Source organism: Hemiscyllium ocellatum, chromosome 42 (assembly GCF_020745735.1).
Source record: "Hemiscyllium ocellatum isolate sHemOce1 chromosome 42, sHemOce1.pat.X.cur, whole genome shotgun sequence".
Classification (NCBI taxonomy): domain Eukaryota; kingdom Metazoa; phylum Chordata; class Chondrichthyes; order Orectolobiformes; family Hemiscylliidae; genus Hemiscyllium; species Hemiscyllium ocellatum.
In genome coordinates this window covers 28,193,072-28,461,832 of record NC_083442.1, presented here as the reverse complement: position 1 = coordinate 28,461,832, position 268,761 = coordinate 28,193,072, and the positions used below count along the sequence as shown (strand labels likewise).

Below are 268,761 nucleotides of genomic sequence, written 5' to 3'. Positions count from 1 at the left end.
ATGGGATTGCCTCGTTAGTAAGAAATTAAATTTAATCAATAGCAAGAAGTGTTTCAGAGTCGAAAGGTGCAGAACTGGTGTGGGTAGAGTTGAGGAATCGCAAAGGGAAAAGTAGTCTGATGGGAATTATGTACAGCCCTCCTAACAGCAGTAGTCAGGATGTGGGGAAGAAACTAAATTAGGACATAGAAAAGGCAAGTAAGAAAAGCATTACTACAACAATCATAGGGACTTCAATATGAAAGTGGACTGGGAAAATCAGGTTGGTAGCAGATCTCAAGAAAAGGAATCTGTGGAATGTTTATGAAATGGCTTTTTGGAGCAGTTTGCGGTAGAGCCCACGAAGGACCAGGCAATTCTGGGTTTGGTGATGTGTTATGAGCAGACTTGATTAGGGAGCTTAAGGTGACAGATCGTCCAGGGGATAGTGACCTCAATATGACAGAGTGCACCCTGCAGTGTGAGAGAGAGAAGCTGGAATCTGATGTAATAGTATTATAACTGAGTAATAGTAACAACAATGAAGGGGGTGGCCAGTGTTAATTGGAAGGGACACTTAGCAGGGTAGACAGTAGAGCAGTATTGGTAGGAGTTTCTGGGGGTAATTCAGGAGACACAGCAGGAATTCATCTCAAGGAAGAAGAAACACGCTAAGGGGAGGACAAAGTAACCAGGGCTGAGAAGGGAAGTCAGAAACAGCATAAAAGGCAAAGGAAAAAAACATACCATGTGGTAAAGATTAGTGGGAAGCCAGAGGATTGAAAAGCCTTTAAAAACCAGCAGACGATAACTGAAAAAGCAATATGGAGGGAGAAGATGAAATGTGAGAATAAGTTAGCTTGTAATATCAAAGAATATTGCAAGAGTTTGGTTTAGATATCTAAAAGGTAAGCCAGGGGACACTGGACTACTGGAAAATGAGTCCAAAGACGTAGTAACGGGAACAAAGAAATGGCAGAGGAACTGACAGGTATTTTGCATCAGTTTTCACAGTGGAAGATACCAACAGCACACCAGAACTTTAAGAGAGTCGGGAGTAGGTGAGTGTTGTGGCTATCACTAAGGACAAGGTGCTGAGGAAGTTGAAAAGTCTGACAGTGGATAAATCACACAGACCCAATGAACTACATCCCCGAGTTCTGCTGGTGATAGCTGAGGAGATAATCATTGGTAGTGATCTTTCAGGAATCACTGAAGTCAGTGAGTCCCAGAGAATTGGAGAATGGCTATATGTAATACACCTGCTTAAGAAAGGAGGGAGGCAGAAGACAGGACAGTTGGCTTGGCCTTAGTTGTTGGTGGAACTTTAGAGTCTGGATAAGATTACAGAGTACTTGGGAGTGAATAGTAAAACAGCACTGAGTAAGCACAGCTTTGTCTAGGGGAGGTTATGCCTGATAAATCTGTTAGAATTCCTTGAAGAGGTAATAAGCAAGTTAGACAAAGGAGAGCCAGAGGACATGATCTATTTAGATTTCCAGATTTTGATAAGGTACTGTCGAGGAAGCTACTAAATGAGATAAAGCCCATGGTGTTGGGAACAAGTAGCAGGCATGGATCGTGGATTAGCTGACTAGCAGAAGGCAAAGAGTGGGGATAAAGGGGTCTTTTTCAGGATGGCAGATAATGTGTAGTGGAGATCAGCAGGGTTCCATATTACAACTATAACTATCCACGTTACATACGAACAATTTGGATGAAGAAACTGAGGCATTATTACTAAGTTTGCAGATGACACAAAGGTAAGTGGAGGTGCAGGTAATGTTGAGGAAGCGGGGTGGCTGCAGAAAGATTTGGACAGGCTAGGACAGTGGGAAAGGAAACGGCAGATGGAGTAGAATGGTGGGCAAGTGTGAGATTATTCAATTTGGTTGAAAGAATAGAGATGTAGACCACTTTCTAAAAAGGGAAAGGTTTCAGAAATATGAATCACAAAGGGGCTTGGGAGTCCAAGTTCAGGATTCTCTTCAGATTAACATGTAGGTTCAGTTGGCAGGTTCAGGGAGGTAAATGCAATGTCAGCGTTTATTTCAAGACGGCTGGAATGCAAGAACAGAGATGTACTGCTGAGGCTGCATAAAAATCTGGTCTGACTGCATTTGGAATATTATGACCAGTTTTGGGCCTGTTTATAAGGAAGGAGGGGGTCCAGAGAAGCTTTCAAAGAGTGATCCCAGGAATGAAGGGCTTGTCATAGGAGAAGTGAGTTTGGACTTTGGATCTGTACTCAATGGAGTTCAGAAGGATGGGGGAGGATCTGATTGAACTTTATAGAATATTAAGAGGCCTTGGTACAGCAATGTGGAGAAAATTAGGTAGGACCCAATGATACAAACTCAGAGTAAAGGGATGACCTTTTAGAATTGAGTTGAGGAGGAATTTCTTCAGTCATGAAGAAACTATGAAGACCATTGCTGCAGCGGGCTGTGAAGGCCATGTCATTGAGTGCACTCAAAACAGAGGTAAACAGGTTCCTGACTGACAAAGCAGAAGAGAGGAGAATGGGGCTGAGAAGCATATCAGGAGAAAGTGAGGACTGCTGATGCTGGAGATCAGAGTCAAACATTGTGGTGCTGGAAAAACATAGCCGGTCAGGCAGCATCCAAGGAGCAGGAGGATCAACGTTTCAGGCATAAGCCCTTCATCAGGAATGAGGCTTGAGAAGCATTTCAGCCATGATTGAGTGGTGCAGCAGACCTGATGGGCCAAATGGCCTAATTCTGCTCCTATGTCTTAAAGTCTTATAAATGTATTAATCTCAAGAACTTCAGTGAGTTGGAATGATTGTTTGGATTTCTCCTCAAATTCCTATTGGATTTATGAGTCACCATCTTGTCCGTGTACCTCATAGTTTTGGTCTCCTACACAAATGGTCCTTGGAGCTTAACAGTCAACAAGTATGAAGTTCAGGGGTTTTGTGATGTTTGCAGTATGTATTGATAAAATTAAGAGTAAGTGGAAGACAGTACTGCCATAGTTGATTGTGAAAAGTACAAGTGTCAGGTGATTGAGTTGGAGAAAGGAAAAATGATTGGAGATTTGAAGTGAAAACATTGCATTTTTAGATGTCAAATGTTTTCTTGTATCTGATCAGCAATACAAATCATCAATTCTCTCCAGTTACAGTTACGATATCTAATCTTCATTGAATAATGATAGTAGAGTTAAATGGAAATGTCGCTAACCTACTCATTCAAAGGTCCAGGTTAATACTTTGGGTTCAAATTCCACCACAGCAGCTGGTGGAACTTATAATTCAATTAATAAAAATCTGGAATTGAAAATCTCCCAGTAGTGATGAACACAAAACTGTCATTGACTTTTGGAAAAACCTGTTTGATTCCCTGATGTTCTTCAGGGAAGGAAATCTGTCATCTTTACTCAGTCTGGCCTACATGTGATTCCGCGATGTAGTTGACTCTTAATTACCTTCTGAAATGGTTGAGCAAGTCACTCAGTTCAAAGGCAGTTTGGGATGAGTAACAAATATGATGGTTGAAAATGTGTTGCTGGTTAAAGCACAGCAGGTCAGGCAGCATCCAAGGAACAGGAAATTCGACGTTTCGGGCATAAGCCCTTCATCAGGAAATTCCTGATTCCTGATGAAGGGCTTATGCCCGAAACGTTGAATTTCCTATTCCTTGGATGCTGCCTGACCTGCTGTGCTTTAACCAGCAACACATTTTCAACTGTGATCTCCAGCATCTGCAGACCTCATTTTTTACCCTAACAAATATGATGCCCATACTTGATGAAAAAAATAAAACCAGTGATTTTAGTTGTAAAATAACTTACTGCAGAGCGCTGTGAATAACATTGTATTACCTGGCAAGTCAGGCAATGGCATGACAAGGATTGAAGTATTTGTTTTGCTCAAATGAACATAACACAAATTGTCACCACAATCCAGGAATACAGGATAAATACTGGTGCACATTTGGAGCTTGCTAAGATATCAATGCACATTTGGGAGCTCCATGCAAAGACTTGACATACTCCTGAGAACTTCCTGAAAATGCTGACATGTTTTAGGTGTAGCATCCTGGAAATATTGAGACAGTGATCTAGATTAGATTAGATTCCCTACAGTGTGGAAACAGGCCCCTTGGCCCAACCAGTCCACACCGACCCTCTGAAGAGTAACCCACCCAGACCCATTTCCCCTCTGACTAATAATAGTTACCACTACACTATGGGCAATTTAGCACAGCCCATCTCTGGACTGTGGGAGGAAACCCATGCAGACATGGAAGAATGTGTAAAATCCACACAGACAGTTGCCCTAGGCTTGAATTGAACCTGGGACCCTTATGCTATGAGGTAGCAGTGCTAACCACTGAACCACTGTGTGTGCCTAGCAAATGATAAACTCTGATGGAAAAACAGTCTCCGATGTCAAAGGACAATGCCATGATCAGAGTAGTAATTTAACATAATCAGGCAACAAAAATATCATAACAGTACATGATACTATGGTTTTAAGAGGTGTATTTTGTCCTGGTTTTTGTTTTGAAGAGAGGGTTTTAAGTCAGAGGTAATGAGCTGTCCATTGAAACCCCGTAAAGTAAACTGCTTTAGTATTAGTTTTTCAGTAGCAGCTGCTGAGGTCTTGAAGATGGATGTGGAAGCTGTTTTTCCTCCCTCAGTTACAGATAAAAGCTGGGATTCTCTCCCTCCACCTAGAATCACGTGAGACAACCTGAATTTGCCTTTGCCAAGGGTGTGTTTATTGGTTGGAACAGTTACCATTTAATAGTTAAATGATCTATTATTCTGTTTAAGTTTTCCAATAGAGTTAAGTTATTCCAATTTCTTCTTTCTTTTCTTATATCTTAACTATAGTGTATGAATAAACTATGTCTTGCTTCATATTGAGTAGTTTGACCAATTGAATTGTACCTGGTACGCAACTGTTTACACTTAGTTTAAACTAATAAAACATTAGGGTCTAGACTACCTTTTGAATTTATTTTGAGGGGGTTTGGTCTAGTCCATAACACAGTACAGGAAAATTAGGAAGTCCTCAAGATATTGGGTTTGTGTATTGCAGTTCACTGAGAGTACCAGAGCTGCCATGACAACCAATGCCAGAAGTGGAATCTCCCAGCCCTTGAAAAGCCTAGTCAATACGAGAAATGTGAGAAAACGTGGTGAGATTAAGAAATATTAGATTTGAAAGAAGAATTCTGATTCTCTCCATAAGGCTTTAATCAAGATTCTGAATCTCACTCGTAAATGTTGACTACCTTATTTCCTGCATTTCTATCTCACTGTTAGCTAACCGGGCCTCATTTACATGGAGCTCCCAGTTTTCCACTCCTCTCCTGGGAAACAAGGAATGGGTGATTCCTGACTCTCAGGGTTACCTGATGGATGTAGCTGCTGCTTTCTTCTCCAAGCTTCCAGTTTAAAGTCCATTCAATGACCCGCCGTTTTGTGTTCCATGGACAGCACCGGCTTCCACCTTCTTCCACGGAATAAAGCACAAACACCAGCCTCAGCACATCACTGTGGCTGCTTTCAGGCTCACTACAGCAGCTCACCACTGCACTTTGGAGCTGATATTGCAATTACTTAAATATTCAGCTCTAACTTTGCAATGTTTTTGCCTAGTCATTCTGCATGCAGGGAGATACACTTATCTCATGCATCTGCACAGCATGCATTTTGTAGTTCTTAGCTTCCTTTTTCTTAACACGCCCTCACATTGCCATTACTGTGAGGTCACACCTCTGGCTTGCGCTGCCTTTTAACACAGATAGGAAGACAGCCTATCATTGTTGGTGGCACTGAGTGGTCATGAAGGTGGGGATGTTGCTGTATGGCACCAAGCTATATCAAGGTCACACTGACAGCATGTGCCAGTAGCTTCTGTACCAGGCATGGTGGCTCAGTGGTTAGCACTGCTGCTTCATGGGGACAGGGTCCCAGGTTCAATTCCCACCTCGGGTGACTGGCTGTGTGGAGTTTACCCATTCTCCCTGTGTCTATGTGGGTTTCCTCCCATAGTTGAAAGATTTGCAGGTCAGGTGAATTGGCCGTGCTAAACTGCCCATCATGTTAGGTCCATTAGTTGGAAGGAGATGGGTTACTCTTTGGAGAGTCAGTGTGGACTTGTTGGGCCAAAGGGCTTGTTTCCATACTGTAGGGAATCTAATCCTTTTAAAAAAAAACATAATGTACATGCACCAGTCAAATGGCCATGTCTCAAAAAACAAAGGAGACCATTCCTTAGTGCAATTAAGAAGTATTACAGTCAGTCTGGGGGTATCATCACCGTAAGAACATCAGAAATAGGAGCATTATTGTCCTTGTAAGTCAGTCTGGAGGTTGAGTCATGGTCAGGGGGTTGAGCAATAATTCATTCAGGGGACGTATTCGTCACTGGCTGGGCCAACACTTATTGCCCATCACTAATAACTCTTGAGAAGATGACGGTGTGCTGTCTTCTTAAACCACTGCAGTCTATTTGGGGTTGCTATACCCACAAACTCCAAAGGTAGGCGTGGAAATTGAAACAGTGTAGGAGTGCGGTAATGTGGTTGGGGGAGTGTTTGCAAGTCACCAGCTTTCTAACATTAATGGAGGAGAGTAGATGGTTACCATGGATGTGGCAATGCACTAGGCCAATGGATGAAGCAGGGGAGAATGAGGAATATTTACGGTCCAATAAAAGGGTTGGACAGGAAAGTGAGGAGCCTAAATGCTGATGGTATTGACAAGAACAGCAATACAAAATGGAAGATGATGGGTGTGGAGTGGACTCTTGATATTCAGGTTGAACCTGTAGCTTAGTCACAGGAACACAAGCTGCGAATGTGCTATCTTTGATCAAACCAAAACTGCAAAAAGGAAACAAAATAGGTGTCAACACATTCAAAGCAGGTGGAAAAGGTTAATTATTTGTCCAGCAAGGGCAGGGTGCCAATGCTCATGATGGTGAGGCCCTGATAGAGGCAATTGCATTAATCAAGCACTCAATAGGACCACACATCCTCCATCAAACTATGCTTCATGTGTAGCCCAAACATTCGCCAATAATGTCCATTTGAATCATTGCCTCAAGCCATCATGGCCAATCGATTGCTTATGATAATGGAACATTTGTCATTTTTGTGAAGCTGATTGTGATCCCACTCAAACTTAAAGGTGTTATCTGCATTCATTAAATCACAGGCACATTCCACTGGTGCCACTGCCGGACAGTTTCTCTAAGCTGTTTGCCTCACATACTGAACTGTAAATATTTAAGGATGTGATCTGTTCTAATCAATGGTGCATTTCTTGAGTGTGTTTGGGGGAAGGAGAGGGCTGGAGACACAGTGAGGGTATAGTCCTGCCAGATTTATAATCTCCTAATATGATTTAGCAAAATGCCTTACATCACATTCAGCTGCATAGAGTGAAATAACTCAGAGATCCAATGAAGAGGCCTGACATTTCTCACCTTCTGAGAGGTCTCCATTCCAAAATATACATTTACACACACTGAAGCCTTGATTGTGTTTCTTGTGACTGCTCATGAATCACATAATGGAAAATCCATTTTGGCTCTGATATTCCCCACATAACATCAGCTCACTCACCCTGAATGGATTCAACAATGGCTCGTACAATTGTTGCTGCTCTTGTCTCAAGTTGAAGAGGCAGAAAGAGACAGCAATTACAAAGGCATCTGCAGGCCCAGGAACAGCAGCAAGCTTCACCTGCACAGCTTCCAGAGGGAGAAGCAGCACCTGAAGGGACTCTCAGAGATGTGAAGGAGGAAGAAGGGATTTAGAATTTACCATCTTCCCTGGAATTTCCCAGGTGTCCAAATCCTACCTGGTTTGCCAAGTGGGCGGCACGGTGGCACAGTGGTTAGCACTGCTGCCTCACAGTGCCAGAGACCTGGGTTCTATTCCTGTCTCAGGCAACTGTCTGGGTGGAGTTTGCACATTCTCACCGTGTCTGCGTGGGTTTCCTCCGGGTGCTCCAGTTTCCTCCCACAATCCAAAAATGTGCAGATTATGTGAATTGGCCGTGCTAATTTGCCCATAGTACGAGGTATAGGGGAATGGGTCTGGGTGGGTTGCTCTTTGGAGGGGTCGGTGTGGACTTGTTGGGCCGAAGGGCCTGTTTACACACTGTAAGTAATCTAATCTACAGCTCAATGCTACAGTATACGTCAGGCAGCATTTAAACCGATGGAGTCTTCACCTTCAGCATCATTTCCATTCACAACCATCCTCCATGGGGAAGAGTTTGAATGTGAATGCAGCACTGGACATTATTCATTCCTGAATGAGTATCCCCTCCCTCATCAAACAGATAATTAGAAAGTGACATGTGCACTCACGTGATCATGTGGTCATACACATGAGGTTGCAGTGTCTTGACAGTACAGAAGAAGGCAGATGTGTCCTGGCTGTTGGCTGCCAGTGCGTTCCCCATCCACCACCTGTTCTCTATATCACAGGTTTGTTTTTGGACCTCTGCCTTCAGTCGCCTGTACGCTTCCCTTTTCCGAGTACACTTGTTGTTTTACAATAAGCTTTTGGCTTAACAGTTCTTGGATCTTCTGGTCATTCTCATCAAACTAGTCTTGGTGTTTCCTGGTTGACTGGCTGTCTGAGTTGTTTCAGGCATTGTCTACAGCAGACACCTCAAGGTACTGGAGCAGTCCCACCGACACTGCCTGTACAAGATCCTGGGAATCCGCTGGGAAGACAGACGCACCAACACCAGCATCCTCGACCAGGCCAACGTCCCCAGTTTCGTGGTACTGACCACTCCCACCCCTTTTATTGACTGCGATGGGCTGGGCATGTCATCCCCATGACCAACACAAGGCTCCCCAAGCAGGTACTCTACTCCCAGCTCCAAAACAGCAGGCCAGCCCCAGGTGGGACAGAGGAAGTGCCTCAGGGATATCCTCAAGGCCTCACTGGGGAAGTGCAGCATTCCCACAGACACCTGGGAATCACTGGCTCCAGGCCATCCCAAAGTAGGGGAGGAGCATCCGGGAAGGCGTCAAGCTCCGCAAGACCTACCATCAGGAAAAAGCAGAAGCCAGGGAAAACAGCAAAAGGAGTGCACTGCCACACCAATGGCCCAACCACCCCCTTCCCAAGATCACCTTCTGTCCCCAGCGTATCACAGCCTGTGGTAGTTGCATTGGTCTGTGCAGCCACCTACAGACTCACCCTGAGAGTGGAAGAGTCATCCGCTGCTGCAAGGGACCTCCATTGAATGAATGAATGAGTGTAGTGACTGTAGATCACGAGTGGAGGCCAAGTCCAATCACAATGCACTCACATTACCTTTGGCTTCGCTGCTTTCTTAATAAAAATGCAATGCCTTGGCTGCACACATGACCATAAGGGATGAAGAATCCCTAATGTTGACAGTTATCTGGGATGCTTGTCAGAGATGACCACACGTCTACCATTTAATTTCCAGTATCTTTGGGAACTGTGAAGGGACTGCTTTATTCTGACATGTTAGCCACCTTAACACTTCCTGTAGCTAAAATCCCAATCGATCGGACATGTGTCGATTGAAAGTGTCTATATATTATCAAATGTTACAGGGGTTTTACAATTATGAGTCACCCATGCATCATATGTGTTTATGTTCCTTACCTTCCCACAACACATAGGTCCTCTTCTGGGGTCTGTAGGTGGGTTGGAGGGAGCCTGAACTGTAAATTACCCTGTTGGCCTGGAAGATTTGTGCAGGTGACCCCCGGGGCATTATTGTTTTTATTGCTAGGCTATTAATCCAGAAACTCAACCATTGTTCTAGGGAGCTGGGTTCAAGTCCTACCATGGCAGATGGAATTTGAATTCAGTAAAGACTCTGGAATTAAGGGTCTAATGATGACCATGAATCCATTGTCGATTGTTTGAATAATCCATTTGGTTCCCTATGTTCTTTTGGGGAGGAAATCTATCATTTCTACCTGGTCTGGCCTACATATGACTTCAGACCCACAGCAATATGGTTGATTCTTAATTGCCCTCTAGGCCATTAGCCCCAGCCAAAGATGCCCACATTCCATGAGTGAATGAAAATGGAAGGAATGAGTTTGATGGACTTGAGTGCTGGTGATGGAGCAGGAGAGGTTTGATGTGTTCCCAGTGAATAAGTAAAAAGAGCAGAGGGTAGGCAGTCATAGAAGTCCTACACTGTGGAAGCAGATCATTTGGCCCATCCAATCCATACTGACCCTCCAAACACCATTCCACCCAGACCTACCCTTTCCTATAACCCTGCATTTCCCATGGCCAATCCACCTAACTTGCAAATCTTTGGACTGTGGCAGGAAACCGGAGCACCCGGAGGAATCCCACGCAGACACGGGGAGAATGTGCAAACTCCATACATGTGCAAACCCGGGTCCCTGGCGCTGTGAGGCAGCAGTGGGCCACCATTAGTCGTGTGGGCGGGGATGAGGTGGGAGAGAGCTGTTTAGTGGAGATGCTGCATATGGTAGTGAGAATTATAGACCGTTAGTCCTGGTGATCTTAGTGTGTAATGACAGAGTCTGAGTGAGTGCAAGACAGCAGAGAGGTGGTGGTGCTGGGAGCACACTAGTTTAGTATGAGGAATGGCACTGACTCAGGCTGCTGGGTGGGTCTAGGCTGACTGGATCTGATGGCGTTGCTCCCTGCAGGATACAGGCTGGTCCTCCTCTTCACTGGCACCTCAAGTTTCCCATCTGAAAAGTGAGCTGTGAGCTTTCCCTTCTGGGCCTTGTTCTCTGTGGATGTGGTCCGGCTGCACTGTGTGAGAAGCAGCTCCTAGCTTGTAGCATTCAAAAGGGTGTGAGGCAGGAGTTTAAATATGGCACTAGCAGGGAGAACAGCACAAGGTCCAGACAGCTTCAGGCGCTTCAGTGTTTGCTGCCAACACAGGCTCCAGGATTGACAGAATCAATGATGTATTCATCTAATTAAGTAGAAAGTAACACTCATACCTTTTTCACTAAAATGCTCTCCAGGGATAGGAGAGCAATTACTGGTATAAGATTATTAAATAAAACTGAAGGAGTATTTTAGGCAGCCAGTTTCCTACTGCAATAAAACAAAATGATGTAATTTAGATTTTGTTACAGTGGACATTTGGAACTCGGTCAGAGAAGGAGTCATAGAGATGTACACATGGAAACGACCTTTTGGTCCAACTCACCCATGCCAGCCAGATCTCCTGTACTAATCTAGTCCCATTTGTCAGCACTTGGCCCATGTCCCTCTAAGCCCTTCCTAATCATATACCCTTCCAGGTACTTTCTAAATGTTGTGATTGTACCAGCCTCTTCTTGGAGGATAATGGAAATATTTTTGGGGTGTCCCCAAATCACCTCCCAAAGAAATTGAACATCCCTGATGCCCTCACAGGAGACCCTGGCATGTAGCTGATCAAAACAGAGGCACCAGACACACAGAGAGAATTTGCTGCTGCAAATTTGCAGAGGTGTAGGTGAGGTCTTGGAGGCTACATGCAAGCCTCTAAACAACGTGTCAACCTGTAGCCCACTTTCGTACCCCATGCCCTCAGGTGGCAGGGTCTGCAGATTGCATGTTGGATTTATCTCCGAACCCATCAAACCAGAATGGAAGAAAGCGATCTTCAATCCTGATTGCTATTGAGAAAAGACAGACTATGCAATGACGGTTGAAGCTTTGCAATCCGGAACTAGACTTTAGCCAGCCCAGAGAGCTTGCTGGACCATGGGATGTCAAGCTTATTTAATACATGAGCACTTTAAAATGAGTGACTCATTTGACAGGGGAGCCATTCAGCCCATCTAGCTTGCCCAGTCAGTCAATAAGATCAGGACTGACACCTGATAATCCTCAACTCCATTTCACTGTCTTCGTTCCATAATCCTTGCTTTCCTCACTGATTTAAAATCCATCTATCTCAGCTTCAAATATATGTAAAGCCCAGCATTGACAGCTCTCTGCAGTAACAAATTCCATGGATTCATTACCCACTGAGAGAATTTCTTCCTCATCTCTGTTTTACACAGACCTCCCTTTCTGTTAAATTATACCCATGGTCCTAGACTTTCACAAGGGGAAACAATCTGTCTGAGATTGCCCTGTCAGATCCTCAAAAATCTTATGTTTCAATAAGGTCACCTTGATTTCTATTAGTCCTGAGGTTAAATGATTTTCTGGTTGGAAATGACAAACAGGATTGTGGATAATCAACTGGTCAGAGTGCAACAAAAAGTAAAATGGATTTAAAAAATCAATGGAGAATCAGTACAGTGAAAACTAGAAATACTGGTGATGGCGTTGCTCCCTGCAGGATACAGGCTGGTCCTCCTCTTCACTGGCACCTCAAGTTTCCCATCCGAAAAGTGAGCTGTGAGCTTTCCCTTCTGGGCCTAGAAATACTGTGTGTCAGATCACACAAGCTGTTGGCCTCATAGAATTAATATGGTGTGAAAGCAAGCCATTCAGCCCATTGAGTCCACCTCAACTCTACAAAGAGCATCCTGAAGAAGGGCTTATGCCCAAAACGTCAATTCTCCCGCTCCTTGGATGCTGCCTGACCTGCTGCGCTTTTCCAGCAACACAGTTTTCAGAAGAGCATCCCACCCAGACCTACCACCCTAACCTATATTCGTGTAATTCCCATGGCTAACCCACCTAACCTGCACATGCCTGGACACTATGGGCAATTTACTGTGGCCATTCCGTCTAATTTGCACATCTCTGGATTGTGGAAGGAAACTAGAGCACAAGGAGGAAATCCAAACAGACAAAGGGAGAATGTACAAACTCCACACAGACTGTTGCTTCAGGCTGGAATCGAACCCGGGTCCCTAGCACTTTGAGGCAGCAATGCTAACTGCTGAGCCATCGTGCCACCCCCTGTACTTCTTTTAGGTTTCCTCGTTATCCCATTCAGTCATTGGATAATTGCAACCTAATGGCAGGTGTCCCAAAGTATTAATGTTGTTCTGTAGTCCAAACCTCAGTGGAAACATTTGGATAGTTAAGAAAATCTTGTTTCATTCAGGATTTTTCATGACCAGTTGACATCTCAAAGCACTTTTCATCCAATCAACTGTTTTAGGAGTGTAGTCAGTGTTATAATGTAGGAAATTCAGTCTATTTCTGTCTGTTTGGCCCTGTGTTTTTGTCAAGGAACAGCTGTTGGTTCAGATGGCAACACTCAGCACATTCCATCTCCACAACACTTCCACAAGGGGATTGCAACGTTATTGCTGTGGATTTATTGCAAATTAATCTACATCTAATTACTAGAAAAGTTCTATGTGGTACAAAAGCCAAGAAATCAGGGTGTGCAACATGATTGTAGAGACAGGAAAAGTATTCCAATGAAATTATTTCCTCCCGTTCTTAGTGCAAGTGTTAACTCTTAAATCATAAACAAGTTAATGCTTTCATTGTTTTCATCAGGAAATAATTTCTTGTGAAGATGTTAAGCAGTTGTGTGGTAGTATCACGGAACTGTTGTGGAGCAGGAGGGTTCGTCTCTGCGCTGGCACTCTGAGCATTTTTAGCTTCGTGTCAATCTGCTGCCTTTTCTCTTAAACTCTGTACATTGTTTTGATTTAAATAATCATTTGATGCTGTTTTTAATACCTCCATGAAACCTTCCGCCAGTATGCTTTCAAGTACTGAGTTCCAGGCTCTAACTACTCAGTGTGAGAAAACTTTCTCTTACCTCATATTGGCTTTTTTGCTCACAAAAATACTTTAAAACTATTCCTTCACAATAGCTGCAATAAGTATAGAGCACTTATTACAGGATCCTGAGCTACTGGCAACTGTTAAGTGTCTCAATTTGACTTTTTAATGGAAGGGCTTATCTCTTTAAAATAAACAGGATAAGGTAAAATAATGGGCAAAGGGATTCTATACACAATAATATCTGCATAATTCAACAGCTGTACAGTTCCTTAGAGTACTTACATATTAAAAGGCTCCTTCAAACTACGGGCGAAAGTGGGTACTGCAGATGCTGGAGATTAGAGTCAAGATTAGTGTGGTGCTGGAAAATCACAGCAGATCAGGCAGCATCTGAGGGGCCGGAAAATTGACGTTTTGGGCAAAAGCCCTTCATCCTTCAAACTACAGTCCAGCTATATATTGCTCTCACACCTTCTACATTCAGTTGATCCAAAGCTTGAAGGACTGGAACTAGTGAACTGATGAAATTAACGCTTAGGTTTGCTCTTTGAGTCCACTCGGGGAAACAAACTGAAGAAAATGCCTACATAATATTAAAAAATTCAATGAGAAAGCAAAAGGAAAAGGTAAATCTCCACATTCTGCCCAATGTCCACACGGCAATACATAAAATGAAGTTTACATTAATGGTGAAGTAAATGCAACTGTGTTATTGTTCTTTTAAACAAAAAACTTAAAAACTAGAACAAGTACAGCATTTGGTAATTCCTAATTCCCTGTTGGTTGCAAAAATACTCCCTCTAGCCAGGGACACAGGATCCAAACTAACAGTCTGCCAAATATCAGCTCATCCAAACTTTAATTATGCTTGAGAAAATTTTTTGTTGAACTTGTACTGACATATTTTGTCAAAGGGCAATATTCTGTAACCTGAAAAACAATTCACCAGTGCGTTCATAATAATCGTGTTTTATTTCTTAACTCTTGAGTCCCACTCAATAAAATAAGATGAATGGACCTGAATTGTTCTGTTCCATTTGCCAGAAATAGAAGTCTTTGAGCCATCTTTGGAAGTTGTATTTCCTACAATTTGTTTTCAGCCATTTTGCCCATTGATGAACACCATAGATGGTGTCAACCCATGGTTGAATGGATTGATGGGTTGGCAAGTCCAACTCTTGCTGGCAACAATCAGGTCAGCATGAATACACAATGACCCAACCTAAAATATCAAGCTGAGGCTCATAATGGAGTGGAAATCCAACTCAGGAGATTCAGTCATTGGGGGTCAATCATAAGGAAATACACAGCTCAATCCCTATGTTCAGGCAGGGCACTGAAGGAAATCTGTGCCTCCTGGAAGGAACTAGGATTGAATTAATCTAGAAGGAACCAGGTGGTAGATTTTGTCATTGATACATGGGAGTTGCTGGCTGGCCAGCATTTATGGCCTGTCCCGAAGATGCCTCTAAACCAAGTGGCCTGCCAGGCCATTTCAGAGGACAGTTGAGAGTCAACCACGTTACTGTGGGTCTGGTGTCACATGTTAGGGCAGACCAGGTAAGGATATGAGTGAACCAAATGGGTTTTTCCAACAATGGTATCAGGTTCATCACTGGATCCTTAATTCCAGATTATTATTGAATCCAAATTTGACCACCTGCAGGATTTGAACCTAGGTCCCCTGACCTAGCTGAGTTTCAGGATTAATAGTCTAGCAATAATACCACTTGGTTATCAGAATCATAGAATCCCTACAGTGTGGAAAAGGCCATTTGGCCCAACAAGTCCACGCTGACCCTCTGAAAAGTAACCCACACAGACCCATTCCCCTACCCTACTATTCTACATGTTCCCTTGACTAATGCACCTCACCTACAAAATGGGCAAGTTAGCATGGCCAATTCACTTAATGCGCGTATCTTTTTCTTGTGGAAAGAAGCCAAAGCACCCAGAGGAAGCCTGCGCAGACAATGTGAGGTAGTCACCTGAGGTAGGAATCAAACCCGAGTCCCTGGTGCTATAAGGCAGCAGTGCTAACCACCGAACCACCGTGCCACCAGCTCCCCTATAGGGCTAGTGTTTTGAAAGGATGAGAATGAATGGAAACCACAGTCTCATCCAAACCAGTCTTGTGATGCACAAAGGCCTGTCACATAACAGACAGGAAGAGGCTGTGATTCACCCTCTGCAATACAAGTAAGAGATATGTTCCTCAACCCTCAGTTACTGCCAATGCCGCTGGGTCAAAGTCCTTGGAGCTCCCTCCTTAAAGGCCTGTGTGCCTACCTACAGCACCTGGACTACAGCAGTCCAAGAAGGCAGTGCCCCTTCTCAAGAGCAACTAGCATGACCAACAAGTGGTGACCCAGCCAATGATACCCACACCTTGTGAATGAAATAAAAAAGTTTCAAACTGAATCACAGCATTGAAACATTTTTGAACTTAAGGAATTAATAGTTTCCAAAGTGTTTGGAAGCATTGACAAGCAGTTAGAGTCATAGGGTCATACAGCACAGATACAGACCCTTTGGCCCAACGACTCCATGCTGACCATGTTCCCAAACAAAACTCGAGTCAAAAAGTGTGGTGCTGGAAAAGCACAGCGGGTCAGGCAGTATCCGTAGAGCAGGAAAATTGATGCTTTAGGTATAAGCCTTTCATCAGGAATAAGCCTGATGAAGGTCTTAAGCCCAAAACATCTTCTCTCCTGCTACTCGGATGCTGCCTGATCAGCTATGCTTTTCCAGTACCACGCTTAGAGTCATAGGGATGTACAGCATGGAAACAGACCCTTCGGTTCAACCTGTCCATGCCAACCAGATATCCCAACCCAATCTAGTCCCATCTGCCAGCACCTGGCCCATATCCCTCCAAACCCTTCCTATTCATATGCCCACCCAAATGCCTTTTAAATGTTGTAATTGTACCAGCCTCCAGCCCATTTTTGACTCTGACTCTCCAGCATCTGCAGTCCTCACTTTTTCCCAAATTAAACTAGTCGCACTTGCCTGGGCTTGGCCCAAATCCCTCCAAACCTTTCCTATTCATGAACTTATCCAAATGTCTTTCCTAAATACATTTATCTACCTTATTGCATGCATTCCAGTGGACAACCTGGGTTTAAACTTTGTGAGAAACACCAAATTACTGCAATGAACGAAAAATAAAGACTTACATTTCTATTGAATTTCTCATGATTTCCGAATGTCCAAGGCATTCCAAGAAAGGATAATGGAGCAGCTATAGCACAGGAGGAAGCCAACCCACCCATCATGCTTGTGCTGGCCCTTTTCAAGAGTATCTCAGATTGTCCCATTGTAGTATGATGACAGATCAGAACCCTGAGGTCTGATGGATAGTTCTAACTTTTTAATTACAAAGCCTGATTTCTTTTTTAAGAGAAGGACTGCTAACGTTAATAAAAGACTGCAGATGTAAATTCAGTGCTCTCTGGCAATGTCCTGTATGGAAACCATGGTATTTTGTACCTGTGGACTCTCAAGGAATCTTTAGAGAGAGAGAAAGAGTTAACAGGAAGGGGGGGGGGGGGGGGGGGAGAGAGAGAGAGAGTTAACAGGAAGAGATACAAAGGCCTTGATTATCTTCCCCCTCTCAGCAGAAAGCCTCTTTTGGCAGACATATTTTGTGTTTATTCTTTGAAGGAATATACAGAAATGGGGACTTAAAAACTGACAGCAACACCACCCTGTGAATGCTAACGGGAGAAGATGTGTTAATGGAAAACGCTGTGCTCATCAACTGAAACATGAGCACAATAGCCTTGGTTTGTGTGTTAGTGCACTGTGTAGGTTAAAGTGGAAAAGCCACTACCAGTATCATAGAATCTGTAAAGCTTGGAAGCAGGCCATTTGGCCCATTGAGTCCACACCAACCCTCTGCAGAGCATCCTGCCCAGACGCAACCTCCTACCCCGTAACCCTACATTTTCCATGGATAATCCACCTAACTTGCACATCCTTGGATGCTATGGACAATTTAGCATGGCCAATCCACCTAACCTGTACATCTTTGGACTACGGAAGGGAACCCACACTGACATGAGGAGAAAGTGCAAACTCCAGACCGATAGTCGCCCAAGGGTGGAATTGAACCCGGGTCCCTAGCGCTGTGAGGAAGCAGTGCTAACCTGGATTTCAGGCAAAAGGATCTTTTACTATGAGTGCTAGAAGGCAGCTAGCTAACAAGCCAGTTGAAAGTAAACAAGATGATAGAAGGACACTGAATGGTACCAGCCAACCACTGCCAAAGAGAAACATACAAAAGGATTTCAACTAACTTGAAAATGAGGAATCCTGAAATTAACATTTAACTATCAATATCCGACTATCTACACTTCACCCAGAGAAACTGATCGATGTAACTTTAATTTTTTAATCTTTTTTGGTCTAAATTCATATTCCTAATCTGTCTGTAAATTGTGTTACTCATACTAATAAGCTCACCCTGTTATCAACTCAAGAAAGCTTGGTTAAGTTGGCTTCTTGTAAGCCATAAATTCATTTGGTCTGGGAGAAAGATATCCATAGGGGAAGGTTTCTTTTGTTAAATTAACCTTGTAAGTAACCAAGGGCTGGGTGAATAAAGGGGGTGAAGCATTTTATCCCTCCTCACCTGGGGGAATAATAAATTGAAATATCCGTGTGGAATCAAACTGACTTGGGGAACCTCCCCTGGGATCTTGCTTTTATTCAGTTCCCGAAATTTCCTCGTAGTTCTGCAATTAGTTTGCTTCTACTGCCCTGCTGGTAATGTGGGCATACCTTCTCCAGGGATGGGCAATAAATATTGGCTGGGCCACTGATGCCCACATCCCATGAAAGAATAGAAAACTGGGAATTACAGGAAGGTGATCAATACACTGTACATAGAGACATAAAATATGAGTTTAGAGATGGATGAGAAAAAACCAAGGCACAACCGACACAGATTCATAAGCCAATATTTATATAACTACTTCCTATGAAAGAAAGGGAGAGTACTTTCAAAACAAGTGTCTCACTTAAACAATACCAGTCATGAGTGTTTATATTTTGAGAAAATAGATGGTACTGGACGTGGTTAACGTAAATTGAAAAGTTACAGATTGCTTGGGGTTGAGCTACTAGAATCTTTCAGACCTTCCAAGGATTCAGCCAGAATGGCAATAGAGGCTTCCTGAAATGTGTGGAGACTGCTGCCAGGGGTTGGGTTAATTCAGTCATCAGACTAATTACAAAACCCTTTTGCAAAGCTTACCACACCAGCTGCCTGCATGACGACAAAACACAGATGTTAGGTTGAGATACATCTGTGACCAATGCTCTTGGATCACGAGCTGTTGACCTTTTCCAGGATTTCAGGGAAGAAATGCCCCGCCCTTCTTCTTTGGAAAAGTGCTGTGCAATCTTGTACATCCCTCAGAGTAGGTAGACCAGACTCCCTTATATTAGCGAGTTCAAATGCAGACTGGGTGACCACTTGGCATAACGCCTCCCCTCTGTCTGTAGGAGTGACCCTTACCTACCAGGTGCTCGCCATTTCACCTTGCTCCATGTAAAGATTTCCATCCTGGACCTGCTACTGTGTTTCAATTATGCCCAATGTCTCATTTTCAGTTTAGACACTTTACAGCCTCAAGATCAGTGGGCGGCACGGTGGCACAGTGGTTAGCACTACTGCCTCATAGCACCAGAGACCCAGGTTCAATTCCCACCTCAGGCGACTGACTGTGTGGAGTTTGCACGTTCTCCCCATGTCTGCGTGGGTTTCCTCCGGGTGCTCCGGCTTCCTCCCATAGTCCAAAGATGTGCGGGGTCAGGTGAATTGGCCATGCTAAATTGTCTGTAGTGTTAGGGTAAAATGTAGGGGAATGAGTATGGATGGGTTGCGCTTCGGCGGGTCGGTGTGGACTTGTTGGGCCGAAGGGCCTGTTTCCACACTGTAAGTAATCTAATCTAATCAACATTGAGTTCCATAAGTTGGACCTGACTTCTATCCCCCCATTTTGTAATGTACAACCCTCCACACCCTACTGGCCATGTTTTCTGTGTTTGTTGAGTTTGCTGTCAGTAGTACTGACCCGTTTTCTCCTTTTCACACCTATCATTCACACTCATTGCATATCTCTATCACTGCATTAACATCATTAACATGCCCTTTTGTTCTGAACACCCCCATTGCTCCTCCTCCCACTCAGCATCTTTGTCTTGCAGCAGTACCTTTCAGTTCTGCGAAACAGTCATATCAGACTCAAAACATTAACTCTTGTTTCTCTTTCCAGATGCTGCCAGACCTGCTGAATTTTTCCAGCATTTTCCATTTTTATTTCAGATCTCCGACATCTGCAATATTTTGCTTTTATCAGGTGGATAGGGCCTTGAATTAATATCTCATTTGAAGTTTGGCACATCTGACACTACTGTGCTCTATCAATACTGCCCTGGAATTTAATATAGTTTCTTATGCTGAAAGGGGTTATTGAGAGGAATTACAGGGAGGTCGTTACTCCATAGCCACGTGAAGAAGATAGATGATTACTGTCAGGAGTAGGAAAGGGAACCGGCAGGCAGAGCAGGGATCTCCTGTGGTGGTTCCCCTCAACAAGTATACCATCTTGGATATTGTTGGGGGGGACGACAAGTATACCATATTGGATATTGTTGGAGGAGTAAGCAATGGGGCACAGGTCTCTGGTGCAGAGTCTGTCCCTGTTGCTCAGAAGGGAAGGGGGAAGAGGAGCAGAGCTTTCGTCATTGGGGACTTCATAGTTTGGGGGACAGATACGAGGTTTTGCGGGAACGCGAGAGACTCATTATTGGTGTATTAATCAACAGACATATTAAACTTAAAAAGATAAGGCATAAGTATTAAGTTAGCCTGGCGCTTTGTTTTGTCGAGAAATAAGATGATGCTAATTTCTGGGTCTGCAGACTGGAAGAAGCCAAAACGGCCCTTAGTAGAGTGATATGCTCTTCATGTAAGATGTGGGAGTTTAGGGAGAGTTTGCATGTTACTTCTTGGCAGTGTGGATGAACAGAGAGATCTCAGAGTCCTGGTGCATAAATCCCTGAAAATTGCCACCCAGGTTGGTAGGGTTGTTAAGAAGGCATATGGTGTCTAGGCATGTATTGGGAGGGGGATTGAGTTTCTCAGCCACGCGGTCATGCTTCAGCTGTAAAGACACTAGTAAGGCCGCACCTGGATTATTGCGTGCAGTTCTGGTCAGAGGGTTAAATAGGGTGGACAATGAGAGCCTTTTTCCTTGGATGGTGAAGGCTAACACGAGGGGACATAGCTTTAAATTGAGGGATGATAGATTTAGGACAGATATTAGGGGTAGTTTCTTCACTCAGAGAGTAGTAGGGGCTTGGAACAGCCTGCCTGCAACAGTAGTAGACTCACCAACATTAAGCATCCAAGGAACAGGAGATTCGACGTTTCGGGCATTAGTCCTTCTTCAGGAAGGGCTTATGCCCGAAACGTCGAATCTCCTGTTCCTTGGATGCTGCCTGACCTGCTGCACTTTTCCAGCAACACATTTTCAGCTCTGATCTCCAGCATCTGCAGACCTCACTTTCTCTTCACCAACATTAAGGGAATTTAAATGGGCATTGGATAGGCATATGGATAATAATGGAATAGTGTAGGTTAGATGGGCATCAGATTATTTTCACAGGTCGGTGCAACATCAAGAGCCGAAGGGCCTGTAACGCTGTAACGTTCTGTGTTTGTGTTCTGTGTTCAAAGTTGAGGGTGGGGCACCTCTGTATCCAGACATGGGAGTACTGCTGGTGTATGGGAATTGGGTATTACTGGGACAGACTGAAATGCACAGGATCTCTTTTATTTTCTATCTCTACTGAAGAGTTCAAATATTCAGTGTTTCCCAGTGTTCACATAGCCATTTTAAGTAAACCAACACAAGAACGAAATAGGCCGGAGATTTCACAACTAAATAAACTTACAGCCATTCCTTTAGCAAGCCTGATATATATATATAATTCTGACTATGACGCATTACCAGGGAAATAGACTGAAAATAGCAACATTGAACATTGCAATGAAGTTCTTATTTGAATTACACTGAACTTCCTGTTTTAAGTTTATTCTTTGACAGGATGTGGAAATTGTTGGTAATGCCAGTAATTATTGCCCATCCCTAGTTGCCATTGAGTAGGTGGTGGTAAGCTGCCTTCTTGAATTGTTGCAGTCCATGTATTGTAGGTTAAACCTATCACCTTTCATTGCTGACATTTTTGTTTTATTCACTGGTGGGACATGAGTGTTGCTGGCTGGGCCAGTATTTATTCAAATAGAATAGAATCCCTACAGAATGAAAACAGACTCTTCGGCCCAACAAGTCCATACCAATCTCGCAAGAGTAACCCACCCAGACCCATTCCCCTTTATTTACCCCTGACTAATGCACCTAATCTACACATCCCTGAACACTATGGGCAATTTAGCATGGCCAATTCAACTAACCTGCACACCTTTGGACTGTGAAAGGAAACTGGAGCACCTGGAGGAAACCCAAACAGACACAGGGAAAATGCACAAACTCCACATAGAGAGTCACCCAAAACTGGAATTGAACCTGGGTCCTTAGTGCTCTGAGACAGCAGTGCTAACCACTGAGCCACCATGGTCACTGGATAGACATATGGATGAAAATGGAATAGTGTAGGTTAGGTGGGCTTCGGATTGGTTTCACATTTAGCGCAACATCACGGGCCGAAGAGTCTGTACTGCGCTGTAATGTTCTATGTTCTGTAATCCGCATTAAAACTAGAACAACCGGTGACACACTTAAAGAAACAATTATTTTGGAGGAGTCACTTCCTGTAAGCAGTGAGAACTCTTGTGGAAGAGCAGACAGTTAAAGCAGCAAGATGAGTGGCTGAAATGGCTGATGATTATGAGTTGGTCCATCAAATCAAAGTTTGGCTTGCAAAGTTAATTTCAATGCATGATGGATTGAAATTGAAGGAAAGAGAAATCCTCGCATGGAAAGGTCTTAGTGAAGCTCATAAGGATAACTTACCTTAACAGGATTAAAAAGAAACCCTTGAAGGGAACAGAGAAGTGGAACAGAGAAGTTAAAAAGCTTCGGTGTTTTCATTGCAATAAAGTAGACCACATGAAATGACAGTGTTTGGTTAGGAAAAGCAGGTGTAGGAATACAGGATAAGCCAGTGAATTGTGTTGGATTGGTAATGAAAAGCACAGTGGAGGCTAGAAAGCTGCACCAGAACATACAAACTGGTTGGAGGTTGGTTAAGGAGGAAGTCCCAGATCTTCTTAAAACATATACCTGCAAAAGTAAAGTTTACTCGCATAGGCCAGGAGCAGCAGGTAATGAGGTTACAATATTAAGAGATACAGGAACCTCTCAATCTGTGTTGTTGAAAAATGAGGAGATATGTACCTCTGAAGGACTATTATCAGAAAAGCTACTAGTAACAGGAATTCACAGTGAGACAAGAAGGGTTCAATTTGTAAAGTGAGGTTTAGAGTGTCCAGTGAAGAGTGGAGACATCATGGTAGGAGTACCGAACAAACTCTCAGTTCCAGGAATATAATTTGTCCTTGCTAACGATACAGTTGGTTCAATGGTAGGAGTGCTGCCTACTGTGGTCAAAAAGCCAGTGGAAATCCAGGCAACTGAACTATTGCAGGATGCATATCCTAGGAATTTTCCTGACTGTGTGATAATGAGGTCACAAAGTCACCAGTTGAAACAGGAGAGAGGTGTTGTGAGTGGCACATGAACTATTTCTCAGGGATCATTTAGGAGTGAGAAAAACTCAAGTTAAAATAGAAAAACATTTTTATTGGCCTGCACGAGGATGTAATTGAATTTTGCCAGACATGTCAGTTAATTAGAAAACCACAGGCAGTAAGAAAACCCACACCTTTAATATCTATTCCTGCATTTGAGGAACCTTTTACAAGACTCTTAATTGATTGCGTAGGACCCCTATCTAAAAAAAAAGTAGAAATCAGTATTTGTTAACAATTATGGATGTGTTGACTGGATTGCCAAAGGCCATTCCATTATGCAATATCACAGTTAAAAGGATTGTAGACGAATTTCTCACATGTTTCACTAGATATGGATTACTGACAGAGATACAATCAGATCAAGGATCAAACTGCAAGGATCAAAATTATTCAAGGAAGTTATGGAATGCTTAGGAAGAAAATAATTCAAATCTACTGTATACCATCCAGGGTCACAGGGAGCACTAGAAATGTGGCATGTTGAGGGCTTATAGTCAAGACTATCCAGATGATTGGGATAAGGGAATTCTGCTTATACTTTTTGCGATCAGAGATGCACCAAATGAATCGGCCAAATTCAGTCCATTTGAATTAGTTTTTGGACATGAAGTCAAAGAACCACTAACATTGATTCAGGAGAAATTGGTAAGTCAGAATTCAGAGACCACATATTTGGACAATGTGTCAAATTTTCAGCAATGATTAAATAGGGGAATTGACTAGACAACATTTAAAAATAGTACAGCATACAATGAAACAGGAAGCAGACAAGAAATCAAAAACTCGCAATTTTGCTATCGGAGATAACGTGTTAGTGTTACTTCCAGTGATAGGTGAAACTTTAAAAGCAAGGTTTAGTGGACCTTATCAAGTTGAAAGGAAATTAACTGAGGTGAACTATTTGATAATAACTACAGACAGAAAGAAATTTCACAGAGTGCGTCATGTGAATATGCTCAAAAGGTATTTTGATAGGGAAGGAAAGCGAGAGGAGAATGGGTTATTGGTTACAACATAGAGGCAAGAACCAAGGTCAGAGGATTCTCAATTTAAAATGGCCAATGAGGAAGTTGTCAAAAATTGAGATAAATTACTGAGTTAGCTTCCAGAGGAAAATCTGAAAGAGTTATTACTATCACGTGAGGAGAAACATGAAAATAAGCTGGGAAGTATTAACCTAATTATGCATGATGTAGATATAGGAGCTGCTGTTCCAATTAAGCAACATCCTTATGGGAAAAGCCCTCTAACATTGGCACAGGTTCAAAAGGAGATTGAACACATTGAAGTGAGTTACAGTGACCGGAGCTTACCCATAGAAATGGTCCCAAAACAGTTGGCACCCAACGGTTATATGTGGACTATTGCAAAGTCAATGTCATTATGAAGACTGATATATATTTGATTCCACATTTGGAAGACTGTGTTGAAACGGTGGGACAACTGACATATTTCTAAGTTGGACTTGCTCAGGGGATACTTGCAGATACCATTGTCTGAAAGACAGAAGACAATTTCACCTTTTGTAACGTTGAATGGACTGTCGGTTTAAAGTCATGCCATTTGGTATGAAAATACGCTAGCCATATTTCAGAGACTAACCAATACGTTCATTACCGGATTACCCAACTGTGTCACATATATAGATGACCTGGTGATTTTTAGTCAGACATGAAAGGAACATTTGCAACATTTATCAGACTTGCTTGGTTGACTTCGGGAGGCAGGCTTAGTGATAAACCTGGCTAAAAGTGAATTTGCCAAAGCCAAAACTCAATGGAGATGAGGAAGAGGGGAGGAGGATGGAGTGGGGTGGTCGCCAGGTGATGGGTGCCATTTTTCTTACTAGAGCCCTGTTTAAAAGTTTGATCTGAGAACATTTAATTTTACCCTGCACGTTCAGAATTAGATCAACTGAGGGCTCATACAATTGCAGATGCTCAGAACATTAAGGGGGTTCACTCTTGTATCTAATGCCAGCTTGTTGTAATTAGGTAAGTATTCCAGAGGCTGAGCAGTTAGGTGAGAACCTACAGAATGAATGGAAGGGGATACAAATACCGAAGTAGGCTGTTCAAAACTTTGAGCCTGTTCTGCCTTTTAAAGGATCACGGCTGATCTGAATGGGATCTCAGCTTCACTTTTCTGTCTGCACCAATGGATCAAGCAGGGGCAGGTCAGAGTTGCTCAGAAGAGGCATTCTGATGGGCTGAATGGCCACTTTCTCATAAATTGCTTGCTCCCACTTGGACAGTGAGTGGGCGTGATTTGGAGGTGTGACCACACTGACCACATTGTGGAGAAAGGTACAGCAGGTGCTCCAATATTTCAGCTTCCTAGGCAATATCCCTCTCAAGTGATCGGCACCAAATGGGCCACTCCTGGCCATAGCGAAAACCCAGGCATCCTGTTTAAATCAGGAAATGTTCTCTGGCTGGCCCAGGAATTGTGTTGGAAGAGGTTGGTAAAGAGCTGGTGCTAAATCACAATGCTGAGCAAACCTTGAGTTACATAATTATTCCTGGAATAGCTTTGCCAAAGTCCCAACTGACTGGTGACCTCGACCTGACTCCATCTTTCCTCTAGGATGCATCTCATAAAACTCATTGCATCTGGTCAATTACAGAAAATTAGACAATAGAGGAGAGGTAATGAGAGAAATTGGCAGATTGCCAGGTTTTTTTCAGCTTGAGAGATAAATACCAGTTAACTACAGTAGGAACAACAGCCCTTCAACATGATAGCCAGGGATCTCTCCTGTCCATCCAAGAGGACAGGCTGTGCCTCAGTTTGATACTTTATCTGAAAAACAGCAACACTGTTGACATTCTGTCAGTGCAGCACTCTCTCACTCAGTGTAGAAATTGAGGTCACATCAATGGAGTGAGATTCGAACCACAAATTTCTGGACATATTACCCACTGAAACACAACTGAGAATACCAACAAAAATAAGTGTCATGTGTGACAGTATTGCACCCTGATCAAGAACGGTGGAAAATTGAAAATAATGAACGTGCAGTCACTGATAAAAATAGACACTAGAATGAATTTCTTTCAAGTTATTCGAAAGAGGATAAGATATGGTTAATGGTGTGGTGTGATATATATAGAAGCACTCCAGCAGAAAACCAAACCCTACATGAGGGGTCGGGAGTTGGGTTTTCTGTTCCTCTTCACATGTGCATCCATCTCTCATACAACATCATTAACCTCACCACTTCCACCGCGCTACGTGTAAGACAAAACAATGAGTGATCATTAAAGCAAAAAGATGTGGACGCTGCAAATATGAAACACAGAGAATGCTGGAGAAACTCAACAGGTCTGGCAGCATTTGTGGAGAGAGAAACAGCGTCAATGTTTCAAGTCAATTATGATTCTTCTTCAGAACTGAAAGGGATTGGCAAATGGGTTCTTTCGTACTTTGGGTTCTTTTGACAGAGATAGAGTGGGGGGAGGGGAACAAAGGTGAAGGTGAAAAAGATAGAATGGAATGGCATGGAATAGAATAAAAATTTATTGTCGTCTGTACTTTTACATAGTGTCATAGAGAAGTACAGCATGGAAACAGACCCTTCGGTCCAACCCGTCCATGCCGACCAACTACCCCAACCCAATCTAGTGCCACCTGCCAGCACCCGGCCCATATCCCTCCAAACCCTTCCTATTCATATACCCATTCAAATACCTCTTAATTGTTGCAATTGTATCAGCCTCCACCACTTCCTCTGGCAGCTCATTCCATACACATACCACCCTCTGTGTGAAAAAGTTGCCCCTAAGGTCTCTTATATATCTTTCCCCTCTCACCCTAAACCTATGCCCTCTAGTTCTGGACTCCCCAACTCTTAAAAAGGTTTTTTTAAGTCACCTCAAAGCGGCACCTACATCAATGACAGAAATCCATCCATAATAATAAGAAAACTGTAAAATTAAGACAAAGTTCAGTTATAGCCAATTAAGAAATGATGGAATATCCTGAAGATGCAGCCAGAATGAGACTGCTATTCTGAGAAAACTGGGCCGGAAGCCTCCACTGAGGATGACCGTCATGCCAGGCAGAGACCATCTTCCTGGCTACTGGAAGCCAAAGATGAAGAAGACCTCCACATGGGAATGAGACCTCCACACCGGAACAGGACTGCCGCATCGGGAGACGGTCCTCCTGTACCACTGAAGACTGCCACTTCTCATTCTCAGGCACCTAGGCCTAGCTGCAGACCAGGAGCCTCAGCCCGGCCCACAAGTCTGAGGGCTGGGGTGGTGTGGAGTCAGCCCTGGACCTGCTCCTCGGTCAGTGGGGGAGACCCCGGGCTGGGATTGAGCCGGGTCCAGCATGCTCTGGCATTGATTAGATTAGACTTACAGTGTGGAAGTCCACACCGACCCGCCAAAGCGCAACCCACCCATACCCCTACATTTACCCTTACCTAACACTACAGGCAATTTGGACTGTGGGAGGAAACCGGAGCACCCGGAGGAAACCCACGCAGACACGGGGAGAATGTGCAAACTCCTGAGTCGGGAATTGAACCCGGATCTCAGGCGCTGTGAGGCAGCAGTGCTAACCACTGTGCCACCATGCTTCACTCGCCACTCTCCAGGTTTTAACGAAAAGAAAATGAGGAAAGATGATAAAGGAAAGAAAAGCTAAAGAGAAAGAGAAAGAAAGCCGACAGAATCGCACGAGCTCTGGGCGCAGTCCACCAACACTGCCGCCATCTTGGAAAAATAAAGATGTAAAATCAGCACAATTTAAGACGTGAAAGGGAGAGATAAAAAACTAGAAATTGCTGGAAAAGCTCAGCAGGTTTGGCAGCATCTGTGGAGAGAAAGCAGAGCTAATGTTTCAACTTTGAAACTCCACAGTTCTTTGATTTTGTTTGTTTGAAAGAAATAGTATGGATCCTCTCTACTGAAGGCAAAGGAAAAGACAAGACTGTAGGGGGTGCAAGAGTGCAGAATATAACGAAAATGGAGAACAGACATCATGCAGCCAGGCTCCGAAGAGGCATTCCATATTAGGTGTCTGAGCGGAAAATGAGGTGCTGTTCTATGAGATGACACTGTGCTTTGTTAGATCACCGTGGCAAGCCCTGCTCAGAAATGTTAGCACTACAGCAAGGTGAGTGATTGAAGTTACATGTTACTGAAAGGTTGGGGTTATTCCCACAGACAGTTGGAGACATTCCACAGAGCAGTCACACATGTTGTCTCACCAACATGAAGGAGACCACATTGTGAGCAGAAGATATTGCAGGCTAGACTGAAAGATGTCCAATTGAAATGCTGCTTGACCTGGAAGATGTGTTTGGGGCATTGGAGGGTGAAGGGGGGGGGCGGTGGTGAATGGGACAAATGTTACACCTTCTGCGATTCTGCACCCTCCCAAGCTTAACAAAATCCTTCCTATAGAGGGCGACCAGAATTGTACGCAATAATGTAAAAATGGCCCAACCAATGTCCAGTATAGCTGTAAAATGACCTCCCACCTTTTATACTCAATGCACTGACCAAATACCTTCTTCACCATCTTGTATAGCTGTGACTCCACTTTCAAGGAACTATGTATCTGCACTCCTAGCTCTCTTTGTCTGGCAACACTCCCCAGGGTCATACCATTAATTACATAAGTCCTGCCCTGGTTTGCCTTATTAAAATGCAACATCTGAATTAAACTCTATCTGCGACTCCTCAGCCCATTGGCCCAACTGACGTAGTCTGTTGTAGGTCCCGTTGTACCCTGTGATCATCTTTTTCACTGTCCACTACACCACCAATTTTGGTGTCACCTGCAAACTTACTAACCATATTTGGTATATTCGCATCCAAATCATTTCTAGAAATGACAAAAAACAGTGGACCCAGTACCGATCTTTGTGGCACATCTCTGGTCACAGGCCTACACAGCAAAAAGCAAACAGCTACCTCCACTCTCTGTTTCCTACCTCCAAGCCAATTTTCTATCCAGTTGGCTCGCTCCCCCTAGATCCCATGTGATCTAACCTTTTTAACCAGTCTACCATGCTGGGATGGAGTGGAAGGGGTGAGGGCACAATTATGGGAGATGAATTGGATATGGCTGAAGACTTTGCCAACCTGAATGGGGAAGAGGAAAGAGGAGGTCATGTCAAAGGCAGCCCAGTGGCAGGTGATCATCAGAACAAATGTGACGGAGACAGCAGAACTGGAAGAATGGAATGGAGCCAGAAAAACAGCACAGCACCTTGTTGAAAGGGGCCCCTGATGCTGTTCTGTCACTGGGTGGTTTTGTCCATGGGTGGACTTCTGTGGGAATTGGCACATGGCTCTTTCCATGGAGACAGGGAAACCAACTAAGGCCTCAATCTAAAGCCATTTTCCCCCCACCCTGAGATTTCTCAACATTTCACAAGCCCCTCTGCTGTGTTAGCATGTCTGGCACTTAATAGGACAACTGTATTACAAACCAATCTGAAAAGACAAACGAAGGTTCATCGCTACGAATTCTCCTTATAGAGTCGCAGAGTCGGTCCAACCAGTTCATAATCCCAAACGATCACTTCCCCCCCTCACATCATCACTGATGTCACACGCTCAGTGATTTCCGCCCCCCGATAACGTCGTGTTTGCCACCACTTCAACCCCCACCAACGCACTTACCTGCATTCTGCTGACATGCCCCCCACAGGTCCCACTGTCACCATCACGGACTCCCAGAACCCCGAGGGGAACACCACCCCTGCTCATGACTCTACCCCTATTCCCCCCGCCGCCACACCCACTCCAGTTACAGGCTCCGCCCCTACTCCCAGCTCCACACCCACACCAGATCCCAGCTCCCAGCCCTGCCGAGTTTTCACCATCCCTCCAGACCTCCCCCTCACTGAGGACGAAAGATCAGTCCTCAGCAAAGGACTCACCTTCATCCCCCTCCGCCCACGCATCAATGAATTTAATACACACCGTGACGTCGAACACTTCTTCCACCAACTCCGCCTGCGAGCTTACTTTTACAATCAGGACTCCCGCTCACCTTCCGAGGACCCGTTCGCCCACCTCCAACCCACTGCATCCACCTGGACACCCCTCGCTGGCCTATTACCCGCCCTCGATCTCTTCATTTCCAACTAATGCCAAGACATTAACCGCTTCAACCTGTCTACCCCCCTCCCCCACTCCAACCTCTCACCTTCACAATGCGCAGCCCTCCACTCCCTTGGCTCCAATCCCGACCTCACCATCAAGCCAGCAGATAAAGGGGGTGCAGTGGTAGTCTGGCGCCCTGACCTCTACACTGCTGAAGCCAGACGCCAACTCGAGGACACCTCCTCCTACCATCCTTCCACCATGACTCCACCCTCCCCATCATCAAACCGTCATCTCCCAGACCATACAGAACCTTATCACCTCAGGAGTGCTCCCACCCACAGCTTCCAACCTCATAGTCCGGGAACCCAGCACTTCCTGGTTCTACCTCCTTCCCAAGATCCACAAGCCTGACCACCCTGGCCGACCTATTGTCTCAGCATGCTCCTGCCCCACTGAACTCATCTCTACGTACCTCAACACTGTCCTATCCCCCCTAGTCCAGGAAGTCCCCACATACGTTCGAGACACCACCCATGCCCTCCACCTCCTCCAAGACTTCCGTTTCCCCGGTCCCCAACTCCTCATCTTCACCATGGATATCCAATCCCTCTACACCTCCATCCGCCATGACCAGGGCCTCCATTTCTTCCTCTCCCGACGTCCCCAACAGTACCCTTCCACCGACACTCTCATTCGTTTAGCCGAAATTGTCCTCACGCTTAACAATTTCTTCTTTGAATCCTCCCACTTCCTCCAAACTAAAGGGGTAGCCATGGGCACCTCTATGGGTCCTAGCTATGCCTGTCTCTTTGTTGGCTATGTAGAACAGTCCATCTTCCGTAGTTACACTGGCACCACTCCCCACCTCTTCCTCTGCTACATTGATGACTGCATTGGCGCCACCTCATTCTCCCGTGAGGAGGTTGAGCAATTCATCAACTTCACCAACACATTCCACCCTGACCTTAAATTTACCTGGACCATCTGTGACACTTCCCTCCCCTTCCTGGACTTCTCCATCTCCATTAATGACGACCGATTTGACACCGACATTTTTTTCCAAACACACCGACTCCCACAGCTACCTGGATTCTACCTCTTCCCACCCTACCTCCTGCAAAAATGCCATCCCGTATTCCCAAATCTTCCGCGTCCGCGGTATCTGCACCCAGGAGGACCAGTTCCACCATAGAACACACCAGATGGCCTCCTTCTTCAGAAACTGCAATTTCCTTCCCACGTGGTTAAAGATGCCCTCCAACGCATCTCATCCACATCCCACACCTCCGCCCTCAGACCCCACCCCTCCAACCGTAACAAGGACAGAACGCCCCTGGTGCTCACCATCCATCCTATCAACCTTCGCATAAACCAAATCATCCACTGACATTTCTGCCACCTCCAAACGGACCCCAGCACTAGGGATATATTTCCATTCCGACCCCTTTCCGCCTTCCGCAAAGACCGTTCCCTCCGTGACTACCTGGTCAGGTCCGCGCCTCCCAACAACCTCCCACCCTCCCGTCCTGGCACCTTCTCCTGGCACCGCAGAAATTGCAAAACCTGCGCCCACAACTCCTCCCTCATCTCCATCCAAGGCGTCTTCTACATCCGTCAAAGGAGCCTTCTACATCCATCAAAGTTTTATTGTATCCGTTGCTCCCGATGCGGTCTCCTCCACATTGGGAAGACTGGACACCTCCTAGCAGAGCGCTTTAGGGAACACCTCTGGGACACCCGTACCAATCAACCACACCGCCCTGTGACTCAACATTTCAACTCCCCCTCCCACTCTGCCGAGGACATGGAGGTCCTGGGCCTCCTTCACCGCCGCTTCCTAACCACCCGAGGCCTGGAGGAAAAAAGCCTCATCTTCCGCCTTGGAACACTTCAACCCTAGGGCATCAATGTGGACTTCAACAGTTTCCTCATTTCCCCTTCCCCCACCTCACCCCAGTTCCAAACTTCTAGCTCAGTACTGTCCCATGACTGGTCTACCTGCCTATCTTCTTTTCCACCTATCCACTCCACCTTCCCTCCCCACCGACCTGTCACCTTCATCCCACCCCCCCATCCACCCATTGTACTCTTTGCTACCTTCCCCTACTCTCCTCCATGACCTAGCACCTTCATCCCCTCCCCCACTCACCTATTGTACTCTATGCTACTTTCTCCCCACCCCCACCCTCCTCTCATTTATCTCTCCACCCTTCAGGCACTCTGTTTGTATTCCTGACGAAGGGCTTTTGCCCGAAACGTCGAGTTTACTGCTCCTCGGATGCTGCCTGAACTGCTGTGCTTTTCCAGCACCACAAATATAGAAATCTGGTTTCCAGCATCTGCAGTCATTGTTTTTATATAATCCCAAACTAATCTAGTCCCACCTTCCTGCTCCTGGCCCATATCCCTCCAAGGTAAAAACAATGACTGCAGATGCTGGAAACCAGATTTCTGGATTAGTGGTGCTGGAAAAGCAGTTCAGGCAGCATCCGAGGAGCAGGAAAATCAATGTTTCGGGCAAAAGCCCTTCATCAGGATTTTACTGCTCCTCGGATGCTCCCATCTCCCTCCAAATTTTTCCTGTTCATGTACTTATCCAAATGTCTTTTAAACCCATTCATCACTTCCTCAGGAGGTTCATTCCACACCTGAACCACTCTCTGTGTAAAAGATTTGCCACTCGTGTCTTTCTTCAATCTCTCTCCTGCCCTTTAAAAATGTGAACATCTTGAAATCCCCCATCTGAGGGAAAAGGGAACTACCATTAACCCTATCTATACCCGTCATGATTTTATAACGTTATATCAGGTTCGCCTTTGAAACTTCCATGCTCCAGTGAAGACAGACCCAGCCTGTCCAGCCTGAAGGTTATGGGTTGGGGGAATACCAGTGGGGGCTTGACTTCAGCAACAGTGGGACAGAGGGAGCTGCAATTGTCAAGTGGATTACCACAAATCATTTCACCTGTAAAAATGTTAGACTCTTGGAGAAGTTTTCCTGACTCTGGCTGTCAGGGCAGCATGGTGGCACAGTGGTTAGCACTGCTGCCTCACAGCACCAGAGACCCAGGTTCATTTCCCACCTTAGGCGACTGACTGTGTGGAGTTTGCACGTTCTCCCTGTGTCAGCGTGGGTTTCCTCCTGGTGCTCCGGTTTCCTCCCACAGTCCAAAGATGTGTGGGTCAGGTGAATTGGCCATGCTAAATTGCCTGTAGTGTTAGGTAAGAGATAAATGTAGGAGTATGGGTGGGTTGCGCTTCGGCGGGTCGGTGTGGACTTGTTGGGCCGAAGAGCCTGTTTCCACACTGTAAGTAATCTAATCTAATCTACACGAAATGGGATTAGGCTGGTTCAACAATGACAACCTGCATTTATATAGCACCTTTGACAGTGTAAAACATTGCAACATCCCTTTCCTGAAGTATCATCAGACGCTGAGCCACACAAGAACATATCGAGACAGATAGTTAAAAGCTTGATTAAAAACGGGAGAATCTGCGAGGAGTATGTTGAAAGAGGAATGATGGAGAGGTTTGGGAAGGGAATTCCAGAATTTAAGACGGAAGGGGCAAAGAAAATTGGACATACATTAGAAGCTAGATTGGGGTGGACTGCAGAAATCTCTTGCCTTCGTCTAATTGAGATATGCACATCAGATTTGATGGATCAGTTTTGAAACACAGTTGCAGGCACACTGACAATGCCTTGCCTACGCTCTTTAATGGTAAAGTGCAGCAGGTCAGGCAGCATCCAAGGTGCAAGAGAATCGACGTTTCGGGCATGAGCTCTTCTTCAGGAATGGCAGAGGAGATGACCTGGAGTGTGCAGTGAGAGAGGGGCTCACTGAAATCCTTGTAGAGGGAGGAAGAGAGTTTCTTCAAGGGAGGCATCCTTGCAAGAGAATTCGCAGTAGGTTAAAATCTTCTAGGAGAAAGTGAGGACTGCAGATGCTGGAGATCAGAGCTGAAAATGTGTTGCTGGAAAAGCGCAGCAGGTCAGGCAGCATCCAAGGAGCAGGAGAATCGACGTTTCAGGCATTTCCTGAAGAACTCTCCTGCTCCTTGGATGCTGCCTGACCTGCTGCACTTTTCCAGCAACACATTTTCAGCTCTGATCTCCAGCATCTGCAGTCTTCACTTTCTCCTACCCTGTTTAATGCACATGGTAGGTAGTTCTTCTGTGTTCTCTATCATTGCACTGAGGAATCCAATAGTTGCTGCATTTTTTTTGACCAGCAGGAACAGTGTTTCACAGAACTTGAAACTGATGTTGGGTGAATATTTTGTATTTCTTATCTACCCTTATAGGTCTTTGATGCATTCACTTTCAATAGTTTAAGTCTGATTCCTACGATTCAAGGGTCTACAAATAAATTAACAAAAAGTTTCACTCAGTGAATCTTGTACAGGATACTGCAGCACGTTACCAATCCCCAATCTCTGGGTCACAGTGGCACCTGCTGGATATAGATGGCTTTATACGATTATATCTGATTTCCAGCACTCCCACAGTCAGTTGCTGCTAACATTCATTGATCAGACCATAACCATTGATCAGACCATGGTTTACTGGAGCATATGCATTCTAATCAATATGATTCCGCATGCAAGTTTCTCAGAAGTTTTTCACCAATGTAGCCTGATCAGAACATGTTCAGGAATTGCCTAAAGCTACAACCTTAAGGCAGGAAATCGACCCAAGGCAATTATCCAACAAGATTGAACCCCAAGCCACATGAGGGCAAGTGACGAAAAGTTTAACCAAAGAGCATGTTAAAGGAGGAAAGATTGAGAGGTTTAGGGAAAGAATTCCAAAGCTTAAGGTTCAGACAGCTGAGAGCACACTGGAAAATGGAAGAATGATTAAAGTCAAGGATGCACAAGTGGACAGCTTTGAATTTTGAAAACTATTTCCAAATGTATTCAGATGAAGAATTACAATGTGTTTTACTTCAGTCACATTCCTCACAAATTCGGGGGGATTCCGAGCCAATATCTAAGATTATTTTAATTGGCGCAAACAGATTAAATATGTATTTTATCCCTCTCAGAGTCATAGAGCCCTACAGCACAGAGACAGGCCCTTTGACCCAAACTGGTCCATGCAGACCAAAATGTCCGTCATGTGAACCTCATTTCCCTGCACTTGGCCCATACCCTTCCAATCCTTTCCTAATCATGCATGTGTCCAAATGCCTTTTAAATGTTGTTAACGTACCCAGCTCAACCACTTTTGTTGGCAGCTCATTCCACATGCCTACCATCCTCTGTGTTACCCTACAGGTTCCCGTTTATTCTTTCCCTTATAACCTTAAACTGATGCCCTCTAGTCCTCGGTTCTCCAACCCTGGGAAACAAATCTGAGTGCATTCACCCTATCTATGCCCCTTATGATCTTATATGCTTCTATAAGGTTCCCCTTCAGTCTCTTACACTCTGAAGAAAAATGTCCTAGCTTGTCCAATCTTTCCCTAGAACTCAGACCACAGAGTCCAGGCAACATCCTTGTAAATTTCTTTTGCATTCTTTCCAGTTTAATAACATTCTTCCCATAACAAGGTGACCAAAACTGAACACAATACTCTAAATGCGACCTCACCAACTTCCTGTATAACTGCAATATAATTTCCCAACTTCTATACTCAATGCCCTGACTGGTGAAGGCCAGTGTGCCAAAAGCCTTCTTCACTGCCCTGTCTACCTGGGACTCCACTTTCAGAGAACCATGCACCTGAACTCCAAGCTCCTCTGTTTCACTACTCCGTTCACCATGGAACTCCTTCCTTGATTTGACTTTCCAAAATGCAAGACCTCACATGTATCTATATTAAACTCCATTTGCCGTTTCTCGGCCCACTTCCCCAGGTGACCAAGGTCTGTAATTTCTGAGAACCTTCCTCACTGTCTATGATACCGCCTCTTTTACTGTCATCAGCAAACCTACTAAATCATGCCTTGGACATTCTCATCCAAATCATTGATATAGATAACAAACAGCAATGGGCCCAGCACTGACCCCTGAGGCACTCCACTTGTCACAGACCTCTGGTCCGACAAGCATCCATCTACTATTACCCTCTGATTCACACCATCAAGGCAAGAAGGATGGTTCTGTCATTGTTAAAAAAGGAGAGCCATCATCATTAGTTTTTATTGTCCAGAAAGCAGCAGTAACATGACTTGGTGAGGGAAATGCTGCTGCTCACACAGCGTAATGTACTAGCTGCCAGTCATGCCTCGGTGGATAGCAGTCTCTCACCTCTGATCCAAAAGGCTGGTAGTTCAAGCCTCAAATGAAAATCTTCACATAGCATTTCTACACAGTTACTGAGAGAATGCTGCACCTTACACCATTAATCATCCATTTACTGAATTAGGAATCAGTCTGTGTCTTCCACAACACTGTGTGCATTTCATAATTCAGTCCAAACTCCAGTCTAATCTCACCCTCCTGCTAACCAACTCCTGTTACTAGGGAAAAACATCTCTTGATATTTTCAAAATCATACCGTTCAGGGATGTATTACTCACCTCTGGGGCAACAGTGACTCATACCCGGGACTTCTGGGTCAGAGATGGGGACACTACCTCTACAGGAGCCCTGAAAAACATATGCTCCAACGACCGTTTTTGCTTTCCATTATCTCTGGAGCACATCTGTGCTTATTCTTCAAGAGACCATAGAGCACCACTTTATTGAAATGAAATTGCCAAGTTGAACTAACTTCAAGTAATTTCTTGCCGACTTATTGCTGGAGCTTTCCCAATAGGACAGTGTGTATCAATAAAATGACACTTTATGTCAAAGAATTGATGAACCTGATACTGTGGGAAGATGGACAAATGTATTATAGTTGGCAGCATCTTAAAAGCATCCAAGTTAGTGATTATTTCAGCACTTGTGGAAGAATCTGTAATTTATTCCAAAGCGGTTCAACAATGGTGGGGGGGAGAGAGAGAGAGAGAGAGAGAGAGACAGAGAGAGAGAGAGACACAGAGAGAGAGAGAGAGAGAGAGAGAGAGAGACAGAGACAGAGACAGAGAGAGAGAGAGAGAGACAGAGAGACACAGAGAGACAGAGAGAGAGAGACAGAGAGAGAGAGACAGAGAGAGAGACAGAGACAGAGAGAGAGACAGAGAGAGACAGAGAGAGACAGAGAGACAGAGAGAGAGGGATGGAGAGATTTTCACTGTGCCATGTTTCTGGTCTCACTTGTCATTGGGAAAGGTTTTCTTGAAGAAAAGCCCAGCCAAGTAGCCGGGCCCTGAACAGATAAAACACGGAAATCTGTTTCGTGAGTAACGTACAATATATTAATGAGCAAACTCGTTCCTTGTCAATCGTTTCAGGCACTCCAAAACTGCAGCAAATAAATGGGAAATTGGAATAAGATCCGATAATGTTTGATTTATTGAGTCATAGAGTCATACAGCACGAAAACAAACTCTTCGGTCCAACGAGTCCATGCCGACCAAATTTCTGAAACTAAACTAGTCTCACTTGCCTGCATTTGGCCCATATCCCTCCAACCCTTTCCTACCCATGTACCTATCCAAATGTCTTTTAAATGTTGTAACTGTACCTGCTTCCACTGGCAGTTTATTCCACATACGAACCCACCCTCTGTGTTGCACCTCTGGTCCCTTTTAATTGAATAAATCAGGAGGACAGAATGTGACTATCATGGAGTTTTCCTGGAGTAGTAAATGGAGATTTTCCACATGCATTAGAACAAGTAGACTAGGTCTCCGTTTCTTAACCATAGGATAACATCTCCAACAGTGCAGCACTGTTTTGGTATTTTGCTGGAGTCACAGTGTTGATTACAGCACATAAAGAAATCTTGTACTTTTGGGTTTGAGTGTGCTACCATTGACAGATAGAAAACAAAAGGTAATTATTTCTATTTGAGAATGAAATAAGAAGTAATTAGAACAGAACTTTAAAATAATTTATTCTTGAATTGAGAACAATGCAGCATTAATTACATTTCTGTGGCTTAATTAGCTAAATGAAAGCAATCAATATACCAGAAGCTACTTCAGAAATGACAATGTGTTGATGTATAATATTCTTCTCAATGAATTAATTTTGCCATCATTTTTGATTTGTCCTCCTCCTTGTAAATTATTACACCTTATCGAGTTTTGTCATGAAATCCATCGCTATCCATCCAATAAACAAGGGAAAGAGCTGTATGTTTTTACTTCATTTTTTTATTATACTTTTTTTGTGGGATGCTGATCACCTCAATATTTAGTTTCTAACCCTAGTTGCTCATGAGAAGGTGTTAGTAAGCTGCCTGCTTGAACTGCTGCAATATAGATGGTGTAGGGACACTGACAGAGGCATTATGAAGGGAATTGCTGCCAATACACGTTGATAATATAGAATGGCATTGAGAGTTCAAGCTGGTGGCTGAGGTGCTATTCAAGATGAGATACGCTACCCTGAATTGTTGAGTTTCTTGAATGTCACTGGAGCTACACTCAATCAAGAAGAAGAGAATATTCCATCACAGTCCTACCTTGTCCTTGTAGATAGTGGCCAGACATTGGAAACTTGGGAATTGCAATTTAAGAATAGGGATGTCTTGCAACAACTGTACAGGGTGTTGATGAGTCAGCGCCTGGGATACTGTGTACAGCTTTGGTTCCTGTTATGTAAAACAGGATGGATAGCATTACAGGCAATTCACAAGAGATTCACAAGTTTGGTTCTGGCACGGAAGGTTTGATTTATCAAGGCTGCCTAATCAGGTTGGAGCTTTATTTAATGGAATTTTTAAAAATGGAGGTTGTGTGATCTTACTAACACAATATAAGATTCTAAGAGCACATGACAGGGTAGATAGCAAGATGTTTCGACTCAAGGTGGGGTGGGGTTGAATTAAGGTGCACAGTTACAGAATAAGGGAGCACTCATTTAAAACTGAATTGCAAAGGAACTTCTTTTCCCAGAGGTCACTGAATTCTTTTCACTGTACTCATCTGAGTACATGTGACAATGAAGCTAATTCAATTCAATTCAAATGGTCATCTTGTGTTCCTGCTTCTTATGTTCTCATTCAGGAGGTGTGTTACTGAGTGCAGAACTTCCTACTTCTGATCTGCTTTTGTCAACAAAAGAAACACATTAATGCATCTGTTTATTATTATTCTTTCATCGGATGTTGCTGTCACTGCCTAGAACAGCCCCCATGGCCATTCTCCTATTCCTAATTGCCTGTGAGAAAAATTAGTGAGTTACTTCCTTGAACTGCAGCAGTAAATATGGCCTTCAATAACGATTAGGGAGCATTTTCCAGGATTTTGACCAAGCTAAAATGCAAGGTTTGTAATAATGGTATCCAAGTCAAGATGGTGCATGGTATGGAAGGGACCTTGCAGCAAGTAATGCTGTTGGAAAGCGTCAGGCAAGTGAAGATTATTCTAGCACACTCTTAATTTGTAGCTTGCACATTGGGAGATGTGAAGTGTGTCACTCACCATAGAGGTTTCATACTCTGGCACTACAGCAGCATGAGGGGCAGTTTTCAGGCATCTTTATGATGCACATGGATAATTTTATTTTGTGGGCTGTGAGCAATGAATTTGAAAAAAATGTCATAAATAGGCCAAATTTAAAATTGAAAATAAGGCCTCTAGGGTTTCCGAGTATACTGGATTAGAAATCAGACAGAATCTTCTTTGGAAAATGTTATTCTCATTGCTATTCCTCAAAGTAGGGATTTACAAAAGCCATTGCAGACAGTGAAGGATATTTTCTGAGATTACAAAGGGATCTTAATCGAATGGATCAAGGGCTGAAAAATGGTAGGTGGAGTTCAATCTGGATAAATGTGAGGTATTGCATTTTGGTCCAACATAGAGTCATAGAGATGTACAGCATGGAAACAGACCCTTCGGTCCAACCCGTCCATGCCGACCAAATATCCCAACCCAATCTAGTCCCACATGCCAGCACCCGACCCACATCCCTCCAAATCCTTCCTAATCATATACCCATCCAAATGTCTCTTAAGTGTTGCAATTGTACCAGCCTCCACCACTTCCTCTGGCAGCTCATTCCATACACGTACCCATTTCATACTCTGTGTGAAACAGTTGCCCCGTAGGTCTCTTTTATATCTTTCCCCTCTCACGCTACACCTATGCCCTCTAGTTCTGAACTCCCCGACTCCAGGGAAAAGACTGCCTATTTACCCTATCCATGCCCCTCATAATTTTGTAAACCTCTATAAGTTCACTCCTCAGCCTCCGACACTCCAGGGAAAACAGCCCTAGCCTGTTCAGCCTCTCTCTATAGCTCAAACCCTCCAACCCTGGCAACATCCTTGTAAATCTTTTCTGAACCCTTTCAAGTTTCACAACATCTTTCCGATAGGAAGGAGACCAGAATTGCTCGCAATATTCCAACAGTGGCCTAGCCAAGGGCTAAGGCTTATACAATTAATTGAACGGCCTTGGGGTAGAACAGAGGGATCTAGAGTTCAGGTATATAACTCTTTGAGGTTGTGTCATACATAGATAGGGTGGTTAAAAAGACATTTAGCACGTTTGCTTTCATTGCTCAGTCCTTGGAGTTCAGTAGATGGGAAGTCATGTTGAGGTTGTACAAGACATTAATAAGGCATCTTCTGGAGTACTGTGTCCAGTTCCAGCTGTCCAGTTATAGGTAGGATATTATTAAATTGGACAGGACTCAGGAGAGATTTGCCAGGATGTTGCCAGATATGGAAGATTTGAGTTATAGAGAAAGGCTGGATAGCTGGGAGTTTTTTCACTGGAGTGTAGGAGGTTGAGAGCTGAAAATGTGTTGCTGGAAAAGCACAGCAGGTCAGGCAGCATCCAAAGAGCAGGAGAATCGATGTTTCGGGCATGAGCCCTTCTTCAGGAAATGTCGATTCTCCTGCTCTTTGGATGCTGCCTGACCTGCTGCGTTTTTCCAGCAACATATTTTCAGCTCTGATCTCCAGCATCTGCAGTCCTCACTTTCTCCCAGTAGGAGGTTGAGAGGCAATCTCATAGAAGGTTTTCAAATAATGAGAGGTATATTGAAGGTTAATGATAGTTGTTCTTTTTCTAGGTTGGGGGATTTCAAGATGAGCGGGCACATTTATAAGGTGAGAGGAGAGGGACTTAAATAAAGACATGAGGGACAAATTTCTTTGTACACAGAGGGTGGTTTGTATGTGGAATGAACGTCCTGAGGAAGTGGTGGATGCGGTAACATTTTTAAAAGATATTTGGATTAATGCATGAATAGGAAAGGTTTGGGGGGATATGGGGCAGGAGCAGGCAGGTGGGACTAGTTGAGTTTGGGATTACATTCAGCATGGACTGGTTGGACTGAAGGGTTTGTTTCCATGCTGTATAACTCTATGAGCCAATGACACAGTAGTTTCCAAAACTATTATGGAGGAATTGTCTAACTGAATTGGTTGGGCAACCAGGCCAGATGCCAGTTTCGAAAGTATCAGAGTTGAGCACAACTGTCATCCATCCCAAACTGAATGATATTATCCATGTGAAAACTTTGAGAAAATTCTTTCAAAATTTCCATCACTGGGAGTGACAGGAATGTAAAACCTGTTGTTTTTAGTGAAACATCTTACGCAAATCTCTGATGGACTCAAGTGCAGGAAGGTTTATCATTTTTCCTGTGGGAAAGCAAGGTAAATGTTGCCTTTAGCTTGGGAAGGTAAAAAGATCAGAACAGTAATAGAAAGTACCTTAGTGGCAGAGTGTTGTTCTTGGCAAGATGGCAGATATTCTGCTTTTCTAATAAAAGGATTGGAAGTAGTTCTAAATATTCAGTCGCAAAGCACATTGAGTGCTAATTCAATAATAAGTCACTGTGGGATAATGTACACAGCAAAACGTGTGAAAACAGACTGCGGATCAGTATTGCTGCTTGAAAACAGATGGTGGAGAATGGAGTAACCTCCAAACTGAAACAGGAGGATAGCAGGTGTCCGATTGATTTGCATAGCCCAAAACAAGAGCACACCTCTAGCACAGCAAGAGTGGTCCCTCTGGGCCAGAACATCCAGGTTCAAGTCCCACTTGCTCCGTAGGTGTGTCATAATATGTCTGAACAAGGGAGGCATGGTGGCCCAGTGGTGAGCACTGCTGCCTCACAGTGCCAGGGATCTGGGTTCAATTCCATCCTTGGGTGACTGTCTGTGTGGAGTTCGCACATTCTCCCTGTGTCTGTGCGGGTTTCCTCCGGATGTTCTGGTTCCCTCACACAGTTCAAAGATGTGCAGGTTAGGTGGACTGGCCATTAGGTATGTTGCGGGGGGGGGGGGGAGCTCAGTCTGGGTAGGATGCTCTTCAGAGGGTGAGAAAGGACAGAATGGCCTGCTTCCACACTGTAGAGAATCTGTGAAGTTGATTGGAAAGGAGGAAGCTCTGAGAAATCGTTGGATGTTCTGAAGACTCGAATCTCTTAGCAAAGAAACAATTTTTTTATGATTGCATCCAATCATTTATTCAAAAAGAAAAAATGGAATTTGTTATCATCTAACATAGCCTAAAGAGCTGCTTAACAGCAAATGAAAGGAGGGAACAGGTGAAGGATATATTAATGAAATATTGGGTGAAAAAACTGCAGATACTGTCAATCAGAAACAAGGCTTGGCCCATTATTCCTCGAAACATTTCTTATTCAGTACTTATCCAAATGTCTTTTAAAATGTTGTAACTGTACCCATTTCTTCTGGAACTTCATTCCACACACAAACCACTCTGTGTGAAAAAAGTTGCCACTCATGTCTATTTTAAATCTTTTTCCTCTCACCTTAAAAAATACCCCCTAGTCGTGAAATCCCCCACTCTTGGGAAAAGAGACCTGCCATTCACCTTGTCCATATCTCTGATCCTTTTGTAATCCTCTATGTCACCCTTCAACTTCCTACGCTCCAGTGAGTCCCAGCCTATCCAGCTTCTCCCAATACTCAAACCTTCTAATCCTGGCTACATCCTGGTAAATCTCTTTTGAACCCGCTCCAGCTTAATAATATTATCCTTATAACAGGGTCACCAGAACTGGACACAGTACTCTTGAAGAGACCTCACCAGCATCTTGTACAACCTCAACATGACGTCCCAACTTCTAGAATTAAAGGTCGAAGCACTGAAGGCAAGCGTGCCAAATGCCTCCTTAACCACCCTATCTATATGTGACACAAACTTCAAAGAATTATGAAACTGAACCTCTCTATTCTACAACACTGCCCAAGGCCCTACTTTTCATGAACTGACACGTCAAAGTAATAGTTTTCCTTTGCATGTTACAAATTAACATAATTACATCATATCTGGCTTTTATTTGCAGAAGCTGGAACCTGGAACATGTTGCTGGCTTTTTATTTTAATGCTGCAGCGCTCACCCATCATTCACATACTGCCAATTGCAAAGAGTATAGCTACAGGAAGCAACCAACAAACAGAGATGAATTCATGTACCAAGAGTAAAAAGCACTTTTTGAAAGGAGTCCAATAATGAAAGACAATAAAATTGAAAATTCTGAGCAAGAAGTAAATACTGTCAATTTGAAAATACTGAATGGACAGTCAAAAGGTGTGAACTTGTGTTGTAGAGAAATGCAACCTATCATGAAACATCATTCAACTGAAAGATTATGACGACATTGTAAACTGGAAAAGCAAGACTAAGTCATTCATTCAAATGTTGAGCTGAAATGTCAATGCAACCCAACCATTTATGACAGGCACCCACTGAGTCTTAAGGGTCTTGTGTCCAATGCCCACCTCCAGTGCCCATTTCCTATCAGTGTCACTTGGTTCCCCACTTGGTCAGGCACATGTGAGAGATCGCATGGCACCAACTTGAAGAGGAATAGGGAAGTTATTCCTGATACAAGCACGGAAAGTTTTGGAGAAACCCAATAGGTCTGGCAGCATCAGTGGAGAGTGAAAAACAAAGTTAACATTTTGAATATGGATTGATTTCTTCAGAACTTCTTCAGGTTTTGAAGAAGAGTCAAACAAGACTCTAAACATTAACTCTGTTTCTCTTGCTGTTGTTCCAGCAGCAGGAAGTCAAGCAGGAGGCTGTCGGGAAGGTGAGCAAAAAAATGGAAAAACTCACCTCTAATATTGGGGCCCAGAGCAGAGGCAGAGGTGAACACCAGGGGCTGCTGGCAATATATTTGGGCAGTGACTGAACCCGAGACACTACATGTGTAGTGTCTCCCACCCCACTCCTCCAACCAAAGACAAAGGACTCTGCAGTGGGTTGATAACATAAGTTGATTGGTTAAAAAATTACTTTTTTAAATCTTCTATTAATCGGTTAATTGAATAAGTCCAGAGCAGAGAAGCACTAAAAATTATTTAACTCAAATTTGTATGGAGTAATTAATTAGATAGAGATGGCTGGTTAGGTGATGTGCTGTAGCTGTATGATGTGGAAGCCGGCTGATCCTATTGTGAACGTCAGTGACCACATTTGCAGCAAATGTTGGTTGCTGGAAGAACTCCAGATCAGAATTGATGATCTGGAATCTGAGCTTCCATCACCGTGGCACATTGTGGAGGAGGAGAGTTACCTGGACACTTTGTTTCAGGAGGCAGTCACACCAGGTAGATTAAGTAATTCAAATCAGGGACAACAGGGTGGAACTGCAGGTAGGGGGATCCTGAGTTCAGGAGTGGAGGAGCCTCAGACCTTGACCTTGTCCAACAGGTATCAGATTTTTGCTCTTATATGGATGAGGAAAAGGGATGTGGACAGGGTGAACCAGCTGACCACAGCACCATGGTGCAGAAGGCCATTCAAGAGGGGGGGAGCAAAAAGACAAGTGGTAGTTATTGGGGATTCTATAATTAGGGGGACAGATAGTATCCTATGCAAGCCGGGTCGGGAGTCCCACATGGTGCGTTGCCTGCCCGGTTCCAGGGTGCAGGACACCTCCGACCAGCTTGAAAGAATACTGAAATGGGAGGGGGAGGATCCAGTTGTTGTCTACTTTGGGAATGAACAACATAGGCAAGGCTATGATGGAGGACATGTTTGGGGATTATCAAGCACTTGGAATCAAATTAAGGAACAGTCCTCAAAGGTTATAATCTCTGAATTACTGCCCGAGCCACGTGCCAATGGGAATAGGGATAAGAAAATTAGGGAAGTAAACATGTGGTGAAGGGAATGGTTTGGAAAAGAGGCATTCCATTTCATGGGGCATTGCCGTCAGCTTTGGAACCAGGGTGGGGGCAGGGGGCACCACATTTTTCAACTCTGGTCTCCAGCATCTGCAGTCCTCATTTTCTCCCTGGGAATTAAATATCCAGGGGCACCAGACTATTCGGAAGGACAGACAGGAACACAAGGGAGGTGGTATCGCTCTGATATTCAAGGATGATATCAGAGCGGTGCTGAGAGTTGATCTTGGTTCTATGAAATATGAGGTCGAACCCATTTGGGTTGAAATTAGGAATTCCAAGAAGAAAACGTCAATGATAGGTGTAGTCTATAGGCCTGAAAATGTGTTGCTGGTTAAAGCACAGCAGGTTAGGCAGCATCCAAGGAACAGGAAATTCGACGTTTCGGGCCAGAGCCCTTCATCAGGAATACAGGAAATTCGATGTTTCGGGCCAGAGCCCTTCATCAGGCTGCTCAACCTGCTGTGCTTTAACCAGCAACACATTTTCAGCTCTGATCTCCAGCATCTGCAGACCTCACTTTTTACTCGTAGTCTATAGGCCACCAAGTAATAACATCACATTGGGACTGGCAATAAACAAGGAAATAACTAATGCCTGCAAAAATGGTCTGGCTGTTCCCATGGGGGATTTTAATCTGAATATAGATTGGCCAAACCAGATAGGTCAGGGTAGCCTTGAGGAGGACTTCGTTGAGTATATCCGGGTAATAGTTTTCTTGAAGAGTGTGTAATGAAACTGACAAGAGAGCAAGCTATCTGGTCCTGTGTAATAAGACAGGAATAATTAATGACCTCATAGTCAGGTATCCTCTTGGAAGCAGTGATCACAGTGTGGTTGAATTTAAAATACAGATTAGATTAGAATACAGTTGGATAGTGTGAAGAATAAGGGGGACTATGATAGAATGAGGAAGGACCTGGCGAAAGTAGACTGGAAACAGAGACTTTATGGTGCAACAGTTGACGAGCAGTGGAGGACCTTCGAAGAAGTTTACAAAGTACTTAGCAAAAGTATATTCCAGTGAGAAGGAAGGACTGTAAGAGGAGGGGTAATTAGCCCTGGATGTCTAAGGAAATAAGGCAGGCTATCAAAGTGAAGGAGAAGGTATACAAAGTGGCCAAAAACAGGAAACTAGAAGAACTGGGAAAATTTTAAAGGTCAACAGAAAGCCACAAAAAGAGCTATAAAGAAAAGTAAGAAAGAGTATGAGAAAAAGACCAGCTCAGAATATGAAGACAGATCAAAAACGTTTCTATAAACATAAAATGAACAAGAATGGCACAAGTAAATGGTTCTTTACAGGATGAAAAGGTGCAGTTAGTTATGGGATATGATGAAATGGCTGAGGCATCAGTCTTCACAGTGGAGGACACTAATAACATGTCAGTAATTGACAAAGAGACAAAAGTAGGTGAGGAGATGGAAACAATTATTATTACGGAAGAGCTAGTGTGGGGTAAGCTAATGGAGAACAGGATAGACAAGTCTCCTGGTCCTGATGGAATGCATCCCAGGGTACTAAAAGAGATGGCAGGAGAAATAGCGGGTGGACTGGTGGTAATATTCTAAAATTCACTGGACTCTGGGGCAGTCCCAGCAGATTGGAAAATAGCAAATGTGACGCAACTGTTTAAAAAGGGAAGTAGACAAAAGAAGTGGAATTATCGACCAGTGAGCTTAACCTCTGTAGTGTGGAAGATGCTTGAGTCAATTATCAAGGAAAAAATAGCAGCACATCTCAAAAGAAATTGTCCCATTGTACAGAGGCAGCATGGGTTCACGAAGGGCAGGTCATGCTTCACAAAACTTTTGGAATTCTACGAAAACACTTCAAGCAAGGCGGGCAATATGGACAGTAGATGTGGCGTACCTAGATTTTCAAAAGGCCTTTGACAAGGTGCTGCACATGAGGCTGCTACATAAGATAAAGATGCATGGTGTTAGGGGTAGAGTATTAATGTGGATAGAGGATTGGTTGACTAACAGGAAGCTAAGAGTGGGGATAAATGAGTGCTATTCTGGCTGGCAATCAGTGACTAATGGTGTGCCTCAGGGATCCGTGCTGGGACCACAACTATTTACAATTTATATAGATGATTTGGAGTTGGGGACCATGTGTACGGTGTCAAAATTTGGCGATGACACTAAGATGAGTGGCAGAGCAAAGTGTGCAGAGGATTGTGAAACTTTGCAGAGAAACATAGATACATTGAGTGGACAAAGGTTTGGTAGATGGAATACAAAGTGAGTAAATGTGAAATCATATATTTTGGTAGGAGTAACAGCCAAGTAGATTATTACTTGAATGAAAAAAATTGTAGCATGCTGATTTCTGAGGGACCTGGGTGTCCTTGCGCATGAATCTCAGAAGGTTGGTCTGCAGGGACAACAAGTAATTAGGGAGGCAAATGGAACTTTGTCCTTCATTGCTAAAGGGGTTGAGTTTAAAAACAGAGAGAAGTAACGTTATAGCTGTACAAGGTGCTGATGAGGCCACACCTGGAGTAGTGTGTGCAGATTTGGTCTCCTTACTTAAGAAAGGATGTACTGGCACTACAGGGGATGCAGAGAAGGTTCACTCGGTTGATTCCAGAGTTGAGCGGGTTGGATTACAAGGAGAAGCTGAGTAGATTGGGATTATAATCATTGGAATTTAAAAGAATGAGGGGGGATCTTATAGAAACATACAAAATTCTGAAGGGAATAGATAAAATAGAAATAACTAGGATGTTTCCACTCATGGGTGAGACTAGGACAAGAGGGCATGGCCTCAAGATTCGAGGAAGCAGGTTTACAACTGAACTGAGAAGGAACTTCTTCACCCAGAGAGTTTTGAATCTATGGAATTCCTTGCTCAAGGAAGTAGTTTACGCTACTTCAGTAATTGCTTTTAAAGATAAGGTAGAGACTTTTATTGAAAAATAAAGGAATTAAGAGTTATGGTGAAAATACTGGTAAGTGGAGTTTACAAAAGAGTCCACAAAAAGATTGGCCATGATCTTATTGAGTGGCAGAACAGGCTCAAAGGGCCGAATGGCCTACTCCTGCTCGATGTTCTTTCCACAGATACCGTCAGATCTGCTGAGTTTCTGTGTTTGTTTCAGATTTCCAGCATCCAAGCATTTCGCTTTTACTAGAATTATCCCTTGTGTCCTGACTTATATTTATCCCTCAACCAACATCACTCAAAGAGATTCTCAGGTCATTATGATGTTGTTGTTTGTGGGAACTTGCAGTGGAAATATTGACTGTGGTTTTGCCCAAATTACAACAGTGACAATATTTGAAAAAGCATTGAATTGGCCATGAAACACTTTTGAGGCACTCTAGTGGCTGTGAAAAGTATTTTGTAAATACATGCCTTTTCTTTTTTAACTGATATGGATGCTGGGTTACGTGCAGTTGATATTTTCAATCACTCCATAACTTTTCTCCATTACTGTGTTAAAAGGCCTTGCTTTTAGAATAAATAGGAGTTGGAGTAGGTCACTCTGCCTGCTTTGCCATTCACACAGATCCTGGCTGATTATTTACCTCTGCATTATTTTCCTCCATATCCCTTGATATCATTAGTATCCAGAAATCTATTCATTTCTGATATGAACCCGCTGGATCATTGAGCTTTCATGTTCTCCAGGAACTCCAAAGAATCACCGACTTCTAAAATGAAGAAACACCTCCTGATCCCAGTCTCAAATGAGCTGGCCCTTATTCAGAGACGCTATCTCCAGCTTTTAGACAAACCAACATCCTTTCCATCTTTACCCTGTACACTTTGTAAGAAATTTGTCAGTATTAACGAGCTTCAGAAAGCACTTTCTACTATGTGAAACTTACAACATTTTTGACAAGCCCTCGAAGACATCCCAGTGCACTTTATAAGCAACATTTATGATTACTTTGTCAGCACTTCCGACAGTCAACTTGCATTTGCAAGGTCCCACAAATAACAACCTGGTTTTGGTGAAAGAACATTGGATTAAAGACAAGGATGATGTTAATTTTCTTCATTGAATAGAACTATAGCACCGCTAACTAGCCCCTGAACTGACAGACACTTTCATTTTAATATCTCAATTGAAAGGCTGTAACTCCATTGATATAGCACTCATTCAGCTCTGCGCTAGCTAGAATAACTTTAACTGTAAGGCTAGAATAAGTGCTCAAATTCAATGACCACCATGAATCCATAAAGTTCTGACTCAAAGCACTCCCCATCTGCTTCTTAGGATGTCCCTCAGGGTTGAAGATGACTTACTTCCACTTGATGCTTTGTGAGATGTCTGAAGTCCAATATGCGATCTGCTGGTTCTGCCACAAATGGGGCAATATCTATGTGTGTTGCCCATAATCATGTTACAATTGATAATATTTCTGTGAAGCTCCATTGAATGCTTTGCCATGTTGACGGCGCTATATAAATGCACATTGCCATTGCTGAATTCAACCTCTCCAACAGTGACCTTGCTGACAAAGATTGCTGTTGATAATGAGTTACCCAGCTGCCTAGTCTGGGTGGGCCTTGATTCCACTTGGCGTGCATGTGTGTGTGGTCTGCTGTCAAACCAACATATTCCTCACTACGTTTCATTGGGAAAGTCTCCTGCAGTTTTATCCCACAGTTGCCTTCGTTTCGAGACTTTTCAAGAGTGAAAGATTCTGTTACAGGTATTAATAGGTTTTTCTCTCTGCAGAAGGGCTTGCTGAGATTACACGATAAAACTTATCAGGCCCTTGAACCGGAGATCACCATCAACAATATCCTGTTATTTCCCTCTGACAGGTTTTCAATGCCAATTTTGCCAAACTTTACAAATTGGGATTTGCACTGCCTATCTTCAAAGGGTCACGAAAATCTCCAATATATTTTCCCCCACATGCCATTATAGTTCCCACAGATGCAATCTCAGCCCTTGGCACCTAATGAAATTCCTAGGAATCCAGCATTTGTGAAATGTGCACAGAGCTCCAGTCATGGATGGCAAGCTGTAATTATTTCTGAGGTGATCCACTTTTGAAATGGTCTAGCAGTGTTGCAGAAACTTATAAAGTGATCAGAGCATTCTATGGAGCTGTCCCCTTCACCCCCCGCTCCCCTCCCTTCTGCGTAGGTTTCAAGTCCAGCTTCGCATTTCAACGGATGTTAACTTCAAGCAGAGTCAAGACTTTCTCCCACAGAGGCTCCTTGCAATCCTGTTCCCAGATTGATCCATACTTGAGCTCTGAATGTAATTTTAACCAAATCTACAAAGGTGTAAATGGTTTCGGATCAGGATCTTTAAGCACCCAAATCGACTGTGCTTTTTACTCAATTTTTAGGGGCTGGATTTTACCAGGCAGTTTGGTCCCTGCAGTCCACCCCCACCCCACCCAGCTGAAAAGTCAAGGTTCAGCCTGCCAATGACTGAAGATTGTCCAGCAGCAATTTAATGCTGGCAATTGCATCAATAGGTTTATGATGAGACAAGATTTGACCCCAAGACCCCATTACATTACCTGGGTCTCCGGATTAACAGTCCAGCAATAATACCATTAGGAATCCTGCCACAGCTGATGGTCAAATTTGAAACCAATAAATTAAAATCTGGAATCAACAGTCTAATGATGCCCAGGAATGAATCCACTGTTGATTGTCAGAAAAAACCCATCTGGTTCACTAATGTCCTTTAGGGAAGGAAACGGCCATTCTTACCCGGTGTGGCCTACATGTGGCTCCAGCCCCACAGCAATGTGGTTGACTCTTAACTGCCCTCTGGGCAACTAGGGATGGGCAATAAATGCTGGCCTGGCCAACGATGCCCTTGTGACTGAATAATTTTAAAAATCCAGTCCTATCTGAGGGACATGTCCCATTTTATGAGAGCCAATTGGATGGCCGGCAACTGTGGTCTCACTAGCGCCAGTCAAGTGCGTTGGCTAGTTTCTGGCACGACAAGATGGGGCTGAATGGCCTACTCCTGTTTCTATTATCTGTGGATACATGGCTGTTTGCGCAGCTTGCTGCCCATAAATTGGTTCCACCCCTCCCGCCCAAATACATTTCAAACGGACTCTGTTCGCTTTGGGGCATGAGGGGGGGCAGTGTGGTTGAAAGGTGCTATGTAAACGCAAGTCTTCGTTTTGAGTCCATTGCTCTTGGCTGCCTTTCTCCCGGTTGTATTCAGCGCGGGGTACAAGGGGAGACTTAAAACCGGCGAGATAAGATGCCTTCCAGGTTGTTGTAGCTGGAGGGATTGGCGATCACTCGGTTGTTGCTGCAAATGAAGGTGGAAGGGAGCTGATCCCCTGGAGATGAGGGACTGGAAATATTCGAGGTCATTCTATCTCCCGCTGGCGAACCCCTCTCTCCCGCTGCAAGTCTTCCCCGGGAGGGAAACCAGTTTTAATGTTGCAACTGTTTACAATCTCCGGGCATTTCACTCAACCGGTTTCCTGAGTTGTGCTGGACTCCTGTGGATCAGCGTGTGACAACTTTCACTGCTGTCTCTCAATCCGTCCCGAAGATTGCTTTCGCCCGAGTTTAATGAGTCAGTCCGGTGGATGACAGTCCAAGGAGTCTGAGGCTTTGCTTTCAGGGGGCAGGAGGAGGTGGTGGTGGAAGAAACTTTCTCAACTCCCCCACCCGAGGACTCTCCGCGTATTTCGCTTCCTGAGCCCCGGAGACTGGAGTTCCTGGTCAATTCTTCCTGTTCCCCCCTCTGTCACTCAGTCAGTCTTTACTTGTCTTACGAAGAGTGGGGACACAGAGAGAGAGAGAGATTAAAGAGTGAGACTTGGACGAGCTCAAGAAAGCCAGATTCCAACAATCCTCGCACCTCCTCTCAGTGGGGAGGAGGAGGGGGAATCGACCCAATTCGCTAACAAAACCGCCCAGCGAACACCTCCGGACCAATTCACGAGAATCCGAGGCTACAACATTTGACATTTTCCGGCGGCGGCGCTTTGGTGCAGTCTTTCTGAAAAACAAATGTCCAACCCCATGAATTGTGGAGAATACTTTCCGATCATTCTGGCCTTAGCCCTGCTGTCACCGATGTGCCCCTCGCCTGTCTGGGATCCTGAACTGGAAAGGTAAGGGTTAACTAACTACCTCCAAACCGGGGAGGGGGCGCTTTATGTAGGTGAAAATTGTTTTAGTTACAGATCACATATCAGATGAGAGACCAGCAGGTTTATCTGGAAGCACTAGCTTTCTGAGCGCTGCTCCTTTGTCAGGCAGCTAGTGGGGTTTTAGACCATTACAACATCTGCCCAATAAGTTTCTCGCGATTGAGGTTTTAACTGCTCCGGAGATGTTCCAAAACTGATTGGTGATTCGATTAGATTCTCGTCAGGCCCTTCGGCCCCACAAACTCTCCGAAGAGCAACTTACCCAGACCCATTCCCCCACACTTACCTCATGAAGGGCTCTGGCCCGAAACGTCGAATTTCCTGTTCCTTGGATGCTGCCTGACCTGCTGTGCTTTAACCAGCAACACATTTTCAGCCCCCACACTTACACCCAACTAACACTGTGGGCAATTTAGCGTGGCCAATTCACCTGACCTGCACATCTTTGATGTGCTGTGGGAGGAAACCCATGCAAACACGGGGAGAATGTGCAAACTCCAAGACAGGAATTGAACCCGGGTCCCTGGTGCTGTGAGGCAGCTGTGCTAACCCCTGAGCCCCCAATCTCTGATGAAGGCATCCCTGGATCGCTTGGAGACCGTGGGGCTCTGTCAGGATCTGCACATTGAGAATGAGGCCTCAGTGGGTCAGGTGTGGGGAGAGACCCCCATTTTCTCTCTCTCTCTCTGGGATTGTTCAGCATTATAAAGTTATAGGGAATGCCTGAACTCCAAACTCACAAGCCGCCCCCTCCCGTTTCTGAAAGATGGACAGAGGGCAGCAGGAGGCTGTCAGATGCAGCTCTGGGAGCTGTGACGACCCTGGAGGGGAGTGGGCTCCTGAAAGTTTCCTGCATACAGTGGGAAATGTGGGTATTCTCGCAAACTGGTGTTGGTGTGTGTGAGAGAGAGTGAAAGATTGCACTCTCCCGGCACCGAACAGAGGAATCAATTCCTGACAAGTGTCCCCACAACAACAACTCTGCATTTGCAAAACGCCTGCGCGGCACTCAATTGAATAAAACGCGTCGCGGGTACTGAGTAAGGGGTTGAGGTCAGCCGAAGTGCGTGCGAGGGCTGGATGTGACTCGCTGTTGACCGTCCACTGTCTAATGTTCTCATCTTGTTTTAATTAGAGAAGCGTGTCCTGACAATCATGTGATCACCCTGCAGTATCAGTGCAGGAAGACTACTGGCGAAATGTCCACGTGCTTACGGTAAAGACAACTTGGCATTAGCAATGTTTATTTTGGGGGAAGGGGTGAAAATTTAATTGAGGACCCCTGGCAGTTGTCCAATTCCATCTGGATGACAGATGAAAAGAATTCAGCATCAGACTTTAAAATAAAGTGTGGGAGAAACTCAGCAGGTCTGGTAGCATCCACGGAGACAGAGTTAATTTTTCGAGTTTTCTTCAGAAGGAAAGAATAATTTCTTGACGAGTCTTCCCAACAACAGCTCTGCATTTACAAAGCGCCTCTCTGGCGCTGAATAAAACAACTTTATCAGAAAGTCCCACCAGGTTATTTGGCTTTGGAATGAGAGAAAATTCATGACTGGAATCGTTGAAGGGTCATTGGATTTGAAATGTTAACTCTGTTTCTCTCTCTCTCTGCTGCCAGATTTGCTGAGTTTCTCCAGTACTGTTCAGTTGTTTCTAATTTCAGACCTCCACCACCCAGAGTCATGTGCTTTCATAATAATATGAGATCAGCTGATTGTGTAAAAAAAAAACAACAGGGTTTGGAAACAGTGACTGAATATAGTGTTATAAGAACCTGTGGGTGCAGGAAATCCAAAATACTGGAGACTAGAGAGAGAACTGGAGTTCAGGCTAATGACATCTGCTAAGAACGTTCTCTCTCTCTCACACACACACAGAGGCACTGTCCCAGTTACTTGGCATTTTCAGTTTTTTTTCCTTTATTTTGAGGTTTGATACCTTTTGTTATATTCAAATAGAAACCTATCGATTTTGGGATGGCGGGCTAGCTCAGTTGGCTGGTTTACAATGTAGAATAATGTCAACAATATGGTTTCAATTCCGGCACTGGCTGAGGTCACCATGAAAGATTCTCCTTCTCAAACTCTCCCTCACTTGAGGCACAGTGACCTTTAGGTTCAACCATCACCAGTTGCTTCTCTGATGAGGAAGCAGCTCCATTGTCTGGTAGGACAATAACATTTTTAAAAATTATTAATAACCCTGTTCTGAGGAAGGGTCATGCAACCAGCAACTCTGATATCCCTTTCCAGATGCTGAGCTTTTCTGTGTGTGTGGCTTTCTTTAAAAATTAATGGATTAGATTAGATTTCCTACAGCGTGGAAACAGGCCCTTCGGCCCAACCAATCCTCCAAAGAGTAACCCACCCAGACTCATTTCCCTCTGACTAATGCTAAATTACCCAGAATGTTAATCGCATGGCCAATTCACCTGACTTGCACATCTTTGGACTGTGGGAAGAAACCTAGCAGACACAGGGAGAATATGCAAACTCCACGCAGACAGTTGCCTGAGGCTGGAATTGAACCTGGGGCCCTGGTGCTGTGAGGCAGCAGTGCTAACCACTGAGCCACCATGCCACCCTAAATGGACCACAATAATTCTCTGGAAATGATCTCAGATGCAGCTTGGCAGCAATTGATTTTTCACCCATGTACAGACCAAGATTAGTGAATCTTCTCCTGTGTGCGAGTACTACCACAACGCCAGGATAGAAACACTGACACTTTAGACATTCCAAAATATAGACATGATCGACGATGCCCTCCACCGCATCTCCTCCACTTCCGGCTCGTCTGCCCTTGAGCCCCGCCCCTCCAACCACCACCAGGATAGAACCCCACTGGTTCTCACCTACCACCCCACCAATCTCCATATACAGCGTATCATCCGCCACCATTTCCGCCACCTCCAAACGGACGCCACCACCAGGGATATATTTCCCTCCCCTCCCCTATCAGCGTTCCGAAAAGACCACTCCCTCCGTGACTCCCTCGTCAGGTCCACAACCCCCACCAACCCAGCCTCCACTCCCGGCACCTTCCCCTGCAACCGCAAGAAATGCAAAACTTGCGCCCACACCTCCTCCCTTACTTCTCTCCAAGGCCCCAAGGGATCCTTCCATATCCGCCACAAATTCACCTGCACCTCCACACACATCATCTGTTGCACCCGATGTGGCCTCCTCTATATTGGGGAGACAGGCCGCCTACTTGCGGAATGTTTCAGAGAACACCTCTGGGACACCCGGACCAACCAACCCAACCACCCTGTGGGTCAACACTTTAACTCCCCCTCCCACTCCATCAAGGGCATGCAGGTCCTTGGACTCCTCCATCGCCAGACCATAACAATACGATGGTTGTAGGAAGAGCGCCTCATCTTCCGCCTAGGAACCCTCCAACCACAAGTGATGAACTCAGATTTCTCCAGTTTCCTCATTTCCCCTCCCCCTACCTTGTCTCAGTCAAATCCCTCGAACTCAGCACTGCCTTCCTAACCTGCAATCTTCTCTCCGCCCACACCCCATTCCGGCCTATCACCCTCACCTTGACCTCCTTCCACCTATCGCATCTCCATTGCCCCTCCCCCAAGTCCCTCCTCCCTACCTTTTATCTTAGCCTGCCTGGCACACTCTCCTCATTCCTGATGAAGGGCTCTGGCCCGAAACGTCGAATTTCCTGTTCCTTGGATGCTGCCTGACCTGCTGTGCTTTAACCAGCAACACATTTTCAGCTCTGATCTCCAGCATCTGCAGACCTCACTTTCTCCTCTCTAACTAACTATCTCTCTCTCTCTCTCGCTTTCTCTCTCTCTCTCTCTCTCTCCATTCCCAAAAAGTTCTGCAGCCAATGAAACAACTTTTAAAGTGAAGTCACTGTTGAAATGCAACAGACACTCACCATCCTGACTTGGGATCACACTGTCATTCATTCATTGTTGCTGAGTCAAAATTCTGGGACTCCCTCCCTGACAGCACTGTGGGTGCCCCTAGATGTCAAGAACTGCAATGGTTCAAGAAGGTAGCTCATCTCTACCTGCTCCAGAGGAATTAGACATGGGCAATAAATTTTGGCCTGTTGAGCCCACATTCCTCAACAAATTTGTGAAATATCACATGCAGCAAGCTCAGCCGCTGAATTTGGCTAGCAATATGATCACTGTAGATACTGGAGCAGGAGGCTAGGAATCATGTAATGAGTAACTCGCCCCCTGACTCCCCGAAGCCTGTTCACCACCTATAAGGCACAAGTCAGAAATGTGATGGAATACTCCTTACTTGGCTGAATAAGTACAGCTTGATATCATCTAGGACCAAACAAACCACTTGACTGTCACCACATCCACAAAGATCTAGCCCCTCCACCACCGTGCTCAGTACCAGCAGTGTACTATCTACAAGATGCACTGTAGCAATTCACCAAAGATCCTTAGACAGCACCTTACAAATCCACATCTACCATCTGTAAGGATAGAGCATTAGATACTGGGGATTGCTACCATCTGCAAGTTCCCTTCCATGCTGCACATCATCACAACTTGGAAATATATCTCCATTCCTTCAGCATTGCTGGGCAAAATCCTGATACTCTTCCCAGTCATGTTGCGTGTCTGCCTATGGTCCAAGAGACAATTCATCACCACCTTTGCAAGGGCAACTAAGGATGGGCAATAAATACTGGCCCAGCCATCAATGCTCACGTCCCATGAGTGAATTTAAAACAAGCTCCTTCAGATATCAACGTGATAAATGAGCAGGTGAAAATGAATTGTGTTTTTTAAAAATTGGGGATTAATATTGCCCAGGGCACTGGGGACAACTCTGAAATAATGGCATGGAATTTTTACATTCATTTGAGATGAAACCTTGGTTTAATATTTCAGCTGAAAGACCGCACCGCTGACAGTGCAGCTGTCCTTTGTTGCTGCACTGGAGCATAGAGTAACAGGAGGCTGGAAGAACATAATAAGACAGGCAGCATCAGGAGGTGGCGAAGTTGACTTTTCAGGTCAAGATCCTTCATCAAGATTGTTTAAACCAGCTGATTAAGTGTCAGGGGTGGGACTTGAATCCAAACTTCTGCCAGAAAGATGGGAGTTCTACTTGTGCCGCAGACATAGCTAAGGGGCTTGCAATAGTGTACTTGTTACAGGGTAAATGCGACATGGAAGCCAGGATGTATGATTTGGATCTGCCGCCACCCTCCACAAGTATACTAAAAACCAAAGTGCTGGAGAAACTTAGCAGGTCTGGCAGCATCTGTGAAAAGAGAAACAGTTGGTGTTTTGAGTATGATGTGACTCTTCTTGAGAACTGGACAGCTTTGCCAATTGGCTGATTTTTTGCCCTTTACTATAACTTCTCTGACCTGTGATAATGATTGCGACACAAATTTAGAGAGAATAGCAATTCGACAACATACTTCTGAGCATATAGCTATTCTACATTCATAAACTACATTCTGTCCATAACTTATCCTGTTGATGTAGCTACAATACTATTGTTAATTCACTTCACTTAAATTGTGTAATTACATTGTTAATGCCAGTCAATCACCAATGGTGTTGCACAGGACTGTGCATCGCCAGTGCAGGGTTCAGCTTAATTGTTTAGAAGACTCAATATCTCTGCCTTACATTCTGAATTGCTGGGAAATTCTAGGCAAAGCAGTGACAGCCTCTGGCAGGAGGGTGTAATCAGTATGATGAGTTTATATTAGCACTTTTTATTGTAAATATGTAGGTCTACATATCATGTATAACAATTACATTAAAAGTGTGCAAAGGTATACAATATATGAACCACTCAATATAATAGATACTCCTAAATATCCAGTTATGGGCCAATGTTTGCCTTGAGATAAAGGTTTTTGCATATAGGTTTGAATTTACTTTACAAATCTCTCCTCTTTGGCCCATTTTAATGAATTGAGAATTGATTAACAGGATGAACATATTAATCTTTAATGCTAGTTTGTATTAATTAATTGTTTAATCAAGTGTGAGCAATCTTCTATTTAACTTCTCAAATTTTCTAACAAATTACTATCACAGGGCTATGTGTTTTAACTCTGACTTCTGATAGTAATGCTTGTATGGAAAGGAAATGTAGAGGTGTTGGCAATTCAGGGGCAGCACGGTGGTTCAGTGATAAGCACTGCTGCCTCACAGCGCCAGGGACCTGGGTTCGATTCCAGCCTCTGGCAACTGTCTGTGTGGAGTTTGCACATTCTCCCTGTGTCTATGTGTGTTTCCTCTGGGTGCGGTGGTTTCCTCCCACAGTCCAGAGATGTGCAGGTTAGGTGAATTTGACCATGCTAAATTACGCACAGTTCTCAGGGTAGGTGCATCAGTTAGGAGAAAATGTACAGCAACAGGTTTGGGGAATGGTCTAGGTGAGTTACTCTTCGGAGGGTTGGTGTGGACTTGTTGGGCCGAAGGGCCTGTTCCCACACTGTAGGGATTCTTAAAAAAGAATTCAACAGGCTACCTGTGGGCATGTTGCCATCAGACAGACTGGAGTGTTTATGAAAATAATCTAGAACATTTAGTAAAGCGAGATGTGTCTGAAAGCCTTGAGGCAGCACATATATGGCAATTTTTCATGGTACTGTGAAGCAAGACTTGAATGGATATTGCAATTTGTTGCCAAATGGCTTCTGTATAAGACCGTAAGATTAGCTACGTATATCTATGTGCTTGCATTGATATTTAGTTTGCAACATGCCTGTACCTAGAATAGCCTTTGTGTTGATTGCAAATTCCTGCTACTGTTTGAGAAGAAAACCAAACAATTTAGTTTTGAGGCTTTGAGCAGAACTGGTGAATTTGTTAACAATTTGGGAGGCATTTGCTGACAAGAGTACACAGTTGTTACCTTCTCTTCCAACACTGTCCCTGTGTTAGCTTCTCAGGGTGATACTGCTTGGAGTGTGATGGGGTGTCTCCTGGGTCTGCGAGGAGAAAGTGAGGTCTGTAGATGCTGAAGATCAGAGCTGAAAATGTGTTGGTGGAAAAGCGCAGCAGGTCAGGCAGCATCCAAGGAAGAGGAGATTCGACGTTTCGGGCATAAGCCCTTCCTGAAGAAGGGCTTATGCCCAAAACGTCGAATCTCCTGTTCCTTGGATGCTGCCTGACCTGCTGCGCTTTTCCACCAACACATTTTCAGCTCTGTCTCCTGAGTCTACCAAGCACTGAGCTTCCAACAGGAGTGCAGTGGTAGTGGTGCAGATTATCAGAGATACTGACATGAGGGAACCGGGGAATCTCCTTGTCAGTGTCATTTCCAAACACGAAGAATTGATTCCCTTGAAAGAAAAAGTAGTGACCATAAAGTATATCTTATTCCCGTTACAAAGATTGGTGATCTTACATATTCGATGATGATCTAATATTAATAAGTATTTAACTTATTTAAGAAATTTAGGACATGAAAAGTTTTGATTTGCTTCAACTAGATAGAATCATGGAATAATAACTGCAGGGAGGGGGTTATCAATCATCACCCTGTGACAATTCCTTTGAACAAAGTAAACTAATCCCACTCTCCTGTTGTTGCCACCTACCCATTCACTGATTTAATTTTGTTCCAGACACAAGCTAGCCCACTGCTGTCACAGTGTGTCATGTCCTACCCCAAGGCACATTGCTAGGAAATTGTAAATAATGCTGATTTATGGCATGAGCTGCCTGGTGCCTGTCCATTATTACAAGGATGATTCTGTGTCATGGGCTTGCAAATTTGCACTAAACTTTGATCTGCAAGTCTTCAATAATCTGAATGAGAGATAAGGCTCCTTTAGCTATCTCTTTATCCATAGGTGGCCAGGCTATCAGTCTGCTCCAGGCACTTTCCAAATGTAATAGTTATCTGCTGCAACACTGGAAGATAACTAGACTGAAAAACTAGGGATGTTACTACTGTTCTGAAAGGCAATTTAACAGCTCAAAGGCTTTGGGACTCAGATGATTGTTTTAATAGCCTTCTTTCTGAATTTCAGTCCTTAAAACATTTAAGATAATCAATGAAAGAATTAGATGAGGTGAACACTTTGATGGTTCCATTCTTTGGAAAGCTTCACTATCATAGTATAACTGAGTGGAGTAAATCAGGTACTGTTTTGTTCTGAGGAAAATAGCCTCCTCCTGAGTTTGTGAAGTATGCTATGTTTGTCATTTAAAAATTAAAATTATCCAGAGATTACAATTCTAGTCTATTTGATTTATCATGGGTAGCATGGAGCGTACTATTGGGGAATGTTGAGAAATTTAAACATTGGAATTTGAGAAGCTGCTCCCAGAACTGAAGTTTGTTCAATTGAAGTTAGATATGAAGAAAGATTTACAGTTCAGTCTTTTTTTTTGTGAGCTGGAGACTTCCTAAAACACTTTATAGCCAATGAAGTACTTTTCTTTTTATAGAGTAGCCAATGTTGATTAGATTAGATTACTTACAGTGTAGAAACAGGCCCTTCGGCCCAACAAGTCCACACTGACCCTCCGAAAAGCAACCCACCCAGACCCATTCCCTTATATTTACTCCTTCACCTAACATTACAGGCAAGTTAGCATGGCCAATTCACCCTAACCTGCACATCTTTGGACTTTGGAAGGAAACTGCAGCATCTGGAGAAAACCCATGCAGACACTGGGAGAATGTGCAAACTCCACACACAATTGCCTGAGGCAGGAATTGAACCGGGGTCTCTGGCACTGTGAGGCAGCAGTGCTAACTACTGTGCTGCCCTAATGTTGGAAATACAGCAGCAAAGTAAGAGCCTTATGTAGTAGTGTGATAAAGGTCAGAAGATCTGTTCTATTCATGTTGGTTGGGAGATGAGTATAGGACAAAGACATGATGCATTTTCTTTGAAATAGTGTTTTTTTACCCCCAGCTGAGAGAGCCATTGTTTAACATATCATCATAAAGACAGCATTTCAGACTAAACAACATTCCCTCGCTACTGCACTGGGCTCTTTAGATTACCTACTCAAGCCTCTTATGTGGGGCTTGAATCACTCACTTTCTGAATCAGAGGCAAGTGTGCTATCCATTGAGCTAAAACTGATATGAAGGATCAGGACGGAACTACTCTGGGTTTTGAAGCTATGAAAATAAATAGAGAGTGATTTCTCACTATTTGGGGGCTACCATTTCTTATAATTTATGCAATAGAATTCTGGGGCGTCTTTGGTTATCTTAATGGTTTAGCAAGATTGTCAACAACAGACTAAGCATTCGTGGCATTTATCAAGAATATCAAGGCTGTATGTCTACTTGTAACCAATACATGGGACAGCATGGTGGCTCAGTGGTTAGCACTGTTGCCTCACAGTGCCAGGGACCCGGGTTTAATTCCTGCCTTGGGCGACTGTCTGACTGTGTGGAGTTTGCACATTCTCCCTGTGTCTGCGGGGGTTTCCTCCGGGTGCTCTGGTTTCCTCCCACAGTCCAAAGATGTGCAGGTCAGGTGAATTGGCCATGATAAATTGCCCATAGTTTTAGGTGCATTAGTCAGGGGTAAATATAGGGTAGGGAAATGGGTCTGGATGGGTTACTCTTCAGAGGGATGGTGTGGATCTGTTGGGCCGAAGGGCATGTTTCCATATTGTAGGGAATCTAATCAATAATGACTGTTCCTACCCCTGGATCCAGCAAACCAATGCAAGTTGCTAACTGCTGGAGCCCTCCCAATTGGAATCAAATAATTCACTGACAGCTATTGTTGTCCTTGCCATTCAGGGTGAAGGGTCAATGCTCACAGAGCATGATGTCACAAAGTTAAAGTCATCGAGGTAAATCAGAAGCCGTGTACAGTGTGTTGTACGCTAAAAAGATTTGAGGAAGTTAAGTGGCTCCATAGTTTATATGGAGAAAGTGAGGGCTGCAGATGCTGGAGATCAGAGTCGAGAGTGTGGTGCTGGAAAAGCACAGCAGGTCAGGCAGCATCCGAGAAGCAGGGGAATTGATGTTTTGGGCATAAACATAATTCCCGATGAAGGGTTTATGCCCGAAATGTAGATTCTCCTGCTTCTCGGATACTGCCTGACCTGCTGCACTTTTCCAGCATCACACGCTCCACTCCATAATTTAAATGTCCAGGACGAAGAGTTAGTGTAAGAGATCATGTCACAGAGTCTTGACTTTATCACTGGAATGACTTAGAGAGCAGAATGTGTCTGTTTTGCCAGTATATTCGTTAGGATTAGCTAGAGGGAAATCAGTTTGAATTTGTACATTCCTTGTGCAGAATACAGAAGGAAGAGATGCTTAAATGAATACATTTATACAATTTTGTATGGGCTATTTCTAATTCATCATCTTGCAATTCTACCAATACAAGTGACAAATTGTGCCTCATCTGAGGACTATGTTCAAAATTATTTTTCCAGACACAATAACAAGAATATGGTTGAAATCAATTTTCCAATAAGAATTCCAAAATCAACCTCTCTGAAACTCGTGTGTGAGCCCTACAGTGCAGCTGCAAGAACCTTCCAAAAACCTGTTTCTAGGTTTGGGGGAAATCCTAGTAACGATACTGAACAGTATCTGATAATCCCAGAACAAAGAATTGGAGTGCAGGCTACACTCTACTGTAACAAAATCATTTTGCAAACAATCCACTGTCTTATATGTGCAACTCTGAACAACTAACTGGTGGTTAATTTAAATTAGTATTTATCTTGGCATTCAGATGAGAATTATAAGATACTTGGGCTTGCTTTCTGACAAATCATATAATTGGATTTATGAGTAGAATTAGTGTCCTGTAATTTACTTATATTCATTACACTCCAAGTAATATAATCTCTGGCATTTCTTAATCTAACTACATAGTGTCAACCAATTATAATGAACTGTTTTGAACATGAGTTTAAATCCATTATCAGTACCTTTTACGGTTTAGATTAGATTAGATTAGATTAGATTCCTGACAGCGTGGAAACAGGCCCTTCGGCCCAACAAATCCACACCAGCCCTCCAAAGAGTAACCCACCCAGATCCATTTCCCTCTGAATGATGCACCTAACACTATTAGCAATTCAGCATGGCCAATTCACCTGACCTGTGCATCTTTGGACTGTGGGAGGAAAGCCGAGGTATTGTGAGAAGCACTGAGATTAGTTCTGGGAGTAGTGGGATCAGTCAAAGTACCAACTAGTCGTCACTGTAGACTCTATCCCACTCTGAGTGAGTCTGTAAGTGGCTGTGCAAACTGATGTGGCTACTGCAGGCTCTGTTACACTGGGGGCAGAAGGTAGTTGTGGGAAGGGGGTGGGTGGGGCGTTGGTGTGAAGCGCACTCCTTTCGCTGTTTTCCTCCAGCTATTGCTTTTTTCCCGAAGGCAAAATGCTCAATGCCCTCCTGGATGCTCCTCCCCCACTTTGGGACAGTCTGGGGCCAGTGATTCCCAGGTGTCTGTGGCAATGTCACACTTCCCCAGTGAGGGCCTGAGGATATCCCTAAGGCACTTCCTCTGTCTCACCTGGGGCTGGCCTGCTGTTTCAGAGCTGGGAGTAGAGCACCTGCTCAGGGAGTCTCACGTCAGTCTTGCCGGTGACGTGTCCAGCCTGTCGCAGCTGATCAATGGTAGCTATTTAGTGTAGCCTGCCAACAGAACATTGGCATAATAGCATGATGGGGAAGTTTAAACTGCTCATGTCAATAAATTTTGCAAGTTCAACTTCAGACTTTTAAGATAGCCATTGTCTGAAATATTTAGACGATCCCATCGATGAAAATTAAAAATTGTTAAATGCCCCTGCAGCATCCACATGATGCAATGTGACATTCCAACCCAAACTGAAAGGAAGGTTTGGCTGAACCTTGATACCTGAACTGTGAACAGAAAACGCTGCAAGTACCCAGCATCCCTGGCAGCATCGGTGGAGAGAGGAATGGAACTGATGGACTGTTGGTCAGATGCAAGGCATGTTGGTCTGGTTACTGAGTGCTCCTCATACCACTGACTCAAAAAGCTGTGAGCTAGGGTTCCACTCAGGAGACGTGAAAGCAGAATTCAGGCTGACGCTGAGGGAGTGCTGCAAAGTCAGAAGTGCTGTCTTTCAATTGAGATGTGGAAATTGATGTTATGTCTGTTCTCACAGATTAATATAAAAAGTTCTATGGTACTGCTGTGAAGAAGACCAGAGGAGTTTGGCCTCTGTCCTGGTTAACATTCAGCAGCGAGGAAATATTATCTGGCCATTATCTCCGTGCTGTATATGGGGGTTTGTTGTGTGTAAATTGACTGTGATGTTTACAAGATTACAACAGTGCCCATGCCTTAAATGTACTTTCTTGGCTGTAACATGAAACATTCGGAGAACACAAAGGGTACTGTTGAAATGAAAGTTATCTTTCCTTTGTCCTGGGAGTCACAAATGGACTTTCTGACACCTTCCTTTTGCTCACGTGGATTGAGTTGTTCATTCACAGATACTCCGCAGAGTTGCTGCTCTTCCAACCTCGTCTTTCATTTTAAAAAAAAACATAAATTGCAGTGGTAGAACTTTTTAAGGCATGATAACCTGTGTAGCAAATTGCAACTTAATTATGTGCTTGTCAGAAATAATCTAATGGTTTGTGCAGTGTGGATTACACAGAGGGCAATTACACCTTTTCTGATGATAAGTACAATTGCTTTTACTGCTGGAAGATCAAACAGCTGATGAGAGCAGAAACCAACTTCAAACAAGTCAGACAATTGGCAGAGAACTTATTTTACAGAGAAGATTGGAAATGAAATACCTAACGGTTCATTTATTACTCAGATCTCTTGCAAAGCATGCTACGTGCATACATGAAAGTATAAAATATAAGACTCTGCTGTGTGCACTAATGCCTGAAGAAAGATTGGCTAAAATAAAATGGGAGAACTGTTCAGTGGAGCAGAAATACCTGCATGGACAACTTGAGTTGATGAGACTGTACGCTATGCTCAGTGTCATTCCATGCCACAGAAAAATGCTGATCTAAAACTGGAATAAAAACAAAAAGTGCTGGATAAACTGAACAGGTCTGGCAGCATCAGTGGAGACAAAATCCATTATTGTTTCAAGTCTGATACGACTGTTCTTCTGCACTTGCAGTAGTGTAAAACTGGCTTTTGTTTATTCTGGAATGGGTGGACTAATGCCAATTAATGAAGCCATACCTTTGTTTCTTTTGCTTTCTGTCTCATTCATTCTATGGGGCTGCAGTTCATTAGTTACACTGCCTTGTGTAGCAGTGGTTTTCAACCATTCTGCACTGGGACTCACTGTTAAGTTCCCAGGGAATCTCTTCCATGATATTAATACTGCTCCTGGGGACCCTGCAGTGTGAGTTCCAGATGACAGTGAATCATACTGAAGTTTTTTTATATTGGGCAATAGGGACAGTGTGTTGGTAAGCTTAAAATAAAATTTAGCAACTTGTGTTTTTTTTAACCGTTGGAATTGTCCTGTGGACTACATCCCGGTTTGAAATCCTATAATCTACACAGGTCTTCAGGACATACAAACATAAGAACTAGGGGCAGGAGTCGGCTGTCTGACCTCTTGAGCCTGCTTCGTCATTCAGTAAGACCATGGCTGATCTTTTCATGGACTCAGCTCCACTCTCCACTCACCCGCCCTCTCACCATAACCCTTAATTCATTTACTGTTCAAAATCTATCTATCTTTGTCTCACAAACCCTCAATGAGGTAGCCCCAACTGATTGGCTGGGCAGGGAATTCCACAGATTCACAACCCTCTGGTTAAAGAAGTTCCTTCTCAACTCAGTCCTAAATCTGCTCCTCCTCACGTGGATTGAGTTGTTCATTCACAGATACTCCGCAGAGTTGCTGCTCTTCCAACCTCGTCTTTCTCCTAATTCAAGTGTACAACTATGCAATTGATATTGTCATGCTAAGTGACATACACTAACGTTTTGTAGATTTATCAGTGGTCACATTGCTGTTTATGGGATTTTACTGTGTGCTACCTGGCTGCCATACTTCCTGCAATACATTGCAATTTAAAATCAGTTGTACAACACTTTTGGAGCTTCCTGAGGCAGTGAGAAACAGCGTGGCAATTTATTTTTTTTAGATTAGATTACTTAGTGTGGAAACAGGCCCTTCGGCCCAACAAGTCCATACCGACCCTCTGAAGAGCAACCCACCCATTCCCTCACATTTACCCCTTTCCCTACCACTACGGGCAATTTAGCACAGCCAATTCACCTAACCTGCACATTTTTGGACTGTGGGAGGAAACCCACACAGACACAGGGAGAAGGTGCAAACTCCACACAGACAGCTGCCTGAGGCGGGAATTGAACCCGGGTCTCTGGCGCTGTGAGGTAACAGTGCTAACCATTGTGCTGCCATGCCACCCACTTTCTTTATCATCGATTCTAACTTCTTAATTCTTGCACCTCAAATGAAAATGTAACCTTTTAAATATCCTTCCACCATTAGATGAAGCACAAGAATGGCTCCTTTTCCATCGGTATTTGCATTGGATAATTTTGGTGCTGGTCAAGGTGAGGGAATGTCATTTGGTGCTCAAGAATTTTCTCCTGCTGATATTAGGAAGAGTCTTGAGAAATGTCCTACTCAGAATGGTCGATGTTGGAAGTGGGCAGTGGGGCTTTGGGAGCCAGTACACTCACTGACCATGTGCCTTAATCCTGCAGACTACTCTGACTTCTGTTCCCAATTTACTGATGTAGGAATGGTGTATCAAACTCCATGCAGGAAATCTTCATTCCCTTAAGATCTAATACAGCGTTGTGGCGAAGGTGCAGAGGAGATCTACCACAGACCAGGTGATTTTGGCAGATTTCCTTCTCTCTAGGACATCAGTGAACGTATGTGTTTTTCAACAATGATCGTACAGTTTCACTGTCGCACAGCTAATTTTAAAACAAAACTGAGTTTCTGAACAAAGAGGTTTATTAAACGATTCCACCTGTTGAGGTGGGACTTGATACTGTGTCTCAGAGTATTGATCTGGGTTCCCTGGATTACAAGTCCAGTAGCATAACCACAATGCTACTCTGCCTCTGTTTTGGTTTGGCATTGTGCCCAACAGATGTCCCTGTTGATGAGCAATATCCTCACATTAATGCACCACAGTGTCAGCCTTGGGTTTGAGCTCAACGTCTGAAGAAGGGTTTGGAACCACAAGCTTCTGACTCAGGGATACTGATGAAGCAATTTGCGTGGCAAGGACAATTAGCGTAAATCCTATCATGATGCAGTGCACTGAAATACCATTTAAACCTTCCCCCCCCCCCACATCCCCTTTATCCACTGTGGTAACTGTTACTGGCTACAGATCCACTATTAATCATTAAGACCAGACACTGACTGGTAGCATCCAATTGAACTATAGGTGTCTTCCATTAGACATTTTCCATTAAAGGTTGATGGATTCCAATTGAAATTAGTAACATTCGCTTTTTTTTCCTCTTCTGAGCCTAGGTACTAAAGCAAAATGGGCTTCCCATATGGGAGATGGACTGGTCCAGAGGCCTGGTCTAATAGGTTGTGGATGTGTTCAAATCCTACCATGTCAACTTGTGGAATTTAAATGGAACCAATTAATTAAAACATAAAGGAATTAAAGCTAGTCTCAGTAATAGTGATGATTTATTATTGTAAAATAATGGTTTACTTTAGGGAAGGAAATCTGCCACTCCTATCCTCTCTGGTTTGCCTGTGATTCCAGATCCAACAGCAATGTGGTTATACTTAATTGCCCTCTTGAAAATGCCTACAAAGCACCGGTTCAAGGGCAATTAGGGCTGGACAAGAAATGTTGGCCTTGCTAGCAACACCTGCATCCTATGAAAGAATAATTCAAAAAAGGCTCATACCACCTCTAGCGTGAGGCCACCGCCAGACAGATCTATCCCTCCCCTTCCTTCCTTTGTCAGCATTTCACAGGAACTGTTCCTTCCAGGACACCCTGGTCCACTCTTCCTCCATTCCCAACAGCTAACTATACCCCCAAGGCACCTTCCTGTGCATCGTAGAAGGTATAACCCCTGCCAGTTTAGCTCCCCCTTTTACTATTCAAGGCCCCAGACACACCTTCCAGGTGAAGCAGAGATTTATCTGCACTTCACTCAATCTAGTCTACTGTATTCGCTGCTCACAATGTGGTCTCCTGTACACTGAGTGACTGCTTTACAGAACATCCACATTCTGTCCATAAAAATGACCCTGAGCTTCCTGTTTGCCTGTCACCATGTTCCCTGACCAATATCTCTGTTTCAGGCCAGCTACAGTGCTTTACCCAGTCTCGCGCCCCAGGTCCTGTCACGATGTAGGCTGCTTTCAGCCCAGGCGAAAGTGGGTACTGCATATGCTGGAGATTAGAGTCAAGATTAGAGCTGGAAAAGCACAGCAGGTCAGGCAGCATCCGGGGACCAGGAAGGGTTTTTGCCTGAAACGTTGATTTTCCTGCTCCTTGGATGCTGCCTGGCCTGCTGTGCTTTTCCAGCACTGCTCTAATCTTGACTGCTTTCAGCACATCCAGCCCATTTCTACCTTCTCTTCATCCCAATCCTCAGGCTTACTATCAACCATCCCTCCTCTCCACCTATCTGCTTTATCTTCACCTTCCCCCTGCCATTTCCCTGTCAACAGCATAAATACCTACCTTTTCCTAGCAACTATCAGTTCTGAAGAAGGGTCACTGGACTCGAAACATTAACTCTGTTTCTCTCTCCACAGATGCTGCCTGACCTGCTGAGTTTCTCCAGTGTTCTCTTTGTTAGCCTTAGATCTGCAATTCTTTTGTTTTATTACATGATTAATGAAAGGATGTCTTTAATAGAAGGTGATCAGGAAATACCAGAATAAACATAGGACTGATATTGTGCATTTGTGTAAATCAGACTGTTTCATGTTTAACTAGTTGTCCATTGAAGGAGCTGCAGGAGTTGGTTAACAAGAAAACTATTGGAACACACTTTTTATCAATACAGGAAGGTTGGATCTGAAAAGTCCCCAGTTACTCCGAAAAAAAAACAGGGAGCTGATACCTCCAATTAAATTTTCAATTCTGCTAATATTATCCTTAGAATCCATCAATGAAAACACAACCTCCTAATCTCCTCCCCAGCATCCTTAATCCCCAGCCTGAGAGTTAAGGTTGACATATGTAATCATTCAGGATTATAATCAGTTGATTCAGGGAAAATGTACCAGCATCAGGCGGCCAGTTGGCAAAGATCAGACGAATTTGTTTCAATAGGATCGAGAGGTCAAGTCTTCACATTAGCATTAGCAAAGAGGATTAAGATTGAGTCCTTTTGTTTCCGAGTTACAGGAATGCAGTGGAATTGACCTGAGGTAATCCAGGGGCTCACAGGCTGAATGTCGTGGGGACACAATTTGAAATCCCTCCATCTCCTCATCTTGGCAATCTTCTCACACTGTCCACAAATGCTGCTCCCCCTCCTCTCCCCAACCAGGGGGCATTCCCAATTTTCTCCACTAGCCCTTTGGTCAGCCATGTCTTCAGCTGCGTACGTTCCGGTATTCCCTCCCTAACCCTCTCCTCCTCCACAATTCACCTCATTTAAGATGGTCCTTTTGAAGGCTAAATCATTAACTGAGCTTTTGGATACCTGTCTCAAAATTTCCTTCCGTGTTATTGTATGACAGTGCTGCTGTTGCATCTTCTGATACTTTAACAGAGGGAGGGCTGCAGGAGTGTGGCACTTGAAGGTCAGGCAGGCCTGGTGTTCATAGAATCCCAACGGTAGGAAAGTAGGCCATTCAGCCTATTAAGTCCACACTGACCCACTAACGAACATACCATCCAGACCCACCTCATCCCTGTATCCCACATCTCCCACGGACAATCCACCTAGCCTGCACATCCCTGAAAACTATGGGCTATTTAGCACAGCCAATCCACCTAACTTGCATACCTTTCACTTGTGGGAGGAGACAAAAGCACCTGGCGGAAACACATGCAGAACGGAGAATATGTGCAAACTCCACACAGACAGTCAGCTGAGGGTGGAATCAAACTTGGGTTCCCTGTGTTGTGAGGTGCTAACCACTGTGCCACCATGCTGCCCATAAGCTATGTCCCCAGCCATTACGTGTCATTCCCTAGATGCTCAATGCAACTGAAAATGGCTCAGACAACACAGGGCAGAGCAGTCAATGTCATTTGCTGGTGAAATCGCTGGATCCACATCTGCTGGGCACCAGGACATCATGGGTTTATAAAGTCCAGCTATGTTTCAGTTGCAAACCTTTCTTTGCACATACATAATGCATGCAAAATGAACATACAGCTGTATCAAACATTGGTCAATGGCCATTGATGCTAGCGCAATGTTGTCATCTCAGTGATGCAGACATTAGCAGCAATAACTGACTTCGAGTCATAGAGATGTACAGCATGGAAACAGGTCCTTCGGTCCAACTTGTCCACTCCGACCAGATATTCCAACCCAATCTAGTCCTGCCTGCCAGCAACCAGCCCATATCCCTCCAAACCTTTCCTATTCATATACCCATCCAGATGCCTTTGAGGAATGCTGGTTCAAAAGCCCCCATCACTTGGTCAACTTCCTAGGGAAACATCACTACATCATGTAAACTTGAGGATAGGCTCGAATAAGTGCAGCGCCAAGGGGAATGGTTTATGTGGCTGTGGGGTGGTTAGACAAAGCCCAGCAGGCACTCCCTTTTCAATGAAGTGTGTTGGTCACTCACCAAGTGACCAGGGTCATGGTGGAGCAGGTGGTGGGACTGCTGTACTTCTGGTTCTGTAACCTGGACCAGTCTAGGTGATGCCCTGCAGTCTGGTCCAGACAGATTCTGCTGCACCATCTTGGAGCACTGTTCTTAGATTAGATTAGATTACTTACAATGTGGAAACAGGCCCTTCGGGCCAACAAGTCCACACCGACCCTCCAAAGAGCAACCCACCCAGACCCATTCCCCTACGTTTACCCCTTCACCTAACATTACCGGCAATTTAGCACAGCTAATTCACCTAACCTGCTTATTTTTGGACTGTGGGAGGAAACCAGAGCAGACACGTGGAGAATGTGCAAACTCCACACAGACAGTTGCCTGAGGTAGGAATTGAACCCGAGTCTCCGGTGCTGTGAGGTAGCAGTGCTAACCACTGTGCCACCGTGCCGCCCACTGTGCTCCCACAATTGGAGTAGACATCAAGACAAGGTGATTGAATCTGAGGAGCCAGGTGAAAGGGAGTAATCTTCCCAGGTGAAGGCTGTGGACAGTGACCGGAGGAGGTACTCCTCGCGGATGACAGCTCAGCTGATCAGCTGATGTTACAAGGTAGACAGGACCTGGCCCGACTAACAACCAGATGGAAGCTGGATGCAGAGGACCATCATGGACTGTCTGGGTCAAGATGCCAGTGTTTGGTTGGCATTGTGAGAGCAAACTGCAACCTGTATCCATTTCCTTTGTGTTCGCTTTTGCTGGCTGTCAACAGAAGCTCATGTTTGGACTTGTTTGATTGCTCTCCTAATGTGATGTATCCTACTGGACAAGAGACAGGATGTATCTAAGGAGATAGACTGTGCCGTCTGGTGGTTAAACAACAACTAGGGTGAGGCTACATGTGCAGGACAGAAGCTAGAAATCCTGCAGCAAATAACTCATCCCCGACTCCCTGAAGCTTGTCCACCATCTCCAAGGCTCAAGTCTGGGGTGTGACAGAACACGCTCCACTTGCCTGGATGAGTGTAGCACCAACAACAATCAAGAAGCTTAACATCATTCGGACAAAAGCAATCCAGCAGGCTGACACCACACCCACACCCTCCACCACCGACACTCAGTAGCAGCAGTGTGCACTATCTACAGGATGCACTGCAGATTCGCCAAAGATCCTTAGACAGCACCTTCCAAACTTATGACCACTTCCATCTAAAAGGACAAGGGCAGCGATACATGGGATCACCACCACCTGCAAGTTTCCGTGCAAGCCACTCGCCATCCTGACTTGGAAATACATTGACTTCCTTCAGTGTTGCTAAGTCAGAATCCTGGAATTCTCTCTCAAACAGCACTGTGGGCCAACAGTTCAAAAGGACAGCCCAACACCATCGTCTCAAGGGCAATTAGGGATGGACAATAATTGATCACCCACCAGTGATGCCCACATCCCACAGGTGAATGAAGAAACACTGGAGTTGTACGTGTGAGGGAGTACCAGTTTTGCGGTGATGTGATGTGGGCAGCATAGCTTTGTGGCTGGAATGTCATTATGCTGCCAGTGATTGCCAACTCTAATCTGGGTCAACAGAGACCCTTCAAAGATGGCGCAGGTACAAGGGAGGCTGATCTTCTGGTGGATATCTGGTGAGTGGCAAGTTGTTCTGGGAACAGTGCATGGTAAGATGGAGCTAGAATTGGACATGAGGGTTGCTGTGGGCAGGACAGGTAGTGACACTGAGAAATTCCATTCGGCCTTGTGAAAATCTTTCCAGAAAACTGGACGCAACTCGCGCTTTGAAAAAAAACTATATTAGATTCCGCCCTCTATTCTAATGGTCACGAAAGAGTGTTGGAGAGTATTTGTTGAAGCTTTTATCTTGCATATATGGATTGGTATATGAATAGGAAGGGTTGAGAGGGGTATGGGTCAAGTGCTGGCAAATGGGACTATATCAGGGTAGGATACCTGGTCAGCATGGATGAGTTGGACTGAAGGGTCTTTTTCCATGCTGTACATTTCTGTGACATTCAGAAGAATACCCATGGAGAGGGGAATGTTTTATTTAAAAATTTTTTTTTTCTTTACTGCCTAACTGCAGTAGTGCTTATTTTTCCCCCAGCACCCATGTTGTGTGTGTGCAGGTGTGGGACACAGTGAAAGACACAAGGTGTACAAATCTTTATTCAATTCCCACCAGGAAGAAAGGAAACACCCAAGTGACCAGTGACAAGCAGTGCCCTTCACATCAAAGGACAATGCTGTGTGATCAAACAGTGAAGGGGAGGGCAGGAGTTAAATCAAAATAAAATTGGACAGGGAAATAATGCACTCCACTTCCCGCGGCACCCAGCTCTCCCTGAATAGCTCAAGGGTGTTGGTGGACACTGCGTGCTCCTTCTCCAGAGACACCCGGGCTCGGGGGAATGTTTTATACTGTGTGAAAAGAGAATGCCAATTGGTTAGAAAGTGGGCTCTGATTAGTAGACAATTCAAGGGAGAATGTACATTTTAGATGATGGCTGACAGTTCACTGCCAAGGTTTGTTTAAATTTAAACCAGGAATATACTACAGAATTGTTGTCACCTATTTTGTTATGTTGAAACAGGTACAAAGTGTGTATATGTTTTTTTCTGTCTGTGAATACTGTCATTACAAATATTTGAGTGAAGCTTGAAAACCTTTGACCAAAGGTGTCTTTTTTCAGCAGGTGTCCAATTTTGTTCCTAGTAAATGACTCACGGTGGCGATAAGAGTTGGAAGAGGGACTTCAAAAACCTGCCCCATAGTGCCACCTAATGTCCAGAACCTACAGCTAGTCTGTGCTGGTGCTCAAAGTGAAACTGTATGGGAAATGTTGACATAGGAATGGTAAATGTTGACTTAAAAGACACAGCAAGTGAGCAGAAATTGGCTGTCTTGTCACAGTTTTTAATAGTACACAGATGTTTAAAAGGTTGACATTTTCAGTGTCTGATGACCCGCAAAACTGTCAGGGCAAAATACCCCATTAGAGTTGGTTGAGAACAATTTTGTTAACAGTGGGAGATGATCTTTATCAATTTGCAGTGGAGAATTTTTTTTTACCATCTGCTCTTTAATAGCATGTATTATCTGGTCGTTGCCGATATATCACAGCTTTCGTATTTGTGGCATATGACATCCACATTGACACAAGAACTACAGTATAAAAAACAGAAGGGCATGATTAGAGACCAGTGCAGAGTCATTAATATACTAGAGCATTGAAAACGGTATATCTTTAAAAATAGACATAAAGAAAAGAGGTGCAGAAGTAGGACATTCGGCCCTTTAAGCCTGTTCCACCATGGCTGATCATGTAATTTTAGATTCCACTCCTGCTTTCTCTCCATATCCCTTGATCCCTTTAGCCACAAGAGCCACATCCAATTCCCTCTTGAATATATCGAACGAACTGGGCCCAACAGCTTCCTGTGGGAGAGAATTCCCCACGTTCTCTGAGTAAAGAAATTCTTCCACCTCTCAGTCCTGAATGGTTTACCCTTCAACAAGCCCTCATTCCTATAGTGTAACAACTCTATTACTTAGAAAAAGACTTGCATTTATCTTGTACATTTCACGACCTCAGGATGTACAAAAATACCTCATTGATTGTAAAGGGTTTTCAGCTAACCGTCTCACCCCAAGGATAAAGGATAGATGTAATATTTACTGCAGAACCCCCCCATAGCACCAAAATGTTTCAAACATAACACCCATTGTACATTGTTACTTCTCCAGTGTAGAAATCAGATGTAACTGTTTACAGAAAATGTTATCCATTTTAACACTCCATCCTATTAAAGTACTGTATTATAGTTGCAGTGATACAAAGCAACTAACAACCCACCTGTCAATGAGGGGCAGGACTAGGGGTTAAATCATGTACCAGCAGGCAAGAGCCAATTCTTCAGTTTGGACACCTTTGGGGTTAGTTTGCATGAAAAGTCTTACTTGGTTAACACCTTTCAAATTCAGATGTGCAATTCCTTTCTCCCTGTGGCTGTGAAACATTTCCTCTCATCTCTTTGTAGCAGTGGTTTTTCAATTATATCTATCTGGCGGAACCTCTCACGAAGATTGCCACAGACAAAATAAACCAGAACTTGCAAAAGACAATGCCTTTTTGTTTATTAATTCATGGGATGTGGGCATTTGATGTCTATCTTTAGTTCCCTTTCAGAAGTTTATGGTGAGATGCCTTTTTGAATCACTGCGGTCCTTGTTCTATAGATACAACCATAGTGCTGTCAGAGAGGATATCCCAGGATTTTGACCCAGCAACGGCGAAGGAATGGTGTTATATTTCCAAATCAGAGTGGTCAGCAGCTTGGAGGGGAATTTGTAGGTGGTGGCGTTCCTATATGTCTGTTACCCTTGCACTCTGAGATGATGAGGGTCTTGGATTTGGTAGGCACTATTGAACAAGTCTTGATGAGCTTTTCCAGTGCATCTTGTAGATGAAACACAGTGTTGCCACTGAGAATTGATGGTGGGAGGATTGAATATTGAAGGTGAATACTGATGTGATGTCAAACAAGTGGGTTGCTTTGTCTTTGATGGTGTTGAGCTTCTTGAGTGTTTTCTAAGCTGCATCCATTCAGGCAAGTGAAGTGCACTCCATCACACTCCCTACCTGCATTTTAGATGATGGATAGACACTGAGGAGTCACGTGGTAAGAAATCCACCACAGAATTCCCCTTCTCTGATCTAATCTTATAGCCACAGTATTTATATAAAGACAGCAATGTTATATTCCTAACAAACTTATTCACAGAGGTATCCCGAAACTGAATTCAGCTATCGTGGCTAGACTACAATATCCACACTTTAAAGGTTAGAACCCTGGAGTGTGGTTGTACACAGATAAGCGTTTATTTATGAAGTCACACATTGCATATCATTCACCTTCATCCAATGCCCCCTGTTTCAGTCTACTCTAATATGCATGAATATGAATAAATCCCCAGTTATGACCTAGCAGGTGAATACAGTTAGAATTCTAATCACTGATCGAAAAGAAACCTGGAAATCTGGTGGTGAACTGAATTGTGTTGTGGCATCTTTAGCTTCAGGTGTGCATGTAGTTTGAAAACCTACACTTTTATAGCTAAGGGTCATCTTCAGTTTAGAATTTCCATAATGTTGTATCGGGGGGTTTCTAATGAAACAAATAACACATATTGATGTGTATGTCCCATACAGAAGCAGACTTCCTCATCTCTGATCTAATCTTGTAGCCACAGTGTTTCCATAAGGACAGCAAGGTTATACTGTATATTCTTGCCTGTGGGAATGATGAATAGGCAAAATGATGGGTATCCATCAATTGACAGACTCTCTCTCTCTCAATTCACAGACTCTCTCTCTCTCTCTCTCTCTCTCTCTTTCTCTCACTCACTCACTCACAAATATGCAATGCTGTTCTTTTATATAAAAACAGATGCTTATTCAGCAGTTGAACAGTTGACCTAGCTTGGTGAAATGGGAATGGATTGGAGCCAAATACATTATTACAGCTAATGGTTACTTTCACCAGTCCAATGAAAACAAAGATTTTAATGTTGTACCTTGATGTCTAAATGTGATCTCAGACAAGAATGTCCATACAGGCAACTTCTGTCATACATGAAAACATGTTAACCCTTGAGAAACACCAAATAAAGCTTGTACTGACTAGACGTTAACAACACTGGGTGCCTGCTATAGCTGGTAGCTGTTTTGTGGGACAGTTAGTGACTGAGAATTCTCATAACATTTCTTCTGATATAGTGAACTACTTCACCTTGCTACCACTTTGCTGACCTCCCAATTCAATCTTTTAAATGTGTCCTTAAACTCTCTTGCAATTCACCTCTGGTAATTTCTCTCTGGTTTACTGTTTTAATGCCCTCTACTGTAAGGCACTGTGAGAAGTTCTATATATGTGGGATGGCTACGTTCATCCCACTGAAGGTATTAAATGTATGGGTCTAGATTAGAGTGGTGCTGGAAAAGCACAGCAGTTCAGGCAGCATCCGAGCAGTAAAATAGACGTTTCGGGCAAAAGCCCTTCATCGGGAATACAGGCAGAGAGCCTGAAGGGTGGGGAGATAAGTGAGAGGAGAGTGGGGGTGGGGAGAAAGTAGCATAGAGTACAATAGGTGAGTGGGGGAGGGGATGAAGGTGTTAGGTCAGGGGGGAGGGTGGCACCAATCAACCACACCGCCCTGTGGCCCAACATTTCAACTCCCCCTCACACTCTGCTGAGGACATGGAGGTCCTGGGCCTCCTTCACTGTCGCTCCCTCACCACCAGACGCCTGGAGGAAGAACGCCTCATCTTCCGCCTCGGAACACTTCAACCCCAGGGCATCAATGTGGACTTCAACAGTTTCCTCATTTCCCCTTCCCCCACCTCACCTCAGTTCCAAACTTCCAGCTCAGCACTGTCCCCATGACTTGTCCTACCTGCCTATCTTCCTTCCCACCTATCCACTCCACCCTCTTCCTTGACCTATCACCTTCATCCCCTCCTCCACTCACCTACTGTACTTTATGCTACTTTCTCCCCACCCCCACCCTTATCTCACTTATCTCTCCACCCTTCAGGCTCTCTGCTTGTATTCCTGATGAAGGGCTTTTGCCCGAAATGTCGATTTTACTGCTCCTCGGATGCTGCCTGAACTGCTGTGCTTTTCCAGCACCACTCTAATCTAAACTCTGGTTTCCAGCATCTGCAGTCATTGTTTTTACCGTATTAAGCCAGTCAATACCCAGTGGATTTACTATCTCAGTAATCTTTTCCCAAGTGTTAGGAAGCCCTGGAGTAGCATACTGGAAATTCAGACCCACTATTCCCGGAGATGTCACAAACATTAAAGATCTGAGAAATTACCGGGAGCTTCCCATTCTGCCTGATTTCAGGCCCAGGTTGATAGAGAACATGGACCAGGTATTTGTAGTGAAGAAGAAGCACCAATTATTACAAGACTCTAGCTACAAGTCAATAATCATGAAGTGTCAGCATATAGCATTACTAATTTGTTATGGACCACACCAAACCCGCTCAAAATATTCAGAAGATAGTCTATACGTTAATTATTTTTCTTATTTTAAAGGTAAATCTAAGGTGTTGGGTTCCAATTCGATTGGTCAAACTACTGAATTTACAGCAAAACATACCTTTATTTATCCACTATAGTTAAAATGCCTCAAAAAAGGAATTAGAATAACTCCGCTCTATTGGAAAACTTAGAATAATAGATAAGTAACTATTACTAACTATCTGTTCCAATATATTAATATCGCATAAACACACCCCTTGGCAAAAAACAATTCAGAACACCGACTGCCTCATATGTAAATCCTATTGCAGACAGAGAACCCCCAGCTTTTGGCTGTGACCAAGGGGGGGTGGGGGGAAACTTCCTCTTCTTCAAGACCCCAACAGCAAATACTAAAAGCTAAGCTAAAGTTCCTGGTTCTGTGGGGGTTTGACCACACCCAGTCAGGCTGCTTCTACTGTTCTATTTTTGTGAAGAAGGACTTATGCCCGAAACGTCGAATCTCCTGTTCCTTGGATGCTGCCTGACCTGCTGCGCTTTTCCAGCAACCCACATTTTCAGCTCTGATCTCCAGCATCTGCAGACCTCACTTTCTCCTCCTAAAAAAAAACCAAGGCCTTACAAGCTGTTTACTCCGGTGATTCTAGTAGGCTGCTCATCACTTCTGCCTTAAACCTCTCTTCAAAAGAAAAAAAAATCAAAATAACCTCTTAAAGCCACTGCATTGTTGTGAATTTCATCTCAAATTCTCTTATAAAGACCCCCTTATACACACACACGTACATACAGATATGGTAAAATAGATGATAGGCAGAGAGAGGGAGAAAGTGGAAAGACAGTTCATAATCTTTGTTGCCAGGTTCTGTTGTTGAGATGATCTTTATGATTTTTGTCTTTGTCAACACATTTATTTAATCATCTTTCTCCGGATGGTTGGTAATAGACACAAAGCAGCTGGTTCACTGATTAAAAAGTCCCTGATTTATCACTTAAAAGACACAGTACACAGCAACTTTTGGTTTAAAGATAAACTATTTTTCCTCAGGTTTACAATGCATTTTGACTGCAGAGAATCGGGAGACCACTCCCAAACTGGGAAGTTCTGAACGCTTCTCTGTCTCTGTAACTTGTTCCCAGTTTAAAACTGTTCATTTACCTGAGAACCAATCACATAGCTGTTAGCAGGCAAAAATGTCTCTGTGATTCATAACTGGTCACTAGTCTTGTTGCCAACAAAGGCTGCATCCCCTCTGCTCCAATTCTTCAATTACTTCCAGCCAAACACCGGTTTTAAAACAGTTCTTTTTTTTTAATTTCAGTCCAAAGTTTTATAAAAGAAAACCCAAAAATAAAAAGACACAGTCCTTACACAAGGAAAAGGACAGAAACCTCCCTCCTCATCACCTCAAACTGATGTTGGCTTGTCCCTATTCAGATAGTTGCTCAGTCCTAAAGCAAAATGTAATCAAGAGCCTTTAAAGATTGAGTTAATCTCGCCTCCAATTCAGCACCTATGCTCCAGACTCTAACTAGGAGCCACACCATCGAGGATCAGCTAGTTAATGTAAACCAAAGTTAAGGCGTATCTGGTAAAGCTTGTGTTCCTTGCGTGTAAGTCCTGGTGGGCACTGCTTGTAACTCGTGTCACAAGTTAAAACAAGTGATGATTTATTAAATAAAGAATGGGCTGGTTTTCTCCAAATCCATTTTAGTTTATTCCTTCCTTCCCTCCCTCCCCCTTGTACCCACCCTTACGTTTGTTGTTGGTTATGCTCTGGTTGTAACCTGTTCTTTTAATTGGTGAAAATTATTTTAACTGTCTTTGATGGTGGGCATCCCAAAACAAAAATCATCTTTTCATACCTTTGTGCGCAGTTTCCTACATCTGATTTATTGTACTTCAGAACCTCCTAACTTTAAGCCGTATATTAAGATGGTGCTCAAAGCAATTTACGTGAGTGCATTAAACAGGACGGGCTTCTGGGGAATATTATACCCTCGAGATTTTACCATGACATGTTTGTTCTGGGGAGTTCCTAAATTACACACTTGGGCTTTTATTTTAAAATTTGGTCATTAGCTGTAATTAGTTCCAGACTGAAACAAATGTGCAATCCATTCTGTTACTGCATATTAGGAAATGGACTGTTGACATCAAACTGACAGACTTAAAGACTAAATTAACAGTCTTCAAATGAAAGTATGAATTCAAAAATGTGTAAGTTCCTGGAAATGCATAATTCCCATTATTGGTGTTGGAATGTCATCAACAATGTGTCTTTCAGGAAATGGGTCATCCCTGATCAGTCTGGGATAGGTTTTCGATGCTCTCCAGTGCAACAAAGAATGGGCAAAAAATATGCTTTTGCCAGCATCATTAACATCCCAACAACAATTAAACAATAATATGCAGAAGCAAAAGCAGATGTTGCTGAACAAGTCAGCAGGTCAGGCAGCATCTGTGAAGAGAAGCCAGAGTTAACGTTTCTGGTCCGAAACATTAACTCTGATTTCTCTTCACAGATGCTGCCAGACCTGCTCAGCTTATCCAGCAACTTCTGTTTTTGTTTCTGATTTACAGCATCTTTTGGTTTTATACAAGTTAGTGCAGGTTTGATTAATCTCAAAAACAGACACGAATGAATCATTTCTGCCTCACGTAGTAAAGAATAATTTGTACAGCTCCCAGATTACATGTTCTGCTCTGTACTGAGAGTACTAAATGGTGGCAAAAGTGAGGATGCTGGAGATTAGAGTCGAGAGTGTGGTGCTGGAAAAGCACAGCAAGTCAGGTAGTATCCGAGGAGCAGGAGAATTGATGTTTTGGACAAAAGCCCTTCATCAGGTATGGCTTTTGCCTGAAACATTGATTCTCCTGCTCCTCGGATACTACCTGACCTGCTGTGCTTTTCCAGCACCACACATTCATACTAAATGGTGGTTTTGAGGTAGTGCTCCAGAGTATGTATTCTTGCCCATTATGTGGGTGAGGAGCTTGGCTATATTTGGGGAAAGTTCTGTTAGATTCTGGGCAGTCACATACTACTCAATAACACTGAGTTTCTGAGGCTATGCAAGGGACAGTTAGCAGAACAGAACAGGGCTGAGGAACTTTCCTCGCAGTAAATACTTGTATATTGGACAACTGGGTTCAGACTTCAGGACAGAAATATTCTGCCAAACAGTAAAATCTGCCAATGCTGTACCTGATACTGCATTTGATCGCAAAGGTAAAGGGTATCCTTTCTGCTCAAGGCTATGTGAAGTTAGGTGACAGATCAGCCAGGATCTCATTGAATGTGGAAACAGACTCAAAGGGCTGAATGGCCTACTCCTTGTTCTAAGTCACATTCCGTGCACAATGGAGTCAATGAAGGAAATTTAATTCCAGATTCTGAAGTTGCTAACAGAAGAGGTTGGTGATGTTATGATTTAGGGTCTAGCCACTAATGAAACTGTAAAAACAGTCTTTCCCAAATGACCAAATTGACCAATTTCAACTTAGACTACCATGAGCTTTAATGGTAAGAGAGGCTGAATTACCTAAGCTTGGAAAGCAAGATTGCCAGGAACTTGGGCCAATACTTGGAACACATTTGAACAATCGGTCGATCCGAGAAGCAGTGCAAACATTCCAGGTGTTATTCTTTTGCCACGTTTAACTTGAGCACATAATCCAGGCTGATACCCCACAGTGCAGCACCGAGGGACAGCTGCAATGTCACAATGCAGTCTTTCTCCACCAAGCTACCTTCTGTCCCGAAATGGACGCAATCGATCTCATGGTGTTATTCTGAAGAGCAAGAGCATTTAGCCTGGTGATCTGGCCCGTAATCTCCCTTCCAACCAACATCACTGAAAGACATTTGCCTGCTCAAGTTATCATGGAGGTTGCTGTGTACAAATTGGTTGCTATGTTTCTTTCATACCTTTAGTAAGTAATTCTAAAATATCACTTTATTGGATGCTAATTGCTTTGGAGTTGAGAGAAATGCCACAGACAAAAAAGCTTCTCTTTCTCTGAATTAAGGTAACTTAATTAAAATTCCACGGCATATTGCACTACTCAGTGCACTGTTCTCTCCATTTGTAGCACAGGTAGTAAGCCCTTCACTTTAACTGACCCGCAAGTAACTATAAGACCTTAAGATATAGGAGAGGAATTAGGCCATTCGGCCCATCGAATTTGCTCTGCCATTGATATGTTTCTCAACCCCATTCTTGATCCTTTTTACCAATTGAGAACCTATGTTTTAAATATACTTGATGATCTGGCCTCCACAACCCTCTGCAGCAATGAGTTCCACAGATTCACCACCCTCTGGCTGAAAAACATTCCTCCTCATCTCCATTCTAAAGGGTTGTCCCTACATTCTGAACCTGTGCCCGAGGATCCTAGTCTCTCTTGCTCGTGGAAAAATCTTCTCCACCCCCACTTTATCTTGCCCTCTCAGTATTCAACCAATTCCAATAAAATCCCCCTTCTCATCTTTCAGAACTCCGAGTACAGACCCAGATTCCTTAACCATTCCTTTATAACGACAAGGCCTTCATCCCCGGGATCACTGCTGTGAACCTCCTTGGAGTCCCTCCAAAACCAGCACGTCCTTCCTCAGATGCATGGCCCAAAACTGCTTGCAATGTTCCAAAGGTAGTCTGACCACAGCATTATACGGCCTCAGCAATACTTCACTGTTCCAGTTTTCTAGCCTTCCTGAAATCAAGTGGGTGGCACAGTGGCACAGTGGTTAGTACTGCTGCCTCACAGCGCCTGAGACCCGGGTTCAATTCCTGACTCAGGCGACTGACTGTGTGGAGTTTGCACGTTCTCCCCGTGTCTGTGTGGGTTTCCTCCAGGTGCTCTGGTTTCCTCCCACAGTCCAAAGATGTGCGGATCAGGTGAATTGCCCATGCTAAATTGCCCGTAGTGTTAGGTAAGGGGTAAATGTAGGGGTATGGGTGGGTTGCGCTTCGGTGGGTCGGTGTGGACTTGTTGGGCCGAAGGGCCTGTTTCCACACTGTAAGTAATCTAATCTAAAAAAATACTGACATCACGTTGTCCTTCCTAATAGCCAACTGAGCCTGCACATTAACCTTCAGATTTCTGAAGCCCTTCTCCATGTTAAAAAATAGTCCACGTCCCTGTTCTAACGACATTATGAGAAGTGTGCAGTCAATTGTGAATCTGATTCAAGTGTATAACCAGAGACGGATTTATGAAAGAATGCTCCTGATTGCACCACTCCCACTGGCACTTGCTCCCAACTGCGCAACTTAAATTTGGTCTGGATTGAATTATTCTTGAATGAAAAAAAAACAACAGGGCATGCTTTGTATATACACGCATTGTAAAGCAGCACTTCTGGGAAAGGATCTGATTATTGAGGTAAAACTGTAAATGGATCTTAAAAATCTCTTCTTGCTTGTTTTTCCTGTCTTTGCTTCCACATCGCCACTACCCATTACCCCTCGCCACCCCCTTTGCTCATGGCCGTAGCCCTCCCTATCTCTGCAAACTCTACCAATCCTACAACCAGTCTAGGGTGTGACTGTCTGTGTGGAGTTTGCACAGTCTCCCTGTGTCTGTGTGGGTTTCCCCTGGGTGCTCCCGTTTCCTCCCAGAATCCAGAGATGGGCAGGTTAGGTGGATTGCCCAGTGTTCAGGGGTAAATGTAGAGTAGTAGGACAAGGGGGAATAGGTCTGGGTGGGTTACTGTTTGGAAAGTCGGTGTGGAGTTGTTGGGCCAAATGGCCTGTTTCCACACTGTAAGGATTCTACGAATGATCTCTGCACTCCTTTCTCTCTGGCATCTTGCTGCTTCCTGATCTCAATCACTTCAAGGTAAGTAGCTGTGGCTTTGCTGCTTGGATCCTAAAATCTGCAGGTCCTTTGTTTGGCCTCTCAGCCCCACTACATCTCCTTGTTTGTTGAAAACTTTCCTCAAAATATGTATGTGGTCAAGCATTTGGGCTCCCATCTTAAGTTCCCCTTGTGTGACTCTTAGTCAAATCTTGTCTGATTATGCCCTCGAGAAATGATTTGGGGCATTTCACTACATGAAATAAATACATTGAGTTTTTCCTTCCATTTGCTTTTCCCCCTCCTCTCCTGATGGGACTGAATCATTCAATCCCTACAGTGTGGAAGAAGCCGTTCAGATCATCGAGTCCACATTGACCCTCTGAAGAGCATCCTAACCAGACTGAGCCCCCTAGCCTGTCGCCATAACCCTGTATTTCCCTAGGCCAATCCAGCTAACCTTCCACATCTTTGGACTGTGGGAGGAAACCAGAGCCCCTGCAGGAAACCACACAGACACGGGGAGAATGCACAAATGTCACCCAGACAGTCACCCAAAGGTGGAATTGAACCTGAGTCCCTGGTGCGGTGATGCAGCAGTGCTAACTACGGAGCCACTGTGATTTATTGTCAGATATGATTTCACAGGCATTAATGTGGGTAGCCCTGTTTCAAATGCAGATGGCATCATGTGTTGGTGGAAATGCCACAGGTCAAACCTATTCTCAACACTCACACCCAGATTGGGAATATTTGGAATTCTCTATTCCATGCTTATAGATGCACTTTTTTCCAATTCATGTAAAGCTGAGACAGGTAGAATGTTAGTCTCATGGGGAATCAACGGAAGGTGAGAGTGGTGGAAGTGTGGAACTGAAGCCCAAGATTATCCATTATCTCAGTCAAGAGCAGGTTTGATGGGCCGAATGGTCTAATCCTATTCATCATTCTTGTGTTTGCTTCATAATTTCTCACATTCAGGTTTGATGGGCTGAATGGTCTACTCCTGCTACTGTTTCTTGGGTTCTTTTATCTCACTGATGCCATGGACCAGGCCGGATCCCCTCAAAATATTTCAAAAAGATACACCAGACCCTAACTTTTCTAGTTACTTTAAGTAGGTATAAAGTGGATATTCCAGGAGGGATGCAGCTGGCCCAACCACTTAGTGTATAAATAGTTAAAACTAACAGAAGAAAACTAAATTTAGAACAACATAACTATTTGAAAACCTAATCAACTCTATCGCAACTTGATGAACTTCAATCGGAACTATAGAACAAGCCCCCAGTCTGTTATGGATCAGGCCAGACCTCTTCATTACATTTCAAGAACGTAGCCTGGACCCTAACTTTGCAAGTTGTTTCAAGCAGGTGTAGAATGGATATTCTAGGAGAGATGCAGTTGGTCCAACCACTTAGTTTTAAGCAAAACAGAATTTATTTGCAAGGTTACCGAATGAATAACAAACAAAAGAGAAAAGAATATAAAATTACTTAACCGATCTGAAAACCCAACAGGTTATCCCCAACTTAATGAGGCTGTTCCAAATACTTGCAACAATTCCCATAAACACCCTTTGACACAAAGGGTAAAATCAAACACAAAGTCTTACAGGAGAGAAGTCAAAGAGATTCAGCATGGGACACATTCTTCCATGTAACTGTTTCTTTGACCAGCAGCCTCAAAACTGACTGACTGCTAAAACCAGAGAAAATCTGAGCTGGGAGAACTGGCCACTCCCATTTTCTTTATACAAGTGTTTTTTTTTAAACTTGAAAGCCTTTCAAGCAGAGCAACTCTGCCTCATAGAACACTTGAATAAAACAAAGGACAACACGACCTTGTTAAAGGAGCAGCATCATCACCACTGAATAGATATCTGGGCAGCAACCACAGCTCACCTTTTATTCTCCACCCCAGGGCTGAGAGCTCAATTTGTGATACTTTGCTGATTTGTTACATCTGAGATTAGCCAGACTGAGAAGGGGTAACCTGGCATTTTCTCACCTGTGTGGCATTGGCTTCCTCCTGCCTGATTTCATCTCAGCCACTCTGTGGACACGACTCTCAGTAGAACCTGCAATAGCTGGTTTTGTGTGGCAGTGCCACTACTGCCATTTGTGGAGCCCACCTTGGTCACCACTTGACATCCTGAGCAGTTCCAGTGAGAGCCCAACCAAGGCATTTCAGAGGGCAGATGAGATCCAGGCACCTTTTCAGGGGCAATTAAGGATGGGCAAGAAATTCTGGCTTTGCCAGCAGAACCCACTTGGCAAGAGCAACTTTTTGGGGAAAATAAAATTGCAGAGTTTCCATAACTTGGATCGAATGAGATTCAGTGTCTGCTTCAAGCCGGAGCAGGAGTGTGCAGTGTAGAGAAAGTGCTCCTTCAACAGGAATCCTACAGAGAAAAGGGGGAAAAAGGCAGTCCGCCTTCCCATTTGTCTGACCTAATCATAGCGCCTTGATCTGATGGCAATCGCATTGAGTGGGTGAAGCAAAGATTGTGCTTTGTTCATGCTGTCGTTTTAGGGACTATGTATTATTACCAAAAGAGAAAGAAGGCAAAGTGCAAACTTTAATCAAACTGCAGAATCGGCTTCTATGGAATAGCCAATAGAAAAACAATATCTACCATTAATCTATTTGAACTATAGCTGTCATAGTGTGCAGACACAGTAAGGTTTTAATGATGTACAGTACCCAACCTCTTGCTCAATGAGGAAAATTGTAACCATTTTCATCAAATATTTCTCCAAACTCTCACTTTAACTACATCTTTAACTGTGCCAAATGACCCAAGACTTCTGGCACTGCACAAGATGATGTGTTATCAAAACATCCTGTACACGAGGGCATGCCAAATTTCAGGCTTACACATTGCACAGTTGCCATCCTGTTATATTCCTGGAAGTGTCATTGCGTGGTCTTCTACCTCCATTCCCCTCCTCCCACATAACATTTACTGGTTTCCCAACATGTTCATTCTTCCAACAGCCCCCTACAGTGACTGGAAAATGAACAGACTCATTCTAGCTCCACTGTTAATTCCTAAATGTCCCAGTGACCTTTCTCCTGGATGATGTGTACAGCACTGTATTCTTCAACTCATGGGAGACTCTGGGACAATCCTTGGAGGGGGAGCGATTTGGTAACCCTGAACCTTGTGAAGTAATTGAAGCAGTCAAAGGTGGTTAAGCTCAGGATAATACACTGAGAAACTGGGGAATCTTGTGGCACAGGGGTAGTGTCCCTAACTCTGAATCAGGAGGCTTGAGCTCAAGTCCCAACTGATCTAGAAGTTTGCAATAGCATCTCTGAATGTGTTGATTAGAAAAATATCTATTACAAGAAGCTCCTGCAGAAATGTCCTGGAGTTGAGATATTTCCCAACCATAACCATCTGTGTGAAAGTGAGGACTGCAGATGCTGGAGACTCAGAGTTGAAAAGTGTGGCACTGGAGAAACACAACAGGTCAGGCAGCATCCGAGGAGCAGGAAAGTGAACATTTTTCCTGATGAAAGGCTTATAACCATCTGTGTGCCAGTTATGACTCTAACCAGGGGAGAGCTGTTCCCAGTTCCCAATCACTACAGTTTTGACACAAGATTCAGTTGTTTGGGGAGTTGATGTCATGGGCAGTCACTGTCACCTCTCCTCTGGAATTCAGCTCTTTTTGTCCATGTTTGAACCAAGCGTCTAATAAGGCCAAGAGCTGAGTGGCCCTGGAGAGGCTGAATTAAATATCAGCAAGCAGCTTATTTCTCTGCCATTAGACAATGAATGGGACTGAGATCCTTGACAATGACTTGCATTTATATAGCATTGCGGTGTTGCAGAATGTCCAAAGGCATGTTGCAGGAATGTGGTGAGACGAATATTGACACTAAGACATAGAAGGGGCACCGAAAAGTTTGGTTAATTAAGTAGTTTTGAAGAGAGAGAGGCAGGGACTAAATTCAGGAGGTTAGGGTTTTGAAAACTGAATGAAGGCGAATGTGAGGACTGCAGATGCTGGAGATCAGAGTCAAGATTAGAGTGGTGCTGGAAAAGCACAGCAGGTCAGGCAGCATCCGAAGAGCAGGAAAATCGATGTTTTGGGCAACAGCTCCTTCATCAGGAATGAGGAAGGGCTTTTGCCTGAAATGTCAATTTTCCTGCTCGTCAGATGCTGCCTGACTTGCTGTGCTTTTCCAGCACCACTCTAATCTTGACTCTTGAAAAAATGAAGGCATGGCTGACGAAAACAAAGTGAGGGGGATGGGGAAAAGTGAATTTTGCTCCTTTCTTCCAGAGCCTGCTCTTACCCAACAGCGCACAGTAAGGATCCACAAGACATTGTGTGAACATTGAAGGGTTTTGGACTTTGTCTATTGGCAGTTGAATGGACTCAGTGACGGGCAGCCATTTCCTTGCTTGTTGATTTGGATGGTGGGAGGTCCCACCCACAGATGCTGCTAATAATGCAGTTGGAATGACTCTGGGGAACTGTAATGTTAATTGACAGAATGGTGATTGGTTTTGGTTGAAAGAATTAAATGTATGGGTAAAGCACACTTCGCTCAGCTCACACTGTGTTTGAGCTCAGAGAATCAGTACAGCCTTATGTTCTGAGTACTTTAAAGGCTAACTGTTGTAAAATAAGAAGTGGCTTGAATTGTAGACACTAAACCTGTCCTCTTATAAACATTGAGAGTGCTGTTGTTATCAGCCATATATCCTTACATCTTAATTCAACTGGCAACAGAAAAGAGCCTGTTTCACCTAACCTTCATCAGATTTATAGCATTGGATTTCTGTACAGCATATAAAGTAGTTTTATTTCAACTGGATATGAATACTTTCTGGTCCACAGCGAACCTGGAAATCAAAACACAATTATGGATGGATGCATTTTCGTGAGGCACGGCAGGAGATGTTTTACCAGTCTGCCCTGCACACCATAGGAAGAGTGTTTATTGACAACACTGAGTTAGCCAAGGAGTTGAATGAGGCAGTGCAGGATCTAACGACCGGAGTCACAGTTTGTAACCCGTTCCTCAGCAATCAAGCCCATTTTCTCAGAAGACTGGGACTAAATTTCAGTTCAAGATAGAAGTACATATAAGGAAAACAAAGGCACAACCTGTACTTATACAATATCCTTCAGGCTTCCAAGACACCCAAAGTGCTTTTCAGGGAATGAAGTACTTTGTCCTTGCTTCAGTGAATGAAAAGCAGCAGGTGATGTGTGCATGGTATGATCCCACAACCCCGATGAATTCATTTTGTTTTTTTTACTGGTAAATATTGACCAGAACTGTCTGCCTCGTTGTGTGAATGGTGCTCCGGACAACCATGGAGTGCAGGTAGGACTTTAGATTAATGTCTTATCCAATCTGACCTCCAGCAGGGCAGCACTCCCTCAGTAATGCATGGAATGTCAGCCTGCTGTAACTGTGCTGGTGTCCTTTTGGAGAAATATTGTTTCTTATTCAGCTGGATAAGAACAAACCCAAATGCCAGTTATTCTTCCCCTATTTTTTTCTTCAATAGTCTATTGAGTGTTGATAGACTGCGGTTTACAATTAGCCGGAACACTCCAATACAAATGGGGCAAGGAAATCTGCTGCTGGAGCACTCTGAAATAACTCCACAGGGGCCAATATCCTATCACCAAGTTACCCTTTATTTACACGCGGAGAGTCCTTGACATTGATCCAGCTCCCTCAGAGCCCATTCTCAGAGTGAGCAGAACCTCAGACACTCCTGTTTATCTCTGTTAGCCAGGGCTCCCTGATTGGGCCAGGGTAACAGCTCCAGTGGGGGATCTCATACTCTATGAGGTCCACCCGGCTGACCTTGTTCCAAGCACAACTCTATATACACGTGGCTCAGGAATGAAGGAGACATCATTTGGAAGAAGTATGAACAATTGCAATTTTGACTGGGCGAGCTGAGCTGTAATCCCGTTGCTAGGTAATGTCATTTGTGCTGTTGGCTTATAAAGTATCTGGGACCACAGGACTCTGGGTTCCGAGCTGCTGGAGTATTTGCAACAGTTGGATTTGCGTCCTTGGTGGGTGGGGGTGTGGTGATGGTCAGCCCCCTATTGTTATTCCTTCTGCTGGCGTGTAGTTAATGGGTTGTGCTGAATGTGGGTGTTGCTGTGATTCCTACTGTGGTCAAATAGCAATTTGGGAAGGTACTGGAGGGGTGCCAACCTAAGGCCTAGCTGCAAATGGATTTTCTGGAAGACAGTACTTAAAAGTTCTCTCAGAGAATGTATGCGTGTGTCGCTGGGCAATCTAGAAATTGTGGCCCATCCCTAACTGCTGTTGTGATGAGCTGTGTTCAACTTGTTTGTAACCCTTTGCCAGCTGAAGTATTGTGGATTAGAGGGACGTTTTGCATTTCCTGTTGCTCTGTGCCATATGCAGTAAATACCATGTAGGAGCAGGAGTAGACTATTCAGCCCATCTGATCTGTTTTCCCATTCAATGAAATCATGGCTGATTGGATGATCCTCAACTCCCCTTTCCTGCCTGTTCCCCATACTCCATGCCATCCTTCACTTTGACACTAGACTAAGCACCTCTGAGTGCATTATTTTGCGATTTTTCTGATTTGTCAGGATACACTGAGGACTTTATTTCTGCAAGAACTCTGGTCACCTCAGCCACTGACACTTTTGCCCTTCTTCCCTATTCCAAGGCTGCATTCCCTTAGGTCTGAATGTATAGTAGTCAGTGGGTCACCCTTTGAAAGATGAATGTTGTGGGTGAAAGATAGGCCTGGCCAGTATCTCCAAGAGAAATAGGAGACTTCTGGATTTCTTGACTCAAAGTCCATCTCTCAATCAACATCACTAAAATACATGATGTAATTCGCTGCTTTTGAGATCCTACTGTGCACGCTGCAGCAGTGATTACATTTCAGAAGTACGTTGTCAGCTGTTCAGTGTTTTGGCATGACCTGAGGTTATGAGAGGTGCTAGCAAAATGCAGACCCTTTCCGCTAACTTCTGCTGACTGGCACTAGGGGAATAAAGAGACAAACTTAGACAGAGAAACTAGCCAAGTGACATATGGAATGAACATTCACTGATGTGCCCCATTGACTCTATAGCAAGACTTGTGTACAGATGAGGCTTTAAATAGAGTGTAAACTGCAAGAAAACTGCTTTTCCATGACCATTGTTCTGTTGACTCATTGCATATTTGCTTAAATATGTTACACAAAAATGTTATTTTTAAGTACATCTGTTTTGAAATCTGGTGTCTCATCGGATTTTTGTGTTCTTAATGCTTTCTAATAAGGGCACATTTTCCCATCTCTCTGCCTGCCTTAATATTCAGTCCTATTAAGGCAATCAACATATCACCTTCAAAATGCAACAGGAACAGTATCAAGCAGAGGTTACACACACTCAGCTTTGAACACTTCAGAGTTCCGAGGGGTCATGAGTTTAAATTCCACTGTGGCTCATGCTGCAATTGATTTAAAGACATTTGCTAATTTGTGGGAAGTCAGTGACCACAGAAGTTGCTGGTTTGTCCAGGTTTGAGTGTGCAAATGACTCCTACGTGACTCCCTGACAGTGAAAGGGGAGGGACACAAGAAGAGGCTATTAGGCCCATTTGGGATCATTGCTGATCACCTCCTTAGTGGCATGAAATGTCCTTAGTCTCCAGAAACCTATCAGACCCTCAATGATTGACTTTCCACAGTCCTTTGTGGTAGATAATTCCAAGGATTCACCACCCTCTGAGTGAATAAATTCTCCCTCATTTTAGTTTGAGATGACTTACCCCTTCTCTTAAGATAGCCCCGAGTGGTAAGTTTGCCAGCCAGTGAAAAACAGCCTACCTAGCATGTCCCTGTGACACCCATGAGAACGTTATAAGTTTCATGGGAGAATACAGAGCCCATTTTTTCAATCTGTCCTAAAACATTTCTGCCACCCCAGGGATTAATATAGAGAATCTCTGCTGAACTCCCTCTATGCCAATTAGATAAGGAGACCAAAACAGTCCATGATATTTCAGGCAAGGTCTCACCAAGGCTCTGTGCACTCACAGCAAGACATTTTTACCCCTCTACTCAAATCCCCTTGAAATCAACATCATCGTACCAAATAAAAACCACTGCGGATGCTGTAAATCTGAGACATACATAGAAACTGCTGGAAAAGCTCAGCAGGTCTGGAAGTATCTTAGAATCCCTACAGTGTGGAAACAGGCCCTTCAGCCCAAAAACTCCACACCAACCCTCCAAAGAGTATCCCACCCAAACCTATTTCCCTACCCTATTACCCTACATTTACCCCTGACTAATGCACCTAACCTACACATCCCTGGACACTATGGGCAATTTAGCATGGCCAATTCACCCTAACCTGCACATCTTTGGTCTGTGGGAGGAAACCGGAGCACCCAGAGGAAATCCACGCAGACACGGGGAGAATTTGCAAACTCCACACAGACAGTCGCCAGATGCTGGAATCAAAACTGGGTCCCTGGCACTGTGAGGCAGTAGCGCTAACCACTGAGACGCCGCGCCAACTTGTGGGAAGAAATCAAGAGTTTGCATTTCTGATCGAGTGACCCTTCCTCAGAATCATCTCCCTTCTTTAATTTCTTGTTTCACTCATTTTCAGTCACTCATGAACAAGGATACCCAGTTCACTTTGGACACCCTCACTTCTCAACCTCTCAACATTTAAGGGAGATTTTGCTTTTTCTAACAACAGCTTCACATTTATTCGAATTTAGATTGTGTTTGTCATGTTCCAGCCATTCACTGAACCTGCCAGTCTTCTTGAAGCCTCAGGTTCTGTTCCCAGCAAATTTGGAAATATTGCAATTGGTCATCACCACCAAATTAATTTTATAAATTATGAACATTGACTCTGGTATAGCCTGTCATGCTGAGAATGATCCAATTATTTGTACTCTCAGTCTATTAACGAATTCTCAATCTATAACTGATATATTTTCCCTCACCCCCTAATTCCATGCATTATAATATCTTTTCATTAATCTCCTAGATTTTCCTACCTCTGCCCTCTAACCCTTGGATACTCTTGTGAATCAGAGGATTGACTATATTTTCAGGAAGCAAAATGTTGGAGGTACTCAGCAGGTCAACTGGCATTCGTAGAGAGAGAAATCAAGTTAATGGTTTGACTTATTATTATTATTATGATTATTATTATTATTCAGAACTTTTATTAAAGATCTGTTGAGCTCAGTCTTGAACGTATTCAATGATCCTTTCTGGGGAAGAGAATTCCAAAGATTAATGACCCTGCAAAACAAGAAATTTCTCTTCATCTCTGGTTCAAATGGGGGATGCCTCATGTTTAAACCGTCCCCTGTCCTAGTTCTCAAATCTCTCACAAAGGGAAATGTCCTCTCCGAGTGCCTGTCCTACCAAACCTCCTCAGCCTATATTTATGATTCAATAAATTCTCCTCACTCTTAATTCCAAATGAGTAAAGACCCAGCATATTTAAGCTTTCTTCATAAAGCAGCCTGACCTGTTTGCATATTCTACATAATCCTATATTGCACGGTCTGCGGTCCAGGATCCTGCACTACAAAATATAAGGCACTTTCTTGTTTTTGGTTCTTTACCATGCATTTCCAATTGGCAACCTGCTGATAACATGGCCCAAGGTACAATGAACATTGCCAATTAAAGCATTCCAGCATTTCAGCACAATCTGATGTTTATTACATAGTAGGATAAGAGGTCCCAGTATTCACAGAACCCAGGCTGAATAAAGAACAGGAATCCCAAAACAAAACCTTCTAAGATACCTGAACCATTGGAGTCAGCATCTGTGTTACAGCAGGAAGTGATGCTCCATTTCATTCCTCTCTCAGATTTATTTGTTCAATTGTCATAGTATGTTTGTATCAGTGAGCGAGCTGCATGTTTAAGGGGTTTAGGGAGAGTGTGAGAGCATGGCATTGAGATAAACGATCCATCACGATCATGATAAATGTCAGAATGGACTCAGTGGGCTGAATAACTCACTGCTGCCCCAATTTTCTCTGTTTCCATGTTATCCATGACACCTGGTTATAGTCCAACAGGTTTATTTGAAATCTCAAGCTTTTGGAGCGTTGTTCCTATACCAGGGGAAGTGACTGATGAAGGAGCGGCGCTCCGAAAGCTTGTGATTTCAAATAAACCTGTTGGACTATAACCTGGTGTTGTCTGACTTCTGACCTTGTCTATCCCAGTCCATCACCAGTACCTCCACATCATGTTAACCATATCAGATATCTAGGGGATAAATGTTGAACAAACTTCAGGGTTTCCAGTGTGGATGCAGAGCTGTAATCAGTCTGTATTGTCAGATAAATATTCACAGTTCTCCATCCACTCAATTTTATAAGATGTTTGTCTTTTTAACTTTGCATCTTGTTTTTCTGACCTATGGTTTTACTGTGTATAACTTTTTTTCTTCAATTCTCTATTCTGTAATTAAGTATTGTACATAGGTATTGTGTGCCTAAGTTGGTGCCATGTGTTGGCGATATTGTTACACTAGCTAATCTGTAACTGCAGAAGCTGCACCTAAATACCATTGTATCGAAGATAGTGCTGTAAGTGGCGACTTTAAACTTTTCACTGTACTCATTTGAGTCCATATGACAACAAAGCTAATGCGAATCAATTTAAAAAAATCAAGGAGAGCATATACCTGAATTCCGACATGATGATAGGAGATATTTTCTGCCTTCCTGAGAGGAGGAGACAGGGCCTCAAATCTGAAAGATTATACCTCAGACAAAGTGGCACTCTGTGATGGTGTTGTACTGGGAGGGCCAACCCTAGATTTAGACTCTGCCTTTAACCCAGAGCCTTCTAGCTCCAAGGGAAGCAGATTCCCAGTAGTGAAGGGTGAAAAGAGGCAAGTGATTAGAAAGAGGCAAATGGGAGAGGTTCTCAACTTTGGAAGACATAAAACCAGTATAATTCCATGTCAACTGCATCAGCATTCTGATTGCCAGTCCATCTGACTGCAGTGAATGGGGGCCAATGAACAGCTGGAAGATATTAGAGGTATTTGAATGCATGAGGAGTATATTAATTAATGAAACAAAAGCAAGGCCAAGCTTGTGCCAAGCTCGCTTTAACAACACTTCCTAGCCCTGCGGCCTCAGCCTCTGAGGAGAAGAATAGCAGTATTTGTTAAACACTTGAATTCTCCACACCCTCACCCCACTGCAGTTCTCCACAAACCCCATGCTCCTCCATTGCTGCTGCATCAATTCCTTGGCATCCCCAGTGAAAATCTAGCCATCGATCCTACAAGGAGTAGCTGAGGAGAATAACACAGGGTTTATTAAGGGGTGAGTTAAATGAACACATGAAAGGCATTGAAATTAATGGTAATGGGCTTGGATGAAGAGAAGTAAATGGATGCTTGTGTGGAGCATTAAGACTGGTATGGATGTTTTGGACTGAATGGCCTGTTTCAGTACTATACAGACAATCTGTAAATACCATGCCAAATGCACAACATTCACTGTACCTCAAGGAAAGCCAACGGTGTCATGGTTCCAAAAGCCCCCCCTCTGTCAACTGCCTAAGCACCAATGATCCGCCATTGCTGGGGATCTTCACAATGATCCTGTATCCAACTTTTCAGTCAAGACAGCTGCCAGAGAAGGTGATGAAATCATTTACACTGTGGACAAACTCAAAATAGTGAGGCTCTTCTCCAAAATACTGTTCAGTGCCATGAGAAACCCGAGTGATGGCTCCATCACCAGAAAGCAGAAAACACCACAACACCTTCAGCTCATGATGGGTAATAAATGAGGTTGTGCCAATTACATCCACATCTCAATTGAAAATAGAGAGAGAAAGTGGATGTCTCCATAATAATATATAAGTGTTCAGAATTGAATTTGATCCACGGGATCCTCAAACATTCAAATGTGTGATAATCTCTTAGATTCTTTAATGAAGAGATTGACCAGATTTGGCCATGGATGTTGGCTTTTTGAATTAAATCTTGTGTTGAAGCGGTGAGCTTTCTCTGTCACCAATGGCTTGATTGTTAAGTAAGACAGAAAGTGCTAGAGAAACTTCACTGGGCTGGCAGCATCTGTGGAATGAGAGAAACAGAGTTAACAGCAAAGCAATTAATGTTTTGACTCTTCTTCATTCTAAGTGCTGGCCTAGCCAAAGACGCCCACATCCCATAAACAAATAACAAAAGAAAAGTTGAAGTTCTAAAAAGTCAACAAGATGGAGTATTGTATTTTGGATACTCTTGCCATTTATTTATCCAGTTGTGACTCTGAACGCTTCTGGTGTATTCAATTAAAGGTGACCTGGTCAACTCCATCAAATCAAGATTCTAGGATTTCACTTTCCTTCATTAATTTTGGTGTCACCCCAGCATTGATAAAATGACTGTACAGCAATAGCACTGTAAGAATGATTTGTTCATTAATCAATTGGATTTGTTCCAGAAAGCAGAATTACTTCCTGTTATTTTGTGGTAGACGAGTTTGTGTGCCATGGATTAATTCATTAAACTTCCTGTCAGAGACCAAAAAATGCTGACTGCTTTGGAAACTGCAAAATATCAGATAGTTGGTCAAGCCAAATTCTTTTCATTACCTCAGGTCAGATTCCTTATGAATTAATCGTGATATCCTTAATCATAAGAAGGTTTCCGCTTCAATTCGTAGTGACAAATTTCTTATGTTCGAGTCCCACGGGAGGATTTAAGAGATGATGCATTCATACTTCAGTCAAACAGGTTGAATGCCAACCTGCAAGTCTTTCCAACCAGCAGAAGAGATTCCTGGTCAGCCATGTGTTGGAAAGAGAGTTAGATTTTCTACCATCACTGTCCATAGCTCCATACTACACGATGCATATAGAAGTGCTGTTGCAAACTGGTTAGTTCATAACTGCATGTTCAGTATGTAGTAGATTGGTGCCAAATACTAGTCCATGTTCCAGCTGGGGGGATTCAGAATCTGCCATTTTGTTCAACCTGTAGTCCTGCGCATCAGAGCTGTCTCCAGAAAGTGAACTCAACAAGATCCACATTCACATATTTAGCAACTTTACCGGCCATTCAGCCCCTTGAACTCATAGATTAATACAGCACGGAAACAGACCTTTCCGTCCAACCAGTCTATGCCAACCATAATTCCAAACTAAACTAGTCCCACCTGCCTGCACTTGACCCATATCTCTCCAAACATTTCTGATTCATGTTCTTATCTAAATGTCTTTTAAACATTGTAACTGTAGCTATATCCACCATTTTCTCAGGAAGTTCATTCATTCATTCGTTCATTCATTCATTCATTCATTCTACCAATTAGTTAGGCCATATCCAAGCCCCATCAACTGCTTTTGATTTTGTATTCTGTAACCACACTTGGTTGTGAAGGTTTTTCTAAATAACTTTTTCAACTCAGAACCAGGTGGGAGAGAGTGGAGTGAAGTTGAAATCCCTATTGGATCAGCTATAACCCAAATAGATAGGAGGTGGGCTTGCAGGGCCGATGGCCTAATTCCTTGGTCCTAACTCCTCTGTCCTTAAGTCCATATTTTGACCACCTTTTGTGTGTATATTACAAGAGGTAATATATCCGAAATACTCCAAATGGTTGTGAAATAGTTTGGGAAGTCCAGCAGTTGTGAAAGGCGGTACATTAATGCAATTTTATCTCTCAGGTCGCCATGAAAGCATACATCAACGCAGTTCCAAGATTGGACTGGGGTTAGGCTTGTTTTAGGGGTAGCTGGGGGCAATGTAAAGTGGATACATTAGGTTCTGAAAACAGGGCTATTGCTGATGAACAGGTGCAGCGATAGGCAATGGAGTGCTGCCTTAAATCTGGGAATTGGCTGACTAAAGAGAACATTTTACCAGTGTTTTATGATGGTCTGTGCTGGATTGCTGAGGATTTTTAAAAAGCAGTCTAATTGACAAAAGTATTAGTGTGAGGCTTAAAATCATAGAATCCCTACATGTGGAAGCAGGCCATTTGGCCCATCAGGTCCATCCAGACCTATTCCCTTACCCTATCCCTGTAACCCTGCATCTCCCACGATTAATCCACCTATCATTGAAGATAGTTTTACAATAAAATAGCTGCGATGGTCTTGAAAGACTGTATTTGTTCCTATTGTGGAAATTATTTAGAATGTATATTAATGACTTAGATGAGGGAATTGAATCGTCACATTTGCAGATGATACAAAGATAGGTGGGATGGCAAGTGGTGTGGATGACAATTTTACCTCTCGGACAATTTTATCCCACAAAGAGACTGCAAGCGAATCTAGACAAGGTAAACTGGAGGATAGAATATGGCAGATGGAATGTAATGCGGGAAACTGTGAGATTGTGCATTTTGGCAGGAGGAATATGGAAGCTGAATATTATTTAAATGGAAAACGATTGCAGAAAGCTACAGCACAGAGGGGAACTGATGGACCTCAAGTTTCAATCATAAAAGTCAGCATCCGAGTTCATTGGGTAATACGTTAGGTTAATAGAATGTTGGCCTTTACGTTAAAGGTAGCAGAATGTAAAAGTAAGGAAGTCTTGGAATTTGGGGACAGGAGATGTCAGGGACAGAGTTGTTCAGATGACATTGCAATTCCATGCTCCTGTTGAAGAGTCTTTCTTCCTGGTCGTGTGGATTTGGAATTCTATCAAGTGAGGGGACCTCACTGGTAGAGAAAAGTTGGAAAATCCTGTCAAAAATCTTGTGGCTGTTTATGGGTTGCATGGAATATATAAACACTTCTCCAAATTATTTCCTTAAACCACAAGATGTTCACTTTTAGTTTTCCTTGTGATGTGTATTGTTTCGTGACAAAGGGCAGGGTCTGCTGCTGTCTGCCAACGATTGTGTCACTGTGCTGCTCACACAGTCTGCTTTGACTCATTTCTCCCAAGAAATCTCTCTTGATCTGAAATGAGCCAACATGGCAAGAGCCAAATGATGAAGTTCAAAAGGTTGGCTTAGGTGGAGCAGACAGTAGAGCTGTTGAAGATGCAGTTCCACTGCTTGGACTGGTCTTGGGGGGAGAGGTGGGGGGAGGGGTGCCTCTAGTAGAGTCCAATCAGAGAGTGCCACATCATCCTGGCGTATCATGATCCGCACAATGATTGCTCAATGCTGAGGAACTGAGAGAACAGAAGTCTTCCGAGGAGGTGGAGATGGAAGACATTGGTGAGGAGGAATCTGTCCTTGTACATGATAGAGCTCAGCTGCATTGGGCACCACAATGCAGACAGGACCAGATGGATACTGGGTTCCAGTAGAAACCAGCTGGGTGTACAGTTAGTCATCAAAGCAGTATTTGACTTCCATCGCAAGGGCAAACTGCACCTTCTGTTTGTGGTCAATGAGAAGATGTTTCGGAGTGAACGTTGGAGATAGAGGGTGATGACCGAGAATGGGTGTAGCGATGGAGAGGTAAACTGTGGGGTTTGGTGCTTAAGCAGTGACTAGGGTGAGAGAATGGGGTTTTGTGTGTGTAATGGAGCATCGCTCATTGCCATGCCAGCAATGTGCATGAGAAATGTGGCTTTGGGGGCCGCTGTGCAGTAAGGAGCATTGCTGGATTACAAACACTTGTCTGGGTGCAGAGTCACATCTTAAAGATGGCTTGGGCGCCAGGAATTCTGATCTTTCATCGAATATAGAATCATGGAATTTCCTGTAGTGCAGACAAAGGCCATTCAACTCATCAGGTCTGCACTGACCCTCTAAAGGACGTCCCACCCAGCCCCCTAACCCTGCATTTCCCATGATTTATCCAACTCGCCTGCGCATCCCTGGATGCTATGGGCAATTTAGCCAATCCATCTAACTTAAACATCTTTGCACTGTGGGACGAAACCAGCTTACCCAGAGGAAATCCACACAGACACAAAGAGAATGTGCAGACTCCACAGAGTCAGATGCCTGAGGATAGAATCGAACCTGGGTCCATGGTGATGTGAGGCAGCCGTGCTAACCACTGAGCCATTGTGCCATCCATACCTGGTGAGTGGTGACTTTGGTGGGATCGATACATGGTCAGATGGGTTGAGACCTGGGCAAGAGGGTTGCTGTGGGGTGAAGTAGGTAGTGAACAAAGTGAGTTTGGTATGATGTGGCAAGAGACCGTGCTAGACCCCATGGTGGACAACCCTCAAACGACTTGACAAAACTGACACATAGCCAAAATGTAAGATTCAGGAGTTTGCACATTCTCCCGTGTCTGTGTGGATCTCCTCCAGGTGCTCTGGTTTCCTCCCACAATCCAAAGATGTGCAGGTTTAGTGATTTGGCTGTGCTAAATTGCCCAGAGTGTTCAGGGATGTGCAAGTTAGATGTATTAGTCACAGGTAAGTATAGCATAATAGATTGGGGAATGGGTGTGGATGGATTACTCTTCAGAGGGTCGGTATGGACTTGTAGGGCTGAAGGGCCTGTTTCCACATTGTAGGGATTCTGTGATTCTATGATTCAGCCCATAGTGTGATATCAAACCACATGGGAGAAGAATGACTACCAATTTGCTTTAATGATGTTGATCAAGGGGAAATTATGGGCTGGAACTCTCAACAGAACCCTCCTTGCTCTTCGAAATATTGGCCATGGGAATTGAAGGTAGGAGATAGAGTGAGGTGGTGGAAGGTTGCTTGTCAGACCAGAGAACTGTGACAGCAGTATGCTTCAAGAAACGGTGCTGGTCTACTGCTTCTGTAATTTATATAAATGATGTGGATGTGAACATAGGAGGTATGGTGGTACATTTGCAGATGACACCAAAATTGGTGTCGAGGGCAGAGAAAAAGGTTACCTCAGAGTACAACAGGACCTTGATCAGATGGGCCTATTGGCCAAGGAGTGACAGATGGAGTTTAATTTTGATACATGTGAAGTGCTGCATTTTGTAAAGGCCAATCAAGGCAGGACTTATACACTTAATAGTAAGGTCCTGTGGAGTGTTGCTGAACAAAGAGACCATGGGGTGCAGGTTGAAATTGTTTCCCTGGAGCATTAGAGGCTGAGGGATGACCTTATAGAAGTTAATAAAATCATGAGGGCCATGAAAAGGGTGAATAGCCAAGCTCTTTTCTCAGCACAGGGGAATCCAAAAGGTTTAAGGTGAGAGGGGAAAGATTTAAAAGGGACTGAAGGAGCAACATGTACATGGTGGTACATGTATGGAATCAGCTGCCAGAGGAAGTGGTGGAGGCTGGTACAATTACAACATTTAGAAGGCATCTGGATGGGTATGTGAATAGAAAGAGTTTAGAGGGATATGGGCCAAATGCGGGCAAATGGGACTAGATTAATTCAGAATATCTGGTCAGCATGAATGAGTTGGACTGTAAGGTCTATTACGGTGCTGTATAGCCCTATGACTCTATTTGAGATGACCAAGGGTGCTTGGTTTAAGTGCATCTGACAGTGCGGCATTCCCTCAGTCCTGCAATGCAGCATCAACCTTGAATAATATGTCCTGAAATCTCTAGGGACAGACTCTGAAGTAGGGAAATGCTGCACTGACTGAGCTTCAGTGGACTCGTTATTTTCCTTTGAAATAGTTTTGAGGATGTGGAAGAACATAATTGAAAAGAAAAGACCTGAATGATTTGGCAGCACAAGGGCAGACCATAAAAAGTATATGGAGCAGGAAGCATTCAATTCGTCCTTGCAATAACTGTAAACTTGAACTGTCTCCCCTCAGGAGGGCAGACCTTTGAGAAAGAACTGTTTAAACAGTTTAATAGTTAGTATAAATATTTGCACATGATATAGTTTCTCTGGAGTGCAGCCAGGATTTGAACAGCTTGTAAAACCGTAACACCAGCTCTCAGGTTGGTCTCTCAGAGCGATGGAAAGCTGGGACTAATCCAAGCACTGATTAAAGAAGAAGTAAGGGTAGCAAGGTGGTTCAGTGGTTAGCACTACTGCCTCACAATGCTAGGATCCTGGGTTCAATTCAATCCTCAGGTGACTGTCTGTGTGGGGTTTGCATATTTGCCCTATGTCTGCGTGGGTTGCTCCAGTTTCCTCTCTCAGTGTAAAGATCTGCAGGTTAGGGTGTATTGGCCATGCTCAATTGCCCATAGTGTCCAGGAAGGTGCAGGTTAGGTGGATTAGCCCTGGGAAATGCAGGGTTATAGGGAGGTAACCATGCTGCCTATAAGGAGCGGATGTTTATTACTCAGCCTGTTGGCAATTTCCACCTTAGACCTGTTGTCAAGCACCCAATGCAGGATTACTCTTGGTGTTTGGTTAATTCCAGGTCACTGTACCAATGGATTGTTTAAAGATCTGTTTTTGGGGTATGAGGCCAGCTCTTATTGCTCCCCTTTGTAGCTGCCCTACAGCATATAGTGATGAGGCACCTCCAGGTGAGTTGTTAGTTGGGTGAATGGAGGGCAGTGAACTGTGAACCCAGAACTGGCCATGAAACATCGGTGCACAGTAAACAGAGGGCCTGCCACTGTGCTGAGCATCAAAGAGTGAGGAGGTGGCCATATGTGGATTTGGAGTCACATAGGCTGGACCAGGTAAAGACAATAGGTTGCCTTCACTCAAGGGTAATAGTAATATCAGAGGCCTGTAAATTTAATGAGGATCTAGACTTTCTGGTGGTGCAGCAGCATGGTGGCTCAGTGGTTAGCACTGCTGCCTCGTGGCACCAAGGATCCCGGTTCAATTCCACTCTTGGGCAGCTGTCCATGCGGAGTTTGCACATTCTCCCTGTATCTGCATGGGTTTCCTCCCACAATCAAGATGTGCAGGTTAGGTAGATTGGCCATGCTAAATTGCCCATAGTGAGCAGATTAGATGGATTGGCCATGCTAAATTGCTCATAGTGTGCAGATTAGATGGACTGGTGATGAGAAATGCAAGGTTATATGTACGGGGAGTGGTTATGGGTGGGATCGCCTTTGTGGGGAAAGGTGTGGATTCAATGGGCTGAATGGCTTGTTCCCACACTGTAGGGATTCTGTGACTATGACCTTCTGATAGAAGGAAGGTTATTGATGAAACAGTTAGAGATAGCTAGGCCTAGGACATTGCTACAGTAATTTCTAAGTGAAATATTCTGGAACTGAGATCGTTGGTCTCTAAACATCACAGCCATGTTTCTTTGTGCTCAGTATGATTTCAGCCAGTGCAAAGTATTTTACCCTGATTCAAATTGACATCATTTCTGCGAGGGTTCCTTGATGCCACACTCAGTCAAAAGCTACTTTGACATCAGAGGCAGTCATTGAGTCATAGAGATGTACAGCACAGAAACAGATCCTTCGGTCCAATTCATCTCTGCCAACCAGATATCTCAACCCAATCTAGTCCCACCTGCTAGCACCCGGCCCATATCCCGTCGCTTCCCTCTCATTTCTGAAACTCAACTCTCCTGCTCTGTACAGACTTTGGAGAAAGCATTAATGAGATCTGGAACTGACTGGTCCTGGAGAAATCCAACAGAACATCAGTGAGCAAATTATTCATGAGTACTGCTCATTGAACACGTTGACAACACCTTCCATCACTTACCTAGTGAATGGGGACCATTGAATTGAATGAGCTTCACTGTCACATGAGTGCAGTGAAAACTTACAAGTTCTCACTTACATCTTAGGTGTAAGGTACCTAGGTACAGATCTTCAATACAACTTCTTAGGGTAAAAAAGAACAGAAAAATAAATAAGTAAGGATTGGGGATTGTACGAACCAGCACTGGGGATTGTAGGAATAAATTAGAAAATGAGAAATTCAATTCAGAACAACAGTTCTTCCAACCGAGTCCAGGCCCGCACCTACCCACCAGTCTGCGCTGGGCCTTGATTCCAGATGGTCCTGGGCTTCACCTTGAGGCTCCAGATGCTAGGAGACCAATCTGGAAGCACTTGGAAAGTGTACACTGGGCCGAAGGACTACCATGGACCACCGGCAGAGCACCATGCCACATGGGGAGACCGCCATACTGGGTCTGCGCTAAGGCTAGGAGTCGAAGTCTGCACTAAGGCTTGCGATTCAGGCCGTCACCAAGAAGAAGAGGGGAAAAAAACCATGAGAGAAAAACAGAGGGAAAATAAGAAAAAGAAGCTGACTGAGTGGATGAGCTCCAGCCTACTCTGCCAACTGATGGGGAGTTGGCAAGAATGGATTTGTCTTGCTCCTTAAAACCTTTTTTAAAATTTGCACGAAGAGTTGTTTTCATCATCCAAATAAAAGTTATATTCCATTATCATGACTTTGAATGAGCCAACTGGAGAAGATGTAAAGAGCTTTCACTTATTGGAAGTGACACTTTCACTGGACTTTATTGTGGAAAACACCCTTACTGTACTATCGAGTACTGAAGTATTTGTTCAAACATTTAACCATTTGCTAATTTTGTGCAACTGAAAAACAATTCTCCGATTCTTGAACTGGCTCACTGTTTTTGTAGAATAGAATTACACATTTGCATAGCTAAACCACAAGCCTCTCTTTATCCTGTTCCAACCTCTCCCCAAGTCTGTTAGTTATTAACAGATGCACTACACCATGACTGTCTTCCAAAATCTTTTTGGTTGTTACATGACTTCATTGGCCTACAATAGCCTGTTTTAATCTTGTTTTCAGTTCTCCAAATGAAGAGACAGCAAGACAGATAAAATGGATAGCTGAGGTTTTGGGAAACTGGCAATCTGTTGTCCTTCAATTCTGGCATCTCTGATGTAAGTTGTTCCTCCGTTAGGAGCTGCTCTTTCAGCTGCTAAAGCCTTCGGTCCCTTCTTATACTTCACTGGTCTCGCTTCCTTTAAGATGCTCCTTAAACCTATCTTGTTAACCAAGCTTTTGTGGTTCCTGTCCTAATACTCTCTCTGGGCCGTATCACTGGCCGACATCTCTGCCTCCGGCTTACTGCAGTGCTCCAGCAAAGCACAACGCAACTGGGAGAACAACACCTCATTTGCCATTTGGGAACCCTGCTACCTTCTGGACTCAATATTGGGTTCAACAACTTTAGGGCTTCACCACCTTCTCCCATATCTTTAGCCCAATCCCCACACACCAGACTTTGTTGTCATCTAGCCTGCTATTACACACAACCCATTGTTAGCACCTAACGTCCCCATTAATAGCCATTCACCCTCCCAGCTTACTCGTTATCCATTCCTTTGTCTGTCTTTTTCTTTCTCATTGGGCTCTACCCTGCCCATCATTTAATTCTTACCCTCTCCCTCCAGCCAAACTTCTGCCGAGAAAAAGATATTTTTCTTGCGACCATCAGTTCTGAGGAAGGGTCACTGGACCTGAAACATTAACTCTGATTTCTCTGCACAGATGCTACTAGACCCGCTGAGTTTTTCCAGCAATTTCTGTTTTTGAATCACTCACTGGGGTTTAAAGTCGGATTGTATCTGATAGCATTCTGGTGAAGTGCCTTAGTATATTTCATGTTGTTAAAGGTGTTATATAAATGCAATCGATTGTTATTGTTGATTTCATGTTGCCCTGCAACTGTTGGCCATCCTTGGTACTGGGTCGCTGACAGCATTTGGTCAGATAATTGCCGAACATGAGTTTTTCTATTCATCTTGGCTTTTAGCATTATCCACCAAGTGTAGCCTCAGCACTGCATCAGAAGCAATCTCTCCTTCCCGTGCATCTGAGCCACTGTGCCACCCAAGTAGGGGTGTGCTTGGTGAGAATTGCAGTGTTCAGCCACATTCGCAATTCTCCTTGCAGCTTTGGGAAAGATGAACAAATGCTGGCCCTGCCAGCTTTGCCCACATCCTAAGAATGAATTTAGGAAAAACATCAGTCAAAAATCAGAGTTTTTGGCCTGCTTTTACTGGATTTATGATCTTGTAGGAAGCAGATAAATCGTGGGGCTGATATTTTGCATCTGGCAAAGTTAGCATGCTCTGCAAATTGTGGAGCAGCCTGAATATAAAAGCTGTCTTCAGCTGACAAGCTTTTGTTGGAATTGACTGGATGCCAGATCCAAACATTCTTGTATGTTTATTCACCCTGCTGTGGTGAGACCACAGTGTGCAGAATGAACATCTCCCTGTTGTGATGCAATATTTCTTCAATGCACAAATACGCGCATGTGTGCACGCATACATGTGAGTGTGTCATCACTTGAATCTTCTGACTTCGCCCGTTTTGAACATTTACAAGTTTTCTGGAAGATTTGTCCCTCTCTTGCCAAGACTTTGAAATGCCTGAGAAAGGACTTATGAAAACTATTAGGGAGAGAAACACTATTAAAATCATGAGGATTAAGTCCGCATTAGTTATAGCTTTTAGGTCTGCTGATTCTGAACATTTGCCAGATCTGTGAGATCACATTCAGTTCATTCGTCCATCCCCCATTTATTTGCCCTAGCCTCATCTCGTACAGGTCACTGTGTAGAGCTTAAAAAAATAAATAACCCCAGGTCAGCAGTATTACACAACTCGCAAAGTAGGTTGCACAGTTACACAATGTGGAATGGGTTTGGCCTTGCTTTGGTGCACGCTGTGCAGTGTCATTTTAGTGTGCAGTCTCCTCAGGTTTGCATTAGGTAAGTGTAGGACAACCCTCCAGGATCATCCTAGTGTCTCCAGAAATGATAGATTAACCTTCAGGATGAGCTGGCAGTGAGCAGGGAGATGAAAGAAGGAAACTGACTTGGTTTGTGATCCTCCCAGGTCAAAGTTCCTTTCTCACTGTCGACCAAGGGGATTACGTTTTCCAGTATGAAAGAAGTAAGCCTCCTCTGTAATGTCAGGACTCTGACATACAGTTGAGAAAGAAGCTAGCGTGAAATTGGCTCCCACATCCTGACAGGAGTACATGTCCTCAGAAAACAAAGAAAACTGATGACACGGCCAAAAGGAAGATAAGAAAGCAACATTCTGCAAACGCTGGGAATCTGAAGTGAAGACAGAAAGTGCTGGAGAAAGTGGGCAGCATCTGTGGAGATAACGAAACCGAGTTAATGTTCCAAATCCAAAGAGGAACAGTTTTGGGCTGGAAATGTTAACTCTGTTTCTCTCTTGCACAGATGCTGTCTGACCTGCTGAATTTCTTCAGCACTTTATGCTTTGATCACAAAATAAAGATATTACTTATCAGAAGTAAAGGTGTTCTTTGACTAATAAAGCATACTTCATAACTTTAGAAGCAAAGAAATTAGCACAAAAGGAGACAATTCTGCATTCAGTATCATATCCGCATTGGCATGTTGCCTGGGCCATCCAAAATCAATCCCAGTGCCTGCTCTCTCCATATTCCTGTATCTTTCTCTGCTTCCATCAATTGTTGACTTTCTTTTCCTTTAAATTCTCTGTGTATATCAGTTCCTCCTGCAAACATTTACACGTATTTGACACCCCTCTGTACAAAGCAGAGCAGCACAGTGGTTAGCGCTGCTGCCTGACAGCATCAGGGGAGACAGGCAGGAGGCTGGAAGTGCATAGCAAACCAGGCAGCATCAAGAGGCGGAGACATCGATGTCTCGGGTGTAACCTTTCTTCAGGACTGGTGGTGGGTGTGGGGGGAGCTGACAAGCAGGAGGCTGGAAGAATGAGCTTAAGACATTATTTTAATAGATCACTGCACTGCAGAAAGAGGCCATTTGGATCGTCAAGATTGCATTCACCCTCCAGAGAGCATCCCACCCAGATACATCCCCCTATAATGCCACATTTACCAGCCAGACAGCATCAGAAAGGCAGGCAGGAGTCTGAGTTGACTTCTCCACCTCCTGATGCTGCCTGGCTCGCTGTGTTCCTCCAGCCTCCTGCCTGTCTACTTTGGATTCCAGCATCTGCGTTTTTTTTTTGTCTCACAGCACCAGGGACCTAGGTTCGATTCCACTCTTGAGCAACTGTCTGTATGGAGTTTGCACATTCTCCCCGTGTCTGCATGGGTTTCCTCTGGGTGCTTTGGTTTCCTGCCACAGTCCAAAGGTGGACTGGCCATACTAAATTGCTCTTCAGTGTCTGGGGATGTGCTGGATGGTGGGGTTAGCCATGGTAATTGTGACATTATTGGGGGGGGGGGAATGGTGTCTGGGTGGGATGCTGTTTGGAGGGTGAGTGCAATCGTGATGGCCAAATGGCCTCTTTCTGCATTGTCGTGATCTATGAAAACAATGCCTTAAGCTAGTTCTTTTGTATCTTTTGTCCTGAATTTGAACTGATGACCCAAACACCAGAGAAGTCATGATGTGGAGATGCCGGTGTTGGACTGGGGTGTACAAAGTTAAAAATCACACAACACCAGGTTATAGACCAACAGGTTTAATTGGAAGTACTAGTTTTTGGTGCTTCTGTCATTCCGCACAATCACCTGATGAAGGAGCAGCGCTGCGAAAGCTAGTGCTTCCAAGTAAACCTGTTGGACTATAACCTGGTGTTGTGTGGTTTTTAACTCCAGACAGAGAAAATAGTCTTTCCTTTCACAATTTGAAACAAAATCTTATTAAATCACCTCTCAGCTTTCTTTACTTTGGGAAACAGTCCCAACTAGTTCAAGCCTTTCTTTCCAAGTATCTCTGCTATCATGCTGGTGAATTCATGCTCTGAGTTCCCAATAGCTTTTGTGCTCTTTCCATATTACGGTACACCTAAAAAACTGCTGAATGCAAATTCTTTACTCTTCTGCTGTTTGCCCCATTTCTGAATCCCAGACCACCAACCATTGCAAGGCATGGAAGCTAATTCTCAAAGGCATTCAAATATTAAACCACATGGACTGCAATATTTCAAGAAGGCAGCAAGTCATCATCTTCTCAAGGATGGTTAGGAATCAACAATAAATGCTGACCTTGACGGCAAAGTCAACATCCTGTGAAAGAATAAATTATAAAAATTTGAAAAGACACTATCAACACCATTGGATATGCAGCAAATGTTTCTTATTTATGGCTTATACTTGCATTTCAGTTGGAATCATGTGGAGATGTGCTGAGAAAATTGTGTTCCAGTGGCTTTGCTGGTTATTTGGAATCATTTTGATTTTGGTTCCCTAGTGATAAGTTTCAGGACCACTTCCTTCAACTCACTGCTCTGGTTATGAATAACGTAACATGAGAAATTGGAGCAGGAGTAGACCATTCGGTCCATCAATCCTGCTGTGCCATTGAACATGATCATAGCTGATCTTGGCTTCAACTGCTTGCTTGCTCCCAGTATCCCTTCACTTATTAAAGGATCTGACTATCCCAGCCTTAACTGCATTCAATAATGGAGACTGCTTAACTCTGTGGGGCAGAGAATGAGGCTGCATCATTTGCAGTGAAGTGTCTTAAATCATATTGGCACACTATCTCTTCTATTCTTTTGTGGGATCTGGACATCACTGCTAACGTCCATTCTGAATTACCCTTGAATTGAACACGGCTTGCTAGGCTATTTCAGAGACCACTTAAGAGTCACGGTGTGCGTCTGGGATCGCGTATAGACAGGGTTAGGTAGGATGGAATAATTATAAATGTTTTGGAGTACATTGTTAAAAGGAAAGTAGAGGCCAAAGCTTTTCATTTTACATCATCAGGACTAACAGGCATGAAACAGACTTGAGTATCAGAGACAGTCGCTCTCGTTGTATCTACATGCCAGTGATAGCCCAACGAATCAGCACCCTCTCCTCATGTTGTGTAAAATAGTGTCTCTTTTCTTCCACATTTGTTTCTGGCTTCCTCATTCTGATTCACGTAAGATGGAAAAGATCAATTTCGAGTCTCCTTTAAGCGATGGCATATTTTCTTCCTAAAAGGACATGACTGAACCAGGTGGATTTTTACAACAATCTATGGTGATTTCATGAGGGTAGTGCTGGAACAGCACAGTAGGTCAGGCAGGAATCCTAATGAAGGGCTTATGCCCGAAACATCGATTCTTCTGCTCCTCGGATGCTACCTGACCTGCTGTGCTTTTCCAGCACCTCACTCTCAATTCTGATCTGCAGCCCCCACATTCTCCTATGCTAATTTCATGGCATATTACCGAGATTAATATTCTATGACAGATTCTTAATTTTAGAAAATTGAATAACTTAAAATTCAATTAATTAAGTGCTAGGATTCAAACCCTTCTCCCCAGTTCACTGGTCTGGGTACAGAGATTATAAGTCCACAAACAGCACCAGTATGCTGCCATACTGGTGAAGGTGGGACCAGTACAAGGAGGACGGGTTGCACCTGAACGGGATGGGTACCAGTATCCTCGGGGGGAGGTTTGCTGCAGCTCTCTGGGAGGGTTTAAACTAGTTTGGCGGGGGGATGGGAAGCGCAGCTACAGATCAGAGGATGGGGTAGCAGTGAACAGGCAGATACAGTCTGCAGAAAGTCTGTCAGGAAGGATAGACAGTTGATAGGGCAAAGTTGCAGTCAGTGTGACAGGTTGAATTGTGTCTATTTTAATGCAAGTCATGTCAGGAGTAAGGGTGATAAACTTAGAGTATGGATCAGTACTTGGAGCTACGATGTTGTGGCCATTTCTGAGACTTGGACATCACAGGGGCAGGAATGGTTGTTGGATGTTCCGGGGTTTAGATGTTGCAAAAGGAATAGGGAGATAGGTAAAGAGATGGGCAAGTGGAATTACTAATCAGGGAGAGTACCTCAGATGCAGAAAGGGCGGTTGTCGAGGAGGGTTTGTCTATGAGTCAGTATGGGTGGAAGTCAGAAACAGGAAAGGAGCAATCGCTTTACTGGGAGTTTTCTATAGACCCCTCAATAGCAACAGAGACATGGAGGAGCAGACTGGGAGACAGATTTTGTAAAGGTGCAGAAGTAACAGGGTTGCTGTCATGGGTGACTTCAATTTTCCAAATATTGATTGGAACTCCTTAGTTCAAGTAGTTTGGATGGAGCAGTTTTGTCAGGTGTGACCAGGAAGAGTTCCTGATTCAAAATGTAGATAGGCCGACTAGAGGGGAGGCCATATTGGAGTTGGTGCTTGGCAGATCTTTCGGTGAGAGAGCACTTCGGCGATAGTGATCACAACTCCCTGACCTTTACTATAGTCATGGGAAGGGATAAGTGCAGACGGTATGTGAAAGTATTTAATTTGGGGAAGGGGAATTACAATGATATTAGGCAGGAACCGGGGTGCCTAAATTGGGAACAGATGTTCTCAGGGAAATGCATGACAGAAATGTGGAGGTTGTTTAGGGAGCACTTGCTGATGGTGCTGGACAGGTTTGTCCCACTGAGGCAAGGAAGGGATGGTAAATGAAAGAACCTTGGGTTACAATGGATGGGGAACATCTGCTCAAGAGGAAGAAGGAAGCTTACTTAAGGTTGAGGAGGCAAGGATCTGACAGGACTTTAGATGGTTACAAAGTAGCCAGGAAGGAACCAAGGAATGGAATTAGGAGAGCGAGAAGGGGGCATAAAAAAGCTTTAGCGGGTTGCATTAAGGAAAACCATAAGGCATTTTGCATTTATGTGAGGAACAAGAGAATGGCCAGAGTGGGGTGGGCTGGTTGGGGATAGTGGAGGGAGCTTGTGCCTAGAGTTGGAGGAGGTAGGGGAGGTCCTCAATGAATACTTTGTTTGAGTATGTACTAACCCTAACCCTAACCCTAAACATTTCTGAGGACAACATGAAACAGACTGATATGCTCGAACGGGTTTATGTTAAGAAGGAGGAAAATTTTAACAAAATATGAGGATAGATAAATCTCCTGGGCTAGGTGGGATATACCCTAGGTTATTACAGGAAGTGAGGGAAGAGATTGCTGCACCTTTGGTGATAATCTTCAAATTCTTCAAAGTCCTCATTGTCTATTGGAGTAGTGCCAGATGATTGGAGGGAGGCAAATGTTGTTCCCTTGTTCAAAATAGGAAATTAGGGATAATTCTGGGAATTTCAGATGAGTCAGTCTTAGTCTGTGGCGGGCAAAGTATTGGAGAGGATTCTGAAGACAGGATTTATGATTACTTTGAAAACCATAGTTTGATTAGAGATTAGCTGCATGTTATGTTGGCGAGACTGAATAGAGGGTACAGCAACGGATGAATGGACACCGTACAACAAGCAATAGTAGGAGTTTTCCCTCCCAGTTGGAGAACACTTCAGCAGTCCAGGACATTCATCTTCGGACCTTCAGGTGACCATCCTCCAAGGTGGACTTCAGGACAGGCAACAGCGCAAAGTGGCCGAGCAGAGGTTGATAGCCAAGTTCCGTACCCATGAGGATGGCCTCAATCGGGACCTTGGGTTCACGTCACACTACCGGTGACCCCACTGTACTACACACGCACACGTGCATGCACACTCACAGACATTCCTAAACACACACACTCCTACAGACCCGTACACTCACACAGATCCTCTCTCATACACTCCCATGCACGCAGGTACCCTCTCACAGACTTATACCCCTTTACAACTCACACTCGCACACATACGTTCTCTCACAGACACTCATAACCACCCCCATGCGCACACACACCCACATGCATACACACCCACATATAGGTTTGTGGCATGAATTTGTACTTTCAGAATTACATTTTGTTTTGCTCAAAAACTACATGAATCCATGTAAGATTATGTAAATCCAACTTCTAGATTACAATCAGCCTGAACATTAATGGCACAGACAGTCTCACACAGGGCACCTCACACCTTAAATGCATTAGCTGGGCCAACATGACACCAATTGTTAAAGTTCACTTGAGAATGTAACTTTAAAAAAGTTCTGCAATTTACATATGAAAGAACTAAAACCAACATGTTCATTCTAAAAGATGAGAGATTTAACAAACAATCCAGGTCTTTTTCAATATATAATTTCAGTTACATCACACTGTAAACTTTTGCGATAAATTCTGTGTCTTACAATCTTATACTCCATAACCACTTGATGAAGGAGCAGCGCTCCGAAAGCTAATGCTTCTAAACAAACCTGTTGGACTATAACTTGATGTTGTGTAATTTTTAACTTTGTACACCCCAGTCCAATACCGGCACCTCCAAATCTTGATTAGAGATAGTCAGCATGGCTTTGTGAGAGGCAGGTCATGTCTCCCAAATCGTAATGAATTATTTGAGGATGTGGCAAAGCACATTAATGAAGGTAGAGCAGTAGATGTGGTGTACGTGGATTTTAGCAAGGTGCTTGATAAGGTTTCCCATGGTAGGCTCATTCAGAAATTAAGGAGGCATGGGATACACGGAAATCTGGCTGTCTGGAAACAGAATTTGCTGGCCCATAGAAGACAGAGGATGGCAGTAGATGGAAAGTGTATCGCCTGGAGCTTGGTGACCAGTGGTGCACCATCGGGATCGGTTCTGGGACCTCTGCTGTTTGTAATTTTTATAAATGACTTGGCTGAGGAAGTGGAAAGAGTGGGTTAGTAAATTTGCCGATGACACGAAGGTTGATGAAATTGTGGATAGCGTGGAGAGAAGTTATAAGTTGCAACGGGATATTGACAGAACTCGGCTGAGAAGTGGCAGAGTTCAACCTGGAAAAGTGTGAAGTGGATTCACTTTGGAAAGTTGAATTTGAATGCAGAACACAGCGTTAAAGGCAGGATTCTTGGCAATATGGAGGAGCAGAGATATCTTGGGGTCCACGTCCATAGATCCCCCAAAGTTGCCACCAAAGTTGACAGAGTTGTTAAGAAGGCATATGATGTGTTGGCTTTCATTAGCGGGGGATTGAGTTTGAGCCATGAGGTTATGCTGCAGCTCTATAGAGCCCTGGTTAGACCACATTTTGGAATATTGTGTTCAGTTCTGGTCACCTCATTATTGGAAGCATGTGGAAGCTTTAGAAAGGTGTAGAGGGAATTTACCAGGATGCTGCCTGGACTGGAGGACATGTCTTATGAAGAAAGGATGAGAGACCTAGGGTTTTTCTCACTGGAACTAGGAATGATGAGAAGTGACTTTATAGAGGTGTACAAGATAATGAACAGCGTAGACAGAGTGGATAGCCAGAGACATTTTCCCAGGGCAGAAATGGCTATGACAAGGGGGCCATAATTTTAAGGTGATTGGAGGAAGGTTTAGGGGAGATGTCAGAGGTAGGTTCTTTACACAGAGAGTGGTGGGTGTGTGGAATGCACTGCCAGCAGTGGTAGTAGAGTCAGATACATTAGGGACATTTAAGCGCCTCCTGGATAGGCGGATGGATGATAGTAAAATGAAGGGTATGTAGGTTAGTTTGATCTTAGAGTAGGATAAATGTAGGATAAGCACAACATTGAGGGCCGATGCTGTACTGTGCTGTACTGTTTTATGTTCTACATAATCCCCTAGCTCAGCTAATGCTGCATAAAATCAGGTATACCATCTTCCTCCAAAACTCAGTGGATGCACGTGTGCGAAATGGCAGGAGTGACAGAAAACACAATTTGAGAGATTATTCTACATTAAAATATATCCATTCTATTCTGGACATGTGGGTAACAATGAATAAAGTAACTAGTATAGTAGTAGCATGCTTGAGATTGCTAATTAATCCTATAGAATGTTCTACAAATTATTATTGTTGTGTGGTGTCAAGCTGCTCTAGGCACGTGATTAGTAAGCAAAGTTTCACAAACAATGAAGAAGCAACTCAATATTTTAATATCACTTGCATGTCACCCAAGTGTTAGCAAAGTGTGCTCTATTGTTAGTGCATGTCTATGATTAGTTCCTGCATTGAGTCAATACCTAAGGGAGTTTAAATCTGTTTCACCTATTTATTTGGGTCAAATCCCTTTGCAGTGAACTGATGACCCATTAAAGAGTCTGTTTTCTCTACAACATGTGGATCTTCCCCCTGGGCTGTTTTCATGTTCAGAGGGTTGTGAGAAACCCCAGGCTAGAAAGTCTGCATTTCCTTGTGGCTGAACATCTGCCAGTGTGGCCGATATATTTGTACACAGGAATCAATGCCTAAAGTTACTATCCTTCTGGAATGTAAACTTCCAGCACTGTGGATGAAGTTGGATTTAAAGGGAAACTAGACAAATACCCGAGGGAGAAAGAAGGTGTTGAGAGGTTGGGAAGGGATTCAAACCCAGCAGGAGAAAGACAAGAAGTAGTATGTTAGACTGAATGGCCTGTTTTGATACTGTATATTCTATGTAATGTGACTTAAAACAAGTTGGAGTGCCTCAGGTACAGTTCTTATGATGTTCACAGCTGGAGCTATCTGCTGTAAATGATCCGAAAAGGTAAACTAATAAGGGAACTGATTACTATGTGTAACTTCAGTTTTCCATTTATACTGCATGTAATTATATATTAGAAATCTCTTATTCCTATAATTATCATGCACGTAAAAACAAATGAACTTATAATTGAGGAACAACAGTAGGCCACTTGGCCCTTTCATTCTGTTCCATCACTCAATAAGATCACGGCTGATCTGATTTTAACCTCTATTCTACATTTCTGTATATCCCTGAGAATCTTTCATCCCTTTGGAATCGATGATCCAGCTATCTCTGTCTTAAATATATTTAAAGATTCTGTATTCATGATCTTTTGAGAAAGCGAATTCGAAAGGCTCTCAAATCTTGGAGTGAAACAAATGTTTTGAATGGGCGACCCCTTACTTTTGAACTATGACCCTTAGTTCTAGATTCTCACCACAAGAAGAAGCATCTTTTCAAAAAGCTTTGTCCCGTAGTCCTTAAATGGTCTAGCCCTAATCAGCTAATGGGAAAAGCTATTTGTTGTCTACCTTGTCTAAACCTGTCATTATCATCTACATCTCCATCAAATCTTTCCACAACCTCTTTTCCACAAGCTTCTTCAACCCAAACTTGAAGCTAAAATCCCTCTGACCCGGAACCATTCTGGTAAATCTGTGTAAAGATATGGAAGTGTCGCATGATTTGGAAGAAAGAAGTGACTTTGACCCTCTGGTTTGATTTGATTTATTATTGTCACACGTACCTAGATACAGTGAAAAGTTTTGTTTTGTGTGCAGTACAGGCAGATCATACCATACAAAGTGCATAAGGGTCATAGAACAGAGGGAGGAATACAATGTTACACCGCAGAGAAGGTGCACAGAGAGTGAGATCAACATTTAAATTTAAAATTTGAGAATGCCATTCAAAAGTTTAATAACAGCGGGGAAGAAGCTGTTCTTGAATCTGTTGGTGTGTGTGTCTAAGCTTTTCTATCTTTTGTCCAATGGAAGAGATTATAACCGGGGTGGGAGGGGATCTTTGATGATGGCTGCCTTCACGAGGGAGAAGTATAGATGGAATCAATGGATTTGCAGGATGAACCAGGCTGTGTTCACAACTCTCTGTAGTTTCTTATGGTCCTGGACAGAGAAGTTGCCATGATGCATCTGGATAGAATGCTTTCTGTGGTGCATCTATAGAAGTTGGTAAGTTGTAGTTCCAAGTCACTCCATTATCACAGATCAACATTTTGATGTAAAAAATTAGCATCAGGCTGTCACATCACTGAACCCCCGATGCTGATGATTACCCGGCATGTGCTACCTGACCTTCCAACCCCAGGTGAGGTGTATGCAGGGTATACTTCACAGTGTCTTGTCCACGTTCCTTATTGTACCTAATATGTAAACCCAGATACTGTTGGCCATCTTTATGCCATACACCATGAGGCTTTTCCTCGCACCATATCTGCACCCAGTCTAGACTCATTCGAAATGGTAATTATATTCTCGACAAATGTGCCCCAATCAAATGGAGCTCTGATTTATCCAGCCTGTCCTTTCAGGTGGGACAGTGTTCAAATCTACAACACAGATAGAGAGAGAAAAACTGGAAAACAAGATGAAAGAGCAATGAAGCAAAGAAGAATTGTGGGCACAAAGAGTAGATAGTCTGCACAGATCACAACTTAAAAACTTTTCATTGGAATGATTGTTTATTACTTTTTTTTATTTACAGCGTTGTCAGTGTTTGCAGGACAGATATAAAGCCAGTGTCTTGTCAAATCAGGAATCTGTTATTATCCAGTGATAGCTGCTGATTTTATAGCCCTTGGGATCAAATCACAAGACATGAGGCATGTGTAAAAAGACAAGACTTTTCTTGTGATGTTTGTATTGTACAGAATGACATTTCCTAGCTTTAAGAATCATAGAATCCCTACAGTGTGGAAGCAGGCAATTCAACCCATCGAGTCCACACCAACCCTCTGAAAAGCATCCCACCTGGACACACCTGCTACCCCATCCCTGTAACCTTATATTTCCAATTTCTAATCCACCCAGTCTGCACACCCCTGGACAATCTGGGCAATTTAGCATGGCCAAAACACCTAACCTGCACACCTTTGGTCTGTGGGAGGAAACCAGAGCACCCAGAGGAAACCCATGCAGACACCTGCTAACTGATTTTTGTTCTTGTGGGACATGATTCCAAACTACATATTTACAGGAATCGTAATCCATTAAATGTTTTGTATTTTCAAGGAAGACCAGCTGTGATTTTGAATTAGAAGGTTGTGAGCGAGAGACCCAAACCCTAAATCTAGGCTAAATCTTCACTGTACTACTGAGGGAATGCTTTCATGTTTAAATCGAGCCAGTAATTGGTTTGGAGGTCTTGGGTAATGGGAATATGGTACTCACTTCTTCAAATAGTTGCTGAGATTAGATTCCCTACAGTGTGGAAACAGGCCCTTCGGCCCAACCAGTCCACACCAACCCTCCGAAGAGTAACCCATTCAGACCCATTTCCCTCTGACTCAGTATGTGGATGTACCTACGAGAGAAGGTGCAAAACTTGACCTACTCTTGGGAAATAAGGCAGGGCAGGTGACTGAGGTGTCAGTGGGGGAGCACTTTGGAGCCAGCGACCATAAATCTATTCGATTTAAAATAGTGATGGAAAAGGATAGACTAGATCTAAAAGTTGGAAGTTCTAAATTGGAGAAAGGCCAATTTTGACGGTTTTAGGCAAGAACTTTCAAAAGGAGAAAGTGAGGACTGCAGATGCTGGAGATCAGAGCTGAAAAATGTGTTGCTGGAAAAGTGCAGCAGGTCAGGCAGCATCCAAGGAACAGGAGAATCGACGTTTCGGGCATGAGCACTTTAGATTAGATTAGATTACTTACAGTGTGGAAACAGGCCCTTCGGCCCAATAAGTCCACACCGACCCGCCAAAGTGTAACCCACCCATACCCCTACATTTACCCCCTACCTAAAGCTACGGACAATTTAGCATGGCCAATTCACCTGACCCGCACATCTTTGGAATGTGGGAGGAAACCGGAGCACCCGGAGGAAACCCACGCAGACACGGGGAGAACGTGCAAACTCCACACAGTCAGTCGCCTGAGGCAGGAATTGAACCCGGGTCTCTGGCGCTGTGAGGCAGCAGTGCTAACCACTGTGCCACCGTGCCACTTCTTCAGGAACCCGAACGTCGATTCGCCTGCTCTTTGGATGCTGCCTGATCTGCTGTGCTTTTTCAAGAACTTTCAAAAGCTGATTGGAGGCAGATGTTCAGAGGTAAAGGGATGACTGGAAAATGGGAAGCCTTCAGAAATGAGGTAACAAGAATCCAGAGAAAATATATTCCTGTCAGGGTGAAAGAGAAGGCTGGTAGGTATAGGGAATGCTGGATGACTAAAGAAATTGAGGGTTTGGTTAAGAAAAAGAAGGAAGCATATGTCAGGTGTAGACAGGATAGATCGAGTGAATCCTGAGAAGAGTATAAAGAAAGTAGGAGTATACTTAAGAGGGAAATCAGGAGGGAAAAAAGGGGACATAAGATAGCTTTGGCAAATAGAATTAAGGAGAATCCAAAGGGTTTTTACAAATATATTAAGGACAAAAGGGTAACTATGGAGAGAATAGGGCCCCTCAAAGATCAGCAAGGCAGCCTTTGTGTGGAGCCTCAGAAAATGGGGGAGATACTAAATGAATGTTTTGCATCAGTATTTACTGTGGAAAAGGATATGGAAGACATAGACTGCAAGGAAATAGATGGTCTCATCTTGCAAAATGTCCAGATTATAGAGGAGGAAGTGCTGGATGTCTTGAAATGGTTAAAGGTGGATAAATCCCCAGCACCTGATCAGGTGTACCCGAGAACTCTGTGGGAAGCTAAAGAAGTGATAACTGGGTCTCTTGCTGAGATATTTGTATCATCGCTAGTCACAGGTGAGGTGCCGGAAGACTGCAGGTTAGCAAACGTGGTGCCACTGTTTAAGAAGGGTGGTAAAGACAAGCCAGGGAACTATAGACCGGTGAGCCTGACCTCAGTGGTGGGCAAGTTGTTGAAGGGAATCCTGAGGGACAGGATGTACATGTATTTGGAAAGGCAAGGACTGATTCGGCTTTGTGGCTTTGTGGGAAATCATGTCTCACAAACTTGATTGAGTTTTTTGAACAAGTAACAAAGAAGATTGATGAGGGCAGAGCAGTAGATGTGATCTATATGGACTTCAGTAAGACGTTTGACAAGGTTCCTCATGGGAGACTGATTAGCAAGTTTAGGTCTCATGGAATACAGGGAGAACTAGCCATTTGGATACAGAACTGGCTCAAAGGTAGAAGACAGAGGGTGGTGGTGGAGGTTGTTTTTCAGACTGGAGGCCTGTGACCAGTGGAGTGCCACAAGGATTGGTGCTGGGCCCTCTACTTATTGTCATTTACATAAATGATTTGGATGCAAGCATAAGAGGTACAGTTAGTAAGTTTGCAGATGACACCAAAATTGGAGGTGTAGTAGACAGTGAAGAGGGTTACCTCAGATTACAACAGGATCTGGATCAGATGGGCCAATGGGCTGAGAAGTGGCAGATGGAGTTTAATTCAGATAAATGTGAGGTGCTGCATTTTGGGAAAGCAAATCTTAGCAGGACTTATACACTTGATGGTAAGGTCCTAGGGAGTGTTGCTGAACAAAGAGACCTTGGAGTGCAGATTCATAGCTCCTTGAAAGTGGAGTCGCAGGTAGATAGGATAGTGAAGGTGGCGTTTGGTATGCTTTCCTTTATTGGTCAGAGTATTGAGTACAGGAGTTGGGAGGTCATGTTACAGCTGTACAGGACATTGGTTAGGCCACTGTTGGAATATTGCGTGCAATTCTGGTCTCCTTCCTATCAGAAAGATGTTGTGAAACTTGAAAGGGTTCAGAAAAGATTTACAAGGATGTTGCCGGGGTTGGTGGATCTGAGCTACAGGGAGAGGCTGAACAGGCTGGAGCTGTTTTCCCTGGAGCGTCAGAGGCTGAGAGGTGACCTTATATAGGTTTACAAAATTATGAGGGGCATGGATAGGATAAATAGACAAAGTCTTTTCCCTGAGGGTCGGGTGTCCAGAACTAGAGTGCATAGGGTTAGGGTGAGAGGGCAAAGGTATAAAAGAGACCTCAGGGGCAACTGTTTCACGCAGAGGGTGGTACATGTATGGTCTGAGCTCCCAGAGGATGTGGTGGAGACTGGTACAACTGCAACATTTAAGAGGCATTTGGATGGGCAAATGAATAGGAAGGGTTTGGAGGGATATGGGCAGGGTGCTGGCAGGTGGGACTAGATTAGGTTGGGATATCTGGTCGGCATGGACGGGTTGGACCAAAGGGTCTGTTTCCATGCTGTACATCTCTATGACTCTAATGTACCTAGCACTGTGGGCAATTTAGCATGGTCAATTCACCTGACCTGCACATCTTTGTCACTGTGGGAGGAAACCGGACCAAACCCACGCAGACACAGGGAGAACATGCAAACCCCACACAGACAGCCACCCGAGGCTGGAATCAATCCTGGGACCCTGGTGCTGTGAGGCGGCAGTGCTAACCACTGAGCCACCTGAGGCTTGAGTTCAATGGACAAAAATACAGGAAGCAGTAAAGGGAGCATTTTTATTTAATGAGTTGCAAATATTGAAGAGATTCTTCTGAGAACTAAATAAAGGTATTTTTAATTATAATTCTTTGCAAGTTAATGTTCCATAGATGGCTTCCTTTTGAAATCTTATGAATAAGTAACATATGTAAATTACAAGGAACTTTTTTTCCCCGGGAGACCAGGAGTGCATTTTTCCATTATTGGTGATTGGCTTCAGAAATATGACTTACTTTTCAACGTTTTATTAAGAATGCTTGTCAATTCTAGCTCCACAAATCCTAATTTCCTGAATTACTTGTAGGTTCGAACGGATTTTTAAAGATGCAGAAAATGGAAGACAGAGTGAAGCAAGGGTGGGGCCGATTGTAAATACTTGCAAATGTGATGGCAATATCTCAGAATTTTACTGCCAGTTGAGATGCTCAAAGATGAAAGGTCAAGGCAAATGTCTGGAATATGTTCAACAATAGTGGTAGCGTGGGCCATTTTCTTTCATTTAAAGAGCATCCTCCCAGTTTGAGACATCTAAGCATTGGAATAGCTTAGCCAAAGATATAACTAGTGCCAGGAATCTCAGTCTTCTCAATATCACGGCACTAATTTTGTAGTTAATGATGAATAAATTTATCCAGACTTCCTACAATGGCTTTTCTTTTACTTTTTTCACAAGATGTTGGCATCAATGGCTTGGTGACATTTGTTATCCTTCCCTAATTGCCCTGGAGAAGACGGTAATGATTTGCTTTCTTGAACTGCTGCTGTCCATCAGATGTAGGACCAACAACATACAATTCAATTCAGTTCAATTAGGAAAGGATTTAAGGATTCTGATCCAGTGACAGTGAAGGAACGATAATATAGCTCCCATATCCAGGGTGGTGTGTGCTTGGATAAGGACATGCAGGTGATGGTGCTCCCATGCACCTTGTCCTTTTAGGTGGTAGAGGTTGCAAGTTTGGAGTATGTTAATGAAGGAAGCTTGCTGAGTTCCAGCAGCGTAGCTTGTAAATGGTACACACTGCAGTGTGCATTAAGAAGCGGAAAGAGTGAATGTTTAAGATGATGGATGGCCACCAATAAAGCAAGCCACTTTGTTTCAGATGATGTTGAGTTATTTGATGTTGGAGCTGCACTCATTCAGGTAAATGGAGAGTATTCCACAAACTCCTGACCTGCATCTGGAAGATGGTGGTCAGATTTTACAAAGTGAGGGAGTGAGTCATTCATCGAGTTACTTTGAGCTATCTTTTACAATGTCAGGTGCAGTGCTTTGAAATCTAGAATACCGTGCAAGGTATTGCATAGAGTCATACAACAAGATAACCAACCGTGCAAATTAATTGGATTGAAGATTCTTTCCTGGGACATGCCAAGTTTAAACCAGGAGTTAGAAATTAGAATATTTAATGCAAGGCCAATTGTGCACATTACCATGCAGCCAGCAGGATGCTAGACGGAGCTGAGTCTTTGCTCGCTGAAATTACTGTACAGAGGCCAGTATCCCATCACCAAGCCATCCTTTATTTACTTGTGTACAGTCCATCGGCTGTGCCCAGCCAGTTCAGAGTCAGTCCCCTGATCTGGGGAGATTCTCAGGCCTCTCTGGTTAGCCTAGGTTAAAAACCCCAATCAATGACCTTATAGTCAACAAGGTCCACATGGTTTCAATCACTGCACTCACCAAATGGTTCCTATTATACTTGCTGAGATTTTGGAGTTCCTCTTCAAGTTTCTGTCCATTAACAAGTCAGGCATTTGGTTTGGTGATCAAACAAATCATATTCCGAGACGGAACAGAATCGTGAGAATACACGTAAATTTCCTGAAATTACATTCCATGACTTAATCCATATTTTTCATCAAAACCTTGGCAGTCGAAAAAGATTGGCATTTATATGGCACCTTTCTTGACTTTGGGGCATCCCAAGCACTTTAAAATCTGCTCATTAACTTAGCAGGGTGGCCACTGCTGTTGTGTAGGAAAATTAATGGCAATTTGTGAACAGCAGGATCCCAACAAACAGGAAAGCAACTGTTGGGATTTTTGTTTTGTTGTGTGTTTGGTCAAGGGCTTAATTTTGATTGGGACAGGGAGAACGGGAGAGCTCCCCTGTTCCTCTCAGAAATGTCATCATGGGATCTTTTACGTTGATCTAAGAAAGCAGACAGGGCCTTAAGTTTATCATTACCAAAATAACCTCCCTCAGTGGGGCAACAGGTCAGCTTGGATTATGTCCTCAAGTCTCTGGAGTAAGTCTTGAATATCTAGGACCTTGTGCCAATGATTGTCATTAGTAGTGAAAGATCCAATAGTACCCGAAACGTCGAATTTCCTGTTCCTTGGATGCTGTCTGACCTGCTGTGCTTTAACCAGCAACACATTTTCAGCAAAGATCCAATAGCCTAATACAACAAACCAATCTAGTAATTTCATCAGAATACCATGAAATCCAATATTATTCCAAATGAGTGGAAAATTTTCATGACTTGTTATTTATTGATTGTTCCTTTGCCGTCGAGCCAGTGAATAATACAATATGCTTAAAAGTAATTATATACCATTATAAAATGCCATTGCTGATATAATAATTACTTGCAGGGGTGAAAACCTTCAGGCTGAATGTCAAATATATTTCTCTAACATCAATTCCTCTGGAGTCATTATATCTTATAAATCCTAGCCCTTTTTACAGCCTTATCAGGATCAGCACCTTTCCCTTTCGCCTGCACCTTTTCAGTTTTGTCTTATACTTGTTTAATACACATGTCTCTTCCTGTGCTGGGAACAACAAAGGAACTATTCTCCTCTCTGTTAACTGTCTGCTTCCCTCCAGTTCTTCAATTCTTGCCTCTTTTTCCATTCAATGTGTTCTTCCTCTTTCAAACTTTACGTATGAATTTATCAAGTCTCATATCCTTGACCCATAACCTTATTTTCCTTTCTCTGTGTGTCTATTTTAGATACTTTGCATTTCTCCCATTCTTTTGCTATCCTCATTGTACAATGGACAATGTATGATTGCTGATGAAGAAGGGTCATAGAGTCGTAGAGATACACAGCATGAAAACAGATACAAGAGCTAAAAGGCGACCTGTCAAATACTCTCATGCAGCTTTTACTGAAAGGCTCATGAGCCTATCAATGGTATCTGTTCAAAAGGAATGGTCTCTTCAGATTTTCTCATTTCCATAATTGTATCATAGAAACATAGAAATATTGAAGGTAGGAGCAGGAGTAGGCCATGTGGCCCACGTCAAATCTGTCATTCAATATAAATGTGGCTGATCATCAAGCTCAGTAGCCTAATCCCACCCTCCCCCTCATATCTGTTGCTCCATTGAGCCACAAGAGCTATATCTACCTCTTTCTTGAAAATATATAATGTTTTGGCCTTGACCGCTTTCTGTGGGAGTGAATTCCAGAGGCTCACACACTTCCTGGGAGAAGGAATTTCTCCTCATCTCATTCCTAAAAGATTTACCCTTTATCCTCACGCAGTGACTCACAGTTGAAGTGTGAGCTGAATTAGACACCAAGTTGAAAAAGCACCGTATGTCATCTGAATGACGGAATTGTTATGATGTAGAAGGAGGCCATTTGACCCATCATGCCTGCGCTGGTTTGTTCGGATAATATAATTGTTCATGCCGCTGAATTAGAGACTCAAGTCTTACTCCAGAAACTTGACCCTTCACTGCAGCACTGCACTGCCAGAGATTTGCATTTACATAGCACCTTTCTTATTGCCAGAGATGCTGACTCTCAGCTGAGATGTTAAACTGAGACCCTGTCTGTGTTCAAGAAGTACAGGAGAGTTTTCCTGATGTTCTGACTAACATTTACCCTTCAACTAACATAATAGGTGATCTGACCTTTATTTCTCTGCTATGTGTAGGAAGGTATTGACTGCCTTGCTATCCACATCAGCACAAATCAGTGACACAACAAAGCATTTTGGAACACCAAGTTCTTTACAGGTTGTAGATAAGGCTCCCATCACCCAGCAACCAGTAGATTAACATCAGGTTCCTACAACAGGAATATAGTGTCCATCTGTGGTATGTGCCATGCCCAATTCATAATGGAAGCAGCGATACTCATTTACGATGGCATCCCAAGAATTTGTTGAACGTTTGCTTCTCAAAAGCACTGGGTGGCAGATTTGTAGATGGATATTGTGTGTGCAGAGAATCAAGACAAAATTCACAATTGATTTCTCTAAACAGTTCAGAAATAGCTGTTGACAATATGAGCAAATGTTTAGCACGCTCTTGTGACATGCTTCTCAATGCCATTAACAGCTGCCTTCACTAATATTGCCAAGTGAAGAGGTCTGTATAAATTCACAAGGCAATCATCCACTAACATCATCCACGGAAATCTCGAGGCTTGTGTATGTTCCTCTTTTAGCCTTTATGCTTTGGATTTTTATGTCCTATTCTGTCCTGTGTTTTGCTGCTCTTGAGAGTGGATGGTGCCAACTTGACAGACCTCAATAGTTCAGGCTGGAATTGATGTAAATCAGGTGAGAGATTAAAAGTAAATGATCCAGAGCACCTTGTTGCTGAGGGATAATCCTCTGGAACGACGTGAAAGTGTGGCTCTGAAGTTCATGTGTTAAATACTCCGCTTAAATTCATCACTTGTCCTAATGAGTGAAAGCTGGTCTCGTAGAATCAGAATCCCTACAGTGTGGAAGTAGGCTATTGAGTCCATCGAGTCCACACCAAACCACCCAGACCCACCGCCCCTACACAATCCCTATAACTCCATATTTCCCATGGCTAATTCACCGAACCTGCACAATCCTGGACACTATGGGCAATTTAGCATGGCAATCCACCTAACTTGCACATCTTTGGATAGTGGGAGGAAACCGGAGACATCGGATGAAACCCACACGGACGCAGGGAGAATGTGCAAACTCCACACAGTCAGTTGCCCAGGACCCTGGCAATCTGAGGCAGCAGCACTGACCACTGTGCCATCTTTGGGGGAAGCATCAGAGGATTTGGAAGGGATATGGGCCAAACGCAGACAAATGGGACTAGTATCATTTGGGAACATGGTCGGCATGGACTATTTGGACAGAAGGGTCTGTTTCCATGTTGTTTCACTCTAAGGCTCTATGGATGATCTCTTAAATGAGACATTGGCTGAAGCCCATAAGTCCAATCCCTGGTACAAATCAGCAGGAAAACTAGAGAACAAACAACATTCCATAATACACTCAATTCTTTCATCATTCAGGTTTTAACAGGACACAAGCCTCCTTAGAGTTTGACAAAATTCCCCAGTGAGTTCGGGTAATAATCAAGAATTAAGATTCATTCATTCCAAACCTAGAACAGTCTTGCCTATGTTTTCTGCTGTGGAATGGATTAAAAATTCTCTACAATTTTGGCCAAACAGTTTATCCTCAACATTTGTTCTTTGTGAAGGTCTTGTGGGCCACATTAAACTCATTCAAACAACAGCAGCTGCAGTGATCCCTCAATACCATCTGTTATCCATCTCCTTGGGTAGTTTTGACAGCCGTTGCTCTTGGTTGGGTGGTCCTGGGCTTTTGCTGAACTGAAGGAAACTGTATCCTTGAACGCATTTCATCCTGTGCTCTTCAATTTGCTTCCGTTCTTCTGGATGAAGAAGTGGGAATGATCAACCGAGTTCCCATTCTTAGACCTGTAAATGCTGCACTGTTGTAGGTGACATCTCTCAGATCAGATGTTGAACTGAGGCCCCCTCAGTTTTCATGTTGTTAATTTTGATTTTAAACCTGAGATTGATAAATTATTGGTAAGCAAGAGATATTGGCCATTGGCAGATACATGGAGTTAGGCCACAGATTGGCTATGATCTCATTGAATGGTGGAACAGGTTCGAGGGGCTGAATGGCCTACTGCTGTTCCTGTGTTTTCAGATGGGTGCAAAATATCACAATAGCATCATTTCAAAGAGGAGCAGGGGAATTCTCCCTCTTGTGTAGGTCAATGTCTATCCCTTAAACATCACTAAAAATGGGCGGTCTAGTTATTCTTGTTGTATGTTGGGGCACCAACCCCTTGGTGGCTTGTGATTAAGGTTGAGTGCCACAACCAATCTTCCTTTTTTAGGAACTTTTAATCAACCTGTTTGGGTATGGAGTTTGCACGTTTTCCTCGTGTTTGTGCAGATTACCTCTGGGTGCTCTGGTTTCCTCCCACAACCCAAACTTGTGCAGTTTAGCATGGCCTATCCACCTAAATTGCCCATTTTATCCAAGGATGTGCAGGCCTAGGTGGGTTAGCCATGGGAAATGCAAGGTTACAGAGGTGGGATGCTCTTCATAGGGTCGGTGCAGACTCGATGGGCCGATTGACCTCTTTCTGCACTGTAGGGAGTTCTGTGATGCTAGATGTAGAACAGGTGGGACTTGAACTTGGGTCTTTTGCATCAAAGGTAGGGACATTGTCACTGCACATAAGGGCACATCAATCCTTTCTGGATTTTGTTTTTAATCGACTCGCTCAGACATGGCACACCTCTGGAACAGATTAGATTTGAACCTCCTGACTTAGAGGTAGGATCGCTACCACTTTTATGTTATCTGATGACCTATTTAATTAACAGTGATAGGCCACTCATGAGTCTTTACATAACATGTAACATATGATAAACATAGATACCTGTTACTCTGACTAAGTATAAGCTCTAACAAGCCAGAAAGATCTGTCTGTTTCCATCATGATACCCTACGGGGCTCCTCCTTGACTGGGCTGCTCAATTCCCCACCCTGGACTGTGAGACATCAGAGCAAGTGGCACTTAATGCAGCTTCAACATTAACCCCTCTTTCAGAACCTTGACTGTTTGCAATAATTACCACATCGTTATTTGTGGGAGTTTAGATCAGATACTGCACCGCACGAAATCTTACATTAACTATTATATGCTTTAGATGAACTCTCCTGACATCGCAGTGAACAGCTGGCTGTCAAATATCTGTCCAATGTATTTCCTGTGAAATAGCTTGAGCTCTTTCATTCGGTGAAAGTCATAGGTACAGGTCATTCAGCCCCTCAGGCCTGCTACCTATCTCAGATTTGAAGTCCTGCATCCACTGCTGTTTGTGGAAGAGAGTTCCAAACATCTACCACCCTTTGTATGTAGAAGAGCTTCCGAATATGTCTCCTGAATGGTCTGGCCCTCATTCTTAAACTATGCCCCTAGTTCTTGAAGCTCGAACCAATGGAAATAGCTTTTCTTTATGTGAAGATTTACTGAACCCACAATGTTAACTCTGCTTTCTCTACACAGATGCTGCTGGCTCTACTGAGTTTTTCCAGTAATTTCTGTTTTTGTAACTTTATCTACACTGTCTTTTCCTGTTACTATCTTGAAGATGTCAATCAGATCACCCCCTTAACCTTGTAATTTCCAGAGAAAACCGGCCTAATTTGTACAATCTCCTCACATCCAGGAATCATTTTGGTCATCCTAATTTGTACTTCCTCCAAAGCCAATATATACTTCCGAAATCATGTTCTAGTTGCTCATACACAGCCCCTTTGTGGGATACAGGCAAACTGGTGGACAAAGGGTTTTTAACACACAGTCCTCTTGTTTCTTTGTCATCAAACATGTCAAAGTTTAACAAAGGGAGCTGCAGTTACTAAACCACTCATAAAGCACTTCATGCCCCCATTGTCTAGAGGAACCATGGAAGTCTTTGTATAGTGATATCAAAACATCAATCAGCAGAGGAACTTGGCATGTTTTCCTTTAGTATGAGAGGCTCAAAAATGAAGAGAAAGGAGATTATATAGTCACAGCCTGGTTTGAGTATTGCACGCCTTCAACGCATCTTTCAGTAGGTCCAATTCCTTTCTATCTCAATTGATTATTGAGATCATCATTAAATGAACATAAGCTGTACAGGGGAAGTGATGGCCTGGTGGTATTATCGCTGGTCTGCTAATCCAAAAACCCAGGTAATGTCCTGGGGAGCCAGGTTCAAATCTCACCATGGCAGATGGTGGAATTTGAATTCGATAAATATCTGGAATTAAGAGTCTAATGATAACCATGACTCCATTGCTGGTGAAAAACCCATCTGATTCACTAAGAAGAGCTTTTGTTGTTGGAGCCTGGATTAGTTGAAATAATACCAGATGAAGAAAGTCCCATGTTCTCAGAACTGAGAGGAGAGGTTGTGGAGAATTGCATGACCAGCCAGGCCCAGGTCAAATGCTAAGAGGAGGATAAGGATGAATGCTGTGCTATTCAGAGTGCTTCCCACATCTCCTCAGATCATGAAAAATGGCACATTGCTCGACCACGTCATATAATCTATTCCAGATTTGAAGAGGGACATAAATGTCCAGATTTTTTAAAAAAGTAATAAGGAAGTACTAAACAACAGTAACAACTTGCATTTATATTGAAAGCTAGTAAGAAGGCCCTTTCGGTTAGATTAGATTCTCTACAGTGTGGAAACAGGCCCTTCGGCCCAACAAGTCCACACCGCCCCTCTGAAGAGTAACCAACCCAAACTCATCCCCTAGCCTATATTTACCCTTGACTATCGCACCTAACACCACGGGCAATATAGCATGGCCAATTCACCTGACTTGCATATCTTTGGCTTGTGGGAGGAAACTGGAGCACCTGGAGGAAACCCACGCAGACACGGGGAGAATGTGCAAACTCCACACAGACAGGTGGGAACTGAACCCAGGTCCCTGGTGCTGTGAGGCAGCAGTGCTAACCACTGAGCCACCGTACCGTCACGCTCTTCACGGTAGTGCGATCAAACAAAATTTAACATTGAGTCAAAATAGGAGATATTAGGACTGGTGACCGAAACCTTGGATGTAGAGATAAAATTTAATAAGAACAGATATTCGTTATGTTTAAGGGAATATTGTTTCCAAAGAAAACCTTCTTAATCTTCTTGCATTTAACACGGTCACCGCCATCTTAAAGCACTTGTAGCCAATGCAGTACTTTTGAAGTGAGATCACTGTTGTTGCAGAGTGAGCTCCCACAAACAGTGATGTGAGGATCTGTGTTTGCGATGGTGATCCAGGGATATATATTGGCCAAGGTATGCGTAAAGATTTCGTAGCTCAGGTGCTGGTTGTGGTAGTTGTAGGTATATTGTGTGTCATGTATTGGCCAGGACACACAGGAGACTACCACCTTTTTCTTCAGAATAGTGCCACGGAATCTTTTACAACCACCTAAACAGTCCAACAGAGCCTCAGTTTAATCTCTCACCTATGGGCAGCATCTCCAACAATATAGCACTCCCTCTCTGCAACTGCACTGGAGCACTGGCCTTGATGTTTGCACTCAAGCCCAGGAGCAGGATTTGAACCTGGAGCCTTGTGACTGAGAGGTGGGAGTGCCACTGGATGAGCCGACAGTTACAATGACAGTTTTCCCAGTTGGCAAGTGCAAGAGAGAGAGAGCGAGAGGCTGATAGAAATGAAATGAATCAAGCTAAACTATTCTAGGTCCATTCAGCAAAAACAAAAGCAGCTCATTCCCGTTACATCAACCAATGTTAGCAAGCATTGCACGAACACCTATTGACACGTTTGCAACCAAGGTGCGTCAGAATGAGCAATCTGTGATGACCACAGGTAGAGCTATTTATGGAATTGGATACAATTCCACTGATGGTGCCAGTCAGCAAAATCTCCCTTCCTGCCAGTTTCCAGGAGGAATCATGTTGAGCATGTTGTGCTAGACTTCAAGTAATGCAAAACACTGATTCACTCACACGGAGTTCAAATCTGGCCCTGTGCTTTCATTGGAACTGGATTTGATTAACATGGGAACGCATTCCTTTTGTAAGTTATTAACTTGCACTTTCTACATGTCCTCATTTGTGTATGTTCCACATTTTAGTCAATCTTACTTGAATAAATGATGGTTAGTGACCATAAAAATGTTTTTTTTTAAAGCTAGGTATTTACATAATTTTAAATGTGTGTGCATATTAGTTGTGATGTGGAAGTGCTGGTGTTGGACTGGGGTGGACAAAATCACAAGCTGAACAGGAAATCACAAGCTTTTGGAGCACTGCTCCTTTGTCAGGCGACGAAGGTATATTCCGAAAGTCTGTGATTCCAAATAAACATTTTGGACTATAACCTGGAGTTGTGTGACTTCTGACTTTGTACATTAGTTGACATACAGCATAACAACTAGGAGCAGGAATAAGCAATTCAGCTTCTTGAGCCTGCGCTGCCATTTAATATGATATGAATCAGGGTCCACCATTCTGCCCTGTCGTTCACATAGTGGGACCCAACCACTCTGACAGCATGGTCTATTACATCGGTCCTGCACTCTGAAGCTAGGGATAGTGATGGTAGAGGCTGCGACTATCCATCTCAGAGCTGAGCAGGAATTTCCCCTTCTCTCCCTGTCTGCCATTATTGTGTGTGTTGGAAGGGTTTACAGGTTAACCCTCAAGCTGTTTAACCTTGGTCCAAGTGCACCATCCTTGGCCATCGAATCCTGGGTTAAGGCTGAAACTTGGAGCTGCTGACTCAGATGGGTTTGGTGTGGCAGGAACAAGTATAAACTTTGGGTCTTCCTGGGCAGTCCTGTGCTGAATTCTGGGAAGAAGGTAGAGCAGGATGTATGGGGTTGGGGCACTATAAGTTGGGAGGCAGATCCCGGAATGAGATGAGTTTAGTGACCATTGGGGATGCAGTGGCGTGATGCTTAATGGTGGGGTCATGGTTCAGGAGGGAATAGGAGGAGGTATCTGAGAGCTACGCTCAGCCTGCACAACATTGAGATCAGTACAGGGGGACTACAACAGCACTACCCTTGTTGGCAGGGTTGGATTGAGGAGTGCAAAGTGCAGTCAGTTCAGAGGGAGATACATTTGAATAGGTAAGGAGGGCAGGGGCAGAGAAATTAGCGTGACCAATGTCACGTTGATAATTGTCAACGAACAAGTCAAGTGCAGGTAAAAGGCCTGGGGAAGGACTCCAGGTTGAGGGAAAGTATTGGAGGTAGATGGAAGACATCCTTGGAATGGGGAAAGGACTCCTGTCCAAAGAAATGTCCAACTGAATATTGAGATGAAGCTGTAGCAGCTCTTGCCATGAGTTACTTAGTTTACAATGTTGTGTGGCCATGACTCTATTTTGGACTGACAGTTGCACCACACTCCAACCCAACTTTGTGGAGGCCAGAATTCTGACTTAGATGAAGTAGATATCATTAAGCCAATAGTCTTCTTGACTTTGGGGGGTTATGGCAGGTCCAGCTGTTTGCTCAGTAGGCTAACAGTGTTCCACTTCCTACATTGTTGTGACTTTCCTAGTTTATAACATTATGTCTCGAGGATGTGTTCCAATCGAGTCTTCATGCTGCGTACGAGGGGCGAAAGGTTGTGTTCAGCGGTAGTACAGCTTTGTGGCTACCGCCAACTTGAATATTATTTTGTATTCCATTTGTTTATGAAGCTATTTCCAAAGAAAGCATTTCCATTTGCTTCGTTCATGACCACAACACATTCCGAAGCTCTGAAGTCATTTTGAGGTGTAGTCATTGCTGTAATGTAGGAGGCTGATAAACCAATCTGTATACAAACAGCTGAGTTTCTCCTGAACTTGCAGTTTGTGTTAGTTTGCCTGCATCTGCAGTTTGCTTTATTGCTCATGTACATCAACAATCAGGTGACAATGATCAGAAATTTGCTTTTATTGATGTTGATTGAGGGTTAAGTATAAGGCACGACTCCAGTAATAATCCTCTACTCATCTCCGAAAGACCTTTTTAGCCTATAATGGCAGACAGGATTTTTAGTCTAATGTCTTATCCAAATGATGACAGCTCTGACAATGCAGCACTCCTCCAGTACCGTGCTGGAGTATTGGATCTGATTTGGCACTCAGGTCTCTGAGGTGGAACCTACAAACTTCTGACTCCAACGTAATTTGAAATATACTTCGAATGCATCTTTAGTTTCCGGGTCTGTTTGTTTCAGGAAGACGTTATTCAATGAACTGAAGTACAGAGCTTACTTTTATGTTCTGGTAGGTATGGAGTTTGATTGCAGGAAATCAGATGGTAATGTTTTAGCCATTACCAATAGGAGTTGGGCAAAATCCCCAAAGCAATGTCATGAATGACCATTTGGACTTTTTTTTTGTTTCCAGCAATGTCCAATGACATTCCAATTGGAAAACCCTCCCATTGAGATTTCAACTCTATATTGATGATCTTCCTCAACCAAGGATTTCCCAGTAACATAACTGACAGGACCCTCAACTGGGTCCCACCATCTCCTGCTCTTCAGCCCTTAGCCCCTCTCTTCCCTCTGACAAGTGATAGGGTCCCCCTATCCTCACCGACCATCCCACCAGCATCCAGAGAATCACTAGCCACCACCTCCATCACAAGAGTCCTGTGATGAGTCATGAGTCCTGAAGAAGGGCTCATGCCTGAAATATCGATTGTCCTGCTCCTTGGATGCTGCCTGACCTGCTGTGCTTTCCCAGTAATTTTCAGCCACCATCTCCATCACTTCCAGAGGGATGCCACCACCAGACACACATTCATCTTCCCTTCCTTTGTCAGCCTTGCACAGGGACTGTTCCCTCTGGGACACCTTGGTCCACTTCTTCTCTCCCAAAACACCTCCTCACCACCCAAACAACACTCCCCTTTCTTCCCCAACCACCACCACCACACCCCACGACACCTTCCCCTGCAATCACAGAAGGTGTAACACTTGTCTGTTTACTTCCTCCCTCCTCAGCATTTAAGGCCACAGGCACACCTTCCAACTGAAACAGCGCTTTACCTGCACTTCCCACAATCTAGTCTACTGCATTTGCTGCTCACAATGTGGTCTCCTCTACGTTGGGGAAACAAAGTGTAGACTGTGCGACCATGTTGCAGAACACCCACTTTCTGCTGGCAAAAAAGACCCTGAGCTTCCATTGCCTGCCACTTCAACACACCACCCTGCTCCCTGGCCAATATCTCAGTCTCAGACTCACTGCAGTGTTCCACTGAAGCTCAACACAAACTGGAAGAACAGCACCTCATCTTCTACTTGGGAAATCTCCAGCCTTCTGGACTCAATATCAAGTTCAACAATATTCGGGCCTGAGACACCTTCGCCCATGTCCTTACCCCAGCCCCACACACCAGGCCTTGTCATCACATAGATTAGAGTGGTGTTGGAAAAGCGCAGCAAGACAGGCAGCAGTGGAAGAGTAGGAAAATTGACGTTTAGGGCAAAAGTCCTTCATTGGGGAATGGCTTCATCATTCCTGATGAAGGGCTTTTGCCCAAAACGTCGATATTCCTGCTCCTCGAATGTTGCCTGACCTGCTGTGCTTTTCCAGCACCACTCTAATCTCCAGCATCTGCAGGACCCACTTTCACCTTGTTATCACATAGTCTGCTACCACACACTATCCTGTTGTCAACCACTAATACTCCCCATTAGCAGCTATTCATTCCCCCAGACTGACCTTTAATCACTCCTTTGTCCAACTGTTCTCTCTCTTTGGGCTCTATTTCCACCCACAGTTTACTCTCTTACCTCCCACCACCCCATCAGCTCTGAGGAAGGGTCACTGCACCCAAAACATGAACTCTGCTTTCTCCCCAGGTCTGGATGCTGCCAGACTTGCTGAGCTTTTCCAGCAATTTCTGTTTTTCTTCCTGCATTGATAACATTTTGTGTTTTCAGAAGGGGGACAGAAGGCCAGGGTGTGGGGATAAGCTGGTGAGAATTCGTTAAGGTGTCACACTTTTCTAGTCAGTATTTGAATGGTTCCCTAAAGCAGGGTTTACTTGATGTCTTCCAAGTGTTGCTTGATTCAAAGTGAGATCAGAGTTGGAGCAAAGGGGGATTAGAGTCTCTGCAATTCCTGATGGCTTGTCTGACAATGATTCAAAGCTTTCAGGGCCAGACTGGTGGAGGAACTAGCCCCACGTCACAGAGTGAATGATAGTGGGTGAGTAGATAGCCACAGCTGATTCCAGCTCATGTCCTCATTTGACATCATTGTAGCTGTGTCAGACATGGAGGGGCCAAATGAATTGGGTGCAGAATTTGGAAGCTGCTCAAGTGGAAATTTCAGGCCGGTCGTCATCTCCAGGAAATAAAAATCGTAAAACTTATTAAGGGATTGCTAAAGTATTATAGATATTTTCCGAGTGTTCCTGCTCAGGTTAAGTCCCATTAAATAGAATCCTTCCCGCCCCAAACAAAACACTGGCTCTCTGTCATTTACAGAAGAAATTATTGGAACTCTTCCATTCATGTCTGCCAAATAAGCCCCATTCCATCCTTCCCAGGCCAAGTGATGTGAAGGAGATATTGTGGAGTATTGTAGTAAATTACCCTTTGAAAGTAAATGGCCAGGACCCGGGAGATGTGGAACAGCTTGATCTCTTGTTTTTGAAGACAGGTGCCAATTGTATGGCCTCACATTCGGTGACCTTTCTACTCCTTAACAATGGACAATGACTTTATTTAACTGTCTATGCACCGATCGTTTGTTGACTTTTATCAAATATATTTCTGTCCCCCAGATTGTTACTTGTGAGTCATTTTGCAAAAAAACAGCTCAATTCTGTTTTGAGAGGAATCGCATCTTTCTATCTCTCCACATCCCACCCATTTTACTTTCTCCCAGAGGCATTGATCATCTCAGCAGGGCTCTCCCTGCTATAGTGGCAGGTGTAGTAGACTCATAGAAGCTTACAACATGGAAACAAGGCCCTTCAGCCCAACATGCCCTTGCCATCCAGTTTTCACAATTAATCTTGTCCCATTTGCCTGGGTTTGGTCATGTCCCTCCATACCCATCCCATCCACAAACCTGTCCAAATGTTTCTTATATGACAAATTTTACTCGCTTCCACCTCTGGCAGCCCATTCCACACACCCTCTCACCCCCTTCTGTGAGAAACAAAAATTGCCCTTCGGACCCTTTTAGTAGCTCTCCCCTCTCAGGTTAAGCCTATGCTGTCTAGTTTTAGACTCCCCTACCCTGGGGAAAAGCTGCTGGCTATCTACCGTATCTATGCCTCTCATGATTTTACAAGCCTCTATAAGGTCACCCCTCAGTTCCTACTCTCCAGGGGAATAGGATCCGATCTCTCCTTCTAACTCAAACCCTCCAATCTTCGGTAACATCCTGGTAAATATTTCAGTAGTAATAGTTCTGAGGTCCAAGCTAACAATCTGGGAAATGGAACCTAAGGTCCAATATAACATAAATATATATTAAATGTATATTTTAAAATACCAGCCTAGTATTGTGTCCATCTCTTCAAAGCAACCCTTCATAGTGGCACTCACATTGACACGATCACTGTTGTAAAACCCTCCATGATGCCATGGGACTTTATAAAGCTAGCCTCAGTAGTGATGACCATGAAACTATCACTGATTGTGTAAACACCCCCATCTGACTCACCGATGTCCTTTAGGGAAGGAAACCTCAGATCCATGTCCCGACCTACATGTGACTCCAGACCCACAGCAATGTGTCTGACTCTCAAGGGTAAGCCCCCGGAATGATGCAGCAGTTCAGTTCAAGCCACTCAGTTCAAGGGACAATTAGGGATGGGCACCAAACGCTGGCCTCCACAACAACACACGTATCCCACGAAGGAGAAAAGACAAACACAAATCGCCAAGCTCCCCCTACTCAGGCTGCTCTGTTGTGAAGCATGTCCTAGCTGCTGAGCTTGATTCTCGCGTACGCAGCCAATTGATGCAACAAAATACTGCAATGTGGTACCACAGCAGCCATCACGTTGGTCAGAGTACTACTGTGTAACAGTGCTGTGAACAGAAGGCCACTGTATAAGGCTGCTACTAAACAATGTGCTTCAACCTTAGATTTTGGAAGCACTGATGGAGGTCCCTTTCACTTTAAGGTTGTGAAAAGTCAGAAGTGACTGTAAGTCTGACAGAAACATAACCCAGCATTTAACTGTGCAGGCAGAGATCCTGATTTCAGATTTCTCCAGTTTCCTCATTTCCCCTCCCCCCACCTTGTCTCAGTCGAATCCCTCGAACTCAGCACCGCCCTCCTAACCTGCAATCTTCTTCCTGATCTCTCCGCCCCCACCCCACTCCGGCCTATCACACTCACCTTGACCTCCTTCCACCTATCACATCTCCGTCGCCCCTCCCCCAAGTCCCTCCTCCCTACCTTTTATTTTAGCCTGCTGGGCACACTTTCCTCATTCCTGAAGAAGGGCTTATGCCCGAAACATCGAATCTCCTGTTCCCTGGATGCTGCCTGACCTGCTGCGCTTTTTCAGCAACACATTTTCAGCTCAGGCAGAGATCCAAGATGATCAACAGAGGCCATTTACTTGTGAAATTACTTTGAAGATGTCGTCACGGTTGTCTGAAGGAAATGCAGCAGTCAATTTACACACAGCAAGCTCCCACATCATGTGTATGTGAAGAGTTGACATGTGAATCAGGTCCTGGAGCTGGAATAGAGTCATAGAGATGTACAGCATGGAAACAGACCCTTTGGTCCAACTCGTCCATGCCGACCAGATATCCCAACCCAACCTAGTCCCACTTGCCAGCACCCAGCTCATATCCCTCCAAACTCGTCCTATTCATATACACAGATTCTGGACTAGTGGTGCTGTAAGAGCACAGCAGTTCAGGTAGCATCCAAAGTGCAGCGAAATCGACGTTTCGGGCAAAAGCCCATTCATATACCCATCCAAATGCCTCTTAAATGTTGCAATTGTACCAGTTTTCACCACTTCCTCTGGCAGCTCATTCCATACATCGAGCATCGTTCTTCCCTCACTCTGCTCTAAAACAGCCACGGCTCAGTGAGTCGATTAATACAGGCAGATGAGGGCAAACCTTTCCCGGGCTGGTTTAAATTAAAATGAATATATAAAGCTCATCCCAGTGACGGTGACCCTGGGACTATCACCAATTGCTGACAATACCCACGTCCAAAGTCCTTTCGGGAAGGAAATCTGGAATCCATCACCAGACGTATCTGTAACTCCACACCCACAGTAACATGGCTGGACTAGGGGTCACAGGGTTAAGGCACCTAGGACTGAGATGAGGAGAAATTTTGTCACCCAAGTGCGATGAGCCTCTGGAACAGACCCTTTGGTCCAACCCGTCCATGCTGACCAGATACCCCAACCCAATCTAGTCACACAAAACGTTGAAAGTTTTCAGGAAAGAGTCTGATGTAGTTCTGAGGGCCAAAGGGATCAAAGAGGGAAAGTGGGACCAGGGGACTGAGTTGGATGATCAGCCATGATCATGTTGAATGGGGGAGCAGAATCAAGGGGGTGAATGCCTTTTCTATGTTTCCAGGTGTCTAACCCCGATACTTCTTGTCCTGTCTCACCTTGTTTCTCAATCTTTCCAAACTGGGAGCAATGCAAAACACTGAGCTTGCAAAAAGAAGACGAGCAGTCACATTGGCTAGCTAGGCAAATCTCAGAGATTGACACAGATCCTAAACTTAGTGCAGAATCACAGAACTTTATATCACAGACTGTGGCCATTCAGCCCATTGTGCCAAAACTTTGCAAGAGCGATCTAATTAGTCCCACTCCCCTGCTCTTTCCCTGTAGCCCTACAAACAATTCAGTGTTAAATATTTAGTTCCCTTTTGAAAAGGTAGTATTGAATCTGCTTGCACTGCCATCCCAGGCTGTGAATTCCAGGCTAGAACAGCTGGGCTGCGTAAATAGGTCTTTGCCTCATATCACCACTAGTTTCTTTGCCAGTAACCTTAACCACGTTGATGAAGGGTTTTTGCCTGAAACGTCGATTTTCATGGTCTTCGGATACTGCCTGAACTGCTGTGCATTTCCAGCACCACTCTGATCTCCCATCTGCAGTCCTCACTTTTGCCTTAACCACATTGTCCTCTGGTTACTGACTCTCCTGCCAACAGTAAACAGTTTTTCAACATTTGCTCTATCCATCCAGTCACTGTGTGTAACATTAACACTTAATATTTACTCTGAAACTGAATAAAGTTGCTGCAAACTTTCTCTGGTAGGGAGCCCCATGCTGGATTATTCCAATGACTGCAGAGCCACTGCTCCACCTTCTGGACAATCCCTACTTCTGCAGCTACTTTCTCAGAGTCTTTGTTGCTTTAGCACCATCTGTTATTGTCTGTAAACTAAGGTAATAGTGCGCTTGCACGTTAATAATTTATATCATAGCAAAAAGCACCTTGGGTCAGCTAGTATGTTTTGCTGCACCCTCTACAGCAGCTCCTGTCACAATAATTTTCAGGGATTTGTGGAGGACTACTTTGAGTTTGACTTGGCAAGAATTGGCATCACCAGTTTGCATGTGACTTTCTTGCAGCACTGCATTCATCTTAATCACTTATGGCTCACTGTCTCCTTGTCCCCATCCAAAACAGAGCCTGATATTATACCAGTGATGAACGAAGATGATTGAGGTTGAACAGCACACTTACATCCCAGCACAATACTGCTATTACACAAAACCCATTGTTAGCCAGTAATAGTCCGCATTGATAGATACTCACCCTCCTAGCCAGATCGTTATCCACTCCTTTATCTGTCCAACTGTTCTCCTCTCTTACTGCGCTCTATCCCCACCTATCATTTACTCCTTACATCCTCCCCCCACCCTATCTTCTGCATATTAACCGACATTTTCCTCGCTCCCATCAGTTCTGAGGATGTAACTCTTGGTTTCTCTCCAACAATGCTGCCAGACCTGCTCAGCTTTTCCAGCAACTTCTGTTTTTGTTTCTGATTTCCAGCATCTGCAGTTCTTTTGGTTTTCACAACACTGCAGTTGTTGGAGATCTGAAATAAAAACATACAATTGCAGCAGGTCAGGCAGAAACGGCAGAGAGGGAGAGAAAAACGGAACTGATGTTCCAGGTCCATAACCTTTGACCAGAACTGAGAGGTCAGAGGTGGTTTTGAGCAAGCGAAAGGGGGAAGGTTCTGGAAGAAGAATAAAGGAGAAGCTCTGTGACATGGTATAGGGCAGAGACACCACATGGTGTAACAGGCTGAAGGGAATGGCAATACAACTGGTTGAAAAAAAGAGATGAGTGATATCTAACGGAGGTGATGGGAGTTATAACAGGTTGCTATGCCTGGGTAACAACCACTAAAAGTAAAAGGTAAAGTCACCATCATCTTACTAGATCACAGGGCTGATCTCTCATCAGACGGAGATGACTGGTGGTGAGTTTAACCTGAGGACCACCATGCCTCAGGCGAGGGGAGGGTTTGAGAAGGAGATCCTTCATTGTTGCCTCAGCCGGTGCGGGAATTGAACCAATGCTGTTGGTGTCACTCTGCATTGCCACCCAGCCATGTCTGAGTAGAGTCCTGCCACCACTCCTCCTTCCAATGCTCGGGGGGGGGGGGGGGCAGTTGGTGAGCTCAGTTCACTGGGTGGCTGGTTTGCAATACAGAGTGACACCAAAAGCATGGGTTCAATTCCTGCACTGACTGAGGTTACCATGAAGGACTCTCTCTCAACCTTTCCCCTTGTCTGAGGCGTGATAACATCCAGGTTAAACCACTACCAAACATCTCACTGTAATGAAAGAGCAGCCCGCGGGGACAATGGCAACTTTACCTGTTTAGGAATCTATGGGGGAGGCTGCAGCATGCATGAGTCTCAACAGAAGGGAATCTTGTATTCCATTACAAGGTGTAGTTTAACACATAACAATAACAGGTTAGGCAACACCTTCAGCAAAGTAACTATTATTAATGAGAGAAGACAATCTGTCTCCATCAGGAGACTGTGCCAGAATCTAACTGATATTCCACCCAGAGATGGATAATCAGACCAGGCAAAACGTTACGTTTTTCGGAACCATTACCTCACGCAACTGCAGGGCTTCACACATTGGCTGAAGATGCAGTGAAAGCCCACTGTTGACTCTTCTAGCGATGGCTGGTTTGCAATTCAGAGAGACACCAAGAGCTTGGGTCCCATTCCCACACCGACTGAGGCTACCATGAAGGATTCTCCTTCTCAAACGTACCCCTTGCCTAAGGTGAGGTGACTCTCCACTGGGTGGAAGTGACCCACCCCAAGGATTGAGGCTCTGCAGTTGGAGGGCTGCCCACTCTTGTCTCTTTGCCGTTTGAGGGTCAACACCTCTCTCTGTGCCCATCACCGCCAAGGAGGTATAGTGGCTGTTGATGGTACTGCACCAGAGAGCCTGATGGCTAGTTGCACATCTCAGGCCAAGGGCTGAATGAAGGTGGAGTGGGATGAGGGGAAGGGGTCACTGGTTAGATGGGAGGGGATGGGGGAGAGATTAGAAGCAAGGGCAAGGTATGGCTTTCAGTGGACATCACTGATTGCTGGAGGAACTTTAATGTAGGGGACAGAATGTCAGGACACAGTTTCACTTCAACCTCTCTAGCAAACCTTCCAGCCCAGCCCAGTGTACCGCTGTCTAACTAAAGCTATTGTCACCTGCTTCTTCAATGAAGTTGCCTGTTTTAGAGCAGTTCTTATCTCGTGAGCCTATAGTGTTCAGAGGCTTTTAAAGTTCATTTTACATTGGTTGTTGCTAACTTGGTTCTGTGGAGTGGGTTCAAGGTCAACAGTGTTAGTTTACATTTTAACATTGTAACATTGTCCACAAAATGATTCCTTGCGTTACCAGTGAGCTACATAATGCATGGAAACTTTAACTGGTGCCTTTCAGAGTCATCATCAACAACAACCATTTGCATTGGTATAGAACCTTTAACAAAATAAAATGTCTCAAGCCACTTCAAAGGGATAAACATTTGACATTGAGCCACTTTAGTCAAGTTAGCACAGGCTTAGTTAGGCAGTGTTTATTAAAGTAGTGTTTTAATGGAGGGGAGAGAGAGAGAGAGAGAGAGAGAGGCAAAAGGGTCGAGGGATTTCTAGAACTGGGGCCTAAGGTAGCTGAAGGCATGGACACCAATGTTCGGCCAAAGGGAAAAAGCCAAAATGTGAAGAATGGGGCTTCCTTGAGTCCTGCAGATGTGACCAACAGGTCCAACTAGCTGAGACATTGGTGAATCACATTAAGTATAGCTAACTTGTCCAACTCATCTTTAGATTCAATTTGTTTCCCAATCTGCTTCTATCAACTCGGTAAGACATGTGCAAAGAGGCATCCAATAACTCAGTCCAGGGCTTTTTAAAATTCATTCATGGCATGAGGGTGTCAATAGCTAGGCAGCATTTATTGCCCATCCCTAACTGTCCAGAGGGTAGCTCAGAGTCAACCACATTGGGTCTGAGTCATATGTAGACCAGACCAGATAACCTTGGCAGATTTCCTTCCCTAAAGGACATTAGTGAACCAGATGGGTTTTTTCCCCAAACAGTTGACAATCATTACTCTCTTAATTTCAGATTTTTATTAGATTCAAATTCCACCATCTACTGCAGTGGGATTTCAACCTGGGTCCCTGGAAGATGGTCTGAGTCTCTGGGTTCACAGCCCAGCAATGATACCACGAGGTCATCACCTCCCCTTAGGTAATGGGTATCAACAGGCATCTCCTCAGTAGACAGTGACATAATGGCATTATCACTGTACGAGTGATCCAAAGACCTAGGCTAAAGTTCTGGGATGTAGGTTCAGAACACACCGTGGTGGCTGGAGGCATTTAAGTTCAATAAATGAAAATATGAATGTAATGGTGACCAAGAAAACTATTCAATGTACAATCCATCTGGTTCACTAATGAGCTTTATGGGTGGCACGGTGGCACAGTGGTTAGCACTGTTGCCTCACAGCGCCAGAGACCTGAGTTCAGTTCCCACCTCAGGCGACTGACTGTGTGGAGTTTGCACATTCTCCCCGTGTCTGCGTGGGTTTCCTCCGGGTGCTCCGGTTTCCTTCCACAGTCTAAAGATGTGCGGGTCAGGTGAATTGGCCCATGCTAAATTGCATGGTGCAGGGGTAAATGTAGGGGAATGGGTCTGGGTGGGTGCGCTTCTGCGGGTCGGTGTGGACTTGTTGGGCCGAAGGGCCTGTTTCCACACTGTAAGTAATCTAATCTTTGTCAAGGAAACCTGCTATCCTTAGTTGTTCTGGACGACGTTGACTCCAGACCCACAGCAATATAGTTAATTCTTTTTGTGAAGAAAAACTGTCTCATTAACCTAATTTTCTAACCAACTCACTCAAAGATGTTGTGACACACCTCTGGAGCAGGTGGGACTTGAACATGGACCTCTTGGTCTGGGTTAGGATGCTACCACTACACCAGGTTAACTCTCAAACTGCCCTGTGAAATGACCAAACACACCATTTGGTTCAGTTAGGAACGAGCAATAAAGTGCACGCCTTGCTAGTGACACACAAGCTCCATAAAAGAGTAGAGGGTTTATGATGAAACTCATACAGTTTGAATTATCCACAAGGAATGTGGATGTGTCCATCACCCTGCCACCCCCCTCTCCAATCTTAGTGTTGAGAGCCTGAGAATTCTGCAGCTTCAACCCAAGTGCAGCAAATTCAACGTGGCAGTTGGTGGGGAGAAAGTTTTTCCACTTGATCTGGGGTATAGTCCTCCAGACAGCCTTCACAGGAAATAGCTGCTTATGATGTTGCTACAATCTTGCTTTCTCCCTGTTTCCTCAGGATGTGGGGAGAGAGAGATCAACTTCAAACAGCAGTGATAAGATGGTATCACTGGCACTCAGTACTTGCTGAATGGTGACTTGGGTCTTTCTGAAACATTTCAATAACCACGAACTGTGTGGAGGCAACGGCTTTGTAGTGTTATCACTCAGCTCTTAATCCCAGAGAGCCAGATAAGGTTTCTGGGGAACCTCCATTTAAATCCAACCATCTCCAGAAAAAAACAAAAGTCCAGAATGAAAAGTCTCATGATGATCATGAAGCCATTGTTGATCTGATTAGATTACTTACAGTGTGGAAACAGGCCCTTCGGCCCAACAAGTCCACACCGACACGCCGAAGCGCAACCCACCCATACCCCTACATTTACCCCTTACCTAACACTATGGGCAACTTAGCATGGCCAATTCACCTGACCTGCACATCTTTGGACTGTGGGAGGAAACCGGAGCACCCGGAGGAAACCCACGCAGACACGGGGAGAATGTGCAAACTCCACACAGTTTGTCGCCTGAGTCAGGAATTGAACCCGGGTCTCAGGTGCTGTGAGGCAGCAGTGCTAACCACTGTGCCACCGTGCCACCCATCTGGTTCGCTAATATCCTTTAGGAAGGAAACTGTCATCCCTACGTGGTCTGCCCTACATGTAACTCGAGACCAACATCAATGTGGGTGATTCTAAGGGATGTGCATTCAATACTGGTCCAGCCAGCAATACAAATCCTATGAATGAATTTAAAAAAAACAAGTTTGACTCTGCTCCAGTGAAGAACCATTTTTATTCATCTTATCCATGCACTGTCTATCTTCATTTTGCAGTACAGTTTCACAGGAGACCCATTTATCAGTCATCCTCATAAATCAGCCTATTACAATGCCAGGGACCCGTGAACGATTCCAGAGTTTGTGCAAACTCCACACAGACAGTCACCAATCTCCCTGTGTCTGCCTGGGCTTTCTCCCACAGTCCAAAGATGAGCAGGTTGGGTGGCCATGCTAAATTGCCCAGAGTGTCCAGGGATGTGTAATCAGAGCATAGGAGCTGGGATGTCTTGTTGCAGCTGTACAAGACATTGGTGAGGCCACATTTGGAGTACTGCATGCAGTTCCTGTCGCCCTACTATAGAAAGGATATTACTAAACTAGAAAGAGCGTAGAAAAGATTTACTCGGACGGTGCCTGGACTGGAGGGTTTGAGTTATAAGGAGAGGCTGGATAGGCTGGATGTTTTGCTCTGGAGCATAGGAGGCTGAGGGGTGACCTTATAGAGGTCTATAAAATCATGAGGGACATGGATAAAGTAGATAGCCAACAGCTTTTCCGCACGGTGAGGAAGTTTAAAACCAAAGGGCATAGGCTTAAGGTGAGGTGGGAGAGATACAAAAGGGTCAATGTTTTCACACAGAGGGTGGAGAGTGCCTGGAATAGACTGTCAGAGGTAGTGGTGGAGGCGAGTACAATTTTGATGTTTAAGAAGCATTTAGACAGGTACATGGATGTGATACAGACCAAACACAGACAAAATGGAACTAATTTAATGGTGAGAACTGGAACAGCATGGGCAAGTTGAGCCTAAGGGCCTGTTGCCATGCTAGAGGTGTCTCTGTCTCTGATAGATGGAGCAGTTTCTTCAAAACAAAGCACTTGTGAAACTTTCCTGAATCCTGCACCCACAGTATCTGGTGTTGTTGCTATGGAAAGCAACCATATCTTTTTTTTTGGACAGTTTTGACATCAATTTTGCACAACAGTGAGATCAAGATTAAATTCCGCACTATTCTGTTTGAGCAAGAAAAATAAAATTTGCATTTGATCCAGTACCTCTCACAGCCACACAATGTCCCAACATCTTTACAAGCAAGAAAGTCATTTTTTGAGATGTAATCATCATTGTAACATAGGAAATGTGGCATCCACCTGCATTAATATTCACTCTCTCTACTCACCCATGCACAGTGGCAGCAGTATGTACCATCTACAAGATGCATTACAGTAATTCTCCAAGGGTCCTCCAAAAGCACCCGCCAAACCTGTAGCCTCTACAGCACAGAAGGACACGGGCAGCAGATACAGGGGAAAACACTACCTTGACGTTTCTTTCTAAGATCCTCACCATCCTGTCTTGGAAATATATCACTGATCAGTGTCACTGTGTCAAAATCCTGGAACTCCCTCCTTTACAGTACTATGTGTCTACCTACAGCATGTGGACTGCAGTGGTTCGAGAAGGCAGCTCACCACACTCCCAAGGGCAGGGAGGGATGGACAATAGATGCTGACCCAGCCAGAGATGCTCACCATTCATGATTGACAAACATGATTGAAAAAGCTATGTGCACAGAAAGGTTCCACAGATATCGTTAACAACCATATCACCTGTTCTCTAGTCACTTTGGTTCAGGAAAAAGAAATTATAGAGAGTTGTGAACACAGCCCAGTTCATCACAGAAACCAGCCCTCCTTCCATTGGCTCCATCTATACTTCCTGCTGCCTCAGGAAAGCAAACAATATAATCAAAGACCCCTCCCAACCCAGGTTATACTCTCTTTCATCCTCTTCCATCAGGCAGAAAATACTAAAGTTTGATAACATGTATCAACTGATTCAAGAAGAGCTTCCTCCCCGCTGTTATCAGAATGGATCTCTCACATATTAGAGTTGATCTTTCTCTGCAACTTCTCTTTAGCTGTAAATTATATTCTCTATTCCATTCTATTACCCTGATGTACTTTGGCAAGATATGATTTGCCAGGATAGCATGCAAAACAATACTTTTCACTGTATCTCAGTACATGTGACAATAATAAATCAAATCAAAATCAAATTAAACTCCCTTCTCTTCGTTCACCTTCATCCAAGAGGCAGAGCCTCATCTTAACCTCTTGTCTAAATGCCAGCATCTCTAGCAGTGCAACACTTCGCTCAGCACTTCATTGTTTTGTACACCTCAACTGCATCACCTCTCAGCCTCCTCTGTTCTATACCCTTCCTGTAATACAGTAACCAGAATTCTCATGCTCTCGTTCTGGGATGGGACATAAACACACCAACGTCCAGCACAAAGGGGAATGCTATCCAATGAGCTAACCTGAAATACTTGCTGATCGTGTGGGGTTATGACAGGTTCCCTAACTCCCTTCAGGATCTAGAGCACTGCAAATGATGGAATCAACATGCAGCATACTAATCTTTGTTTCTCTACTTTCAGGAAGAAATGTTGCAAGGGTTACAGATTTGTCCTTGGTCGATGCATTCCTGAAGGTACGCTCTGCACTATTCACTGAGCTACACTGAAACTCCCTCAGCTGCAACATGACCTGTCAATTTTTATACTGAATGTCCTGACTGATGAAGGCAAGTATGACATACGCCTTCTTGTGGGGGTGCCGGTGTTGGACTGGGGTGGACAAACTTAAAAACCAGACAACTCCAGGTTATCGTCCAACAGGTTTATTTGGAAGTACTAGTTTTTGGAGTGCTGCTCCTTCAACAGGTGGCTACGGAGCAGGATTGTAAGACATAGAATTTATAGCAAAAGATTACAGTGTCATGCAACTGAAACAATATATTGAACAAACTTAGATTGCTGTTAAGTCTTTCATCTTTCAGAATGGGTTGCAGGTTTTGTTTCATTAACATGCAAGTATGTAAAATATGCCTCTTGACCACCTTATCCACTTGTATTGCCACTTACTACTGTATCCACTGGTAATCCTCCTCACTACCTGCAACTCCTTCAACCTTTGGCTCATCCACAAATTTACTAGGGTGGTGATCCACATTCTCCTCCATTTGTTTATATTACAAACAACAGGGGTCCCAGCACTGATCCCTGTGGAAAACCACTGGTCATAGATCTCCAGTCAGAAAAACACCCTTCCACTGCTACGCTCTGTCTTCTGTGACTAATCCAGTTCTGTTCCCATCTTACCAACTCACCAAGATCCCAAGTGACTTTACCTTTCATATCAGCCTGCCATGAGGGATCTTGTCAAAGACATGGCTAAAGTCCATGTAGACAGCATCTACTGCCCTCATCACTCCCCACTGTCAATTCCTCAAAAAAAATTAATCAAATTTGTGTGACACGACCTTCCCAAACAAAGCCATGTCACTTATCCCTGATAAGTCCATGTTTTTCCAACTATGAATATATCCTGTTCCTAAGAATCTTCTCCAATAATTTCCCTACCACTGATGAAGGGGCTCACTGGATGTCATTTCCCAGATTTTCCCTGTTGCCCTAATTAAACAAAGGAACAATGTTGACTATTTTTCAGTTTTCTGGGACCTCTCCTGTGACTAAATAGGATACAAAGATTTCGAACAAGGTCCCAGCAATCTCCTTTCCTGCCTCCCTCAGCATTCTGGGATAGATCCCATCAGGTCCCGGGGACTGATCTACCTTAATGCTTTTTAAATACTCAACACTACCTCCTTAATTATATTGACATCCCCCTCCCGAGATTCGCCATCCACCAGGTCTTTCTCTTTGGTGAATACAGATATAAAGTTTTGTTAAAGAGCTCACCCACTTCCTCCAGCTCCACGCATAAATTCCCTCCTTTTGTCCTTGAGTGGGCCGACCATTTCCCTCACTACCCTCTTGCTCCTTATGTGCGTGTAAAACTCCTTGGGATTTTCCTTCATTCTGTTTGTCAAAGACATGTTAAGACCCCTCTTAGCCCTCCTAATTCCTTGTTTGAGTTCTTTCCTGCTACCTTTGTATTCATCGAGGGCTCTATCTGTCTTCAAAACAACCAATTGAAATTAGGAAGATCTTAAAAGGATGCGGAAATCCAAGAAATTGTACAGAACATTATCTGCATTACAGAGCTGAGGAACAGGACATTTGGCCCAACTGAGTTGTACTAATGTCTATGTTCCCTCGGACCCCCTCACATGCCCCTTCCTCTCACCATATTACCTTGTTCTTCTCTTCCCCTCTCCTTCATATTTATTTGGCTTCCCCTTAGATTAACCTCAGAAGTCATACAACACCAGGTTAAAGACCAACAGGTTTATTTGAAGTCTGTTTTTGAAGTCAGGTGTCATGTGACTTCTGATTTTGTCCACCCTAATCCAACATCGGTGCCTCCACATTTGGGTTAAGCTCACACTGACAATGGCCGCAACCACTCAATGTAAATCATTATTGTGACTTTTAAACCATGTACATGTTCAAGGTTCAAGTACGAGTGATGCAGCAGCAAACACTGGCTGTAAAGGTAATAATTATGTGGAGGATTTTAACAATTGGTGGAAACTTTTCAACCTGCACCACCCTCCTTACTAGTTACTGAAGTCAATAATAAAAGTCATTTCTCCTTACGATGCAGTTTTAAGCATTAAATATCTGAATAATCCTGAGCTTCCACTCACTTGCTACTTTCACCTTCCTTCCAAGCCTGGCCTCCTCATTCTCTGACTGCTACACTGTTCAAATGGAACTGGAGAACATCATCTCATTAATCTGTTCTCTACAAACAAAAAGAATCTGTTCCAGCCTTTTTGGAATTACCTGGGAGATTGGGGCAAACTGTAGTTCCCCATTGCTTTCTCCATGGCAATGTCCCACCCAATCAGGGTTGAGTTGTCAACAAATTTATTTTCTCTTACAGTACAGACTGTGGTGATTGTTTGAAATTTGGTATTCTTGGTGACTGTCCTGATAAGAATCAGGACATAATATCTAGGAGAAGGAGTCAGCCATTCAGCCCCTCTAGCCTGCTCCGTCATTCAATACGATTATGGCTGATCTCATCTCAGACTCAACTCCACTCCCCTGCCCACTCCCCACAGCCCTTCACCCCATTACTCATGGAAAACCTGCCTATCACCTCCTTCTATTTACTGAATGTACCCAGTACCCACTGCACCCTGGGGGAGTGAATTCCACAGGTTCACGACCCTTTGGGAGAAGTAATTTCTCGTCATATCTGTTCTACCCCGTATCCTAAAACTATAACCTCTCATTCCAGATTGCTCGACATGAGAAAACATTCCTTCTGCATCTCCTTTATCAATCCCCATCAGTATCTTATACATTTCAGTCATATTTCTTATTATTCCTCTAAACTCTAGAAAATATTGGTCTAAATTGCTCAATCTCTATCAATAAGACAAACCTCTCATCTTTGGAATCGATCTAGTGACCCTCCCCCAAACTGCCTTTAGTACAACTACATCGTCCTTGAGTGGAGCAGAATTGTACGTAATACTTCAGCTGCGGTCTCACTAAAGCCTAGTATAGTTGCAGCAACATTTTCTTACTTTAATACTGTAATCCTTTAGCAATAAATGCCACAATTCCACTTGCCTCTGTTATTACCTACTGTCCTTGCACACTAGGTTTCTGTGATTCATTAACAAGGATACCCAGATCCCTCTGCATCAAAGCACTCAGAGGTTTCCCTTCATTTCAATTACAAGTTGCCTTTTTATTCCTTTGATCAAATGGATTACCTCCCACTTATCCAAATTAGACATCAATGGTCAAATTTTAGCCATTCACCTGACTTTATTGAGTGCCAGATGAAAAGCTTTGACAATGTGTCTCTCTCTTCAGCAAGGTTCTTTTGTTTTAATTCAAAAACTGTATTTGTCAAAACTTTCTGGTAATTGACAACACATGGATATCTTTTATGAAGAAACTGTTCAATTCTTTTCTCCTTGCAGTGAATTCCAGTTAAAATTGGAAGATTAAATGTTGCTGTACCAGATGTTGAAAACACTGGGCTATTTGTTGTGATATTTATAGTTCACTAAAAGGATCAAGTTTCCTATCGTAGACTTGACTCAAAACTTCTTCAGCTTTTTAATGAGACACTTGTTTTCACATCTGATGATTTCCAGACAATATTTTCACTCTGCATCACTGGCTTCAAAGTTATTTTGAAAGTTGGATAACAATTTTCTCATGCGTTAGAATGATCCTTGTCAGATGCCTTTCGTGACATTGGAAAATCAGATTGATCCAATCCAAATTCTATTGGCCCCTACTCTGAGATGGAACAGTCCCCATGGCTCATTCTGAAAGGCCATGCAGTTTTTTTTCTGTCAGGCCGGAGGTGCATACAGTGGCGACTGTCAGGCAGCAGGTCAGCACTTGACAGGAGTGAAAGTATGGAACACCATTTTCCTAAACAACACACAAGGCTGGAGGTCACTGAAACTATCAAAGTGATTTGTGTGAAATGTTAAGGGATCAAGGTGAAGAAACAGGGTTGAGATACAGAACAACCAAGATTGTATTGGATGGTGCAACAGGCCTTGTACCCCATTGGCTTGTTGACACAGTGGTTTGTTCTGCAGCTCCCATGCTGGTCTCCAATGCAACTAACCAAATCATTGGCCAAGGACATTGACACGTAAACTGAAAGGGAGGAACCTTCCATGAGTTGTTGTCAGTCAAGTGGTACTTAATAAAATCATAAGAGATTAGGGAATGGAATTGGGATGAGGCCATTCAACCCTTTGATCCTGCTCTTTCTTTGAACAGGGTACAGCTGACTTTGGACAGTTCTTTGTCAATTGATGTCGATTGTATCAAAGATCAGAAATCATGCAAAACTTGGCATGAATTTTATTTAAAATATTAGGTGATAATACTTTTCTAAAATGCACCAAGGGATTAACACAATAGGCAAAATTTATCTGTGAAAATTGCAGACATTTCAAAGAATTGTATACTGCTGTGTTTAATACGCCTAAAGGAGGAGACTGCGTAGTTGGAGATCAAATGGCATTGTCCACAGCACTGCCGACTGAGGCATTAGGCTGTGGGTTAATGTCCCACTCCAGAAACCTCAGCACAAATATCATAATGGACCCTCCAGTGGAGTGATGTATTGTTGGATGCATTACCTTTTGGATAACACAGTACATCACAGTTCCATCTGAACTTTTTAAAGGAGAGTGTGACTACGTTTCAAAAGGTAGAACATAGAACATAGAAAAATACAGCGCAGTACAGGCCCTTCAGCCCTTGATGTTGTGCCGATCCAAGCCCACCTAACCTACACTAGCCCACTTTCCTCCATATGCCTATCCAATGCCTGTTTAAATGCCCATAAAGAGGGAGAGTCCACCACTGTTACTGGCAGGGCATTCCATGAACTCACGACTCGCTGAGTAAAGAATCTACCCCTAATGTCTGTCCTATATCTACCACCCCTTAATTTAAAGCTATGCCACCTCGTAATATCTGAGTCCATACGTGGAAAAAGGTTCTCATGGTCAACCCTATCTAAACCCCTAATCATCTTGTACACCTCTATCAAGTCACCCCTAAACCTTCTTTTCTCCAATGAATACAGCCCCAAGTGCCTCAGCCTTTCCTCATACAATCTTCCTACCATACCAGGCAACATCCTGGTAAACCTCCTCTGCACCCGTTCCAGTGCCTCCACATCCTTCCTATAGTATGGCGACCAAAACTGCACACAATACTCCAGATGCGGCCGCACCAGAGTCTTATACAACTGCAACATGACCTCAGGACTCCGGAACTCAATTCCTCTACCAATAAAAGCCAGTACACCATATGCCTTCTTCACAGCACTATTTAGCTGGGTGGCAACTTTCAGAGATCTGTGTACATGGACACCAAGATCCCTCTGCTCATCCACACTACCAAGTAGCCTACCATTAGCCCAGTACTCCATCTTCTTGTTACTCTTACCAAAGTGAATCACTTCACACTTAGTGACATTGAACTCCATTTGCCACCTTTCTGCCCAGCTCTGCAGCTTATCTATATCCCGCTGTAACCTGCCACATCCTTCCTCACTGTCAACAACTCCACCGACTTTCGTATCATCCGCAAACTTGCTCACCCAGCCTTCTAGACCCTCCTCCAGGTCATTTATAAAAATGACAAACAGCAATGGTCCCAAAACAGATCCTTGCAGAACACTGCTGGTAACTGCACTCCAAGATGAACCTTTACCATCAACTACTACCCTCTGTCTTCTTCCAGCCAGCCAATTCCTAATCCAAACCTCTAACGCACCCTCAATGCCATACCTCCGTATTTTTTGCAGTAGCCTACCATGGGGAACCTTATCAAACGCCTTACTAAAATCCATATTCACCACATCTACCGCTTTACCCTCGTCCACCTCCTTAGTCACCTTCTCAAAGAATTCAATAAGGTTTGTGAGGCACGACCGGCCCTTCACAAAACCATACTGACTATCCTTGATCACATTATTCCTATCCAGATGTTCATAAATCCTATTCCTTACAATTCTCTCTAAGACTTTGCCCACAACAGAGTTAAGACTCACCGGCCTATAGTTACTAGGGTTATCCCTACTCTCCTTCTTGAACAAGGAAACCACATTTGCTATCCTCCAGTCTTCTGGCACTATTCCCGTAGACAACGAGGACATAAAAATCAAGGCCAATGGCTCTGCAGTCTCCTCCCTAGCTTCCCAGAGGATCCTAGGATAAATGCCATCAGGCCCAGGGGACATATCTACATTCACCCTTTCCAGAATTTCCAACACCTCTTCCCTACATATCTCAAAGCCATCCATTCTAATTAATTGTGACTCAATATTCACATCGGCCACAATGTCCTGTTCCTGATTGAATACTGACGAAAAGTATTCATTCAGTGTCTCCCCAATTTCTTCAGCCTCCACACACAACTTCCCACTACTATTCCTACCCTAGTCATCCTTTTATTCTTGACATACCTATAGAAAGCCTTTAGGTTTTCCCTAATCCTATCAACCAAGGACTTTTCATGTCCCCTCCTTGCTGCTCTTAGCTCTCTCTTTAGATCCTTCCTGGCTACCTTATAACTCTCAATCGCCCCAATTGAACATTCACGCCTCATCTTTACATAGGCCCCCTCTTCCCTTTAACAAGGGATTCCAATTCCTTATTAAACCATGGCTCCCTCACACGACTCTTTCCTCCCTGCCTGACAGGTACATACTTATCAAGGACATTCAGTAGTTGTTCGTTGAACAAGCTCCACATATCGATTGCACCCTTCCCTTGAAGCCTACTTTTCCAAGCCACGCATCCTAAGTCATGCCTCACAGCATCATAATTTCCCTGACCACAGCTATAACTCTTGCCCTGTAGTGCACACTTATCCTTCTCCATCACTAGAGTAAAAGTCACCGAGTTGTGGTCACTGTCCCCGAAGTGCTCACCTACCTCCAATTCTAAGACCTGGCCTGGTTCGTTACCCAGAACCAAATCCAGTATGGCCTCACTTCTTCTTGGCCTGTCTACATATTGTGTCAGGAAACCCTCCTGCACACATTGGACAAACACCAACCCATCTAACGTACTCGGGCTATAGCTTTCCCAGTCAATATCTGGGAAGTTAAAGTCCCCCATAACAACCACCCTATTACTTTCACTCTTCTCCTGAATCATCCTCGCAATCCTTTCTTCTACATCTCTAGGACTGTTAACGGCCTGTAGAAAACTCCTAACAGGGTGACCTAACCTTTCCTATTTCTAAGCTCAGCCCAAACTACCTCAGATGGCGAGTCTTCATCCATTGTCCTTTCCACTGCTATAATACTATCTTTGACAAGCAATGCCACACCTCCCCCTCTTTTACCCCCACCTCTGACCCTACTAAAACATTTAAACCCTGGAACCTGCAACAACCAATCTTGTCCCTGTTCTACCCACGTCTCTGTAATGGCCACAACATCGAACTCCCAAGTACCAACACACGCTGCAAGTTCACCTACCTTATTTCGTATACTTCTTGCATTCAAGTATACACACTTCAAGCCACCTTCCTGTTTACAGGCACCCTCCTTCGAGATTGATGCCTGGTTCCTAACCTCCCTACACTCCAGGTCCTGCACCCTAAAGCTACAGTCTAGGTTCCCATGCCCCCGCAGAGTTAGTTTAAACCTCCCGAAAGAGCACTAGCAAACCTACCCCTAAGGATACTAGTGCCCCTCAGGTTCAGGTGTAGACCATCATGTTTATAGAGGTCCCACCTTCCCCAGAAAGAACCCCAGTTATCCAGAAACTGGAATCCCTCCCTCCTGCACCATACCTGTAGCCACGCATTTAACTGCTCCCTCTCCCTATTCCTCGACTCTCTATCACGTGGCATGGGTAACAAACCAGAGACAACAACTCTGTTTGTTCTAACTCTGAGCTTCCAACCTAGCTCCCTGAAAGCCTGCCTAACATCCTCACCCCTCTTTCTACCTATGTCGTTGGTGCCAATGTGGACCACGACTTCGGACTGCTCCCCCTCCCCCTTAAGGACCCGGAAAACACGATCAGAGACATCACGTACCCTTGCACCTGGGAGGCAACATACCAAACGTGAGTCTCCCTCGCCCCCACAAAACCGCCTATCTGTGCCCCGAACTATCGAGTCCCCAATAACTATTGCTCTGCTCTTCTCCACCCTTCCCTTCTGAGCAACGGAGACAGGCTCCGTGCCAGAGGCCTGAACCTCATTGCTTACCCCTGGTAAATCATCCCCCCCACAAGTATCCAAAACGGTATACTTGTTCTTGAGGGGAACGGTCGCAGGGGGTCTCTGCACTGGCTGCTTCCTCCCAGTCCCCCTCACTGTCACCCATCTGTCGGCAATCTTTGGAGTTACTACTTCCCTAAAGCTCCGATCTATGACCCCCTCTGCCTCCCGAATGATCCGCAGTTCATCCAACTCCAGCTCCAGTTCCCTGACACGGTCTTGGAGGAGTTGGAGATGGGTGCACTTCCTGCAAGTGTAATCAGCAGGGACGACCATGGCATCCCTCACCTCATACATGTTGCAAGAGGAACATTGCACTGCCTTCACTGCAATCCCTCTAAAAGTAACCCTTAAAAAAACTAGATCTAAACACAAGAATAAGCAAAATGCAGCACTTACCTTCTTACCACAACGGGTCTTATTATTAGGTGAGAGGAGGAGGGCGGGTGGGAGGCTCTACCTCGGTAGTGCCTCGGGTTCCTCTCCTGTGCGCCTTTATAGGAAAACAACTTACCCAGGTAAGCTTGCGCTACACCAGCTTTCGGGTCCGCTCCGCGCTTTTTTAAAAAAAAATTCAAATTTAAACCGTTAAACAAACATCACCGAGCCTTCAAGCAGCCACTGCCAAACAGCCCTTACCTGCTCTGCTGAGAGAGTGACTCACTTTGGGATGTCCTGAGGATGTGAATGGTGCTATATTAGTGCAAATTTGTTTTGATCTATTTTACCTGGAGGGTGCATGAGAGTAAGAGTTTTGAGGGGTGCCATCAGGAACAATTTTACACTCACTGGATGGGTTTTTTTATGATATCAGGGCATTGGATATTGTGCAACAAAGTGGGTCAGTGGAATTAAGATAATGAACAGCCATGATCTAATTAAACTAATAGGCATGAGAGCATGGAACACCTCCTGTTCTTGTGCTATTATACAAAAGATACAAAGAGATTCTTTACACAAAAGGTAGAGAGAGGTTGAAGTGAACATTGGCCCCTTCAGAGATTGAGGCGGAGAAATAATATTGGGAAACAACGAAATGAATAAACACTTTGCATCACTCTTCAAAAAACGGACACGAGTCATGTTTCAGACACAGAAAGTAACCAAAAAGCGGCAGAGGAAATGCGTATCACTGGAGAAAAAGTATTTGGGAAACTAAAGCAGAAATTGCTGGAATAACTCAGCAGTTCTGGCAGCATCTATGGAGAGAAATCAGAGGTAACGTTTCGGGTCCAGTGACCCTTCGTCAGACCTGATATGGCTAAAGACTAATACGAATAGCCTACAGCCTGGAAGACTCAATGTTGAGTTCTCCAATTTCAAATAACTTCCCTTCCCACCCCTCAATTCCCTTCCATTCCTCTGATTGACCCTTCCTTTCAGCTACCAATCGGATGCTTTCCTCCCAGTGACCAATCAGGTCATACCCTCTACTTGTGCTAACCTATCCCTACCTCCCCATTCTGCCTCCTCCACACCAAAAATCCTCCCCCACCCTCACCTTTTTCTGCAGCCCCCCCTTACACCCAATCCTAGTCCTGAAGAAGGGTTACACCCGAAACATTGACTTCTCCACCCCCTGATGCTTCCTAGCTTGCTGTGTTCTTCCAGCCTCCTGCTTGTCCACCAACGACTGATATATCCCTGGACCTAATGTTATGCACCCCAGAATATTAAAGGAAATAGCTACAGTGATAGTGGATGCAGTGGTAGTAATCTTCCAAGTGTCCTTAGATTTGGATCCTGCAATCCAAAGTCAGGTGAATTGGCCATGCCAAATTGTCCATAGTGTTAGGTGCATTAGTCAGGGGTAAATATTGGGTAGGGGAATGGGTCCGAGTGGGTAACTCTTTGGAGGGTCGGTGTGGACTTGTTGGGTCTAAGGGCCTGTTTCCATACTGTAAGGATTCTAGTTCGGAGATTCTGGAAATGTTCTAGAGAATTAAAAAAACGCCCATGTAACGCCCTTATTCAAAAAATGGGAAACGTAAAAACAGGTAACTATAGGCCAGTTAGCTCAACATCAGTCATTAGAAACATGTTAGAGTATTTATAAAGGACGGTGATAGGAGAACACTTAAAATATTAAGATGATCAAACAGAGTCGGCATGAAGGGGATATCATGTCTGTAAAACCTACAATTGTTCAAAGAGATAAGAGGCAGGGTGCATAACAGATTTGGAATTCTAAAAGACATTCGATAAAAGTCTGCTATTTAATAAGATAAGAAGCCATGGTGCTGGCGGCTGTATATAAAAAGGGACAGAGGATTAGCTAACTAATATATGACAGAGTTGGGATGAGGGGTACATGTTCGAGATGGCAAACTGAAACTAGTGGAGTGTCACAGGGATTAGTGCTTGGGTCATAATTGTTTACAATATATATTAATGACTTGTATGAGGAGAAATGAATGTATGATCAGCAAGTTGCGAATGACACAAAAATAGGTGGGAATTTAAGTGGTGAGGATTACACAGAGCGACATAAACAAGGTAACATACAGGATTCTTAAGGTGCTTGACATTATAGATGCTGAGAGATTGTTTTCTCGTGTGGAAGACACCTGGACCAGGGAACAGAATCTCAGAATAAGGGGTCACCAATTTAGGACATAGATGGGGAGGAATCTCTTCTTTCAATGAGTAGTGAATCTATGGAATTCTTTACAGCAGAGGGCTATAGAGACTGGGACGTTAAGCATATTATGGCTGAGGTAGATATTTAATCTGTAAGGGAATCAAGGGCTATAAGAAAAAGGTAGGAGAGTGGATTGAGGATGATCAGATCAGACATGATCTCATTTACTGGCAGAGCAGATTTGATGGGCTGAGTGGCCTACTTCTGCTCCTACACTACTGTCTTAAGTTCCTATTCACTATCTCACTACGTGTAGTCATTTGTGGGAACTTGCTTCGTGCAAAGCAAGGAACTATTGACTTTTGACAATCAAAGCACTACACTGGGTTTTATATTGTAGTAGCTGACCAGCTGCACCCAGCAAGCTGGAGGGTAAGGCTGCAGTTTGTTTGTGAGGGTTGAGGGACTGTGATGTGAGTGGACAGTACAGCATTGTTTTTCCCATTTGGTCCAAACCTTTTACCAGTCCAAAGATGTGCAGGTTAGGTGGACTGGCCATGAGTAATGCAGTGATAGGGTGGGCTGGGTCTGAGTGGGATGCACTTCGGAGGGTTGCTGTTGACTCAATGGGCCGAATGGCCTGCTTCCACCCTGTAGGGATTCTGTGAGCACATTTCAAAAGGATTTGGTGCATCCCTGAGGCAGTCAAAGGTACTACATGAATTCAGGTTTCACTTTCTGGCAAGTTGAACAGCCATAGTGCCATCTAGCTTTGAATCACTAGGTGGGGCTGTTCCCTGTAGTCACTGACATTGAGATGAACACGGGTATTCCCCGACTTGTCATGTTGTTACTGCAAGGATAAACCACTGGAACAGACAAATAATCACTTTCAATATCAGAGGTTGATACTGGACACAAGTTCAGTGTCAGGGCAACTTATGTGGGTACCAGGGCAAAATGGAAAGATGTGCAACTGTAAATGAAATGATCGCTACCCCGAAACTGCATTTGCATATCCCCTTGTGTGGGAAAACTAGGTGGCACCACCTGAAGAAACAAAGATCGCTCGGTTAAGACAAAGATGAGGTGAAATATTTCCTCTCACCAGCTTGCAGTTCTATGGAGGCATGTCATTGGATGTTTTTATGGCAAAAGTAGCTACATTCTTGATGATCCAGTGAGTCAAAAGTAGGTCGCAATGTGTACTCGTGATCGAGTTAAGACCAGAGCAGCCTTCTAGAATGGTGTCCAGGCACAAGGGGCCGAATGGCCTGCTACTGCTTTTCATGCCAATGCAGAATAGGGTATGCAATGAATACTGAAAACACCTCACTCCTTAATGTTGTCTTGCTGTCTCTCAGAGTCCAGCAATCAGACATATTATATATATATGTACATATACATACATGCATGCATGGACACGCATGTATTGTCACCCAACATAGCTGAGCAACTGCCACAGAGTAGGACGCCAAGCACAGAATCCAGAACCTACAGTAGCAGGGAGATGACAGAAAGAACTCGCACTTCCACAACACCTTCATGACCTCTGGATGACCCAAAGAGCTTTGCAACCCACAAAATATTTTTGAAATGTGTACAGCCAGCTCTCATACATAGTAAAGACTGCAGTCATAGAGTTATACAGCACGGAAACACGCCCTTCGGACCAACACATCCATGCCAACCAAATATCACCGACCTAGTCACATTTTCCAGCACTTGACCCATATCCCTCCAAATCTTTCCTATTCGTATATCCATTCAGATGCCTTATAAAAGTTGTAATTGTACCAGCCTCCACCACTTCCTCTGGCAGCTCATTCCATACACGCACCACCCTCTCCCTGAAAAAGTTATCCCTTAGGTCCTTTGTAAATCTTTCCCCTCTCACCTTAAACCTATGCCCTCTAGTTTTGGACTCCCCAACCCTGGGGAAAAGGCTTTGCCTATTCACCTTACCCATGCCCCCTCATGATTTTATAAACCTCTATAAGGTCATCCCTGCAACACTCCAGCGATGTTTTAATAATGTTGGTTGAGGGGGTAAATATTGGGTGGGACTCTGGGGAAAACTCCCTTCTTGCTGAAATGGTAAAGTGACGATTTTCCTGCTCCTCGGATGCTGCCTGACCTGCTGTGCTTTTCCAGCACCACTCTAATCTTGACTCTGAGCTCCAGCATCTGCAGTCCTCACTTTCGCCATCATGCAAGAGCAAGCAGCTGGATGTCATGTCAAAAGAACGGACAATGGAGAACTACAAACCTGCATATACAGAAAACCAACAATCACTGACCAAATACTTAACTACACCAGCAACCATCCCAACACACACAAACAAACCTGTATCAGAACACTTCCAACGAGCCACCTCACACTGCAGCACAGACGAACTTTGGAAAACAGAGGAGAACCACCTATACACACTATTCAAGAAGAACGGATACTTAAAAAATACAGTGCGCAGATTCCTCAAGAACAAACCACGACAAGCAGACCAAACACAGCCAGAAACCCTAACCACCTTACCATACATTAAAGAAGTTTCAGAAATGACAGCCAGGCTACTAAGACCCCTCGGAATCCTCGTAGCACACAAACCCACCAACACTCTCATACTAAAAAGTACAAACTTAAAAGACCCAGTACAACCCATGGACAAAACCAACGTCATCTACAAAATTCCATGCAAGGACTGCCACAAACACTATGTAGGACAAACAGGAAGAAAGTTAGCCACCAGGATACACGAACACCAGCTAGCCACAAAAAGACATGACCCTCTCTCCCTCATAGCCCTACACACAGAGGAAAAGAACCACCATTTCGACTGGGGCAATACATCTATCCTGGGACAGGCTAAGCAAATACATGCCAGAGAATTCCTAGAAGCCTGGCACACCATCCACAACGCCATAAACAAACACATAGATCTAGATACCATCTATCAACCTCTCAGAAAACGAACAGGAAATGACATCACCACAAACCCCAGGAACCCCATCCAGGAGAAAGATATAAATAGAAAGCAGGAGACAACAGCTTCGCTTCACTTGGAGGTCGCCACTGATGATGTTACCTAGCCAGGTAATGAAACGTCTGGATATCAAACCTACAGCTCAGCGAACAAACCTTCACCCTAAGCAGTTGCTTCATAGAATCCCTACAGCATGGAAGCAGGCCATTCAGCCCATCGAGTCCACATGATCCTCCAAGGAGCATCCCACCCAGACCTTATCCCTGCATTTCCATGGTTAATCCGCCTAGCCTGCACACAATGGCCAATACAGCATGGCCAAACCACCTGATCTGCAGATGTTTGGACTGTGGGAGGAAACTGGAGCATCCAGAAGAAACCCACCCAGACTCAGGGAGAATATGCAAACTCCACACAGACAGTCATGTGAGGTTGGAATTGAACCCGGGTCCCTGGCGCTGTGAGGCAGCAGTGCCAACCAATGAGCCACCGTGTTGCCTCTTAATCAGCAACCCATCCAACAACTTAAACTTTCACTTAATCAGAGATGCACAGTGGCAGCAGTGTGTAACATCTGCAAAGTGCAACTTCCAAACCTGTGACCTCTTACCCGTAGAAAGCGCAGATATATAGGAGCACCGTCGTGTGCAAGTTTCCCTCTAAGTCACACATCATCCTGAAATGGAAATACACTGCTGTTCCTTCACTGCCACTGGGCTAAAGTCCTGGAACTGCCTTCTCAGCAGCATTGCAGATATAACAATAAACACATACAAATGTTTAAGAAGGCAACACGTTCTCAATGATGGGCAATAAATGTTAGCACAACCCAGTGATGCCCACATTCGATGGAAGTGTTTATTTTTTAAAAGTTGCTACACAGACCGCTTGGAATGAAGGGGATAGGAGTGGTTGGGGAGTGGGGAGCATGGAAGGAACATTTGACTGAATGTAGCCTAGCTGCATGATTTCATTGACATACCATGACATTGTCAGACCATACTTTCAGCCTATGGTGTAGGTTCCAGCCCATTTCCTCGGACCTGAGATGTCCCTGGTTGAAATGAGTAGGAAAGCAGCTGGAGTGTGAACCCATTGATTCATCCCCTCAGTTGGGCTATATTGAACTCAGACCTGTGGGATTTGATGGATTCTGTCCAGATGCTGCAATGGAATTATGTAACAATGGAATTTGCACACTTTGGCACCTTGTTAAATTTTGAGTTTGAATTCAGTGAAATGGGAATATGAGTGAATCGTTTTGCTTTTGTATCTTCATTCATTTCAATGTCAGTTTGGCTAACTAGAGTAATATGTAGGATTTATTTTTATTGAGGTAAATAGTCACACACACATACACACCCAGTCTCTCCCTCTCCCTCTCTGTCACAGTCATAGACAATCACAGGGTCTATCCCTCTTTCACAGGCACACTTACATACACACACACACACACTCTCCTTGTCTCGTACAGTCACACTGATACATGCACAATCTCTCTCACACACACACCGTTACACTCACGCACACAATACAGACATACACATCGACTCTCCCTCTCTCTCTATCTCAGAGTCACACACAAACAAGAATACAGTCTCATATACACAGTCACACTCACACATGCACTCTGTCTCTATTTCACACAGTCATACTCATGCTCACGATCTCTCTCTCACACACAGAGTCATACTCACACCTGCACACTATCTCTCACAAAGGCACACTTACACATGCACACAGTCACACTCATGCATGTACACATACAGTTTCTCTCACACATCATCATACTCGCACATGCATACACAGTCTCTCTCATAGTCACATTCGTACACAAACACAATACAGATGTACACAGTCTCTCTCTCACACGGTCACATGCACACAATCTGTCTCTCACACACTCACTTATATACACATACAGTCACATGCACATGCACACTCATACCAATCTCTGTCAGTCACATGCACATACATACACATGTATGCCCAGTCATTTGCACATGGTGGGGTGTACACAAACCCAGCCTGTAACACAGTCACACGCACATTCACATGCATGTACACCATCTTCCCCTTATCATCTTTATCATTACTGACGTAATTATTGTTGGAAGTAATGAAAGTCAGTGAATGAGAAGGTGCCTGAAGCAGATGTATTTGTGTTTTGCTTATCAATCTGCCCCCACAAAGCAGTATTGTTTGAGGCAGGTGTTGGACTTTTTAAAATAGATGTGACAATGAAAATCTTAAAAGGTCAAGGAGGAAATAAATCACTCTCAAATGGGGGCAAGATTACAGAAGACTGTTTATTGCACAAAGGAATACGTGTTAGCAAAGTTACAACAAATGATGTCAGTGATAGATCTAACACCTACATCATCATTTGTCTGCATTTTCAAAACTGCCTGGATTTTCTGCCAGCACCTTTATATGACGCTAACACTTCAGTCCTTAAGGAAATGATTTGGGTTTATTTAGATTTTTTTGATTAGGTTGCACAATAATTACACTGACAAAGGAATAATGCCGACTCATTATTGTGAAGTTACTTGCACTTGACCTTTATCTTGTACAAAAGGTTTAAAATGACTGATGGCTGCAACTGGGAATGTTCTCTGCATCGTCATGATTTTAAAGTTCTCATCCTTTATGGTGGTCTTGCCCCACCTGTCACTCTGACCTCCTACAGCCCGACACCCCTCCATGCTCCCTGCACTCGTCCAACCCATGCCTCCTGAACATCTGCTGTCTTTATCACTCCAACATTGGTGGCCATGCCTTCAGGAGTCTTTGCAATTCCTTCCTTACAACTCTCCATCTCTCCAACTCACCTTCTCCCTTGAAGACACGCTTTCAAACTGACTTCTTTGACCACCAAGCGTTTGTTCACCTGACCTAATATCACTGCATGTTGCTAAGTGATTTGCTATGTTTCATAGTGTCCCTGGGAAGAGCTTTGGGATGTTTCATAATGATTAGATTAGATTACTTACAGTGTGGAAACAGGTCCTTTGGCCCAACAAGTCCACACTGACCCACCAAAGGCACAAAATAAATATAAGTTTTGTAAACCTCTTCACCTCTCTCCCAATCTTTTCTTTAAAATACTCTTTGAAGCCTAACTCTTTGACTAAGTTTCAGGTCATCTGATTTAATGTCTCCACATGTGGCTTTGTCTCAAGTTTTGTTGGATTATGTTCTTGTGATGCACCTTGGTAAGTTTTACTTTATTTGAAAGTAGTACATTAAAAAAAAGCTGGTATTGCTATATTTCCATGCACAGTTGCCACTACTTTTCTGCCCAGGACTGTAAGAAGCTACAGAGTTGTGAACATGGCCCAGTCCATCAGCCAAGCCAACCTCCCACCCATTGACTTCATCTACACTTCTCATTGCCTTAGAAAGCAGCCAACATCATCTTAGAGCAGTCCCACCTCGCTTATAACCTCTTTCATTGGGCAGAAGATATAAAAGCTTAAACACACATCCAACAGGTTCAAGAACAGCTTCTTCCCTGCTGTTATTAGACTTCTAAATAGATTTTGTAGTGTACAAAATCCCATGCAAGGACTGCACAAAACACTACATAGGACAAACAGGAAGACAGCTAACAACCCGCATCCATGAACACCAACTAGCCACGAAACGACACGACCAGCTATTCTTAATAGCCACGCACACAGACGACAAACAACATGAATTCGACTGGGACAACACTACTATTATAGCGCAAGCCAAACAGAGAACAGCCAGGGAATCCCTAGAGGCATGGCACTCATCCATTGATTCTATCAACAAACACATCGACCTGGACTCAATATACCGGCCACTGCAGTGGACAGCAACTGACAACAGGAAGCGACAGAGACAAGTCACTATAAATGCCGAAGGAAACATGACAGAAGCGCTTCACAGGAGGCTCCCAAGCACTGAGGATGTCACCTAGAAAGGGGACGAAATGTTTGCAACAAAAACTCCCAGCTCGGTGAACAGAACCACAACAAGGAGCACCCGAGCTACAAAACTTCTCCCAAACTTTCTAAATAGACCTCTCAAATTTCAAATCTGATGTTGATCTTGCCTTTTGCACACCATCTCTGCAGCCATAGCATTGTATTCGTCACCCTGTCCTATCACCGAATGAGCTTCGTATGGTATGATCTGCCTATATTGCACACAAAACAAAACATTTCACTATACCTAGGTACATGTGACAATAATAAATCAAATCAAATCATGAAATTGTGACAGTAGCTTCAAGTTATGTGGGAAAGCGTTACATCTTGGAGTTCTCGCATTTATGAGTCAGAATACTGCAAGTCTTCAATGCAGAGCACCGCAATCCTTCTGGATTGAAGACTTACAGGGTTCTAACTCAGCAATGCGAGAGATCCAAGATGAAACACTTTGTCGTGTTACTTGGAGCCACTGTCACAATTTAATGATTTGATTTTGATTTGATTTAATTTGATTATTGCTGTATTTCCATACCCCAGTTTCCACAACTGTTCTGCCCAGGACCGGAAGAAGCTACAGAGTTGTGAACACGGCCCAGTCCATCAGCCAAGAACCTCCCACCCATTGACTCCGCCTATATTTCTTGTTGCCTCAGAAAGGCGGCCAACATCATTATCAAAGACTCCTCCCACCCCACTTTTAACCTCTTTAATTGGGCAGAGTTAGTGGTATCTCTTGACCCACATCCATTCAAGATTATCAGATGGCATGGTTAGTTCTCTCAATGCTGTTCCTGAAGCCTTACGAATTGTTCATTATATTGTAGTGGTGTTTGCACTCCAAAAGTACTTAGTTAGTTCTCAAACAGCTGGGACTCAAGACAAGTCCATTTCTCACTTGTAGTATCAGCTGTGGCTCAGTTCGCATTATAGTGCAATGACAGACAAACATTTTTGATTTATTATTGTCACACGTAACAAAGTACATTGAAAAGTTCTGTTTTGCATGCAGTATGGTAGATCATCCCATACAAGTGCATTAGGGTAGTAGAACAGAGCGAGGTATACAAAGTGATGGATGCAGAGAAAGTGCACAAAGAGTGAGGTCAACATTTAAATTTTAAATTTAAGAGGTCCATTCAGCAGTCTAATAACAGTGGGGAAAAAGTTGTTCTTGAATCTGTTGGTCTGTGTGTTTTGCATCTTCTGCCCACCTGACACTCAGTGCAGTATTGAGGGAGAGCCGCACTGTTGGAGGTTCAGTACCGAGGGACTGTTGAAAGGAGGTACCTTTTGGAAGAGGCATTAAACCGAGATCTTAACTACACAAGTCAATGTAAGAGGTCCTGTAGCATTGGATGGAACTACGGCAGGAATAGTCCACAGCGTTCTGATCAAAAAATTATTCTTTACGGAATATCACAAATAACAGGTTATCACATTGCTGTGTGTGGAAATTTACTGTGTGTAAACTGAGTGCTGCATTTCTTTCATTGCAAGAATGATTACATTTTGAAAGGACTTAACTAAAGTACTGTAAAACACTTTGAGATGTCTGATGGTTAGGAAGGGTGCTATTTAAAGCTAGTCTTTTCTTCTAGCACATGCAATTTACTCTATTCCAGACGGTAGAGTGACTAGCTACAAGTTGAGCTAACAGAGATGGCAATTCTCTTCCCATGGGGAATTGGCAGGGTGGCACTGTACCACTTTGCAGACAGCCTAATGCTATGGGAACACAACACCAATGAATGAAATACAAAACGAGGCAGTAACAATGAGATTTGAGAGCAGAAACTGGATACTTATGAGATATTACTCCCTGCTAGAACCATTTCCTTCCATATTTATTGCATACATTTATAGTATGACTGTTAGCCTATTAAAGCTGGTATCTAATTGCAAGTGGATGTTGTTATTGTGGACTCGCAATAACTGGAAACCACCCTTTTTTTCTTAATTGCTGTGCTTCTGAATGAAGCTGAAGTGTTCCAAAAACAGCGCATTTGTACTTGAATTGTAGTGTGGAACAGCAGTCCCCTTAGCACAGTTTTGTGTGGCCAAGTCTGCTTGCCTTATCTGGTCGTGGCTCCAATCAATGAAACATCCATTTGGTCTTTTTCTCCCACCCCAGTAGGTTCATAACTAAGAAATGAAAGTATCCAAGGAAGTTTTAAATAAACATACAAAGAACCCCTTCTCCCACCCTACCATGAATCTGCTTGAGGACTGCTCTCCAGTTCAAAGATGTGCAGATTAGGTGGATTTGCCATTTTTAATTGCCCCTAATATCCAAGGACATGCAGGCTATATGGATTAGCCATGGGAAATGCACAATTATGGCACTGGGGTGGGGGAATGGGATACTCTTTGAAGGGTCAGTACAGTCTTGATGGGCTGAATGGCTTCTATTTGCCTTCAAGGAATTCGATGGCTCTAACAGGAGACATCATTCATTCTTGGAGACTCTAGGGAAGGGAGAGCTTGACAATCCCAAAATGGTCTGACCGTCTTTTTATGACCGACAAGAGTTGTGAGCAAGAATGGTGTGTTAGGTTGAAGGAATAAAGACATTCTAGCCTTTCTTGATGCCCTAAAGCAATACACAATTAAAAAGGTCTTTCAAAGTGTAATCAGCACTGTAATGTAGGAAGCATTAATGCAGGAAGCAGGAGAAATGATAGTGCAGTAATTACAGCATTGGATGAGTAATCTACAAACAGCAGGAATTCAAACTCACCCAATAAATCTGAAAATGAAAGCTAGTCTCAGTCATTATGACCATCATTGATTGTTGTTAAAAACATCTGATTCACCAATGCCCATTAGAGAAGGAAATCTGCCGCCCTTACTTGGTCTGATCCATGTGTGACTCCAGTCTTTCTACATTGTGGTTCTCAAAAGTGTGGTCCATTGGTGGTTCCCAAGAGATTTTCTTTCGGTCTGTGGTCTGGACCGAAATGTATGTCACTGATGCACCAACACCTTGCCAGGACAGAATCTCATCCCCACAGCTCGCTTTATGTCACACAAGCGGAACAGCTTCTGAGCTCATGGCCCAACTGGCTGTAGGTGAAAGCAACAACGACAACGTTTCAAGTTCCATATTTCTGTTACTGTTTCCACGTTCAACGCCGTGATGGTATTTTCAACACGGGGCTAACATGAGACTGAAACTCAAGTCTGACGAAGACTCAAAACGTTAGCTCTGTTTCTCTCTCCACAGATCCTGCCCGACCTCAATTGCTCCTGCAACTTCTGCTTCTGTTTGGTTTGGGACCGAAGCCCTCCCACTTGGAGCCAGACATGAACTCACCACTGTCTCATCAAAAGGAGCACCATTCTCCGTGTTCACTCTTCGGAGTATTTTTGTGCTGGTGAACCAAAAAGCTTGAAGTAAAACTGGTTGTAGTCTGCAACGTCTTTTTGCTCCACTTAAGTATTCCATGGATGAGGAATATTGAGAACCATTGGCTTTAATGGTTCAAAGAACCAAAGATTTGGGAATTGGTACTCAAGTCTTGGAAGACAAGTTGAGAAGGCTATTAAACATGCTTAGACCATAAGAACATAAGATATCAGAGTAGAATTAGACCATTTAGCCCATCCAGTCTGCTCCATCATTCAGTCATAGGCTGGAGGCTGGAAGAACACAGCAAGCCAGGCAGCATCAGGAGGTAAAGAAGTCAACGTTTCGGGTGTAAACTTTCTTCGGGAATATTAACTTGACACCTCCTGATGCTGCCTGGCTTGCTGTGCCTGGCTTGCTGTGCCTGGCTTGCTGTGCCTGGCTTGCTGTGCCATTCCAGCCTCCTGCCTGTCTACTTTGGTTTCCAGCATCTGCAGTTTTTTGGTGTCCCACCAATCAATCACAGCTGACATGTTTCTCCACCCATTCTCCTGCCTTTCCCTGGAACCCTTGACCCCTTACTTATCAAGAAACTGTGTATCTCTGTCTTAAACTCACTCAATGACTTGGCCTCTGCAGCCAGATTGAACCGTTGAACTGGAAAATAATTTGATTACATTGCAAAGTAAAAGGTGGATTAGCCATGCTTAATTGCCCATAATGTCCAGGGATGTGTAGGCTATATGGATTAGCCATGGGAAATGTAGAATTATGGTATTAGGGTGGGATTACATTATGGCATTACATTAAAACAAGATACTGCATTGCTGGTATATTAAATAAAAATAGAAAATGCTGGAGAAACTCAGCACATTTTTTTTACTGTAGGTTTTTACTGTGGAGAAAGGAAAAGAGGCTAGAAAACTCAGAGAAATAAATGTTGTTGCTTTGAAAACAGTTCACATTACAGAAGAGGAAGTGCTGGAGGTCTTAAAAAGATGGATAAATATCCAGGACTGATCAAGTATTTCCCAAGACATTGTGGGAAGTTAAGGAGGAAATTACATGACCCCTAGCAGAGATATTCGTATCATCTATGACCACGAGGAGCCAGAAGACTGGAGGGTGGCTAATGTTGCACCTTTGTTTAAGGAGGAATGGAAGGAGATGCCTGGGAACTATAGATCTGTGAGTCTCACATCAATGGTGGGTAAGTTGTTCGAGGTGATTCTGCAAGATAGAACTTACTTGGGAGGCAAGGAATGATTAGGGATAGTCAGCATGGCTTTTGTGCGAGGGAAATCATGTTTTACTAAGTTGATTGAGTTTTTTGCAAAAGTAACCAAAACGATTGATGAGGGCTGAGTGGTTGATATTGTTTACTCGGACTTTAGTAAAGCCCTTTGATAAGATTCCACATGATAGGCTAATTAGTAAAGTTAGGGCACATGGAATTTAGGAAGACCTTGTCGCTGGATTCAAAATTCATTTGATGGTAGGAGACAGAGGGTGGTGGTGCAGAGTTACTTTTGGGACTGGAGGCCTGTGACCAGCGGTGTTCCACAGGGATCAGTACTGAGTCTACATTTGTTTATCATTTATATAAACGATTTTCATGAAAATATAAGAGGCATGGTTGGTTATTTTGTGGATGATAGCAAGATTGGTGGGATAGCAGATAGGGAAGGTTATCTAAGATTACAAAGAGGTCTTAATCAATTGGGTCAATGGGAGTGGCAGATGGAGTGTAATTTGGATAAATGCAAGGTATTGCATTTTGGTAAAACAAGCAAGGGCAAGACTTATACCATTAATGGTTGGACGCTGGGTGGTGTTGTAGAAGGGAGAGATCTCGGGGTTTAGGTAGGTACACCATCCTTAGAAATTTGTGTGACAGGATGGTTACGAAGGCACTTAGCATGTTTGCCTTCATTTCTCAGACCTTTGAGTACAGGAGGTGGGAGATCATGATGAGCTTGCACAGGATATTTGTGAGGCCTCTTGTGGAGTACTGTGTGCCGTTCTGGTCACTTTGTTCTAGGAAGAAAATTATTAAATTGGAGAGATTTCAGAAAAGATCAGGGTGTTGCCAAGAATGGAGGGCTTGAGTTATAAAAATTGGCTGGCTAGGCTGGGACTGTATTGACTGGAATATAGGAGGTTGAGGGGTGACCTTATAGAGGTTTATAAAATCATGAGTAGCATTGATAAGGTGAATGGCAAACATTTTTACCCTAAAGAGGGGGAGTTCAAAACTAGGGCATTTTTAAGGTGAGAGATTTAAAAAGGACATGAGGGGATACGTTTTATACAGTGAGTAGTTCGTGTGTGGAATGAACTTCCTGAGGAAGTGGTGCATACAGTTACAATATTTAAAAGACATTTGGATAAGTACATGAATAGGGAAGGTTTGGAGGGATATGAGGCAAATGCAGGCAGGTGGGACAAGTTTAGTTTGGGAACATGGTCAGTGTTGACGAGTTGGATTCAAGGGTCTGTTTCCATGCTGTATGATTTGACGACTCATTGCTGACAGCATCTGTTGGGAGCGAAATAGAGTTAATGTTCAAGTTTAATATCACCCTTATTTGAAACAAAGAACATCTCATAGTTGGGCGGAAATGTGCCACAATGAGGTAATGCTTTGCCAACACGAAGTCCTGGTGATGGAGAGTGCAGACAGTCAGTGCCCACTGAGTGTGCCATAAGGTGCTGGAGAATTCTGGCTGAGGTGGAGGCCTGGAGAAGACAGAGGGTGAGCTGAGCTACCACGCACCCAACTTTGACTTTCATATTGGAAACTGGCGGTCTAGTTTCTCACTGGTACCTTATAAAACAGCAGACTGAACATTGATGAGATGAGGTTAGGTGTCAATGAGATGTTAATAGGCCTCCCTACTGCTCATGAGCAAGATTCTTATCCAGCTGTTAAATCCATGGAAAATCGGACTTTTCTTCTTGACAATGACAATTTCATTTTCCATTCTTGTTACATTTTCCTGAGTGACTCGCAATTGCCCATTTTGAATCATAGAATTGAATCACTACAGTGTGGAAACAGGCCCTTCCACCCAACAAGTCCACACCGACCCTCCGAAGAGTATCCCACCCAAACCCATTCCCCTACATTTATCTCTGACTAATGCACCTAACCTACACATCCCTGAACACTATGGGCAATTTAGCATGGCCAGTTCACTTAACCTGTACATCTTTGGATTGTGGGAGGAAACTGGTGCACCCAGGGGAAACCCATGCAGACATGGGGAGAATGTGCAAACTCCAGACAGACAGTCACCCGAGGCTGGAATCGAACCCGGGTCCCTGGCACTGTGAGGCAGCAGTGTTAACCACTGAGCCACTGTGCCGACCCCCCAAGGCCCTTTGCTCAGGGCCTGAGGAAGTTTGAGCTTGTTGTATCCTTCTAAGAACCAAAGCAGCTTTCCTGCAAAGTTCTCGTCCACCAAGCCCAGTCATCAAGTTCCCCTCCCTTACCCCTTGAGAAAAAGTCTGCTCACAAACAAGGGGGAAAGAAGATTATGGATAAAAGCAGAGGGAAGCTATCATGACGAGAGTAAAACCAGAATGGAAAGAGGTCATGACGATGAGGCAGAAGTTGAAATGAGAGCTGTACAAAACAGCAGATAATTTATGACAGTTCATGAATGGAAAATGCTGTTTGATAAACTGGATATCCTTGTTTCCAGCAGTATACTGGAAGCGTTCCATCAACTTGTATTTGGCCAAAAGGCACATTAGCGTGTGAAACTTCAAGCTGACTTCCTGGGCCTGTCATGCAATTAAATGATTGCATAATACAGCAGTTTATATTGTTAATAGGTAGAGGCAAGAATTCGTCAGTGTTGACATATTGTAGACCTAATGATCTTTTGCCTCCCCTCCTCCCCTCTTGTTTCTTCTAGATTGCATGAAATGTAAACCCATTCTGTCATCTTAGTGCCAGCTGTAAACTTTATTTTAATAAATCCAAACAATCCGGCAGCCATGCTGTGTGTGAGGACTCACTTAACACCTCAACACTTGCATGCTTGAGCCACGGGAGTGGTCGAAACCACTTGTGTGTGGTGAATTCCATTAATTCCCAGCTGAGCTGCTAAGTAGGTGGATACTGTGGTGATAGAAGGGCCTTGTTCATATCTCGCCATTTACACTTACCCAATCTGAACCAGATTACCAATCAATATAGGCACAGGACTCAAGAGACAGCTTTGTCCTGAGGATAACTGCTTCCAAACCCATGACCACCACCACCTAGAAGGACAAAGGCAGCAGAAACATGGGAGCACATCTCCTCCGAAGTCCCCTCCAAGTCACTCAAAGTTCTGACTTGGAAATATATCACCGTTCCTTCAGTGTCACTGGGTCAAAATCCTGAAACTCCCTCCCTAATGGCATTGTTGGTCAACCTACAGCACATGGCTGCAGCAGTTCAAGATGGCACCTCACTACCATCTCCTAAAGGGCAACTAAAGACAGGTAATAAATGCTGGCTCACATCCCAATGAATGACTGGACAGGTTTTGTACATGTGTAGCACCATACACAGCAAAGAAATTTTAAAAATATTGGCTCATCTGCACCACAGCTGCAATGCCGTAGGACTTGATTGTGACTTGGGAGCAAAATCCAAATCTCTATTAATATTTCAATTGATGTTCCTTGATGGAGTGAACCTTTGACTCTGTTCCCTTTGTTGGCAGTGGCTTGGGTGAAGGTATCATGAAGGTTGTGGGTTTGAAACGTCAGTGGGAGATCAATGGGATCCGGCTTGATACTCCAAGGCAGAGCTGAATAACTGCTGCTCTGCACATGCAGTGTTAAATCAAGAGGCACTGGTGGAGGCTGATTTGAAGAAGAGCAACTGAGTTTCTGCCATTATTTCTCTCTTCACTAACATTATCAAGTGAGATCACCTGGGTTATTTATCACATTCGTCTATGGAGAATCTTGCTGTGAGCAATTTGTCTGCCACGTTCTCTTCATTGCAACAGCGGACACATTTTGAAAGTGCTTGTTAATTGCAGAAGATTTTGAAAAGCCCTGACATCGTTAAATCAAATTCAAGTCCTTTCCACCTTTCTGTGAAGAACAGTTGGCCAGAAAAAAAATTCCTTTGTCAAAGTAATTGACTAATAGGAGATTTTTGTTAGGGGTACTCAGTCGAGGGATGGATAAGATCATATAAATGTAAGGGTCAAAGTAAGAGCAAGCTCACTTAGCGTGTTGCAGTTCTGCCGGGCTGGTCTCTAACAGCCTGGAGATGGACGAAGGACGTTTAAGAACACAATGGAGATCACTCAAAAAAAGATGCAGCAACTTAGTAGTGAACTCATAAGATGTTCTATTCATTTTTTTAAAATGAATGTTCTGTTCAGACCTGTCTGATTGACTGGTTTTCTAACTTGTATTTCAGTTCTGATGAATGGTTTGACCAATGAATATAGTTTCATGGATGTTTCAAAAATAGGACAAGTATCACAACCTGATCATAGTTTGTGGAGTTCCTCACAGGGGCAACAATGTTCATGACACCGATTCCCCTGGGAGGTGCTCTCAGAACAGCTTCTGTTTCATTTATCAATTGCTGGCTATGTGCTGGATTTCAACTTGTTCTCTGGCAAATTAAGCCTTTCTTGTCATTATGGTGATGATGTGGGACAGCATGGCATAATGGTAATGTTACTGCATAAGCGAGCCAGAGCTCCAGGCTAAAGCTTTGGGGTCATGACTTCACATCGTGGTAGTTGGTGAAATTGAAGTGAATAATTTGGCTAAGGCAAATACTGTTGATTGTTAAAAATCCGTCTGTTTTCTAACTGTTCTTTCAGGAAGAAAATCTGCCAACATGTGACTCAAGAACCACAGTCACATGGTTGACTGTTAACTACACATTCAGTTCAGGGCAATATATGCTGGTGTTAGCCATAGCTCATGAAAGTGTAAAGAACAAAATTACTCCTCTTTCAGTGTTTGCAGGACAGAAACAGGTCATTACACCAAACAGGTCTGTGTGAGCTTCATCCTGCATTTCTTCATCTAACCTATACACATTAACATACCCTATTTTTTTTATCAAAGTTTCCTTCAAGCACATCTATGCTAATCACCAGAATACACCATTTGGTAGCAAATTCCACATTTGCTTGATTCTCCCAAACTCCCAAGTTCCATATTGCCTCCCTCTTTAAAAAGGCAATGGTACGGGCCATCTTATTTTCTAACATGCTCTCGGAACTTCAAGAATCTCCTTTCATCTTTCATTCTCTAGTCCATACACATTCAAAACCCAAACTTGATTCCACCATGACCATTAGATTTATCCACTCTGCTCTGCAGCTATCTCAGATTGTGCTTTATATACACTGGGATGCCTCGATGCAAAATGCAACGTGTTGGCATAATTTGACTTTATTGACAAAACATTGATGAAGTAACAAAGACCTTGCATTGTTGACTTGACATCTCCTTTACCTCCAGATGCTGATGTCTGTGCTGGCTCACCTTGTGAACAGCAATGCACTGATAATTTTGGACGAGTTGTGTGTACATGTTACCCTGGATATCGCTTTGACCGAGAGCGACACAGAAATCATCAGACACCCTACTGCTTAGGTGAGATTGTGGATTTTATTAATAACGCATTGCTAATCTACAGTCTTTTCATTGGGATACTGTGACCCATTTGTACTCTTCTTACTTTAGATGCAACATATTATCATAAAACTGCTCGAGTAAAGCACAGGACTCAGTGCATTTGGCCCTCCGTTTATTCAATCAAGGCATAGAATCAGTTTGGATGGAGATTAGGAAAGACAGGGGAAAGAAGTCACTAATGGCAATAGCCTGCAGTCCCCTTAACAGTAGCCACAATATGGGAGACAATAAGAAATATTGAGTAGTGGCGGTAATAAACATGGATGTTCTTAATCTACATATTAACGGGAAAGATCAGACTGACAGTAATTGCCTGGATGAGGAGAATGCTTTCATGATAGTTCCTTACAGCAGCACATTCTTGAACCATGAACCATAGGGGCACATGGTGTTAGACTTGGTAATGTGACAGAATTAATTCATGACCTCCAGGACAAAATGCCCCAGGTCACAGCAACCATAATATCATTCAAGTTTTCATCCAATTTAAAAAGGGAGAAGACTAGTCTAAGATCAGTATTTTAACCTTAAAGGTAACTCTGTTGGCATGAAGCTGAGCTAGATGACCCAAGATAGTGTGCTAGACTGGGAGATAGATCAACAGAGACGCAGTGGCAGACATTTGAGGGGATACTTTCAGAATAAATATCTAGAAGAAAGATTCTAAAGAGAGGACCCACTAACTAGAGAAGTTCGGGTAAACATCAAAACTCAGAAAAACGTACAACTGAGCAAAGATGAGTGGGAGGTCAGATTATTGGCTCAAATATAAAGAACAGCAGAGAATGACAAGATTAATTAGGAAGAAGAAATTCAAGTATAAGAAGAATGCACTGAAAACAAAAAATGTTGGAGATCACAGTGAGTCAGGCAGCGTCCATGCAGAGAAAGCAAGCAAATATTTCGAGTTTAGATGGCTTCTCAGAGAGGAGTCCAGCTTGGCATGTAAAAACAGAAGAATTTTACAGGTATTAGAAAATAAAAAGGGTAAATAATGTGAACGTTGGTCTTGTACAGAATGAGAATGGAGAGTTAATAGTAGATAATAAGGTAATTAATGACAAAATGAACAAACATTTTGCTTCTGTCTTCACTATAGAGGATACAATATACATTCCAGTTACAGCTGTAAATCAGGAGGTGGAAGAGAGAGAGCAACTTAGTGAAATTACAGTCACTAGGGAAATGACTCAGAGCAAACTGATGGAGCTGCAGGGTTTTAAGTCTCTGGGTTCTAATGGACTTTGTTCTCAGGTCATAAAGGAGATTGCTAATGAGGTAGTAGATGAATTAGTGTTAATTTGCCAGATTGCCTGACTGAAAATTAGCAAAACTAATTCTGCTACTTAAGAAGCAAAGAAGACAAATAACAGGAGACGATAGGCCAATCAGCTTGAACCTTTCAAGAGAAAGGTGTTCAAATCAATCATTAAAGCGATTATAGCTGCACATTTAGAACAACTCGATATAATCAGAAAGAGTCAGCATGGTATCATGTTCAACTTCTTTGAAGGAGTAACATGTAGTGTAGAGAAAGAGGAGATGTACTTTACCTCGATTTTCGAAAGATGCCACATTGAAGGTCATTGTGGAAAGTAAAAGCGCATGACGTAGTGGGTAATGTGTTAGTATAGATCGAAAATTGGCAACCTGGCAAAAACAGAATTGCATAAATGGGTTCTTACCTAATTGGCAGGATGCAGCAAGTGGAGTCCCACATGGGGGATCTATGCTGTGACTTCAATCTTCTACAATTTATATCAATGACCCAGATAATTTGATTGATTCCATTCTCCACTATCTCCAGCCTCAACCTTTCCTTTTTTGTTGTTTTTGTGCTTGCATTTGTTGCTTGAGTAAAGCACATGGCTCAGTGGTTAACACTGCTGCCTCACAGCACCAGTCCCGGGTTCAATTCCAGCCTCGGACAACTGTGTGGAGTTTGCACATTCTTCCCATGTCTGCGTGGGTTTCCTCTGGGTGCTCTGGTTTCCTCCCATAGTCCAAAGATGTGCAGGTTAGGTGAATTGGTCATGCTAAATTGCCCAGTGTGTTAGGTGCATTAGTCAGAGGGAAATGGGACTGGGTGGGTTACTCTTCGGAGGGTCCGTGTAGGCTTGTTGGGCTGAAGGGCTTGTTTCCACACTGTAGGGAATCTAATCTAATCTAAGTTAAATAGCTATTCATTCGCTGGAGAGGCAATGGTCTAGTGATATTATCGATAGACTGTTAATTCAGAAACTCATCTAAATGTTCTCGGGGTCCATATTTAAATCTCGCCACAGATGATAGAATTTCAATTCAATGAAGAATCTGGAATTAAGAGTTTAATCATAACTATGAAACTATTTCCAATTGTTGGGAAAAACTCATTTGGTTCACTAATGTCCTTCAGGGAAGGAATCTGTTGACTTTACCTGGTCTGGCCTATGTGTGTGACTTCTGACCCACAGCAATGTGGTGGACACTTTACTGCCCTCTGGGCAATTAGGAATGGGTAATAAATGCTGGCCTGGCCAGTGATGCCCATAGCTCATCAGTGAATTTTTAAAAAGCCACTTAATAATGTTTTAAAAATCACTCACCTAGGGAATTCCGTGTCATGGATTTTTGCTTGCTTAGGTTCTTCCTTGGTCCCTGAAATAGCTATTATTTTGATGAGTATAAATATATAGTGCCTTGCACACCAAATTCAGCAAGAATAGTTATTGTTAATCCTTAGTTAAGCAGCCGTCTCAAAGACCAATGACAATTAACATTTATATTTTGCCATTAACGTTCATGCACATCAAGGGAGTGCAATTGTCATTGAACCATACAGGCAGATGTCAAGACAAAAGACAAAAAAATTTGGTTAAAGGGACAGCTTGTAAGGCTATCTTAAAGGAGGAGAGATGAAAAAAGTAGAGAGGTTTAGGAAGGGATATCAGAGCATTTGGCACAGGCAGCTGAGGACATGGTCACTACAGTAAAAATCTCATGTTATTTGAATGTAACAGAAGAGATACATGCATTTTGTTTATTTAAAGATTTCTGGGGGGTTTTGTTACAGCTAAATTAATACGTACAGTACAGAAAAATTTCCAGGCATATTCTGTACCTAGATTGCTACGGTGCGGAGAGTTTGTGGCATTTGGTCACATGATACCATCCAGCTACATGGCTGATTCACATGTCTAGCTCTTAATGAGACATCATTCGACAGATGATATATACAGCCATCACTAAAGCCATCACTTTAATGAAAATTAAGGATGTGCAAGAGGTCAGGATGTGATATGTGCAGAAGTTGGGAAGGATTATAGAGATGGTGAGAAGTGATGGCATGGAGAAAGTTGAAAACAAAGATTAGAATTTTTAAATTTGAGGCATTGCCAAAGCAGCAGCCCGTGTAGACCAGTGAGTACAGGAGCAGTGGGTCAACAGGATTTGGTGTGAGCTAGGATGCAGGTAACAGATTATAGATAGGGTACATTTTATGAATAGGTTTGGACTTCCTCATGGAATTTGTTTTTTGAAAGAAAAGATGGTTCAGTGAAACCTGAAAAATTAGTAGCCAGACACTGGTCCAATAAACTTCCATATAAGAACTGGCACCTGTCTCTCCAGCCTCGAGTTCCTCAGTCTTTTTGTAGCATGCATTCAGCGTTACATTTGCTATTACACTGTTCCTGGTTTTGGTGCAAATCAATGCAAACTTGAGGCATTCATTTGAACATAATGTCACACTTAATCATTCATTGTTGTAGTGCTGGTGAATGCCTTCTGATTTTAAACCAGTGACATGGACTTGTTCCTGCTCTCTCCAGACATAGATGAATGTTTAGTCAATAACGACACACTGTGCGATCACAAATGCATTAACACGCTCGGAAGCTTCATTTGTGAGTGTCAAGCAGGATTTTACTTGAGTTCCGATGGCAAGTCCTGTCTCAGAGCTTTTAATGGTAAGAGAGAAGGTTCTTTATTCTAATTGATGGATATTGTATGTCGATCCAATCAATCAAAGAATCATTGAACAGCATCATAGAACCTCTACAGTGTGAAAGCAGGCCAGACAGCCCATTGAGTTGAAAATGTGTTGCTGGTTAAAGCACAGCAGGTTAGGCAGCATTCAAGGAACAGGAAATTCGACGTTTCGGGCCAGAGCCCTTCATTAGGAAGGGCTTCCTGATGAAGGGCTCTGGCCCGAAACGTCGAATTTCCTGTTCCTTGGATGCTGCCTAACCTGCTGTGCTTTAACCAGCAACACATTTTCAACTGTGATCTCCAGCATCTGCAGACCTCACTTTTTACTCTCAGACAGCCCATTGAATCCACACCGACCCTCTGAAAACCATCCCACTCAGACCCACTCCCTACCCTATTCCTGTAGTCTGCACCTCCCATGGCTAATTCACCTAGCCTGCATATCCCTAGACACAATGGACAATTTAGCATGGCCAATCCACTTAACCTGCACATCTTTGGACTGTGGGAAGAAACCAGATCACCCGGATGAAACTCCAGACACGGGAATAACGTGCAAACTTCACACAGGCTGTCGACTGAGTGTGGAATCGAAAGGTCTCTGGCACTGTAAGGATGCTGAAAGAATTCTGCTGAATTTCCAATCATTAACACTGGCGACTAAATCATTTTCCTCTCTAATTCTTAAAGCTTGTCCGTTTAGTTTTAAGAAAAAAAGTTCAACCAATTTCAGAAGTCCAACGAGAAAGTAGATTTTCCAAATTTTCTCAGCTCTAATAAAGGATCATGTTTACAGTTATTAATGTACTGCACTAAGGTTACTGAATCAATGGGTATTGCTGCAATAAATGAAAGCAGAGCACAGTCCATGGTGCATATGCCAACTCTTTGAAGGAGTTATCTAATACATACCAGTTGCCTGATCTTTTCCAGTGATAATTTTATCCTGTTCGTAGAGTCATGGTATCATACAGCATGGAAATAGACCACTCGGTCCAACCAGTCTATGTCGAAAATAATCCCAAACTGAACTAGTCCTAGCTGCCTGCTCCTGGCCCATATCCCTCCAAACCTTTCCTATTCATATCCTTATCCAAATGTCTTTTAAATGTTATTGCACCCACATCCACCACTTCCTCAGGGAGTTCATTCCACATACGAGCCACCCTCTGTGTAAAACATTGCCCCTCATGTCTTTTTTAAAACCTCTCTCCTCTCACTTTAAAAATGTGCCCCTTAGTCTTGAAGTCATCCATCCCAGGGAAAAGACATCGACCAATCACCCTTTTCTACCTGTTATTATTTTTAAACCTCTATAAGGTCACCTCTCAACCTCCCACACTCCACGTATGTATCCAATTCCCTTTCCAAGGTTACCATTAATCACTTATTCTAGAATATAAAAGTAAAGTTGTCATGTTTATAAAGAATTCTTATCTTCCCTTCTTTTTCCAATTACTTTAAATCAATGTTCTCTGCCAACTAATTCTCTTGCCAGGGGAAACAATTTCTCCCCATTTATCATGTAGATATTTTTTAATCTCTCTGTTTTGGTAGATAAGTTATGACACACCTCTGGTACAGGACCTAAACTCAAGCCTCCTGACCTAGATATCGACACTACCACAAGAGACCTGTACATTTTAAAATGTAGATACACGTACTTTTAATCAACCTGTTCATAACACATTATGATGCACCTCTGAAGCAAATGGGACTTGAACCCAGGTTTTCTGGCTCACAGGCAATGTCACTATTACTGGGCCATAACCTATTTAGCTTATCAAAAGCCCTCATTATTTTGAACACCCACAATAATTCACACTTAAGCTTCTCCAAGGAGAATAATCCCAGCTTCTCTATTCAGTTAAATCTCTTCTGCACCCTCGCCAGGACAACCTTCCAAACAGTAGCACCCAAAACTGGATATAATACTCCAGGTGAGATCTAACCGGTCATGCATCATAGTTTAACATGATCTCTTTTCCATTCTACTCTTTTTGCCTCCCTTGATAACACCTGCTATTTCTACTTTCACCAGAGGTGGTGCTCTATCTCCTTTTACAGGTCAAGTCTCTCAAACCTTAATATCAGAAACTGGTAGTGGTTGTTACTAGATATTTTTACTTTCTCACAAAAATCAATTTCAATTGAGTAAAATCTTAAAAATAAAATTTACCTGGGCAATTCATTTAGATGCTGAATTGGCACAGTGTGGCTCTAAACCAGTTACTGTGATATTCTAGCCCGTGTTCCAAGGGATCATCGACGCCATCCAATGTGACTTGGCCACGTACTGAATCAAGCAATCAAAAATGTGAAAAATCGATGCAACAAGTTCTCTTTTGGTTTCACAGCTTTATCCCCATGACTTCAGTAAAAGTTTGTCAACAGCCCTGTTTCATGCCTCCTGCTCCTCAGTTTGCCCATTGTCACAGCCATGTCAATATTGAGAATGATGTCGTTTTGTTCAGTAAGGGCCTTAAGTTGCAGAGGAGAAAGTGAGGTCTGCAGATGGTGGAGATCAGAGCTGAAAATGTGTTGCTGGAAAAGCGCAGCAGGTCAGGCAGCATCCAAGGAACAGGAAATTCGACGTTTCGGGCATAAGCCCTTCATCAGGAATCATTCCTTGGATGCTGCCTGACCTGCTGTGCTTTTCCAGCAACACATTTTCAGCCCTTAAGTTGCAGAACCAAGATGGGGTAGATTGAGTTATGTCACAACCAGTAAGGATCAAACAGGTTTGAGGGACTGAATTGCCTCTTCCCGGCCTTATGATATGGAGCTCAGGATTTTTAAAGCATTTTCTAACTACTGTATTGAACACCACCCTCATTAACTCATTATTCATCTCTTAATGACCATAGGCAATGCGACTATTGAACTCGGTGATCTTGGAAGGACAGAGCATTTTACATAGAATCCCTACAGTGTGAAGGCAGGCCATTCGGCTATTTCCAGTCCCCGCTGACCTTCCAAAGAACAGCCCACCAAGACCCACCCCCTACCCTTTCCCTGCAACCCTGCATTTCTCATGGCTAATCCATCTAACTTGCACATTTCTGGACACTATGGGCACTTTCGCATGGCCACTCCACCTAAACTGTACATCTTTGGACTGTGGGAGGAAACCAGAGCACCTGGAGGAAACCCACACAGACACAGGGAGAATGTACAAACTCCACACAGGCAGTGCCCTAAGGGTGGAATCAAACCCAGGTCCCTGACGCTGTGAGGCAGTAGTACTAACCACTGAGTCACCGTGCCACCCAGTTCAACTTAAAGTTAACTCACACTTTACTTACTTGTTACTGTGACATTTCTCCCAGATAGCGTGGCTGGTGATGAGGGTCATTATGGTGAGGGGTGGCATACGGATGAGAAATTATGGGATAAAGACCAAGGAACCTGTACACTCCTATTCCTCTGTTGCGTGTAGTTTGTTAGTCCATTGCTAAGCCAGAGTTCCAGCTGCTTTTCCAGATTAAAAGATCTCAGAGCTTCAATACTGGAGTCATGAAGTGATTAACTAAACAAGATATTCACGGTTCCTCCCTCTTTCAGACAGCAGTGCGATTAAATCCGATCATCTGATGAGTGCTGGCACTTGTTCGGTCACTTGTGAAGAGTTTCTGCAGATGAAGCAGACTTTGGCACAGTTCAAGCAGAAGGTAATGTGATATAATTGCCGATCTGTGCTCAATGTAAATGCTGCCAGTTATACTGGCCGTGAAAGGCTTACTGATTGCAGCAAATTCCATCAGAAACTCAACTGGTGAGATTAATGTGTCAGACCAACATTTGTCCCTCATCATTAAAAACAGATTATCTGGTCATGAGTACATCGCTGTCTGTGGGAGATTGTTGGCAGCCATACTTCCTACATTACAACAGTGACTAATACCTTGAAGTGTTACTTCATTCGCTGAGGGATAAGTATTGGTCAGGGCACTAAAAACAACTCACAACTCTTCTTTGGAACATCTGGACCTCTCATGATCCAGTGGTTGGTGTCTGTCTCTGAGCCAGAAGCTCTGGGTTCAAGCTTGGGTGGCACAGTGGCTCAGTGGTTAGCACTGCTGCCTCACAGGGCCAGGGCCCCGGGTTTGACTCCAGTTTCGGGCAAGTGTCCATGTGGAATTTGCACATTCTCCCCGTGTCTGCATGGGTTTTCGCCAGTTTCCTCCCACAAGATGTGCAGGTTGGATAGATTGGCCATGCTAAATTGCCCCATTGTTTCCAGGTACATGCAAGCTAGGTCGGTTAGCCATTGGAATGCAGGGGTAGTGGAGAGTGTGGGTGGGATGTTCTTCGGAGGGTCAGTAAGGACGTGTGCTTGTCGAATGGCCTGCTTCCACACTGTTGGAATTCTATGTTGAAGTTCAATCTCAGGACTTGATGCAAAAAAAAAGGTGATAATCAACTAGGAGAAGGTGAGGACTGCAGATGCTGGATATCAGAGTCAAACAGTGTGGTGCCGGAAAAGCACATCCGAGGATGCTACAAGACTGGCTGTGCTTTTTCAGCACCACATAGGGAACATGTGGGTGGCACGGTGGCACAGTGGTTAGCACTGCTGCCTCACAGCACCCGAGACCCGGGTTCAATTCCCGACTCAGGCGACTGACTGTGCGGAGTTTGCACGTTCTCCCCGTGTTTGCGTGGGTTTCCTCCGGGTGCTCCAGTTTCTTCCCACAGTCCAAAGATGTGCGGGTCAGGTAAATTGGCTATGCTAAATTGCCCGTAGTGTTAGGTAAAGGGTAATGTGGGGGTATGGGTGGGTTGCGCTTCGGCGGGTCGGTGTGGACTTGTTGGGCCGAAGGGCCTGTTTCCACACTGTAAGTAATCTAATCTAATAACTTTAAATTGAGGGGTGATAGATATAGGACAGATGTTACAGGCGGTTTCTTTATTCAGACAGCAGTTGGGACATGGAACTCACTGCCCGCAACAGTAGTAGACTCTTCAACTTTAAGGGCATTTAAATTGTCATTGGAGAGGTATATGGATGAGAATGGAAAAGTGTAGGTTAGATGGGCTTCAGATTGGTTCCACAGGTCGGCGCAACATCGAGGGCGGAAGGTTGTAATGTTCTATATTCGACGTTCTACTCTTCGGCAAAGAAAAGTTGTTTATGAACCTGTACATCCTATGGCAGGCAGGCAGAGGAGGAGAGTCTGTTGGTCAACCATGCTTGATGCAGAATAGAGCCCTTCAAACTACAGATGTTGGTGACAAGCTGGTGACCTCCTCCAGGAAAGATAAACTGCAGCAAGATGCATTTCATCTGCCTCATGTGTCTCAGGGTGCCAGATTAACTCTAAGACAGCTTTAGAATAGTCCCTTGGAATTTGTCTTTGGCATCTCATATCAAAGATTACACTCACCCTGTACTGCAACTTAGCATTAACTTAGACTTGTGCTGTAAGCTCTGGAGTGAGGTTTGGACTCTAATTCAGGGATGAGAGTACTAGCCTTTCAACCCCTGCTGATCTCGAAGTGAAACAAGGGAAGAACAGAGACATTTTCAGGGTTGACCACTTGGACAAGCTGAGTGAGTAGGCAAACGCTTGGCAGATGCAGTATTGGCTCAGTAGTTAGCACTGCTGCCTCACAACGCCAGGGTCCCAGGTTCAATTCCAGCCTTGGGTGACTGTGTGGAGTTTGCATATTTTCCTCTCGGTGCTCTAGTTTCCTCTCACATTCCAAAGATGTGCAGGTTAGGTGAATTGGCCATGCTAAATTGTCCATAGTGTTAGGTGCATTAGTCAGAGGGGGGTGGGTTACTTTTCAGAGGGTTAGTGTGGACTTGGGTCAAAGGGCCTGTTTCTGTACTGTAGGGAATCTAATCTAATCTCATAATGAGGATAGAATGTGAGGATATCCAATGTGGGAGCAAAAACAGGAAGGCAGATTGGTGTTAACTGAATGGTGACAAATTGGGAGATGTGAATGTGCAACAAGACCTGGGTGTCATTGAAGGTAAGCATGCAGGTCTACCAGGCAGTGAAGAAGTCAAATGTTATGTTGACCTTCATCACACGGAGATTGGAGTAAAGGAGCAGGGATGTCTTGTTACAATTACAGTATATAGGGCACTGGTGAGTCCACACAAATGGAATATCATGGGGAGTTTTCATTTCCACATCTGAGGAAGGACATTCTCACTTTGGAAGATGTACAACAAAGTTTTATCAGACATTTCTGAGAAGGCAGGATGTTGAAGCAGTTTGAATCATACTTGCTCAGATGAGTGAGGAGGGTGGTTTTCGTAGAAACATACAAAATTCTCAAAGGTCTAGACAGCGTAGATGCAGGAAGGATACACCTGATGACTGGAAAATCCAGAACTACGGATCACACTCTAAGGATTTGCAATAAACCACTTAAGACTGAGGTGAGGAGAAATTTCTCAACCCAGAGAATGGTGAGCCTGTGGAATTCACTACCACAGAAACTGGTTGAGGCCAAAACGTTGCATGATTTCAAGAAGATCCATAATCTGTGGCTAAAGGCAGCAAAAGATATGGGGATAAAGATGAACAGTCTATTGAGTTGGACGATCAGTCATGGTCAAAACAAATGGCAGTGCAGGCTTGAAGGGCTGAATGGCCTACTCTTGCTCCTATTTTCTATGTTTCCCCTGTTACCAGATCTAGCCTTCATGATCCACATCCACAGCAATGAGGTTGACTCTTAACACACTCTGAAGTGACCTAGCAAGCCACTCTGTTCAAGGATATTTTAGGGTGGTCAACAGACGCTGGCCCTGCCACAATGCCTACGTGCAATGATTTTATTTAAACAGTGAGTGGCTTCAAAGCATTCAACTATTGGAGGTTCACACCCAAGTCTGATCTGTGTTCACTCAGCTACATCATATGGCATGCGACATACTGAAAGGTGATATGTTCAACTGCAGTGGTCTCGAACTCCCACCCTTTTGGGAATTCACAGATCCAACTTTTGAATCAAACAAAACATTGGTGAAACTCCTGTGGGTTCGGATTCTGAGGCTAACTCACAGCTTGTTTATAAAAATAGCTCAATATGGCTTTTGTTATGATACATAAAGATGCCTTTATGGTTAGATTTGTCAGAAACCTATTATTAGCTACTGAATAAGCTTAGTGGGTGGTTGTGTTAAAGGCACGCACCTTACTTATGAATCGCTGCTTGTTACTACATTCTATTTTTATTTATTAAATTACAATGTTGTTAAAACTATGGTTTGTGGAGGAGCATCTCTAATTGGCAATTATTAAGAAATAGATAAAATAGTCATGAAGTGACATTTAATCTTTGCTGGAATAATGAATATTAAATGATGTTGATCACTGGGGAAGTGCATCAGGTTGTGTAACTAACTCCTCCTTTCAGACCCAGAGGCTGTATTCAGAATCTTGTGCTCTGCATTGTGCTACTTGGGGCTGATTATTCATTTGGCTAGCACATGGTTCAGAATAGCACCAGGCAAAAGCGAGGACTGCAGATGCTGGAGATCAGAGTCAAGATTAGAGTAGTGCTGGAAAAGCACAGCAGGTCAGGCAGCATCCGAGAAGCAAGAGATTCGACATTTCTGGCCAAAACCTGACGAAGGCCTCTGGCCCGAAACGTTGATTTTCCTGCTCCTTGAATGCTGCCTGACCTGCTGTGCTTTTCCAGGGCCACTCTAATCCAGCACCACTCCACACTGTCTGTGTGGAGTTTGCACATTCTCCCCATGTCTGCGTAGGTTTCCTCTGGGCGCTCCGGTTTCCTCCCACAATCCAAAGATGTGTTGGCCAGGTGAATTGGCCATGCTAAATTGTCCATTGTGTTAGGTGCATTAGTCAGGGTAGGGGAATGGGTCTAGGTGGGTTACTCTTTGGAGGGTCGGTATGGACTTGTTGGGCCAAATGGCCTGTTTCCACACTGTAGGGATTCTAATCTCACCTACGTGTGTAATTTAGCAGCCAGAAGCCTGCTATATTTCTCACTCGCCGTTCAAATGGGCTGTCCACACAATTCTATGTTTTGAAGGATTTGATTTGATTTGATTGTAGTCACATGTACCTAGGTACAGTGAGAAGTTTTGTTTTGCATGCAGTACAGGCAGATCATAGCAAACGAAGATTGTAGGGTGATTGAACAGAGCAGGGAATACAAAGGTTTAGCTGCAAAGAAAGTGCACAAAAAGTAAGATCAACCTTAAATTTGAAATTTGAAAGGTCCATCCAGAACTCTAATAACAGTGGGGAAGAAGCTGTTCTTGAACCTGTTAGTACATAAGTTTAAGCTTTTTTATCTTCTGCCTGACAGAAGAGGTTGGAAGAGAGCAGTACCGGGATGGAAGGGGTCTTTCATGATATTGAGAGGAATACCAGAGTGGGAGGGGTCTTTGATGATATTGAGAGCACTACCAGGGTGGGAGGGCTCTTTGATGATATTGAGAGCACTACCAGGGTGGGAGGGCTCTTTGATGATACTGGCTGCCTTTCCAAGGCAGCAAGACGTGAAGATGAAATCAATAGATGGAAGATTGACTCATGGGATGGTCTGGGCTGTGTTCACAACTCTCTGTAGTTTCTTCCAGCCCTGGATGGAGAGTTGCAGTACCAAGTCATGATGCGTCCAGATAGACAGGCAAAACAGTATGGTGGAAGCAAAAACATAAATTGTCGAAATAGCTCAGCGGGTCTGGCAACATCCGTGAAGAAAAATCAGAGTTCGCGATTTGGGTTTGATGCCACAGAACTGCCTCAGGGTTACTGGAATCAAAACGGTAACACTGATTTCTCTTCACAGATGCTGCCAGACCTGCTGAGCTTTTCCAACAAGTTCTGTTTTTGTTTCTGATTTCCAACATCCACAGTTCTTCCGGTTTTTATTAAGACGGTAATTATAGTATTGCCAGATTGGTGTAAAAATAATAAGAGTTTATTCTTGTTTAGGTCAGAATTCCCTGGTCGGACTTCCCTTCTCTAATGAACATTACTAATAGGTGTGAGCTCAAATCCCACCATGAAAAAAATTGGAAAACTGAATTCAGCACATAAATACTCCCCAACAGGAGAAAGATTGACTATCAAAGCTGCTTGATTATTATAAAAATGTGGCTTATTCATGTCCATTGGGGAACCAACTCCCAAACCGACTTTTAATGTACTTAAAATTGACCAGCGACTGGTCAGCACTGCCTGCAAAAATAAATAATGATAAAACAAAATATGAAAGTTGTTTCTTAGTGTTGGAGCAGGTTTTTAGAAGACTTCACTGATAGTATAAAACTTGGCATTTTTGTACATGTGAGCTCAGCTATCTGAACCAGAATGTTATGGGTTCAAGTCCCGCTAGAGAGACTTGAATACAAAAACCAGAGCTAATGCTTCCAGCATAATACTGGGGAAGTGCTACACTGTCAGAGGTGCTGCTTTTTATACACGATGTTAAATCAAGCTCTGTTTGCTTCCTCAAGTGGGCATACAAGATCCTACACAATTATTTCCAAGAAGAGACAAGGAGTTCTACTTGGTGTCCTAACTAATATTTATCTTTCAATAAATATCAAAAAGCAGATGATCTGGTTATGATCATATTACTGATTGTTAGATTTCGCTATGTGAAAATGGCTGGTGTATTTCCCATGTGACAATAGTAACATCTAATTGGCTGAAAAACACTTGGAAGTTGCAATATAAATACAAGCCTTTCTTTTCTCCTCAGACCCTTGACTGAGCTGATGTGCATTTCCAACATTCTGAGGATGAAATTGGGCCTTGTCTGAGATGCAAAATTAGCAATATAGTGCCAATTACCCCATACTCAACTCATTACTGAAGACTTGTGCTCAGGAAATTGCTGCGCTCCTAGCCAAGCTGTTCCGGTCCAGCTACAACAATGTGGAAAATTGCCCAGGTATGTCCTGTACACAAAAAGCAGGACAAATCCAAACCGGCCAATTAATGCCCCATTAGTCTATTTTTGATCTTCAGTTAAGTAATGAAGTTGTCATGAACGGTGTTATCAAGCAGCACTTGCTTAGTAATAACCTGCTCAGTGATGCCCAGTTTTGAGTTCTGCTATAGCCAACTCCTAAACTCATTGGAACCTGAGTTCAAAATGGACACAAGAGCTGAATATACAGAGCTGAGATAAGAGTGAATGTCCGTGACATCAAGACACCATTTGATTGAGCATTGCTTTGAGAAGCCCTTCTCTTCACAATATCAGAAGTGGGAATTTTCACTGACGATTGCACAATGTTCAGCACCATTCGCAAGTCCTCAGATATTAAAGCAATCCATGCCCAAAAGCAGCAAAACCCAGACAATGTCTAGGCTTGGATTGACAAGTGGCAAATGACATTTGCGCCGCGTAAGTGTAAAGCAATGACCAGCTCCAAGAAGACAGCATCTTACCATTGTCCTCTACATGTAATATCATTAATGGGTGCAGCTCCGACAACACTCAAGAAGCTTGACATCATCCCACTTGATTGACACCATGTCCACAAACACTCACTCCTCCCGATGTTCAGTAGCAGCAGTGTGTACTGTGCATACTTGAGGAAGCAAACAGAGCTTGATTTAACATCATGTATAAAAAGCAGCACCTCTGACAGTGTAGCACTTCCCCAGTATTACGCTGGAAGCATTAGCTCTGGTTTTTGCAGAAATTTACCCAAGATACTCAGAAAGTACCTTCCAAACCCACGACCACTTCTGTCTAGAAGGACAAGGACAACAAATACATGGGAACACCTGCAAGTTCCCCTCCGAGCTACTCACCATCTTGACTTGGAAATGTATCGCTGTCCCTTCAGTTTCACAGAGTCAAAAACCTGGAAGTCCATTTCTAATGGCATTGTGGGTCTATCTACATGCACGTGAATTGCAGTGGTTTCAGAAGGCAGCTCACCATCACCTTCTCAAAGCAATTAGGGATGGGCAATAAATGCTGGCCCAGCCAGCGGCGCCCATATCCCACAAATGAATTTTAAAAATAGTTGCTGTCAGTGCAATGAAACAATATGTTAGCCATGTGTAAGAAGTAACGATTATGTTGTCATTTGTCCCATGTCCATTTCTGTGTCAAATCTCAGCCCTTCTCTGTTATCATTACACCCACCTTTGTTCAAACAATGAAATGAAACCTGGCAGTCAAGACATTGATTTCTGCAGTTGAATGGCTACAGTTTGAATCCTCCAACTTTGTTTGGAATCCAGAGGTGTATCAGTAACAGACTTTTCTTTGTGTGTAAAACAACCTAACAATGAAATTTTTCCTTTTCCTAGCTCCTGTTCACAAATCTGGATAACTCCAGTGAAAAGACACAGCTGGGGAGGAAATGCTCAGAAACATTGCAATGCCCTCCACGGCTGCCTGGCCTTCCTGGACCACCTGGTAAAATCATTTACACGTTCCTATCTCCCTTAATAAACTACTGACACTCTTAGGAAACTCTCAAGGGTTAACATAGTTCCTCTAACAATAGAAAATGTTCTTCAAGTGCATCCTCCTGAAATAAACTGAAATACATTAGACCACACCTGATACAGTTCAGGCCTCCAGACCTAAGCAAATATAAATTAGCTTCAGATCGGTCAGAATACATGGCTCGGTGATTAGCACTGCGGTCTCGCAGCACCAGCGTCTTGTGTTCGATTCCATCCTCAGGCAACTGTGTTGGAGTTTGCACAATTTCCCTGTGTCTCTATGGGTTTCCTACCACACTCAAAACATGCAGGTTAAGTGGATTGGCCATGCTAAGTTGCCCATAGTGTTCAGGGATGTGCAGGCTCAATGGGTTCGCCATGGGGTTACAGGGATAAAATGAGTCTGGATGGGATATTCTTCGGAGGGATGGTGTGGACTCATTGGGATGAATGGCCTGCTCCCATACTTTAGGGATTCTATTCTATATTAGTAATGGCTCACTAGATTGATTCCTGAAATAAAAAGGTTATCCTACTAGGAGAGATTGAGCAAACTGATTCCTCTGCAAATTAAAAGACTGCAAAATAATCTGTTTAAGCATATTAAGTACTTGACAAAATAGATGCTCTTTCATCAACATTACCCTCCTGAGAGTTATTGTTGACCAGAAATTGTATTGAACCAAACAAATAAAGCCACATAGTGGCTCAAAGGACAGGTCAAAGGCTAGAAATTCTGCAGTGAGTCATGTCAGTAGTAGAAGTACAGGTCCCTTTAAGGGTCAAACAGAACAGCCACAGAGTTGACTGATGGCATGTAATGTTCATTGGACTTTATATTTAAAAGCTTGGTTCTTCTCAAGTGAGGAGTTGGCTTCTGGACAGGAAGAGACTTCAGAAGAGAAGGGTGGAACCGGATGTTTGATTAGATTAGATTACCTACAGTATGGAAACAGGCCCTTCGGCCCAACAAGTCCACACCGACCCGCCGAAGCGCAACCCACCCATACCCCTACATATACCCCTTACCTAACACTACGGGCAATTTAGCATGGCCAATTCACCTGACCTGCACATCTTTGGACTGTGGGAGGAAACCGGGAGCACCCGGAGGAAACCCACGCAGACACGGGGAGAACGTGCAAACTCCACACAGTCAGTCACCTGAGGCGGGAATTGAACCCAGGTCCCTGGCGCTGTGAGGCAGCAGTGCTAACCACTGTGCCACCGTGCCGCCCTGTGCTAAACTGAGGTTTCCAATAAAACCCTTGCAAATCTCTGAACATCTTTTGCTGCCCAATTCAACATATGGATCTTGATGTGTAAAACAAATAGCTCAGTCTCTGCCTTTCCAAAGCCAGTCTATCATATAAAAGGCACAAGTGAGGAGTGTGATGGAATAGTCCCCACTTGCCTGACTGGGCGAAGCTCCAATAATACTTATGGAACAAGACACTTGATTGGCATGTACGTGATGGGTCTTTATCTGTACTGTAAATCTTTATGACCGTTCAGGACAAAGCAGACTGCTTGACTGGCATCCCATTGGCAAGAGTGGTTTTTGGTAAACAGGTTTGAAGCGACCAGGATACCTGTGTATGAGACCTTTACAGCTGGGGCCTCAGCACTAGCCCCTTATGTATTTGTGGAAAGAAGTGAGCAATGCTGCAAATCTGCAGACTCGGTGGTGGACTAGTCATCTTAAACTCAATGAGGCATCTATTGCTTAGCTTCAGGGATTTGCATTCTGAAACATGCTTGAGTAACCACAACTCGCTGGGACAGAGCATTTTAAAGATTCACAACTCCCTGAGTGAAGAAATTTATGCTCATCTCGTTGTGAAATGGCCAAACACTCTGATTTGCAACAGTGATCTCTTCTAGTTCTAGAATCCCCAGGCAGGGAAAACATCATTTCAGTATCAATCCTGTCAAACCCTTAACTGGAAACTCAACAAAATGAAGAGGCGATTTCCTTGTTTAGTTACTGAAACTCTCAATATATTCTTCAATCTTTAAAGATTTCTGTGGCAGTATAGTAGCTACAGTTTCTGTGTTGTTATAAGTCTGGCTTTCAACAGGCAGTGCATACAATACTATGTTGGAATGTATCATAGGGGTGTAACACTTGATATCATAAACCACCAGGACACAGTTTGACTGCTTCATGGCAAAGTTACCTGCACAGCTGGATTTTTTTGTGAATCATTATTTTTTTTAGTTGCTTTGAGTGCATTGTGTTCAGGAATGGACAGGGTGTTTAGGAAATGGAGTCGCTGACAGCACTGTGTTTGATTAGATTGTAGGGTGAGTTATTGAGTTGTACAAGTTCGGGAGGGCCCAGATTTGACACCTGACACTGATGGGTGGGGCACAGCTCATCACGTTTTTTTGTTGTTTGAGACTGTCAGCTGTGTCTTTGTTATTTCTTGACCACAATTCCCATGCTCTCTTGGCTTATTGGCTAGCAAACTATTCCCACACTCTGTAAATCTAAGTCTATCCGAAACTCCTATTTGTCCATTGAGGTCCCATCTTTTAGATTTCAGAAATGCCATAGCATCTCGTACAGCAGACCAAGGGAACACAGTCAGGGGCTGAAATAACTCTACAGAGGCCAGCATCCCATCACCAAGTCACTCTTTATTTACACAATAATGCCTCACACAGAATCAGGCACCTGCGTGTCAGTATCTCTGACACTTTAGGGTGGCATGGTTGCTCAGTGGTTAGCACTACTGCCTCACAGTGTCAGGGACCCAGGGGCAATTCCACCCTCAGGTGACTGTCTGTGTGGAATTTGCATGTTCTCCCCATGTCTGTGTGGGTTTCCTCTGATTTCCTCCCACTGTCCAAAGGTGTGTAGGTTAGGTAGATTAGCCATGGGAAATGTAAGGTGTCAGGGGTAGGTGTGAATCTGCTGACCTCATTATAATCACTGCAGACACAATGACCAATATTTATCATTCAACCAGCACCTTTAAAGAAACAGAATGTCTGGTAATTTGGCACATGGTAATTTTTGAAATCCTGCACATTTAATGGCGCATTAAGAGCGACTACACTTCAAACATGTACTTTATTGGCTGTAAAATATAGGAAGATGACTTTGTGCTCCAAAAGACATTTTTAAAAATGTCTTTCTTCTCTCCTGCAGAATTTCCCACATCACAAGTTTTAATTAATTTTTGGGTAGGGAAGTGGATGAATAGATAGTCTTAATTCGGTGCACTGTAAAAGCAGGATAATTGGAACTTTAACAAGGAAAACATTTGAGAGTCTGAGGTTGAGAGTACAAGTCAAGTACAGACAGGATTGTTTGAACCTCTGCCAATGTTCCTTAAATCTTAGGAACGTGCCTTAAGTATAGTAAACTCAAGTCCTCACTTCCGATTAGGTTTTCATTCAGTTACTTATAAAGGGCATTTTGCAAAGTGAAAGCGGTGAGAGCATGACTGTGAGGGAGGAAGTGTTTATATTATTAGTGTGGAAAAATTGGAACCAATATTGACTGTTTACACTTGACATGAGATACTGCCAAAAGTATTCTGTTTAGAACTGTGTCTTCAATGTGGCATTAAAGAATGTTTTCGTGACTAAGTAAACTGTTTACGATTGCTGTGGCTGTAATCCAAAGTAAACTTGAGTAGACAGGAGTTTTTTTTGTCAATTGTGCCACATTTCTGCTGCTATCCATCAAACCATTGACAGCTTCGCTGAGAGTGATGGAATCAGCCGAGTCAACCCCACCACCCACCCCCCCCCCCATAAAAAAAACACAGATGCAAAAGAATGGCAAAATATCATTAAGGAGGAGGTGTAACCAACAATTTCTCTGTTTAAGATTCAAATACAGAAATGATGAGAATGATAAGAACTTGTACTTGTTCGTTCACTCCCTGGTTTTGTTGTTCGTTACAGGTTATCAGCTCAGCTCATTTAGCAGCACTAAGAACAACAACCACTTATACTCATGTAGCACCTTTATAATGTTGTAAAATCACCTCAAGGTGTTTCGCAGGGGCTTTTAAAAAATATATGACATGACACCAAGCCACAACAATACGATGGTAGGCTAGGTGACCAAGTGTCTCCTCAAAGTGTTAGGATTTGATCGAATGTCATAAAGGAAGAATGTGAGGTGGCTGGACAGAGTTCCAGAACTTAGGGTCCAGGGAACTTCTGGAATACTGCGTTCAATTCTGGTCTCCCTGCTATAAGAAAGATATTGTGAAACCTGAAAGTGTTCAGAAAAGATTTCAAAGAATGTTGCTAGGGTTGGAGAGTTTGTGCTATAGGGAGAGACTGAATAGGCTGGGACTGTTTTCCCTGAAGCATCAGGGGCTGAGGGGTGTCTTTATCGAGGTTTATAAAATCATGAGGGGCATGAATGGGGTGAAAAGAATAGTCTTTTCCCCAGGTTAGGGGAGTCCAGAACTAGAGGTTTAAGGTGAGAGGGGAAAGATTTAAAAGGGACATAAGGGGTAACTTTTTCACACAGAGGGTGATGTGTGTATGGAATAAATTGCCAGAGGTGTTGGTGGAGGCTGGTACAATTACAGTATTTGAAAGGCATTTGGATGAGTACATGAAAAGGGATTACAATAGAGGGATATGAGCCAAATGTTGTCAAACAGGACTAGATTAATTTAGGATATCTGCTTGGCATGGACAAGTTGAACGGAAGGACCTGCTTCCATGCTGTACAGCTCTCTGATTTCGTAAATGAGAGGATGGACAGACACCAAAGGTGGAACAGTGAAAGTTAGGGATGCAGTAAATGTCAGGACCAGCGAAGTGTAGATTTCTTGGAGGTTTATGGAGCTGGTCCTGCTATAGCATCTCATACAGAAGACGAAGGGAACACAGTCAGGGGCTGAAATAACTCTGCAAAGGCCAACATCCCATCACCAAGTCATTCTTTATTTACACATGAACAGTTCTTGACACAATAATGCCTCATACAGAATTAGGCACCTGCGTGTCAGTATCTCTGACACTTTAGGGTGGCATGGTGGCTCAGTGGTTAGCACTACTGCCTCACATTGTCAGGGACCCAGGGGATATGGAAGGGTGAGGTTATGGAGCAAATTCAAAGCAAGCTTGAGAATTTTAGCCGTCATTGAGAACTGCGGGCTATGTAGGAATAAGACTTGGATTAAAGCAAAGGCAAACAGGGTCTGGAAGATCTCAAGATTATGGACAGAGAATGTAACAGATCAGATAGGAGTGCACTGGAAAAGTTAGGTCAAGACATAACACGGTAACAGATCAGATAGGAGTGCACTGGAAAAGTTAGGCCTAGATGTAACACAGTAACAGATCAGATAGGAGTGCACTGGAAAAGTTAGGCCTAGACATAACACAGTGACAGATCAGATAGGAGTGCACTGGAAAAGTTAGGCCTAGACGTATCACAGTAACAGATCAGATAGGAGTACACTGGAAAAGTTAGGCCTAGACATAACACAGTGACAGATCAGATAGGAGTACACTGGAAAAGTTAGGCCTAGACGTATCACAGTAACAGATCAGATAGGAGTACACTGGAAAAGTTAGGCCTAGACGTAACATGGTAACAGATCAGATAGGAGTACACTGGAAAAGTTAGGTCAAGACATAACACGGTATGCATGAAGGAACTTTTGAGATTAATAAAGATTGAGACTGCAATTAACTTGACTGATTATCTCCACTTCCGAGCCACTAGTTCCACTGACCAAGGCTGAACCAGATCATCTATAACCTTGAACCCGAGTTAAGTTTCCTACTCCATATTCACGCTGTCACCAAAACTGCCTGCTTCCATTTCTGTAACAGTGTCATTTCTGCCCTTAGCTCACCCATCTGCTCCTACAGACCCCTCCCCATCTGTGCCTTTTCTCTTTTCACTCTTAACTAAACCAATGCTGTTGCTGTGGCTTCCCCAAATTCCAACCTCCATCAACGTGGACTCATCCAACTCTCTGCTACTTAGGAAGTCCTGTTCCCTCATTACCCTGTATTCCCTGACCTCCACTGGAATCGAATCCATCACCATACTGATTTTAAAAATCTCATTCTTATTTTCAAACACCTCCATGGTGTCAGCTCCCCCCCATCTCTGTAAATATCTCCAGCCCAACAATCCTCCAACATCAACTCCAGCCTCTTGCGTGTCTCAGATTTTAATCATTTCACAATTGGCCATTCAGGCGCTAAGCACAACCAAAACTATGAAATGCCTTGGATGATTTATTGCATTCAAGGTACTATCTATAAACAAGTGTGATTAATAAACTTTTACTATTTGTTCAGTAAACATTGCACCACTTTTTCTCATTCAAGGTCCACCAGGAAACCCAGGCCCAAAAGGCAGTATTGGACCGATGGGAGCTCCAGGACCGTCTGGCGCACGTGGACCCAGAGGTGACATGGGCCCAATGGGTCCCATCCCTGATCTATCCCACTTCAAGAGGGGAAGGCGAGGTCCAGTGGTAAATATGTGTCGTGTGTGTGTATCTGTGTGTCTCTGTGTGTGTGGCATGTGCATTTGTCTGTGTATGTTTCTTTGTGTGTGTTTCTGTGTGTGTGAGACTGTCTGTGTGTGTTTATGTGAGTGCATATATGTCTGTGTGTGTGTGTTTCTGAGTGTGCGTGTCTATACGCTGTGAGTGTTTGTATGTGTATCTGTGTTTGAGTGTATGTATGTCTGTGTGTGTCTGTGTGTGAGACTGAGAGACTCAGACAGACAGACAGAAAGAGAGGTGGTAGTCCCTCAGAATGAGGATGTTCCTTGCTCATGGCAAGAACCTGTACCTGCAGTCTTTTAACACAGAGAGGCTGTATTGCTGCAGGTACCACATGGTTCTAGCTGACTAGAGACCCTCTTATTCTGACTGACTGTTCGAGGCATTTTACCGAGGTTACTATCCTTGGTGGATCAAATCCTGGAACTCCTTTCCTAACCACACTCTGGGGGTACCTACATTCTGGGGACTGCAATGATTAAAGATGGCCGCTCACCACCACCTTCTCAAGTGCAATTTGGGATGCATCATAAATGCTTGGCCAACCAGCGATGCCCACATCGCGGGAATGGATTTAAAAAGAAGAAAAGGTTAAAGGATGACCTAATGATGAAGGGGTTTGAGCCAGGTGAATGGGCAGCAAGTGTTTTCACTGTTGAAGAGACTAAAGCTAAAGCTTACAAACATTTAATAGCCAGTAATTGATTAGGGAATTACCCAGAAACCTGTTGGAATGCAGAAAGCATGAGAGTGATTGAGGTAAATAGCAAAGATGCATTAGAAGAAACAAGATAAGCACATAATGGAGACTGGAATGTTTGATAGGGTTTGACAAAGTAGGACAGAAGGTGTGTGTGAAGCAAGAACATTACATCAAGCATTTGGGCTGAATGGCCTGTTTCGGTGCCAGACGAAACAGGCCATTCAATGTACTTTTAGGCAAGTGTTCATGCATTACATTATGCAATGTAATTATTGGACATATATCTGCGTCTGTTTATTAGTGTAGTTTTCTATCAGACATGTCAAGTCATGTATCAGTCTTGCATGAAAGCTAACTTTTGTAACACTTCTGAAAGACATAATGAGATGAAATAACTTGGTGTTGCTGGTGATCAGACAGATGTTGTGCATATAAGCACAGAAGGACTTGCATTTGATTCGGACTAGACCCCAGGATGCACAGTGGCTCAGTGGTTAGTGCTGCTGCCTCACAGCACTAGGGACTTGAGTTTGATTCCACCCTCGGGTGGCTGTCTGTGTGGAGTTTGTACATTCTCCCTGTGGGTCCCCCCTGGGTGCTCTGGTTCCCTGGTACAGTCCAAAGATGTGCAGGTTATATGGATTAGCCATGCTAAATTATCCACAATGTCCAGGGATGTGCAGGCTAGGTGGATTAGCCATTACAAATGCAGGTTTATGAGGGAGGAGAGTGGGATGCTCTTTGGACGGTCATTGTGGACTTGATGGGTCAAATGGCTTACTTCCACACTGTAGGGATTCTTTGGAAACACATCTTCCATTCTATGAATTTCCCCAATTCACTACAGTTGCAGACTGTTTCAATAGTTTCTTTGACATGTTTAAGCCTTACATCCCGTGAGTGTCTCTTCCTCCCCTCCCCCCCCCCCCCCCCCCCCACCTCTCTCTCTCTCTCTCTCTTGATTTACATACACAGCCAGCTTTAGCTGTAGCAATCCTCTTTCAAAAAGTACAGTTTGAATTATGAATTAAAAAGGTCAGAAGTACTTTGGACTTCTGACTGCCACTATAACAAGTTATGTTGCACCTTTTGTGACGCCTAGATATCCGAAGCACTTCACATCTAGTTAAGTATTTTATATTTTGTAATCTGAACATTAAAACAGTCGGTATGTCCACAACACATCCTCAGCACCAATGTGAGGATGTTTTAAGGTGTTGCTTGAGTGATAAATATTAGGGGAAATCTCTCCTGTTCTCCTTTGAAATATTTCTGTGGATCTTTCAAAACCACTTAGAAGGGTCAATGGGACTTTGATTTCTATCTCACGAACCAACTGTACCTTCCTAGCAGGTAGTGGTCACACACAGCATCAAGCCTAGAGTACAGGCTACTCAAAGCCACAAACCCACAACTCAGAGAGACAAGAGTGTAAAACAGCTACAACCCAGTGAAAAGTCACCTTATGAGAATGTCTTCGTGTTGTTCTGGGCTTGACCATCATTTGTTCTGATGTTGAAAGTGGGGGTGGGGATCAGAGTTCATAGGGGGTGGGGGGGTAGGGCAGGGCAACTGAGAGTGAAGGACTGCTTGATGAGTGTCAGCCTTACATGTTCTGGGAACAACAGAGAAACAATTCGGGCAAGGAAGCTACACTAATGTAGATTTAAAATGGGTCTCTTTTCAGGGCATGTTCCATGAAAAGTCACTAGTCACTGGTTGATTTCACTGGGACTTGTGTGGGGCGGTTGAGTTGACAAAAAGCCCCATGTCTCCATGACCAACAGATACTCACCATTCTATTATCAGCTCTCAGACGACACTCACTCACCCTGACCTCTAAAAAGGATAATGTACAAGTCTTTCGCCACCTTCAAATTAACCAAGAGTTTGAAGAGACGATAAATCCCCATTGCTTTCTCCATGACAGTGACAGTCGACTTGCCAAACTATCAGTGCCCAGTTCCCTTTCACTTTTAATTGTGACAGTTTGAAATCTGGCATTCTTGCATTTGTCCTGATAAGTACTTTGACAACATGACTCTCTTTTCAGCAATACTGAATATTTTGCAGACTAAAACTATCCGTTATATTTCTAGGGCGCACCTGGAACACCAGGAAAGAATGGATTGAAGGTACCATTTTATCTGCATCATTTTTGCAGAACAATACATACTATTGTAATGAAGCCAGTTTCCTCATTTGTAACATGCTTCAGCCCATACACCAAAGGTTGTATGACTAGAATGTTCTTGAGAAAATGCATGTGATCCTCATTGGTTTAAAAGTTGAATTATACAGAATTTCCAGCACAGATACAGGCCATTTGACCCAACTGTTCATGTTCTACATGAGTCACTTCCCTCTTCATTTCACCCAATCAGCATTATTTGGTATTTAAAAACAGACCAGTTAAATACTGAGATGTATGGAATGGGGAAACCTCAAGGCCTATTGCCGATTTTTTGCTGATTTCCACTAGTGTTACAGTAGCTGCACTCAGCCAGGGCTTTCCCTCCTCATCACGGAAATCCTTGATGAATATTTTACATTGGAACTCACAAAGGAGAAGGACATGATGGATGATGAGTCTGGAGAAGGGTATTTTGATATTCAAGGGCATGTCCATATAAAAAAGGAGGAAATTTTGGCTGTTTTGAAAAGTAGTTAGGTCGACAAGTCCCCAGGACCTGATGGGATCGATCCCAGAATGCTGAGGGGAGCAGGTGAGGAAATTGCTGGTCCCTTGTACAAAATCCCTATATCATCCTTAGTCATAGGAGGGGTCTCAGAGAACTGGGGAATAGCCAACGATGTTCCTTTGTTTAAGAAGGGCAACAAGGGATAAATGGGAAATTACAGGCTGGTGAGCCTTACATCAATGGTAGAGAAATTATTGGAGAAGATTCTTAGGGATAGGATTTACACACATTTAGCAAAATATGGACTTATTAGTGATAACTAGCGCAACTTTGTGTGGGGAAGGTCGTATCTCATAAACTCGAGTTTTTTGAGGAAGTAACAAAGATGAGTGATGAGGGCAGGGCAGTGGATACTGTCTATATGGACCTTACCCTTGCCTTTGACAAGATCCCTCATGGCAGACTGATATGAAAGGTGAAGTCACATGGGATCTTTGCTCAGCTGGTAAGATGGAAACAGAACTGGATTAGTCACCAAAGATGAGGGTAGAGGTGGAAGGATGTTTTTCTGACTGGAGATGTATGACCAGTAGTGTTCTGCAGGGACCAGTGCAGGGGCCCCTGTTGTTTGGAATATATATCAATGATCTGGAGGAGAATGTAGGTAACCTGATTAGTGTGTTGCAAATGACACAAAGAATGGGAGAGCTGTTCATAGTGAAGAGGATTGCAGATGGAATTTAATCCGGACAAGTGTCAGGTGATGCATTTTGGAAGATCTAATTAAGTGGGGAAGCATACAGTAAATGGCAGAACCACTTAGTAGTATCAACATACATTTCCACAAGTCCACAGCTCCCTGAAAGTGGCAACACAAGTGGATAAGGTGGTCAAAAAGGCATATAACATTGCTTGCCTTCATTGGTTGAATCATAGAGTATAAAAATTGTTGTGGTTCTGTTCGCCGAGCTGGGAGTTTTTGTTGCAAACGTTTCGTCCCCTTTCTAGGTGACATCCTCAGTGCTTGGGAGCCTCCTGTGAAGCGCTTCTGTGCTGATTCCTCCGGCATTTATAGTGGTTTGAATCTGCCGCTTCCGGTTGTCAGTTGCTGTCCGCTGTAGTGGCCGGTATATAGGGTCTAGGTCGATGTGTCTGTTGATAGAATGGCACTCATCCACAAATTCTATCAACAGACACATTGACCTAGACCCTATATACCGGCCACTGCAGCGGACAGCAACTGACAACCGGAAGCGGCAGATTCAAACCACTATAAATGCCGGAGGAATCATGACAGAAGCGCTTCACAGGAAGCTCCCAAGCACTGAGGATGTCACCTGGAATGGAGACGAAACGTTTACTACAAAAACTCCCAGCTCGGTGAACAGAACCACAACAACGAGCACCCGAGCTACAAATCTTCTCACAAAGTATAAAAATTGGCATGTTATGTTGCAGCTGGGTAAAACTTTAAGTTAGGGAACATTTAGAATGTTGTGCACAGTTTGGGTCACCATATGACCAGAAGGATGTGGAGGCTTTCGAGATGGCACAGAAACAGTTTAGCAGGATGTTGCCTGGTTTGGAGGGTAGTAGCTATGAGAGTTTGGGCAAACTTGGTTTGTTTTCACTTGAACATCTAACGATAAGGCGATAGACCTGATAGGAGTTTACAACATTAAAATGGATCTTTGGAGTCTTTTTTCCCAGGGTAGAAATGTCAACTACTAGGAGGCATAGGTTTAGACAGAAAAGGTTTTTAGTTTAGAAAGGCATTGTGTGTCAGTGTAGTCTTGATGGGCTAAAGAGCCTGTATGTGTTCTGTCCTGTTCTTTCTGTTGAACATTTGTGGATGAAATCAAGCCTATTGTGACATTTCTCAGTTTGATAGCCATTTGGCAGATCCTGCTTAACTCACACATTGATGAGTTACTGGGGAAGGTTGGGTAGTGATAGGAACACTGTGTGCCACCAAAAGTACAGTGCTGCAGGCTAGCAAGCCAAAGGGATGAGGAATGTAAATGAAGCCAAAATAAGAATTTTAGCAGTAAGGCATAGTTTGTGTTGGGCATGAACCAGGAAACGCAGAAGAGACAATTGGTCCTCCATATAATTAACCCAAGCAGCATTCAATTAGTACACAGTGAAATGCAACCGCTCCCAAATGAGGTCAAGGGCATTCATGGCCAAGGAAGAAATGGTGGCTACCAAACCAGGACAAACTCACTGCCCTGTTTCAAGGAGTCGCTTTTATATTTGCCTGTGATGTACTAAGTTTTACCTGAAGGGAAGAGGGCAGTGCCATACCCTCTGAGGAGTCAGCCTTCAAATTCAGGAGTGGATTTTGAACTCATGGGTTTCTGTCTCATTATGGAGTCGAGGCTAGAATTTGCTCACTGAGACCTTACCTTCTAATATGCAACAATCTGCACTCATCTGGATGTAAATTCCATTTGCCACTGTGTTGCCCAATTACAAGACATGGTCAGGATTGTGTGCTCCAAGTCTGACAGTAGAGGTTGACTCAGCTGAACCCACTGAATCAGAGGCCTGAATGCTACCATGTGAACTAGGTTAATGTGTAGTGTTCCCTGTCCTGTGTCCTGATGAGGCAAAAACAATGACTGCAGATGCTGGAAACCAGATTCTGGATTAGTGGTGCTGGAAGAGCACAGCAGTTCAGACAGCATCCGAGGAGCAGTAGAGTCGACGTTTTGGGCAGAAGCCCTTCATCAGGAATACAGGCAGAGTGCATGAAGGATGGAGAGATCAGTGAGAGGAGGATAGGGGTGGGGAGAAAGTAGCATAGAGTACAATAGGTGAGTGGGGGAGGGGATGAAGGTGATAAGTCGGGGAGGAGGGTGGAGTGTATAGGCGGAAAAGAAGATAGGCAGGTAGGACAAGTCATGGGGACAGTGCTAAGCTGGAAGTTTGGAACTGGGGTGAGGTGGGGGAAGGGGAAATGAGGAAACTATTGAAGTCCACATTGATACTGTGTCCTGATGATGCTTGAGATGTCCCCTGCAAAATATCGAAGTTCAGCAACTGACCATTGCAACTGTGCCCAGACTGTTTCTGCTCCCTGGTCAAAAATATGTGATGCTAGGGCAGTGAAAACACCTTATCAGTTTATTTGTAATGGACAAAAACAGACAGCAGTTCACAATGACTTAGTACACACAAAGCTGTAAAATGCAACTTGTCCATTATAAAAACAGCCATCCTACTGAACGGTTCATTTATTTATTGGATTGATTTTAGTAGTGGAGTAGATCTATCAATATCTAATTAAGATGTTTACTGAATATCACTGATATATTCCAATAGGAATGATTAGATTAGATTCCCAACAGTGTGGGAACAGGCCCTTCGACCCAACCAGTCCACACCGATCCTCCGAAGAGTAACCCACCCAGATCCATATCCCTCTGACTAATGCACCTAGCACAATGGGCAATTTAGCATGTCCAATTCACCTGACCTGCACATCTTTGGACTGTGGGATGAAACTGGAGCACTGGGACGAAACTCATACAGACACGGGGAGAATGTGCAAACTCCACACAAACAGTCATCCGAGGCTAGAATTGAACCTGGGACCCTGGTGCTGTGAGGCAGCAGTGCTAACCACTGAGCCACCGTGCCACTCCCTCCTTTACTCTTTTCACTCCTTTATTTTCTAAATAAATTCTCAACATAGTGGCTGAGTGGTGAGCGCTGCTGCCCCACAGTGCTCAGGATATGGATTTGATTCTACCTCCTCGGGCAACTGTGTAGTTGTGTGGAGTTTACATATTCTCCCTGTGTTTGCATGGGTTTCTTCTGGGTGCTCCGATTTCCTCCCACAGTCCAAAGCTGGCTAGGTGGATTGGTCATGGGAAATACATGCTTATAGGGAAAGAGTAGGGGAATTGATCTGGATAAGATGCTCTTGAAAGGGTTGGTGTGGACTCGATGGGCCAAATGGCCTGCCTCTACACAATAGGGATTCTATAATTTGACAACTACAACTATCAATCATGACTCCTTTGCATAAAACATATTTGCCAGCTCTCTACAAATGGGTTTACTTTGTTATTTGACGATATGCACTGCCTTCAAGAGGATGTTCATCCAAACAGATTCAGTCCTAACCTTGCACAGCAGGACATGCTGCCAATCCTGGTAAGTGGAAGAGAGGGAGGTATTGTCTTTGTTATGCCTCTGGTCCAAAAACCAACAACTAATTTGTGAACCTTTACTGATCTTTTCCAGGGTGAAAGAGGTCATCCAGGACCACGCGGACTACCAGTAAGAAAGATAACTTGAGTGCGCGGGGAAATATTAGTTTTTGAACCAATTATAGACGTCTAGAATGAGAAGTCATTGATATAGGTTAAGCAATGGCAGAATTAAAGCAGATGAGCGGGAATTACTTCTCTCTGTGGAATTCACTGCTCCAGAGTGTGGTGGATCCCAGCTCATTTAGTAAACATAAGGAGGAGATGGATTTTTAATTAGTAACAGGTTAAAGAGTTATAGAAAATGGGCAAGAAAGTGGAGTTGAGACAGAGATGAGATCATGCCATGATCATATTGAATGGTAAAGCAGGCTCGAGGGGCTGAATGGCCTGCTCCTGTTCCTCGTTCTTACGTTATGTTCTTATATCTATCTGCGTAGAAGATCAGAAAGCATTAATTATGTACCATAGAATATCTACATGTTAAAAGTGCAAACAGAGGAAGGCATTCATTTCGTGTGGAGGTCAATCGCAGGTTAATTGCTACAGGTGAAAGAAATTGCAGATTAACCTGGAGCCAAAACGTTACACAGATTTGACAATCTGATAACTTCTCGAGCAGCAAGTAACTTGTACCTGATTTTGAGGATTGATTTAGACATTTTCAGCATGGTGTGTCCTTTAAGAAACATACCATCATTCATCCCTAGGTTACCAATGAACAGCGCACTGAGAAATGAATGAACTTTGAACACACGGACGTTTGAAGGAAATCTTTTGGGAACCTGTTCAAAAACTGAACTGAATGAGTCCCAAACTTCAGTTTAAGTACATTTATGACAGATGATTGTTGCTGTTTTATTAACATTGACGCCATTGACAGGAAGGAGAAATGCAATGAATGCTCTTTTTTTTTGTCCACTTTCAACAGTACACAGCATAATTATCAGAATGACTCAGGTTTTACTTAGTTTCAGGGTTGTGAGCAACATTCTCATTTTGCCGTGTGAGATGAGGTCACAAGGCTAAAGATAGGACAGAGCAACAGGATCATTCGGCCCTTCAATTGTGCTGGACGGAAACATACAGAACACACTATGTCAGGAGGACCTGAAGCAAAATGAGACTTAAAACTTAATTCATCCTAAATGCACTTGAGCAAGTTTGATTGTACGTTTAATTCCAGAGAATGTTGATCGTAATTGCTCAACTGCTGTTTGCACTTCCAGAATCTCCTCCCATTCGTTTTGTTTCTTTAATTTAATTGGTAAAAAAAACTTGCAAACACTGTGAAATAAGGAACAAACAATGCAAAAATGGCATAACAGAGAATAGTGTCAAGAGTGTAGTGTTGGAAAAGCACAGCAAGTCAGGCAGCATCTGAAGAACAGGAGAATCACCTGCACTTTGGATGCTGCCTGACCTGCTGTGCTTTTCCAGCACCACACTCTCGACTCTGATCTCCAGCATCTGCAGCCCTCACTTCCCCATTACAGAGAATAGACACAATAACTACAAATGTAGTTTAGAAAAACTGGAGGGATATAAATAAAGAATGAGCAGGTTTTCAACAAGGAAAAGAACAACACAAAAGGTTGCTTGATGCTTTGTTAGGGTGTTGGGGGCACAAGTGGAGGTGTTGGAAGGCATAAAGGCAAGAAGGAAGGGGAATAAAGAGGACATTGATGCAAGATACTAAAGGCTCAAAACAGTCGATGCACTCGAGGAGAATTCTCCACCAAGTGGAGATTAATTCTCGTCTAATGCATCTGCTCCTCTTCATTTAAATATTAGACAGTTCATTCAGCTTTCTGCATTGTATGTGCAGTGTTTAATGGTTTGATTTGATTTATGGTAATCACATGTACCTAAATACAGTGAAAAGCTTTGCTTTGTGAGCAGTATAGGCATGATCATAGCAAGTAAGGACATATAAATCATAGGGTGCTTTGACCAGGGCAAGGCATACAAGGTTGCACGAAGGTGTACAAAGCAAGATCAACATTATTTGAAGTTAGAGAGGTCCATTCAGCAGCCTATTAACAGTGAAGGCATTGTGGATGTTTATTGCTTGTGTGGGACACATGTGGGTATTCCTGTTCTCTCAGAAGGTCTACATCAGGGCTTCCCAAAGTGGGGCTTGGGCTGATAAGTGGCAAGTAATATTAGCACTCCACAAGTGCCAGGAAATGACGATGTCCAATGAGACAGAATCTGACCATCTGCCCTTGACATTCAATGGTATCACCGTCACTGAATTCCCCATCATCAACACTATGGGGGTGGTACCATTGATTAGAAAGTGAGCTGTATAAATACAATGGCCAGGAGAGGAGGCCAGATACAGGGAACTGTGTGGTGAATAACTCACTTCCTGACTCTCCAGTGCCTGTCCAACATCTTCCAGGTACAAGTCAAGAGTGTGATGGAATAGTCTCCACTGGATGGATGAAGATCCAGCAATATCTGAAGAAGCTTGAAATCTTCCAGGACAAGCTCGCTTGATGGACACCCTTCAGCACCAATTCAGAGTCACAGCAATGTGTCACTGAAATGCTTTACAACAATTCACTCTGGCTCCTTCGACAGTGCATTCCAAACCTGCATACATGACCATCCAGAAGGACAAGGGCAGCTGGTACATGAGAATGTCACTGTCTGTAGGTTCCCCTCCAAATGACTCACCATCCTGACTTGAATGGTGTTCCTTCAAAGTTGCTGGGACAAACTCCTGGAATTCCCCTCCAAACTGCACTATAGACGGATCTAGGCCACACGGATTGCCACCACCTTCTCAAGGGGCAGTTGGGGATGGATAGTAAATACTGAACCAGCCAGCAAAGTCACGAACTAATAGTTTTTTTTCTTAGAAAAGGTGCTGGACAGTTAAATGAAGAAAGTGAAACCCCATAATGGGGTTTCTCTCCAACTTTATCAAATTGGAAGTTATGAAAGGTCTTTGCACCTGGGTCACCACTAAAAGCAGGCAACAGGGAGGATGGAGCGAGATGGAGGAACTCCCTTGAAGAACAGCCTAGAGATGCTTCAACCCTGAGTTGGTAGGGAGGGCCAGAAAGCTGCTGATATCCCTGAAACCAAGAGGCCACCTCCAGGTGGCTGTATTGTCCTCCGCAGCCTCTACTGCTTGAAAGATCCCAGTCAACCTCTGATTGAAGTATTAGAAATAAGATTGATGAGCTTGAGGCTCTTTTGGAAATTGGCAGCTACAATATTGTGGGGATAACTGAGACGTGCCTTCAAGCAGACAGGGCCTGGGAAATGAATATTCAAGCCTATACGTGCTATCGTAAGGACAAACTGATGGGCAGAGGGGGTGGGGTGGCCATGTTGGTAAGGGATGATATTCAGTCCCTTGCGCAGGGGGACCTAGAATCAGGGAATGTAGAGTCATTATGGATAGAGCTGAGAAATTCTAAGGGTAGAAAGACCCTCTTGGGAGTTATCGACAGGCCCCCAAACAGTAGTATGGATGTAAGGTGTAAGTTGAATAAGGAGCAGAAATTGGCCTGTCACAAAGATGTTACTACAGTTGCTATGGGGAATTTCAAATTCAGGGAGACTGGGAGAATCAGGATGGTATTGGACTTCAAGAGACTTTGTGGAGTGCCTCAGAGATGTATTCTTAGAACAACTGGTGCTGGAGCCTACCAGGGAGAAGGCAATTCTGGATCTGGTATTGTGCAACGAACCAGAATTGATCAGGGACCTCGAAGTGAAGGAGCCATTGGGAAGTAGTGACCATAATACAATAAGCTTCAATCTGCAATTTGAAAGGGAGAGGGTATAATCGGTAGTGTCAATATTTCAGCTGAATAAAGGGAACTATGGAGCTATGAGAGAGGAGCTGGCCAAAGTTCAATGGTGCAATACCTTAGCAGGGATGACAGTGGAGGAACAATGGCAGATATTTCTGGGTATAATACAGAAGATGCAGGATCAGTTCATTCCAAAAAGGAAGAAAGATCCTATGAGGAGGCAGGGGTGGCCGGCTGACAAGGGAAGTTAAGAAACATATAAAGTCAAAAGAGAGAAAGTATAACATAGCAAAGATAAGTGGGAAAACGGAGGACTGGGAAGCTTTTAAAGAACAACAGAGGATTACTAAGAAGGAAATACACAGAAAAAAATTAGGTATGAAGGTAAACTGGCCAAAAATATAAAAGAGGATAGTAAAAGCTTTTTTAGGTATGTGAAGGGGAAAGAAATGGTTAAGACTAAAATTGGTGTTGGAGAGACTGTCAGGTCTGAAGGCTGATAAGTCCCTGTGGCCTGATGGTCTACATCCCAGGGTACTGAAGGAGGTGGCTCTAGAAATCATGGATGTGTTGGTGATTATTTTCCAGAGTTCGATAGATTCAGGATCAGTTCCTGCGGATTGGAGAGTGGCTAATGTTGTACCACTTTTTAAGAAAGGAGCGAGAGAGAAAGCAGGAAGTTATAGACCAGTTAGTCTGACCTCAGTGGTGGGAAAGATGTTGGAGTCAATTATAAAGGATGAAATTACGATGCATCAGGATAGCAGTAACAGGATAGGTCAGAATCAGCATGGATTTATGAAGGGGAAATCATGCTTGACTAATCTTCTCGAATTTTTTGAGGATGTAACTCTGAAGATGGACAAGGGAGATCCAGTGGATGTAGTGTAACTGGACTTTCAGAAAGCCTTTGATAAAGTCCCACATAGAGGTTAGTGAGCAAAATTAGGGCGCATGGTATTGGGGGCAAAGTACTGACTTGGATTGAAAATTGGTTGGCTGACAGGAAACAAAGAGTAGTGATAAACGGCTCCCTTTCGGAATGGCAGGCGGTGACCAGTGGGGTACCGCAGGGATCAGTGCTGGGACCACAGTATTTTACAAAATATATTAATGATATAGAAGATGGGATTAATATTGGTATGAGCAAATTTGCTGATGATACTAGGCTGGGTGGCAGGGTGGAATGTGAGGAGGATGTTAGGAAATTACAGGGTGACCTGGACAGGTTAGGTGAGTGGACAGATGCATGGCAGATGCAGTTTAATGTGGATAAATGTATGGTTATCCAATTTGGTGGCAAGAACTGGAAGGCAGATTACTACCTAAATGGAGTCAAGTTAGGTAAAGGGGCAGTACAAAGAGATCTGGGCATTCTTGTACACCGGTCAATAAAGGCAAGCATGCAGGTACAGCAGGTAGTGAAGAAAGCTAATAGCATGCTGGCCTTCATAACAAGAGAGATTGAGTACAGAAGCAAAGAGGTTCTTCTGCAGCTGTACAGGCCCCTGGTGAGACCACACCTGGAGTACTGTGTGCAGCTCTGGTCTCCACATTTGAGGAAAGACATTCTGGCTATTGAGGGAGTGCAGTGTAGGTTCACAAGGTCAATTCCTGGAATGGCGGGACTATCTTATGTTGAAAGATTGGAGCGACTGGGCTTGTATACCCTTGAGTTTAGAAGACTGAGAAGGGATCTGATTGAGACGTATAAGATTATTAAAGGATTGGACACTCTGGAGGCAGGAAACATGTTTCCACTGATGGCTGAGTCCCGAACCAGAGGACACAGCTTAAAAATAAGGGGTAGGCCATTTAGGACAGAGATGAGGAGAAACTTCTTCACCCAGAGAGTGGTGGGTGTGTGAAATGCTTTGCCCCAGAGGGCAGTGGAGGCCCAGTCTCTAGATTCGTTTAAGAAAGAGTTGGATAGAGCTCTCAAGGATAGTGGAATCAAGGGTTATGGAGATAAGGCAGTAACAGGATACTGATTGAGGATGATCAGCCATGATCATAATGAAGGGTGGTGCAGGCTCGAAGGGCAGAATGGCCTACTCCTGCACCTATTGTCTATTGACAATAGCACCTAAGTAGCCATACTGAAAGGCTCATTTGGCTTCATCAATGGGAGCAAGGGAATCGGCAAAACTCCCCATCCAGCCACTAGTGCTTGTGCTTCCCCTATATCACTGGTTAGTGAGTTCCCTCGATCTCAGTCCCCTATCAACAAGGTGTCAAATGGATTTCCGTGCCCTGTTTTGCATCATATTGCAGGCTGGCGATGTTCCTGCTTTTTCAAGAACATCTGTACAAAAGCAGCAGCCGCTGCACCTGGAGATATTTTGTTTTCTCTACAGTTTAATGCAACTTTGATGTTACACTTCAGAGATTACTGACATGCACAAGTGCTTTTATGTTCAACACAGGAAGTCTGCAAAACTGGCAAGATAACTGATAACAAGAATGGAATTTGGAACAAGTAGGGGAAAGCAAGGGATTTTGAATCTGACTGATGCAGAAAAGTAACTATTGCATGCTTTTAGAACAAGTGAATTTAAATTTCACACCTTGTCCATACCTTCAAGAGTAGTGTCACACGATCAATGCTGGTGACGCACTATCACATCGTGCAACGATGTTAACACAAGGTGAGAAGGAAAAAATTGGAATTTCACTAAGACCGTGTAGAAATGCCAATTTATCAATACACAATCACTTCAAAAGAAAAAAAAGATTTGTATTGATATTGTGTTCTTCAAGGCGAGCAAAAATCCCAAATTTACAAGACACTCTGGATGGGTATATCAATAGGAAGGGATATGAGCCAAATATTGGCAAATGGAACTAGATTAAGTTAAGATATCTGGTCGGCATTGACAAGTTGGACCGATGGTTGCAAATGTGTTGCTGGTTAAAGCACAGCAGGTTAGGCAGCATCCAAGGAGTAGGAAATTCGACGTTTCGGGCATAAGCCCTTCATCAGGAATGAGGAGAGTGTGCCAAGCAGGCTAAGATTTTTTACCCGAAGTTGGACCGATGGGTCTGTTTTCATGCTGTACAGCTCTATGTCTCCATGACTAAATGCTTTTGAATATTGCTGTATTGTAGGAAATACAACAGCCAATTTGCACAAGCCAGCTTACTTTACTTTTTATGATGTCGATTGAGAAATACATTTTGGTCAGACCAGCTGCTCTTTTTCAAAATTGTTTTACCTCCATACAAACAGACAGAAAAGGCCTCAGCTCAGCACCATGTCTTAAAGGCAACATGTCTGCCAGTGCAGTGCTTGTGGTTCCAATCTGACCAACCTTCTGATGTCACCCCTAATCCTGGCTTCTCTCCCACACAAACAAATCAACATTCAGCTGAAAGATCTACTCTCCCTTACAATCAATCATAAAGTATTTTTAAGATACAGCATGAAGAAAGTTAAATAAAATACTCCCTTGAACAAAATTGTACAGAAGGGTTTGCTATAGGATTGGAAAGAAATTATTGATGGACCATGTGATGACCGTATTGGATTTTGTTTTATCTACAGGGCCCTCCTGGATCATTTGACTTCCTCTTACTGATGATGGCTGATATCAGACATGACATAATCGAACTGCAGGAGCGGGTGTTTGGTGAACGACGAGGCATTACCCTTGACACACTGCCCCTGGATGCACAAGAGACAGGTTCTGGGCAAGAGAAGGTGGTCCCTACACAACCTGGCAGTCACAGCAGGTGACCAGACTACCCCAGAATGTTAAATAACACTTCATCTGCTGGATCTCCGTCTCTATCTCATTGTACTAGTATGTGAATTAGTCCAATCACATCAGTATTCTTATATTGTGCCATAAACTACTTCTACAAAGAGATGAATGTACAGTGCTTGTTCAATATTTCTTCGTGCCAAAAGTTGACCAGATCAATTCTATTTACCATATCCTAATTCACACACCATCTCATTTCTCATCCTCCATTGCTAACCCCAATATAGCAAGTTCACTATTTTGATTTTAATTATTTCACGGAATGTCGGCATTGCTGGCAAAGCCATCATTTACTGTTCATCCCTTTTTGACACTGACCATAAGACCATAGAACCACTTAGAAGGCCATTCAGCCCACTGTGTCTGCTCCACCATTCAATGAGATCATGCTGACCCAATAATCCTTAACTCTGCTTTCCTGCTTTCTCTCTATAACAATGACTTTCTTACTGATGAAAACATCTGTCGATCTTAGCCTTCAACATGCTTAACTACACAGCCTCACTAGCTCTCCATGTTAAATAATACACTAGGTTCACTCCCCACTTAGAGAAAAAAATACTCTCCATCTGAAATGGGTGACCCCCTACTTTGAGATTATGCCTCTGTTCTTAGACTCCCCCAGAAGGGAAGCATCTTTGCACCTCACACATCAAGTCTCATAAGTTTCTTACAGGCTTCAATGAGGTCACCTCTCATTCTCCTAAACTCAAATGAATACAGGCCCAGCCTATGCAATCTCACCACACTAAAAAAAAAATCTCTCTCCATACCTGGGATCAATCTAGCAAATCTTCTTGAGACTGTATGCCAGATTATCTTTACTTGCATAAGGGAACCAAAACTGTTCACAGTATTCCAGCTGTGCTCTGATTGGTGCCTTGTATAGTTTTAACAAGACTTTCCTATTTCTACATTCCATTCCCTTTGGAATAAAGGCCAACATTCCATTTGCCTTCCCCGTTACCTGCTGAACTTGTATACTATCTTTGTGTCATTCTCGCATGAGGATCCCCAAATCACTCTGTGCTGCACATTTTTGCATTCTTTCTCCATTTAAATCATATTCACCTCATTTATTTTTGGAAGCTAGTGCTTCCAAATAAACCTGTTGCACTATAACCTGGTGTGTGATTTTCACTTTGTCCACCCTTGTCCAACACTGGCATTCCAAGTCGTATTTGTTCTTCATGCCAAGGTGCATAACGTCACCTTTTCCAATATTACATTCTGTGTACCATGTTTTTGCCCACCCTGTCAACTTTTCTATATCCCTTTCCAGACTTTTTGCATAATTCCAACTACTTGCCTTCTATTTCTGTGTCATCAGCCAACTTAGCGATAATGTATTCACTTCCATTGTCTAAGTCATTAACACTTATTGTAAATAACTCTGGCCCAGTACTGATCCCTGTGGTGCTCAGCTAGTAACAAAGTTGTCATGATGAAATTTTTCCTCGCTGTGATATATCTTTGCAGACAGCCTTGAACTCTTGTCTTAAATGCCTGTCATTTACTCCTTTCTGCTAATTTCTTTTTCCGGTCCTCTCCAGCCAAGTCTGCCCTCATTCCATACTCATTATTCTTATTTAAGTTTAATGGGATGTTTCTCACTCTCGAACCGAACGCTAAATTTTACCACGTTATTGTCACTGTTTCTGAGGAAATATTGTTCCTGATGAAGGGCTCTGGCCCGAAACGTCGAATTTCCTGTTCCTTGGATGCTGCCTGACCTGCTGTGCTTTAATCAGCAACACATTTTCAGTTCCAGAAAACTATCCCAAATACACCCAATGCATTCTTCCTTAGAGCTGCCTCTGCCAGTTTGATTTTCCCAAATACGTGCAGGTTAAAGTCACCCATAATTAATATATTGTCTTCTTGCAGAGGAAGTGGTGGAGGCTGGGGCAATTTCAACATTTAAAAGGCATCTGGATGGGTACAGGAACGGGAAGGGTTTAGAGGGATATGGGCCAAGTGCTGGCAAATGGAACAGATTAATTTAGGATATTTAGTCAACATGGATGAGTTGGACCAAAGGGTCTGTTTCCATGCTCTCTCTGACGCTATTTGTTACATTATTCTCTGTTCTGCAATACAGCTACTGTTAGGAGGTTTATAAACCACTATCCACACATTTCAGAAGCAGTGGTGAGGTATCTTGTTGAACTCACTCTATCCATACACCGTGCTGATAGGGAGGAAGTTCCAGGATTTTGACCAGTGACAGGGAAGGATTGGTGATATAGTTCCAAACCAAGAAGTGCTGCTTGGTAGGGAACTTGTAGACAATGGTGCTTAGTGTACATCTTCTGTCCTTGTCCTCGTGGATGGTTGAGGTGATAAGTGATATTGGCGGAACCTTATTGGGTTGCTGATGGCATCTTACAGAGACACTCTGCCACCACTGTGCATCAATGGTGGAGGGAGTAAATGTTTAAGGTGCTGGATGGGGTGCCAGCCAATCAGTGGAGAATATTTCACCAAGCTCCTGACTTGTGTCTTGTAAATGCTAAATAAGCTTCTTTACAAATTCTTGCATGGCTTCATCTTATCTGCATTTGTTAACCCCCTTCCTCTGTACCATCCTTTACAGAATGCCTTCTCAATTCCTGCAACCAGTGGAGCCAACAACACTCTAGAACCATCCCTCTATATGACTGCTTCCTTTGTGGCTTTTCTCAATGCAAAAGCCTCCTCCAAAGACTCTTTCCATGCTCACACCTTCAGTCATAAGTACCTTTCAGGCCACTAAGCAATCCCCATCACACCTAAATGCCTATATTATGCTGAAGTACCCATGAGGTGTTTTTCTGTGTTGAAGACACAATGTAAACACCTATTTCTTATTCATATCTAATGTCAACCTTGTCTCTGTGGTCCAGACTAAATCACTTATATCACAGGACTACTTGCGCAGCACTTGACACAACATGAAAAGTTGCTTGTATAAAACCATTCGGCCCATCAAATCTGCTCCACCATTTAATCATAGCTGATATGTTTCTAATACCCATACTCCTGCCTTCTCCCCCTCACTCTTCATCCCCTTACCAATCAAGAACCTATCCTTCTCTGTCTTAAGTACTTCCAATGACTTCTCCACAGACTTCTACTACAATGATTTCCACAGATTCCCCACCCTCTAGCTGAAGAAATTCCTCATCTTAGTTATCCCTTCACTCTAAGGTTGGCTTTATACATCCCAAAATGTTTTCCTATTCTAAATCCATCTGCCTTGCTTCCACCATATTCCTACCAGTGGAAATGCCTTCTCCACATCCACTCTGCACTGGCCCCTCAGTATTCTGGAAATTTCAATGAGATCCTCCCTCATCCTTCTAAACTCCATTGAGTACACACCTAGAGTCCTCAGTCGTTCCTCATATGACAAGCTCATCATCCTGGGATCATTCTTGTAAACCTGCTCTGGACCCCCTCCAAAGCCAATACATTGTTCCCTAGATACAGGGCTCACTGCTCACAATATTCCAAATGCAGTCTGACCTGAGCCTTATACAGCCTGCCCTTGTATCCAAGCTGTCTCAAAATGACTGCTAACATCACATTTGCCTTCCTAACTGCCAACTGAACCTGCATTTTCATTCTAAGAGAATCCTGGAGTAGGACTCCTAAGTCCCTTTGTGCTTCAGATTTCCAAAGCCTTTCCCCATTCAGAAAATAGTCTACTCCTCTATTCTTCCAACCCAAGTGCATAACCTCACACTTTCCCACATTTCATTCCATCTGCCTCTTTTTTCCTGCTCTCCTAGCCTGTCAAAGAACTTCTGCAGCCTCCCTGCTTCCTCAATGCTAGCTGTCCCTCCACCTATCCGCAAACTTAGCAACAATGCCCTCAATTCCTTCATCTAGATCATTTATGTATAATGGGAATAGTTATAGTCCAAATTTGAATCCCTGCGGAATTCCACCAGTCGCTGGCTGCCACCTCAAAAAATATCCTGTTATCCACACCTTCTGCTTTCTGCTGGCAGCCAATCCTCAATCCAAGCCAGTAGCTTGTCTCGAACACCATGGGCTCTGATCTTATTTTTCAGCCTCCTGTACGGAATCTTGTCAACGATCTTCTGAAAATCCAAATAGATCATGTCCTCCAGCTCTCCTTAGTCTAACTTGGTCATTACCTCCTCAAAGGACTCTAACAGATTTGTCAGGGATGGACTCCCTTTGATGAAGCTGTGCTGACTCAGCACTGTTTTACCAAGTACTTCCAAGTACTCGTAATCTAATCCTGAATAATTATTCTAAAACCTTACCAACGACTGAAGTCAGGCCAACTGGCCCATAGTTTTCTGTCTTCTACCTCCCTCCCTTCTTAAACAGGTGTGTACATTAACCATTTTCCAGTCTTCTGGGAATTTCCCTGACACCAGTGATTCCTGAAAGATCACCATCACTGCCTCCACAATCTCCTTCAGAACGGTGTAGTGGAGACCATTGATCCAGGTGGTTTACCTGCCTTCAGACCTTTTAGCTTCCCCAACAACATGAGTGCTATTAAGTCACAATAGACAGTCAGTTAGCTCAGTTGGCTGAATGGCTGATTTGCAATCAACAGCATGGGTTCAATTCCCATCACTGTCTGAGATTGCTTGAAGTACTGTCCTTCCTAATATCTCCCCTTGCCTGAAACATGGTGACCCTCAGGTTGAACCATCACTCATCATCTCCATGCCCTACGGTCTGCCAAGATACAGTTAGGTTACCTTTTAAAGTCACAGTTCCCAACTAATAATTCTAGAACATATGGTGTCAGAGTCAATCAGATCAGCCATCTTGGTGTTGTCCAATCATTGTGACAGTTGTATCATTAATGACTGATAGTTTTTATATGTTTAACTACTATCGCTTGCTCTGCCATTTTAACAAAGACATACGCCTGGTAAAAGAACACACAAAGAAATCTCCTACATGTTCATTCAAATGCACCCAGATAAGTGCTAAACTTACCTCAAAAACTGAGGAAGATACACACAGCATCATTAACACAATGTTACTGTACTTTGCTGGCTGTTCCCAGAAATTATAGACCTGCTCTATCTTCAACATCAAGCTTTTTCTGATTATTTTAGATTGCAGTGATGCCTTGTATTTAGGAGACACAGACGGTTTCTGAACAAAGTTTTAGATAGATATCTATATAGCTCATATTTTTCAAAAATCGTGCATACATTCCTATCCGCAAACCTGCCTCCTCATGGCATGATTTCGGGTCACACTTTTACTTCAACACTGTAAATTGTACAAATCAGCATTTTCATTCAATCTTTTGTCACCATGTAGTCCCAGATTCTGGCGAGTATGTAGCTCTGGAGTTGCTCACTCATCATCAGCTCCGGCTTATGTGCTAACAAAAATTATAATTTAACAATGATTTCTGGCAAATTTACTCTATTTTATAAAGTTATACAACAGCAATATAGAGACACATCAAAGAACGTTCAATTTTATGATGCAAATTTGTAAACATTTTCTTGTAAAATATTCAGTAGTGGTCTTTGCTTTGAAGGGAATGATTTGTATCTCAGGTTTATTGTATTCGAAGGTCTTCATGTTTGGATATGCATGTGTCTGATAATAATATAAAAACTGTACTCAGGTATCTATTGAGAGATTATATTGCGATTTGTTCTGTTTTGTGCGCTATCAGTTTTCCATCTTTGGATTGTAATTGTTTCCTTCGATTGCCAGTTTGAAGAGAAAAGAACTGGAACAAGGAAGTAGCAATGGGAAAACTTTGCCGGCCCATTGTCTTTCCTACAATTAAGCATGTTTCAGTTATTTCACCAGCCTCTCCAATAATGAAACTCCCTGATTAGGCAGGAATGGGATGTTACATTGTGTCAGACAAGGGAATACTGGATTCAGTTCTGCTGTGATCAAAGAGTGTGGTGCTGGAAAAGCGCAACTGGTCAGGCAGCATCGGAGGAGCAGGAGAATCGACATTTCGAGCATAGGCCCTTCGTCAGGAATTATGAAGAGCTTATGCCCAAAATGTCAACCATCCCCGCTCCTCAGATGTGCCAGTCTGGCTGCGTTTTTCCAGCACCACACTAATCGATTCTGATCTCCTGCATCTGTAATGCCTCTTGTGGTCAAATAGCGTGTCAACCCACTGCAGCCTTAGCTGACAGAGGACAAAAAGTCATTTACCTTCAATGGGCGAACATCCCTACTGAGTGATGGACAAAGGAATACCACGTGACTGTATTAAGTCTGTCAATATGCTTTTGTGACCGACAATAATTCTCATCCATTGTCCGAATGGAGTAGCAGGCAAACCTGAAACCAACGGGAACAAAACCAAGTTAAAACATGTGCTTGCCATCACCCGAAATTTCAGCTTTCCTTTAGTCTATGATACCAATCGTTAATGGCAATATTTCGTCAGAGTGAATTTTCTCAATAAATAGTGTATATTTTTACATGCCCTGTATTACAAATCTGATCAACTAATGTATTGCAAGGTCTGTTGATTTTCATTTCTGTTGTTGCAAGGTGAGTTTCTTCTGATACATCCTATTTGCTTCTGTACGGATTAAAATGTTCTGAAATTTACGCTGAGTAACATGACAAAGTCCTAAATGAGGTCAATTTCTGAACTTCATTCCAGCCTGTCCTTTAACCAGGAGTCCAAAACTGCAGTCTCCTTAACAGGCGCAGGGAAACCCTGAAAGCAATGCTTTGTGTCCTCGGTATATAATCACTTTTCCTAAACACGACTAAATTGCAATCTTAATTGTAATGTCTACAGTTCTGGTCCCATTCTGATTTGCATTTGTGACACATGAGGTTGGCTTTAAATGCACCAAGATGTTCTACAACTCTGCTTGGATGAGGAGTCACCTCAACTCAAAACTCCATGCTCTCTCTCCATGGATGCTCCAATGTTTTCAGTACAGGTTCCAGAATTTGCAGTAATTTACTCCTACAATTCTGAATCTACCTGCCTTGTTTCCACCATCTTCCTGAGCCATTGTTAGCCTTGTCCTGTTTGCTAGATTTTCCTAGTTCCATTCCTCGCTCTGCTGTAACCATTCAGACACCCTCTGGGTCCACCCTCTGCTTCTCTATCTGTCCCAGTTTCAACTTTATTCTGTGCCATTGTAATATTTTATTATTTAGCTCCTCTTCCTTCATCTAAGCATATACCTTTCCTCTCTTGCTCCTGACCTTGCTCTGACTTTTTATCCAGCTCCATAATGTACTTGACTAAAAACCATTTATCACGAACACCTTAGAGTTTTAAGGGTTGACTGTTCCCCCAGATGCTGCCTGACCTGTTGAGTGCTCCTAGCATTTTGGGTCTATTTTAATTTTGTTCCCACCGTCCCCTATATTTGTTGTTAGTGTTCGGCCCCCAATGGGTCATGCTTGTTAGCTGTTTAATTTGTAACATAGGACATACGGTGATGGGAATGCAAATAAAAAAGGGGCTGTGACAGTAAGAGGAGTTAGTTAGGAAGGGGAGAGAGAACAGATTGAAGTTTGTTTTGAACTACAAAATTACATTTAAATAATTGTAGAGGTCATTCTCCTGCTTCCTACTTCAGCAAATGAATGATTAGCAATTTAACACATTCATCTAATCTCTACTGCTCTGTTTTCTAAGTCATTCCTTTCATCTAAAAATAGGTTTGAAAATTTGGAGCACATTAGGTCTGTATACACAGGTCTAATTATCCAGTGCTTTCTCACCCAATTGCACTTGAGGACTATACTGTTCATTTCCTTTATGTAATGCCACGGAAATCATGGCATTACCATGCCAATCTATGGGTGTCACAATGTGCGTATGTAACACGTATTTACATTCTAGAACCAGGGGTCACAGTTTTAGGAAATGGGGTGGGCCATTTTCGGACACAGATGAGGAGACTTTTCTTCATCCAGAGAAGCACAGAAAGAAGTTGAGTTCAAAACACTGAATATTTTCAAGAAGGAGTTGATATGGTTCCCAGGGCTAAAGGGGTTAAAGGGTATGTGGAGAAAGTGGAAACAGGTAGAGTTGAATGATCAGTCGTGATCATAATGAAGTGCAGGTCAGGCTTGAAGGGCCAAATGGCCTCCTCCTGTTGCTGTGTTCTATGGGCACTGTGAGAGACAAAGAAATTGCGACAGCAAGAGAATGAGATCACAACCTAAACTTACATCATCTTCTACTTAAAACAAGCATTGTAAACTAAGGAAAGCCCACTTAACCCAACAATCCACTCCTCCCAGCAGGTGCAATCAACTAAGGCAATGAAATGAACTTTTCCTAATTCATTTAATCTCCCGGGGGAGTTTAATAATCACAGGTAAAACTGATAGAAAAATACAACTAACTTTATAACTGTTCAATAAAACAATAATTAATTTAAGCTCCACTACAATCTGCATGATTCAACCCTACCTGATTCTGCAGATTATATTCCTATTGAATATTGAATGATCTGTTTCAGAGCAATTTAATCTTTATCCGCGTACAACCATCAACCTCATTTCTCATCAGATAGTCATCCAGTCCTTGTTTCAAAGTTATCCACCATATTATTGATAAAACACTATTCAACCTTTTGGCTACCCTTTGAGAATGGAAGGTTTTATTTTCTTCAGTCAATAGACTTATTCCAGCCCCAACAATGTTATCCTCGACTTAGTCACCGAGTTATACTGCATGGAAACAGACCCTTCAGCCCGACTTGTTCATATCGACCAAGTTTCATAACCTGAACTGGCCACATTTGCCTCTGTTATCCCTGTAAACCTTTCCTATTCATGGAGCTGTCCAAATGTCTTTTAAAAGTTGCAATTTTATCCAGCTCTACCACTTCCTCAGGCAGCTTGCCTCATGCACGCACCACCCTCTGCGTGAAAGAGTTGTCCCACAGATCCCTTTTAAATTTTCTCCCCTCATCTTAAAACAAGCTCCCATTTGTGTTTTCTTTTAAATGCCTAAATTTTGTTCCTTCATCTGTGGCTTTGTCCACATGCAAGAAACTCAATTTGGGTGGAACGCTAAAGGGACCATGTGTCAATCCAGGGTCCATTTAGTGTGGAATTCCATTCCCACACCAGAATAACATGGTGGAAAGGATGCAGTACCGATTCACCAGAGTTATCACAGAAGTTTGCAAAGATTAGGTCTATGTTCTGTTGAGTATTAGAAAATGAGGGACAATGTAATTGAGGTGTTCCAAGGTAAATAAAAGAGCGATAGTGGAGAAACAAATTTTCCCTGGTCGCGGAGTCCCTCAGATTGTAGTGGAGCTTAAATGGAATAACATTAAAAATGCAGCACAGGTACTCAGGAAAAAGTTTCTTCACACAAACAATGGTGGAAGGCTGAAACTATCTCCTCCAAAAATTCCCAGACTGGCAATGATTTAATTAAATGGTGGGGTAGACACAAAAGAGCTTAGTATTCTGTTTCTATTCTTGTATTCTTCGCTAGGTGGCTACACTATGTGACTAAGGAAGGAGTCCAAATCAAACATGTTCTCATTTAATGATTCCTGAAGAAGGGCTTATGCCCGAAACATTGATTCTCCTGCTCCTTTGATGCTGCCTGACCTGCTGCGCTTTTCCAGCAACACATTTTTAAGCTCATTTAATGTTTGTACCATTATACTTTCTTACTCAATCCTTGTACACATGTTTTCTCACGTGGTCGCTGGAAAGGCAAAAGAATCTGGTCTGACTTGTTCTTTTATGACGTAGGTCCATTGTCTCATTAGTATTTTAAGATCAGCATTCTCAAACATTATGGACAGAACATGGAATTTCACTGACTCTGCCTTACACTAACCGGGTCAACACCATTGATTTAATCTGGCATGCCATAAATAGATTGGTTTAGGTTGTTTGTCACCTGACTGAAAGCGGTGTTTACAACTTGAAAATGTAGAATTTCTAAGAATCTGTACAGTTCAGAGAGAGGCCATTTGACCCATTAAGTCTGCATCAACCCTCCAAAGAGAATCCTACCCCATCCCCATTACCCCACATTTACCACAGTTAAACAACCTAGCCTGCACACCCCTGGACACTATGGACAATTTAGTATGACCAATCCACCTAACCTGCACATCCTTGGACTGTGGGAATAAACCAGAGCACCCGAAAGAAACCTACGCAGGCACAGGAAGAATATACAAACTCCACACAGACAATCGCCCAAGGTTGGAATCAAAACCAGGTCCCTGGCGCTGTGAGGCAGCAGTGCTAACCACTGTTAAAACACAACTTGCACATAGGATCAAGGAGAACTGGTACCCCAACTTTTAGTGCATTTTGACTTATTGTCGTTGGTGTTTGTCTTTGTGGCCAGCAGTGAAGGAACACACACAAATTCTTCATCATATTCATTTCAAGCTAAACATATATCAAGGGTTAGACTGCCTGAGGAGAAATGCACATAGGGCACTCCTGCTACGGAATCCCATATGGATAATGCTACATCTTCAGTAGGGCATTGAAGAAAAGTTCTGGTAAATGGAGGGTGTCTACAGTCCCAGAGAGACAATCTCTTGGCGTGTCAACTGTACTGTTATCCTCCATCAGTTGCTACAGGAATTTAAACTGATAAGCACAACAAGCACATGCAAAGCCCAAATCATCATTGAAACTTCCTTTAAATGCATGGCTAAAGATGGCTTTTTTACAATCTGTAATCAACACGCACAAAAAAAAAGGCACTGATTTCTATATATAGTCAGTGGTACTCAGCTGTAACTCAAGTTGCCCTCTGACTCTCATTGTGACAGAATTAAACTCAGAGACTAAACTGGGCATGCGTATGTGGGACTTAGAGATTAATGATAAGGCACTGGACCTAAGTTGTGTTGACGGGTTCAGGCCTGGTGCAACTTAAAGAGAAAGGTTCTGCTCCAGTGTCAAACTTGTTTAATGGATCTGAGCCAGACAGTAAAGTATGAAAGTAGACTGAGATCCTTCTCTTGATAGGTTTATTCCCAGAATGCAATGTAACATGTATCTGCCTCATACCTACCAAGAACCTACTGTCCCAGAAAACCCTTTTTACATTTTGTAAACTCAGCCAACCAACATACCATTGTCTCCCACTAGACCTTGTTTGTATTTTTTCGACAGCCCATGTAAATGTCTCCTTTTAAAAACAGAGTGCTGGAATAGCTCAGCACTTCTGGCAATGTCTGTGCAAAGAGTTAACATTTCTTGTCTGGGAGGACTCATCTTTGGAATTGAAGAGGGCTGGAAAAGTGATGTTTCTTATTGTAAATGGGAAGAAGGAGAAAATAGAGCAGATGGTAAGTATGCCTAGTGCAAGAGGCAAATGGTGTGCGTGTGGATGTAGCAGAGAGATATGGATGTAGAGTTAGTGTTAATAGCAGAAAATAAGTCAGCTCTGCTCAGAGCAAACCCATCCCCCTTTGTACTCTTTGGAAGTCAGCTAAACAAATTATTATGCATGATGTGGAGGTGCCAGTATTCGACCAGGGTGGACAAGGTCAGAAGTCAGATGAAGCCAGGTTATAGTTCAACAAGTTTATTTGAAATCACAAACTTTTGGAGTGTTGCCCCTTCATCAGACTTCATCTGACAAAGGAGCAGCGCTTTGAAAGCTTGTAATTTCAAATTAACCTGTTGGACTATAACCTGGTGTTGTCTGACTTCTGAAATTGTTATGCCCCCGACCAAACCCCCTAAAAATATATTTAGGAGATAGTCGAGACCCTAACCTTGTCTTATTTAAAGGTAAGTGTAAGGTGTTGAGTTCCAGATGTATTCGATTGGTCAACCTACTCAAACTTCAGCAAAACATACTTCATTTTTACACTGCCGTTAAAATACAGATAAAATAAAAAGAACTAGCTTAACTGTAACTTTATCAAAATTCTTAACAAAATAATTAGATATATTCATGACTACCAATTAACTGTTCTAATACAGTAACATCCCATAAACACACCCTGGGAAAAAGGCAAGTTCAGTAAAATAGATTGTCTCACAGGTATTTCTCCGATCCAAGAGGAAAAACATCAAACCTTGGGGACAATACCAGAAAGAGATGTACTGCAGCTTCCAAAACAAGTTTAAAGACCGAGCATTTGCTCCTGAAAAACGATAAACTAAAAATCCTGGTTCGGGAGGAGTTTGTCCCACCCACTCAGGCTGCTTCTATTGTTCCAACATTTTTTTAAAAAGCCAAAGTCTCTCAAGCTGTTTATTTTATAGGCTTGTAATAGACAGCTCGGTATCACTTACTGAAACCCTCTCTTCAAAAAAAGGAACAAATACACCTTTTAAAGGCTTAGTATTGTCACGAAACAGACTAATTAACTAATCATGAACAAAAACAGAAATTGCTGGAAAAACACAGCATCTGTGGAGAGAAATCAGAGTTAATGTTTCAGGTTCAGTGACCCTTCTTCCAGCATCTATGGTTCTTTTCTGTTTCACTAATCAACCTGTTCAGAGATGTTGTTGTACACCTCTGGGGAAGCTAGAACTTGAATCTTGGTCCAGGGATAGGGATAGTACCCTAGCACCACAAGACAACCTGGTCATTTGCTTTTAGAGATGGCAATTAAAAGGCAAGTACTGGTCAGAACTCCAGGCATAACTCCACCCGCTCATCTTCAAATGGTGATCCTGTACACACACCAAGCACATAGTTGAGACCTTGCTTGAACACCTCCTCCAATACACCGCAGCTTTGGTACTGCACACATCCTCAATACTGCACTAGAGTGTCTTGTTTGATTTTTGGGCTCAAATGTGGGACTTGAACACAGATTTTTTTTTATTCAGGCAAGAGGGTTACAGGGCCACAGATCTGCTCAGTACTGCCTTCTCAGTGAGGGATAGGCAGTAGGTGCTGAAATTGTCAGTGACACCTGCATCTCATGAACTTAATAACTGAAAGAAGCCCTCCCGACTGGAAATCCCAGGTTCAAGTCCCACCTGCTCCAGAGATGTGTAATGTCTAAGCAGGTTGGTTAGGGGGAAAATTAAAAATAAACATCTCAAAGTAGATGGGAGTTCTTCAGGAATCTGAAGGTGGAGAGTGTTGCACTCAGCAATCCCACACAAAAGCAGATTGTGGCAGTTCACAGACTCCCAGCCCAACTATTCATTTCACAGCGCTATGGAGTCCATGGACCATATTTGTTGCAGCCATTTGCACTCCCTTATTTAACCAGATATTTTACCAGTTTTTGGTTGCACTTCAGCCCTATGTTCTTGACCTTTGGGCAGCGTGTGCTGGGGGGCTGTGGGCAGATCAGAGGCGCTACTCCTCGTGGGCATGGTCGGGCTGGCTATAAACATGTCCAGGCAGCAGGCCATGGAGGGGGTTGTCTCTGCCAACTGTCTGCCCTTCTTCCACTGTTATATTCATGACTGGGTACCCTTGGGGAAGGAGCATCCGGTGTCCATCAATGCTCTTGATGCCTTTGGAGAGAGGTGGGCACCACGGGAGATACAAAACTTTATTTCCTCCTCCAACTCCATTTAGATTTCATCCTGTCTCGCTCTCCTTACCTCACCCCCTTCACATTTGATGGCTCGAATTGCCAATTATGGGTTTTGCTTGTTCATACTCAATTGGATAAATGGGTGTTTTTACTGGTGGTGGTTGCAAGTTTTAAAAAAAATGGTGATTTGAGTAATGGGAAGGCACTAACTCCTGGATGGAGGAAAAGTAAAACAACTTTTAAAAATCTCAAAGTGCTTCACAAGGTCTGGTCCATGGAGTCCTTATCTATTAATATATAAGCCAAGGGAACACACATTCCGGAATTAAACATTCCACAAACACCAAAGACACGATGCAGAGAAAATTCACAAGAATGGGGCAAGGAATGAAGAACATCAGTTATGAAGACAGACTCAGGAAAATAGGACCGCGTTCCTTGGCGAAAGAAAGGCTTTGAGGAGATGAGACGGAGTTCGTCAAAACCAAGAGAAACTTGGACAGAGTAGGTTGGGAGAAACCAATTCCGCTCACAAGGATCAAGAACGATCGCAAATCAACTAGGTTGATTCCGGAAGTGAGCGGACTGGCTTATGAGGAGAAATGGAATAGACTGGAATCATACTCTTTGGAATTTAGAAGAATATGGGGGGATTTTATCGAAACATATAAAATTATGAAGGGAATAGATAAAATAAAAGCAGGGAGGTTGTTTCCACTGGTGTGTGAAACTGGAGCTAGAGAGCATAGCGTGAAAATAAGGGGAAGCAGATTTAAGCCTGAGTTGAGGAGGAGCTGAAGGGTTGTGAATCTGTGAAATTCCCCGCTAATTGAGGCTAGCTCGTTTAATTTTTTTTTAAGCAAGGATAGATTTTTGAACAGTAAAGGAGTTAAGGGTTACAGTGAAGGGCAGGTAAGTGGAGATGAGACCACAAAAAGAATGACAGAGCAGTCTCGAAGGGCCAGATGGCCTACTCCTGCTCCTATGTCCTTATGATACGGAACAGCCTTGAAGTGAGTGTCAAAGATCCAAAAGTGACATGAGAAAAAAACCCACCCGGAGTGGTTAAGGTTGGGGATGCACTGTCTGAGAGCATGGTGGAGGCAGATTATTTGAAACATTGAGAACTAGTTAAACTAGTAAACAAACAAGATGGAGAGGCTGGGAGAATGGCACAAAGCAAATTGTTCAAGCAGAAACAATGCAGGCATGATGAGCTTCTTCTGTACTCTAACAATCCTGTGAAATAAAGAGTTAGTAGATTTGCTTCTGGTGGAGTTGTTTGAGAAAAAGAGTATTGAGTAGGACACCCTGCTCTCCTTAAAATAGTATCATCTGTCTAAACCAAATCTAGACGAGACCTCAATTTAGCATCTCAATCAAAGTATCATTCCCCTAGAGTGAACCATAACCCTGCGTCATACATGTAACCCCACACACGACAGAAAACTTTACAGGTTTGCGCACCTGTCTGACAAACACGGCTACAAATCTCAGGTGAAAGCTCCCTTCAGTTTTCACCTGCACCGCAAGCACATACCAGTAGGGGTCACTGCCCAGCAAGTGGAAGCTGGAGCCCCAGATGACTTGTCACTTGCCTCGGACTGTTTGGAAGGCCAACCACAAAACCTACACTCCAGCTGAGGCTCAGATCAGCTAACACAGAGCAGGGATCAAATCCGTGAATATCTGCATGGCTTAGCTTCAAAATCAACTTTGCAAACTTTCAAAAGGAATAGGGATTGTCTTTTAAGCAGGTTTGGTGCCAAGCCAAAATGCAAACTTGTCATGAAGGAAGAACTGAATTCCTAGAACTAACACTAAACACCATATTTCATTCCTGCTGCAACAGTAGTAAGATAAAAGAAGGGATCTTTAATTTTACTGCTCAACCACACATTTCTTTCCACATATTGGTCAGTGACTGAGATAAATCTCTTTCAAACTGGTTAGTGATTGTAAATGATCAGTATTAACTGCTGATTAATAAGAAATAGATGAAGGCAGCCAAACAGCCAGTGCACCTTACTCAACTATTTAATATAATGATGCATGACCTGATTGGAGCTTCAGCTTCACTTTCTCGCCTGTCCAATCAAAATTATGTTTAACACATCTATTCAATGACCCACTCCTTTCTGGGGAAGTGAATTCCTGAGAAAATAAATCACCATCTTAAATGGGAAACTCCGTATTTTAAACTGTGTTCCCTAGTTCTAGATTCTGCCACAAGAGGAAAAGTTCTTTGAGTATCCACCCTGTCAAGCAACCTCAGAATTTTGTGTGTTTCCCTTCATTCTCATTACCTCTCATTCTTCTAAACTCCAATGAGTATAGGCCCAACCTGTTCAACCTTTCTCAGAAGACAAACCTATCAATCTACAGATAGAACAAAGAATAGTACAGCACAGCAACAGGCCCTTCGCCCACCAAAACTGCACCGACAAATAAAGCGTTTCTAAACTAAAAACCTCTTGCCTCTATACGGTCCATATCCCTCTAATTCCTACCTATTCATATATCTATCATCATGACTCTTAAATGTTGCTACTGTATCTCCCTCCACCACCTCCACCACATTCAAGGAACTTACCATCCTCTATGTAAAAAACTTGCCTCTCACATCTTTAAATTTACCTTTTTTTTTAATCTATGTCATTCAGTAGTTGACATTTCTACCCTGGGAAAAAGACACTGACCACCCATTCTATACATGCCTCACATAATTTTGCAAACTCTCATCAGGTTTCCCCTCATCCTTCGACGTTCAAGTGAAAACAAACCAAATTTGTCCAACCTCTCCTCATAGCTAATACCTTCCAAACCAGGCAACATCCTGGTAAACCTTTTCTGTACCCTCTCCAAAGCCTCCACATGTTCTGGTTGTGTGGCATTCAGAATTGTACACAATATTCCAAATTTTGCCTAACTGAAGTTCTATACAGCTGCAACATAACTTGCCATTATTTGTACTCTATGCTCCAACCAATGAAGGCAAGCATAGTATATGCCTCCTTGACCACATAACCACTTGTGTTGCCACTTTCAGGGCATTATGGACCTGTACACCTGGACTCCTCTGAATGTTGATGCTACTAAGAGATTCTGATAATTTACCGTATGCTTATCCCCGCATTAAATCTTCCAAAATGTAACACTTCACATTTGTCCAGATTAAATTCCATCTGTCATTTCTCCATCCAAGTCTCCAGCTTATCTATATCCTGCCCTATCCTCTGGTAAACACTTCGCTACCTATAGCTCTCCCATTCTTTCTGTAATCTGCAAACTTACTGATCAGGCTAACTACGCTCCTCTTCAGAACATTTATACATATTACAAACAACAGGGTCCCAGCACTGATCCCCGCAGAATACTACTGGTCACAGATCTCCAGTCATAAAAACAACAACATCAGCTTTAACTTCAAGTGTCACACTATTCAGGTGATGAGGGAGCAGTGGTTCAAAAGCTTCTGATTTCTAATAAACCCGCTGGACTATAACCTGTGTCATGAGACTTCTGACACTGTTCAGACCAACTTTCTTCAGATTGGGTTTAAATTCAGGATTTACATAACATTCAGCAGTCTCACCTCAACCTACTTCATCAATTCATGCAACATCTCAGCTCTACCTGCCCACAGCCACAACCAGCCATGTGTGCATCTATGAGGGTTTCATGTACATAAAAACTGCTGTCAAAATGCAAATGTTACTAAAAGGGACTGAACAAAAATAAATTTGACCAGGTGGTGAGGAAAAGGGAGGGTTTCTCTAAGTGGGTAAGAGTGAATCATTAATAATAGAAAGGTGACAGTATAAAAGGAGACCATTCTGTCCATCTTGTCAATGCAAGCTCTCTGCTTCAGTTGTGTACAATCCCTCAGACTTTCCTTGCAGTCCCACAGATTCTCCTTCTTCAACTGGTTAGCCAATTCCCTTTATCCAATTTCCTTTATAAAGTCATGATTGAATTTTGATTCTTATCAGATTCGATATAAAAATTATTTTTCATGTTACCTGTGTTTCTTTAGCTATTCCTATGAAGTCCCTTGTTCTTGACCTTTTGCCTGAAACATTGACTCTCGTGCTCCTTGGATGCTGCCTGACCTGCTGTGCTTTTCCAGCACCACACTCTCGACAGGAAAGGTTACACAGGCTAGGCCTGTAAGCTCTGGAGTTTAGAAGGGTCAAGGATGGTGTAATTGAAACATAGAAGATCCCGAAGGGACCTGACCAGGTGGATGTGGAAAGGATGTTTCCTCTTGCGGGAGAATCTAGCGCTAGGGTCTATCATTCAAAAATAAAGGGTGTCTATCATAGAATCCCTACAGTATGGAAACAGGCCACTTGGCTCGACGGGTCCACACCAGCCCTCCCAGATGCATTGTCCTATCTTAATCCCTCACTTACACATCCCTGAAAACTGTGGGCAAATTATCATCACCAATTCACCTAACCTGCACATCTTTGCACTGTGGGAGGAAACCCACGCAGACACAAGGAAAATGTGCAAACTCCACACAGACAATTGCCCGAGGCTGGAATTGAACCCAGGTCCCTGGGGCTGTGAGGTAGCCACTGAGCCACCGTGCCACCTATTTAAACAAAGCTGAGGAACCATTTTTTTATCCTCTCACAGTCTTTGGAATTCATTTCCTTGGAAGGCAATAGTTGCAGAATATTTCAAGATGTTAAAGGCAGAGGTACAGAGGGATGAAAGACCATCAGGAATAAGCAAGAACGTAGAGTTGAGATTAAAATCATATCAGCTGAAAATGTGTTGCTGGTTAAAGCACAGCAGGTTAGGCAGCATCCAAGGAATAGGAAATTCGACGTTTCGGGCATAAGCCCTTCATCACATGATCTTACTAAATGGTAGAGCAGATTCAAACAGCTGAGTGGCCTACTCCTGTTTTCTGTTCATGGTTTGCATGAATTGAATATATTCTACTCTAGGATAAATACAATAGTTTGAACACCATAGGGAAGAGAAAGGAGGGACTGCATTGTCACGCAGTACACAGTTCAACTATGGTTCTCTTAAAGTGGAACTGAAGGAGGCAGCAGGGAACAACATCAAAGAGGATTGAATAGTTTGATCGACTAATCAAAGCAAAAAGACAAAAAAAAACCAACATTGCCAACCGAAATAGAAGCCTTCCAAAAAGACATACCAGTTTGGTATTGAGTATCCAACATCTTTCCAACAGGCTACACAAAGATCATTATAAGAGGCCTATTACATTCATGAACAATATGGTCACCTGCATCAATTTTTTTTTAAAAATTGACACAAAAATCCATAGGCCAAGCATAACATTCCCCAACAGTCACGGTGACACCCCAAGAGCTTGGGTGTTGAAGTGCAGAGATTGTGCATGAAGGTAGCAATGTACCGAATGGATAGGCAGTGGAACCCTCAGAGCTGAGGAATCCATGAGTTCAGGGATGTTAGAAGGCAAGGAGATAATGAGTAGGAAAAAGACTCTGCTTGAACAAAGCTATGTTGTTGCAGAGAGTCCAAGGTAGAGAGAAGAGCAGGTTTTAGGTTCAGAACTGATCGGGGAATTATAGTACATTTATGTAGCACCTCTCAGGTCATTGGAACATCATAAATGGTGAGCTGCTCCTGACGTCAGAAAAGGTTTCTTTCTCTTTGGAATACTTTTAAATACGTTAACACTCCTTCTATTTTGAAATCACTTTGAAACAATGCATTACCATTTTTTTTTCAACATTGATAGATAATTATACCTTGCAGAAAGAAATTTACAATTTAAAATGCATCCAACATGTTTCCTACTTCCCCAATCCTACTTTGTAACCAACTGAATCCCAAGTGATTCCATCCAGTGACTAAATTACAGCAATCAGGCCTTTACTAGTTGTTCATTTGGCAGGTAATTCTGTTCTTAAGGTGTTACAAATTGAACATCGTCATCCATGGCTCACTTGATAGCACCATTACCTCTGAGTCAGGAAGTAGTAGGTTCAGCTCATACTCGGGAAACTTCAGCACACCGTGTAAGCTGACACTCCCTGTACAGTCCTACAGGGGCACTGCACTGCCAGAGGTCCTGTCTTTGGAATGAGACTCCAAACGGAAGCCCTGTTTTCTCTCCCAACTGGGTGTTTGGTTTAATTTGTTGTCGTGAGTACCTTAAGTACAGTGAAAAGCTTTTCTTGTGAGCAGTACAGGCAGTTCATAATAAGCAAGAGCATACAGATCTTTGTGTCACCTGCAAACTTACGAATCAGATCATCTACATTCCCCTCCAAATGTTTTAAAAACAACAGGGGTCCCAGCACTGATCCGTGCGGAACACCATTGGTCATAATAAAGGAAGGAAAAACAGAATTGCACATATATAATGTCTACCTTAACTTCTATCCAACATTTTTTTAGAAACAATAAAGCACATGTGAAGTATTGTTACTGCTATACTTGGACTAGGATTGGGGAAGTAGGAAACATGTTGGATGCATTTTAAATTGTAAATTTCTTTCTGCAAGGTATAATTATCTATCAATGTTGAAAAAAAAATGGTAATGCATTGTTTCAAAGTGATTTCAAAATAGAAGGAGTGTTAACGTATTTAAAAGTATTTCAAACCAATTAGCACACAGCAAGCTCCCACAAACAGTAATGTGATGGTGATCAGTTTTGGTGAGTTTGGCAGGATCAACTCCCTGTTGGTGTTAGATCTTTTACGCCCTAAGAATGGGGGGAGCTGTGAATAGAGCGGAGCGTTGCCAGAGGATAAAGATATGCTGGAGACTTGGACAGAGAGTTGACAGATGGAGTTTAATCAAGCCAAATGTGAGGTGATGCATTTTGGAAGACCTAACGCAAGAGGGAAGTATACAGTAAATGACAGAAGCCTCAGAGGTCTTCAGGTACAGAGGTCCACAGTTCAATGAATGTGGCAACACAAGTGGACAAGCTGGTCAAAAAGATGACATTGCATGCCTTCATTGGTCAGAGCATAGAGTATGAAAATTGGCAAGTCATGTTGCAAATGTATAGTTCTTGTCGCCACACTAACAGAAGGATGTAGAGGCTTTGGAGAAGGTACAGAAAAGATTTACCAGGTAGCTGCCTGATCAGAAGTGTAATAGGTGTGAGGAGAGATTGAACAAACTTGGTTTGTTTTCACTTGAGCATCAGAGTCTGAAGGGCGATCTGATAGAAGTTTACAACATTATCAGAGACATGGAAAGACTGGATAGTCAGAGGGTTTTGCCCCACAGTACAAATGTCACTTACTAAGAGATGAGAGTTTAAGGTAAAGGGAGTAAAGTTTAAAGGAGATGTGAGAGGCAGGTTTTTCATATAGAAGGTGGTAAATGCCTGGAATGCATTGCCAGAGGAGATGGTGGAAGCATCTTGTTTCAGAGGCATCATGACTGATACAGGAATGGGCAGGGAAGAGAGAGATACAGACCTGTGTAGAGGCAAAAAGATTTAGTTTGGAAAGGCGTCATGTGTGAGCACAGACTAGATGGGCTGAAGGGCATGTTCTTTCCTGTACTATTCTTTGTTCTTTGTTCTACACAGTCTCTGCTGGTACATGATCCATGTTAGACAGGAGCAGCAGAGGATATGGAGCAAAGGTGAGTAAATGGCATTGACAGTTGAGATCTATTTGAATGACAGAGCACCTTGAGACGCTAAATGACCGACTCCAGTTACTGAGCTCCATTATAGACTCCTCCAGGGACTAAATGGCTTACTCCTGTTCTTATCTTCTTCAGCAGACTTGAGGAGATGAATGGCCTACATCTTGTTGCTACATTTCAGAACTGACTCAGGGGCCTAACGGCCTACCCCTGTTACCATGGTGCACAGCAGGTTTTACTGGTAAGTCTGAGTTTTGGAAGTCCAGCCAAAATGAAGGAAAACCAAAGAACTCACTGCTCCCGAAGCTTCCTGCCAGGGCTGTGAAATTTAGGGATCGAACGAGAGGGTGGAGAGATCAAACATGGCTGAGCGGCCCAGGAAATTACGTCGGAGTGAAAGACTCAAAAAGAAAATCCTGCTAATGCTGCAAGTACACAGACCAGTGAGTACATGGCCATCTGATATCAGACTTGCTATAGGTTCCATTTCCATCATCCAATCCCCTCTCCTTCCTCTTTGTAAATGCTGACTGGCTCTGCCATGTATTTCCAGCATTGGTTTGGCTTTTTTGTTAAGTTTAAAAATGGCATAAGTCTTGCCCTCTCTCAAACTGCTGCCTGACCAACCAGTCTGAGCCCAGGGGCACAGCATAGTCCCAGTAAGAATGCATTACTCCTGAAATTGAACAAGTGCACAGCTGATTAATGGGGACGTCCTACCAATAACATTATGGCAGCAACAGATGAGATTAAGTGACTCAAACATTTGTATTAACATTTTAGATATTTTCTAGTCAATCTGTTCAGAAATGAGATTACACACCTACCTTGAGGTCCCCATTACCAGCATTTCTCTGTTCCTGGTTTACTATCAGCCATCCCTTGTTTGTCGCACTGTTGTTGTCTCTCTCTGGGCTTCATGTCCACCTATCTGCTCACTCTTTTCCCCACTTCACCTCCCCCACTTCTGAATACATACAAATGTTTCCTGGCTGCTATCAGTTCTGAAGAAGGGTTGCTGATATGGCAACGTTAACTCTGCTTTGTCCACATGGATGCTGCCAGACCGGCTGAGTTTCTTCAGCTATTTCTGCTTTTGTTACATACCTCTATCACCCATGACCGAATAGTGGAGCAAACTCAATGGGCTGAATGGCCTAAATCTGCTCGTATTTACAGTCTTAGTGAGACTTGAATCCAGGCCTTCTGGCTCCAAGGTACGGACACTACCACACCACCACAAGAGTTCTTTACGTATTGGCCTTTTAGATATTTATAATCAATCTGTTTAGAGAAGTTATTGCACAGCTCTGAAGCAAGTAGGACTTGAACCCAAGCTTCTTAGCTCAGAGATAGGGACATTACTACCATATTATTATGACCCCCACCTGAATAACACTCTAGGATGATAAGAATAATCAACAGTTTAATAATCAATAATTTACTTAAAAATCTTTTTTGATTCATAACTCACGAACAACTATCCATTATATCTGTTTCAATCCTAGAGGCAGCATCTCCAGCTGAAGAGAGATAAATAGCTGTTCCATTGAAGCCTTTCATGCTGAAGTATAACCTGCAGACATATTAGGGATTATGTTACAATACTCATAGCAGATATATTAGCTTGTATTTAACTAGCTTCCCCAGGATTAGGGATGCTTATGACCCATTAAGGATACATTGCGAAGGGATGTCAACAAATTGTGGCTACACACAGCTATAACATACATGGCTCACTGTCTCCACCTGATTCCCCATCTCAGGGGACAAAGGGGATGTTATCGATGTACTGGGCTAGAGAGGTAAAGACTGGCATTTACATAACACCACTTACATGCTTAGGATGACCCAAAGTGAAGGACTTTTGTGGTCTCACCAATGTGACAACGGTTTGAATCAAGCTTTAGGAATGTGGAGCAATTGGTAGGAAACTTTCCAAAGGCCTCAGTGTGTCATTTTAGTTCAGAAGACTAGATATGAACAGGGTTAAGATTTAAGAGTTAGGATTTGACCTGGATGGTGATGAGAAGAAAGCTTTCTTCTCTGCGAGAAGTTTAGATCTTCAGTTTGAATTGAGAGTTAGCTTTATTCATTATTTCCAGAAGCAACTCCATCTGTTTATCCTCCCATGGTCTCCCTGGTCATAAGTCTTCTACCATTGTTGCTCTGACAGTGAGTGGTTTGCAAAGCCAATTCAGTGCAATTTGAAGAGTCAACTACATTGCTGTGGGACTGGAGTCAGATGTAGGCTAGGGCAGTCGGCTTTCTTCCCTAAAGAGCATGAGTGAATCTGATGGATTTTTACAATAATCAATGATAGTTTCATGATCACCATTGCTGAGATTACCTTTATATTTGATTAGCTGAACTCACATTTTATCAGCTGTTGTGGTGGCCCACGCCTCTCACAGCAAGACCCCTTTCGAGACATACAATGCAGAATCGCCAAAGAGAAACTGATAGCCAAGTTCCATACCCATGAGGATGGCCTCAACCATGATGTTGGGTTCATGTCACACTACATGTAACCCCATCATACTGTTGTGTGTTTGGAAAATCTTCCTTACTATTCTGTTGTCACACCATCACCTTGATAACTTGTTATCATCTCTCTACCTTAATTAGTTTGAATTACTTTGGTTAGACCCTCATCATGTGACATCAACACCTATCATGTTATTCCAGCCATTTGATTTGTCTCTCATGCCATCTTATTTTTGACCTTTTGTAGTTATCCTCTGTCTTAATTAATCTGTTCATAGATGATCATTCACTTGTTATTCAACTATTGACACTTTACTCACACTATCTGACACACTTGATCACCTGCAAAGACTGGTTATTCAGCCTGTCCACTCAGACCATTTCTACTTATCTCTCAAATCTCTTAATTATCTGGAATTATCTTACCATAATCCCTTCATAAATATTCTGCACTTGCGCGCTTCCCTCCACTTCATCTGATGTAGGAGCAGCGCTCCAAAAGCTTGTGACTTTAAATAAACCTGTTGGACTATAACCTGGTGTCATGTGACTTCTGACTTTGCCCACCCTAGTCTAACACTGGCACCTCCACAACATAGTATTAGCTTCAGCCTCATATTACTAGTTCAGTGATATCACTGCTACACCACCAAATCCTCAAACATTTTCTATCCTCGCCCCTCCCCCATGAACATCGATTACATAATAGTTGTTGGCATCCACCAGCAAGAAATTTTTTTTCCATCTTCCCCTGGATTTTTTCATTATTTTTACCATTTCTCCTTTTTATCATTAGGGGAAATATGGCTGAAGACTGGAATCAGATAAGAGTTTCTGAAAATACCGTTGGAGTTTCCCTTTTGATTAAACATTAATCCGAGACCATCAATCAATGGAACCACCACCTTCGACATGCAGGAAGCATTCACTGGAATCACAGAATAGTTAGAGGAAATTAATTTGTTTTTTTTTAATCCAGCGCTTCACACACTATCTTCTGTGAGTGCAGGATTGGCTTGCTCAGTCACACAAAGAAACCCATGATTCCGAGTGGACGTCAACCTCAAATCGAGAGATATTGGTTGGAGGACTGAAGTAGACCATTCGGCACAAGGTGTCTGCTGTGCCTTGCTGGAAGAGCAATCCAACCAGTACCACACCGCTGCCCTTTCATAGAAGTGTAGAAAATAGGAGCAATAGGCCAATCAGCCCTTCAAGTCTGCTGTGCCATTCTTTATGATCATGACATGATCACCCAGCTCAATAGACTGGCCTATCCATATCCTTTTATCCCATTAGCTACAAAAGCTACATCCAATTCCTTCTTACAATCATCATGTTTTTGCCTCAACAACTTGCTGTGGTAGCGAGTTCCACAGGGTCACCACCATCTGGGTGATGGAACTTCTTATCTCAGTCCTAAATGGTATATTGCACATCCGAAGATTGTGATCCCTGATTCTGGGTTCCCCCATCATAGTGGGCATCCTTCCTGCACTTACCCTGACTCATTCTAGAATTTCATAGGTTTCTCTGAGAGTTTCCTCCTCATTCTTCCGAACTCCAGTGAATATAAGCCTAACCAACTCTGTCTCTCTTCATACGTCAGTCCTGACACACCAGGCATCAATCTGGTCAACCTTCACTGCACTCCCTCAAGAGCAAGAACATCCTTCCTCAGATAAGGAGACCAAAACTGCACACAACATTCCCGGTGTGGTCTCACCAATGCCCTATACAACTGCAGCAAGACATCCCAGCTCCTGAACTTGAATTCTCTCGCTGTGAAGGCCAAAATCCCACTTGCCTTCTTCACTGCCTGCTGCAGCTGCATACTTACCATCAGCAACTCATGTTCAGGGAAACACGGGTATTTTTTGCACATTCCTCTCTCTCAATTTGTAGCCATTCAGATAATAACCTGCCTTTGTTTTTGGTACCAAAGTGGATAACCGCACATTTATCCACAACATACTGCATCCGCCATGCATTTGCCCACTCATTAAGCTTGTCCAAATCACACTGAAGCCTCTCTCCACCCACTTCACAGGTCAGCCTCCCATCCAGCTTTGTTCATACATAAATGTGGAGAAATTGTATTTAGCTACTTCCTCCAAATCATTAATATGAAATTGTGAATGGCTGGAGTCCTAACACTGATCCCTCGTACCCACTAGTCACAAGCTGTCATTCAAGAAAAGACCCATTTATTCTAACTCTTTGTTTCCAGCCAAGTTTCTATCCATATGAGTACACTATCTCCAATCCCATGTGCTTTAATTTAACACATTAATCCCTCATGTGAGATCTTATCAAAAGCCTTCTGCAACTCCAAATAAACCACATCCACTAGGTCCTCATCAACCCGACTAGTTACATTCTCAAAGAATTCCAATAGACTTGTCAGGGATGATTTTCCTTTTGCAAATCCTTATTGATTCTATCCAATCCTGCCACTGTTTTCCAAGTTCAAAGCTATTAATTCTTTTATAACACTCCAGCATTTTCCCTGATTCTGACATCATGCTGACGAGTCTATAATTCCTGGCTTTCTCCTTGCCTCTCTTTTTAAATAGTGACATTAGCTATCCCTCAATCTATAGCAACTGTTCCTGGAACTACTAGATCTTGGGAAATGATCAACAATGCATCTATTTCTAGGGCCATTTCCTTAAGAACTCTGGAATGTAGATTACCAGGCCCAGAGATTTAGCTCCTTTGGCCTCATTAATTTCCCTAACACCATTTCCCTGGTAATACTGATTTATTTCAGTTTCAAACTCTGTATTCCCCAACAATCTGGTATTTTATTTGTATCTTCCTTTGTGAATACATTCCCATTCCCTGATTTCTTTACCCCCCGAAACACATACAAAGTACTTAGCTGTGCATTATTGAGTGCAGGAGGAAGCAGATTCATTCAGACAGACACTTAACCATTTGTTTCATGGCAAGGATACTCCCCACGTTTTCCTCTGCTCTCTTTTTGCAATCACCTTAATTTTAGTGAGGATTCCAATACCCCGAACTGGCCTGGACTGCCCAGGAATTAAAGATCAGCCTCCAGGGCATTGTTGTATGTGAGAAAAGAATTATACAGGCATTTTTTTAAAAAGATACAATTTGCTTTGACCATTCCTCTTTACCATGTCTAAAAATATTGAAAATTGGAAAGAAGGGTTGGTTGGCTGCCAGTCAAACCTCATCCAGCTGGGCAGGGAGCCTATTTGCTTTCCAATTGGCCTGAGAAGGAAGTATGTCACAAGGTTGGATATGTTGGCAAAATAATGCCTGAAGCATAGGAACATGTCCTGGGATACAGTTAATCCCAGTTCGTAACATTCATTCAGGATCAGGAGAATGTTTGATTCGTGAATGCAGAAAGGGAAATGCAAGCATCATTACTGTCGTTAAATTGTAAATGTGAGCATAGATGCAAGCTTCACCACTTGAAAAACACAGAAACATAGACAATAGGTGCATGAGTAGGCCATTCGGCCCTTCGAGCCTGCACCACCATTCCATGTGATCATGGCTGATCATGTAATGTCAGTATCCCACTCCCGCTTTCTCTCCATCCTCCTTGATCAGAAAAGGCCACATCTAGCTCCCTCTTGAATCTATCTAATGAACTGGCCCCAACAGTCTTCTGTGGGAGAGAATTCCCTAGGTTCAGCTTCCAAGTGAAGAAATCCTTCCTCATCTCAGTTCTGAATGGCTTACTTCTTAGTCTTAGACTGTGAACCCCTAACTCTGGACTTTGTCAACATCAGAAACATTCTTCCCACATCTGGCCTGTCCAGTCCCAACAGGATTTTCAATGTTTCTATGAGATCCCCCCTCATTCTTCTAAAGTGACCCTGTGAGTCAAGGGTTACTGCCAGAAACTCAACTTTATGCTGACTTCTTTTCACAATTGCTGAACTCCAAGAGCTTTATAGCCAATGAAATACTTTTGAAGTGCACGTGGTGTAGTAGTCAATTTGGACACAGTGGGTTCCACAAATAACAATATGATAATTGTCAGCTGAGTAGGTTTTGCAAAGTTGATAAAAGAAATAGTAAATAGTGCCAACAATACACTGGCAATAACCATGTGATCTTCTTCCAAAAAATGCCACGGAATTTTTACGCCCACCTCAGAAGACTGACAGAGCCTCAGCTTTATCAGGAATTTGGCACCTTTGAGCAGGTGCAACACTCCACATCGCCGCATAGGAGGGTTAACCTTGCATTTTCTGGTTAAGACCTGAAATCAGATTTGAACCCAGAACGGTGTCATTCAGTGAGGAGAATGCTAGCCGCTGTGCCACAGCCGACAATTTAATTAGAATTTTATGGTATTAATCCAAGGAGAGTCGTCACAAAGTATCAAACCACTCTCCTTCAGAGGCAGAGAAGATACCGGTCTGTGCAGAGAACCCGCAATTTTACCGTCCTTCCCTAATGGAAACTGGACTACAGCAACAATGAAGTTATAGAACTCGACAAATACTTTCAACTATGCAGAGCCAGGAGGGCTATAAAATGTTTCCAAAGTGCTTCACTGAGTGTAATCAGACAAATTTGACACCAATTCATATCAGGATATATTTGTATTGATTTTGTGATCCAATAGCAAAGCAGAGCATTCACCACTGACGTCAAAGAAAGCTGCCCAACAATCTAGCAATGACTACTATAAGTTTTTCTCTTTTCTTGCACGTTAAAGTTAGCACCAAGTCAAGGGGATGACTTGGTATGCAGCAGCAGTAGATGTCAAGGAGCCATTCTCACACACAAGTTAAAGGCACTTAATGCTAACATCCCCGCTGAAATGACTGTACAGAGGCCAGCATCCAGTCACCTAGTCACCCTTTATTACAGGTGCACTGTACATGAACTCTCAGTAGTTTGCTCAGAGCCAGTCCCTAGATGAGGAGACTCTGCCTCAGGGAAGGTTAAGCTCCTAATAACCAAAAATGTTGCGGATCTGCAAGCAGTCAGAAGAATTACCTCTCAATCACCTGTTTATCATTTTTTATTTCCCACTCTACCACTGCACCCAAAAGAGCCCCAGCATGAGCACTTCTTCTTGGCCCACACCACCCATGGCTGAGTGTTTAGCGACTCATTAAAAAGACTCAATTGTGCATGAATTTTCATATTTAATATTAAATATTTACTGTTTAATATCCTTAACTATTAATTTAAGTTTGCAGATAGCAAACGCTTGGGTAACATTTGGATTAGAAAGAAGCTAAACTAAAATACAAACTTTTCCGACAAATACATTTCAGAAAAAAAGGAATTATCACTTTGAAGAAATTTGGCATTACACAAATATAAAATTAGCATCTCAGTGCATATGAAATAAAATATTAGTAAAACACCTCATTAAACAATGTGTAATTGCCTTAAGGACTATTCAGAAAACAAAATACTGTGGATTCTGGAAATCTGAAATAAAACAGGCCAAGCAGAATCTGCTAACTGATGTTAACTTGGTTTCTCTACAGATGCTGCCTGAATGTCTGAGTATTTAATGCAATCTCTAGTTTCAATTTGTAATTGTTTCAAGAATTTCTACAGTAAGAATGAAGTCTGTCTTGTTTCACGAAGCCTGTCCAAACTTTCCTGAAGCCATCTTACATCTTCCTCGCAATACAAATTCCTACTTGAATTGTCTGCAAATTTGGAAATGTTGTGTTTGGTCCCCATCTCCAAATCACTTTTGTATATCATGGTATCCTACTAGTCACAGTATACAGTGAGAATTATCTATTTGTTCTTACTTTCTGTTTTCTGTCAGTTAGCCAATCATTAATTCATGCAATGTGTTACCTGCTATCCCCAATGCTTTAAAATTTTCAATCCAGCCTCCTGCAGAGGAATTTATCAAAAGCCTTCTGAAAATTTCAGTATATCACATCCATCAACGCTCTTTTATCAATTTTGTAGAATGGTGTGTAACTTGAGGTATTGGTGCTTGGCGTACACATGGAGGTCATTCGGAGTGAGCAGAATTCACCAGGTATGTGCTTTGGTTTCCATGTTGAATTTTCTCAATATCTAGGCGAGTTTGCTAAGATAGAAAGCTGAATATTAATGAGGCACATTGGGCTGTCAACAAGATTTTTAACAAACAATAATCTTCCTCAATTGATAACCCACTGCTGCACAGTGAGAATCCCACCAGGCGACTAGTGATGAGCATCAAAGACGCCACGAGTTGCTCCCAACGTCAAGAAAGGTTTTGCTGAACATCCTGTCTGATTCTGCCACCCTTCTCACCATTACCCACATTGCTCAGATCCCTATAAAGATTCTTCCCAATGATACTGTGCTTTATTAACATTGCTGCCCAACTGTTCTGCCACCTTCGATGACTTATTATGCACGTATCCACCTAGGTCTCTCTGCCCTTGCACAGACTTTACCAAAGTCCTTAATGTTGTCTCTCTATGTGCTTTCTACCAAAATGTAATACCCCACAATTCTCCCCCTTGATATCTACCTGCCACCTTCTGCCCACTCCGCCAACTTGTCCACATTCTTTCTAAGTTCTGCATTGCCCTCCTCAAACACTTCCAAGTTTTGAATCATTTGCAAACTCTGAAATTGTGCCTTTCACTCTCAGGACATGAGCATTCATATATGTACTCTCACGGCATGGTAAATATTTTAGATCAACAAATGCAGGGACAGGGAGGGGGAGATCACAAATAAAGTCTGGGGAAACAAAGTAACAGTGGAGTGTGTGAGTATGTCACTAATATACAGCTTTGGATGGCCTTGCGTGATGAGAGAGGTGTAATCTTTCAGTGTGAATGTTAAAGGTTGTTGAATTGTAACAGTGCCAGAAGAGGCCATTCAGCCCATCATGTCGACATAAACTCTCCAGACGTGCATGTCACTTTTAATCAAAAGGCACTTTTGGAATACTGTGTACCATTCTGGTGGCTCTGCAATAGGAAGATTATTATTAAATTGGAGACGGTGCAGAAAACATTTACAAGGATGGTACCGGGACGGGAGGGCTTGAATTATCAGGAGAGGCTGGATAGGCTGCGACTTTTTTCATAAAAGCACAGGAGGCTGAGAGGTTTATAAAATCATGAGGGACATAGTTAAGGTGAATAGGAAAGGTCTTTTCATGAGGATAGGGAGTTCAAAGTTAGAAGGCATATTTTTAAAGTGAAAGGGGAAAGATTTAAAAGGGACATGAGGGGCAACATTTTCACACAGAGAGTGGACTGAACTACCAGAGAAAGTGATAGATGCTGGTACACTTATAATACTTGAAAGGAATTTGGACGGGTACATGCATAAGAAAGGTTTAGAGGTATATGGGTCGAGAGGGAGATTTTTTTTGGCATGGTGGCTCAGTGGCTCGCACGGCTACCTCACAGTCCCAGGGACCTGGGTTGGATTCCAGCCTTGGGGTAACCATCTGTATGGAGTTTGCATGTTCACCCTGTGTCTGTGTGGGTTTCTGCTGGGCGCTCTGGTTTCCTCACACAGTTCAAAAGATGTGCCGGTATATGGTTTGACCATGCTACATTGTTCTGTAGTGTGCAAGCTAGTTGGATTCGCCTTGGTAAATGCAGGGTTATATGGATAAGGTGGGGAGATGCTCTTCGAAGGATCATTGCAAACTTGATGGGCTAAATGGCCTCTATATGCAGGCAGTACAGTGGCTCAGTGGTTAGCACTGCTGCCTCACAGCACCATAGACGCAGGTTCGATTCCAGCTCAGGTAACTGTCTGTGTGGAGTTTGCACATTCTCCCCATGTCTGCGTGGGTTTCCTCTGGGTGCTCTGGTTTCCCCCCATAGTCCAAAGATGTGCAGGTTAGGTGAATTAGCTATGGGAAATTGCCCATCGTGTGCATGAGTGTGTAGGTTAGGTGGATTAGCTGTGGAAAATGCATGGTTACAGGAATAGGATAGGTCTTGGTGAGATGCTCTTCAGAGGGTGGGTGTGAACCTGATGGGCTGAATGGCTTGCTTCCACACCATAGGGATTCTATGGACTGCCCTGTAGGCATACTATATATAAATAGGCAGGGAACAGATACAGAGCCTGTAGAGGCAAAACATTTTTAACTTGAGAAAAGCTATCATGTGTCTGCAGTCTTGGTGGGACAAAGGGCCTGTTCCTGTACTCAACTAGACTTTTTTTTTCATTTTTCTGAAACACTTGCAGTTTAATTGATGTGTGCATCTAAAAGCGAATATTAGTAATTTATCTCCTTCAGAGGGTCTCAATGGGGTGAATGGCCTGCTTCCACACTGCAGGGCATCTATGATGTTTCATGCAGAGGGTGGTACGTGTATGGAACGAGCTGCCTGACGAAGTAGTGGAGGCTGGTACAATTACAATGTTTAAAAGGCATCTGAATGGGCACATGAGTAGGAAGGGTTTAGAGGGATATGGGGCCAAATGCTGGCAAATGGAACGAGATTAGGGATATCTGGTCGGCACAGACGAGTTGGACCGAAGGGTCTGTTTCTCTGGTGTACATCTCTATGACTCTAAATAGGACTAATTTAGTTTGGGGAACTTGTTCAGCACGAAGGAGTTGGACTGAAGGATTTGTTTCCTTGCTGTATGACTCTAACTGCTCCCTGGATAATAACATCGATAATAACATCCTTCCCCAATCTTCTCCCCCTAACCGTGTACATTGTATTTTCTGCAGTGTGTGTGTATGTTGAATATGGCACACTCAAGGGTTGTACATTTCAGAAACAAAAACAGAAATCGCTGGAAAAGCTCAGCAGGTCTGGCAGCATCTGTGGAGAGAAATCAGAGTTAACCTGTGGGGTGGGGTGGGGTGGGGGGGGTAACCCATCCTCATAACTCAGTACATTTCAGACACTTGCAGACAAGAGGTGGTGAATTCACCCCCCATACTGGGGGGAGGAGGGGGGGAGATTATTAGGGAATTAATGTATTAGTGGCTCTTAAATGATGGCGAGGTCAAATTGAAGCTGTTTGCTTCAGCAGTTGGAATTTAAAAAAAAGGGGGAATGCGATTGTCCTCTCGAGAATGATGTCTTTGGCAAGGGAAGGGTGTACAGAAGCAGGCGTGTTCCGGTGCAGTTTACTTGGGACTGTTGCGTGACTGAGCGAATAGTTCAAGTTGCATTACCTGCCATACGATTCTTGGCATCTCACGTCCTCTCAATCGCGTTCGCACGCAAGGCCATTTTTTGTCTCAGTTGCACGATAGCCAATTGTTCAGGCTGGACAATTGCTCCAATTATGGCTCTCGTTACACACGAACTCATTTTTTCTTCAAACCTTTGTGTGTCGCACAATCCGGCTGGTCAGAGCCCCAGCCATCATCCACTCAAATCTATCTTTGTGTGTGTGTGTGTGTGCACATACACACATAGTCTGTCCTTTTTCCAACATTTGGGTGTGTGTCGAACAAATGGAAACATTCCAGGCAGCAACTCCTCTGGGAGTATTTTTATTAAGAGCGAGCAGAATTTACAAAAAAAACAGGGAAGCCCCGTTTACATCTGCAAGCTGAACATAGGACCCCTCGCCTGAAGCCGATTGGGGGAGGGGGATTGTGGAAATCAGAGAAAGAGTTTTACAGTTCGCTATGTCATGTAATGTTGCATCAATTTTTTAAACGTGCACGGAGGAAATAGGCACTAATAAGGTTAAAAAGGGAAGGGGAAGTTCTGTTTCTGAATGCATAATGCCAAAAAGATATTCAGAATGCGCGTTAAAAATATTCAGCCGAACAATTGCAGAAATATTGAACCTAGGAGCAGGAGAAAAGCATTCGGCCCATCAGTGGGATGAGAGTAGTTAGGCTCTGCAGAGTGGAAACAGACCATTCGGACCATCGAGTCCACACTGACCCCTCTCCAAACAGCATCCCACTCAGGCTCAACCCTGCAATCCACCCAACTTGTAAATCCCTGAACACTATGGGCAATTTAGTTTGGCCAGTCCACCTGACCTGCACACCTTTGGATTGTGGGAGGAAACCGGAGCATCCGGAGGAAACCCACACAGACACAGGGAGAATGTGCAAACTCCACACAGACAGCTGCCAAAGGCTGGAATCGAACCTGGGACCCTGTGAGGAGGGTGCAGTGCTAACCACTGAGCCACTGTGCTGCCTCGAAGGAGGCAAAAGGACTTTTTCTGTGCTGAAAACTTCTACAATGCTGAGACTGTGCTGTTAGTCACTAAGATCACAGCTGGTTTGATTTAGCCCAAACTTCATTGTCCCCCGTCCAAGAAACCTTTCTCAATATAAGATCTATCCAACTCAGTTCAGAGACCCGCCTTCAATAATCGCTGGGAGAAAGGATTCCCACAGTCAGGGCCACAGGAACAAAAGGAGAACAGATCTGGAGGATCACTGGACTTGAAACATTAACTGTGTTTCCCTCTCCTCAGATGCTGTCAGACCTGTTGTGTTTCTCCAGCAATTGCTGCTTTTGTTTCAGGAACAACCTGTTTGCCTGTCACTCACCAAGATCGTGGCTGCATCCAAACCCCTGACCCTCTCCTATTGCTCCTTATCCCAGAAAACCTTTGATGATAGTTCTCATGTTGTGATTAGCTCAAAAGAGAGGGTGAAATTGAATAAGAAGTGATATTGATGAAAAGCACAATAACAGCACAGAAAAGGTGTGCCAGGAAGGTGGATCAGGCAGTGGAAATGCTGTGGGTTGAGTTAAAGCAAAGCAAAGGATGCAAGATTCCTTGCCAGGAGTTGTCTGTAAACCTCCTTCTGGTAGTAACAATATAGCAGCATGGTGTGATATACAAATAGTTACATTAAGAAAACCTCTTGCAAAAATATTGTGGTTAGAATGAGTGGTTTTAATTTTCATTCGACTGGACCAGTTCAAGTAGTAAAACAGATTCATTTGCAATGTATTTAGGTCAGTTTTCCTAAACAAAGTGGGTGAGATTGGTCTTTGAGTGATAGCTTGTTTTACACATTGAAGTCGATGTCTAGATTTCTCTTCAATGAAGAAACAAAGCAGACAATATGTAAAGTGAACTGCTAATTCACACTTTACAATAAACATTTTGGGGTGTAATAATTAGGGCCACTATAAGGTCTTGGTGCAAGTCCCATTGGAAAAGTTGGTGGTCATAGAAAGTGCATTAATAAAGCATTTTTGACAAATTGAATGGTATTAGAATGCCTTGTGAATGGTGATCATAAAGACATTAAATTTAATATTAGGTATGAGAAAAAGAAGAATCACAGTCCAATATTTTAAGTAAGGCGGGCTTTAAAAATCTACGTTTCAAAGCTGCAGTAAACCGGGGCTCAACCACTAAGGAACGCAACAACTGGGAAGTGTTTATAGAAACATTTGGTTACAATATAACACCAGGGTTTATCCCCAAGTTGTAAAAGCCACACTTGTGTAGTTAAACAAACCTGGTTGGCAAATAAGGCAAGCTGACAGAAAAGGTTGACAAAAGGAATGTGGAAATCTGAAAGGACTGGGGAGAAATAAAACAAAAGCTATAAAAGCTATATATGGATAGTAGAAAATACTTGCAAAGAATATCAAACCTAACAATAAAGGTTTTTTATAAGTACATTGAGAATGTAAAAGGGAGTAGAACAATGTTAAAGATTAATACAAGCTTGACTGCAATGTAAACTATAAAAGGATAACAAGGAAATAGATGACATCTTAAATGAATGCTTTGCATCTGTTTTAACAGTGGAGAGAGAAAGAATGCAACAGGGTCAGTTTTCACTACCCTAACTGGAAGACCTTGTCTCTTCTATCAAGATGATATCTCACAGCTTTATAATATCTGCACTTACTGGGCAGCCACACCACAGCACTGTCTGCTGCTCACTGGATTGCCTTGAATCCTGTGGCAAACTTCCATCCGCCGCATTTGTTCACAATGTAGTGAACGCAACTGATCTGTCTGACCAGAGTCACATAAGACTTTCCTTCAAATTCCACTTACGAAGGATATGTGGTGCCCTTGAAGGGAGAGTATGGAAAGAAAAGAACTGCAGATGCTGGAAATCTGAAATCCAAACAGAAATCTGGAGAAACTCAGCAGGTCTGACGACATATGTGGAAAGAGAAAAATCATGGTTAAAGTTTCGGGTCAGGAATGACCCTTCTTCTGAGCTCAGAGTCATAGAGTTGTACAGCATGGAAACAGATCCTTCGGTCCAACCCATCCCCCGTCAACCCATCCATGCCGACCAGATATTGCAACCCAATTGAGTCCCACCTGCAAGCACCCGGCCCATATTCCTCCAAACCCTTCCTATTCAAATACCCATCCAAATGCCTCTTAAATGTTGCAATTGTACCAGCCTCGACTGCTTCCTCTGGCAGCTCATTCCATACACGTACCACCCTCTGTGTTTCTGTTGCATATTTAATAAGTTCTGAAGGTCTTTGTGAATTGGGAGTTCAGGGTTAGCTTTAACAGTCAATTTCATTCAGCATTTGTGCCTTCAAATGTCTGTTAGGAGGTGGGATATTAGGAAAGGCTAGGAGCAATTGAGCAAGGGCTGATTTTCATTGGTTATCCACAGCGATGTGTCAAGGATAGAGAGCAGCCACACAAAATGGGTGGTGGAAACCTCCAGTTGGGATCAATTCCACTTTGAAAGAGGCTAGATTGGTTCCATTAACATGGAACAGGATTCTGTGATATATACAGGATCTCAATTTACCATTTTAGGTTAGAAAGGTCAAAGCCTTTTCAATGCAGACTTCAAAACAGTCCAGCATAGAAGAGTCCAGTTCTTTCATTATTATTATTGACCTTGGAGCAAGTTAATGTACTAACTAATTACTTTACTATGTCAGCAAAGAAAGCTAAATATCCTCATATAAAAAGTGAGGTCTGCAGATGCTGGAGATCAGAGCTGAAAATGTGTTGCTGGTTAAAGCGCAGCAGGTCAGGCAGCAACCAAGGAACAGGAAATTCGACATTTTGAGCATAAGCCCTTCATCAGGAATCCTGATGAAGGGCTTATACCCGAAACATCGAATTTCCTGTTCCTTGGATGCTGCCTGACCTGCTGCGCTTTAACCAGCAACACATTTTCAGCTCTAAATATCCTCATGCACAATTCTCACAACCTCTACAGCAAGTCCTTGTAGCTCCATTGTTAAGGAAAGCTATTTCTTCTCCAAGACATCAATATCCATAGCTTGGCTTATCTCTTCAAACCATCTGTTGAATAATTGCATTAACGCTATGGCCAAGGATACCTTATTAATTAAGCAGGACATTGGGGGAAGACTTCCTCTGGCTCCTGTATACAATAGCATTTAAACTACATGCGTAAGTTTATGCTATAAATACTCCATTGCTCTATCAGTAGCTCTTGTTGCCACAATGCCAAGGTAGTTGGAAAAGTGTATTTAGATCTTTTCTATTTTTAGATTAATATTTTTAAATTGTATTATACTGGAAAACTCATCTGTGTATGAAACAGTAGGCTGGAGATATTCTGTCAAGAGCAACATTTTTCTGCACAATGATTAGCTTACAAAATTAAAGTCTCTGCGATAATGTAATAACAGCAGAAACAAGCTGTGCTCACATCTATGGGCATTGTTAGAGTTGTGTCATGTCCCTGGGTGTGATGGCAATGACATGGGTCCTCCCAAAGGCATCCGCTCTGTGGAGGAGATGTAGAAAGTCTGAGGATACTTGAAAGGGAATTTTACAGTGCTTGGAAATATCTCGGAAGAATTTGATCCCAGGAGCAGGGAAGGCTGTGGTAAAGTAGCACAGTAGCAACATTGCTGGATGAGTAACACAGAGGCAATGTCAATAATAACTCAGACAATAAAAACAATAAAGGATGTTGGAAATCTGAAATAAACACTGCTGGAGAAACTCTGGCTGCATCTGTGAGAGTGAAACAGAATTAACATTAGAGTTTGGTGTGACTTACTTCAGAACTGTCAGGTGTTGTAAAATAGGTTCCTTTTTATACTTTTGACAAAGACAAAGAAGGAACAGGATGTAAAGGAGTTCAGGCAGCATCCGAGGAGCAGGAACATCGACGTTTCGGGCAAAAGCCCTTCATCAGGAATATAGGCAGAGTGCCTGAAAGTGACCCTTCAGGCAATCTGCCTGTATTCCTGATGAAGGACTTTTGCCCGAAACGTCGATTTTCCTGCACCTCGGATGCTGCCTGAACTGCTGCGCTTTTCCAGCACCACACTGATGTTCAGCATCTGCAGTCATTGTTTTTACCCAGATGGTGTAGAGACCTAGTGCCAAAGCCAAAGGGTTTTTAATAGTGAAAAAACGTAACAAAATGTGAAAAGGGTGTGAATTAAGATGAGAACAAAAGAGGATGATTCAGCCAAATGAGTTCAAATCTACCAAAGCAGCCTGGGAATATAGATTCTATCAGTAAAATAAGTGTGGAATAAATAGCTGGTCTCAGTAATGATTACTTTAATAGCTGCATTACAACAGTGACTATACCTTATCTAATTGACTGTAGAGCACTTTGGGATGTCCTGAGATGGTAAATGGTGCCAAATAACTATAAGTCTTTATATCCTTTTACAGTCAATATATTAAGAAACATAAAAAAAACCTTTTAATAACCATCCTAGAACTCTAGTATTGAACACCTTCATTTTTCTACCTAAGATTTTGTACCTAGGTACCATTGTACCTAAGATGGTGCCACAAATGGCAATATTGTACACTTAATTGTATTCCTATATCCCTGTACTTGAGTACATGTGACAATAAAATCTAAATCCATCATCAACTATTTTTGTTCTATATTTTATCCATACGACAACCACACCTCAGAATATTCCTGAACTCCAACTGTCTTATTGGTCATATCCTTCTGTTTTGTATCCTTACTGTGATTTATTGAAGAATCTCCTTCCTAGTTTAATTCTTTGCCAACATTTCAAAACTGAGAATCCATCCTTCAATTCCTTCTAAAATTCCACACTTTATCATTTCTAACATGGCAATGCCCAGCCACAATCTCAAAACTAACCTAAGCAATTCTTGAGTCATAGAATGATATAGCACGGAAGGTGGCTGTTCAGCCCATTGTGTATGTGCCATCACTTTGAAAGGGCTTCTCATTTATCCCTATTCTCCTCTCTTTTGCCCACAGACCAATTCCCTCATGGAAGTTCCTCCTGTTGCATCTGCTTCTATGCCCTATCAAGCACGCAGTTCAGATCATCATTACTTGCAACTTCAAAAACAAACCTCATATTACCTCTGGTTATTTTGCCAATTACCTTAAACCTGTATCCTTTGGATATCAATCCTCCATCCAATGAAAATGCTTCTCCAACTTTACTATCTATCAAAAGGACTTCATGATTTTTGAATGCCATTACAGTATTTAATTTGCCTGAACCTTCTGTGCTCTATTAAGAAAAGCCCCATTTTCTCTTGTTTCTCATCGCTGGCTGCATTCCAATAAATTTTTTTGCTCCTAATTCTAAAGTTTTGATGTCCTTGCTGTTCAGAACTGTATTTCTTAGTTTAAATTTAAACCTCAGTCTGTTGTCTTCCGGGTCAAAAACCCAATTACAACATTCAAAACAAATTCAGGAGTTGTTATTTCTAACTTAAAGGCATACTTGATCTTCAAGTCTGGGCTATAACTTATTGAATGGTGTTATTTTCTAGATGAATGGACAGCATAAAAGTTACGGATTAGACACCCACCAGTCTGCTCACTATATTTAAGCTTTACTTTGGAGTCAAAAAACCCACCATATTGCAACTTTAATCCATTTCTCAATGGAAACACTGTTAATTAAAGGATGTTTTCTTTGCTTCACAGCTTTCTGTTATATTTATAGAACCTCAGGAATTAGACAATGGAAATGGTAGCTGACACGATCAGTAGAGGAGAGCTAACGCATTCATATGGCACTCATTTCATCTGGTACTTTAGCCAAGGTACAACTCATGTAAAACTAAATGTGTTAATTCTAGATCAAGGAATGTGACTCAAGTGCAATAGGCATTTGCCTGCTAGATAGATTACACAAGTTGTGGTATGGGACCGGACAGGTTATACTTACTGGCTCACATTAAGGGGAAAGGGTTCTTGTGGTGCAGTGGCAGTGTGCCTACCTCTGAGCCAACAGACTCAGGCTCAAATCCTACCTATGCAGACTATTCCAAGGTCCAGGTCTATGTGCTGAGGGATGCACTAGAGCCTGTGGCAGTACCACCAAGGCACAGTGGGGAAAGACCACTGTCTGAGGACTTCCTGCTGAAGTTAATCGGGTATCCGTACAATTATTGGACCTTGCCAGTGCCTCAAAAGTATGTAAATTTAATCTTATATAAATAAGAGATGTCCTTGGTTTGTTTGGATCGAGTCAAACTGCAATGTTTGTGTGTTTCCTGGATGTGCTATTTGTACAAAACAGAACTGCATCTATGCCTCTGTAGAGTCATAGAGATGTACAGTATGGAAACAGACCCTTCGGTCCAACCTGTCCATGCCAACCAGATATCCCAATCCAATCTAGTCCCACCTGCAAAGATAATTTTTATGAATAAAGTATATTTTTTTCAAATTTAAAAAAATGTAATAACATCCCTGAACAGGTTGATTAGAAAGTGGATATATAAATAAAACATGCAGTCAAATGGCCCACAACCACAGAATATTTGGCTGGGATTCTGGATTACTAGTACTGTGCTATTACCATTAAACCACTAGTGAGCTTTGTAACATTTTTTTTAAGGCTTTGTTGAAGCCATAATAATGTTGGACAACTCAGTGGTTGGCACTGTTACGTCACAGTGCCAGGGACCCAGTCTCGATTCCAGCCTTAGGTGACTGTCTGTGTGGAGTTTGCACATTATCCCCATGTCTGCGTGGGGTTCCCCCAGGTGGTCTGGCTTTCTCCCACAATCCAAAGATGTACAAATTAAGTGGATTGGCCATGATAAATGCTGGATTACAAGGATAGGGTATGGGGACAGGTCTGGGTGGGATGCTCTGAGGGTCAGTGTGGACTCAATGGACTGAATGGCCTGCTTCCACACTGTATCATATAGAATATTACATTCTGGTCTCCATGCTACAGGAAAGATGCTGTATGGGTGCTGAAACGATTTACAAAAGATGTTCTCTGGGTTGGAGGGTTTGAGCTGTAGGGAGAGGCTGAATAGGCTGGGGCAATTTTCCCTGGAGGGTCGGAGCTTGAGGGGTGACCTTATAGACATTTATAAAATCATGAGAGGCACAGATAGGATGATATCCAAGGTCATTTTCTGAGGGAAGGGAACTCCAAAACTAGAGGGCACAGGTTTCAGGTGAGAGGGGAAAGATTTAAAAGGAACCTAAAGGGCAACTTTCTCACGCAGAGGGTGGTGTGTGAATAGAATGGTGCCAGAGGAAGTGGTGGAGGCTGGTATAATTACAATATTTAAAAGCCATCTGGATGGGTATATAAATAGAAAGAATTTAGAGGAATATGGACTAGATGCTGGCATATGGGACCAGATTAATCTAGGATATCTGGTCGGCACGAATAAGTTGGACTGAAGGGTCGTTTCCGAGTTGTACTCTCAGCTCTATGACTTTATGATATGGTCCAATTGGGCTCATTTGGCCCATCACTTCAATGCTGACTCTATGAAAGAGAGCTTTCCGACCCTCTACTTGCTCCACTACTCAGAAGATTCTTCCCTTTCAAGTATCCAGTTCCATATTGGAAGTTGCTACAGTATTGTATCTGCATCAGCCACCTTTTCAGATACTGCATTTCAAATCACAGCAACACACTGAGTAAAATTTTCTTTCATCTCCTCTTCTGTTCTTTTGATCTTAAATCTGGTTTACCTTTCTGTCAGTGACAACGATTTCTCCTTCACCACTCCATCAAACACTCAATCTTCAACAATGTCTGCATTAAGAATGAAACTATATATTACCGTTAGACAAGAAACCCATTATTACAAACTTCAAAGTCAACTTACTTATGTCTGGAGTCCCCCAAAAAAAAACACAGCGCAAAAGAAAAATAAGAAAACCAAATGTTAATTATCCTTCAATGATGAGAAGATTTATTGTCTTACTATTTATACAAAAGTATAATGTTCACCTTGCTCAAAAATATTGCATGGGATGTAATCAGTAATGATTCTCACACCCAGATTTTCATTATGACAGATAATTTCTGTATTATGGTGAAAATAGCCAAATATTACATGCCCCACTGACAAACACAGCATTTCCCATTTTTACTGGGACTGGGATAGGTTTCACACATTTGTGTTTTACAGAGGTAGCTGCCATAGAACTTTATTTTATCTCATTTCTGCATCTGGACTGAGGGCAGATACTAGGCAACTTAGCATTGTAGATTTAAGGGCAAAGGGTAGTGGATGGGATCTAAGTTTAGATTAGATTACTTAGTGTGGAAATAGGTCCTTCAGACCAACAAGTCCACACCGACCCACCGAAGCGCAACCCACCCAGACCCATTCCCCAACATTTACCCCTTCACCTAACATTATGGGCAATTTAGCATGGCCAATTCACCTAACCTGCACATCTTTGGACTGTGGGAGGAAACCGGAGCACCCGGAGGAAACCCACGCAGATACGAGGAGAATGTGCAAACTCCATACAGACAGTTGCCTGAGGTAAGAATTGAACCTGGGTCTCTGGCGCTGTGACGCAGCAGTGCTAACCACTGTGCCACCGTGCCGCCCAAGTTGTGATGGATTGTCAGCTGTCTCCACCGAACTTGGCTTTTGGGTGCCTTGGAAAGTGAAACTGGAGTGTGCTGATTCAACCTGGTACAACCCATTCCTGATGAAGGGCTCTGGCCCGAAACATCGAATTTCCTGTTCCTTGGATGCTGCCTGACCTGCTGTGCTTTAACCAGCAACACATTTTCAGCTCTGATCTCCAGCATCTGCAGACCTCACTTTTTACTCAACCTGGTAAGATCAAGTATGAACTTTGTGAATTCATTAGAACCAGTCTCTGTACAATTCCCTTTTGGAGACATAGGATTTCCCTTTGGATCTGGTCCTGAGAACATCTGGAGCAGATTTGGAGCTCTTTGTATTTGTTAACAGTAGGTATAATTGTGCATTAAAGATTTATTATTACATTACTGTTAATCTCATTGGAACAGTGATCAGACCTATCAAAATTAATGATCAGAGGTTCTTGTCAAAGAGACCTATCAAGAGTGTTAAGAGCACTTGTCAAGCGGTGAAGGCAGTTAAAAATCTTATCCATTGAATCCTTAAAATCTTTAAATCTATTTCATTTTGCCTATTGGCATAGATTTGAGTGTTTCCATGACTGGATTAGCATACATGAATGATTTTACAACATTCTGTTATCACAGTGGGATGCCTACCATTTTACAATTTGATTGTAAAGTGGTTATTGGCTCTTTGATATGGGCCTATGAATTCCAATGCTTGTTGCGATAACAGATTATGCAATATTTGTTATTATAAGGCATTAAGTAGTTAAAGAAAGTAAATGTACTAAATGGGTTTTTAAACAAATACATTTGTTGTTCAACATTATGAAGTCTGCAATGAACGTTTATGATTTTACTTTATAGAACTTTATTTTATCTCAATTCTGCACGAATCCTAAGGTCTGGACCATGGCAGATATTAACTAGGCTTAAGGGCAAAGAGTGGTGGATGGGACCTAAGATTTGATTGATTTAAGAGGCTGGTGGGGTTGGATAGAGGGTTACAGATGGCATAAAGGTTGTGAGGTATTGTGGGGGTAAGCAGAAGGGCCACTGGGAGAATGTGTTTGTGCAGGAGAAGTGAAGGGTAGGAGAAGGTTATTTAATTTTTTTAACGTGTTTTAAAAATTTGGACACAAGGCTGGATACTCCAGGCAGGCCTTCCACTAGCTCTATCTCTGCATACAGCTGCCTCTTCAGTTCTTCCTGAGTCATCTATCTGAACTTTGGATCCAGACCATGCCAGCATCGAATATCAGACATATGGGAAGCCATTGTTAAAGCTTGGGCCACGGATCTGGATATACTTCTACCTTTGCACACCTGAACTGCGAGCAAAAATAGGGGTCTTGGTTACCTATTAGATTGAGAGGCTTTTTAACAAAGCATTTTTATATCCTCAAATTGAATGTGCATTCCAGATTGTAAATAAAAAGGCAAAAACTTTCTGATATTTTACCATATTTGCTTAATGATATGTGAAAAGAATACACTCCACTTGTTGATTCTACAGGGTTACAATATTGACCTCTGCTTCCTGTGACTTCCTAACTAGGTTCAACTCCACCAGGGCGGCTTAGTGGTTGGCATTGCTACCTCGCAGCACCAGGGACCCAGGTTCGATTCCAGTCTCGAGCAACTGTCTGTATGGAATTTGCACATTCTCTGTGGGTTTCCTCACACAGCCCAAAGACCTGCAGGTGAGGTGGACTGGCCATGCTAAATTGCCCTTAATGTGCAGGCTAGTCGGGTTAGCCATAGGAAGTGTGGGGTTACAGGGATGAAGTGAGTCTAGGTCAGTTGCTTTTCAGAAAGTCAGTGTGGACTTGATGGGCTGAATGATCTGCTTCCACTCTGTGGAGATTCTATGATTGAACCACTGTTTTCTTTTGTAATTCTGCTAAAGAAATGACTCAATGTTAAAGCATTTCCAATGCAACTCTGTTTAACCTTGATGGACTCAACATGTGCAGGAAGTATTTAAATTATAGTATCATTACAGCACTTGCCTGGTTGGGCACGGTTCCTGAAGTCACATCTGCTGCTACTTTGCAATGATGACGTGAAGAAATATTTGAAATAACTGATTAGGCTGTGGGATAGGCCCACATTATCTCCATAATGTGCAGTGCCATCAAATTGGCACTGATGCCATGAGAGTTCAGTTTCTCTCCAATGTGAACCAAATTTCACACAGCCTCATTCCTGCTCCCTACTGATGGACTTCCACAGTACCAGCTCACTCATAAATAGGCATTCATGTAAAAAGGTGTGTGGTTTAGGAAGTGTAAGCTGATCCATTGGCACAGTTTTACTTTCTCTATGGCCTGAGCAGCAACTTCGCCAAGAACAGATTCAGACCTGAGTGAATCACGTGAGAACAGAAATTGCACTTGGCAAGTCACTGGGTTCCTGTTGCCAATGCATTCAGCCACTCATTCAACAAAGTAGCAGCAAAGTAACCATCTGATTTACAGTGTCGCAGAAAGGGTAAGAGTGTCAACTACTTTGTGCTAAAATAAGATATATGAATATGGCAAAAAATCAATTGAAGGGCAACTGTGCTATACAGGACAGATCAACAAAAATGATTCACAATTATTGTTTCCTTTCCAGTACAACAGGTAATATTATTTTGTCCGCAACAGTTGCTGAAAAAGTTTAATTTTGGTATAAAAGTTGGGAGTTGATGTTTAAGAGTAGAAAATAGGATAAATGCAACAGAAGTATCCTGAACCTCAGGGCACATAAAAAATTGATTTAAGAAATGAATAGCTAGAAAAATACAAATCAGACCTGGGTCTATATCAGAGCTTCCCGAAGTGGGCCTGTGCACAAAAGAATTCCCTATCATCCATATCCTGGAGATTACCATTAACCAAGAGCTGAACTGGATCAGCCATATAAATACTGTAGCTACAAGAACAGATCAGAATCTGTCAAGTAATTCACCTCCTGACTTTCTACAGCCCACCCACAGGCACAAGTCAGCAGTATAAGGAAATGCTCTCCACTTACATGGATGGGCACATTTCCAGCAATACTCAAGATGCTCAACACCATCCAGGACAAGGCCACTCACTTGATTGGCATCCCACCCACCACCTTCAACATTCATTCGTTCCACCATCAGTGCACAGTAGCAGCAGGTTGGACTATAAACAAGATGCACTGGAGTAACTCACAGACTCCTTTGGCTGCACCTTCTAACAAGGAGCTATATTGAAAATCAGAAACTTGGGACCAGGCTTAATAAATTGGTCAATGGTCACAGACAGGAGGCTGTCCTCATGAGGCAAGTAAGGGGACTCAGAAGGCAGGAATGCAAGATCATCAACCCTATGATCATCAAGATTCTTTTAAAGCTTGTTTGAGAGTTGGGGTAAAGGGTGGGTGAATTAACTGACCAGGGCACTGTCTCATAGAAAGCTTTTTGAGCTTGGAGAATACATAGGAATGCAGTGGTATTAAGGGCTAGTGTAGTCAGTGGGTTAGGCACAGTTCTGTGTTACCAAAAGTACAAGAGCCCAGAAGGCTGCGTTGCTGCCCGGTGCTAGGGTTCACGTCAACTACTCTTTGCTGGACAAGATCTTGCAGTGGGAAGGGAGAAGATTCCTGTGATTTATGTGGGTTCCAACAATATAAATAACACTCAAAGAGTTTCTGGGTTTAGGGAATATGAGAAGCTAGAGGCTGAATTAAAAAACACAGAATTCAAAGGTATTAATCGTAGCATGTTACCTGAGCCATGAACAAATTAGAGGACAAAGAAGACTAGAGAGATGAATGGGTGGATGAAAGATTGGTTTGAGAGATATGCATTTCAAGTCATGAGGCACTGGTACCAGTACTGGGGGAATTGGGAACTATATTGTTGGGGAGGCCTACAACTGAACTGTGCTAGAATCTGTGTTCTGGAAATTTGCATATCTGGGGTGGTAGCAAGAGAAAGACTAAATAACCAACAAAGCTAACAGAGGGATGTCTACAGTATTTTGTGGATGCTAACTTGCTCCAACATTATTCTACAGCGAGATGGTGGCATAGTGGTAATGTCACTCAACCAGTAATCCAAAGAGCCAGCCTAATGCTCTGGAGACAAGGTGAAAAGCTTACTCTGGCAGCTGTAATTTAAGGAAGGAAGCAAACTAGAAAGGACCCCAGGAAGGAGTTAGGGACAGAGCTTGATTCATTCAAACTGACTGGAATTGGTTCTTGCTCCACAACTTAAAAAAAGAACTATCAGTTTGTTGAGTCTCTGGTCAGTAGTTAAGGCCTTTACTATTCTTAAATTTTAACATTGAACACAAACTAGTGGTCAAGTTAATAAAATATAAAAGGCGATGTAAGGAGGAAAGAAACTGAATTGGACTAGCGATACAGATATCTTAGCTGCAAAAGCAGATCAGAGGTAAGGAATCCTACAGCAAGTGACTCAACTCCTGAATCCCTAAACCTATTCATCTACAAGGAAAAAGTTAGAAGCGTGATGGAATACTCTGCACTTGCCTAGTTGAGTGCAGCTCAAGCAACACTCAAGAAGCTCAATATCATATTGGCACCAAATTCACAAACATTCATTCCCTCCACCGCCGACACTCAGTTTCAGCAATGTGTACTATTTAGAAAATACACTGCAGACATCCAACAAAGCCCCTGAGCCAGCTCCTTCTAAACCTATGGGAGCTACCATTTAGAAGGAAAAGGAGAGCAAATACATGGGAACACCACCACATGCAAGTACTCCTCCAAGCCACTCCCCATTCTGATTTGGAATGAAAATGAGTGTCACTGGATAAAAGTTCTGGAACTGCCTGAACCAAATGGACTGCAGTAGTTCAAGAAGGCAGCTCACCACCACTTCCAAAGGACGTCAAAGGATGGAAAATAAATGCTGGTCCAACTTGTGGTGCCTACATCCCATGAATGTATAAGAAAAGAGTAACATGGCACGGTGGCTAGCACTGCTGCCTCACAGCGCCAGAGACATGGGTTCAATTCCCGTCTTAGGCAACTGTCTGTGTAGAGTTTGCACATTCTCCCCGTGTCTACATGGGTTTCCTTCGGGTGCTCCGGTTTCCTCCCCTAGTCCAAAAATGTGCAGGTTAGGTGAATTGGCCATGCTAAATTGTCCGTAGTGTTCGGTGTAGGGGAATGGGTCTGGGTGGGTTGCTCTTCAGAGGGTCAGCGTGGACTTGTGGGGTCGAAGGGCCTGTTTCAACACTGTAAGTAATCTAATGATAAAAAAAATTTAAGGGTGGAATTTTAGATAACGTGACAAGACTACTGCATGTGGGAGCTCATGGAAACCATTATGATTCACGCAAACAAGTTACAGATGCGAAAGTGGAACTGTGACCACAATCGGATCAGCCATGATCTTATTGAATGGTGGAGTAGCTCATAGGCTTTCTTGCCATATTTTGACTTTTCAGGGCATTTCCAAGGCTCAAGTCTCAAAAGGACCAAAAACCTTTGCAAAATATTCCAGAACACGAAGGACATTTCAGGGTGGAACCTTTCTTCACTGCATCAAAGATGTAACTGCAATCTGTGAAAAGTTTAACCAGAGTTATACTGTAAGAAAAGTTTAACTGCAAGTACATCAGGGTAATAGAACAGAATGCAGAATATAGTGTTAAAGCTATAGAGAAGATGCAGAGAAAGGTCAACTTTAACATCCAAGAGGTTCATTCATAAGTCTGATAACTGCGGGGAAGAAGGCATTCTTCACATAGTACATTTGGAATAGAATTATTATCTCATCTCTTCATATATCTATTTATTGACTTCTGCTTATGTGTTTTATTCAGGTTTGTATGAGAAAGATTACTTCTTTGGTGTTTCAATTCCACCCTGGAATGCTACCACTTATTTTCATACCCTTGTTTTTTCCATGCAATGTGTTCTTTGCAATAGTGTGTCAAGACAGATTATAATAAAGACAAGTACACTTGTCCAGTGTACTCATAAATTGGGATCCTAATGCAGCAATACTTATATATAAAAAGTCAACTCTATTCTGGAACAAAAAACTCAATGAAAATGTGTGATAGAACTTTCATTGTTTTCAGTGCCAGACTCCTAGACAACTTAGCAAATAAACATAATGAACAGTTCAAGTCTGTGTTGAATTTTTAAACTGGAAACAAAGTTCTAGAGAAGGAGACCAGGGCAAAATGGTTTCCTACTATGCTATTCTCCAGGCCTGAAAAGGACTGCCCATTTCTGACTGGAGTGCTTGTAGAATCTAGAATGCCTGGACTATTTCACAATTGAATGCAGCATCTATGTTATATATAATAGCGACCATACCTGCATCCAGAAAACAATAGTGCTGGAAGATTTCCTGAACACTGATCAAGTGACAACTGACTTGTAGGACGGCAACTCAAACTGCAATGAAATGTGAAAAGATTTTTAAATAGTTGTCTGAATGAGTAATAGTATCTCTGTCTGAAACTATTAGCTGTACTGTAGCAAGACTAGCTCTTCAACAGGTCCTGTTGTTGCTCTGTGGCATGTTGCTGATGCCATCCCACAGCAATAGGGAATGCAAACCTTGAGTTTCCACTTGTTAGCTGCTGGCTGTAATGAGATGTGGTACAGATCTCATTTTCTTGAAATCAGCAGAGAAATATTAAGTAGGAGCAAATTACTGCAGTCTGGAATCTGTACTGGAAATAAAAAAAAATGCTGGAAATTACAGCAGGACACAATGGACAGTCATCCAGACTTGAAATGTTAGCTTGCTCTCTCTCCATGGATGCTGTCTGGCGCACTGTGATTTCCAGCATTTTTTGTTTTCAGAGTAACATTAGGACCTGGAGCTCCCTCTAAACTTTTCCTACAATTCCAATATTCATGGAGCCATATAAGGAATTATTTTAAACTGAAACTATAATCTTTGTTTTATTACAACCTGCAGGATTTGTGGAGAGGCAGATTTAATAAAAGGTTGCAAGTCCTGTTCAGATAAAGACAATAGATTCTCCTAGGTTTCTTCTTGGTGAATAATAGATACACCATTAAAAAAAAAGGTCATTTTTCAATGAAATTAATCATTACCGATACAGTCATGGAGTCATAGAGATGTACAGCACGGAAACAGACCCCTCGGTCCAACCCGTCCATGCTGACCAGATATCCCAACACAATCTAGTCTCACCTGCCAGCACTTGGCCCATATCCTTCTAAACCCTTCCTATTCTTATAACCATCCAGATGCCTTTTAAATGTTGTAATTGTACCAGCCTCCACCACTTCCTCTGGCAGCTCATTCCATGCACACACCACCCTCTGTGTGAAAAAGTTGCCCTTAGGTCCCTTTTATATCTTTCCCCTCTCACCCTAAACCTATGCCCTCTAGTTCTGGACTCCCTACTCCAAGGAAAAGACTTTGGCTATTTATTCTATCCACGCCCTTCATGATTTTATAAACCTCTATAAGGTCACCCCTCAGCCTCCGATGCTCCAGGAAAAACAGCCCCAGCCTGTTTAGCCTCTCCCTATAGCTCAAATCCTCCAACCCTGGCAACATCCTTATAAATCTTTTCTGAACCCTTTCAAGTTTCACAACATCCTTCCGATAGGAAGGAGACCAGAATTGCATGCAATATTCCAACAGTGGCCTAACTAATGTCCTATACAGCTGCAACATCACCTCCCAACTCCTGTACTCAATACTCTGACCAATAAAGGAAAGCATACCAAACACCTCCTTCACTATCCTATCTACCTGCGACTCCACTTTCAAGGAGCTATGTACCTGCACCCAAGGTCTCTTTGTTCGGCAACACTCCCTAGGACCTTACCATTAAGTGTATAAGTCCTGCTAAGATTTGCATTTCCAAAATGCAGCACCTCGCATTTATCTAAATTAAACTCTATCTGCCACTTCTCAGCCCATTGACCCATCTAATCAAGATCCCGTTGTAATCTTAGGTAACCTTCTTTGCTATCCGCTACACCTCCAAATTTGGTGTCATCTGCAAATTTACTAACTATTCCTCCTATGTTTACATCCAAATCATTTATATAGATGAAGAAAAGTATTGGACATAGCACTGATCTTTGTGGCATTCCACTGGTCATAGGCCTCCAGTCTGAAAAATAACCCTCCACCACCACCCTCTGTCTTCTACCTTTCAGCCAGTTCTGTATCCAAATGGCTAGTTCTCCCTGCATTCCATGAGAACCAGCCTTGCTAACCAGTCTCCCATGGGGAACCTTGACGAAAGCCGTACTGAAGTCCATATAGATTATATCTACTGCTCTGCCCTCATCAATCCACTTTGTTACTTCTTCAAAAAACTCAATCAAGTTCGTGGCACATGATTTCCCACGCACAAAGCCATGTTGACTATCCATAATCAGTCCTTTCCTTCCCAAATATGGGTAAATCCTGTCCCTCAGGATTCCCTCCAACAACTTTTTCACCACCAACATCAGGCTCACCGGTCTATTGTTCCCTGGCTTGTCCTTACTACCTTTCTTAAACAGTGATGATAAACATGATACAGAAAAATGCCCGAGTGCTGTATTAGTGACACATACAGGGTTTATTCCTTTCGCAAACCATGGAAACAAATCTTTACACTGCATACCCACTGATTTTTATCAGGTTATTCCATTTATTCAGAATGAAATTTAAATTATGAAGGTGAAATGTTCAGTTCTTGGGGAAAGATTGGGATCTTGTCAGGTGTCAGCTGGTGAGCTTAATGTTAAGTCAAACTGACTGCTGTGTAGTACACAACGTTATGAGTGTTTAATTTTATGCAGATGGGATATTAACTGGGGAATAACATGAGCTCCTATAAACAGATAAACAGACTAAACATGTGGTTATTGAGTTAGGATGTACACACTTACAATGTGCAACTCCATAAATAAATGTAAGAGAATGTTAGGATTGGCTTGAGTTCTGTTCTTCACCAACTGGTTTTCTGAAGCAATATTAAGATGTGGAGGATTAGACAGATAGAAGTTAAATGAAGTTTAATGCTGAGCAGGAAGGAAGCAGGAAAGCAGAGAAATTGTGGCACAAACTCTATAAATGAACAAACAAGTTGATTAAGTGAAAAGAAAATGCAATCTTAGGTTTTCTGATGCATCCAAAAACAGAAACACAAGAGTAAACCAAAATAAATTAATGGTTCACTTACAGTACTGTTTTAGATGCCTTACTTCTGTGAAATTATCAAAAGGTGAGAGAATGCTACCAGGCATAAAAGGCTTCAGTTACGAGAAAGAAAAGTGAATCTGTGGAGGACTTCTTGCCCTAACTAGTAAAATTTGTTGGCGATCTGCAAGAAGCACATAAACTTAGGGATGGTGATTAAACAAATTGGTGATAAACTCCTGCTATTGGATCTAAAAACCAATAGCTAGAATAATATTTCAAAAGAAGCAAAAAAAAGGAAAAAGTCAGGTGAATGTTCTACATATTTTTATGCAATGAATTTTTAGAATGCATCAGAAAACATAATTCCTAATAGTTTTCTCAAACAAAGTGATGCGTCTTTGAGAGATAAAGAAAGACAACAATGTGAATATGTATACCAGTTTAACATAGTAAACAAGCACAAGGAACAATACAAAGATATATCACAGAGTCAAAGAATTGCTACAGTACAGAAGGAGGCCAATCAGTTTATCTTGCCTGCATTGGTTCTATCAGCTAGTGCCAATGTCCTGCCTTTTCACTGTATCCCTGCACACTCTTGAATGCCTCAATTGAACTTGCTTCCAGTGCATTCCACAGGCTAACTACACACTGAGTGAAACAAAAATTGTTCTTACATCACCTTTGCCTTGTTCACACATCAGTTTCAATCTTGCCCTCTCATTCGTTTCTTTAAGAGTGGGTTCAGTTTCTCCCTGTCAACTCTGTCTAACCTGCTTGTGTTTTCAAACCTCAAACATATTTCCTCTCAGCCTTCTGCTCTCCAAGGAGAACAGTTCCAACTTCTGCAATCTATTCCCATCACTGCAGCTTCTAAATACTGAAAAGATTCTTGTAAATTGCTTCTGCTCGTCTTTCAACATGACTCAAGCGATTAGTTTTAAACAGCATCTTAAAGAAAGGTTGAGAAGCAAAGAGGGGAAAGGAATTCCAGAACTTGGGACTTTGGAACTGTAGGAATTAAAATCAGGGATGCTCATCAGTCCAGGATTGGATGAGTGCAGAAATCTTGGATTGCTAAAGGAATAGAGTATAAAAGTAGGGGAGTGTTGTAAAGCATTAGCAAGACAGCACCTGCAGTATTGCATTTATTACTTTGGTCTCCTTACTTGAGGATAAATATAATTGCACAAGAAGCAGTCCAGAGGGGATTCACTGGATTGCTTCCTCAGATGAGGAGTTTGTGTTGTTCATCCATTGAGTCACACAGCAAAGAAACAGACCGTCCGGTCCAACCAGTCCATGCTGACCATAACTCCAAGTAAACTAGTCCCACCTGCCTTGTGCTTGGCCCACATCCCTCCAAACACTTATTATTCACGTACTTATCCAAATTACTTTTAAACATTGTAATTGTGCCCGCATCAACCACTTCCTCTGGAATCTCGTTGCACACACGAACCACTTTCTGTGTATAAGGTTGCCTCTCATGTCTTTTTAAAACCTTTCTCCTCTCATCTTAAAAAAAAGCTTTCTCATCTTGAAATCCTCCACTCCAACCATTTACCTTATCTATACGCCTACGATTTTATAAACCTTCATATGGTCACCCTTCAACCTCCTACACTACCAGCCTACTCTTCTTATAGCTCAAACCCTCCATTCCTGGCAACATCCTGGTAAATCGCTTTTGAACCCTTTCCAGCTCAAATGATATCCTCCCTGTAACGGGGATGAGAACAGGACACAATGATGGGTGAACAGGATGTGGTGCTAGTCAGACAGAGTTTTGAATAACCTCATGTTTGCTGAAGAGAATGGGGAGAAGTTGCAGAAGAACGGGTTTCGTTGTGTTTTTTTTTCATGAATGATTTCAAAATTGCTCTGAGAAATGACACCATTTTCGGATTTGTTTACACTCAGGATCAAAAAATTCATTATGATTGTTCACAGCTGCAGCATTGGCATGTGTTGCTTGTCATTCCTTCACCTTTAATGAACAGCAAAGTCTGGTTTATGTCAGGCAGGGTTTTAGGGAATCAAAAACTTGCAGTATGAACTTTGAAACTTGTTTGCAAAATGTCATTTCCTGATGCAAATTTTAGAATTTACTTAATGTGTAATAAGACTGCTAGACAGTGTTTTGTAAATTTAAAAGTAATGTTTGTTCAAAAAGCAGGGACCATTTTTCTGAATGATTTATAAAACAATGGGCACATATCCACCCTGACAATGAATTTGGCCAAATAATGAGGAACAGACAATGAAATCTTCACGATTCCCTCATTTACTTCAATGATTGCCAAACACTTCTATCATTCATTACACGCCAAAAATTCACACTCAAATCCCATATTTCCTCCCACTGTTCTGCCAAACCACAGATTGCTCATCCAACTGCTGCCAAGTAACAGAACCAGTATTTGGAAATCAGTGTTTCCAAATCCAGAACATTTAGAAACAAAATAATAAATTGTTCATAGAATGCGTGTGTCATGGGGTTGGCCAACATTTCTTGCCCATTCCCCATTGCCCTTGGGAAAGAGATTGTGAGCTATCTTTCTGGAACCTCTGCAGTCCATGCAGTGCAGATACATGCACAGTGCTGTTAGGGAGGGAGTTCCAAGTTTTTGACCCAGTGACAAGTGAAGGAATGGTGGTATAATTCCATATAGGTTGGTGGGTGGCTGAAGAGGAACATTCAGACAAGGATTTTCCAATTCTCTAATATCCCTAAGCTTCCAGGTGGTTGAAGTTCCAGGTTTGGAAGGTGCCATCACAGAACTGATGCCCTTAATCAGTCTCAAAAGCCAACCTTCAGGATCTCCCCTCCAAGTTTGTCTTAGGAACAGAACCATGGTCTGAGTGCTAGCAAAGCCCAGAGCATATCAGTGTCACAAGCCTCTGTGAATCTCCTCCTTTCCCAGCATTATAATGCATGGTTGTTGAGGGACAGCATCTGTGTCACAGTCACAAGTCCTGCTCGTGTTCCTTCCCCTGCCACCACAAGAGGTGTAAAACCTGCACCCACACCTCCCCCCTCACCTCTGTCAAGGCCCCAAAGGATCCTTCCACATCCGGCAGAGATTTTCCTGCACCTCCAAACACCTCATTGCCTCTGTCTGTTGCTCTTGATGTGGCCTCCTGTACATCAGGAAGACTTATGGAATGTTTCATAGAACGTCTCGGAGGACGTACAATAAACAACCCCACCATCCAGTGGCCAAACACTTCAACTCCCCCTCCCACTCTGCCAAGGACAGGCAAGTCCTGGGCTTCCTCCACAACCAGATTCTAGCCACCTGATGCCTGGAGGAAAAACATTTCATCTTCGGCCTTGGGGTCCTCCAACCACATGGGATCAATGTTGATTTCACCAGTTTCCTCATCTCCCCTCCCCCCACCTTATTGCAGATCCAACCCTCCAACTCCACACCATCCTTTGGAACTGTCCTACCTGTCCATTTTCCTCCTCGCCTATCCACTCCATCCTCTTCTCCTACCTATCACCATCACTCCTACCTCTATCTACCTCTCACATTCCCAGCTTCCATCCCCCAGCCCCATTTATCTCTCAGCCCTCTTTGGCCTTACTCCCATGTTTATGATGAAGAGCTCATGCTTGAAACTGCGACTCTGCTGCTCCTCAGGTGTTGCCTGACCAGCTGTGCTTTTTCCAGCACCACACCTTTTGACTCTGATTTCCAGCATCTTGCATTCCTCACTTCCTGCATTGGGGATCAAGTGTTGGTTCACACAAGTATGTGCGTGCGTGGGGGGAGAAGAGGTGTTGGAGGCAGTGCTGAAGGAGTGAGGATGCTGGCCTGAGGAGAGTGCACTCTTGAGTAGAGCAGAGTCTAGATGAGAGTGGTGCTGGAAAGCAGCAGGAGCAGGAAAATCGGGCAAAAGGCCTTCATCAGGAATAGAGGCAACCTTCCAATGCAACGTGCCAAGCTTCAGTTTGGTCCACACATTCCAATGGTGCAAACACAAAAGCCCAGCGTGCCATGTTACCACTGTGTGTACCGTTGTTAATTAGACTCTCTTTTTAATTGCCAAGTTGGGGGGGGGGGAGGAGGGGAGTCAATGTCTCGTGGAAACGAATCTCCTCGGTTGGAGGAAGGCTTCCAGCAGTGAGCCCGGTGGGATTATGCTGCGCACTCCATAAGCATCCAGTGCGTGTGAAGCGACTCCCGCAATAATGCAGACGCCGCTCACCCCCTTTCCAGAAGCTGCTGAAAATTGAGCGGGGGTGCTGGTTGTCTGTAAAAGTTGTTGCCCCCAGCCCCTGAAGGCTTTGCTGCTGTTTCTATCCTGGAAGTAAATTGGAAAGTGACAGGGGTGGAAAAAGACACACAGGGATAATAATAATAATAATGAATACGTGTCTACAAGGAGTGGTGAAACCAGGATTTCCTAATTCTTCTCCCGTCCTATCAACGACACATTTTTGTGATTTTTTTTCGTGTTCAGCTCCCTTCAGCTTGTAAACTTGAGACTCCAGTGAGCATCCGCTCGCACGCTACTGTTCCCAGTCACGTCAACAATTTAGATCAATGAGTCTCTCTGAGCAATTGATCTCAGCCTCTCATTTCCAACGCTGCCCCAGGTCACATTCAGTGTTTATAGTTTCCTGACCCCTTTGCCTCTAGTAATCAGTCAGTGAGCACCCAGTCGCACGCTAGCTTGGCTTGGCAGGTTAGCTACACACCAGGGACGCTGCAAAGACGCCTGTTCAAGCCCGAAACAAAACAGCTCTCCAGAAATGCAGGGAATTTCGGTGTGACAGCGCCATAGACACCACACGCCAACCCAAATTTCATCACGAAAGCTCAGCAAAAGTCTAGCAGCACTGGGAGAGAAATCAGCATAAACGCTCCCGTTTAACGACCAGTTCTGAGGAAGGGTCATTCGACCCCGAAACATTAACTCTGTTTTCTCTCCACAGATGCTGCCAGACCTGCTGAGCTTTTTCAGCAATTTTTGGGGGGTTTTTTTTGGTTGTTTTTGATTGACAGCATCTACAGTTCTTTCTGGGTTTTAAAAATACATTTCTGAACGCTCAAAGGCATAGCCATAAGATCGCTGGCTTGCTCAGCTAGAAGAGCAGGTTGATAAAGATAACATACTGCAGATGCTGGAAGTCCAAAACAAAGAATGCTGGAGAAACTCAGCAGGTCTGGCAGTGATGGTGAAGATAGAAACAGAGTTAACATTTGGAGTCAGAATCATACCACATGGAAATGGACCCTTCCATCTTACTTGTCAGCACCAGACATCCTGCCTGATCTGGATCCATTTGCCAGCATTTCACCCACATCCCTTTCCTGTTCATGTATCCATCCAGATGATACCTTTCAAATGCTGTTATAGTGCCCAGTTGCACCACTTCCTCTGCTAGCTTGTTCCAAACCTGCACCTGATCCAGAAAAAGTTGCCCCTCTGGGCCCTTCTAAGTCTTTCCCCTCTCACCTTAAACGCATGGTGGC

At 43.3% G+C, this 268,761-nt stretch overlaps 1 protein-coding gene and 1 long non-coding RNA gene across 3 annotated transcripts; one reads left to right on the top strand and one right to left on the bottom strand.

The window, feature by feature from the left end:
• Positions 1-52,233: 52,233 nt before the first annotated feature.
• On the top strand, positions 52,234-211,902 carry LOC132834651 (collagen and calcium-binding EGF domain-containing protein 1-like). Of its 2 annotated transcripts, XM_060853570.1 has the most exons (11): positions 52,234-52,780; positions 53,955-54,035; positions 147,036-147,088; positions 174,675-174,809; positions 178,661-178,798; positions 182,385-182,491; positions 190,097-190,205; positions 196,565-196,713; positions 199,549-199,584; positions 204,346-204,381; positions 211,632-211,902. In XM_060853570.1, the coding sequence occupies exons 1-11, from the start codon at positions 52,677-52,679 to the stop codon at positions 211,821-211,823; spliced, it is 1,140 nt and encodes a 379-aa protein (XP_060709553.1). In that variant the 5' UTR covers positions 52,234-52,676; the 3' UTR covers positions 211,824-211,902. The 2 variants fall into 2 exon arrangements, with proteins under 2 accessions (XP_060709553.1, XP_060709554.1); XM_060853571.1 differs by lacking the exon at positions 178,661-178,798.
• LOC132834820 (uncharacterized) lies at positions 95,278-244,764 on the bottom strand. Its single transcript, XR_009647248.1, has 4 exons — positions 244,560-244,764; positions 241,247-241,487; positions 218,026-218,154; positions 95,278-96,504 (listed from the first exon to the last, which is right to left on the bottom strand). It is a non-coding gene; the product is annotated as an uncharacterized LOC132834820 (long non-coding RNA).
• Between the last annotated feature and the right edge of the window lie 23,997 nt (positions 244,765-268,761).

Excerpts from the sequence above, each read along its gene's own strand:
- LOC132834651 (XM_060853570.1), top strand. The coding sequence starts at position 52,677 with ATGTCCAACCCCATGAATTGTGGAGAATACTTTCCGATCATTCTGGCC. Across the intron at positions 147,089-174,674 it reads TGGTCGATGCATTCCTGAAG|ATGCTGATGTCTGTGCTGGC; the intron begins GTACGCTCTGCA and ends CTTTACCTCCAG. Across the intron at positions 204,382-211,631 it reads CAGGACCACGCGGACTACCA|GGCCCTCCTGGATCATTTGA; the intron begins GTAAGAAAGATA and ends TTTTATCTACAG.